General features: G+C 43.2%; 3 protein-coding genes, 2 long non-coding RNA genes and 1 pseudogene across 34 annotated transcripts; 4 read left to right on the top strand and 2 right to left on the bottom strand.

Annotated features, from left to right (window-relative positions):
• The first annotated feature begins 6 nt into the window (after positions 1 to 6).
• Positions 7 to 4345, top strand: Kantr (KANTR integral membrane protein). The gene has a single exon (XM_078034762.1). The coding sequence runs from the start codon at positions 1083 to 1085 to the stop codon at positions 1311 to 1313; it is 231 nt and encodes a 76-aa protein (XP_077890888.1). The 5' UTR covers positions 7 to 1082; the 3' UTR covers positions 1314 to 4345.
• A 4422-nt stretch (positions 4346 to 8767) lies between these two features.
• On the top strand, positions 8768 to 41982 carry LOC144371732 (uncharacterized). Of its 3 annotated transcripts, none has more exons than XR_013431819.1 (2): positions 8768 to 9348; positions 41115 to 41982. It is a non-coding gene; the product is annotated as an uncharacterized LOC144371732 (long non-coding RNA). The 3 variants fall into 3 exon arrangements; XR_013431821.1 differs by lacking the exon at positions 8768 to 9348 and adding an exon at positions 9359 to 32474; XR_013431820.1 differs by lacking the exon at positions 8768 to 9348 and adding an exon at positions 9359 to 32488.
• On the bottom strand, positions 33281 to 79142 carry Kdm5c (lysine demethylase 5C). 18 transcript variants are annotated; one of them, XM_021719798.3, is made up of 26 exons: positions 78646 to 79142; positions 74908 to 74985; positions 72959 to 73081; positions 72493 to 72663; positions 71622 to 71756; positions 70474 to 70597; positions 70194 to 70396; positions 69056 to 69214; positions 66697 to 66816; positions 66412 to 66570; positions 63909 to 64090; positions 63648 to 63810; positions 55619 to 55738; positions 55313 to 55507; positions 52139 to 52320; positions 51925 to 52049; positions 51649 to 51796; positions 50974 to 51079; positions 49724 to 50082; positions 49001 to 49139; positions 48356 to 48535; positions 48052 to 48189; positions 47262 to 47861; positions 46918 to 46996; positions 46580 to 46779; positions 33281 to 34859 (listed from the first exon to the last, which is right to left on the bottom strand). In XM_021719798.3, the coding sequence occupies exons 1-26, from the start codon at positions 78793 to 78795 to the stop codon at positions 34854 to 34856; spliced, it is 4344 nt and encodes a 1447-aa protein (XP_021575473.1). In that variant the 5' UTR covers positions 78796 to 79142; the 3' UTR covers positions 33281 to 34853. The 18 variants fall into 18 exon arrangements, with proteins under 18 accessions (XP_021575473.1, XP_021575472.1, XP_013220403.1 ...); XM_021719797.3 differs by lacking the exon at positions 33281 to 34859 and adding an exon at positions 38101 to 39629; XM_013364949.4 differs by lacking the exon at positions 33281 to 34859 and adding an exon at positions 46077 to 46470.
• A 174-nt stretch (positions 79143 to 79316) lies between these two features.
• On the top strand, positions 79317 to 80630 carry LOC144371733 (uncharacterized). The gene is made up of 2 exons (XR_013431822.1): positions 79317 to 79449; positions 80461 to 80630. It is a non-coding gene; the product is annotated as an uncharacterized LOC144371733 (long non-coding RNA).
• Positions 80631 to 85897: 5267 nt separating this feature from the next.
• Positions 85898 to 169496, bottom strand: Iqsec2 (IQ motif and Sec7 domain ArfGEF 2). Of its 11 annotated transcripts, XM_021719801.3 has the most exons (16): positions 168561 to 169496; positions 141575 to 141604; positions 128228 to 128323; positions 106395 to 106656; positions 105169 to 105570; positions 101528 to 102423; positions 99949 to 100110; positions 99306 to 99428; positions 97886 to 98052; positions 94838 to 94977; positions 93954 to 94079; positions 92000 to 92099; positions 91151 to 91312; positions 89343 to 89516; positions 88803 to 88852; positions 85898 to 88203 (listed from the first exon to the last, which is right to left on the bottom strand). In XM_021719801.3, the coding sequence occupies exons 1-16, from the start codon at positions 169265 to 169267 to the stop codon at positions 87238 to 87240; spliced, it is 4563 nt and encodes a 1520-aa protein (XP_021575476.1). In that variant the 5' UTR covers positions 169268 to 169496; the 3' UTR covers positions 85898 to 87237. The 11 variants fall into 11 exon arrangements, with proteins under 11 accessions (XP_021575476.1, XP_021575477.1, XP_077890887.1 ...); XM_021719802.3 differs by lacking the exon at positions 128228 to 128323 and having other exon boundaries at positions 168561 to 169495; XM_078034761.1 differs by lacking the exons at positions 128228 to 128323; positions 168561 to 169496 and adding an exon at positions 141923 to 141929.
• Positions 169497 to 170010: 514 nt separating this feature from the next.
• On the top strand, positions 170011 to 171990 carry LOC101954701 (small ribosomal subunit protein uS2 pseudogene; annotated as a pseudogene).
• The last annotated feature ends 32424 nt before the right edge of the window (positions 171991 to 204414 follow it).

Here is a 204414-nt window from a genome sequence, read left to right as displayed (position 1 = left end):
GTAACGACTGTTCAGAATTTGAAGAACACATAATCATCATCAACAACAACAACAAAAAATCTTTTTTGTACCAGTAGGTGTTAAAATATTTAACACCATTTTTTAAAGTGTTCAAAGGTGTTTAACAGTTGAAATTATATGTAACAGCTTTTCTTTTTCACTGATATATATATATATATTGTTAAATTTTCTTATGATAATATGAGTAGATTTCAAAGCCAGTTGATCTCTCTCTTATTTAACTATTGCAAAATAATGATGAAGCTCTTATTTGCAGAACATGCATCATTATTAGAATCATCACCCTGCAGCTAGCTTGGACATCATTAGAAGGGCAACAAACGGATAGAAGTATCTGATATTCGGGAAGACAGAGTTTCAGGGCTTCTACCTGGAGCTACACCCTCCAGAAGCCCCTGCTTGGCCACCCCGCACCCAGCCCCATCCTAACCAGTCACAACTTGGGCTCTGCATGGTGCTTCTTGGAAACTGCAACACAGACTCCTCCAGCAGCTCCACATGTCCCTTGTCCTCAAATGAGCAGAAGACTTCAGAAGCTGGCTACTGAAGAGGCTGTCCAAGTGATAGATCACCTCCTTGGCCCTGCTTAGCACATTTACCACAGAGCAGTAACTGAAAGCTGGATGTTGCTTATTTGTGCTTACCACCTGCAGGGACTGCAGAGGGATTTGTCAGACCCCACTTCACTAAGGGCCACTCTCTAAGGATCTCCAGAGAAGGCTAGGATCTCCAGAGAGGTGGTCTTCCTAGGGTCTGCACTGCCTCAGGTCCTACCTGGCTACCTCTAGGGCTGAGGGAACCAGTATCTCTTTACCAGCCTGTAATCCATAAACCAACTGGAAAATTCTGCCTGCTGTTTTTGTTCTTTTGGTATGAAAGAGTTTTAATATACTGCTTCAGTTTCTTAAGTAGTTATAGGACTGTTGAGAATTTCTTTTTCTTCTTGAGTCAATTTTGGTAAAATAGTTTCCTAGGAATTTGTCCATTTTTGTCTACGTTTTTGAATTCATTAGCACACGGTTCCTTTATTTTTTTTAATTCTCTGTATATAATCTGTAGCTATGTCTCCTTTTTCATTGCTAATATTGGTTATTTGTGCCTTCTCACTTTTTTTCTTGATCAATCTCACCAGAGGTTTGTCTATTTTATTAGTATTTTCAAAGAACCAGCTTTTGGCTTTGTTGCTTCTCTCTATTGTATCTTTGTTTTCTATTTCTTTAATTTCTGCTCTTATCTTTTTTGATCTCCTTCCTTCCACATTTTTTGGGTTTATTCTGTTATTCTTTTTCTGATTTCTTAAATTGCACATTTGAGCTCATTAATTTTCAATCTTTCTTGTTTACTAATTTGTGCATTTAAGGATGTGAATTTCCCTCCAAAAACTGTTTTTCTACAAGTTCAGATATGTAGTATTTTCATTTCTGTTCAGTTCTGAGTACATGAACATTTCCATCACCGTTACTTCTTTGATCCACGAGCTATAGAAGTGTGTTTTTAAATTCCTTAAATGTTTGGAGATTTAAAATTTTACCTCTTTGTTATTGAAATGTCTCTTAATTGCTTTATGATCAGATGATGTGGTCTGTGTGCTAACAACACTTTGAAATTTATTGAGACTTGTTTTATGACTTAAACAAGTATGCAATCAACAGTTTTTATTGTTTCCTGTGTGCTTTAAAAGAATGTGTGTTCTCCAATTGTTGAATACAGAGTTCTACATATGTCTATTATCAAGTTTGTTAACTATGTCGTTCAAGTATTATTTTTCTAAACTGATCCCTTTGGTCATGATCGATTAGTAATTGAAAAAGGCATGTTAGTATTGAATGATGATGGTGGATTTGTCAATTTCTCCTTGTGGTTCTCTCTCTTTTTTGTGGCTTATGTATTTTATTAGGAATATACAAATTAATAATTGTTATATATTTCTGGTAAATATGTAACACCCCTCTCTATTCCTAATAATGCATTTTTCCTCAGAGTCTACTTAATCTTGTATTAATGTAGCAGCACAAACATTTCGTCTTGTTAGGATTTGTGTGGCATATAATCTTCTATCCTTTTAGTGTGGAGCATTTTTGTGTCTTTATGTTTTAATTATAGCTCTTGGAAACTACATATAGCTGGACATTTTTTAAAAATCAAAATTATTACCTCTGTCTTTTAATTGAATTTGTTTCTACCATCACACTTTCTTATTTCTGTTTTCTACCACCACTTTCTTTAATTGTTATTTTTTAAATGAATCAATTAATTTCTTTATTTTTGCGGTGCTGGGAGACAAACCCAGAGTCTCACACATACCAGGCAAGCACTCCACCACTGAGGTACATCCCCATTCCCTATCACTGCTTTTTGCATGCTTCATTTTCTCTTTTCTCACCTTTTGGTTCTAAGATTTGTTTTCTTACTATATTTTCCCCTCTCTTTTTCTACTTCTGTGGTTATCCTTGAAATTTTACCATGTGTGTTTAACTTAAACTTCTTTTAAAGTTGAACAGTATTTTAATCCCCTCTTGAAGAATGCAGGAAACTTAGAAACCTTCAATTTTAGTCATTACCCTTCTGACTACATACCATTATTTGCAAATATGTCAGTTTCTTCTTTTTTTTGTCCTAACCTCACGATTGTACGTCGTCATCCTCAGTATTATATTACATAGACAGTATTTGTTTGGACTTACATGCATCCATTCTTACATCTCAGACCATCCTTCTAGAATCATTTTCTTTCATTATGAATAGAATTTAAATGTTCTTTTAGCACAAGTCTCTTGGTGTTAAATTCTCCAAATATTTGTTATATGTAAATGACTTTAGTTTATTTTCATTCTTAAAAGATAGTTTTTTACAGTACTTGGAGAGAATATGATCTCGTCCTCTTTTAGGTTTGAAAAGTCTTCTTTGTTGCTGTTAAGAAGTACACTGTTGAGCTAGGAATGTATCTCAGTGGTAGAGCACTTGCCTAGAATGTGCAAGACCCTGAGCTTTATCTCCAGCACTGCAAAAAAAAAAAAAAAAAGAAGAAGAAAAAGAAGCACACTAGCACACTATCAGTCATCTAAACATATTTAGGCATACATTTCTTTTCATGTATTATACATACTTTGGAAATGTGTTTCATGGCTCAGTATATTCATGTTTTTTATAGTTTCTGGGAGATTCTCAATCATTATCTCTTCAAATGTTGTCTCTCTTTCATTCTATTTTTTATTTCTCACAATCTAGCCATTCATATTTTGGACCTCCAATCTATCTTCCATATCTCATAACGTCTCTTCAATATTTTCTGTCTTCTTGTACTTAATTTTGGGCAATTTCTTCAGATATATCCTTTAGATTTTTCTCTTCTGCTGTGTCTAATCTGCTATTCAATCTTTCCATTGAGATTTTATTTCAAAAATTATATTTTAATTTGTACAAGATCCATATACTTTACTTTGTAATTGCTTAGTCATCCCTTGTAGTCTCTTGTTGTTTGTTCACCTTTGTGATTACATCTGTTACTTCTTCAAATATTTTATACAATTTTCATTCAACTAGTAGTCACTGTTTGCATGAGTGTAGTACTGTAAATGTTGTTCGTGTCTAAACCACATAATACATTCTGATTACGCATTCTGTGTCGTATACCTTTTTGTTTTCCTAGGAGCTAATATTTTGTTTTCTTTTGCTTTAAGTTTTAGTACCTTTTAGAAATTCTTCTCTGAATTATTTTTAAAATCCAAATCAGACATGTCCCTTTTCTGCTTGAAATTCTCCTGTGGATTCCACCTCCCCTCCCTCAGAACAAGAGCCACAGCCCTTACCATAGCCCAAGTGTTCCTACACAATCTGGTTCCCCTTACCTCTCTGACTTCATCTCTTGTCACTCTCCTCATCACTCATTCTTCTTCAGCCACACTTGTCTTCTTTCTGCTCCTCAAGCATGCTAGGTAACCTCCCTCTGTATGGCCCTTGTGCTTGCTATTCTCACTGCCTAGAACACCCCTCCTCCCAAATAATCTGATGACTTGCCCAAGTATTTCCATTATATTCAAATGTCACCTCCCTAGAGAAGTATTTCCTGATCAATATATATAAAACAGCCCCATTCACCTCCATTTTCTTTCTCCTTACATACTTTGTTATATCTTTCTATGAAGCACTGATCACCACCTGATATACTTTATGTTTATTTATTGTGAGTATGTTTGTCTCTTCCCCATAGACTGTAAGCTCCACAAAGCAGGGACTTCTGTTTTGTTCGCTGCTGTATCCCCAGTGCCAAGAAGAGTGCATCGTAATATTTAGTAGACAATAAATATTTGTGGAATAAACTGAATGAATGAATGAGTGAATGACTTTATTAATTAATGTGAAGGAGAGAGAGAGAGAGGAGAGAGAGAATGAATGAGAATATATATGAGAATGAATATTGCTTTGGGAAGTAGGCTAGGCCTGAAGGACTTCCTAAGGAGCTTGGATACCATAGTTTACAAGGTTGGGGGCCGGGGAAAAGGAGTGAGGATAGCTTCTGGGTTATTTTGGGAATCAAGATCTCACTTGGTAATATGATCAAAAAGCCCCATGTTCTCTATGACTGGCCCTACAATCTAGGGCTCCTGAAAGCAGGCCTGCCTCTGTCTCAACCAGCCCTCAAACTCTTGTATTGTACCTGCCTATTACTCAGTGGAAGCCAAAGCCCCAGATGGCATAGGGATCCTAGCTAGCATTCTCCTTTCTTTTGTCCTCTGAGGAACTGTTTCTTGGTTCTCAAGCCAAGGGATCATGAACCATGTTAGACTTTATCTATGGTACTTGAGAGGAGGGAACAGTGAAGAAGCTGATAAATCTCTGCTAGATAGATAAGTGCTGTCATAATGATGAATACTAAGTTTTGGACAAAAAGGACTTTTATCCATTGTCCAGGTGGTAATGGTCTCTGGAGTTCTAGCCCTGACTTTTCCCCTAACCCCTTGGGAACTAGCCTGGCTTCACTGTTACTGCCTGTGCATGACTAGATACTAGTTCTGTTGCCCTATGCCCCATCCTCACATTTTTTGTCACCTGCTAATTTCATCAGAATATCGTCAATACAAACAGAACCTTGTGGCATGCTAGTAGAGACCTCTTTCTTCATGCCAGCATTAGTCTTTAGCAGACTAGGTTTAACCAGTTCAGTTGAGCAAAATTTTACCTCTATGTTTTGGCCTTCTGCTGTACATCAGACACAGAAATGAACCAGGGTGTATTCCCAGATACAGCACCATAATTTCAGGGCAGTATGATCAGTACAGTGGTGGGCATAGTAGACTATAAAACCCCCTAAGGAACATGCAGCCCATCTCAGGAGGCCAGGAAGATTTCTTAGTAGAAATTGCATAGGAAATGAATCTTAAATGATGAGTAGGAGTCTTCTAGTTGATTAACAAGGGGAAGATGGGCTGGGAATGTAGCTCATTTGGTAGAGTGCTTGCCTGGCATGCACAAAGCCCTGGGTTCAATCCCCAGCATCACAAAAGAAAAAAAAATCAAACAAGGGGAGGAGAGGGTGGTCCAGGCAAAAGATACATCATGGCAATGATCCAAAGACAAGAAGAAACATGGTATGTACCAAGCTGCCTCACGTTTCACCCATTTTCCCACAAGACCATCCTAGAAGACTTTGAGAGTTTGGGGCTGGAGATGTGGCTCAAGCAGTAGCATGCTCACCTGGCATGTGCAGGGCGCTGGGTTCGATCCTCAGCACCACATAAAAATAAAATAAAGATGTTGTGTCCACCGAAAACTAAAAAATAAATATTAAAAAATTCTCTCTCTCTCTCTCAAAAAAGAGTTTGTAGCCTCCCTGATGTGACAATCTGATAAATATTCATAAAGTTGGTGAAAAGTTGGTCTGACCTGTCTATGAGCTTAATATGGCTATAAGTTTCCAGTATTCCTGTTTTCCTTATGTAGATCATGGAGTTTATATGACTAGCTTCTTTTAGAACTCCCCTAGGTTTAGGCTCAATCCCACTGTCCTGGAGGTTATAGAATCTTCCTCAGTTCATGTCTTTCTTTTCTTTTTTTGGTACCAGGGATTGAACCCAGGGGTGCTTAACCATTGAACCACACTCCCCAGCCCTTTTTTATATTATATTTAGAGAGAGGGTTTCACTGAGTTGCTTAGGGCCTCACTAAGTTGCTGAGGCTGGCTTTGAATTTTGATCCTCCTGCCTCAGCCTCCTGAGCTCCTGGGATTACAACTGTGTGCCACCATGCCCAGAAGCCCCATGTTTTTCTGACTCCTGACACCTGCCATGGAATAGAAACCCTTATCCTTCAGAAAATAGACTGGGCATTGGTCTTGAGCTTTATTCAGAACCATAATAATCCAGGAAAAGTATGCTGTGGAGTCCAGCAGGCCCTGTTTCAATTTTATTAATTTTTTTGGTACCATGGATTGAACCCAGTGGCACTTTACCGCTAAGCTACATCCCCAGCCCTTTTTATTTTTTATTTTGAGACAGCATCTCACTAAGCTGCTGAATCTGGACTCAAACTTGCAAATCACCTGCCTCCACCTCCTGAGTTGCTAGGATTACAGGCATGAAGCACCACACCCAGCAAGAACCAGAAACTCTTTGGTATCCAGGGCTGACTTGATAGACGTGAGAACTGCACAGTGGGGCAGGGACCCCACACTTGGTTTAGTACTTCATTGAAGTTCTGCTGTTACATTTTTGGCAATTCTGAGGATCCAATCCAGGGCTTTCCTCTTGTTAGGCAACTGCTCTGCCTCTATGCTACATCCCCAGCCCTCTGGTAGGCCCAGAACAATGTGAATTTGAAGTTCAACTAGTTATTGATGTGACTTGGATCAAATTTTGTAACACTTTAACTTTAGTAGTTTTAACATTTGTAAAATAAGGTTAATGTACCCACCTCAGAGTTCTTTATGTGTTATAATAGCATATAACATGCAAGATGGGGCCTTCGCAGGCTCTAGGCCCCTCCCCACCCTGCCCTCTGGAAAGACTTCCTTCCTCAGCCTCTTCTTCTTTCTATGGCTCTTAAAGAGGACCCCACTTCCCCCTTGAAGTCACAGGGCCCCTTTCTTATGGGAACTTGTTGATGGTATATAGCTTTCACATCTGAATTAAACCCAACTTTTTATGTTATATTTAATCTTATTCATTCTGGATTTAGTTTGCTAATAGATTCTTTAGGATTTTTGTGTCTTTGGTCATCTACTGTATTTTTCTGGTCAAAATTATAGTCATCTCATTTAGTAAATTAATGAGTTTTCTAGAATTGGCTCAAATCATCTAAATTTTCAAATTAATTATATTCTCTTATTTTAAAATCTTTGCTATAACTTTTACATTGTTTATAGTATTCATGCATTTTTTTCTCTTTTTAAAATTAGTCCCTCCAGAGATGGTTTTGGTAGTTAGCCTTGACATTTTTTTTTAAAGTTTGGGCTTTTTGTACCATTATTTATTTATTTATTTTTATGTGATTTGGAGAATCGAACCCAGTGCCTTGTACATGCTAGGTGAGCATTCTGCTGCTGTGCCACAACCCCAGCCCCTAGCCTTGACATTTTACCATACAGATTTAACCTGAAATTTAAAGTTAGACATTACCATAATCCCCACCCAAACAATACAAAAAAATTGTAAAACTCTAATGTCTCCTAACTTTCATATTATTGTGTCTACTATTTTAGTTCTTTAAAGGAAGACATTATCACAGAAAATACACATTAACAATATCATTATTTTATGCAGACAGTGTTTAGTTTTAAATATTTGTTTGCACTTTTATTTCCCCATCTTCTAAACCTCAACCCTAACTTTTGGGGATGAGTTTCTTTCTTGAAATATATACTTTAGAAGCTCCTTTAGTGCAGATCACTTAATAGGAAACTCTCTCAGTCTGGGTTTATCTATAAATTCCCTTTTTAAACTTTATTCTTCTTTAAAGATAGATTTTTTGGGGTGTACTCAATGCTAAATTACCTCTCTTTCTTCTTAACACTTAGAAGATATGGCACTGTGTTCTAGTTTCCATTATTACTGTTGCAAAGTCTGATGTCAGTAGAAATGGTTTTTGCTAGTGTTCTTTTTTCTTGGGCAGTTTTGAAGATCCTTCTTTGATTATAAGTCAACTCTAAGAACTTTTTTGTTGTTGTCCACTGAATGTTCCTTTTTATAGTATCTTCATCTTGCTTCATGAATGTAATATTTTTTTTCTTGTTACTCTGAAGATATTAGATGATAATGTCTTTTTCTGTGTGTTCTTCTCCCTTCTTAGTTTTTGTTTCCAAATACATATATTTGGGTGTCAGCAGTAGTGAGAAACTCTCACTGATGACAGATTTGGCTGCAGGTACCATAGATACCAAAGGTGTAACATATTAGAGGGAGTTTGTATAGACGGTGGGAAGAGGGGCCCCTCGACTAGTATGCAAACAGTGGTCAGTGCCACTGATCTGTCACTTGAGAGCCTTCTAGTGTAGTGGGTTCCAGAGCTGGAGTGCCTGGGTTCAAATCCAGATCTGCGACTTCATAGCTAGTCAAGTTACTTAACCTCTATCTTCTTTAGTTTCTTCTTCAATAAAAGTGATGATAATGATAATGCTTACTTCATAGGGTTATTGAAGATAGTAATGAGTTTGTATATAAAGAGTGTTTAGAATAGTGCCTGGTACTTAATAAGCACTGTACATATGTTTGATATTATTACCATTATTACTTTGTGTGTGGTGTGTGTGTGTGTGTGTGTGTGTGTGTTGTGTGTGTGTATTTGTGGTGCTGGCAATAGAATCCAGGCCTCATACATGCTAGTCAAGTGCTCTACCACTGAGCTAAATCCTCAGATATCCATTATTACTTTAGTGCTGAGAGGATTGAAAGGAAAAGAGTTTCTGTGATGTATTGGGGAAAGCAGAGTATATCCTGCCCTATGGGTTCTTCCACTATCTTTGAAACAAATGCCATCCACAAAAAGACAAGGTCAGGAGTCTGAAGCTATTATTTGGACACCTTAGAATGTGGTATGTCAAGTTAATTAGGTAGGCAGAATGGAATAGGATTCTTCAGTGGAAAATGGGAAGCAGTATTTAATGCTCGGTCCTTCTGTAGAAACAAGCTGTGTTGAATATTTCCTCATTGGAACAGAGAAATACCAAATGGGGAGAACAGTAACAGAGATAATATAGGGTAAGAGGATTCCTAAAATTTAATAATGCTTTTTTTCTTAGGAGCTAACCTATAGGTACTGTGATGATTCTTCAAGTTGGGGATACACCACAGTTAAGGGGAAAGGCTGCTGCCAGGAGTTACTTCATTTTCAGAGGTAGGATTAACCATATCAAAAATGCTTTCAAATACTGTTCTCTAAGTTTAGAGCCTTCTCTAAGTTTGGGGAAAGTCTTACCTCAATCACTGTCGCATACAATCTAGATGTTACAAACAGGAGGACTGGGTCATACTGAAAGTAGGTGCTTCATGGGGAGGCAAAATTGAGGAAACATTAGGGTTAAAAGTGAAATTTCATGAGATATAAAATTTTAAACAAAATTTTATCGAATCTAATTATGTATGAAAAAATAATATACAATGACCAAGTTGTGTTTATCCCAGGAATGAAGGGTTGGTTTAACATTAGAAGATCAATCAATACCATTCACCATATTAACAAGCTAAAAAAATAAGACTCATGATCATTACAATAAATACAGAAAGAGCATTTGATAGAATCCAACATCCATTCTTGTTTTTAAAAAGCAAAAACTAATGAGGGAACTAGGAATAGAAGGGAATTTCTTCAACTTGATGTAGGGTGCCTACCCCAAACCCACGGCTAAAATGTTTCATGGTGAATAACTGAATGCTTTCCCCCACATGATCATGAATAAGACAGGGATGTCCCTTCCTACCATCTCTATTCAACATTATATTGGAAGTTTTCACCAAGTGATAAGGCAAGAAAAAGAAATAAAGGGAAACAGATTGAAAAGGAAGAAGTAAAACTGTAGGCAACATAATGGTCTATGTAGAAAGTCCAATATGATCTACTGAAAAAAAGAACCTACTAGAACTACTATCAAGATGAAGCATATAGCCAGGCATGGTGGTACACACCTGTAATCCCAGTGGCTCGGGATGCTTGTAAGTTCAAAGCCAGCATCAGCAATTCAGTGAGGCCCTAAGCAACTCAGTGAGACCCTGACTCTAAATAAAATATAAAAAGGGCTAAGGATGTAACTCAGTGGTTAAGCGCCCCTCGGTTCAATTCTTGGCACCAAAAAAGAATTGAATAAAACAATTGCATATCTATTAACTTTAAGTTACTACAAAGAAGTATACGAGGCAGCTAAAACTTTATAAAGAGAAAAGTTTATTTAGCTCAGAGTTCTGAGGATTCCAGTCCAAAATTAGATGAACCCACTTCTTTTGGGCCTCAGATGAGGGTACTGGATGACAATGGTGGGGTACACATGTCAGAGAAAACTACTCACATCATGAACCAGGAAGCAAAGAGAGACAAGACTGGCAGGGTCCCCCAATTCCTTTTGCAAGCACATTCCTAGTGACCTAAGGACCTCCCATAAGGTACTACCTCTGAAAGGTTCATAGAACCTTCCAATAACACCACCTTGGTGAGATATACACATGTACCTTAGGGGATACTTATCCAAACCATAGCAATACTATGTACTAGCAATAGATAATTGGGCATAGAAAATTTAAATAATAATATCTAAAAATTATATATAAATCTGATTGCTTAATTCCAGAAATTTGGACCAGCTGAACAACATGGGAAATCCCATCTCAAAAAAGTGGGGAGATAAATCTGACAAAAGATGTAAAAGACCTGTACACCTGTGTGTTACCTTTCCATAGCTAGACCAAAATACCTGAAGCAATTAGCTTATAAAAAAGAAACGATTTAATTTGTCTCATGATTCAGTGAGTTCCATTCTAAGATCAGGTGCCCTCCTCATTGGTTTGGGTCTCTGGCAAAGGTGCAGACTGTGGCGGAGCACGTGGCAGAGCAAAACGACTTACATCACAAGCCAGAAACAAAGAGACAAAACCAAGAAGAGATTGGGGTCCCACAATCTCCTTTGAGGATACAGCTCCAATTAAATAAAGACATTCTACATGGCCCCACCTCCCTATAGCGCTATCAGGAAGATCAAGATTTTAACAGGGGACACATTCAAACTATAGAAACCTGTACTGCTGAGAGAAAGGAGCAAAATAGATGGAAAATAGCATTCACAGGTCAGAAAACTTAGTATTGTTACAGTGCTAATTCTTTCCAAATTCATCAATAGATTTGGTATAATCCTTATAAAAATATTAACAGGTATTTTTTGCAGAAATTGACAAGATGATCCTAAAATTTATATGGAAAGGCACTACAGAACTTGGCACAGAGTATAGAAACCCTGTTCAGGGTCCAGCCTTCCCACAATATCAGGACTTATTAGTAGATCCATACAGAGAAGAAAATCAGTGGAGAGGTCTCTATTTGCAGACAGGTCTACAAAGGATTTGAACAAACAATTTCCTGAAGTGGAAACCCCACTAAAGGCATAAGATGCTGAAATGCATGAGTTATGAGGAAAGTATAAAATAAAAGTACAATGAGATTTCACTTTAGATCTCATAGACAAAATTTTGAAAAGCTGGATCATGCCAAGTCCTATAGTAGGGATATGGGATCCTCATGTACTTCTAGTGATGGTGAAGACTTTGACAGTCAGAGATGAACATGGCAGTACATAGTCAAATTCAGTATCTCCAGGTACCCTCTGAAGAAATTCTCACACAGATCCATAAGGGGTCATGTAGGAGAAAATTCGCTATTGTGTGATTTGCAACAGTGGGAAGTTTGGAGGCCTGCTATGTGTCCATTAATGGGGGGGTACATGGGGACAGTGATGGATGCACTCTGTAGAAGGCCTCTTAGCAGTTGGAGCAAGACTTCACCATGTAGTACTGAGTGAAATGAAACAAACCATGTTACTTAACATTATTCATATAAGTCACAGATACACACATCTTCAAGAAGTCACACAAACAAAAAGGATATAAGTTAAGCACATTCAAAAGATCCTATGTGGTGTGGGTTAGGGGAGGAATGGGAGTATGGATAATAGGGAATAAATAAAACAAAAAGGAGAGTAAAAGATAAATAGAAAATAGATATAGTTGGCCCTCTGCATCTGCAGGTTTCACGTCCAGGGATTCAACTAACTGTGGATAGAAAATGTTTTGAAAAACATCCTATCTTTACTGAATGTGTACAAATTTATTTTCTTGATATTATATTCTGTGAACAATACAGTAAAACAACAGTTTACATAGCATTTACGTTATACTGGATATTATGGGTAATTTAGAGATGACTTAAGGTGAATGGGAGATGGGCTGGGGAGTGTTGCTCAGTGGTAGAGCACTGGCCTAGCATGTGAGAAGTCTTGGGTTACATCCCCACCATGTTAAAAAAATTTAACAAGAAGTTAAGTACTTGGGAGGATATGTGTGGGTTCTATGCAAGTACTATTCCATTTTATGCAAAGAACTTGAGCATCTGTGGATTTGGGAATTCATAGGAGGTTCTGGAACAAATCCCTTGCATATTCCAAGCAATAAATGTTTTCCTAGGCCTAGTTACCCATTTCCCTTTGGTATTTGTCCTTTGGTATCTGTTCTTCAATAAAAAGGAAATAGAAACCATATCTTCTGTTGACCTGAGGCCAGAATGCCCAGGTGGGCCTGCCTCAGATGAGTGTCTTAACTAGTCTTGACCCCTCCTCCCAGCACTGTAGTTGGTTGGGGCAGGTGTGGACATGATGTCACCTCACAGCAGTTCTAAGCTGTGATCTACTGAGGATGGGGGCTGTTCATGGGGAGATTAGAAATGGGAAAATTTTAAAAAGAAATGGGAAAATCAGAGCAGCCCAGTTCCTGTCTAGTCATAAAGTTACCAGATAACTATTTATTTTTTCTCTTTTTGAGGATAGCAGGGGTTAAACTAAGGGACACTCAACCACTGAGCCCCATCCCCAGCCCTATTTTGTATTTTATTTAGATACAGGGTCTCACTGAGTTGCTCAGCACCTCGGTTTTGCTGAAGCTGGTTTTGAACTCGTGTTCCTCCTGTCTCAGTTTCCCGAGCTGCTGGGATTACAGGTGTGTGCCGTGCCCAGCCCAGATGACTAATTTTTTGGTCTACACAGCAGTCCTTCTGGTGTCTGGACTGCATTGAGCCATGGGTTTATTTCATTTCCCTAGACTTACTCTTTTGATTTATTTTTAATTTTTTGGTACTGGGGATTGAACCCAGGGGTACTTTACCACTGAGCTGTATTCTCAGTCCTTTTTTATTTTTTTATATTTTGAAAACAAGAGTCTCACTAAATTGCTGAGGGTCTCACTAAATTGCCAAGGCTGGCCTAGAACATGTGATGCTCTTGCCTCAGCCTCTCAAGTTACTGTTATTTCAGTATGCACACTCAGCCCTTGACTCACTAATTATAACTATTAATGCATATAAATTATACATACTGATGGGTTTCACTGTGAAATTTCCATTCATGTGTATATTGTTTTTTATTATGCCTGAGCTCCTCTTGACTTTATTCTCATATTTCCCTAGAAGTGGCTTGTGTACACTCTTGGGAAATTGAAGCCAGATGATGACCCAGATTCTCTTTAGCTTATCCTCCCCTAGAATTCTTCACCTAATCATACCAATATTGCCCTTTCCATAACTAGCTGTGTGCTTGCCATATGTTTTCAAAACAAAACAATATATTACTTAGACAAACATACATGGGAGGTAAAATGTTCACAAAAAGCAAGGGAATGAGAATATAAAGGTCAAAATAGTGGTTTCCTCTGGGGCTGTTAAAGGAGCCATGTGAAGGGATCCGTAGGATGCTTCTAAAACACATTCTAGTGTTTTAGAAGCATCCTACGGATGTAGTTCTTAAACTAATTGGTGAGCATCCTACGGATGTAGTTCTTAAACTAATTGGCGAGTATGTATTTTATTATACTTCTTTAAATGGTATATATATATGTTTTCAGAAACTTTTCTCTATATTGAATGCATAGAAAAACTTAAAAGAAACACAAAGAGGTTTCAAATCCAATTACATTTACACCTGACACAACACACAGAATCAAAGAGAATCATAATAAATATATTAGAATATCTACCCATGGTGGGGCATGTCTTAGAAATAAGAGTGGAGAATGAAAATAAAATGGAATAAATGAATGAATGGAAAAAGGTACAGATTCTGCTATTTAAAGATAATATAACAAGACCAGTACACTAGAGTTTCCTTTACCTTCTGAGATTCAAAGGAAAAAAATACTATTGAATGTGATGAAGAAACTGGACCCTATTACATAAATCTGCTTGTTCCAAAGCCAAGGTCAAATCACATGAATACTCAAGAGATCATTATAATCAAGCAAATTGTTGCTAGAAAGGATGTCTGAGGTGAAGGATTTTGAGTACCCCCTAAGTGGTCATTCATCCAAAGTTTTGTCTGTAGATTGTTCCCTGCCATTCCTGAAGGATTCCAAACGCAGCTCTTACCCAGCCCCATTTCATAATAAACTAGTGGGAAAAAGAGAACAAACTTGTATACATACAAAAGCAAAAAAACAAACCCTGATACCTTAAAAGTATAGTGCATGTTGGGCCCTGTCCTGGAAATCGCTCCTAGAGTTTAAAAACAAAAACGTGGTGATTGGTGAAATGAGTGCTTGGGTAAATCTTAACCATCCTCAGACTAGAAAAGAATGATGAGGATTATAGTGAGTCTGCACAAATCAACCCTAGTCTCACTGAGCCTCCTTTGAGCTCCAATCATTCTGTCTCTGTCTTTGTTGATGGGCAAATGGAACTTTCCACTCAAGTCCTGAAGTTGCTTATTCTGTCTTATCTCCCCATATTCAATTTGTCTCATCAGAGCTGCTGTTTGCTGCAATTTTAGTTGAGATCAGGTCAGTTAGCATTACCAAAATGGCTTCCTATTACCATGGGATGTCTCATTTGAGGCATGTGCCTTCCTGATTAGCCCTTTGAGTCTACTAGCATATCAGGTAGAAATGTTCCTTGCAAATTAAACGTAGTAATGTACTGCAGACCAGCTGGAGTATAACTGGACCTCCCCATGCTCTGTATCACCCTGATCTGGCCCTCAGTAGCTTTCTGGGTGGGGCCCTTATTGAAGTCCAAGCCAGTTTGGGACAGCTGACCTTAACAAGATGGGGGTAGGCAGCTGCTTACTACTCCTATTAAAATCAAACTTACACAGCATACATTGCTGTCTTCTTGCCCTGGTGCTCACTTTGAAAACTGGCAGAAGAGGGGAAAGAGCCTATTATCTTTCTCAAACAGGGTATCTTTTTTCCCCACATTTTTTATTGGTGCATTGTAGTTGTACCTGTTGGGATTTGTTGTTAAATATTCTTACATGCACACAATATAACATCATAATTTGTCCAAAATCATTCCTCAGTACTTCCCCTTTCCCTTCTCTCCTCCCTCCCTGTGATCCCTTTTCTCTACTGACCTCCTTTTGATTTTCCTGAGATTCCCCCCACTTTTATTTTCCTTTTTCCTCTCTGGCTTTCACATATGAGAGAAGACATACAGCCCTTGACCTGAGTTTAGCTGTTTCATTTAACATAATGTTCTCAAGTTCCATCCATTTTCCTGCAAAAGAAATAATTTCATTTTCTTTATGGCTAAATAAAACTCCATTGTGTATATATGCTAGATTTACTTTATCCATTCATCCATTGATGGACACCTAGGCTGGTTTCATAGTTTGGCTATTGTGAATCATGCTGCTATAAACATGGGTAGGCATGTATCACTATAGTATGCTGACTTTAATTCTTTAGGATAAATATCAAGGAGTGGTTTAGCTGGGTCACACAATGGTTCCATTCCTAGTCTTTTGAAAAACCTCAATACTAATTTTCATAGTGGTTGTACTTACTTACAATCTTACCAACAATATAAAGGTGTTCCTTTTCCTCCACATCCTCTCTAGCATTTATTATTGTTTGTGTTCTTGATGACTGCCATTCTGACTTGTTTGAAATGAAATCTCAGTGGAGTTTTGATTTGCATTTCCCCAATTGCTAATGCTGTTGAACATTTTTTCATATATTGATTGGCCATTTGTGTTTCTTCTTTTGAGAAGTATCTGTTTAATTCATTTGCCCAGCTATTCATTGGGTTCCTTGGTATTGTTTTTGGTGTTATGTTTTTTGAGTTTTTTATATATTCTGGATATTAATCATCTGTCAGAAGAGTAAATAGCAAAGATTTTCTTCCATTCTGTAGGCTTTTTCTTCACATTCTTAATTATTTTTTTGCTGTGCAAAAGCTTTTTAACTGGATGCTATTCAAACTGGCTGTCTTTGCTAACCCAGAGTCTGTGTGGTGGCCAATCTACACTGGATCTGGAATGTCTCCCAAAGGCCCATGTGTTTAAAGACTTGGTTCCCAGCTTGGTGCTGAAGGTGAGGCTTAGTGGGAAATCTGAGGATACTAAGGGCATGTTCTAAAATAGGATATTAAGACCCTGGCCCCTCTGCTTCCTCTCTCTTGCTTCCCACCCTCCACGAAGAGAGCAGCTTCCTTCACTAAGTCCTCTCACTGACATGCCTCACCATAGGCCTCAAAGTTATAGGGCCAGCCAACCAGCTAGCCAGGACTGAAGCCTCCAAAGCTGCAAACCAAAATAAACCTTTCCTCCTTATAAGTTGATTATTTTGTTAACTATTCTGCAGTAACAGAAAGCTAACTCAAGCCTTATCCTGGTAAGAAAGTCAATAAAATTTTTTTTCTAGGAGCAGACAGATCTACTGCCATGATCAGGATCCATATGACATTAATGAGTATGTGTCACCCCTGTTCTTCCCTGAGTTTTGAACTTACCATCCTCCTCTCCATGAATCTAGTTCAGGCTTCTTAAAGGTTGTCCTGACCAACACTGTTTGTCTGACTCACGACAGCCCAGTTACCCAAAATTCGCTTTCACTTCACCCTCAGGCCTTTAATTTTTTTTTCAGTTGTACATGGACACAATACCTTTATTTTGTTTATTTATTTTTATGTGGTTCTGAGGATCGAGCCCAGTGCCTCACATGTGTGAGGCAAGCGCTCTTCCGCTGAGCCGCAACCCCAGCCCCTAAAATTTTTTTTGAGTCAGGGTCTCACTAAAATGTCAAGGATGACCTTCACCATCAGCACCAGATAATTTGGACTGTCCCTACCAGATTACACCAACTTTCCCACCCTAAGCAGACAGGCTCTCCAAAGGAAATCTCAATTCCTATAACTCGACCTTCAAGAATATTGGATGAGCTGGACATGGTGGTGCACACCTGTAATCCCAGCAGCTTGGGATGCTGAGGCTGGAGGATCACGAGTTCAAAGCCAGCCTCAGCAAAAGTGAGGTGCTAAGCAACTCAGCAAGACCCTGTCTCTCATAAATTACAAAATAGAGCTGGGGATGTGGCTCATTGGTTGAGTATTCCTGAGATCAATCCCTAGTACCCCACCCCACAAAAAAGGAGTATTGGATGATCTAGTAGGAGTGTTTGGGGATACAAGATGCTCTTCATTTACTTAGGGACCCACGGCAGCCTCTGGGCTTCTCACTCAAATGTAGGCAGCTCATGGATCAGTATTCAGACCCCACTACCTCTAGGCAGTATACTGTTGGTCCTCAATATGCCTCAGTGTCACCTGAGGGCAGTTAAGTCTGAGCATATTAGACTCATTATTCCCTTTACCAACCTGAAATGGAGTTTAGTAATAATGGAACCCATCTACATACATAGTTTAAAAATATTAACATAATGCACTAACTCTAACATAAAAGGAATAGATCAATTGCTTTTTTTTCTGCATTGAGATAAACTTTTCTCCTTTAGATCATTTATATGATAAATTGTATATATGTGTAGTGTGTGTGTGTGTTTCTTTCTCCTTTTTTAATTGTGTGTTACTGGGAATTAAACCCAGGAGCACTCCACCACTGAGCTATGTCCCTAGCCCTTTTAAAATTTTTGAGGCAGGGTCTCACTAATATGCCAAGGCTGGCCTCAAATTTACAGTCCTCCTGCCTTAGCCTCTCAAGTAACTGGGATTATAGGTGTGCACCACTGTGACTGACTGTATTAGTATATTTTTTCTGTTGAACCATAACATCCCTTAGATATGAATACACCATTAGTGTCTGTTTTCTAAGTTTTTTGAAGAGATTTTTGTTTCATAATGAAATGGCTCTAGGGTTTTCTTTTCTTGGGTTCTCCTTATCTGGTTTTACTACCTAGGTTACACTAGGTTCAAAAAATGGAATGGATGGGTTTTGTTCTTTTTTTATGTATAAGGTAAGAATGAACTACTCCTTAGAAGTTTGGTGGAACTCTACAAAACCAACTGGGCTTTTCTGTTTCATTAATACTCACTGAACTATTCAAGACCTCCCCCCATTCTTTTGTTCTGCTGGGGATGGAACACAGAGCCTTGTGCATGCTAGGCAAGCACCACTGAGCTACATCCCCAGCCCTAAGATCTCTCTTTTTGTGCCAAAAGCATGTTATATTTTTCTAAGAATGCATATCTTTTTCATCTAGGTTTTCAAATATTGGCATATAATTTGTAATCCTGCATTTTTAAAAAAGATCTGTTTTGTTCATAGTTACTACCTTGTTTTCATTCTATATTTTGGGGTTTTGGTCTGTTGTTTGTTTTGTACTAAGGATTGAACCCAGGGTGCTTTGTCACTATACTACATCCTTAGCCCTTTTTACTTTTCATTTGAGACAGGGTCTCATTAAATTGCTGAGGCTAGCCTTGAACTTGTGATTCTCCTGCCTCAGCCTCCTGTGTGGCTGGGATTACAAGCATACATCTTTGTGCTTGGCTACACTCGACTTTTAACTTTTCTCTGTTTTTTTCTTACCTACTCTTGTCAGAGGTCTGCCTCTCTTATTAGACTTTTTTAAAAAATATATCATTTTTATTATTATTGTTTGTTTTTTATGTGGTGTTGGGGATTGAACTCAGGGCCTTATGCATGCTAAGCAGGTGCTTTACCACTGAGCTATCCCCCTAGCACCCTCTTATTAGTCTTTTCAAAGAATCAGTTTGGGTTTGGTTAATTTTCACTGTTGTCTTTTGTTCTCTATTTCTGCCTTATCATTTTTATTTCTTGTATATTTAAATTTAGTAATATATACAATGTATTATTGGCAAAGAAAGTTACACCAATAGAACAGCACAGATACAGGTATATGTATATAAAGGAACTTAATGTATAACAAGCTATTGGAGAAAGGATAGTCATTTAAATTGAGGGTATTGCAAAAACTGACTTGTGACATGGAGAACAGTAAAACTGGATTTCTACCTTGTACCATGTACAAAAGTGGATTCTAGACACATGTTGGACATAAATGTGAAAGATAAAATGGTAATCTTAATAGGAGAAAATAGAGAAATTGTAGGAGGATAGCTTTATGACTTAAGGGCTTAGATAAAATTCCAAGACTATGGTAAAAAAGATGATTGATTGGATTACATTAAAGCTAAGGATTTGCTGGGTGTGGTGGTGCATGCCTGTTTTCCCAGGGACTCATCAAGCTGAAGCAAGAGGATTGCAATTTCAAAGCTAGCCTTAACAATTTAGCATGCTCTAAGTAACTTAGTGAGACCCTGTGTCAAGATTAAAAATTTAAAAGTAGGGCTGGAGTTGTGTTTCAGTGGTAGAGCGCTTGTCTTGCACATGTGAGGCACTGGGTTCAATCCTCAGTACCACATAAAAATGGATAAATAAAGTAAAGGTATTGTGTCCATCTACAATTTATATATATATATATATATATATATATATATATATATAATTAAAAAATAAAAAGGGCTAGGAATGTGCCTCAGTGGTTAAGCATTCCTGGGTTTACCACCCCACCCCATACAAAAAAAAAACCCTAAGGATTTGTGGTCAGTGAGAGACATTATGGACACAGGTAGAAGAAAACTTGCAGATTGAGGAGAGTAGTTGCAGTGTCTAAATATCTAAAATATACAAAGACCTCCCATTAATCAATAGGAAAAGAACAGTTGAGATTTGTAATGGACCTCAATGGTAGAACACATGCCTCGTATATTCAAGGCCCTGGGTTTGATCCCCAGCACAGCAAAAAGAAGAAGGAAAAGGGAAGGAAGGGGGGAGAGGAGAAGGCAAAAGCATAGGCAATTTGCAGAAGAAATATGAAAAGCCAACAGCTGTTTAAGATTGGAAATCTGAGGAATTAAAATAACAGTGAGATATCACTTTTTGTCTATCAGATCAGCAAAATTAGAAAGCAGAATAAGGCCAAATGGTGGTGGGGATATGAATACCTATGTTTGTAGGTCTTATGTGGCTGATGGAAATGTGGACTAAAGCACCCACTGTGAAAAGCTTTTGGAAGTTCCTCCTCACCTGAGATGGTGTATATTCTATGATCCAACAGTTTTGCCCCTAGCTATTGTAAGTCCCAGAGAAATATACAGATATATAAGGGGATAGACAAAAGGGTCTTCATCACAACATGAAGCATAAAAGGAAAAGGCCAAAACCAAATGTATGCCTTCCAAATTAGAAGCTTCCAGGGGCAAAAACACAAGTCTTCCTTCATTAAAATAGAGTTTCCCTGACCTATGTTTCCAGGTACTTACAGTGGTGCAGATTCCAGAGGTAGGAGTTATCAGTAGTTATATATTTTTTTAAATATTTATTTTTTAGGTGTAGATGAACACAACCCAATGCCTTTATTTTTATGTGGTGCTGAGGATCGAACCCGGGTCCTGCCCGTGCTAGGCGAGCGCTCTACTACTGAGCCACAATCCCAGCCCCAGTAGTTATAATTTTTAAAGCAATGATTAAAGTTTTAAAAATATTTCTAACAAACATTAATAGCTGTTTTTTTCCAGTGTTAAGTTATTTTGAAATTATATTTGAACAGTCTAATTTTTCACTCTTTAATTTTCTAGATGCAATGATTATTATGCTGATATGAAAGTTATAAGTTACAGCTCAGGCCACCAGCGGGGAGCTGTGAGGGGTCTGCACTATATGGCACCTCTGTGATCTTCTCTGGGGATCATTCCACATAATCTGATTTTTTAGTTTGCCCCTCCTCATCAAGATGCTTCATTTTGTGGATATATGTATAATACTTAAATTTATTAAACTCTATCTGTCCTCTTCACAGTTTTTTTTTCTGGTAACATCTTTCTTATCAGTATCAACAGCATCTACTATTGGGAACATCATTGGTTTTGTTTATTTATTCAGTTGTTATTTTCTTATTCTCTCTTTGCCCCTCCTCCCTCCATCCCTTTCTTCCTCTTTCATCTTTTTTTCTCTCTATCCATTCTTGGTTTTTTTTTTTCAGGGGGGGAAATACTAGGGATTGAACTCAGGGGCACTCAACCACTAAGCCACATCCCCAGCCCTATTTTGTATTTTATTTAGAGACAGGGTCTCACTGAGTAGCTTAGTGCCTCACTTTTGTTGAGGCTGACTTTGAACTCGAGATCCTCCTGCCTCAGCCTCCCAGGCTGCTGGGATTACAGGCATGCGCCATTGTGCCCGGGTTCTCTATCCATTCTTTGTACCTCTTCCTTTCCCTCCCCATTTCTCTTTCTCCCCCTTTCTCTATATTATTGGATTTTGATGCTAACAACTAGCCCAAATGGTGGTTTTTTTAAAATGGAAATTGATTTTTAATTATTTACTTTCAGGGAAAAAAAAAGGAAACATCTAACAGTGGAACCACTTAAATTGATTCATTAGAGTGGGTTGATTTTAGGCCCTTACAGCTTCAAAAAACCTGTCATTCAAAATATGTTCACACATGAGTATAATATTTAGTTTTAGAATTTTTATTATTATTATTATTATTATTTTAATTTATTTGGGTCTGGAAATTGAACCTAGGGGTGCTTTACCACTGAGCTACATCCCTAGCCCTTTTTATTTTTTAGGACAGAGTCTCACTAAGTTACCCAGGCTGTCCTTGAACTGGCAATCCTCCCACCTCAGCCTCCTGAATAGCTGGAATTACCACTGCGTCCAGCTCAAATTTTTATTTTTAAATTAGCCAAAATTAATATTTCATTTATTATATGGGAGGTTTTAATACATTCTAACAGCTTAAAATAATTTTTTTTCTTTAAAGAGAGAGTGAGAGAGGAGAGAGAGAGAGAGAGAGAGAGAGAGAGAGAGAGAGAGAATTTTTTAATATTTATTTTTAGTTCTCGGCGGACACAACATCTTTGTTGGTATGTGGTGCTGAGGATCGAACCCGGGCCGCACGCATGCCAGGCGAGCGCGCTACCGCTTGAGCCACATCCCCAGCCCCTTAAAATAATTTTTGAGAACTTAAGCATATAAATGGATCTAATTTTTACAAATACTTACTTTTAAATCTGTCTTAAGGTTTTCCAGAGAAATAGGATGTATGTATATAAATATATAACTAAGCTGGACATGGTAACAGGCACTTGTAGTCCCAATTACTTAAGAGGTTGAAGCAGGAGGATCGCTTGAGCCCAGGAGTTTGGGGCCTGCTTGGGCAACACACTAAGATCTGTTTCTTAAAAATAAATAAAGAGAGAGAGACTGATTTATTGTAAGGAGTGTTAGCTCATGTTATTATGGAAGTTGACCAGTCTCTAGTTCTAGTTCTGTAAGGCAAATCAAGTCAGAGACCCAGAAAAACCAATGGTATAGTTCTAGTCTGAAGGCAGGCAGCCTCAAGACTTACGAAGAGCTGATGTTTCAATTTAAGTCCAAAAGGAGTGAAAAGCTGATGTCCCATTTTGAAGAGAGTCAGGCAAGATAATTCTCTTACTCAAGGGAGGATCAGGCTTTTGTCTATTCAGGCCCACTCATATTAGAGAGGGCAATCTGCTTTACTCAATCTACAATTTAAATGTTCATTTCATTCACAAACACCCTCATGGAAACCACAGAATACTGTTGGACCAAATACTAGGCACACCATGGCCAAGTCAGATTGATATGTGGAATTGATCCTCATAAATCCTCCCTTTTCTCCTCACAAACTCCTTCCCCTCCAAAGGAGGTAAAGCCTTTCACTGATATTTATTCTTTTCTTTGAGATCCTGGGTCTTAAATACTATGATATAAAGTTAAATATTCTTAAATATTATGGTATAAAGCCTCCACATGTTATGTTACATGATAATGGGATAAAAGAGGGAAGAAAAAGATATTTGATACACCCACAGGTATAGTCACAACAGAATACAGAAGAAATATTTGTGAAAATTAGAGCCCTTGTTTCTTGTGACTGTTCATGTGGTTATAGCTGGTATTCATAACTACCCCTTTCAGTTACCAATTCCATATTCCCTTTCTTCTCAGCAAGAATCTGGGCTGGTTGGTTCTTTCCCTGGTGGGATGACTCACACCTTCATTTTGGAAGGGTCTGGGCCATTTGTAGTCCTGCCTGGATTAGGTGGTAATTTTTCATTGAACTTAATAATAGCCATGATAATATTAAGAGGTGGCCTAAGGGATCTCCTGCATCCACAAATACTCTTTCTTACCTCCACTGTGAAATTGCTGTGCGATTTCCCCATGGTTGACAGGATCAGTCACCCATCCAGGGCTGTGATTCCCTTCTTTGCCTGTTGATTCAGAAGCCTGAGGAGTCTGAAGTGGAGGGATGGGACTCCACTTACAGTACAATGGAATCATTGTTGTGACTTCCTTTAGAAATAAGGCCTCTAGGCATGTAGAGCAGGAAGTAGTGTGAACAGGAAGCAAAAATTTTGCCAGTGAGTCACTAGGGGTGATGATTACTGGTGCCATTTCCACCCATTGATTTCTGGACCCATGAACCCCAGCTGTGGGAGAAATAGTACTATATATTGGATGTTTATTCAGAGAACAGACTTTGGGTGACCCTTGCCGCACCTCTGCAAGGTATTGCCATCTAGATGGCACTGTAACCACTGTAACTAATCTTCAAAAGGCCATTCCACTGTTCTGTCAAGCCAGCTGCTTCAGGCTGGTAGGGAATATGGTAAGACCAGTGAATCCCATAAGCATGGGCCCAGCTGTACTTCATTTGATGTGAAGTGAATTCCTTGATCAGAAGCAATGCTATATGCCATGCCATGAGAGGCATTCTGCAAGTCCATGGATGGTAGTTTTGGCAGAAACTTTGTGTGTAATTCCACAATTAGAGTGTCTATTTCAGGAAGAACAAAAAACTGCATCTTCCATGAAGGAAATCATCCAGAAGAATCAACCCTGCCACCAAGTAGTTGGTTCATAACCCTGGGAAATGCTGCTGTATCAGGGACTCAGAGTTGATCTGTGTGGCTGGTAGGTTGGGTGCTCAGCAATGGCCATAGCCAGGTTGGGCTTAGTGTCAGTCCATGTTGCTGAGCCCATGAATAACCTCTGCTCTGCCTTCATGGCCACTTTGTTGAAACCCATTGTAAGATGACAGGGGTAGCTGGGGAAAGAAGCTGACTGGTCACTTTATCCATTTGATTATTAAAATCTTATGTTGAGGTCACTCTTTGGTGAGACACAAATACAATCATACTTTACCTTGTTAGTAAGATTTTTGTCACTGTTACCAAAATACCTGACAAGAACCACTTAGAGGAGGAAAGATTTATTGGCTTATAGTTTCAGAGGTTCATTGGACCATGGTCAGCTGGCTTCAAGGCAGAAACATCTTGTTGGAAGGGGATGTTGGAGGAAAGCTCACAGCAGCCAGGAAGCAGGGGCAAGAAGATGGTGGGGAGAAGATAAATCCTTCTAGGACATGCCCCTAGTGACCTACTTCCTCCAACTAAGTTCCACCTCCCAGTAGCCCAGCTATAAATGAGGTCAGGGCCCTCGTGATCCAATCATTGCCTAAAACTGCACCCCTTAAAAAATAGAAAAGACCACACCTCTTAACCTTGCTGTATCTGGGACCATGCTTTCAACATGTAAGCTTTTGGGGGGACATTCCAAATCCAAACTTCAGCATACCTCTTACCCCAATTTAATTGTCAATTTTTCAACTGTGTTTCTTCCAAGTATCTGACTATACTTTGAAAAAATTGTCCACAGGCCATGAATTATCTAATCATTTTACATATCTGGTCATTTTAATTTCTAAGAAAAGTGAACAAAAAGGTGCACTGCTTGAAGTTCTGCCCACTGGGAGGATTTTCCTTTACCACTGTACTTTGGGGATGTCCCAGAGAGGGACTGTAGAGCTGTAGCTGTCTGCTTTTGGCTATTCCCTGCATATCATGAAGAACCATATACAAGCCAGGCCTGAGTCTTCTCTTCCTCTGTCTATTGATCATAGAGAACTTCCCCATGAGAGCATAGGTGGAGGTTGAGAGAGGGAAGGCAGTGTAGCAGGAGTGGAGACCATGGGCATTTGGGCCACTTAATGTAACTGTGTCTTCAGAATTTGCTTGTTGCATATATACCACTTCCATTTGGTGATGGAGTGCTGCTATGCAGGTCCAACTTCATGGCTTGGTGGCTCAGATAAATATCCAGTTCATGATGGGAATTTCAGGATACATAGTAACTTGGTGGCCCATAGCTAAGCATTTAGGTCTGTACTAAGGCCCAGTAGCAGGCCAAGAGCTGTCTTTCAAAAGGAGAGTAGTTATCTGCAGATGATGGCAGGGCTCCAAAATCCTAAAGGTTTTCACTGCAATTCACTTTCTGGGGCCTACAAAAAGTTTCAAACATTATCCCTATCTGCCATTGACTACTCAGATACCAATGGGTCTGCTGGATCATATGGCCATAGTGGCAGAGCAGCCTAGACCTATTATAATGACTTCTCTTGTTTTGGGCCTTTCTCAAAACCAGCAGCTTTTTAGATCACTTGGTAAATGGACCAGAGGAACGTAATGCATGAGAAGTTGTGTCTCTTTTTGGTTGTGGGAAGGGAAATAGAACAATCTGTCTTCCTTCTTAAAACAGATATCTTGACATACCCTTACTACTGGACTCCTAGAAATTTCACTGAGGTAAAGGCCCCCTGAATTTTTTTCCCAGACTTATTTCCTACCTGCTGACATGCAGACATCTTGCCAATAAGTTTAAAGAAATTGTCACTTCTTACTAAGTCCAATTGGTATAATATCATTAATATCATGTACCAGCATGATATCTGTGGAAGCAAAAAAATCTATCAAGATTTCTTTGGACTAAATTATGAAATTAGGACTGGAGGTAGGACAGTCAAGGCATATTGCTGGCCATGCCAGCTGGAAGAAAACTACTTTCGGTGGGTCTTATGGACAGATACAGGCAAAAAGATCATTTGTCAGAGCTCTAGCTGTATATCAAGTACCAGATGATGTATTAAGTTGCTCTAACAATGAAACCACGCCTGGAACAGCAGATATAAATAAATGGAGGTAATGCCTGGGTAAGCTCACAGTAATCCACTGCCATTCTTCACGATCCCCTGTCTTCTGCACAGAACAGAGGCATGTTGAATAGAGATTATTCTCACGACCCCTGCATTCCTCAGGTCTTTCATGGTAGCACTGATTTCTGCTATCTTCTAGGATTGTGTTATTGCTTTCAGTTTATTATTTCCCTTGGTAGAAGTGGTTCCAGTGGCTTCCACTTGACCTTTGCCACCATAACCCTCACTCCACAGATTAGGAAATCATTGTAGGATTCTGCCAGTTGCCAAATGTATCTTTTTCAACTGTGCATTAAGGGACTCAACTGGACTCACTGTGAGATGATCTGAATTAAAATTCCATTGATCTCCTGTTATGGTCTGGATCTAAAGTTGTTTCCCCCAAAGAGCTCATGTGTTAGATAATGTAGCAATGTTCAGAGGTGAAAAGATTGGATTATGAAAGCTGTAACCTCATCAGTAGATAAATCCATTTGATGAATTAATAATTTGAATGGACTACTGGGAACTATAGGCAAGTGGGACATGGCTGGAGGAAGTAGGTCACTGGAGATGTGCCCTTGTGGTTTATGTCTTATCCCTGGCCCCGTCCCCTCTCTGCTTCTCAGCTGCCATGAGCTGAGCAGCTTTCTTCTATGTCGTTCTGCCATGGTATTCTGCCACACCCCAGGCCCAGACCGGTAGAGTCTAAAACCATTGAACCCCAAATAAACTATTCCTCCTCTTAAATTGTTCTCTCAGGTAATTTGATCACAGAGAGGAAAAGCTGACTAATACGGCCCCTGACCTCCATAAGGCCTGACTCTGATGTGTTCACAGTGACATTTTGGGTCTCCTGGAATTAGTGTCAGTTCAGAGCCAGTGTCCAGCAATTTTTTAAAAATGTAATTATTTCTTTTCCCTCAGTGTACAGTTGCCCTAGTAAAAGGTTCTAAGTACCTTTGAGAAAAACTGGGAAAAAGATTACAGTATGTAATTTCAGCAGTGTACTGGGGTCTTTCCTCAAGGGGTCCCAGTCTCCCCTTCATTCAAGGGGTTTTGGGTTCTATAAACTGATTCAAGTCTGGAAATTGTCTTGGGGGCTATGATACTATGTTTTTATGATTCAAGTTAGACTTTTGTTCATTTGACCTAGAACTTTTATGCTGATACAGCTCAAGTAAGAATTGTGGGCTTCTCAACTATTTCACTTCTAGGAATACCATGATCAACAAGCCAATGCTCTAGATTTGTGCAAAATTAAATTATTCTGATTGCTGAGTTGACTGCTGTCCATTACCACATTAACCTGGCCTTTGGCTGATGTGGTCTACCTCTTTACCCCTACTTTCCTGGAAGTCAGTTACAGATGGTCTCCCCTTATGATAGTTCATTTTAGGATTTTTTAACTTGATGATGGTGCAAAAGTGATGGGCATTCAGTAGAAACTGTACTTCAATTTTTTTTTAAAGAGAGAGAATTTTTTAATATTTATTTTTCAGTTTTCGGTGGACACAACATCTTTCTTTTATTTTTATGTGGTGCTGAGGATCTAACCCAGCGCCCCGTGCATGCCAGGCAAGCGGGTTACCGCTTGAGCCACATCCCCAGCCCTGTACTTCAAATTTTGAATTTTGATCTTTTCCTTTTCTCAGGCTAGCAAGATATGTTCTTATCCTGGGCAGTGGCTGCAGTAGCCACCCCCAACTCCCAATTAGCCATGATCTCAAAGGGGAAACCAATAACACTCTACTGTGTCCTGTATTGCTAAGATATGATGTTTGGTAGATTAGGTATACTGCATGCATTTTCAACTTATGATGAGTTTATCAAGACATAACCCCCATCAAAAGTTGAGGAGCACCTACACTTGCATGGCATTTCAGTTTCCCTAATTCAGCGGCAGCAGTTCCCACTGTAAGTTCTGAGAGGAGTGATTAGGGAGGTTTTCAAAAATGCTGGAGCTCCCCTCTCAAAAAATTCCCATAATCCTGATGAAAGGTGTGTCTTCTGGGCCCTTCCACAGTGAGTAAATCTTAAATGGCAAATCCAATCTAAAATTCCAGTCTCCTCAGGTCTTTGAATCTTTTCCTGTATATTTTATTGAGGCAAGTCCAGCTTTTTTTTCTTTCTCTTTTGCTGGTCCCATCACAATGTTTCAACCAACCACCCCAACTGTCAGCACTTTTTTTGTGGTGCTAGAGATTGAATAGGGCCTTGTGCACCTGAGGCAGGCACTCTTCCAACTGAGCTATATCCCCAGCCCATTAGCACCCTTTCTAAGTTTCCAAGTGGCAACCTTAAATTCAGTATCTCTTTGTGGGCCCATATCAATAAATTTTATCCCAATCCAACATTATGTTCCTTCCACTATTATCTCACACCCTGGTACTAGGGATTGAACCCAGGGGCGCTCTACCACTGAGCTACATCCCCAGCCTTTTATTTAGTTATAAGAGAGGGTATCTCTTAAGTTACTGAAGCTGGTCTCAAACTTGCAATCCCCCTGCCTTAGCCTCCCGAGTTGCAGGGTTCACAGGCATGCACCACCATGACTGGCCTTATATGTATTTCTCAATACAGGCTCCCCAGATTTCTGTCTGTATAAATTAGAAGACTCAAGTAGCTTTGGAGTGTACTGCATTCCCTCATGGGTCTACTTTGTGCCTCACCATTAGAAGCCTGCTGATACTTGAGTCTAGTTACAGATCTAGAAGCAAATGCAGGGTGGCAGGGATGGGTTGTAAGGAGGATCAGCATTTTCTTGCATAGCAACTGCCTCAGAGGAGGCTATTACTTTCCTCAGGCAATTCAGGGCTAACACTCTCAGAGGAAGGTGAAGAGGCTTTTTCCTCTAGGGTTGTGGAGGCTACTTCCCTTGGCAGAGAAGACACATCAAAATTTAGGGGCCAAATGTCCCCAGTTTCATCAGGGATCTTCCCACATGTCTTCATTACATCTTTCAGGACCCCATTCTTTCACAATCAATGTCCTCCTAATAAAGATTGGCAGTTCACTTGCATTGTAATTCAGCCAGGTGATACAATGCTGAGTTTGATTGTTGGCAACTACCAGAGATCAGAGTGACCTTCAGAACACACATAAAAGCTTTTAGGACATTTCTGCAGTGTTTGAGCTTAGGATTCATATCCTTAAACTCATCCTTTACTTTCCCCACTTTGTCTGGTGATATTAAGAACATTCATCCAACCTAATTATATTTGACAAAAATATCCCTAAGGATCATATACACAGTCACCCAGAACCTTTTTATAAGTGATTGATTATAAATATCCTGTGGTGACATTTTGTGGAACTCTATTGCCAGATCATGGCATAGATCAGTAACCAATGGGATATCAGAAAGAGGGAGAGATTGTTATAAGGAATTGGCTCATGTTAATTATGAAGACACAAGAGATTTGATTGTGTAGTTCTAGTCTGAAGGCCAGTAGACTTGAAGAACCAGTGTTTTAATTCAAATATAAAAGCCAGGAAGAACCAGTGTTTTAATTAAAATACAAAACCAGGGAAAAAAAACCTATGGCCCAATTCCAAAACAGGCAGGAAGAATTGTTCCTTACTGTGAAGAAGATAAGCCTTTTTTTTTTTTCTATTCAGGCCTTCAATTAGATGAGGCCTGCTGACATTAAGGAGGACAGCCTGCTTTACTCAGTCTACCAATTTAAAAATTTTAGGGGTGGTACTGGGGATTGAATTCAGGGGCACTCCACCACTGAGCCACATTCCCAGCCCTATTTTGTATTTGATTTAGAGACAGGGTCTCACTGAGTTGCTTACCATCTAAGACTGGCTTTCAACCTGAGATTCTCCTGCCTCAGCCTCTTGAGCTGCTGGGATTACAGGCATGCACCACCACACTCAGCTTTAAATTTTAATCTCATTTTAAAATGCTCTTATAGAGGGGCTGAGGTTCAGTGGTAGAACACTTGCCTACCATGTATGAGGCACTGGGTTCGATTCTCAGCACCACATATAAATAAATGAATAAAATAAAGGTCCATGCATCTAAAAAAATATTTTTTAAAAAACACTCTTATACAAACATCCAAAATAATGTTTGAGCAAATATCTGTGCACGCCATGGCCCTGTCAACACCTAAAATTAACTATCATATTGGACAATGTTGAATATCCATGTCTTAGTCTATTTTCTGTTGCAGTGACAGAATACCTGAAACTGGGTAATTTGTAAAGAACAAGGACTACTCTTGGGCACAGTGGCACATGCCTATAATTCCAATGACTGTGAAAACTGAGGGAGGAAGATTACAAGTTCAAGACCAGCCTGGGCAACTTATTGAGACCCTGTCTCAAAAAATAACAAGGGGAAATGCCTAGCTCATTACCTACCCTCTTGTCTGATCACAAGACAAAACAGGGAATGACATCATCCAAAGAACAAGGAGGTGCTGAAGGGAGGTCCTCAGCAGCACCTCCTAGCAATAACTGAGGAGATGAAATTGTCAGAAAGGAACTGGCCCCAAAGACATCTCCATTGCTTGAGTCCCTCCATAGCCGACCTCAATTCCCAGCCCCTCTAGACTAGGTCTCCTTCTTCACTTATCTTTGTTCCCAAGAAAGAAAGGAGGTGGCTGGGGTAGGTGCTGTAGCTCAGTGGCAGAGCGCTTGCCTAGCATGTGTGAAGCACTAGATTCGATTCTCAGCACCACATATAAATAAGTAAAATAAAGGTCCATTGACAATTAAAAACAATATTAATAAAAAAAGGAGGTGGTGGCTGGCAAGTACTCCGAGGGACAAAGAATGGACCTGGAACATGAACTGAATGGAGGAATTCTCTTGAACTCAAAGAGTTGGGTGTCCTCCAACATTTCCTCAGACTACTATCTCTCCAGAGGTCATAACAGTCTGCAGAGGACACAAGTCAGGACACTCCCCACCAGAATCAATGACCCTAGCTCTATAAAGTATACAAAGTCCTGCATTCCCCCACCTTATCTCCCTTACATCCTACTTTCTATGCCCCAGCCATTCCCAGCAGGACAAGTTGCCCCCCCCACCCCCGCTGTCTGTTCTCTGGACCTTAACTATTGCTCAGATCTCAGCAGGATTTTCATCCTCCTTCTCAAACAAACCCCTATAGCTCACGTGGGATCTTCCTTCAGGCATAGAAAAGTGGAAGTATTAGCTATGAAAAATCTGATCTTCCAGTTCACTTATTCATTCTACAAATGTAGTCAAATCTACTGTTTATTCCATCTATTACATTCTGTACTTTAATTATTTTTTTATTTCAAATTTTTATTTACTCATACCCTTTCCTGTATGTGGTTATGTCCAACAATTTAAAAGTAAATAAAACAGGAAACAATTTTATATGAATACCCGCCAGTTGTAATACATGTGATATTTCAGGTAAATAATGTGTTTTGCATCTGAAATTTTATCCATAGACACCCAAAGAACAATAAAGTTCCTGTTTGATGTAATAATTAGTATATCATTTGGTTTAAGATGACTTGATTCAGTGTTTAATAATTGTCAAATGTTTTAGTGTAAGAATTAAATAGGCCTACTGGACACTTTCTTTTCAATTTAGTGTTTTTTTTTGGGGGGGGGCGGGTTTACTGGGAATTAAACTCAGAGTGATCTACCACGGAGCTACATCCCCAGCCCTTTTATTTAGGGACAGGGTCTTACGAAATTGCCAAGCCTGGTCTCAAACTTGCAATCCTCCTGTCTCAGCCTCCTGCATTGTTGGAATAAAGGGTGTGTACCACCATGCCCGGTCTAATGTGCTTTTTACTTGAGCTCAGCAGAATGGTTGAAGAAACACTTTATTCTTTCTATTTCAGTGTATTATTTATGTATGAGATATGTTCAACATGTTCTATGTCTTAGAAGTGCTCCAAGTCAGAATATGTTGCTTTTGAAACACAGTATGGAGAACATCTACCTGTACTAGACCTGAAGGTAAATGTGTAGATGTGAGTATCCTAAAATATACATATGACTGGCCTTTTTACTCTCTATCTCTAGATGCATTTGAGAAACTGTACCTTGTTTTAATATAATATAAGCAGTGTCTTTTGATTATTTATGAACAGTAAATACATATTGTTGACATGATTTTTTAAAAAAATATTTATTTAGTTGTAGATGAACACATAGTATCTTTATTTATTTTTATGTGATGCTGAGGATTGAACCCAGTGCCTCACACATGCGAGGAAGCACTTTACTGCCAAACTACAGCCTCAGCCCCTTGCTGACATGATTTTAAAAAGCTTTTTTTTTTTTTTTTTTGTACTGGAGATTGAACTCAGGGACGTTTAACCACTGAACCACATCTCCAGCCCTTTTTTGTATTTTATTTAGAGACAGGGTCTCACTGAGTTGCTTAGGGCCTTGCTAAGTTGCTGAGACTGGCTTTGAACTTACAATCCTCCTGCCTCAGCCTCCCGAGCCTCGGGGATTACAGGTGTACGCCACTGCACCTGGCTTAAAAAAGCATTTTTAAAGGCAAGATCATAGTTTTAGATTTTGAGTCCAAGGCACTGGGGAGTTTCTTTACTGCCCCAAGGAAAGAAATCTCCTTTAAACCCTTACAAAAATTAGCTCCAAATGAACCATAGGCCTAAATGTAAACCACAAAACTATAAAAAAAAAGCTCCTAGAAAATAATAGCAGAAAATTTAGGTATCTTTGGGTATGGTGATAACACTTTAGATATAACAACAAAGGCATGATCCATGAAAGAATTGATAAGATGGACTTCATTAGATCTTTTAATGACATTTTTAATGACATATTTTACAAAGACACTGTCAAAAGAATAGAAAACAAGCTACAGACTGGAAGGAAATATTTACAGGTCATATTTGATAAAGAACTTGTATCCAAAATATACAAATAACTCTTCACACTCAACAATAAAAAAAACAAAGAACACTCCCACTCCTGAATTTATATCCCAAAGAGATGAAATAAGTATGTCAAAGAGGCATCTGCAACCCCATATTTATTGCAACATTATTCACTGTAGCCAAGAACTGCAAACAACTTAAATGGCCATCAACTGATGAATGGATAAAGAAAATATGGTACAGATACATAGTGGAATACTATATGACCATAAAAGGAACAAAATCTAGTCATTTGCAACAACACAGGTAGAACTGGAGATAATTATGTTAAAGGAAATTGGCCAGGCATGGAAAGACAAGTTCTGCATGATCTTACTCATATGTAGAATCTAAAAACTTGATCTCATTGAAATTGAGAGTAGAAAGGTAGTTGCCAGAGGCAGGGGAAAATAGCAGGATATACAGAGAAGATGGCAGATGGGTTTCTGAGTTAGTTACATAAGAGAAGTTCTAATGTGCTATTGCACAATAGGGGGACTATGGATAAAAATTATGGATAAAAATAATGTACAGTACATTTCCAAAAGCTAGAAGGATTTTGAAAGTTTTCACCATAAAGAAATAATAACTGAGGAGATAGATAAATTTAACCTGATTTAAACATTATACAGTATATACATGTACCAAAACATCCCATGTTACCCCATCATTATGTATAGTTTCTTTTTGCAGTACTGGGGACCAAACTAGGGCTTTGTACAAACTAGGCAAATACTCTACTAATGAGCTACATTTCCAGCCTTTGAACAATTTTATGTTCTCCTGTATCAGTTAAAAAATAAATTTAATTTTGGAAAAGAAAACAACCCAATTAAGAAATAGGTAAAAGACCTAAACAGATACTTCACCAAAAAAAGGATGTACAAATTGTAAAGAAGCACATGAAAAAGATGCTTCACAAAATGGATAAATAAAACAAAGGTATTATGTCCAACTACAACTAAAAAAATAAATATTTTTTAAAAAAGAATTGGAATATAAATATCAGAGTTGATTTGGACAGATCTGAGTGCCCTAAACCCCAACCTTCACTGAGCAGGGAAATGCAAATTAAGCAACAATGAGATACTATTACATACCTGTTGGAATAGCTGAAATCCAGAATACTTATAACACCAAATGCTGATGAGTATTGGGAGCAACAGTAACTCTCAGCCATTGCTGGTGGAAATGCAAAATGGTACAGCCACTTTGGAAGACAGTTTGACGGTTTCTTACAAAACTAAACATTCTCTTACCATATAGTCCAATACTCACATTCCTGGATATTTTTTTCCCAGTGGGTTGAAAACTTATATCCACACAAACCGGCATATAAATGTTTTCAGCAGCTTTATTCATAATTGTCAAAACTTTGAAGCAACCAAGATGTCCTTCAGTAGGTGAATGGAGAAATTTGTGGTACATCCAGACAATGGAATATTATTCAGTGCTAAAAAGAAACGAGCAGGTGCAGTGGTGCATGCTTGTAATCTCCACCACTTTGGAAACTGAGACAGAAATATCACAAGTTCCAGGGAAGGCTGGGCAACTTTAGCAAGACCCTGTCTTATAATAAAAGTTAAAAAGTGCTACGGGTGTAGCTCAGTAGTTAGTAAAGTGCCCCTTAGTTCAATCCCCAGCACTGAGAAGAAGGAGAAAGAAGTGAGCTGTCCAGTGACAGAGTGCTTTCCTATGCCTGAGGCCTTGGTTCAATTCCCAGTTTGAAGAAAAGAAAGGTAAGGAAGAAAGGAAGGGAGGGATGGAGGGAAGGAGGAGAGAAATGAGCTATTAAGTCATAAAGTGACATAGAGGAAACTTAAATGAGTATTACTAAGTGAAAGAAGAAAATCTGAAAATGTTACATACTCTGATTCCTGAATAATGTCATTTTGGAAAACACAAAACTTCGGAGACAGTAAAAAGATCAGTGTTGCCAGGGGTTAGAAGAAAGACACATGAATAGGTGAAGCACAGACATTTTAGGGCAGTGAAACTACTCTGTATGATACTGTAGTGGTAGACACATGTCATTATATATTTGTCAAAAACCATAAAATGTACAACACCAAGATTGAGCCCTAATATAAACTATTGACCTGATTGATGATACGACAATATGAGTTTATGAACATGAACAGTAACAAATGCACTACTCTGTTGTGAGATTTAGTGCAAGAGGCTGTATACATGTGGGAGCAGGGGGTATATGGAAATTCTCTGTACTTTGCACTCCATTTTACTGTGAACCTAAAACAACTCTAAAAATAAAGTTTATGGTTAAAAAAGAAATCTGTTTATCTCTTCTAAGCCCAGGACTGATACAGACTGAAATCAGACATAAGCTAAATCCTGTAGGTTGCTAACTTCCAATGCAGATTGAATTCACAGGACCTCCAGGTCTCTTATGTGAAAACAAGGCTACTAATTAGGGAAACAGTGGGACCTTAAGAATTGGAATAGAGGGGCTGGGGTTGTGGCTCAGCTTGCCTAGCGTGTGCGATGCCCAGGGTTCTATCCTCAGCACCACATAAAAATAGGTAAATAAAACAAAAGTATTGTGTCCAACTACAACTAAAAAATAAATATTTTTTAAAAACAGAATTGGAATATAAATATCAGAGTTGATTTGGACAGATCTGAGTGCCCTAAACCCCAACCTTCACTGAGCGTCCCTTGGCACCAGAGGCTGTTCTTCCTCCCCAGTCTAATGGGGCTGGTCTGGTATGACTTAGGGGCCTTTTCAAGATCTGGCTAATTAATCCCAATGACTCAGGAGGCTGAGTCAGGAGGATTGTAAATCTAAGACCAGTCTCAATAACTTAGCAAGGCCCTAAACAACTTCGAACAATCCCATCTCAAAAAATTTAAAAGGTAGGGGGAGGTAGTGCAGAGGTAAAAAGCTCCTGGGTTTATCCCCTAATACCTCCCCCGCAAAAGAAAAAAAACAATCTGGCTAATCTTTCTCAAAGAGCTATCAATATCACTCCTTGCTGCCTTTAGACCCATTACAGAATTCAGATATCCACACGTCCAAGAACAAGTAGACACTATTAGAAAGTGTGCGAGCACACATGCAAACACAAACCTAAGGAGATTTAGCTAATTTATATTGGCAGGAATCTCAGTAACATGTGTGGGAATTGACTCTAAGGATGATAGATCAGGAGAAAGAAATGTAACTTTACATTGAGCTAAACGTTTTTTGTTGTGGATGGATATATATATATATATATATATATATTATATAATCAAAAATTTGGGGCTGGGATTGTGGCTCAGCGGTAGATTGCTCATCTAGCACGTGTGAGGCCCTGGGTTCAATCCTCAGCACCACATAAAAATAAATATAATAAAGATATTGTGTCCAGTTACAACTAAAAAATAAATATTACAGTAATTCTTCATTATTTAAAAAAATTATCATTTTAACCATTTTTGAGTGTACAATTAGGTGACATTAATCACGTTCACAATGTTGTGCAATCATCACTACTATCTAGTTCCAAAACTTTTCATCACCCCAAAAAGAAATTCTGCACAACCATTCTCTCATATTACTAGCCCCTATTAACCTTTTAACTACTTTCTGTCTCTGAATTTGCCAAGCCCAGATAATCTCACTAAAGTGGAATCATACAATCTTTGCCCTTTGCGTCTAGATTATTTCAGTTAGAATTTTTCCAAAGTTCTTTCATATTGTAGCATGTGTCCAAACTTCATTCTTTTTATGGCTGAATAATATTCTACTATTTGTACATACCACATTTTGTTTATACATTCTTATGTTGATGGACAGACACTTGTGTTGTTTTTTCCTCTTGATTATCATGAATAATGTTTCAGTGAAAATTAGTATTCAATTATATGTTTGAGTTCCTTTTTAAAGTTTTTAAGTGTAAACCTAAGAGTGGAATTGCTAGGTGATATGGCAATTCTGGTAGCTTTTTGAGGAACTGCCAAACTGTTTTACAGAGAGGGCCCATTTTACATTACTACCAACAATATACTAGGGTTACAATTTCTCCATATTCTCTCCAACTTCCTATTTTCTGGGTTTAAAATTTATTATTGTAGCTATTCTAGTGGACATGAAGTGGTTTTTCATTGTGGCTTTGATTTGCATTTCCCTAATAAAAGGCATTACACATCTTTTCCTGTGCTTCTTGGCTATTTTTATATCTTCTTTTTTAAAAATATTTTTTTAGCTGCAGTTGGACACAATACTTTGGTTTTATTTATTTATTTTTATGTGGTACTGAGGATTGAACCCAGCGCCTCACACATGCTCAGCAAGCACTCCACCGCTGAGCCGCATCCCCAGCCCCTATTTTTATATCTTCTTTGGGGAAATATTTATTCAAGACCTTTGCCCATTTTTAAAACTGGGTTGTTTCTCTTTTCGCTAAGTTGTACAAACTCTTTACATATTCTGAATAGTAAATCCTTATCAGATATGTGATTTAAAAATATAGAATCCTATTTTGTAAATTGTCCTTTCTCTTTTTTGATACTATCTTATTATGCACAAAATATTTAATATCAATGAAATCCAATTTATCTATTTTATTGTTTTGCTCATGCTTTTGGTATCATATCTAAAACTCCATTGCCACATCCAAGGTCATAAGGAACAATTCCTATTTTCTTCTAAAGAGTGTTATTTTAACTCTTAAACATAAGGCGCTGATTCATTTTGGGTTAATGGTATATGGTGTGAGGTAGAGGGTCCAAGTTCGTTGTTCTGCATGTGGAAATTAAGTTGTTCAAGCACTATCAGTTGAAGACTATTTTCTCCCCTACTGGACTTGTCACCCTTGTCAAAAATCAGTTATCCACCTGGAGGGTTAACTCTGTGGTAGAGGGCTTACCCAGTTTATGTGAAGCCCTGAGTTCAATTTCTAGTATCACACACAAAAATCAATCGGCCATTTGATATTCTTTTTCAATATTGTTTTGGCTATTATTGGTCCCTTGCAATTTCATATTAATTTGTGGGTTGGCTTTCCAGTTTCTGCAAAAATCCTGTTCAAACTTTCATAGAGGACTGCATTAAATTTATAGAACACCTTGGCTAGTATTAACATTAACAATGATAAATCTTCCAATTCACAGACATGGAATCTTTCCACTTCTTTAGATCTTTATTTTCTTTCGGCAATTTTTTATAGTTTTTAATGTGTAAGTCTTTCTTCTCCATGGTCATATTTATTCCTAGGTATTTTATTTTTGTGGGTGTTATTGTAAATGGAATTATTTTTTATTTCATTTTTAATCATTCATTGCTAGAATATAAAAATAGAACTAATTTCTATGTGTTCCTCTTGTATCCTGCAATTTGTCCTAAATTTATTAGCTCTATGCCTTTTCTGCATTTGAAATGCCTTTTCTGTATGAAATGAGACGATCATGTGTTTTTTCTTTGTTCTATTGTGATGTATTACCTTGATAGATTTCATGTTCAATCACTCTTGCATTCCTACGGTAAATCCCACTTGATCCTGACATATAATACTTTCAATCTGCTGCTGAATTTGTCTTGCTAGTAATCTGTTGAGAATTTCACATCTATATTCACCAAGGATATTGTTCTGTAATTTTCTTTTTTTGTGCTATTTTTATCTGATTTTGGTGAGGTCAGACTTTTCAATAGGGGTCATTAGCAATCCTAGATGTACTTTGTAGGCTAAAGCAACTATGAGTATTTCTGAGTTGTTGTATTATTTGACTAAAATGTGGTCTCAACAATAATCTGTGTTAAATGAAGTTAAGATGCCAGAAAATCTGTGGTACAATGTAAATAGAAGAATCCAAATTGTTTAGGACAACAAGAATGTTGTAATTGACTAATCATGCTAACCCATTCATTTCATCCTCTGTTACTATTCCTTCTAGAAGGGCTTTGAAAAGTACAGTATGACATATGGCAAAAAATTGGTTAGGTGATCATTAAGTCTTCTTCCTCTTCTTTCTAGGGACAAATTCAGATTATGTTTTCCAGTGTCCCTGAAATTGGATACGTCATTGTCCCAGTTCTAGCTAACAGAATGTGAGCAGATGTAACATGCACTACATCCAGGTTTAGCTTCTAAAAACATTCTACCTGGTCTTTTCCTCTTCTGGCTGGCTGGGATGGAGGTGACAATAGTACAATGGTGACCATATTTTGAAGATTTCAGTGGGGATGATAGGATCACCTTCAGAGAGAAGTTGGGTTTGGTTCCTATAGTGAACAGCAGAACCATAGCAGTAATCAGAATGGTTTGACCTGTGGGAATCTGTAATAGTGGCTAATTAAGCATGGTTTTATTGGGACCAAATAGATGGACAGTCCTACTTATTATATAACCCCCCCCATTTTTTCTGGTGTGGCATATGATATAGTTGCCAAAATGTACAGTCCCAGCCTTTCCCCCAGTCCATAGACTAAATAAAGCCCCTTGAATGAAAGGGAGGGTCCATTTGAAGAATGACCTTGCTACACTTTCACAAGTGTATATGGTAAAATCTCCCTTCCTGCTTTCCCCACAGGGACCTACAGCCAGGATAATTTTGTGCTGGGGACAGGGAAATATCCAGCCAGACATCTTAAAATACACTGGATATGCTGTATTGATGTTAATCCCTGGTGACCCAGCCACTCACTATGGTCAACTAGTTAGACTAGGATCAGGTTATACATGAAGTTTCATCCTGAGTCCTCAAATGGTGCCCAGGAGAAATCCTAAGGTGATTTCTCCAGTTCCTGGATACATTATTGAGACACACAGTACAGATGGCATAAAGATAGAGGGTTATAGCAGAAGAACAAATTATTGAGAGGAAGATCAGATTGAGGGCCTTTTCTGGAAATCAACAGGAAAGACTAAGGAGATACAACATACTTTTTATTTAAAGACTAAAGAAATGGAGGATAAAATTGGAATTGGCAACATCATGATATAGGAATCCCAGAAGCAGTGAGAAATAAAAATGAAAAAGTGGATCAATTTTGTGAGTGAACACCTGAGCACAGGACACCAGCTGACCTGTGTTTGGTGTTGATCTGCCTATGTTGATCTCTGGAACTGTCCCATCAGGTCCATGAAGTTATCTTTGTGCAACAGCATTCCACTATCAAATAGAATAGGTCTATACAGCAGGTCTTGGAAACACAAGTAAGCTGCCTGAGCAGGTAATCTTACTCCCCCACCTGCTGTACTGCCTTCTCTTTCTCACCTACACCTAGGCCTCATGGGAGTTGCCTGTGACCAAATGACTAAGGGATACAATATTTAATCTTGGTTTAAAACCAAATGGTTCTATGCAATATGCTGGTATCTGCCAGAAGTGGCTAGTTGCAGGATTATAACCCCACTTAAGATTGATCTTGAAGGATAATAAGAAGGGAAATTCTTCCAGTAGAAAAACTACCTAGTCACATAAATGGTCAAAAATGTAGATAGCTGACAACTCATTGATGAGTAGCTACCAATGACCTGGCTCCCTGGTCAAGGATTTTAAAAGGATAGAGTTGAAATATTGTTAATAAGGAAGTTTCAGGAAGGCCATGTCCTCCATAGAATGGACATACAGTGTGAGAGTTATTTTTGTCCCACATAAATGAGCACCAGAAAGAATCCACTATGGAGGAGGATCTCAGACAAGATAACCTGTTCTGTGAATATGAGCCAACCTCTATCCTGTCGTCCTTTTCCTTGCCCAACAGACTCCAGAACAAAATGGCCATGATGGTGGACATGGGCTCCACAATATGGACTTCCACCAACGCCAGTCTGGCTATAGCCACTGGTGACTGCCCAACTCACCAACAGAAGAGAAATACCAAGCATATGATTACAGAGACAATACAAGACAAAAAGAAGTCAATGGACCTCTGAAATTCTACTGGCGGTAAGCAGATTGGGCGAACTGCTTAGCTGCAAACATGTGCTACTCTTAATGAAAAAGGAAGGAAGGAAAGAAGGCACAGATGATGGAAGCAAGAGCCCAGAAGGCAGGGCAAAGAGCCATTGAGAATTATTCCCAGACCTTGAAATCTAATCAAGGAACTTCTGTTTGCCCAGTTAGACTTCAGAATTATTATAGACCAGTAACTCCCTTGCATCTCCCATTTCCTCCACCTTTTGAACAGGAATATCTGTAGCAGTTATCCTATGTCTGTTCCACCATTGTGTGTTGGGTGTCTTGGGAACAGATAACTTGCCTCTTAAGTTTCACAGATCTATACATAGAGAAAAATAGTATTCAAAGAACCATACTTAAGGAATACACCCAAGGCACCTCAGTCACACCTGGACCTGATTAAGATATTCTGAACTTTGAGGTCATGCTGTAATGGGATGAGATTTTTAGAGAACTTGGGAAGGGATGAATATATTTTGTATGTGGAAGGAATATGAATCATTGCGGACCAATGGTAATCAGTCTCCAAGATGGCCCCCAATGTTCCTCACCTTCACTGTTGGCACCATTGTGTAAATCCTAGGTCAGTGTGGTCTGGACCTAGTGACTTACTTCTAATGAATAGACTACTGCAAAAGTGATAGGTTATAAAGAATGACTTCTGTCTTGCACGTGGGCACATTCTCTCTCTCTCATCTCACTTGATTGCTCTGACAAAACAAGTTGCCCTATGAAAAGATCCACATAGCAAGGAATTGAGAGTGGTATCTGGCCAAGAGCCAGCAAAAAAATACTGAATCTTGCCAATAACCCTGTGAGGGAGTTTGGAAACAGATCCTTCTACAGTGGAGCCTTGAGATGACTACAGCCCTGGCTGACACTTTGATTGCAGGCTGTGAGCGGCCCTGAAATAGAAACTCAACTAAGATGTACCTACATTTCTATCCCACAGGAACTATGAGATGAATGCTGTTTTAAGCCACTATGGTTTTGAGGTAATTTGTGACACAGCAGTACATAATACAGACAGGCATGGAGCTTATGCAGAACCTCAGCAACAGAGGCTTCTACCTACCAAGGCCAATATGTATAGCACTGCTGAGTTCCTAGCCTACCAACAGCAGAGATCAATGCTGGTTCCCACTATGAACTACTTCCTGGTGGCAGACCACTTGCTTTGGAACCCTTCTGACGGGCAGAGCTTAGATTCACAGAAACAGTGAACATCCCAGCCCTATCAAGTCGATAATACCTGGGCCTGACCTGTTCTAGAGGTCTGTTTCCTTATGTGTCTATCAAGGACTTTGAAATATCTCATGTGGAACTTGGCACCCAGGAGGGGGTTCACAAGGGGCTGTTTCCCTTTGCTAGAATATGAGTGTTCTAGGGGAGGGAACCCATTTCTCTGGCTTGGTATCCCTTTTCTCTCACAATTTCAGGTCTTCTTGGAAGCATGCCTAATGCCTGCCCCATTGACCATGGACCTCAAACCCAATTACTACCACTATAGATTGCCATCTGGAACTTTTGCAATGCAAAAAGGAGGTTCACATACACGGTATGGGACTCCAACTGCTGCTTCTGTCTGCCTTCTTCTGAGCCAACTTTGCAGGGTTCCTAGCCTAAAAGTGGGGAGGACTCAAGCCTGGGCCTCACCTTCCCTTCAGGAACTCCCAGTATGGGGAACAGAGGGTAGGAGGAAACCCATTAATCCTAGTGTTTCAGACACCATTTAAGGCACAATGGAGGCACTAATGGCAGGGGGGGGGTCAGTTGAGCCTGAGAAATGGGATAGTCCTTACTAATGTGTCTTCCTATCCCCTTGTCACCTGCAGACTCAGGAGACATACTGAGGGGCAAAGTAGTATCTGGGATACAGAGCAGGGTGTCTGTATAAAGTAGAAAATAACTTTGAAGTGAGACAATACTAATGCCCTGGTTTCATTCTCCTATCCCCCACTCAGCTCTAAGGCTCCTGCATCAGTTACCCCTCCCTTTCTAGGGGACTGCCTGGGAAAGGGACAGATGTGGAACCAAAGGAAGTTCTCTAGTAGAGGTTAGAATTAACCTGGGTCTTGCAGGATGGCTACAGCCTTTTCTGTAGAATTCAAGGGATACATGTCCACTGTAAAGGGGGCATAAAGTAAAAGAGGGATGGGGCAGGGCGGTTCCAAGGTGAGAAAGGGTATCTGCCAATCAGTGAGGGATGGGCCCATAAACTTAAAGACCCTCACCTCAGGCAAGCAGTTCTCTAGCCTGGGTCTTGCTGCATCATCTCTTCCTTTCCTGTCTGGCCACTTCTTCCAGTGGTTAGCTGCCTTGGAGTGGTGATTAATTGTCAAGATTGAGCCCCTTTCTGTCCCTGTCCCAGGTCTTTCTTGTCTGTCATTACCCTCTTTTCTTCATGATCAATTTTAGACAGGTGGGCAGATAAAAAGCCAGCTTTTTCCCTGGGCTGGAACCTGGAATAAAACTGGGCCCAGGATAGGGTAGTTCATTGGCCCTTGCCTTTCATTGTATAGTCCAGGGCCCCAACCCAAACTGGACGACAGAGGGCTGAGACAAGCCCTCTCACCACTCAGAGCTGCCACAAGAGGGCGTGCTTTGCAATTCACCAACAGGTTTCTATCACCTGGAAATCCTGGGAAGGGAGAGAAAAAGAGCAAATGGAACTCTCCAAACACACAGATGAAAAAGGACAAAATAGAGTGGCAATGTGCTGTATTCCTGGGCGAGGGATCAGGACCTGGCCTTTAGCTTCTAATACCTCTGTGCAGCCCCTTGAAAGGAGGGAAAGCCCTCTAGGAACCAAGCATGAAGAGAAGCTGGTTGACTTAGCAGTTTCTATGCTCTTGATTCCTCCTCTATGTCCTGAGCACAGAACACTCAGGACCACAAGGAATGGTTCTTAGCCTCTGGAGGGTCAAGGATCCTTTTATGAATCTGATGCAAGTTGGTTAGTCTGTTTACCTGAAAAACACATGCAGACACTCACAAAAACGTGTCAGTAATCTCCAGGGGTGGTCCCTGATCTAGCCCAGCACCCTCATCTTAAAAGACTTCAAGGCTCAGAAGGAAAAAATCCACCCAACTATTGTAGGACCATTAATGGGCTTGAAATGATTATGCCAAGTGAAAGAAGCCAAACACAAAGGATCACATATTATATATAATTTCATTTATATAAAATGTCAAAAATGAGCAAACAGGGGGATGGGAAGGACACCTAAGGAGTGTGGAGTTTCTTTTGGGGGTGATAAAAACATTCTAGACTTTTTCATAGTGATGGTTGCACAATCTGTGAATATACTAAAAGCCACTGAATTGTACACTTTAAGTGGGTGAACTATATGGTGTGTGAATTTTATCTCAATAAAGCAAATAAAAAAAGTAAACTCAGGAATTGCAAATAGCCAACCACACATTTGAGCTTTAGTCCCCATTGATCAGGGGCAGAAAGAACCAGTGGAGAAACATCAGGGATGAGTCCCTGAATACGGCATATAGGTTAAACAGGAAAGCATTCTAGAAAGAATGACATTAAATATAATCTTTATCTTAAGGGCAATGAAGCATCACAAAGTTTTAAGCAGTAGTGATACAGTCAGATCCATACTGTAGAAACAACTGTCTGACAGAACAAATCACATATTTCAAACAGGTGAATTTTAAGCGTGAAGACTGTACCTCAATAAAGCCATGAAAAAAAAAATTCCTCTGGGAACTAGAGGCTTAGATGAGGGCACAAAGCTGGTGGAGGCTATTGTGCTGGAGGTTAGGTGGGCAGGGCCAGAGCCCACCTGATTGGAATGTCTTGCCCAGGTTAAAGAGAAGCTGGTGGGACTAAGATTCTGAACCCTGGGCTCCCTGTCCTCAGCCCCAGAATCCTGCTAGCACTAGAGCTGCTCCACTGACAGGCGAGGGAGGCACCATTCTCCCCTTCGAAGAGAAATGCACTTCAGAAACATGTTTCCAAAAAACGTTGCTAAGGGTTTTATTTCTAACAAGAGGAAAATTATAATAAAATAAAATTAAAATAGGCTTCAGTTGGAACCAAGTTTCTTGTTTTGCTTTTTTTTTTTTTCCTTTTGAACAAATTAATTACACACCAACAATCTTCTTTATTACAACATGAACCCAGGAGGAGGAAAGGAGACAGGGGAAGATGGGGTGGGAGGGTTGAGGTGGGTGTGAGGACAAGCACCAAAAGCTTTCTTCAGACCAAAGGATGCCCTGTTCAGCCCCCCAACCAAATTCCTTTAAAATAAGAAACTGAGCACAGCTATGTGAAGCTTCCTCCTCCTGGGTAGAACAGTCAGGGAGAGGAAGGATGGGAGAGGGAGGAAGGGGAGTGGGGAGAGGCAAGAGTGAGAGGGGGAAGGGGAGGTTAGTGTAGCGTGGCCTGGCCAGGGCCAGAACTGGGGAAGAGAAGAGAGAGGAGATCCCCCAGTTTGCATATGCACTGGCCTTGTCTCTGGAATGGTGCTGGCCCAGCCCCAGTTGTCCCTCTGCCCACCTGCCCATCTGTCTATCTGCCTCAGGAGTCTGGGAATGCTGGTTAGAGGTTACCAGGGACGGGGGGACTCCAGGGGCCGGCCCCCAGGAGCTGAGGTCTGAACAATACCTTGGAGTCAGAATATAAAAATCAAGGGACTCAGGGGTGGGTGGGGAGGGGGTTGGCCTTCCCCCCCTCCCTGCCCACCTCCCAAGAAGCAGGCTTGATGGTCAGAAAGAGGATCCTTGAGGCCAAGGTGGGGGATCTCTGTTGGGGTCTGTGCTAGGCTCAGCCACTGTCACAACTGTTGCTGAGGAGGCTGCTGTGGGCAGGGCATATGCAGCCGGGAAGTCAGAGTAGAGAAAGGGGACGAGGGGCCTGAAGTGGCCCCTAGCGCCGGTTCCAAGCCATTCTGGTTCTCCTGGGTGCTGGGGCTGCCAGTGTTGGGGAGGGATGCAGGGGGGACCTCACCCCCAGTCTCCTCCTCCAGCTCCTCCTCCTCCTGGGCTTCCTCGGCCTCTGGCCCTGAGCTCCGTACCCTCTTTGGCTCTAGCTCCTCTCGGGCTGGGTCATCGCCCTCCCCACCCCGATCCACCTTCCGCCGCCGCCGCCTCTCCAGGGCCCGGCCCCGTGCCCGACTCCCATGGCGCTCTGCCTTCTCCAGCTGTGATCACAGACAGGCAGAAAAGATAGGTTGTGGGCCAGCAGTCAGGCCTGGGCTCCCTGCCTGCTTGGCCTGACCTCCTGGCCCTGCCTATGATTTCTCTCCTCACCTCTAGAAGTGTTTGGATCCGCTCCAGGTCTGGAGGCTGCCCAGCCTGCAGCAGCTGCCAGATGCTGTGGTTCTCATCCAGGGTCACCTCAAGCAGGTCCCCCTCCATCATGAGCTCCTCCAGTGGGGCCCGGGTTGCCTCAGGCAGTTCTAACACAGGGCCAGTCAACTGTGGCAACAGCGAGGATAGCATCTCCAGATCTAGGAGAGATGGGGTGGGGACAGGCTATGTTAGAGACTGTCCTTGGTCGTTTCCACTACTATGACAGAGCTGAGAACTACATGGGTCACTCTGGTGACATCTAGTCAACAGCCTACCCACACCACATCTAGACCTACCTCTCTTACCTGAGCCCTCCTCTGGGGCCACCTTCTCAGGACTGGTCATACTATCTCCGTTCTCCAATAAACCCTGGACCTGCCAAGGAAAACAATAATGGGTAAGAGTAACTAAACTGAAGAACCATCCCCAACCTGGGACCTTCTACATCCTGGAAGAGGAGGGAGCAGACACAGGTTACAAGTATGGAAGAGTCTATGGATCTGGACAGATACAGAATGGGGCAGGGAGGCTGGGCCAAAAGAGTATGAAAATTGGAAAGCAGGGACAGAGCTGGAATCTAAATCGGGGTAGGGGCCAGGAGACAGGAATTTGAGGACAAGAGCTGGGCCAAGCAGCTCACCTTAGGCATATCCTTGCCACTGCCCTCTCTGAGAGAGTCAGAGGCAGGGGCCGAAGGATAGGAAGGGGGCTCCTCGGGCCTGGGTTCAGCCTGTAGCCGTTGGCGGAGCTCAGCCAGCCGTCCCAACAGAGCAGTCACGTCCTCAGAGGCCAGAGCCTGTCTGGCACGGCCTTGCCAGCTGATGGCCCTCTCTGTGAGGCACTGTAGGGCCTCACCCTCAGGCAGCCGCACAGGCAGTCTCTGTAGGGCTACCAGCAGTGCCAGGATGGTCTCCAGGCGTGGGCGCCGTGAGCGCATGCACAGTGGGCATAGGAATTTGGTGTCCCACTCCCACCAGGCCAGTAGCGGGGATGAGGTGGGACTGGGCCTTGGGGAGCTGAGGAGGCGGGGCACCGACACACACCGCCCATGGAACCAGTCCTGACACAGGTCACACTGCAGAGCTCCCACCCCGGCTGGCACTTGCCCACACACGCAGACGGAGGTTGCAGAAGAGGCCGTGGTCGACGATGCCAGTGGACTGGGCTTGGCTGAATTGGTGCGGCGCAGCTGCAGGATACCCTCCTTCTCCTTCTGTTCCCCCTCCTTGAAGGCCACGATCTGCCGTGCCCAGGACAGGGGGGAAGAATAGGTCAGCAGCCTGCCCCCTCTCTTCTCTGGCCCCCTTAACACCCCACTCCCAAACCAAGAGAAGTAAAGCTCAGGAAGCAAGCGGTCTGCCCATGGTCACCCGGCTCAGACAACTCTATCATTGCCAGGCTCTTCACCCATCTGTGTCTAAGCTCCTTACCACAGAGCCTGGGTCCCTGAGGTCCTGCGCAGACAGCCCCAGCAGCTCTGTGTCAGATTTGTACAACCCCAGCTCCTTCTCCATCCACCGGCTGCGCTTGGTGCTGTCTGAGCCGGCGTCTGCACACGGGCAGAGCACCTGAGGCAGGCAGACAGAGGGGGAATGACCGGGCTTCCCTACCTCCCACACCCTCTCCTCTCCTCCCCTTTCTGGTGCCCTTCAAAAACCCATTTTCTCATATGAGCCATCTCACAACAGCCAGGCCAGGTGAGAAGAGGCTGTGGGTGAAGGTGCAAGGTCTCACCTCCAGCAGTGTGTAGCAAGAGTTCTTCTTGAGGAAGGTCTTGGAGGCCTTCTCCCTCCAGGAGTGCGCTGTCAGTACCTGCAGCTCCAGTTGTCTCAGTTCCTCTAGCCCCACAGGGAGATCCCGGCCCACAGCCACCAGGCCCTCCAAGTCATCCAAGCAGGGGTAGTGATCACCATTCTGAGGACAGAGGTGAGAGAAAGCTGAGTTTAAACTGCCAATGTCTACTGATGCTTACTCTGCCCAGTCCTGAGCTGAGAAGATGGACTGGACTCAGTCTTGAAGCAGAAAATAGGCATTGTCCTGGCTCTCTCCCAAATACCTGCATCCACTGACTGGCTTATCCCCCGTCCCAGGACCATCAGCCTCACTGTTAGCCTGTGGTTTTTCCTCTTCAACCCTCCTCCAGGTACCTACTCTGCTCCACTCCCACACTAACTGGTTCCCTGCCCTACCATCTTCATCCTAACCAGCACCTCAACTTTTTTCATGCCAGCCTCGCGACCCTTCCTCTCACATTGTTCACCAAGCACATTTTGCCTCCTCAGTGTGCCATACAAGTTTCCTCTCTTTAGCCCACCCAACCCAGTGTTTGCAAACTCTTCTCAGCTGACAGAAAGCCTTGGATGGGGGAGTGGTCCTCACTTGGATCTCATCCACATCGGCAATCCAAGCCCGGGCCTTAGCAAGAGCCTCCTTGAGAGCTTGGATGTTGGGCAGGTGAACTGGGATGTTTTCTGCTTCACGGATTATGGCCTCGAGTGTAGCTGGTGGATGTTTCTGCCTAAAGGTAGGAAAAAAAGAGGACTCCGTCTGGTATAACTGACCAGAAGCCCAGTCTGATAACCAGATGTATCTGCATAGGCCCCTTGGGCACATGTAATTCCTGCTATCATGTGGGCTTAATTGCTTGAGTCCTGACTATGGATGGCTGCCAGTCCCTGTTTCCTTCAGACTGCATGCACCCATGCATCTCCTTTTGCCACAACTCTTGCACCTCTGCCTGTCCACCAGTCTATCAGTCTGCTGGAAGTGCCTACACATACTGTTGGTGTGTAACCTATGGCTGCAGTCTTATCAGACTGCCCCATGTGTGTTGTCTTCCTACTAACATATGCCCAACTGCCTGTTATTTGTGCTTTCGTGTGTATACCACATAAGCCTACAGGGCTAGTCCTCTATGCATCTCTGCCTCTCTGTGTATATAAATTATGTTTTTAAAAGAACAAGACAGGAAACACAAGTTAGGTGGAGAGTCCCTACACCAACACAGGAGTAAAACATCCAAGACCACCTATAGCAACCATCTTCAGGTTCTCCATGAAACTTTGAAGGATAAAGGGCATGGAGGGGAAGAGCCGGGCCTACCTGGCCTCCAGGCAGAGGTGGGCCTTCTCCTCCCAGCGTTCAGCAATGGTCAGCAACTCCTGCAGCTCAGCCTGGGCCTTATCCACAGCAGGGCTAGGGGCTACATTGGCCCCAGCAACCAACAGTCCTCTCATGACAGCCAAGGTGCCCCTTCGGGCAGACGGGGCCAACGTGCGTTTTACCTCATCCAGCCATCGCGCCTGTTCCACTTGCCGCTGGAGTTGCTGGGCCTCAGGCACCTCCACTCCTAGCTGCTGCCCCCTCTCCAACAGGGACTGCAGTAGCCCTGGACTAGAGGGCTGTGAGGCCAGGGCCTCACGGGCCTCAACCTGGTAGGCCTCCACCTGTTCCAGAATACCCTACCAGGATATGGAATGAAGAACAAACTCCTCAGCTGGGCTTACTTAGAGGTTCTACCAGTACATACCCTTGCCCCACTATCTTCTTCCCCTCTAATCTTTTGGGAAAAGGGAACCTAAATGCCAGGCTCTCCTCCTCCAAGCTCTAAGACAGTGATTCCTAACATTGAGTACTTCTTAAGATGCCCTGAGGAATTTGTTAAAATGCACACTCCTAGGCCCCACCACTAAGGATTCTTTTTAAATTTTCTTAATGGTACAGCAGGGGCTACCACTGAGATATATATCTGGTCCTTTTTATTTTAAGACAGGGTTTCACTAAGTTGCCAAGGATAGCCTCAAACTTGTGATCCTCCTGCCTTAGCCTTAGTCACTGTGATTATAAGTGAGTACCACCACACCCAGTCACCCTCAGAAATTCTTAATAGAGAGTGGTCAGGAATCTGCTTCATTTCTCTCTGCAAAGGACTCTGCCCTCAGAGCAGTAAGAGACCCTCTGCCCTAAAAAATGCCACCCTACACTTAGTCCCTGTACAAACAATCATGCTCACACTGGTGTTTGCTCTCCTCTTATCCTGCTTATTCTTTACCTTTAAGAACTTTGTTCAATTTTCCAGGCCCAACAAGCACTTTCATTACCTCCTTTTCTTCTACCTCCTCCAAACAACTTTCTTTTGATTCTGCATCCTACACTCAAACCCGTCACCTGCCCCTCAAATCCCACATTTAACAGAGAGTTACTAGACCCTTGCCTCGTGTCTATTTTCTCACACATGCAACCTACATCATCCAAATACCTTAAATTTGCTAAGGGAGCCCAAAGTGACCTGCTGCTCAGGTTCCCCAGTCCCTCTGATCCCTCAGCAGCATTCCAAGTCCACCCCTCCTCACCTTGACATCCCCAATCTGGTGCATGGCACAAGGCAGGTTGTTCATCTGGTCCAGAAAGGCCCGGAGCTCAGCCAGGGTCATCTGTAGACCAGCTACCCTGTGGGGACTATGGAGTTTCACATGTGGGGGTTTCAGGTCCAAAACCAGTCCCTTCCCTCCATCTCTGTGCTAAGTAAGACCCAATACCTTTCCTCACCATACTTATCCACCTTGATCTCATACCTCAGGATTTCCCCAACTGCCCAGATTACAGGGAGGGTTTTAAAGTATAAGTATGTTCATAGGATAAGGGAAATTAGGAGAAACAGGTCCTCTACCACTTAGCTAGACACCCCAATACCTGGACTCTTCAATCCATCCCCCACCTGTGTACCCAAAAATGTGTGGCTATGCTCAGATTTATGTGTCTACATCCTATTCTAACCTAACTCTCCCATAACTTCTCCCTGTCCACAAAATTCCTCAGCCTGTCTCTCAAATCTCCTATAGGTACTGATAAAATAGACACAAGTTGCCTGGTCTCCTTACCCTTCCAGGCTACCTCATACTCTCAAGTACTTAACAACTTCCTGCTGACACACCCAGTGGTATTGAGAGTCCACCCCCTGTAGCACTTCTCTTAGGCACTGGATCCTAAGCAGTCTCTCTATGCCCTAGCACCTCATGTTACCATACCCAGCTTCCTGGCCGCTGACCAGCCCCAGAGCCTGGGATACGCAAGCTTCTGCCTCACTCAGGCAATTCTTCAGTCGTTGCAGCAGCTCACTGTTAGGAAACCTCCGCTCACGGGCCTCAGACTCTAGTGCTCTCAGTTCTTCAAGGCCTAGAGGGAGAATGAGAGCAGCAAGAAGTAGGCAGTATTGAGTAAAGGCACAGGAAGGGTCTCAGGGGTACAGTAGAAAAGGGAATAGAACTTGCCTGTGGAGTCCCTCCGACCCCCCCATCACTCACTGCGCTTCCGCCCATCCTCCACCTCCAGGGCCACTCGCACTTTGTTGGCCCAGGTGTCAAAGGACTCGGCCCGAACCTTCAGCTTATGCAGCATGGCAGGGAGCTCATCCAAGGTGTACCGATACCTAGAGGAAGAAGACAAGGAAGAGCATGTCTGGCCCAGCTCTGCACCCTCCTCATTATCTCATTTCCTCCAGAAAGGTTCCATGCTCACCGCAGATACTGCCGGCTACTGGAGCACTTGCAGAGGTCATTGATATGGGAAAGGCAGACAAGGCCATCTGGGCAGTCATAGCAGGCCAGGGCAGAAAGGAAGCATGTAGTCTTGCACTTGATGCATTGGCGTTCATCATCTGGGAGCAGCTCAAATGCCTCTCGCTCAGCCTCTGTGATACCCTGGGAACATCCAACCACATGTGTTATGAACCAGGCAGGGTTGAATAAACCCCTATCTTAGCTACCACTGAGCCCCAATTTAGACTCAAATCTATGCTGATGATCATGGAGGTCAAGAGGCCAAACTTCACAGAGCACACCTGCCTTTTATCAAGTCCACATTCTCAAGGCAGAGGAAATCAGATGGATCAGGGCAAAATCAATATGGGCTGAGACAGAGAATTTAATAGAGGAAGAAAATCAGATAAGATTCAGCTAGATACTAAGGGCCTTTTGGATGAGAGAAGGCAAGGACAGTGGTGGACCATGGCACCAGAGAGGTAGCAAAGTAGAATGTATTCAAGGGAACAATCCTGGCTTAAGAGTTACTTGTGCTGACTGCTTATCAGGCAGAAGACACTGCCTGCATCTATCCAGATTACAGAAATTCAACTGCATGCCCTTGTGTCCATGTCTTAAAGATACAAGATTTCCAAAGCTAAGCCAGTGACTTCATCTGCTGCTTAGAATGAATACAAACCAGTCTATTTCAGAAATGAAGGAAAAGCCAACTATGCTGGAGTAACTTAAAGACAAAATGCTATATATTATGAGTTATTTTAGGGATTTTAAAGAGAAATACTGATGCTAACAGTTTTGCTTATACACTTCAACAACTAACCTCTGCATAAGCTATAAGCCCACTGCAAATTATAGATACCACTGCTGTGCCACTTATTTTAGCTGTGTAATCATGAGTAAATTATTTAAACCTTTCTGGGTCTCAGTTTTCTTGTAAGATAGAGGTAACAGTACCATCTTCTTTGGATTGTTAGGAGGATTAAAAAGCAACTTCAGTGCTCCACAAATACTTATTATATCTCATTTTACTAAGGAGGAAATTAAGTCTCAAGAGTCAGTAACTTGCCAACTAAGGATTTGACTGTAGTCACTTTGACTCTAAGCCAAAGAATGTTCTAATGATGAAGCACCTATGGGCTGGGGTTGTGGCTCAGCGGTAGAGCGCTCGCCTTGCAAGTGTGAGATCCTGGGTTTGATCCTCAGCATCACATAAAAATAAATGTATTTAAAAAAGAATAGAACTTCCTTAAAAAAAAAAAAAATGAAGCCCCTAGGTTTTCATGGATCATGAACTCCTAAGAATTGGATGCAGCCAGGCGTGGTGGCAAATGCTGTAATCCTAGTACCTCAGGAGGCTGAGGCAGGAGGATTACAAGTTCAAGGCCAGACTCAGCAACTTAGTGAGACCCTGTCTCACAATAAAAAATAAAAAGGGCTGGGAATATAGCTTAGTGGGTTCAATCCACAGTATCAAATTAAACAAAACAGAGAATTGGATGCAAATCAAATCTTCTCCTCCCAGAAAAGTATTCCAACACACACATCATCTCTTAAGTATTCCAAGACTAGGGTGTACAGAACTCCTCTCTGAGGTGAGGGCCAAGTGTACAGAATTCTAAATGTTAGGACAGGAAAGTCTATTCTCCCCATGTTGCTTTGGCTCTTTCCTATAGTATAGTATAGCCTCAGGGCCATCATTTAAGAATAGGACCACAGAGAGAGAAAATGATGCCTGGAAATCTTCATGACTGAGAAGCCCCAGACTTCTAATACTACTATAGCTGAAACTCTCCCTACATCCCATATTCACAGAAAAGTTATGAGCTTTAAAATAATAAAGTACCATCCCAAATAGGAAGCAAGGAATTTCTCAGGATCAGCATTCATTTGTAAACTTTGTTCTTTTTGGTGGTGCTGGGGCCTTATGCATGCATGCTAAGTACACACTCTACTCCTGTGCTATACCCTCAACCCTCCTCTGTAATCTTATGGAGGAGCCCCACTAAGTCAATTCCCTAAAGAGATAAGTGTGGAGCTTGAAGGTGGCAGATGAATCTACATGAGTGGACTTTATACCTCTGTAGCAGCTTCTACTCAGCCACACACACAACTGACACATGCTTATCAGAAATGTATTAAAGGGCTGGGGATGTGGCTCAAGCGGTAGCGCGCTAGCCTGGCATGCGTGCGGCCCGGGTTCGATCCTCAGCACCACATAACAACAAAGATGTTGTGTCTGCCGAGAACTAAAAATAAATATTAAAAATTCTCTCTCTCTCTCTCCTCTATCACTCTCTCTAATAAAAAAAAAAGAAAAAAAGAAATGTATTAAAGTAGAAACACTTTCTACTTGGTAATACTATTTCCCTAATTAGAGTTACTAAACCACCTATGTGTAAGAAAATAGCACTTTCAAAGAAATATTCCATATTTCATTTTCTTCATGTATTAACATTACCAAAAAGAGCAGAGAAAAAAAGAGGCTGTCTTTTTTTTTTGAACCCAGGGCCTCACACTTGCCTCACACATGTGAAACTCAGTTTGAGTTTCACAACTACCTTGCAGGTCAGTATTTATTCCCATTTTACAGAGTAGGAAAGTGAAACTATGAGAGTTTAAGTAACCTAATAAAGTCACCCAGATACTCAGCAGTGAGGATTTCATATGCTTGCCTGTCTCACTGAGTTATTTGGATAATGATAAAGAACTGCTATACAATAACCAGCTATGGGTCAGTTATTAAACATTATATCTGATCCACTGGACTATTCAAAAATATAAGTATTATTATTATTTTAGTTATAGATGGACACAGTATCTTTATTTTATGTATTTATTTTTACATGGTGCTGAGGATCAAACCCAGAGCCTCACATGTGCAAGGCAAGTGCTCTGCCAATGAGCCACAATCCCAGCCCTTAAGCATTATTATAATTCCCATATTATATGGAAAAACTGACAGTGAAGTCAACTGACTTGTCTAAGGTTGCCAGTAAAGGTTAGAGCAGAGAATGGAGTGAGTTTTTTAATTCAGATGCATCCAGTTCTTTTCACTACACTCCAAAAGTAAGGTTACATCTCCTTGGTATGGCCCATTTCCTACAACCTCCTAGCTAGGGTATCTAATGCTAGGGACTCTCCCACCACCCACCTTCTCCAATAGAGCCTTCCGTAGACGCCGCTCCTCTTGCACCATGATGAACATCTCCTTATGCACAGCTGCTGCCAGGTTCAGGTCCAGCTTCTCAGGGCAAGCAGCCATCTTGCAGATGAGTTCCTCATGGGAGAAGACACAGTACCTTCGGAGCCGGCGATAGTGCTCAATGCACTGGCGCCCAGCTGGCAGCTGTGGACAGGTTCAAGTTTGAGTGTGGCCAAGTCTGAAGGCAGTGATATTTTTTAGCTTCCTCACAACTTTCCTGCTTCTCATTGCCAGCCCACCACACTCCAGACTCACCCAGTCGGCAGTGCAAAAGTTGACAGCCTCAGCAAAGTTATAGCCTTGGTTGAAGCCACTATGGTAAGCACGGGGAAAGGTGATGACAAATTCTCCTGCACACTGGTTTGTACGGACAACCTGAAAAACAAGAAAGGTGAAGACTATTGATATGGAGGTTTTCCAGTCTGCAGAAACCACTGCAGGGTCCTTAAGGAGACAAGGGAAAGCATCAGGGTACACAACCTGACAACAGAATCCTAGGCCCTTCAATTCTGAAGGGAGAACCATTAGTCTCTGCTTTTCAACCCGCAACATACCTATCAAATTATTTTAACTTCCCTAGTAATTTTTGTAAAAATTATAAATATCACTTTTAATTAAGCTGCCCAAACTTTTTATACTAATGTTTACTTTTATTAGTCACAGACACAGTTTTAAGAGTCAAATGTGTTCTAAATGATTTGTTATAAAATCAGAAGGTCCTGCCATTCTCCCCTTCCCAGAGCCAATCACTTTCACCTCTTCTGGTTACATTGGTGTTGACCTTTTTTTTTTTTTTTTAAAGAGAGAGTGAGAGGGGGGGGAGAGAGAGAGAGAGAGAGAGAGAGAGAGAGAGAGAGAGAGAGAGAGAGAGAGAGAGAGTATTTTTAATATTTATTTTCAGTTCTCGGCGGACACAACATCTTTGTTGGTATGTGGTGCTGAGGATCGAACCCGGGCCGCACGCATGCCAGGCGAGCGCGCTACCGCTTGAGCCACATCCCCAGCCCTGGTGTTGACCTTTAACAACCCTAAATGACACGCTTTGGACTCTGTTAAAAACAGTCTCATAGAGCTGTGGCTCAGTGGCAGAGCACTTGCCTGGCATGTGTGAGGCCCTGGGTTTAAAAAAAAAAAAAAAAGACAGCCTCTTTTTTCTCAATTTGCTTAACTTTCTCTGCACATACTATTAATTTAACCCCCAACTTTCCGACAAGTGTCTGAATCACCTTTCCTATTAATTTTCACCTTTCTATAACACTCTCTCATGCAGCTTCTCATCTGATCCAGTCTGAATCAGCTGTCTTCCTGAGATCCTCATACTTCTATGACAGACCTCCTATTTCTTAGATCCCATGACTTCCTCCTCCTTGGTTTATTCCTTTGCCATATTTGAATTTCCTGAGAAATGGAGGGAAGAAACGTTTTTTTGGTGGTGATGGGGTCTATTCTTACTCTCACACTTGACTGTATATAGAATTCTTGGGTTTTTTTGCTTTTTTTGTTATTGGGGATTGAACCCAGAGACAGTTTACCACTGAGCCACATCCATAGCCCCTTTTATTTATTTTCAGACAGGGTCTCACTAAGTTGCTTAGGACCTTGGTAAATTGCTGAGGCTGGCCTTGAACTTGCCAACCTCCTGCTTCAACAACCTGTGTCAGGATAAAAGGCATGCACCACGACATCCAGCTGTGTATAAAATTCTAAGATGAAAATCACTTTGAAGGCTTGCTCTTCTTCTAGATTCCAATATTGCTGTTGAAAAGTCTAAAGCTATTCTTATTTCTAATGCTTTGAATTAATCCTGATTCTGTCTCAAGAAGTTCACATGATTATTCTGTTCCCAGTGTTTGAGATAAAAATCCCCAAGATATATCTTAGTGTAGATCATTCATATACTGGATAGGCTGTTTGACTCTGAAAACTCAATTCTTCAGTTAAAGGAAATTTTCTTAAATGATTTCACCAATGATTCTATTCTCTCAGTTTCCATCTATTTTTTCTTTTCATAATTCCCACTATTTGAATTTGAACTTCCTGGACAAATTCTCAAATTTTATCTTTCCCCATTTTTATCTTTTCATTCTATTTTCTAGGAAATCTCAACTACATTTTTTAAAAAAAAAAGTTTCACTTCTGCTATCAAAATTTTAAGCTCCAAAAGCTCAATGTTTTGAGTATACTCTTTTTAATTAGTTCTTAGTATGTTCTTTTTAAATAGTATTCTGCTCTTTCAGGTTTGCAGTGCAGTACTCTCACTGTATCTGTGGGGAATACATTCCAAGACCCCTAGTAGAGGTCTGAAATCTTGGATAGTACCAAATCCTATATTTAATGCTTTTTTTTCCTACACATACATACACAAATTTGATATCTTTCCTTTCCTAATAAGCACTTACCACATGCTGTGCCCATCTTTTGCAGTCTGAGGTGTGATATTAAAAATAGCACAAATTTCTTTTTCCTTCACAGACACAGATTTACTGTAGATCTTAGCAACCTCAGGACACAACTTTTTCAAGTTGAGAACTTTTCACATTTCACTTAAGGAAAACACTTAACAGCTTCTCTTTGGCATATCTGAATTGCTAGCTTCACTACTCTTGCACTTTGGGGCCAGTATTAAGTAAAACAAGGGCTACCTGAACACAAGCACTATTATACTTTGACAGTCAATATGATAACCAAGATAGCTATGTGACTGACAAGTGGGTAGCATATACAGCACAGATATACTGGACAAAGGAATGATCATGCCCTAGGTGGGATAGAGCAGAGGTGGCACAAGACTTCAACATGCTACTCAGAATGGTATGCAATTTAAAACTTATAAACTGTTTATTTCTGGAATTTAAAATATTTAGACTGCAGCTGACCACTGATAAATGAAACTATGGAAAGTAAAACTATGAATAAAAGGGCACTACTGTGCATGCTTATCTCTGAAGACAGTAATGAAGTTTCTTTTCCTTTTAAAGTTACTATTGCTGGGCATGGTGGTGCACACCTCTAATCTCAGGGTCTTGGGAGCCTGAGGCACGAGGATTGCAAATTCAAGGCCAGGCTCAGAAAACTTAGTGAGACCCTGTCTCAAAATTTTAAAAAATTAAAAGAATTAGGGATGTAGTTCCATGGTAAAGTGCCCTTGGGTTCAATCCCCAGTACAAAAAGGAAAAAAAAAAAAAAACCCTAAAGTTAAGTTTATTTCTCCTTTCCTGGCCTCTGTTTCTCCAAGTAGCTTTCTTCTTATTTGTCTGTTTCTATTGCATTTACTAGGGTTTCTTTATTTGACTGTTAATTTGTGGCTGCCTATTTATATTTAAGAGGAAGAGATGCTGCTGGATGTGGTGGTATATGCCTATAATCTCAGCAACTCAGGAAGCTGAAGCAGAAGAACTGCAAGTTCAAGGCCAGCCTCAGCAAATGAGCAAGACCAGATCTCAAAATAAAAAATAAAAAGGACTGGGGATATGGCTCAGTGTGGCTCAGTATCCCTGGTACCAAAAAAAGAGAGAGATGAAAAAGCTCTGAGTACATAGGTGAAATCTGACAACTGTGAGTTTCAATGCTGGGTGATCTACCTGAGCCATTTTGTTCAGAAAACTCTACTTCTTTCCTCTGAGGCCAGAGAAAATCCTCCCATTTTTTGCCTGTAGGAAAAAGGCCTGTCCGCATGTTCTAATGGTCAAGCAAAAGAAAATGCCTAGAAATCCCAGCTATCAGTATGCTCAAATGATAAAAATCCTATTTTCACTGTTAACCCTACCTTCAACTGCACCTAGGGGACCTCAATCCAGGGGCCCTCTGTATTAACCTCTTCAGAGATAAATCCTTGGTCTTACTTGAGTAAAGGTAGTTCACATTTCTAGCAGCCCAGCATGGGAGGGGAATCCCCAGCTTTTTATTCTTTTATTTATTTTTTATTTTTTACAGTACTGGGGATTGAACCGAGGAGTACTCTACACTAAGTCACTAACCCCAGTCCTTTTAATTTATTTTTTTAATTTTTGGGGGATGGGTATCAGGGATTGAACTCAGGGGCACTCACCCACTGAGCCACATCCCCAGCCCTATTTTGTATTTGATTTAGAGACAGGGTCTCACTGAGTTGCTTAGCGCCTCCGCTTTTGCTGAGGCTGATTCTGAACTCACGATCTTCCTGTCTCAGCCTCTGGAGCCACTGGAATTACAGGCGTGCGCTACCACATCTGACTCATTTTTGTTTTTTTATGCTGAGACAGAAACTAACTTGCCCAGGCTGACCCTGAACTTGTGATCCTCCTACCTTAGCTTCTCTAGGTAGGAGGCACCATAGGCATATGCTACAGCACCTGGCTCACAGCTTCTCATATAGATTTGAACCAGTCCTTATTTTCGTCCCATCTTTGCCTCTAGAATGTCTGGTGCCACTGACTACAAACCTTTGGGGGACTTCTAAGGTAAAAATCAGGTTGGTTCTCAGATGTTCTCAGTTCTGGCTTATGATTCAGTTTCCTTGTCTGTTTTGTAGTTGCAGGAATTTTATTTACCATTGTATCCTCTGTTTTCATAATCTCTGTGATCTTATATCCTAAAAAAAAATCCCCTTTGTGTCGTTTTACTGGAGTTTCACTAAGGAATGGAAATAGCTATGCATACTTTTATCTTTTTTTACAATAAGTCAAAACTTTTAAGATGAACATTTGATGCTAGCAAAGACACACAGTGAAATAGGTACAGTGATGCTTAGAAAATAAACTCTAGTCTCCAAAAAATAATCTTATGTGTGTGTACACACTGGAAATTGAACCCAGAGTCTCTAAGTTACACCTACTGCATGCAAAATTGCCAATTTTTATCAAGAACCTGTTTATACCATTCAACGATTCCTCTGATAGGATTCTAGAATAGTTCAGGATGAACTAATCCTAACAAAATTAAATCTTCCCATTCATGAACATATCACCACATTCATTTGGGGCATACATCAGTTTCTACTTCCAGTACATTTTCTTCTTCTCTGCTTAGAGGCAATTATCTGCCTCAAAGCATTTCTTGCTGTATTATTGTACTAGCTTGCCATATTATTGTACTAGCCTCTACTATCAAACACCTGAACTATCTTCTAAAACTGCAAATCTGAAAATGGCATATCTTTGATGAGAGAGCCCCTCATTTTAACCTATTTCTACAATTCCTTTCCTAAAACCCCAGTCTTAAATGACCCAGTTTGTGGTTCTTTTGTGGCACCCCTCTTTATTCCATATGTTCTGTCCTGTACTCAACTGTGCATACCCAAAGGCAGGGACTGATTTATTGACCTCCAGGGTGTTGATGAGAGGCCCTGCACACAGAAAGGGCTTTAGCAATATTTACTGAATGATCTAGTCCCAGACTTAATTTTATAGATGTGAAAACTAAGTCCCAGAGAAGCCTTTAGTAGGAAAACCAGGAGTAGAACCTAATGCTCCTGGCTCTTCATCTCAGCATGCACCTTCATTTTGGCAATTTCACTTTACTATTTCCTACATAGTGGTTTTAAAAAACTCTTCTCACGTTCTGTAGCTACTAAAAATGACAAATGTGAACAGCCAAAAAGTAAAAACAACCCAATATTCATTAGATAGTGAAGGGAATTATTGGGTCAGAAAGGGAATGAACTCCTGACATGGATAAACCTTAAATACCTACTAGGTGAGAGAAGACCACTTATTTTTCTATTATCATGAATTGGCCAGAAAAGGCAAATCTAGAGACAGAAAACAGATCAATGGTTGCCTGGTCCTAAGGGCTAGAATGAAGAGTGACTACAAATATTAATAAGGGATCTTTCTGGAATAAGAGAAATGTTCTAAAACTGGATTTTGGTGATGGCAACACAACTGAATTGTGCACTTAAAATGGATAAATTTTATGGTATGTAAACCATAATGCAATAAACTGGTTTTTTTTTAAAAAAATGACAATTATAAAAATCATTCTAGACTAGCACTGTCCATAAGAAATAAGCTAGGCACATATGCACTTTAAAATTCTTTAGTAGCCACATTAAAAAAGTAAACAGGTAAATTAATTTCAATAATTTTATTTAATAAAGGCACAATATTATCATTTCAATGTGTCAATTGTTACACAAAAGTGTGAGATATTTTACAATCTTTGTTTCATACTAAGTCTTGAAATCCAACATAAATTATATATACTTTCAGCACATTTCAGCTGGAACTAGTCACATTTCAAATGCTTAATAGCTGCATGTGACCAGTGGCTACCAAATGGACAGTGCAGTTCTAGACCGTCAAATTTATAAAACATTAAAAAATCTATATACTGATTATTACTACATCAAAATTTTCACAAAAAACATATGGAAACATAACAAAAATGTTTACTAGGATGGAATATGGATAACCTCCTTATTTTCCACTTTTTGAAAAGGAGGAATGCTTCTTTTTTAATGAAAATAATACTTACACTGTATATCTATAAAAAGAAATGGCATTCTCCCTCCAAAGAAGAAGGCAGCGGGGAACAGATAGCTAAAGATAGCTTTGCAGGGAGCTCCAGCTGGCTACACTGCAGCCTGCCAGTATGAGAACATGAAAATCACAGATGCCTTGGACTAGGGGGATACTGCCAAGTCCAAAGGACCTAGAGATGCTGGGAACTACCAAAATGGGGTGGGGCAGAAAGAGGGCAGAGTGGTAAAGCAGGAGCTGGCTAAAGAAGCTGGTTAGCCATTAGCCAAAGCTATGGAGATATAAGCAAAGAGTACATGTTTAAAAGTGTGTGACAGTCTTTAAAAAAGAGCTTAGGATCAAACAGTTCCATGACCTTCTCTCATATATATGCATCTTAGCTACCTAAATCCTTAAGAATCTTCTACTCTTACAGTTTTCCTTGGCATTGTAGACTAGAACGAATGCTGGGCTATGAATGAGAAAGAGGGAAGTCTGAGAAAAAGTCAGACCCAAAGTCTACTTATGAAGTAGCAAAACTGAAAGGGTCTTTGATGATTTTTTTTTTTTTTTCTTTTTTAGGGGGTATGTGCTGGGGATCAAACCCAGGACTTTGCACATGCTAAGCACACACTCTACCATGGAGTCAATCTGCAGCCCTCCTTGATCATTTTGACCCCAGTAATCCTTAACTGGGGTAAAGCACAAAGGGAAAAGGAGAGTCCCTTCCAAGTGCAGGAAGGTTGCCAGAGCTGTTTTAAGATGTTGCTTCCCTTGTTCAATATCCCCCCAATTCATGGTTAAGTATCATTAAAATGTAAAAAATTTTATCCATAGGATATAAAAATAATAGCACAAGGTGAATGCAAGAAAAAATTCAGAGAGAACCACAGACCAAGTCCAAAGCTCTACTGCAAAAGGTCCGGGATACCTCAAAAAGACTAAATATTAGCAACTACCTAATATGTCCTATATATAAGACTAAGTGGCAATAAGGCCAAGGCCAGAGGGAGAAGAAGGGAATAGGGAGTAATACCAGCACAGAGTAAGAACTAAAGCAGAGATGGAAGATATACTAATTCCTTTTTACATAGGAATGTTGATCAGTTTTTTGTTTTTTATTTTTTTTAAGGTCCACACCAGAAAACTGGCAGATGCCAATCAATGCCAAAAATTCCCAGAAATATAAAGTCCCTCACAGATATGTGAAGTTGTATACCCAGCAATACGTTTTTGTTTTTTTTTTCTTTTTTTAGGGTAAGAAAAAAATTGTCAGAGAAAGTGGATAGGCCAGGACTCTGGATTCAACTTTTGACCTGTAAGTAAAAAGATATACCCACTGCTCCAAAAAAGGTAACAATATGAAAACATGGCACAAATAGCTATTTGTCCTCTGATATTATTTCATAATAATTTGACTTACAATTTGTAGGTGGTATATGACCATCCAGTGTAAAAATAACATTCCCTAGTTTTCCTTACAGCTAGATGTGGCCATGTGACCAAGTTCCAACAGAAGATAAGTTGATAGATTTGCCTTTAAAAGCAAGGAAACATTCTAGCCCTGCCATTCCTCCATTTCCCTCTTCCACTAACTGAAACACAGTTATGATAATAAGCCAGTCCTAAGGTACCCCCCCCCCCAAACACAAGGCCTGGAGGGCTCACAATCACATTGTGTATCTACCTATTATCATAGGTCTCTACTAGAATAGTCACACCTACAACTCAATTAGGATAGAAAAGGAACGAGAGCAGGGGTAAACTCAGATGAAGACTACCACTGCCACCAAAAAGGATATCACTAAATCATTCCTACTCCTTGTTCACTTTTCCTGGACACTCACCGGCACACCATGGGACATGAGAGTGTTTGGATTCATGAGAGTGACAAGTTGGTGCAAGAGGTCAGGCTGGCTATCAAAGAGCTCAGGTGTCAGCTTCTTCATTACTTCTTCCAAATGTTCTGCTGCAAGTGAGGGTACCCCATACCAGGTCTTCGGCTCACCCCTGCTCAAGTGGAAAAGGAACACATAATGTAGTCACACCTGATGTCATGCAGAGAGCCCATCCTGACTGCTTCCCAGGCTCTTCAGGGCCCCACTCACCAGTGGAGGTAGTTAATGGAGTAACTCCAGTGATCCTCAATATGCCAGCAAAAGGCTGAGAAGACCATGCCCACATAGAGCCAGGGCACCTTCATGCCAGAGATATCTGCATTGATGTGGCATAATACAGACTGCTCCAACACTGGCATCACATTCAGATTCCATCCACTCGTAGCATACTCCTGTAAGGTCAAATATTTGGGGGATCACATCTAAACATCTAAAACTGAAGTTTTCTTACCCCTCTTCCCTCAAAATGCATAAACACAAAATTTCAATTCAATTTGATCTATCCATCTACCACCTAAAAGTCAAAGCCCTCTGCCAACTGATTTTCAACAAAGGCATTAAGAACACACATTGGAGAAAGAGCAGTATTTCCAATAAATGTTGCTGGAAAAACTAGATATCCATATGCAAAAGAATAAAACTGTACCCCTATCTTCCATCATTAATAAAAATCAACTCTAAATGGGTTAAGGCTTAAATATAAGACCTTAAATTATGAAGTTAATAGAAGAAAACAGTGGATACACATCAGGACATTGAAACAGGCAAGGGTTTTTGGTTCCTTTAATATGCCACATAACACCCCCAAAACACAGTGAACAGAAGCAAAAGTAGACAAATGGGACTACGTCAAATTAAAAAGCTTCTGCACAGCAAAGCAATCAGCAGAGCGAAGAGACAACCTACAGAATAGGAGAAAATATTTGCAAACAATATCTGACAAGGAAGTAATATTCAGAATAAGTAAGGTAATAAAAATATTCATTACCAAAAAAATAGATAACCTGATTAAAAACTTGGAAATAGACCTTAATAGACATTTCTCAATAGATGACATACAAATGGCCAGCAGATATCTGAAAAACTGTTCAGTATTACTAATCATCAGGAGAATACACAGTGAAACCACAAAGAGATATCACTTGACCTGAGTAAGAATAACTAGTATCAAAAAGATAAAGAGGCAGGGAATATAGTTCAGCATAGTTTGCCTAGTATGCACAAGGGTTTGATTCTAAGCACCACAGAAAAAGAGAAAAATAAAAACAAAAGTTAGTAAGTGCTGGCAAGGATATGGAGAAAAGTAACCCCTGTACACTATTGGTAAGAATGTACATCAGTATAGCCATGTTGGAAACAGTATGGAGGTTCCTCAAAAACTTAAAAATAGAAGTATCATATGATCCAGCAATTCCACTACTGGGTATATATCCAAAAGAAAGGAAATCAATATGTATGTCAAAGAGACATCTGCACTCCCATGTTTATTGCAGCACTGTTCAAAATCGCCAAGAAATGGAATCCAACCTGAGTCCATCAACCAATGAAGGAACAGAGAAATTGTGGTAACTATACACAATGAAATACTATTCAACTATAAAAAAGGATGAAATCCTGTCATCTGAAGCAAATGGATGGAACTGGAGATCATTATATTAAGTGAAATCAGCCAGGCACAGAAAGCCAAGTACCACATGATCACATTCGTATTTGGAATCTAAACAAGTTCATACCTCATAGAAACTGAGAGTAAAATGGTGGTTCTAGTGAGCAGAGAAAGTAAAGGTAAGGGCAGAACTAAGAAAGGTTGTGTATCTAACTATATATACTAAGTTATAGTTAGATAGTATGAAATTCTGGTATGCTACTGCATAGTAGGTTGACTATAAATAACATTTATGAGCTAGGCGTGGTGGTGCACGCCTGTAATCCCAGCAGCTCAGGAGGCTGAGGCAGGAGGATTGCTAGTTCAAAGCCAACCTCAAAGCCAGCCTCAGCAACAGCATAAACAACTCAGTGAGACCCTGTCTCTAAATAAAATACAAAATAGGGCTGGGGATGTAGCTCAGTGGTCAAGCGCTCCTGAGTTCAATCCCCAGTACAAAAAAACCCCCAACAACAATTAAGTACTATTATATTTCAAAAAGCTAGAAGAAAGGATTTTGAATGTTGACCATAAATAAATGAGATATTTACTCTCATTTAAACATTACATAATATATACTGTACTGAAACATCACATGGTACCCCATAAGTATATATAATTCTAATGTTTTTATATATCAGTTTTAATAATAATACATTTAATAATTGTATAAATTTTAAAACAAACATCAAAACCCTGTTCTAAACCCAAATGGTACTCTTCCCTTGAGATAGACTGGGCCCTCAATTTCCTATACATCCAAATCCCACTCCCTGAACACTTCCTATGAATGAGCTGAGCAAATTCTTGTAACATTTGCAAGATAGGTATTATCTCCATTTCAAAGCTAAGAAAATAGATTCAGAGAGGTCAAAGAACCCATCTTGCGTCTATACACACCAGGTACTAGACTATGTTCTTTACATACAGCATTTCATCTAAATTTCACAGCAACTGCATTAAGAGGCATAATCATCTCCATCTTAGAGAAATATTGAATCTTTCAGATACTAAATGACTTGCCTAAGCTACACAGCTGATATATAACCATGGTATTTACCCACTCACCTCCTCCTCAGGGGTTAGGTGCCGCTTACTGTCACTGACAGGGAAACCACTGCCAAATTCTTTGGAATGGATGTCAGCCCCATACTCGACAGTCACATCTTCCTCAATACTATTCACTAGCCGCCAGAACTCCTTCTCTACTAGTTCTGTAGGCACCATCTGGGGAAACAGGGACAGCAGAGAACTGTGGTACGTCTTATCCTGGCCCCATTGACCCAGGAGAGGTGAGACTATCAGGAACCTATGACCCTAGCCCCAACATTATCCCAGCCCTCCATCACCTACATGCACGGGCATGTTGAAGTAGTCGGCTTTAAAGGAGTCAGCCATCTCGCCAAAGCTCTGCAGAGTGTACTCCCGGGTAGCCTGCTCAAAGCCAAAGGCTTCAGGGGGCCGTTTACACTCCTGAAACCCAAAGGAGAACATGTCACCAAAACAGGCAAAGAGATAGAGAATCCTCATAAGTGGAACTGGAATATGGAGTAGGAGTAAGGGAGAGAGGTCTGCACTCAAGGCCTTTGAGGCAGCTTTTACTTTATAGCTCTATTTTTTTCTCTTACACTTGATCCTAATTCATCTTTTCCATTCCCCACATACACCCTCATTATGTTTTTGTTCATATAGATCCTCCTTATTTGAAATGTCCCCTCTCTCTCTCTCTCTCTCTTTTTTTTTTTGTAGTGCTGAGGATTGAACCCAGGGCTTCACACATGCTGAACAGGTGCTCTACCATTGAGCTATACCCTCAACTCCTCTCACATTTTTTACATGACTCTTCGAAACTCAACTTCAAGCCAAATACATTGGTGCATGCCTGTCCCAGCTACTTGGGAGACTGAGGCAGAAGGATCACTTGAGCTCATGCATTCAAGAGCAGCCTAGGCAAAGTAACAAGACTCCACCTCAAGAAGAAGAAAAAAAAAAAAAAAAAAGCAGCTGAGTAGGATGGTGCATGCCTGTAATCCCAGTGGCTTGGGAAGCTAAGGTAGAAGGATCACAAGTTCAAAGCCAGCCTCAGCAATTTAGTGAGACCCTGTCTCAAAGTAAAAAAATAAAAAATAAAAAAAATATGGGGATGTAGATCAGTGGTTCAGCACCCAGAGTTCAAACCTAGTACCAAGAAAAAAAAGAAAAAAAAAGAAAAAACACAAAACCCAACTTCTGTCCCACAGCCTCCAGAAACTGTTGCCTCATACCTGTAGCCTATACTCTTCTTTAAGACTCTACCATCTAAACCACATGCTCTAGCTTTAATATGGTCTCCCATGCTCTTCTGCCATCATTTTTTCTTTCCAGAAAGTATGAGTTCATATAAGATACTTCTAATGAAGCTTTCTTAATGGTCAGATTGGAACTTTTCAGCCTGGGAAAATGGCACTGAATATTCTAGTACCTTACTGAATGGAAAAACGAAGGCACTAGTTTCTATAGTGTCACACCCTTCACTATTCCTGTTCTGTAGACTGTCTAAGAAGACAGGACATGGGTTTGCCTTACTTGTATCTATATTCATGATTTCAGATGAGAATTGTATGCACCCCACACATCCTGCTCATGATAGAAAAATAAATGTCAGCCTGGTCCACTGGCTCATAACCACTTAAGAGAAGAGAGCCAAGTAGAGTTCACAGTCTTCCTCATTCATGACACTATTGGTATCCAAACTTTTCCAGACAATAATCTCCACTAATACCAAGGCCATTATGCATTGTATTGCCCTGATCCTTTTCCATATGTGTGTGTGTTACATGTGCACATCCGGTCTCTACAACCACAGCTAAGTCCCTAAGATGAGGTGAAACCACCAATGTGTGCTCTCCAGAAAACCAGAGGGAAATGTAGAAGACAAGCACCAGGAATTTGGTTGAAAGCAGGAAGCTCATGAAATGGACCTGCCAGACTTCCCAGGTCCTTGCCTTCACTGCTGCTTCTGCTTACTGCCCCTACCTGCCCTAAGCACATTCTCTCCTATACAACTCAGCTCCCAATAATCCCCCATTCCCCAGGATTAATGCAAATCAATTTAAAGGTCATAATAGGAGAACAACCAAATGAACATTATACCCATATAATGAAAAAAAAGTCATACCTTGAATAAGTTTAATAAGGAAATATGAAGCAACAAATGACCATATATAACAAGACCCCGAACTTGTTAAAGATAGTTACACAGAACCGACAAAAAAAAAGATGAGAAAAAAGTGTATCAGACTGTTAATAGTGATTATCACTAGGTGGCGATAGGTAATTTGTCTATTAAAAAAAAAATCAAAGAATAAAAATCTCAGAAACATGAAAAAGAAATTTATTCCTATCCTTCAAAGCTCATTCCTGACACTTTCCCTGATTACTACTCCTTATCATTCTCCTCTCTTCTCAACTGCTATACCTCAGAATTTCTTAGTGTCTGCTTATAAATCACCAAACACAATTTCTCTGTTCATGACATTTACCTAGGAACTCCCATAGAACACAAGCAAAGCTTGGGTCTCTTCTTTCTCTCTCTCCCAAAGTTCTGCTCAGACTAACCCCACCCCAGGGAACCAAAACATAAGGCTTGTGGCTGAGCTAGGAGGCTGTCCTCAGTAAGGTCAGAGGAACAAAGGACAGGATACCCTATATGGATGGATTGGGAAAGCCTTACCGCCATGACACACTTTGGGCATCGCCAGACACCTTTTGGTATCTCAGGCAGAGGAGGCAACAGGCAGAAAATGTGGTAGTTATCATCACAGCCATCACACAGCAGGAGCTTGTCATCCTCATCCCCTCGGGAACACATCCGGCATACATATGACTCAATCTGACATGGGAGGTAAGTAAAAGTCCATCAACACAAGCCCTGTCCAGCCTTCAAACTCCAGGTCCATCCACATAGAACCCTAGTCCAGAGAGCAGCTGTGAAAACCTGCTGTGCTTGCCAACTGAATCATTCATGGCCCTGTATGAGTTACTCATGTGAGGTCTAGAATTCAATGGCATGTATGTCCCATCTCCCCAAATAAGCGGGCAGAACTGTAAGAAAGGTCTTTATCATTGTCTTGAATCTTTCCATTTTTATTAATTCAGTGAACATTTACTGAATCAGCATTACACTAGACCCTATGGCACAGAAATGAGTAAGACATGGTATCTGCCTTCCAAAGGCTTACGGTACTCTAGACACCTATGTTTATAAAAACTTATGGCCAATATGGGCCATAAAAGGTACTATGGGAGCCTAGAGAAGGAAGCACTCAAAAAACAGCTGGAGATAAGGAAGGACAGCCTTGAGGGAGGACTTCTTTGTAAAAGTGACACTTGATACTGGATGAACCCTTCAGGCAAGTGGAAGCTTGGCAATGGAGCACAGCAGGAGAAACTTCAAGACAGAAATAACATATGCAAAGGATGCAGGTAAGAAAGAGGATGGCATATCTCAGGGGAAAAAAAACCAAACACACCCTCAAATAGTTTGGTGTGGCTACAGCAGATGAATGAGGTGGGCAGTGATAGGGAATGAGGGTAGAGGTCACCAGGAACTGGATCGTGCATGATAATGAGGAGCTTAGCCTTTATCCTAAATTAATGGACAGTGTGTCTCATTCTCTGGACCCTTCCAGCACTTCATGTAGACAACACTTGATCACCCTTTCTTGTTCTTTGTTCCAAGTGAGTTGGCTTTGTTTCCCAATTAAGGGCCCACCAGACACACTTGTCTGTTTAATGCAGTGTCATGCTGGGAAAATGCTCATTGAAGGGCCATGAAGCAGAACATTAGAGAATCAGGGCTAGGTCCTTACAAACTGAGCATTGCTGTGGTTCCTCCTCAGCCTCATGGTCATCTTGGTGCAGGGTTCTGGGCTGTGACTCAGCTCCTCCTTGCTTTCAACGAAGGTCTTGGGCGAGTTTGACTCCACCTTCATATCCCCACCTGACTCCTCCTTCACCACTACAGTGGGGGGACACTCAGGGCCTTCCTTATCTAGCAGAAAGAAAAGTGGCTCTAAACATAGGTCTGAGACGTGTAGGGCCCTACCTCCTCCCCCAAGGTGAGACCATCCCTCGCCTATTAGGGCTCACCTTTCTTCCGCAGAGTCTTATCTTTGGCCATGAGGCCTAGGCCCATCATCTTGGGACCTGCCCCATATATCTGTAGCTTCTTCAGTTCTGGATTCTTTTCAATATCTTCTTCTGTGGGTTCCGGCTAGGAGGAAAAGAAATGAATCAAGACTGCTATCTGTGGCTGAATGCCCCATTCAGAAAGAATAACTCGGACTATGTATCACCCAAGCGCAAGCCAGGGGCTCAAACACAGATGGACCAAGACAAGAATTCAGGTGATTTTTGGACACTTGGGGTAAATGAGCTCCCACCTCAGCCCTCTCTTAGAAAGTAATTAAAGATAAAATCTGTTTTCCCAGCTATAAAATGAGACTATTAACTCCTACCTTATATTGATGAGGCAGTTCAGGGATAACTCATATTAAGAAAATCTAACATTGTTTGGCTTTATCAATTAGTGGCAGTGACTATAATAGTCTGCTGAATTATATGCTTCAATGAGCCCAGGGGCAGTATCTATCCTGTTCTCTACTCTATCCCCAGCATCAAAAACACCTGGCACATAAGCTTCTGCCTAAAGTTAGGATACAAGGTATAAAGAAAAAGACTTTCACTTCTATGAACAGAGTGAGTCAAGGATAGAATAGACAGGTAAGAAGGGCAAACATACAAAAGGTATTACACAAACAGATCAGGATCTAGCTCAATAGTGCAGCCAAGAATGGAGAAATGAGCAAGAATGAAAGCAGATATAAGCACACCAATGCTTAAAAACTCAGAGAATGAGCTGGGCATGGTGGCACATGCCTATAATCCCAACAGCTTGGGAGACTGAGACAGAAGGAACAAGTTCAAGGCCAGCCTCAGCAACTTGATGAGACCCTGTCTCAAAATAAAACATAAAAAAGGGCTGGGGATGTGGCTTAGTGGTTAAGTGTCCCCGAGTTCAATCCCCAGTACCAAAAAATAAAAAATAAATAGGGCTGGGGATATAGCTCAGTGGTGAAGTGCCCCTGGGTTAAATTCCCAATTACACTCCTCTCCAAAAAAAAAAAAAACCCTCAGAGAATGAGAGAGATAGTACAATAGGGAACACAGCTTTGGTCAGCGAAAAGAAGATTTTCCACCCCAAAGCAACTCTAAATTAAAAAAGGGGAAGTACTCACATCAGGCTGCAGTCTCTTGGCCCGCCGACCATAGCTGTTGAACTTGGAAGGCTGCACGGACTGTCGAAGGGGGATGCTGTGGGGTTTGTATTCTTTGTCCTTCTCCTCATTATCAAACGGACGTGTGTTACACTGCTGGGGACACATGAAGGGAAGGGATCAGGGCATGGAACTTCAGTCCTCAAGAGCAAAAACTTCCCTCTAACCTCACTCAACAGCCACCAAAATTGTGGTACACTGCCCTGACACATACCAATAGCCTCCCTTCAACGAGTCTTTATCAGTGACACCAGATGCATTTGAGGACCTCTCAGTGCTTTTGCACAGTCATTCCTCTTTCCAATATCCTTCTTCAACCATCTCCCAAAGTAAATCAGACACTATCTCTTCCCACAACCTCTCTAGTCCAAAAGATCCCTCCCTCTTCTGAATTTCTCTGTCAGTTATGACTTTGTCAATAGTAGGCTAGCTCTACAGATAACTCCCTGACCTCTAACACTGGACAGTGTGGGAAAAGAAAAGGCCCACTAGGAAAGGGTATGGTCTAGCTCCCAGAGCTCTAGTCCACAAAGCTAGTTTTATTAAGAGCAAGAGTGATAATCCAGTTGGATGCAGTGACACATGCCTGTAATCCCAGTGGTTTGGGAGGCTGAGGCAAGAGGATCACGAGTTCAAAGCCAGCCTCAGCAAAGGCAAGGCACTAAGAACTCAGTGAGACCCTGTCTCTAAATAAAATATAAAATAGGGCTGGGGACGTGGCTCAGTGGTTGAGTGCCCCTGTGTTCAATCCCCGGTACCCCCACCCCCCAAAAAGAGTGACAATCTATGTCTGAGGGTAAAGCCCTACTTTATCTCTGCCTGGCATCCTTACCACAAGGTTGGCTCCAGACTGGTACATCTCATAGGGATAAACGATGCGTTCATAGTGAGAGCGTAACAGGGAACCAATGTTTTTGCCTGGTGGATAGTTGAGGCGCTGGGCCACCCGGGCCCACCGACGGTCCTTGCAGATGGCTTCATAACCACCTTCCTCCACCACAATCTGAAAGGACAAGCAGGAAAGGACATAAATGTGCTGTGTTTATGTACATAAGGAAGCAGGCCTGTCAAAGGGGAAATAGGAACAACCCCAGCCCCTCACTTTACTGGGGGCTACCCCTTTCTCCCAATCTCAAATTTCAGCAAGAGATGCCAAGATGTTCTGATGACACCTGTGCGCTATCAGGCTGCGTCCTTTCAACTGTAGCCTAGAGATCTAATATCCAAAATAAGGAGAATCCAGAGTAGCAAGGTTACTGGGGTGGGGTAGGGATATTTGAAAAAAAACCTGTTCTTACTTTGCTGAGGCTGTAGAGGTCCAAAATCCGCCGTTCTACATTGGGAATCTTTAAGGAGGAACCCTGGATTTCCCAGAATTTGGCAATCTGGTCCAAGTAGTTCAATTTCACTCTTGTCTGGGCCTGAAGAAGAAATGGCTCAAAGAGACTGGCCAGCCCTTCCCCCAATTCCTATCTTCTGGCTCAAGAGAAGGAGAAAAGGGAACAGAGCAGCCCATGTACACTAACTCAGGGCTTTTCCTACTAAATTGGATCTCATGCTCTGGTCAATGCTTAGTTTTCTCTCTCTCATCTCCCAAGAGAGGGTAGAACAGCCAAAGCTTTATATACATTTATTCCCAATCTCCCTGACAGGGTTGTATGAGTATTATCATCTCTTGTACAGAAGAGGACACAAAGGATCAGAGAGTTATATCACACAGCAAGCATCAAGATACCTGGGTTGTCAAACAACTAAAGTTTTAGTTTTCCCTCTACTACTGATTTGCTGTATAGCCTTGAACAAATTGGTTCTAATGTCTGAATCAACCATATTTTTATTATACAAAGAAAATAACTGGCTGTCCATCTACCCTAGAGGAGTAAACTCAATAAGACCAGTAAAGGCCCTCTGGAAACTTCAGAATTGTATCTAAGCTCTAAGCAGGTTTCAAAGAATGAAGACTCCAAAAGAACGTAATCACCTCCTTATGTACCATGAAACTGGATGCAAGAGTACCATGAAACTCTTAAAGGACAAGAGAACATGCTATAGGCAGAATGGACTAAAGAACTGAGATGGAATTCTGAAATAGCACCAACATCTGACCAACTCAGTACCTGACCTAGGGCAAAAATCCTAGGTAAAAGGCATGTATCATGCTTGCCTGGTACATGGGTCAACTCAGTGACCTAAGAAGGGCTCCCCAAAGCCCCAATTCTATAACCTCCTCACTCCAGTCAGAGGACATAGTTCTAGGGAGAATTAATTATTAGTATACACTGAGGCAGGAAGACTATAAGTTTAAGGCCAGCCTCAGCAACTTAGCAAGATCAAGATCCTATCTCAAAATAAAAAATAAAAAGTGCTAGGGATGTGGCTCACTAATTAAGTACCCCTGGGTTCAGTCGCCTGTACAAAATAAGACAGACAAGACAAAACATCCTACAATGAACAAGACAGCCCCACAAACCATCCACCATGACAAGAAAATGATCTGGCCCAAAATGTCAACAGTTTTGAGGTTACGGAACTCTGGTCTTGATAAACAAACTTTCAGGTTATGGGTATTTAGCTGGGCCCAATCACCCCTAGGACTTCTAGTAAGGCTCATGAATACATAATAATGTTGGAGGAGTGGAAGCACATGTCTAACCTACATCTTTCATGGAAAACTCCAGGACCTAACCTAGAACTGGTTTCAGAGCATCCTATTTCATTATCCCAGGGCATTCTCAATTCCTTGGTGTAGAACCCTATCTATCCATGAAAAAGGGCCTGGATTTCCTGTATAGAACAAAAGGTAGAGGGGAAAGCCTACCTGCCTGACCCTGCCTGTCTCTAACCATTCTTGCCTCTACATAGACCAGTCCTTGTGTTGTTCCTGCCCTTTTACCTCACCTCCCACCTTACCAAGCACCATGGAAAGAAGATAGAAAGCACAAGGCTATAAATGAATTAGATATATGAAGAAAGGGTCTCAGCCAGCCCTGTATTTCCTTTTTATTAACCCAAGAAGGTAGATCTTGACAGGGGAGCTTCAAAAATAGCAAACTTTTGTGGAAAAGGGGCATTTCTAGCCTTTGGGCCACCAAACCAGAAACGTTAAATGCCCCCTGATCTTGGTTTTATTTGGAGCTCTAAAGCTCCAAATAATAAAGGACCTTAGCCATAAAACGTATGAAGGAAGAGGGATCGGAGCTCAGGTGTTCATTTTCCCAACCCAACCACCAGCTACCAGTCTTCTCACCTCTAGCTCATTCAGCCTCTGAATTCGGGGGGTAAACCTGAAGTTGTCCACTTCCACAGCAAAGGGTGGCTGCCAATCCTGAGAGAATAAAAAGGGGAAAAGAGACTAGCATTATCCCAGTATAATACAAGACTAGAGGGCAATAAAAGTAGCTCAGCACTCCTTTTACACCTTCCCAGATCTCTAGGCACCCCAGACCCATTAACCTGGCAAATACCCAATCCACCCACCCCTATTTCCCAGCAAGAACTCACAAAAGGCCTGGTAGACCCACAAGTCTACATCCAAGGTCCCATGCGTATGCCCTGGGAAACTTCTAGTCCCTCTCAACAGTACAATGTCAGGATTTCAAGACACAGAGAGATGGAGCCCAAAACAGATGACCCCAAACCCTCCTCACACCCACATTAACTCCCTATACCCAAGGCATGTACAGGAAAACACATAGGATCTACAGTCAGAAGACCTGGGTTCATGTTCTAGCTCCATTACTTACTAGTTATAAGATCTTACCTTTCTGAACCTGTATACTGATTTTCGAATGAAAACATCATTCAAAGGAGTCATCATTAAGACCTAACATCGAAGGCTAACCCCATAACCTAATACACACAAAAGGTAGCTCAGCTCCGATTCTGGCAGGATTTAAAGGTTTGGGACTTTCATGTCTATTCTCAGTTTAAAGGGCCTGAGATAGACACTGCAGGAAAAAGCAAGGAACATCAAAATCCTCATACTCCCTTGGTTTGGAAGGTTTCCTGTGGGTCTTCTCTTATATACCAGCCTCATACAGGAAGAGATAGGGGAGGAAGCCGAGGGCAGGTAAGCACTGAGATGCCAGACTGTGGTGGCAAAGAATGGTAAGATTTGAGGAGGGGGAAGTCAAGGAAAAATAATGAAAGTAAGGGAGACTCTGCCTTTTCATGCTGGAGCTTGTTTTCTCCCGCCCAAAGGATGACGGTAAAAGATTCCTCCCCTCTCTAGTACTCCACCCACCCCCAGCTACCATGTCCCTGGGGTGGGTGGGGTACTAGAGAGGGGTACCCAGAGCTCTGGCTTTTATTGGGGTGGCAAAACAAAAAGAACCTAGAATAACCTAGATCAATGCCCTCATTTTACAAATGGAGAAAATGAGGCCCAAAGAAGAAATGTGATTTCTCCAAAAATCACATGCTGAGTTAGTGGTGGAGTCACTCATATCTTTTAACTACAGGTCCAAGGTTCCTTGCACTACAGCAAGGCACCAGTGTTCATACATACATGTATATACATGGAAGGAAAGGTGGGGGGACAATAAGAGAGGGAAAAGCTGTTGACCTCTTCTACACTTACATTTTAGAAAAAGGGGCCAGAGAACTTACACTTGCATGCACACATACTCTTCCTCACCCTTCCTCCTGAACTCCAGCAAGAGCAGGTAAAAAATACAGTGAAGCAGGGGGAGAAAATATACGCTAAAATGATAGGCTAAAGCCCAGTCAAGCTTCCCATGTCTCTTGTCTCCCATCTCTAGGGCACTCCCCTCAGTGCAGATAACCCAGGTAGAAAGGTGCTCAAACCCAAAAGCCAGGCACCTTCTTTCCTACTGACTCAGGTTCTAGACAAGAATCAGTGCAATATCAAGCACCCAACAGGAAATTGCAGAACTGGAACCCTAGAGCAGGAGCTGTGGATGCAACTGATAGCTGGGGAAGGTCCAGCAAACTTCCTGTCTTTGGTCTCATACTACTGTGTGCCCATGTAAAATATGGTAGCATTATTAGGATGTGGTGACAAAAAGGCAGGAAATGAGAACCTTCCAAGCTCCCTTGGTCTATTCTAGGGTACCAACATTGTCCTCCCACCCATCTATCCCTAGTGTAGTAATACCTTCCCAGCAATTCAGACCCCAAATGACTCATCCTAAGGCAAACCTCCAGTTTCCAGGCACCCACCTATACACAGGTTTCTACCCTGAACCCAAGCATCACTTGGGTAAGTGCTTCGAATATCAACCTGCCTAACAGTCGTCTAGAAGAAAAAACAATATCAAACCAGAGAGCCAAGTGCCTTGGATTGGAGGGGAGCACACTGTTGGGGTAAAGAAACCTAACAAAGGACAGATCCCCTCCTGCCCACACATACACACACCAGGGTAATAACATGCAGAAGGCCAGCCTGCCGGGTAAGTCCAAGGTAGAAAAAAGGAAGTTGAGTCCTCAACTAATCCCTATGTCAAATATATTTTTTTCCCACAGGCCTGCCCAACCACTTCAGGGAGTGCCTCCTTAAGGGTGCCCAGGACTCCAGCCTCTCCCTTCTGCTGGCTTTCCTGACCTCTCACTCCCATTGCCACTCCCTCACCATGGATAAGGATACCTCAGAGATCTGTGGCCAGGATCCAACAAGGAAAAATTAGCTTACCCAACACCTCCCAGAGGATCTATTTGAAACCATCCTAGATCTTGTGGCTGAGCACCAAAAGTACCAAGTTGGATAAGAAGGCCTGTGGTGCCTTCCTCAGGTGGGAATGAGGCTCCTCATCCAGAGACACCCAATCAAAAAACCACCTGTTCCATTCAAACTCAATTCCTGCCTTTAGAATCCCAAGTGGTCAATAAACAGCATATATTATTTCTTCTCCATGGCAAGAGAGCAGTCTGTCCTAGCCCTTGGGGGATTTCTCCAGGCCTAGTCAGGTCCAGAAGGAAAGACATGGCCTTTGTTGCTGACATCTGGGAATCAAGTGTTCCAAAGAGGGCACAATTCCATAGCTCCATTCTGTTTCTGCCCCCGCCCCTGCCCCCGCCCCCAAAGCCCTCTCCTCTGGGACCTCCCACATCCGGGGCCACAGAAAAGTGGAAATCTTCTGAGAAGGACTCACAGCCCACACTACCAAGATGACTGGTTCAAGCCTCTCCACAGAAAGCAGGTCTTGGGGGTTATGTGCAGGAAAAGGCCTGACACTGTCTTCAAATAGGAAAAGGGGACAATCCCTGAACCCACCTCAAGGGAGCCAGACAGAGCATTCCCTGTGAGGCTGATTTCATGACTGGTCCACCCGGCCAGGATGTTATCATAGACGAATTGGCCTAGCAGGGTGTGAGTAAATATGAGTCAACCCACATAGAAGCAAACCAATGACCACATCAAACACCTTCGCAGTCTCAGTAATTACCCCTTACCTAGTGCCTACTATACACAAGACGCTACCTAGTTTAATCCAATCCTAGAAACAACCATTCCTGGGACTCATTTCACAGGCTCAGAGAGATTACATTACCTGCCCAAGGTCACACAGCTGCTAAGCTTCAAAGCGGAGTTTTGAACTCATGTCTGTCTCCCTTCTGAGCTGTGATACTGTCATTACACTATGCCGCCTGCCTTAAGGAAAGTGATGACAGCAGATGGAAGAAGGGCTTTTATTGAATGGAGCCTTGACCTGAATGGTCCGGAGTAACTAAGAGATATTTGGGGTGCCTCTCTGTGAACTCTTCCCCGCCCACTAGACTCCCTGCCCGGAACCAAGAAATAAAAGCGGAGATGGAGGTAGGACTCAGACCCCAGGTCACTTGTGCGTCTCAAACTAGAGGACCCCTGCCCCCAGCACCGTTTCTCCAGCCCGCGCCGATACACAACGGTCCCAATCAACCCATCTTCCCACACCTCGAGCTGCCCTCCGCCCCAAGCTTCACCGCCGGCTACCCTAATCCTTCATCCCCGGCCTCGCCGCTGGCGACTACCGGCCCCAAGCCTTACCGCGGGTGGGCGGATCTTGCAAATGCCGGACTTCTCGGCGATGGGCCTGATTTTCGCGATGTATCCCAGAGGGTCTCGGAACTCAGCCCAGCTAGGCTCGAACACCGGGCACTCCGGCGGCGGTAGAAAGTCGTCAGACCCCGGCTCCATGGTGGGCCCGAGGAATGGGCCAGGGATCAGCAGGGCTCGAACCGCCCTTAAGGGCTCATGGCGCCGCCGCTATTTGAAACCGAGGCACTGCTCGGAGACTAGGCCCTAAGCCCGGCGGCCGCCGCCCGCCGAAGGCCTAGGGGGGCGTGTGGCTGCCGCACTCTGAGACTCTCAGGATAACGCCGCTGCTATCCCCTCTTCGTCTTGTTCCGTTCCTTCCAAACTCTGCCGCTGCCTCCTAACTAACACAGCCCTCACCACTACAGTTACCTCCCAACCGCCGCGGCCTCCATCGCCGCCGCCGCCATCTTGGTTTGTCAGCGTCTCCCCCTCCCCTCACCACAACAAACCGGATCCCTCCGCGGAGTGTCCCTCCGAGCCTCTTTTAACTAGCGTCAGGATAAACTCTAGGAAGCCCTTATCCTTTGGGGACTTGGCTAAATAGAATGTCACGGGTTCCCTATTTGGAAGCAATTACTCAAAAGTACCTTCCCGACTTACAGAAAATAGTTCACCTCAGCCGCGGAAGAACAAGGTTGTAATTTGTTCGCCGGATCCTTTTTCCGGATGGACCGGCGGTGCACGTTTAAAGGCCAGTGGTGCGCATGCGCATTTGGGGGAACAGACCGGAAGAGGAGCTGGTCTCCGTGGGTGGTGGGTACAAACTGACGCCCCGCTCCGCCCCCCACACCCCCCCACCCCCGCCCCACACCACCACCCAGAGGATCTCAACCTGGTCACCAGCCCCGCTCCAGTGTTTTCTGCCCCTTATCCTTAATCTTTTGTGTGGACCGCGGAAGGCAGTTTGGGGTGCCTGATTTCACAAGACCCCTTCTATACTGGCTCGCAGGTGGAGCAAAATATACTAGGCTCCCTGTTCTAGGCCCCGACCTCTAGAGCTTTGGAAAAAGGAAGGCAAGAGGCCGCTCACTCCCTGGGGAATATGGATTTTTAGAACCCTAAATCCTCGGTCCCAAGTAGAGGAAAGACATATTTCTTTTATCCAAGGTTATGTAGAGGCCTCTCAGAGATGGGTTTTCATTCTTAACTCCCAAAGAATCATTGACAGCATTTTAATGAATGCTTTCAACTATTCTGTATGTATTTATGTACACATTTGTGGCATAGTAATCCTATAAAATAAGCCCGAGTGTATATATATTTTAACTGCTGGATGTTTAGCAAGCGTTATTTTATCCTTCGCCTACCAGTGAGTGCTACTGTGTAAAACACCAGGGTCAATTGTAAGCTTACAGCATACTGTTTCTCAAATGTCTGTGTACAGCCCGGCATGGTGGCTGAGACAGGAGGATTGTGAGTTCAAAGCGAGCCTCAGCAACTTGGCGAGGCTCTAAGCAACTCAGTGAGACTCTGTCTCTAAATAAAATACCAAAAGGGGGGGGGGTGAAGATGTACCTCGCTGGTTAAGCGTCCCTGGGTTCAATCCCCTGTACCCAAAAAAAAAAAAAAAAAAAAAAGAAAGAAAAGTGGTTGTGCACATTGTGTGTTTATTGTGTAGTATAGAGCCCATCATATGCATTTTATTACTGTATGTACATCTACTCCTATTGAATGCGTGTTCCTTGAGCAGTTTCAGAATAGATTTGAAACAGACCCCTATGAAATTAAAAACTTCCCGATGACAGCATTTACTTCCTCCAACAGAGCACAGACACAAGTGAAGCTGAAACTGATTGGTTCTCTGGCTTATTAAATATGAATATGTATATTTCCTGCCTTTTGTTCCACCTGCCTTAAGAGCGCCCAAGAAGATGATTTGAGAAGTCTCTAATTTCCTCCAAGTTGGCTTTGAATAAACCTATTTTCCTTACCAACCTGTCTCCCAGAGTTTTAGTGGAACAGTGAACAGTAAGACCTTTCCCCCTGAGTAACATGTTCATCCCAACTACCTTGAAGGAGTATCAAATCAGTATTTTGTCCATCAGTCATCTACTGCATTTGAGGATCATCTCTATTATTCATCAGGTGTAGGCCCATGGCATGTAGTTTGAATACCAACTCTACACATATTTCAGTATTTATGCACATGCTATTAAGTGCTTGTTTTGTGCTCCTCTACCAGACTATGAATTCCTTAAGGGCAGGGACCATGTAGCCATATACATACTTAGCACCTGGCATGGTAAGCAGTAAATGTTGAATGAACAACTGTATAGTTTTGAGTAGACTGAGTATATTGACTAAAAATAATGTATACTTTTTGCAAACATGTCCTATATATATTAAGCATCTACCATGAACTTGAATGCATTTCAGGGGGTGGGGAATGTCATTCCTTCATTCAGTTAATTATATCTAATCACATACTGTGTGCCCAGTTAGGTAGATTCTACCTACTTCAGGACTGAGTTTAGGAAATCCTAGCTGAGGGAGCAGGTAGGAGCTCGCACCTGGGTCAGACAGGCCTGCCTTCCTGTTCTACCAGCTCTACCATTTTCTAGTTATGTGACCTTGGGCAACTCCCAACTTCTGAAACTGAAATGGGGATGATAATACCTACCTTGCATGATTATTGTACAGTACTTGGCACATAGCAAGTCCTCAGTATCTGGTAGCTGTTACTTTTGTTTCTGAGAGTCAGCAACCAATATGTTAAAACTCATTAAGAATATCCTTTGTGCCAGGCATTCAGGCATTGTGCTAGTGTTTTTTTTTTTTTAATCCCCTGGATCTTTATATTACCTTGATTGTTCAGGATCTTTATCCGCACTCGGTCCCAAGTAATATAAATGGTGACATCTCCTTTCTAGTTTTCTAGATGTCAGGGGAAACCCCAGTACCTCCCTGCCAGAAACACATTTTTTTTGAGACAGTGTCTTGCTGTGTTGCCCAGACTGGTCTCAAAATAGGGTGATCAAGCGACCCTGCCACCTTCAGCCTCCAAGTAGCTGAGACCAGAGGTATATTTTATTATGCATGGCTTCTAGCCTGGACTATTAAAAGAACCTCCTCAAGGTACCTGTGTGAGCACATGGTTTATTGGATAAATAGGGAGAGAAACAGAGAAATATAGATGAATACTACGTGCTTAATACATATACATAACAATAAAATCATATATTCAAATAGTGATAATCAAAATGAATTATGGCAGTAGTGGATTATAGCTCATTGATTAAAAATTCATGAATCCACATTGATATAAGTAAAATGAGGGAAAAGGGAAAGCTCTTTTTAAAAGTAGAATGTTTAATAATAAATACTGAAGGAATGATAGGGTTAAAAAATCACCAATGGATGCTCAAACTTTTTCAAAGTAATAGAGAAAATTCTATAACACCTACTGCCCAAATCTTTTATTTCTAAATGCCATTCTATACTAGAAAGAATCAGGGCTCCTTGGACACAATGACTGTTTCCAGAGTTGGGGCAGGAAAAACATAAGATAGGTCTGAAGCATCTCTTGGTGCCAGAAAAAAAGGAAAGTGCTCAAAGAAAGATGGAGACATGCCAAAGGACACAGGAGCCAACTTGAAGGGCTTCCTGCTGGCCACATCTGGGGCATTCTGAACATTAAAATAAAGAATGATGTTAATGGGTTATATATAACCCATAGAGTAAAACAGCCATGAGTCCATGAGGATATAAATAAATGTGGGAGGAGGCAAAGTTGTACCTTATAGTGGAAAGCCAACAAATACACATGAAAAGAATGATGGCATTTGAAAATCACCATTTGGCAACCTCAGCCATAGTAATTGTTTCAGTGGAGAATCATCAGTGAATGTTAAAACTGGTGGGTAAAAGTTTGAGGAATAATAGGATATTTACATATTCTCAATGCATCTCTCCACAAAATACTCATTATAAGGGGAAAATAGTAATTTTACAGTGGAAATACTATATAGTCCAACTATCACCTGATATTTCTTTAGCTGCTGCTGAAGCCAGTTGGAAAACCTGTTGGCAACAAAGCAGAGGAGGCCTATCTGCCTCCATGCTTCATTGTATGCTGCGCCTACCACCTGAGCTGCACTCTCCCCTTTCTTGCCATGCCACTAATACTTGTATTTTCTCACACCTCAGGGCCCTTGCACGTGCTGCCCCCTCTAATGAATGACCTTCTTTAGCATGCCAATTCCTTCTCAGTCTTCAAACTTAGCTAAAGGGGCAGTTCCTGAAAACCTTCCTTGACCCTACTCCCACCCCCAAGTGGAGTTCTTTGTGTCCCCACACACCCAGTGTTTCTTTCCAGACCTGATCTTAGATTGTCCTGACATTACCCACCAGGCTATCAAATCCTAAAAGTCTTGTCCTACACTGTCCATTATGGTTTACACCATCCATGAATGGCTATTTAAATTGAACTATTATTGGTACTGGGGATTGAATGGAGGGGCACTCTACCACTAAACAGCATTCCCAGCACTTTTTATTTTTTACTTTGAGACAGGGTCTTACTAAGTTGCCCAGGCTGGCCTCAAACTTGTGATTCTCCTGCCTCAGCTTCCTGAGTCACTGGGATTACTGGTGTGTGCTACCATAGCCTTCTAAATTTAATTAAAAGTCTTAAAATTCAATTCCTCAGCTGTACTAGCCTCATTTCAAGTGCTCAGCAGCCACATGTGTCTAGTGGTTACCATATTGGACAGCAGAGATAAGAACATTTCCATCAGCACAGAAAGACTTATTGGACAGTGCTGGTCTAAAACAAAGGTTAAGAGCTCTGTGAGATCCTAGAACCTTTGTCCTTTGATATAAGAATAGTCAATAGGCTTCTTGTCTCCAGGTCCTCAGAGAAATGGGGAGGTGAGATGAACTACTGCTCCAAAGTCTGGGCCAGGAACCTCAACTGAGAAGGAGAAGGTAGGGGCAAGGACAGCCTGGAGCTAGAACCACAATGAGGATAGGAAGAGAACTTATGAAAGAGCTGAAGGAAGCATGAGGAGGTCCCAGAGGGTCCCCAAAGCTTGGTACACCAGGTTGCATCAATTAATAAATCAACCAATACAAAGATACCTTATTCTAAGCATAGAAAGAACTATTCAAGTCGGGTGTGGTGGCACATGCCAATAATCCCAGCAACTCAGGAGGCTGAGGCAGGAGGATTACAAATTCAAGACCAACATGGGCAACTTAGTAAGCTTCAGTCCCAAAATACATTTTTTGAAAAAAGGGCTGAGTTATAGCTCAGTGGTAAGGTGCTTGCCTAGCATGCATGAAGCCCTGGGTTCAATCCCCAACAAAACACACACACACACACACAAACACACACACACACACACACACACACACACACACAGAGAGAGAGAGAGAGAGAGAGAGAGAGAGAGAGAGAGAGAGAATATTATTCATTCATTCATTTCATTAATAAAATCTGAGTGACATCAGTCTTGTGCCAGGCACTGTGCTAGGCAATGCTATGGATGGAGATGATGCAGATCAGTGTTACTCTCAAGCCACTTGTGGCCTGGTTGGGAAGATAATGAGAGAATCTCAGGAAATCTGATCAAGGACACATTTTGTGAAGGATGGTCCCTTTAATTCTGTGTTTCAAGAGTGAGAAAACCTCCATCAGGGATATTGGTGGTTTGGGGGGGCACTCTGGCAGGGGAAAAAGGCACAGGTAAGATATTGAGGTTGGAAAGTACACACAGGCACTTACAGAGAACAGTGAGTGTATGATCCAAGTGTGAGGGAGGAATGGGAGACTATAGAGATCAGCTGGCCACCCCACGGAGAACTCCCAGTGTCAAGACTAGCAGTTTGCACTTGTTTCTGTAGGTGGCCAAGAATACTACTGTGTGTCTGGCAGGAGGTAGGCGCTTCACTTTCATCTAGTAACAACTGTATTGCATGATTGTTATCCCCTCCTTACAGGTGAAAAAACAGGCTCTGAAGGGCTGGATGACTCACAAAGGGCAGCATAGTCAAGTCACTGAGGCAGGATCTGAGTGCTAAAGGCTGAGCTCTAGGAAGATGCAACCAGCCTCAAGCTGAAGGTGGGAAAAAGGGGAGCAACCAAAGGTAGTCCATCTTGGATTACCAGAGAAGAAATAAAAATGCTGATTGAATTTGATTGGGGACTGTTTGTACCTAAATTCTTAAAACGCTCTGGTCTGGTTTGCAAGGAGACATCAAATGCTTAGATAGTCTCAGCTGCTGCTTTTGTAGTTGTCTTCCCTGGGATGCCTTTAAATGTGAATGAGGAAGAAAACCAAGACACTGGTCCAAGTTGCTAAAGAGTGGGGCCATCCAAACTATTCCCTCTTAGAGGCCATTCCATATTCTCAGAATGCAGCAGAAATATTAACTGAATGCTGTTTCTGGGGACCCTGCTGACCCTAATCAAGAGGGTCAGGATGCTCTTCTCCATCCCTCCTCTGCTAAGTCAAATGCCAATCATCAGCTAGAAAGAGGTTTGTTTCATAGGGAAGCAGCTTGGGGCACTGGAAAGGGGCATGGGCTAGAAGTCAGGAAACCACATCCTGACTTTGTGTGGATTGTCCCCTCCTCTGTAAATGAAAGGCAGTCCAGTTATGTGTTATCTAACAACCTAAATATATAAAAAGAGCTCTTATAATGTATCTAGCCCTGTATCTTCCTGGCCCAAGTCACACTCCCACCCTTAAGGACAGAAATGTGACCAGCCATTGCATGCAGGGTGGGGGCTCCAAGGCAAAGCCACAGGAATAGAGGCCATAAAACCATGGAAGTATCCAACCTGCCAAAGGAAAATAAGGGAACTAATTTGCTGAACACCTCTCCATCCTTGTTGCTTGACACTTGTTAGCTCATGTCATCATCACAATCCATGTGGCAAGGGCTGATCACCCCAAGTTGCAAATTCAGGAAACTGAGGCTCAGAAAGGGTGACACCCGAAGTTCACATGCCTAGGAAATGAAAACCCCAGGATATGAACTGGATCAACTCCAGAGCCCACACTGTTGCCACTCTTGTCACATAGACTATGTATGAAATAAGACAGGGAAACCTTTCTTGTTCCACCTCCTAACAAACCAAAGCATCTCGCCCACCTGAACTTCTACCATTAGCGCATCACCTCCCCAGGCTAAGGCCTCTTTCTCCATGGGCTCCACAGTGGGGATAGGGGACATAAGTAGGAGGCAGAGGCGGGAGGTGAGCACAAGTTCTTTTATGAGGCATCAAATATACATTCTTATATACAAGGAGGAAAAAAAGACAATGCCTGAACCCCAGCTCCTCTCCATACAGCCCCTCCCACCACCACCCTCCCCGGCCCCCAAGCCCCAGGGTCCCTGGCCTTCCATACACCAGGGTCCATCTGTCTGTCTGTACTGCAGCCCATAGTGGAGAGGGGAGAGGAAGGCAGGAGCTGAGAAAGGAGCTGAATGTTCGGGGCAAGAAGAGGAGCTGGGGCTTGTAAAAAATATATTTATAATAAATAAACAGGGCTGCAAAAGGGCTGGAGAGGCAGCAGAGATTTTGACGGACAGAAGGACTCAGGCATTCTGGCTCCCAGCCCCGGCTCTGATGGCTTCAATCTCTGCCTCAGGAAAGACATCTTGGGCTCAGGATGGCCCTCTGGGAGCTTCTCCCCAGGACTGATGCTGGGTGCCCTGCCCCAGAGAGGTGTGTTTGGGTGATATCTATAAAGTGCATTGTCTTCGGTTGTTGCTGGGAGAGGTGGAAGGGAATGGGGGGGGGCATGCAATATGGGTGAGGGAGGGCAGTGCCCTTCTCATCCCAGACCTGAGCCCCCCCCTAAACCTGTCTGGACTTTGATCAGGATAAGAACATTGCAGGGCGAGGCAAGTTCCTGAAGTCAAAGAGGTCTGGGCTGGGGCTTACTGGAGAGAGGGCATAGACTGGCTCAAGAGAGGAAGCACTGCCCCACATGGGGGCCAGCCCAAGCGGGGTCCCACCCACCCAGTGCATTGACAGTCTGTGTCCTCCAGCAGGCAGAAAGACACATGGAGGTGTGTGGCCAGGCCCTGAGGTCAGAGAGAGGGCCGAGCCAGCTGAGGTTTGGCCACAACTCTACAGAGCTCTCTCCCAGCTCCACATGGCCAGAGGAGCTCTGGGGAAGCCTTCACCCCCACAGCTCCGACAGCTGCCCTTTTCCACCAGCCAGAGCTGTGAGGGGGTTCACATTGGCCCGGAGGTCTGAGGCCACCGAGCCAGACCTCCAGGGAAAGGTGGGGAAAGGAAGACAGGTAAAAGAGGACGAGGATCTCTGAAAGACCCCCACCACTCCCCAGCTCTGGAGTGCCCTGAGTCCAGGCTGCAAGTGGTAAAGGTCTTTTAATCTGGAAGGAAACCCCGTGGCAACTGCAGGGGCTTGGAGGAGGGGCCCCAAGGCAGGGAGGAAGTGGAGAGGAGGACATTGCTATGTGTATATATATTTTGAAAAAAACTGAGGAGGGAGAGAAGGGCAAGGTCCCTCTCCTGTGAATTCCCCCAGACCTTCCTGTTTCCTAGCTCACTTGCTCCATTCATCAGACCACGGTGCTGATCCGGCTTGGCTTGGCCTTGGGGTTTGCACTGGGTGGGTTGGCAGTGCCAGGGGGCCCAGAGGCGTGCAGCGGGCCATGAGGGGAGGTGGGAGGCAGAGGTGAGTGTGGGGTGTGTGGTGAGGGTGGAGGGAGAGGCGGGTAGGAGGGGTGGGGTGGGATGGGTGAGTGTGGTGACAAGGGTGACTGGGGGTGGTGGGGGTGGGAGTAGGAGCCCCCGGGTGGCCGGGATCCAGGGCCTCCGGCTGCGCCTGCTGCTGGCATCATCTGTGGGTGGTGACTGAAGATGAAGTGTTTGGGGCCCTGTTTGTGGGCAGGAGGGTGCTGGGGGGCAGGACTGTACAAGGGCAAGGGGGATGTGGGCTGGTGCAGGGGGTGGCGGCCATGTGGAGCAAACTGAGGGTGTCCTCCAGCCCCTCGTCTGGGAGCTCTGCCTGGCCGGCCCAAGGTATAGTGCTGAGGCCCTGGGACAGGGCCATGGGCATGGAAGTGGCGATGTGGCCCCACAGGTGGGGCTGAGGCGGGTGGTGGTGGAATGGAGCCCAGTTGGGGCAGGGGTGGGGGCTGCTGTGGAGGTGGGGGCAGAGGGGGCTGCTGGGGTGGGAGGTAGGGTGGTGGGGCAGGACCCGGTCCTTGGCAATATTGGGCATGCAGGGCTTGGAGCTTGGACTGCCCATCAGGTAGCACCCCCAGGCCACCGTGGCTGTGACCATGGTGGTGGTGGTGGTGATGGTGGTGGGTAGAGGAAGCAGATGAAGAGGAGGCAGAGGCCTGGCCTGTTGGCGGTGGTGGCATCTGGAAGGGCCCCTTGCCCCGCTTGCTTCCAAATAGGGAGCCCAGGAAGGATGAGGAGTTGGAGACTGGCCTCTGGCTCTTGTACTCCTCTGGCGGCGGGGGTGGGGGCGGAGGTGGCATCCTCTGGTGAGGGCGTGGACTGCTAATAACAGACCCCTGGAAGCGGGGAGGGGGGGAAGTCAGGCCAGTCTAGACATCCTAGACCCGCAACCCTAAACACCACCCCTGTCCCTGAGGGCTGGAGCTGGGGAGACAGGGACCCCCAAGTGATGATGAAAACCAAACAGCAGTCCTGTACTTGTACATGGAGCTCCCCAGCTGACAAAGCTCTGCTGTCATATCCACTATCTCGGATGAACCTCAGCAGGCATAGGAAGAATTAGTAGGACCTCCTCCTCACACCCATTTTGTAGGCCAGGAAAATGTTAGGACCAGAGAGCAGAGTGACTCGCTCAGGGTCAAAGAGCAGGACTTGGAGGTAAGAGCTTCTTGAGGCCCAAGTCCAAGGGCATCCCTACTCGGAGTTGGCCCTGGGGTTGAGAGGGGGCACGGGAGAGTGGAAGACAGACTGAGAGACAGGCAGAGTGAGGACAGACAGAGTTGAGGACAGATGGAGAGAGTGGTAGGCTGGGAGAGGCAGCCACACGGTTCCCAGCAGGGAAGAGGGGGAAGCAACAGGTCCCCTCCTCCTCTGGGGCTCCATGGCCGGGGCAGGGCTCATGCAGAGGACGAGTGGGGCAGGAGCTGGCACTTACTTCGATGGTGCTGTCCAGCGATCCCACGCTGTTACGCCGCCCCCGCTTCCCTGCACCCACAAGCAAGGAGCCCAGCGTCAGAGCAGCAACCCCCCCTCCCCACCCTGCTGGGCTCCAAAGCTGGGCACCAGGCCTGGGCCCCTCCCGGGGACAGACACCCCATGATCCCTTTCCCCCATTGAAGAGGGGGAGGTGGGGAGGAGGAGAGGTGGAGAAGGAAGAGAAAGAGGAGGAAAAGATGGAGAAGGAGGAGAGGCGGTACAGGAGAGACAGAAGAGGGAAAAGAGGAGGAGAGGAGGAGCAGCGAGAGAGAGGGGCTGAGCCCGTGGCCCCACTTCACACTCCCTGGCCCAAACCCTGGGCTCCACCTGTTCTGACCTGGCTACCAGGCCCCCTGTGGCACAGTGCCCAGGGCTCTGGGTGAAGGCAGGGTGCGTGCGTGTGTAGCAGGTGGAGGGAAGGCTGGCGGCCAGTGACAGGAGGCAAAGAGGACACCCGGTCCCATGTCTCCCCAGCCAGGGCAGGGCCCAGAAGACTTACCTGCATCAGAGAGGTCTCGCAGAGAACTGCTGAGTGCGCCCCGTTTGAGCCCATCGCCTGCCCCATAAGTGTCCTCTAGGCTACTGCGGGCCAGCGTCCCATTCACTGAGTCCTTGGCCCCTCCAGGCTGTGAGGCGTTAGGCCGCATCATACCTTTCTGCTTCTCCAGCTCCGCTGGGTGACAGTGGAAGAGACAGGGTGCAAAGATCAGGAATGGGAGTGGGAACCCACCTGACTGGCCCCAGCCCTCCACAGGCTCCCAGACCTCTTTGTTTTGCCCCCTGGACAGCCAGCACTTATTTCCCCCCAAACTGCAGCTCTGTCTCTGAAGCTACCTTGGTGCCCAGACCCTGTCCTGCACCACTTCCTCCTGCTAGTTCTTTCCTCTCAGTGCCTGCCCTACCTGCTCCTTTTCCCCTCCTTTTGCCCTTTGTACTCCTCCCCTTTCTTACTGTCTAGCAGTCAGGTCTCCCCAAACACCCCTGAAGTTCAAAAAAGAACTTCAAGGCAGATGGTTCACAGTAAGGACAAGAAGACCCTTCTAGCCTATGGAGAAGGACAATATTTCCAGAGCTCACTCAGTTCTCAGATACCTTGCTCCAGGGCAGAGGAGCTCCTGGAAGGGCAGGAGCAGGAAACTGACAGGAATCGAATCCTCTATTATGTGCCAGGCAGTATGGTGGGTGCTACACATACTTGATCCCTCTCAATCCACATTATTAGCATCATCCACATTGTGCAGAGGAAGAAACTGAGAATCCGAGAAGTCATAGAGCTTGCCCAGGGTCATATAGCTGGAAATGGTGGAGCCAACATTCTGGAAGCAGGTCTTCCTGATTCCAGAGCTTGGGCTTTCCTGGCTTCCTTATACCCCCAATTCTTCAAGCAAGTCATAGAAACTCTAGTCTAATTATCCTCCCCTCATCTTGATATGCTAATGTCTTGCTCTGCATTTCCTGAGGGTCTCTGGGGATTTGGTGAACTGAAACTTCTAACCCTGCCTTGCTGAGTAGAGTAGACCCTGGAACTGTGAAGGCCTCACCAAGGAGCTGTCCGCCGCCTCTGTCTCTCTCTGTGTGCCTGCCTCTCTCCTTAATACCATGTTACTTAACTGTGACTGCTTAGCCTGGAGAAGAAAAAACTTGGAGGACATTGGGGGAAATGAGATGTAATCACTTTTGTTTTCCATTGTATATGATTCAAGATGATTTGGTGTAGCCCCCCTAGGGGTGGGAGAACAAGTTGCTGAGACTCAGCTCAGGAATTGATATGTGGGAAGAGGGAGGGAGAGGGTGAGATAGGGAATGATATTTGTTGAATGCCTAGGATATATTGGGACTCTTTGGCTGCCTTGTTTCATTTCATCTCTTCAATTCTGTGGAGGAGATTTCTGGTCATCCCAATTTCATGTAGGAAGAAACTGGGGCTCAGGGGGTTAAGTGATTTGCTCTAGTTTATCCAGATAATAAATCATATATCTAGGATCTGAAACTACAGATCTACCTCCTATACCCTGATTCTTCTCCATGATGCCTTTTAATAGAAGGAAGAATTAGCTCCCAATTGGAGAATAGATGTGGGGGCCAGGGCATTGGCTCTTAGGGCCTGGAATACTAATCTGAGGTTGGAAGGTAATGATCTCCTTGTCACTGAAGGTATTCAAGCAGAGAATGAAGGGTTCCTGGAATAAGGATAGGAAAGTTATGCAAGCCAACCCTCAACTCTGAGATTCTCTGAAGATGGGATTCTTGATGTCTGCAGGGCACTATGTCAAGAGTGGGGGAAGGACACATGGCTGGGTTACTCACACTCCACACGGTACTTCTCCATCTCCTGCACCTCAGCGATGGACTCCCGCAGGTCAGATGTGAAGCGCAGTCGGTCTTGGAGGCTAGGGGCATTGAAGATGATAAGGACTTTTCGCTCCCCACCAGGTACTGCAGACAGCAACTTGATTCCAAACTGGTAATCTGTGGGTAAAGGGAGGGGACAGGAAAAATTGGGTGCCTCTGCAGAACTAAAGCAAGGTGGCTTAGATGGGAAATGAGTTCTCTCTCCATTTTTTTTTTCAAGACAGAGTCTCATTATGTTACCCAGGTTGGTCTTAAACTCTGGCCTTGGCCTCCCAGTGATGAGACTATACCACCAAACCTAGCTTGGAAATGATTTCTCTAATGCTCAACTCTGACGTGTCTCTTTTTCTGCTCCAGTGTCTTTAGTGGTTCCCCTTTGCCCCCGAACTCCTGATAGTTGTGGCCCTCTTACTCATTATACTCCAGGATGTAAAGGCAAACCCAATTCTGCACTGCTTTCTAAAAACCCTTTCCTTTGTACCTCTGCCTCTACTCACAATGATTTTGCTGTCCTGAATGCCACCCAACCATGCTCCTCCTGGTTCAGTCCTTCAGAGCACAGCATGATCACCATCTCTTCGCCCCACCAGGGAACACACACACACTGTGCTTCCCTGATCCCTAGGGGCCAGACTTGAGTCACACTCCACCTTGGCCTGCTCTTCATCCCAGGACCAGGTAGGTGCTTTGGAGAACTTAACCCATTTGTAAAGGACTCCAAAACCTGAAGGCTAGTATGGATGAAGGATGAGCATGGCGGCCATGGGATAGACTCAAGATGCTGGGGTCCAAGAAGGGACTCACATGAATTCTGGAAGAGCTGCATGTGCATTTCCACCAGGGGAAAGGACTGACGGAAGCTGTATGTCACCAAGATCTTCTTCTTCTGGAAAATTTTGGTGACCTTTGGCAGGGGTAGGAAAAAGACAAGAGGCAGGGTTTGGGGTGGGGAATTTCCACATGGCACCTAATTCTAGTAATCACCCTCCCTTCCCACCCCCCACTAAGAGACATAAACACACAAACACATATACCCACAAGTTGGGGAGAACTGAAGCTTGAGGAACAGAACAGGAAAGATGGGATTTTTCTATCCAAATTCTTGATGTCATGACAAGGCACACAAGTATTTACAATTTTTACAGGAACTGACTGAATGCTGCTCCCTCTAGGAAGCCCATCCTAACGCCCCACATGGATTTTCATTTCCCTTTTCTGAGTTTCCACCAGAGTGCCAGATCAGTGCTTTTCCCATCTAGAGCTCTATGGTAGTCCTTTGAGTATATAATTGCCCACTACTGGCCTGGAGGACAGGAATCTGGTTTTCAAGTTCTCTCACCCACCTGGTCCTCACCCTCCACAGCCAGCACAGAATGGCACTCTCTGCTCTGCCTATTTATAGAGTTAACAAGTCTTTTTCTCAACAACCTAAGAGCTTTACTAAGTACTTAGGCACTCTGGACTTTCCACTAACATGAGCTCAGGGAATCTTCTAGTGCCTTTTTTTTTGTGGTGCTAGGGAACTAAAAACTCAGGGCCTTACACATGCTAGGCACTGAATCACTGGGTTTCAGCCCCAGCTCCTGCAAGTGGCTCTTAAAAAGTAACTGTTTTGATTTCAGGATGATTACAGCTCACAGTGATTCAAAGTACTTTTTTAAGTCCTTGGGACTGTGAGCTTCCTGAGAACAGGGACTGAGTCTGATTCATCTCACATACCTAGTGCCCAGCATAGGGCTAGACACAGATGTCAGCACACGAGGGGCATCTAAAACTGACTTAGCACTTGTGTGGGTCAGGCCCACCTCAGGGTAACACCATTCCACATACACATATGACTTTTTTTTTTCAGTACTGGGGATTGAACCCAGGGGCACTCTACCACTGAGCTACATCCCTGGCCCTTTTTATTTTTTGAGATGGTGTCTCAGTTGACCAGGTTGGCCTTGAACTTGTGATCCTCCTGCCTCAGCTTCCCAAGTTTCTGGGAGTACCACCACTCCTGGCTATGACCTCTTTTTCATCTTCATGACAACCCTAGGATGTACAGGTTAGCTCCATTTCACACATCAGAAAACAGGCTCAGAGGGGGCATTGAAGATATTTGTCTGAAGCAGTGATTCTTAACTGGGGGTTATTTTTTCACCCAGAAGATATTTAGCAATGTCTTTTTGTTATCCCAAAGATGAAGTGAAGATCCTTGGAGGAAACCCACAGGGAAACAGATTCTAACCATCAGAACTGTCTGATAAGACAATTGGATGCCTTGGAGGAGGGTATGTTTCTGTCCCTGCAATCATAAAGGCCATCTACAAAATTGGTTTTCACCCAGAAGAACTTGAAAGTCCCATCCCTAAAAGACAAACACCTCTGTACTGGTGATGAGCTTGGTTTCAAGAATACCTTCCACAATCAGGACCACTGGAAGGTTTCAGACTGATACCAGGGTCACAGTTCACCTCTTTTCACAAACCCTTCTGGCTATTAAGATGAACAGGGACATCTCTCCTACCACTTTCCATATTGCAAATTTGTATGTCAACCATTTTCTGCCTCTTTGTGGCTGTGGCAACCTACAAATGAACCCATGAGGAAAAGGAGAAGCAGAGAAGGCCTGGGCCTTGCTGGTGACCATGCAGATGGCACAGTAGAGCACCTCACCCGCCATGCTCCACACACCAATGTCAACAAGGTTTACACAGATCCAGCAGCCAAGCTGACCAACTCCCTCCCATCTCCTTCAGCACTGTGCCCATACCACTAGGAGATCATTGAAGAGGAAGACCTCCCGCTGATGCAGCCCTAGCCTCTGGGGGCGGTTTGGATCTGGCACCTCGTAGAGCTGGCAGCAGCAAACCAGTCGACGGTGAGGAAGAGACAGGACCTGGACAGGCATGGAGAAATAGTGTCAGCAAGGCCAGCCCATCAACTTCAGAGTCCCAGCACTTTAACATTCAATTGCAAGAGGAATTGTACCTCTGATAAATATGTGCCACTCTGACACAAAGACTATAAAGCTCCAGCTTTTCTGACACCTTGCTTTGTTCCCTGTAGCACCCTCTGTCTGTAATGCCTTTCCTGTCCAGCTCCACATGGCCATATTCCACTCCTCTTTCGAATTCCAATTCCAAAGTTTTCCCTTCTAAGGTTTCCTTAATTTACCCATGCTGAAAATGGCCTCTCCTTCTTTTTTACTCCCCTAAACTAGACCATAAGGTGGAACTATTATAAATGTCTGTCTGGCAACCCCATTGGTCTCTGAGTGCCCCTAAGGACAGAGACCATATCTGATTCCTACATTTGTCTCCGGGGGCCTGTGAAATGCTGAGCTCAGTGGAAAGGCATTCATAAATGTTTGTTGACCAAAGTGTATTCTTGCTCTGCCTCTCAGCTAATATTAGCTTGGCTCCTTACTTGGAGTGGGCAAGCAAATCCAGAGGTGGGAAGGATGCTAATATTTATATAGCAACCGCTATGGGCCTTGCACCATCTGCAACACTGTCCCCACCCCAAGGAATGCATTATCACTCACTCCATTTTGTAGGTGGAGGGAATCTTGGGCTCATAAGGGACAGTGACTTACCACATAGTGGTAGAGAAAGACCAGAACCCTGGCCCTCTGCAGCCTCCCGGGGCACTTACCGGTTTCTTGCCAACAATCATACGCTCCACGGCCTGCACCTGGGACACATGGTCATCATTGGTCCGTAGTTCGCGTCCCTGGATGCGCTGGTAGATGCCCACCAGGAGGTCTCGGGGGATGTCTTCACCATTGTCAACCCCTGAATGAGGGGAGTAACCCCAGGATATGTCACATAAATGTAGGGAGTGATTGGTAGGGGTTTTCCACAATATCCCACACCTACATACGGACCATGATAATAGTTAGGGCCAAGGGTTAATTGGGTACCCTTGATTCCTTGACCAGGATTGGGGCAGGGAAGCTGCCCTTCAATAAACCAGCAAATTGCTTTCTTCCCTAGGGTAGGGACTTTATCTAAACAGCCCAGAACACACTATAATTAAGACAAATACAGTATTTTTTTTTGCCTTCTAAATTAGCAAAAATAATATCCAGTGTAGAGAACTGGGCATGTATAGTAACATGACGATTATGGAAGGTAGTTTGGCAAAAGCCTAAATATCCAGAGCCAGTGATTCCTCTTCTAGGAATCTGCCCTGAGAAATTACTCAGAAATAACATGCAAGATATATGTCCAAGAATGTTCACAAAACGCTACTTATTGGGAAACTCCGAAACAACCTAAGTTCTAACAGGAGAGAAACAGTTAAGTAAAGGTTTGTATATCCATTTAATAAGATAATATACAGATGTTAAAAACTTGACATTTACAAAAACATTTCAGTAGCATGGGGAAATTCTTGTAGCAAGTTAAGTGAAAAGAGTAAGATAATAAATTGCATGTATAACATGAACTTAACTATATAGAAAGTTACATATGCATGGAAAAAATATACCAAAATATTAAACATGGATGCTCTAATGACAGAATTTGAGACCATAAAAAGACATTTTCTATATTTTCAAAAAAAAATTGTTTTGGCAGTACTCAGTATCGAACTAGAGCTCATACATACTAAGTACATGCTATACCACTGAGCTATATTCCCAGGCTCCCAGAGTTTCTAAAGTGAGCATGTATTACTTTCATTTGTTTGCTTTATTTATTCAATAACTGGAGGGGAAATACACACAGACACCTCCTTCCCACATAGCCTCCAGAATCACATTTGTCCTTCTATATGCAAGGGAGATTGGTTCTATCAATACCCAAATCTGAGGATGTCCATGTCTCTTATATAAAATGGCATAGCATTTGCATATAACCTACACACATCCTCCAGCATATGTAAAATCACCTCTAGATTATTTACACTTACTACAATATAAATGCTATGTAAATAGTTTTTATACTGTATTGTTTAGGGAATCATGACAAGAAAAAACTCTATACATGTTCAGTACAGATGCAACTTTTTTCAAATATTTTTGATCTGTAGTTGGTTGAATTCACAGATGTTGAACCGGCATATATGGAGGGCTGACTGTACATACATATGGGGGGTAGGGAATAGATGAATGAATAATGGCAGGATTTTCATAGACAGCTCCAGATGGCCTCTGATCTAACTCCCTCCTCCTAAGTCTACCATCCTTCTCCCCTCCTGATTGTCTGCTCAGTGAAACCCACTCACTTCTTTCTAAACCTTCTGCTAGAGGAAATGATGTCTCCTTTGGAAATGCCACGCCTACTCCTGGGACAGGTGCTAAAGGAACATTTTTTTTTTTTTTTTTTTTAGTACTAGGGATTGAATCCAGGGGCACTTTACCATCCATCCCCAGCTCTTTTTAATTTTTTTTTTTAGACAGGGTCTCGATAAGCTGCTGGGACTGGCCTTGAACTTAAGATCCTCCTGCCTTAGCCTCCAGAATCACTAGGATTACAGGCATGCACCATGGTACTTGGCTTAAAGGAATAGTCTTCACCATATTGCCTTTTTCACTTTAGCTGTCAGAGAGTTTAAAGCCTACTAACTGTATAGACCCTGATGCTCAGCAACTTTGTCTTGATTTTGGCTCCCCCCACCCCCAACTCTATTTTCTTCTTTCATTTCTGTTTCCATTTTTAGCAGGCTGCTCTTTGGTGAGAGGCAGGGCTTGACATCAATACAATAAACCAAGAATAACAAGTCAAAGTGACACCTTTCATCTGGCATTCAATGCCCTCAGGTAGTAGCTCCATCTGACCTTCTCAACCTATCATCTACCCCATTTCCATTGTTCTCTAAACAACTTTACATTTTTCTCCCACTGTGCCTTCCTTGTTCTTCCTACTAGTTATCCTCCCCTATATCTATTCTGTCTCCTTATCCATGCCTTTAGGGCTCAACTTAAAATAAAATCCTCCAGGAAGCCAGTTGGAGGTAGGCTCTCAGGAGCTGTTTCGAGGTCTGACTGGATTTTGGCTTTTCTAATATCACTATTCAGTATCTGTCTTATGTTGGTTATCTGGGCACTACAAGTCAGTCTCTTCCACACATGGGGAGCTCTCTCAGAGCAGGGACTATGGCAGACTCTCCTCCATTATCCTTGGCACCCATCATAGGGCCTGGCACACACTAAGAATCAACTGACTAGTGGCTGAGTGAATAAATGAATATGTGAGTGCAGGAAAGGGTACGTAAAATAAGTGAGTCTTTATGGGTACATAGAAGGAAGAGAAGGAAGGAGAGAGCAAAGAATGGATAAGTGAATGACTGGGTGAAATAATGTAAGAGCCAGGACTTTTATCTATCATATTCAGTGTTATAATGCTAGGACCTAGAAGCCTGGTACACAAAAGATGTTCAATAAATATTCAGTGTGTGGATGAGTATATGGGCAAATAACATTTTTTTGTGTGTGTATGTGTATGTGTTGCTGGGGATGGAACCCAGAGCCTCATGCATTCTAGGCAAGCACTACATCCCCAGCCCTTTTAAAAATGACTCTGAGTGAATTTAAAAGTGAATGCCCTGGAGATATTCAGCCTTGACAGAAAGTGAAACACCACACAGGTTAATTTCTAAAAACAGTTGGGATCTCCCTCATCCTTCCCCCACCTCACACCCCACCCACTTTCCTTTCACAGGCAAAGGGTAGGAAAAGCTGATGATAAGTCTGGTCACCTCTCAGGTTCTTGATGAAGTCATCTAGTTTCATCTTCCGCTCAGCCTTGACGCTAGGACTGTACATGTCGGTATTGAGGAGGATGATGGCAAAAGCAAGGATGAAGATGGTGTCTGGGTTCCGGAACTGGCGCACGAGGGCTGGGTTACAGACACAGTACCTCTGGCTGTAGGGCAGGAGGGGTCAAGTCCAAACTCAGGCACCAGCAATCTCTACCTACCCACCATTTGCCCAGGCTGGCAGAACCAACACTTTTCTCCAAGAAATACTTCCTTAGCCTTCTGGGTCTGTCCATTTCAGATCTCCCAAGACTAACATGTAAAAACAACACTCACTATCTTTTTGGAGCTTTCCCATTTTATGTATTGTTCATTGTCTCATGTAATCTTTTCACAATCCTGTAAAGTAGCTATTTTTCTCCATCTTCCCCTCTCATTCTCGATTTTTCTTTTTCTTTTTTGTTTCTTTTTTTGGTATCAGGGATTGAACCAAGGGGCATTTAACCACTGAGCCACATCCCCACCTCTTTTTATTTTTGATTTGGATACAGGTTCTTGCTAAATTACTTATGGTCTCTCTAAGTTGCTGAGGCTGGTTTTGAACTTACGATCCTCCTGCCTCAGTCTACCTCTCTCTTTCTCACTTTCTCTCTCTCTTTCTCTCTCAGGTTACAAGTGGTGAGGTAAATTGCCCAAGGTAATACAGCTGGTAAATGGTAAAGCCATATCTTTCTGACTTCAAAGCAAATCCTTTTCCCATATGGGAAACATGTTCTCAGCAGCTCTTCTGTTTCCCCTCTAAATACTTCAAAGGAATGGAGCAGGTTTCAGACCCACATCTGTCTGATCCTTAAAGCATTTATAGTACCGTATAATGGTTAAGGGCATGGATGGACTGTGCAGTCAGACATACTTAAGTTCAAATCCTGGTTCCACTCCTTACTCACTGTCCTGGGCAAGTTAATTTATAATCTGCAAAATCAGAATAATAGAAGCACCTACCCATAGAGTGGTTTTTAAGTATTTAATGAAAAAACCATGTAGAGTGTCCAGTTTGGTGCCTGATACCTAGAATGTCTTCCATGAATGTTAGCTTTTTTGTTTTTTTTGGCCGAGCTGGGAATGGAACCCAGGGCCTTGTGCATGCTAGACAAGTGCTCTACCACTGAGGTACATCTCCAACCCCATTAATGTTAGTTTTTATTTCTGGTATTGTTATTAAATGCCCATGTTACAGATGCTGATCTAGATACTTTATATGTACTACCTCTGACCTTCACAACTGCTTTGGAAGATAGGTTTTATTGTTTCTGTTTTATGGTGAGAAAGGTATGAGGCTCAGAGAAGTGACTTGTAGACATACACTACATGGGTCCCCAAAGTGGAGAGGTACAGCTTCAGGAGAGAAAAGCTGGCATACCTAAAAGCTTCGATGAGTCGCTCCACTTTCTGGGCCTCACCCTGAACCCGGATATGGGATTGGAACTTCCGGAGCGCGTCATCCAGATCCATGGAAGAAAAATCCATCTCATCCACAACACAGCTGAGGAACAAAGAAGGGAATGCATCACTCTCAATTCTTCCCCCCCACACACACACACACACGCGCGCGCGCGCGCGCGCGCGCACACAAACCCTTCTGATCCACCCTGACCTGCTCAAATGGACTAACATCCCCACCAATACATTCCTAAAATCAAGACCTGTGGGCTGAACATTTAAGGGCAGAATGTGTAAAATAAATTCATCCCAGAAAATCAAGGCAGGACAGGTGGTCACTAGGGATCCTATCCATCAATCCACTCATTCCAGAGATGGGAAAACTGAGGCCCAAAGCAGGACATAGGATGAGCATGCCCTGCCCAGGGTCACTCAGTAGACTTTCCAAGTAAGATCAAGATAGATCAGATTCCTTTGTGGCAGAAGTATAAGGGAGCAGGAAGATATATTCATCCTGTTTTGAAAAGTTTATCTGATCAACAAGGAGGAGCTGTCCCCTTCTTCCCTGCTAGCTTCCTTTCCTGGGAATCCCAAGCCCGCCTGCCCCATGCTGGGGTCCTCACTCCAACACGTCTCTGTTGAACTGCTTCTGCCGGTTCCCTAGGAATTCCCCTATCATCTGCCGACTCAGGCCTTTCCGCTCCAGGATGAAGTGAGCCACTCCCACTGGTGTGTCTGACAGGAAGCCCCGCTCGATTAAATACTGGATACCTTTCTCTGGCTTCCTGTAGAAAGAGAGGAGGTGGATGAGATGACAGTCATTCTAGAACTTTGTCCTCTGTCCCATTTCTAGAACTAATTTGGGGCCCAACTAACAACGGCTTCAGTGGACCAAGGATATCAAATCTATAATATAGTCCAATCCCTTCATGGTACAGATCAGAAAATTAAAGCCTAAAAGAGAGGAAACCACTTGCTCATTTCACAGAGCTTCAAAATTCCAAGGTCTCCTCACCCCAACTTCCTCTTTCACTGGAATGACACCACAGTTGGAAGAAAATCAGTATCTAATGAGAGCCAGCTTTATGCCAGGAGCTTTGATATTTCTAGCAGGTACCAGGAGCCCCGAGAAAAGGCCTGAGAAGAGGACAAGGTGGTCTCTCTGAGTCACACATCCTCAGGTTTGAGAAGAAGTGAAGGGGTCACTTTGTTCCATGTCCCATATCTCATCCCGGTAGGTATCACCCAGCTTTAGTATTTCTACAGGCAAAGTGCTCCTTAGGTTTCTAGAGAGCCAGGCCAAAATCTGGGTTGGAGCTATCCCACATCCAGAGCCCTAGAACCTTAGCTCTCCTGGAGGCTAAAATTTGAGAGACATTGGTATTCCAGGAGTCTCAAATCTATCACTTCCCATTTGTATATCTGTGAATAATCCTCTTTAGTTCTGCGAGCCTTGATTCCTTGTCTATAAAATAGGGACATAACTACCCAACTTGCTGAGTTACTCTGAGAATTAAATATAGGTGGCAGTGTTTAACAAACTATGAAAATGTGAGGCATTACATCTAATGCCTTCCATTACAGCTAACATTTTCTAATTGCAGCTAATGTTTTTGAATTATTTTCTCATCAAATGCCACATTCCCAACCCACTCCTAAGCACCTGGCACGAGACCAGGCACCCAGAAAGAGCTCAGTCACGGTCACTGAGTAGTCTAGCACACCACTCTGTCCCCCCAACACCTCCCAAATACACCCCCCTGCTTATAGATAGATGGAAAAAAACAAAGCCCAAGGAAGGAACACACCTTGCCCAGGGCTACATAGTGAGTGGCCAAAGGCAGACAAAGGGTCTTGGTCTCCTGTTTCCCAGACTAGGGCTCTTTATAACCCAGACTGCTTCCTCTCTGAAAAGGGGAGGTGGGGAAATAAGGCTCAGAATTCATTTAGTGGAAAACATCTATCCAAGATCACACAGCCAGTCAGTGGCAGCACTAGGACCTGAACCCGGGTGTGCTGGGGGTCTCTCTACTCTGCCACTCTGTTTTCAATCCTCTTCCCTGAACAGCTGGGAAAAAACACCATTCTACCAAATGAGAGGCTAGTAGAACCAAGGTTGCTGCTTGGAGCTCAATCCCAAGGACCAAAGTGCCTACTGGCAGAGTAAGCAGGGGTGAGGAGGCTAGAACAGGGGGCACATACTTATTGAAAAGGTTGAGGCCAATTCTGTAATGCCGCCTCTGTACCACGTCGTTGTTGAAGGCTGGAGAGTCCCAGCTGTGCCTTGTCTCCCGCTGGTAAGTCTGCTTGCACAGACCAGTGGCCGGAGGTTCCCTCAGACTGTCTCGAGAAGAGGAGCCAGAGCTGCAGTTGATGGTCTCATTGGAATTGCTGGAGCTCTCAAGGCTCTCATTATCTCCACCATCAGAGTTCTCGCCTGCTGCCTCACATTTCCCCAACCTCCGACCCCCAGCCACACCACTGGGCCCAGTGCCACTGTTTGGGGCTGGTGGCAAGGGCCCTGGTGGGGCTGGGGCTGGGCCCTCAGGGGCTGGGTAGTGGCGGTGCGGGATTGGGGCCCTGCCCGGTGGCCCCTTGTGCTTCAGGGTCCCATGGGGGCTGCAGCCATCAGCCTCATATACCAGCTGGCGGTGGACAGAGCCGCGATCTGAGCGGTCACTCAGGTCCACAGAGCTGTCACTAGGAGGCTCAATGGTAAGCAAGGGAAGGTGGGCAGCCCGCAGCCGGAAATCCCGGCACTCCAAGCACCCTGGACCTCTGCGAGTGCCTTCCTCACGGCTACCATCTTCCCGGGTCCCTGGTGGCACTGGTGGAGGAACTGGAGGGAGGGGGGCTGGTGCCCAGAACTCAGGCCGGCCCTGGGGTGGGGGCTCTGTGCTGGGCAGTCGCTCAGGGGATGGTGGGGGAACTGGGTCATCCAGGTAGAGGGGAAGGTCACTGAAGGACGTGGCTGAGCTGTCCTCTTGCTGTTCCTTTGACTCCCGCTTCTCCAGTTGGGCTGACCCTGGCTCCTCTGACATAGGCCCTGATGGATGGCAGTTCAGGGCTTCGTCGATGGATTCAGCCAGAGATTTTACCTGTACAGAGGGGAAGGGGAGGAGGGAAAGGGAGGGACAGGGTTGGGGGGGGAAGATGAAGGGAAGAATGGTGGAAGGGAGGGAAGGAGGGAAGGAGGGGAGGAAAAGAGGGGGAATCTTCCTGGTGGGTAGGTCAAGAAAGTATAATCCCCTCCCCCAACCCTTGGTAGGTTCTTTATGGTTATAAAATAACTCCCAGGGAGCCATTGTGAGCTCACAAGAGCTCAGGCTAATGACCACAAGGTCCTTTCTCAGACACCCCAATAACTCCTTTGTATCCATACAGACTCAAGCCAAATACTACCTCCTCATTGATTCAAGCCACATTCCTGCCTCTGCCATCCCCCTGGGGAAAACCAAAATCCTGGGCTCCCAGAGTGCTCTTTCTTAGGAAACCCATTCAATTTAGCCTTAAGAATCTGGACTACACCTGGGAACTCTGCCTCCCTGTGGTATCCAGCTTCCAAACTGGCCCTTACAGATATCCACTCCTGGTATTCACACCCTCAGGTACTACATTATACCACAGTTGGTCTGTGTAACCAGCAACACATGGTAGAAGTGAAAGCATGTGACTTCTGATACTAGGTTGTAAAAGACTGGCTTCCATCTTGAGCACTCTCTTACTGGCTTGTATTCTCTCTCTGTCTCTCAGACCCCTCACCTGGGAGGAGCTACATCATGAACAGTCCCAGGGAGAGGACCATGTGGTGAGGAACTGAATCCTGCCAACAGCCAAGTAAGTGAGCCTGAAAGCAGTAGACCTGTCAGTCCTGTCCAGTCTTCAGAGATTGCAGTCCTACCACATAGCTTGACCACAGCTTCATGAGAGATCCTGAACTAGAACCATCCAGCCAAGCCCCTCCCAGCTTCCTGGCCCTCAAAAAGAAATGGCTTCAGATAATTTATGCTTGTTGTTTAAGCACAGTCTCTAAGGTCAGTGTTAAGCTATTAAATTTGGGAGTAGTTTGCTGTGTAGCAATAGATAAGTGATACACACTTCCCCATCAGACTTGTATAGCACCACAGCTGGGACCAGGCTTTGTTCCTCTATCTCTCTCACCAGACTGTGATCCCTTATTCTCTATTCTTCCCTTGAGGGATGGGTGCAGTTCTGGTTTTTCTCTTTTTAGCTCAGTTCAATATATTGCTTGACACAGAAGAGATGTTTAATTAAATCTTTTCCATATGAATGAGTAGATGAATGATATAGACCTTCGCTTCAATACTACTTTCTTCCACCTCTTTACTAGCTCTAAGGAAGGCTGATGGCAAGACCAGATCACAGAGTATAGAGCAGAGTTATTTCTTCTCTTATAAAAAGTTTCATTCATTCAATTTCTAACAAGTACATCATTGGTTTGGTATTCCTTTTGGGGAGGTAGAGGGTGCTGGGGGCTTGTGTATGGTAGGCAAATGGTCTACCATTGAGCTAATCCCCAACTCCACCTCCTTGGTTTAGGAAGAAACCTAACATGTACTTAGCAGCTACCATGTACTAGGTGCTTCCATATGGGTTACCTAATTGAAATGTATCTTCATTTTTGGGAGGAGGCTAGTGGGAATCATCACTGATGTATATCCCCTACCCTTTTTTATTCTGAGGCAGGGTCTCATTAAATTGCCCAGGGTGGCTTTGAACTTGCAATCCTCCTGCCTCAGCCTTCTGAGTTACTAGGATTACAGGAGTGCACCACTGTGCCCACCTTGAAATGAATCTTCAAAACATTGCAAAAAACCCTGAAATAAAATAAAAACCACTCTAAAAAGAAGGCTTACTGGAATATGGTAGTGCATGCCTATAATCCAAGAAACTCAGGAGGCTAAGGCAGGAGGATTGAAAGTTCAAGGCCAGCCTGGGCAATTTAGTGAGACCCCACCTCAAAATTAAGAAAAAAAAAGTTGGGGATGTGGTTTAGTGGTAAAGTATCCCTGGGTTCAATCCCCTGTACCACAAAACAAATAAGTAAATCAGTGAGGTTAAACCGTTTGTCTAATGTAACACAGCTGAGAAATGGCAGAACTAGATTCATACCTGGGCAGCTATGCTGACACACCCCAAGCCTAGAATGATCTCCCACTCCCATCAGTGCCAGTTACATTCTCATCTTTCCATGTTTTTGCTGATGCAATGCTTCTGCAAGCAACACCCCTCAATTATCTCTAACTTGCTAAATCTTCTCAGTCTGGTAAGGCCCATTTCCAAAGCTGTTTTCTCCAAGAAGCTTTCTGTGGTCCTCATAGAATCCTTCCTCATGGCTTTGAGCACACTCTATTTCAGGAAATAGTAGAATGCATATGTCTGCTATTTCCCACCAGATTGGGAGATCCTTCTGAACAAGTACCAGGGCCAGTGTCTCAGCCTCAATCTCCTCTGAAAAATGGGGATAATAATCTCTATCTCACAGGTCTGTTAGGAGGCATATATGGTGCCTGGCACACAATAAGAGCTCATTACCTTCTAGTTTTTATGATAGCAGATCAAGTTCCAAATAGTGATAACTTTTATTTTATTATTTGTCCTATACACCCATATTTTAACTGGCTTGCTTTAGCAATGTAATTTTTTTTTTGTCTCGCCAATTCTGTCTCATCACTTTTACAGTCCCAACTCAGATTGTAGCTATTTATTGCTATGAAATGCTCAGCAGTGTAATTCCATTCAATTGGGAATATGAGCAAAAAGCAGTAGAAGCAGCCAGAGCCTGGGGATGGGGAAGAAAGGCCCTTTTCAGGGCTCCTGACCTGTTTGGAGAAGGAGTCCTCGAGCTCTGTGATGTCATTAGAAAACTCTCCAGATGTGGTGACAGAGCTTCCACCACCATCAATGCCCCCACCACAAGAGCCTCCATAGGGGAGCCCCCGTTCAAGACGGTGGCTCCGGGCACCAGCCATGGCACCCTCGTCCAGCGAGGCAGGCTTGCCCTCGAAGTACGCTGGGTTCTGTGCCTTCTCATACTCCTCAAAGGAGAACTGCATCCGCATGTTGGATAGGATGATGCGGCGGGACATGCGGCTCTCTGAAGCTGAGCTGCGTAGCCGCTCAAAGTTCTTGTTCATGCGGTATTGGCGGAAGGCCGTCTGGATGGTCCTGGCAGCCCTGCGGCTCAGGAAGGAGCCCCCATACTTCCTCTCCAGCATTTCCACCTGACAGGGGAAGGCCAAGAGGAACAAGGTCAGAAAGACGCTACAGGCTTATGCCCTGGGCCTTCAAGCACATCCCCATTGGAGTCACAGCTAGCTGTTGACAGTTGCTCAGATGTGCCAATCTAATTCTCTTGAATTTCAGTACTGGCCACATGGGCTTGGACTATGTTGTTGTTATTGTTTTCATTTATAAGAAGTATACATTGATTATTCAAAGGCAGGAAAAAAAATCAGAGAAACCAAAAAAGGAAAGGAAGGAAATGAAGAGCAAGAAGTTTCAAGAAAGAAGGAAGAAGAAAGAATTGAGAGGAAGAGAAGGAAAGAGAGAAAAAGGAAGTCAGGCAGGGAGGAAAGAAGTCAGGAGGAAGGGAGATAGGTAGGTTTGTTTGCCTAAAGTCCAAACACCTAGGCATAACCACAATTAACATTTTGGTATGCCCTTCCAGATTTCTTTTTTCCTATATGTAGTATTTTGTCCTCTCCCTCCCCTTTTTCAAAACAAAAAGCTAAACAATATATTGTATCATACTGTGAAACTGTCAACGGATGTGTGTGCTAATGAATGATTTTGAAGACTGGGGGCAGGTCTCCAGGACCTGGGCAGGGAGCTCAATAATGCTTGCTGAGTGAATACAATACTCAGTAGATGGGTGGTAAATGAGTGAGTCCTCAGGAGGGTAAAGGGTCCTGGAGCCAGTCTTTTCCAATTCTGGTTTTATCATCCCTCCCTGGATACCACCCTCAAGCTCCATATCCCGACCCCTCCCTCAGTTCTCTCTTGTACCCCACTTCCATTCCCAACCAGAGAGCCATATCTTCTGCACCTTCTTGTCCTGCAGGTCTGTGGAGAGTTCATAGCTGTCCGATAGGGCCTTGGAGCGCTTTATCTCCTCCTCCTCCTGCTTCCTCAGGGCCACACTGGCTGGCTGGAGGCGTGCCCGCTGAGACCAGGGAAGGCCCACCCCAGCAGGGGGGCCCCCCATGTGGCTGCTGGTGGGGGGCATCTGGCTCAGTCGGTAGGGGGGTTGGCTCCCAGGACTATCAACTGCTGTGCTCAGGTCACTGCCAGGGGCATCACCCTCCACACTGTGGGGATGAGATAAGATGAGCCAGGATGTGGGAACAGGAGATTGGCCTGCTGGGCCAGACTGAGAGTGAGTGAACCAAATCCCTGCCCCCAATCCCATTCTCCCTGCTTCCTCATAGATACAGGGACCCCAACACTTAAAGGGGAGTCCTAATCCTCAAGCTGTCTCCTCACTCTGCCCCACAGTCCCTTCCCGTCAAGCCCTCTAGCTCTCAGTCCTTTCCTCATTCCTCTTCCACCCCCAACCCTTAGATCTCTCTCTCCCTGTAGCTCCATCCTCTCTGATGCCTTTCCCTCAAGGCTCTCTTGCCCCCAGTCCTATTCATCCCTTACAGCCTTATCCCCACACCAGTCTCCTCCCAGTCCCCTCCTCTCTAGCCCTTTTTTTCTTCTTCTAGTAGTCCTAAAAGAAAAAAGTCCCCTAATAGCTCCAGCCTCAAACTCTCCTCTCCTCCCATGGGCTAGTTTCCCCCTCCCCAGACCTCTGCCCTCCAAGCTCCATCCCTTGGTGAGCCCTGTCTCGGACACAGTGTGCTGTGATTTTCCTCCCAGTGCCATCCTCAGCGCCACACCAGACCAGTTCCCATGGAGTGTCATCCCCTCCCAACCCTTTTCCCTGGTGCCCAAGGCCCACCCCTGTTCCCTGCCCACCCAGACTCTCCCCTCCCCCACCCAGCCCTACCCCTGCAGCCCCGCCTCTGCCCTTAGAAGCCTGGAGGCCCAGCCTGGCCAGTTCCCAGGGTTCCAGGGCTGCTGCTGCTACTGTTGCTGCTGCTGCGAGGGCAGGGCGAGGGCGAGGGCTCAGCAAAAGTGGGAGGCGCCTCCCATCCAACATCCTCACAGGTAAAGAGCTGCCCTGCGGGGCAGCTTCCTCTTTCTTCTCATGGCCTCCTCTGCTCAGCTGGGGAGGAGGGAAAGGGGGTCTCGAGGCCGAAGAGTAGCAGAAGCTGGGCCCCGGGTCTTGCCTACCCGGGTTACCCAGAGCTGTTGTTCTGCCAGACCTGCTCCCACGGTGCCATGGCAACCAGGCTGCCAGGGAACCCAGGTGGCGACAGAGCCCCGGAGTCCTGAGCTGAGCCGGCATGGTGAGGAGCCACAGAGGTGGGGAGAACCAAAAGGAGGGCTCAGGAGGGGAAAAGCAGGCAAGTGAGGAATGGAGGAGGTTGTGGGGGGAATGGATGTGGCCTGGGCCCAGAGAATGGTCTGGTTTGGGGGCACATGGTTGGGGAGGTTCTTGGATAGTAAAAAGGTTAAGGGCCCATTCTTCAGCCCCTACTTGGGAGAGGCTAGAGTATAGGGCAGAGAGGCAAGCTGGGGTATATGGATGGGGAGTTCTCTACCAGCACAGGAGCTTGAGCTGCAACAGGCCCACCAGCCTCCCAGCAGAACACTGTGCTGGGGACTGGGGGCTGGGTGTGGTAGGGAGACTGCAATTATAAGGCTGGGCCCTGGGTCACAGAGCTGGGCTCCGCCCTGGTGGGAACTCCCACCCACTGCTCATCCTCCACCCTCCCAAGTATTATATCTGTAACACTACCCTGGACAAAGCAGAAACAGACTCGGGGAATGCCCTCCACTTCAAATTCTCTTTCTCCTGGCAGGGGGAGGGGGGTGGGGTGGGGGTTGACATCACCATCCATGGGTTAAACCCAAACCAGCCCACCCTCATCATCCAAGAGACTCCTTTCCCTCAGGACTGCAGGACCTGCCCACCAACCTCACAAACATCTCCCCTCCCAGCACACTGCTTGAGTTCAGCTTTGATCAACTGTCTCTTCTACTCATGAACCATCCATAGATAGCTCCCATTGCCCACAAGAGATAGCCCAAATTCCTTATTCTGACACTTAAGACCTCTTCAAGATACAACAATGATTATAGAGCACTTAACATTCTTACCACTTCATATGCAATAATTTGGTTACTTTTCCAAACAACCCTATGAGGTAGATATTGTTATTTATCTTCATTTTACACATAAAGAGACAGGCCCAAAGAGGTTAAGTAACGTATTCACTGTCACACAGCTGCCAATGATACAGCCAGGATTGAAATCCAGGCAGACTGATTCCAAAGCCCACACTGTCAAACATTAAGCCACACTGTGGGGCTGGCTGCCAGCCCCCTCCCTATTTCATCCATCCTGGCCCAGATCCTGTTTCTCCCCAATGCTCTTCAGTCTCCCACCTCCAAGACTGCTCATATACTACCTTCCACCTTCTATGCAATCCCCGTCATCTCTGCCATGTGCAATCTGAGAAATTCCCCACATCCTGGTTCCGTCAAGATTCAGGTCATATGCCACCACTAAGAAGCCCTCCTGAATCCTGCCTCCAGCCAGAAATTATTGCTGATCCTGTTCAGAGCTCCCACACACAGCACATGGCTGTCCTTCTTTTTATGGCACAGATTAGCTTTGGCAAAGCGTGACAGCTATTTGTGTGCATGGCTCCCAGAATCCCAGCACAGGAAGAGAATTTGGTAATCTCCTAGCTAACACAGATCATGGGGCCTGGCCCAGAGTAGATGCTCAAGAAACACTTCTGGCATAAGGGAGTCAGTGAATGTTCTCAGGTGGTTGCTTAATAAAAATCTCACCTGAACTTGTACCACATCCTCCAATCTCCTCTTCCAAACTCTTCTCCATACTGTGGCAAGAGAGAGCTTTCAAAAATATGAATCTGACCATTTTGATCTCCCATGGAAACTCTTCCACAGCTCCCCATAATTCACTCAACAAACTACTAAGCACCCTCTATACAGTGAGCAAGACACACAGAGTGTTCCCTTGGGGAGGTAATACTGTAATGGGGAAAGCAGACTATATTAAAGAAATAAATCTATCAGTTCAGGTAGGGATAATCTCTAAGAAGGAAAATAAAGCAGAGTGCATGAGGTGCTTTTATAGATGTGGTGATCAGGGAAGGCCTTTTTGGGGAAATGGCATATAAGCAGAACCCTGATGGAAGTGAGGGAGTGAGCTATGTGGCTAAGGCAAAAGCAGTATAGACAGAGGGTACAGCCAGTGCAAAGGCCCTGAGATAGAACTGTGCCTGGCCTGTCTGAGGAGCAGTGAAGAGGCTGGTATAGCTGCAACAGAGTGAATGAGGAAAGACAGAGAGGAGGTAAGGTCAGAGAGGTAATGGGGGGCAAATTATGAAGGACATTGAGCCCACAGGAGACTGGCTTTTGCTCTGATTTAGATCAGTAGAGGAGGGATGTGACTTAACTTCAGTTTTATAGTAATCATCCTCCATAGGATAACCTCCAGTTTCCTCAACATGACCATGGGTGGCTCTCCTGACCTGACTCCTGTCTTATTACCCCAACCTGGCTACCTCCTGCTCACCCTTCAAATTTTAGCTCAGGTGTGTCCTTCCATGCCTGTCTACCTTTTTCACACAGGCTGGTTTACAGGCCCCTCCTCTGTGCTGCTTTAGGGCTCTGTAGTTACCTCTATCCCTCGGTCAAGGGCTTAATTAGCTCATCGAGTCCTCCCAACTTATTGAAGCAGGCACCATTAGCCCAATTTTATAGATGAGGACACTGAGGCTCATAGAGGGGGTGTAAACTTACTCAAGATCACACAGCTATTAACTGAGAAAGCCAGGATTCAAACCCAGAGCCTAGGCTTTCTTTTTATGACATCTTCTTGCCTCTCCCCACTCCTGGCTCTGTGCTGCCCCCAGTTCTCCACTCTTTGGCATAAGAGGGCCTGGCAAAAAAAAAATGAGAGTACTTGCTTCTGAGATCACACACATGGCTGAAGAAATTGGAGCTGGGGGTGTGGAATCCTGCAAGTCAGAGCCCCCAAAACACTCAGATAATGCTGATCACATGGAAAATCTCTCTCTCTCTCTCTCTCTCTCTCTCTCTCTCTCTCTCTCTCTCTCTCTCTCTCACACACACACACACACACACACACACACACACACACACACATGGAGAACAGGTAGATAGGCCTGCTTTCAATTCCTGGCTTCCAGCTTATCAGCTATGTGAGTCTGGGCATGTCACTTTCCCTCTCTATACCTCAGTTTCTCATCTGTGCAGAGCTCAAGCAAATGTAATTCCTTCTTTGGATTCCTGTACTTCAGAAAGGGTCTGGGAGACCCCTCTCTTTCTGGACTCCCCTGAGCCAGGAGCTAAGCTTGTACATGTACACACACACACACACACACACACACACACACACACACACACACACACACACCACTCGCACACATGCCCACACAGGTACAAAACCAGATACATCCAAAGGCTAACAAACCTAGAATCAAAAGCACACATCCACAGTCACATGGAAACAGACATGAATATGTGCAGACATGCACATATACAGACACAACCACACATGTGGGCACACACACACATACACACATGTGCCCATGTACACTGTCTGCTGGGCTGTTCTGTGGGGGAAACGAGCATCCTCTGCAGAGGGGGAAATAAGCCACGTTACACAAATAACCACAGTACAAAGCGGAAAGTTATCAGGGCTATAGAACAGAGGAAGTGTTGGGGGAGTGCAGGAGAGAGATCCCTTCTGCTTGGGGGTGGCTGAGCAGAATAAAAATAAACTCGCACTTACTGTGCACCTTCCCCGTGTCAGGCATTTTCCACATATTATTTAATCTGCATGGCAAACGTGAGGGAAGAATTAGGAATCCTAGTTTACAGAGGAAGAAAAAGGCTCCAAGAGGGAAAGTGACTGCCAAAGGTCTCATAGCTAGCAAGTGGCAGAAGTGGGGGAGGTTCAGACCCCCAAGCCTCTGCTAGCCCTCCTGCTGCCTTGAAGGCTTCCTGGGGGAGGATGCTTATAAACTACGCCTTGTCTTCAAGCAGCTGGGAGAGATGAGGAGCTAGGGAACCTTGTGAGCCAAGGATTTAAGATGGGAAGAAGCTGAGCAGGATAGGACAGATCCCTAGGGATTTGGGGCTGGCCTGCCCATGGCGGGGGTGGGGCACTGACCCTCCCCGGATGCTGCTCCAAATGGGAGGTCTTTATTCCCTCCTTCCCTTTATTGGCACTGCCCGGAGCCAGGCAATCAGCAGGGGATGGGATCAGGATGCAGTTGCCATGGAAATGAATGGGGGCTGTTGCCATGGATACCATAAGATGAGGGCAAGAGGAAGTAAGGGATGTCAGGACTATCCCCATGACAACTTAGGCTGGAGGGAGGGGACCGGAAGTGAGAAACAAGAAAAACAAGAGGAGAAGGTCAAAGCACCTAGATAGGGCCAGGGACTTTTAGGCTCTGGAACAAGACTGGGCAAGGAGACCAGAGCCAGTGGCAGGTGGCAGAGGGGTGGAGGGACAGCAGTCATCTCTTTCTTCTCCAAGAGTCTTCTGCAAGCTGTTTCTGTGGCCCAATCCCACAGCCCAGCCTGACTTGGCCCAGGAGCTGACAGGGTGAAGGAGGCCAGCTAAGGGATTGATTGGGTAGACAGTGGGCAAACACAGGTTCTGGGAGCACACAGACCTGGATTGGAATCTAGCTTTGCTTCTCTGTCACCCTAAACATAATAGTTGTCACTTATTGAGTGCATCTTTTTTGCTAGGCATAGCTAGCGTGCAAGGTCTGGGTTGTTCTCCCTGAAGGAGATAACACATATGATGAAACTGAGGCATGGAGAGATAAAGTAACTTGCCCAAAGTCTCAGAGCTCAGCAGTGGTAGAGCCAGGAATCAAACAAAAGTGTATCTGAACACACAGGGGTGTGGTGTAGCTCAGTGTTACAGTGCTTGCCTAACACGTTCCTGGGTTCCAACCTCAGCACTGCAAAAAAGGGGAGAAAAAGTGTATCTGAACACAAAGCTCATGCTTTTCCCACCCTGGCACTGTGCAGTCTTTCCAAATTAAAGTCCTTGCATTCTCCACCTCCTCATGCCTTTCCACCGTGGCATGCAAGGGGCCAGACACTGGGTAAATATTTGTGGAGTATGTGAGTGAGGGAGCCATCCAGGAAGAAGCATGAAAGACTGAAGTTAGATGGGAGAAGTTCCTCATTTCAAGAGTAGTGACTCATGGATTTGGCTGGCTAAGGGTAAAAGATCTACAGGGCTGGGGTAGACTATGAACCATCTAATTCCACAATCCAAGTTGAGGCCCAGACAGTCAAAGTGACTTGCCCAGGGTCCCTCAGGATGAGAATCTCCCATCTTCTAGGCTAACATCCCATTTGGAGCCTCAGAACTCTCACCTCCCACCCTGACCCAAAATGTTGGCAGCAGCAGGCACTTATAATTTCAATACATGGCAAGCTCATCTGCATTCCCATGCCTGTGCTCATATACTTGTTTTGTTTTTTCTACCCAGAATATCCTCTCTCTCCTCTTCACCCTGGACTGGATAGGCTTGGGCGAGCTCATCTCCACTTTGCTGTATGCTGAGCAGGCAGGTCCATCTGTGAAGTCAGTTCCAACTCATTCCTACCCATCACAGAATCACACAGGGTCAGCTGCTGCCTACTCTGTGTCTTGTGCACACACATATCATGGTGGCTGTATTTGTTCTCTTGCAATGTTGGGAATTGAACCCAGGGCCTTGTGCATGATTAGCAAGTACTCTACCACTGAGCTATACCTCCAGACCTTCCTTTTTTCTTGAGACAGGGTCTCACTAAGTTGCCCAAGCTGGCCTTGAACTTGTGATCCTCCATCAGCTTCCCAAGTAGCTGGGACTATAGGCATGTGCCACCACCAGCTCATGGTGGTTCTTATTACCAGCTAATTTGTTATTCTCTCTTGAAGTGACCATCCCTGCTCCCCTCCCTGATGCCTATTTCCCAAGGGCAGTGGCCTGGTATGATTCACCTTCATGGACCTACCATGCCCAGGCCAGGGACTGGCACACATCTGTTGCTCAGCAGCCACCTTGGTCCCCTAAGACCACAAGTAGAAGTCATGTGTGTCTGTATGTGTGTGATCATCCTGCCTAACACTGTCAGCCTAAAAAGCATAGCCCCACATGCTTAAATGCCACCCACACCCAGCCTTGTGATTACATCTACCAGACACATGAATAGAGACTGCCAGGCACCAAAAGTCACCACCTCACACAAGTGACCTCACATTCTCAGAATTCTTCACACCCAGCCTCACATAATCACATTCTATCAGATGCTCAGCAGCTCCCAATCTCTCGCTACTGGGAGACCTGCACAGCCTCACACAAAGATATGTGCATGGATGTGCAGATACATGGAGACATATTTTTCTTATAATGGCTATAAACCTGCCCCCTTCCCACAGCACAGGTCCCCTGCCTGATTTGGCCAGTACAATTGCCTACCCAAAATCTCCACTCCAAATGGCTCTCAGGATGGCCATCCAACCTTGATTTGCCCTCTCTCGTCATTTAGTTGAGCACCCTCACCTCCTTCTATCTCCATTCAAATGAAGGGTAGAATGATCTCCATCTCCCAGCTACAGGATACCTAGACTCACCTACTCTACATTCCCCAACCTGGCCCTGGAACCCTCCACCAGGCTTTTGCTCATTTGGTCCTTGCCCCCTGGATAAAGCCTTCTCTTCCCTTGCCACCTAGTCAAACCCTTCTGAGCCTTCAAGGCCCAACTCTTACCCTTCTGCCTCCAGCAAGCCCTCCTAGATGCTACCCCTCTCTACCCACCTCAGCATCTCTCTGAGAGATGGAGAACTCATGGAGGACTCAGCCATTGTCTTACTTGATCTCTCAAAGTCTTTAGCTTGGAGCCTTGTACCCAGTTGGTTCTCAAGCAATATCTTCTAGGAGAGTAAGGAAGGAAGAAGGAAAGGAAGAAGAGAGAGGGAAGTGAGAAATGAGAATATGAATGAGTGAATGGATAGGTGAGTTGAGTATCTGAGGGAAGCAGTGAGTGAGGAAATGAGGTGAGGTTCTGGAAAAACTACAGGTTCTACATGACAGGGGTGCTAAGGGAGGAAGGAAAGAAAGGAACTCTCACCTGGACCTTAATCCAAACAAGAACCACTAATCATGGCACACTTGCCCAAGCATGTACTAGCCCCTATGCTGGGCTCATTGCATTCTTTCTTGGTAATAAGCGTCATGACAAACCAGAGAGGTAGACAGATTCTCACTGCACTCAGGAGGAAAATAAAGCTCAAGGAGAAGAAGACTTGCTCAAGGTTACAAATATAACAGATGGCAGAACCAGAAGGTAAACTCAGATTTGTCTGATACCAAAGGCTTGGAGAGGGAAAGTCAGGGTATGAGCCCACTTTGGGGTCTCCTGGCTGTGCTCCTAATACAGACACATTATAAAAGGCGAGGGGCCTATAAATACATAAATTTAGCACACTATCCACTCTCTTGCTGACAGTATCTAAGGAGTCTTTGCTTCAAGCTGGGTGCAAAGAATATTTACGCTCATTGAATGTGGGTGAAATGGCTTCCTTTCGGATTCAGAGATCCCTAAAATTGTAGAATCAAAACCTTAAAAGTATAGGATCAAGTAATCTTAACATCATAGAATATTAAAATCCCATTATCAGATTTGTTTAAAATTGTAGAGTCATATAATCTTAAAATTACAGGATTGAAGACTCCAAACATCATGGCATTACAGAAATAGAGATCACAGAATTATATGGAATGTGTCTCAGAACCATCATATCTTAAATGCACGTAGTGCGGTTTCTTAAAATCAGAGCATCTCAAATTCACAGACTGTCAGAGCTGGAAGAGCTCTTGGAGACCCTCTGGTCCAGCCTCTCTCCCCATTTTTCAGATAGGAAACTATGTTTCAGTGAGGTCAAGGGACATGTCCAAGGTTAGCCAGCTCATAACAACCACAGGCTAATGGGCTGAAGGGGGCAATAGGCATGCCCAAGTTGGGAGCCATTTGCACATTTATTTATTGAGTGCCTTTTGGGTGTTGAGAATACCACAAATCAAATCCTACTCTGTCTCCCAGTCTCTGTTCCCAGCCCTGGATAGGAAAGAAGGCAAGGCCCTGGTGGGGATGGGGACAGGGAAGTAGGGTGAGTGGAACATACATCAGACAGAGAGAAGAGATCAGCTTTTATTGATGGAAATTCCTTTGTACACAGCAACACACACTCTGAAAGGCCTTTTCCTCCTGATCATATTTACAGAGCACTATGGGAGTGGCAAGGGGCATGGGGCAAGGCCTTCAAGCAGTGGAGGAAATGGCAGCAATGGCCACAGCAAGGGGACGAATGACAGGGATCTAGGCAGGCTGGGTCCTGTCCCCATCTGGTCCTCTGAGCCCTAGGCACCCTGCATCTCTGTTTGTGCTCACAGAGGACAGAGGTAGGTCCTTGGGATGTCATTTGGAGACCTCTCCAGGAGTGGCAGGCTCCAGGGTGCCCAGGAATCGGGAAGTGGGAAGTGGGAGTGCATGTGCAGGAGGGTTGGGATTCCAAGCTCCAAGCTCCAAGCTTTGCTTCTCCCACGTTTTAGTCAGACCTAGGGCTCCAGCTCTTTTTAATTCTGGGGCTGGAGCCCAGGGGAGACAGTAGTGGGAGGGGGTTCCAAGAAGGAAGTAGGGGAAGAAGGGGCACAATGCTAGCCCATTTGATTCCTGAAGCAGGGGACAGGGTCCCATGGGGGATCCACAGGGGCTGGGTGGGGGGCTGGTTAAGGCTTTTGCTTCTGCATAGAAAATGGCCCTTGTCCTCTCAGTTACCGAGAGGAGGGACTACTGCACTCGGAGGCCGGACAGCAGAACTGGTGAGCGTCTTCCTCTTCCTCTTCCTCAGTCTCCTCCTCCTCCTCCTCTTCCCTGGGGCCAGGAAGGGCAGGGTAGAGGCCACAGGCGGGCGGGTGACAGAGAGAGGCAGAGGCATTAGTTTGCAGAGCAGGGGAGATACATGAAGGGCCAGAACTGCAAGGTGGGGCTAAGATAGGGGTCTGAATGGGGAGGCCAGTGTGATGGGTTATCCAGGGCCACACCCAACTCAGTCTCCAAGGAGCCTGTTGCTGGGCCCCTCCTGGGACAGCCCTCCCCCTTACGCAGCCTGGACTCAGTCCTAAGATATCCCCAGAGTATATAAACTTCGTTTCTGACTCTGATAGGTGCCCGACCTTCATTTTAATGTGAATAACAGCAACCTGTTCTACGTTGGCACTTTGTATACATCTCATTTAACCCCTGCAACAACTCTGCAAAGCAGCCTTTTAGAGATGAGAGAACTGAAGCTCAGAGAGGTTAGATAATCTGAGGTTACACTGCTGGGCAAGTGACAGAGTCAGGATTTGAACCTAGAGTTCTTGGAACTCCAGGTCTCAGACTCAATCCTACTAGGTCTTTTGGGTAAACTTGACAAATCTGTCTTGAAATCCACCCAGTCCTTGAAGGACAAAGATTTGTATTTCCTGAAGGCTCAGGGTCAGGAAAATAGGAGATGCTTAGAAATGGAGAACAGAAAGGCACAGTTTGGGAAGCAAAAAGACCTGGGTCCAGATCCCAGCTCTACAAATGCCTCTTGGCTTTCAGGGTATGTGTCCTTGGGCATGTTATTGCCCCTCTTGGAGCCTCAGTTTCCTCATCTATAAAATGGGGCTCATGATGCCCCCCCAGAACTGTTGCAAGGTCTAGAACATACATCAAATGCCTGGCAAACAATAGCAATGGGAACACAGTGGGGATTGTTAACTGCTTGTGAATGGAATTTAATTCTCAAGGTAGCCATCTGCCCACACAGAAGCAGCCACCACAGTGAAGAAGAGTTATTGCAGGAACCAGCGCCTGTCCCTAGGGTACTGCTGAGCAGTACCAGAGGCCAGATTGCATGTGATAGTCACTGGAGCTGGGTTACAGTTTAATGGGGTGGATGGACAGACAGTAGGACAGGGGTGAACCAGGCGCCTTGACAATGAAAAGGCTGATCTTCTAGGGGGTAGCCAAGGAAATAGAAATACCCTATTCCCAGACTACTCAGCTCTGGGGACACAGTAAGTATAAAATCTCAGAAATAGGAGGATCAGGAAGAGATGGGGAGGAAAACAGACAGGCAGGGGAAGGTACTGCTGTCTATCGGATAGACAGACAAGCACATGCACACATGTGGCACACACACACTTCTTGGACTCAGAGCTCCCTGTGACACATTGTTCCACACACTCACTGAGTCAGCAAGATCACATGAACCAGGACTCAAGTCCTGGGCATCTGAGTCTCCCATTCCTCATCTATAAAATGAGAAGAAAAATCCACACCTCTGAAGGCTGTCATGAGAAACAAATGATAGTCCAGTCCCACTGATTACTTCCCACTTATCTAGGCCAGGACCCTGCTACCTCCTCCCCTGAAACTGCATCCCTGTTTCTTCTCTCTAACTTCTTGGACCACGTACCCCTTCCTAAAGTCTACCTTTGTGCACCAATCTTTTCTGCTCAGGCACCCATCTTGGTTTCACATTGCCTCCTGGATAAAGTTCAGACCCCTCAAGTTGATATTCAATGCTCCCCATCATACAGCCCCACTTGCCCTTTCCTGTCAGATGGAGTCACCAGACCTGAGTTTCAATACCAGCCTCACCACCTACTAGCTGGGTGGCCTTGAGTCCATTTCTTTATCAACCTGGGACTCATTTTCCTAATCTGCAAAATGAGGCAATATCTATCCTGCATGATGTGGTGGGATTAAATGAATTCAAATATGATAAAGTACCTGTCACAGGATAATTTGGGTGTTTAACACATGATAACTAACTTTTTTTGTGTGTGGTACTGGGTATTAAACCCAATGGTGCTCTACCACTGAGCCATATACCCAGTCTTTTATTTGAGACAAGAGACAAGGTGTTGCTAAGTTTCCTCAAACTTTCCATCCTCCTGCCTCAGCCTCTGGAGTAGCTAGGATTATAGGCATGTGCCACCCTGCCTGGCCAACACGTGGTAACTATTTTTATGACTGTCATTATCAGTGGCATCACTGTTATCCTACTCATTCATGGCCAACCTTTATCAAACTAGCTTCCATCAGCACACTCAGCCTTTTCATGCCTCTATGCCTTTGTTGATTCTGTTTCTTCCCCTCTGAAGATTCTTTTTTTTTTTTTTTTTTTTGCACAGATCTTTGCCTACTGGTATTCTGTCTGAATTTCATGACCCTGTTCATGGTGCTTCCTGCAAGAGTCCTCCCTGACACCACCAGTCTGTTTCATGGGGCTTCCTGTTGGCTCCAGCATCCATGCTCTTGTTCATGATTCTGTTAATTGCTTTGAACTTTCCTGAATCATTTTGGTCACCAATCCCCTCAACACCCTTATATGCTCACCACCATCACTGCTGCCCTTCTCTGTGAGAAAGAAGTGGTCCTTATACTATTTAAGGCCAGTCTCTCCACCTGGGCTCTGGAGCCCATCCCTGTTACCTCCTCCACAACAATCATCCCCTCTCCCTCCAGTATTTTCAACCTCTCCCCCTCTGTTGCCTCCTTCCTATCCTCATTTATAGAAGCTCAAGTCTCTCCCATCTGGGAACAAAAACCCTCTATCTGCCCCCACATCCCCCTCTGTCCCTCTCTCCTCTTCACAGTTAAGCTTCTTGAGAAATTTGTCTACACTGGCCATCTCTGCTTCAGTACCTCCCACAAACTCTTCAACCCACTGCAATCTGCCTCATGCGCCCACCACTGCATAGAAGCTGTTCTTAGGAAGGTCGCCCAGGCCCTCCTGATGGTTAAAGCCAATAGACTTTCTTCCACCCTCGACTTACTCCTCCCGCCCTGCAACATTTGATACTCTTAACAAGGCCCTCCTCTGCATGGCCCCTTCCTTCCTCTGCTTCCGTGAGCCCACTCCTGGCTGGCTTTCCTCCTACCTCTCTGATTCCCCCACCCCACCACGGCCTAACAATCTCTCTTCCTGTGCCCATTCCTTATACATCTGAACCCCTCCCCCAGTTCTGCTCTGATCCTCTTTTATTCCACACTTTCTTTTATTGATGCTGTCACATTTCTTAACTTCAGGTGTGGCTCCTTCCAGCACAGATCTCTCTCCTGGATCCAGACACATCAAGTCTAATGCTTGCTGGACAGCTTGATCAGGATGGCCCTCAGGGCCTTCAGATCTCAGAGGTACCTCTAACTCAGCATCTTTAGCACTGCAAACCTGGCCTCCTGCATCACTAAGGTGAAAGGCATTGCCATACACCCAGTCACTCAAGTCCAAAACACACCTGAGAGTCACCCTAGATTCTTTCTGCTCCATTAGCAAGTGAGTCACTAAATCCTGCTGATTGTACCTCCTAAATAGTTTGAAATGTCTGTACATAATATGGCTGCTGTCACCTCATTTTCTACTCCTATGGCCCCTTGTTCAACCTTTATCCAGTCACACTGGCCTCCCTGCTGTCCTCCAAATGTACCAAGCACATTCTTGCCTCAGGGCCTTTGGGCTTCATGTTCCTTCTATCTGGAACATTGTTCCCCAGATAGGTGCATGGCTTACTCCCTTACCTTCTTCAAGTCTCTGTTCACATACTACCTCATCAGAGGGACCCTCCCTCTTAAGAAAACACCCCAACATTCCCTACCCCTTCACTATTTTTCTTCATCGCACTCAGGGACACCAGACACATTCTATATATTTACTTACTATTTGTCTCACCCACTGTAAGATCCATCAGGACCAGCATCTCATTTTGTTCTGATTTATCTCTAGTACCTAACCCAGTGGCTGGCTCTTAATAAATACTCAATGAATGAATGAATCCATTGGTAGGCCTGAACACTCCAACTTACTGTCAAGTCCACACTCAGCCATCTCCACCTCTCCCTCCAACCCCATTATTTCCTCAGTCTCTGACTCCAGTTTTCTGTTCAATCACCTCTTGGTCCCTCTCCTCTGTTCTATCCCCACTGCTACTTCCTTAGCTTCTTAGTTTACTGCAACAGCCTCCTCCCTCGTTTCCCTTCCTTCTAAAATGCTAATTTGTTCACACCACTTTTCCAACTCAAGTACTGCTCATGGCTCCCCAGCTGTCTACCCAAAGGAAAAAATAACAAGTCTGAACTCCCCAGACAGCTGCTTGAGGCATGTTAACCTCTGCCCCCTCTAATGTTTTGCTTTATCCATTCTCACCTCCAGGCTTTGTGTAGACCCTCAGAGCATCCTTCATCTTCCAACTTTAGCTCTTGAAAATCTTTTTTTTTTTTTTTTTTGGTACTGGGGATTGAACCCAAGGGCACCTAACTTCTAAGCCACATTATCAGCCTTTTTTATAAATATTTTCTTAAGAGACAGGGTCTTGCTAGGTTGCTTAGGCCCTCACTAAGTTGCTGAGGCTAGCTTTGAAATCGTGATCCTCCTGCCTCAGCCTCCCTAGTCGCTGGGATTCCTAAGGCACCGTGCTTGGCTTCTCAAAATTTTTATGGACCTTGAACAACTAGTTCAAATGTTACTTTATTCAGGAAACTACCTGATTCACAAACTAATCACTCTCCAAAATCCACAGGAAAATAAGTGTTTCCAGGGTGACCTGGGATCCCCAAGAACCAGGAGTAGGATGGAAGTTAGTAATTATGTCTGAGACCAAGGACTTTGAATGCTGGATGTGCATTAACAGAGGTTCCCATTTCTTGTACTATTTACTCTGGCCTTCTATTAATGGACTTCTATTAAAGTCCACTCATCCTTGTCTCCTCCCTTTCCACCTCCTACATCCATAACAGTTTATATCCTCTGACATTTCTATTGAAGCTTCATTATTATTCAATTATTCATTAATAATTGTCAAAGGATTTGGATTCCACAATTCAAAATTAAAATTCCTCTATATGAATGGGGCTTACTAGAGTCGTACAACACAGTAGCCCTGCTCAATTTCATCTCTTTTACGCCAATACCCCAAATTAGGCCTTCTAGCTGGTCTCTATGCATACAATTCAGTTTTCATATTGACTGCTAATATGTGTCTAAAACATGACTTTCACCAAATTACTCTCCTATTTAGAATCTTTTCACATGACACTGTCACCAACAACACTGGTTCCCAACCTTTTCGCAAGGACACAAATCCCTTTATGTATTTCATGAAAGCCATGAACTATCTCCCCTACAAAAACTATGTACATAGCTAAACACATGTAACACTTTGCATCCAATTTCAGGAGGTTCATAGGCCTCCCAAAGCCCATCTGGGACTCATATGTTCCAGGTAAAGAAACTTTTAGCTCAGGCTCTGGGTGTAGTTCAGTGGTAGAGTGCTTGCTGAACATGTGCAACAACCTGGGTTCCATACCCAGCACCGCAAAATAATAATAATAAATAATATCTAGGTTCTTTCACATATGCTATTCTTTCTGCCTAGAATGCTCTTTCACATGTCACCCTTCTGTCCCTGGCTAACTCTTACTTATCCTTTAAGACTTAGGCTGAGTTGATCTGCACTCACCCTAGATTGGTCCAGATCTTTTCATCTAGGCTAACATCCCCCCCCCAACACACACACACACTGTGTTCTCCTCTGCCACAGCCCTTCTCAGTCTCCCTATCTGACTAAGGACCCACAAAGGACAAGAACCATTCCCCAAAATAGGCCCTGGATGCAGCTGTCCATCATTAAGTGTCTACTGCTATAAATACTAATAACAACACTTAGTGAGATGAATTCTGAATGGATTTATCTGAATCATCTCATCTACTCCTCAGTAAATGAACCCCATAATGTTAGTAGTATTCTGTCCTTTTTTAGCAGATAAGGAAGTAGGCTCAGAGATGTGTGAAGTGGGTTGTTCAGGGTTACTCAACTCATGAGTGACAGAGTTGGGATGGAAATTGCCGGGTATGGCATGGTAAATAGTGGTCCATCATGCCTCACTTCTCTGGGCTGTGAGATTAGGAGATGGCAGCAGCAGCAGCAGAAGAGGACCAAGTGCTAGAGCCAGAACTCCTGACCTAGACTCTGTTTCCTAAGACCACTTACTCTCTCTCTTTTTTTTTTTTTTTTTCACTACTGAGGTTTGAGCCCATGGGCACTCTACCACAGAGCTATATCCCTAGCCTATGTTTATTTTTTTTATTTTGAAATGGGGTTTCACTAAGTTGCCCAGATTGGCCTCAAACTTGCAATTCTGCCTTAACCTCCTGAATACCTGGGATTACAAGCATGTACCATCCTGCCCAAGCCCATCTATTCTTATTTTGCCTCCTATATTATTCACACCAAGACCAAGCACTTGACTCTCTCTTCTTATAATGCAACCCTGACAACCCCATGTACTACTCTTGGTCTTATCACAGAGCCCTGCTATGGTCAGGCCCATCCTTTATTCTAGGATCATCCTTAGACATGTAAAGCTTTTAGATCTAATCCAGTGCTCCATGTTTGGCTAGGAGGAAAATAAGACATGGGTAGTATCTGCTCTTCCAGAGTTGACAATAACTCCAGGAGTTTTACATATGTCATCTCCAATCCTAAAAACAGTCCTGAGACGTAAGCAGGCATTAGCCTCATTACACAGAAGAGGAAACAAAGGCTCAGAGGTTAAATTACTTGCCCACTCACAGAGTCGGTAAGTAGAAGAATTTGGACTTGAATAAAGGTATTGACTAAATTGTTTTCCCCATGAGGTCATCCTGCTTGCAAAGAGTCAAAGATTAGACAAGACCATTTCTGGCAGGAGTGGGGGAAGAAAGAAAGCTATTACTCTTTTGAGACTCAGTACAAATGCCCCTTCCTATAGGAAGCCTTCCCCAACTCCCAGATGGGGTTAAGTGCCCCTCTTCTGGCAGCCTTCTGAGCTTAATCCTGTCCTATCCCAAACCACATTATGCTGTCACTGTCTATGTGTCTTTCTTCCTTTCCAGATCTGAGCTCCCTGTCAGTAGGACCAGACACAATTAATTCCAATATCCTACCAAAATTCAGCACAAGGCCTAACCTAAAGCAGGCAAGAGAAAATACTTGATGAACAAGTGAGTTACTAATTAAAAGAAAAAGAAAGATCTGGGAAAAGGTATAAAGGAGGAGGAAAATGAGTTAGCAAGGAAATGGGACCAAGGGAAAAAAAAAACCAGGAATTTTGAAATGATAAAAGGGTTTGTATAACATGTTTTCATTGTCATTATGGAGGGGGGTTCTTTTCATTGCAAAACTAGTATCATACTATGACCCTGTTCTGCAATTTGATTTTTCCATTTAACAATAAGTCTTGGAGGTCTTTCCATAACTGTGTACAGATATTTATGTTTTACTTTCAATCTGCTAATAGTGTGTGTGTATCATCAGCTAAAAGCTATTCCATACTGATGGACATTGAGATTGTTCTCCTTTTTCACTATCACAAGCAAGTTGTACTAACATCTTTGTATATATCTGGAAGTACTATTAAAGGATAGATTTCTAGAAGTTCAACTACAGGGCCAAAGGAATGAACATTTTTTAAAAAAGAGCCGATAAAATTATTTCCATTGCTTTTAACATTTTTATAGATTGGCTAAAATTAGAGATTATTCCTACTCTTGCAATCCTGTCTTTATTTTGAGAAGCATACATCATGCAACCTTTTAATTAAAAGTTGGGTTGATCCAGGCATGGTGGTGCACGCCTGTAATCCCAGCAGATTGGGAGGCCAAGACAGGAGGATCGCGAGTCCAAAGCCAGCCTCAGCAAAAAGTGAGGCACTAAGCAACTCAATGAGTCTCTATCTCTAAATTAAAAAGAAAAAAGAAAAAGAAAGAAAGAAAGAAAAAGAAAAAGTTGGGTTGATGGGCTAGGAATGTAGCTCAGTGGTAGCCTACATGCATGCATGAGGCTATGAGTTTGATCTCCAGTACCAAAAATAAATAAATAAAGATAAAAGAGTTGGTTGAGAATGACATTCTACAAGGGTATGTGATACAGAGTTGCACAGGGCTAGGAACATAGCTCAGAGGTAGAGCACTTGCCTATCATATGCAAGGCCCTGGGTTCAATCCCTGGTACCACTAAAACATAGGTATATACATATTCATATGCTTGTGTTTGCAGTTGGATTGGGATGTTTTAGAAAAGACCTCTGGCAAGTAGTAGAAAAAATGTTGATTTTTACAAGAAAATCTAAATATGGTTTTAAACTTAGAAAAATAGGCATGTTTAAGATTTGTGTGGCAACTGGCAAATTAGCCCAATAAAAAATCCGTGCCAGGGCTGGGGATGTGGCTCAAGCGGTAGCGCGCTCGCCTGGCATGCGTGCGGCCCGGGTTCGATCCTCAGCACCACATACCAACAAAGATGTTGTGTCCGCCGAGAACTAAAAAATAAATATTAAAAATTCTCTCTCTCTCTCTCTCTCTCTCTCTCTCTCTCTCTCTCTCTCTCTCTCTCTCTCCTCTCCCTCTCTCTCTCTCTTTAAAAAAATAAATAAAATAAAATTAAAAAAAAAAAAATCCGTGCCAATTTGTATTTCAGTCAAGGTATCTGAGAAATCCTATTTCCCCCCAAGCCTTCCAGTCTTTTTCATTTTGGTACCTAAGAATGATACTTCATTATTGTTTTAGTCATATTGTTGTTGTTTGTTTGAGATAGAGGTTTTCCTATATTGTTCAGGCTGGACTCATGCAACCCTCTTGCCTTAGCCTCCTGAGTAGCTGGGACCTACTACATACCACCTACAGCATACCACAGTGGCTGGCTTGGCTTCTGGGTTTCAAAGTCATGCTCTGAAAGGCCTTCTCCACCCTAATACTATAAAAATATTCCAGATTTTCTCTAGTACTTTTAGAGTTGTATTCTTTGTATTGCTTTTACATGAAGTGAGGATTTAACTTAATTTTTTCCCAAAGAGGGAGCCAATAATCACATCCTGATTAATAACTCCCCACTGATTTGAGTGTCTTCTCTATCATAAATTAATTTCTCATGTCAACATATGGATTTGTTTAAAAGTTCTTCATTTTTTCATTTATATATCCTATTTCTGTGAGGATATAACATTTATAAGTTCTATTGTAAGTTTTTGTAGCTAACAAGGCATTCCCACTCATTACTCTTTTTTTCTCAAATTTTTCTTAGTACTTCATGAGTATTTATTTTTCCAAATGACCTTTAAAATCCAATTGCCCAATTCACAAAGAAAATATCATTGAAATTTTAATGAGAAATGCACTGAATCTTTCAATCAAATTGGGGGGAAATATCATTTTTTTACCATATTGAGCCTTCCCATCCAGGAATTGGATGTATCCTTGATGTACTTAAGTCTTCTTACAGTCTTCATTGAAATTTTATAGTTTTCTACAGAGAAATATTTTCCACTTCTGAAAATTCCCAGGAATGTTATAGAATTTTAGAATTTTTGGTACCATGAGCAAGATTTTTTTCTATTATGTCTTCTAACTAGTTATTGTTAGTATTAGGAGAAGTTAATGGTTTGGGGTTTCTATCCATTGCATTGAATTTTATTATTTAGTTTTAATAAATTTCCATTTTATTCTCTTTGATCATCTAAGTAGACAATCATGTCATTTTCAAAATCTGTGACTCTTTCTAATATTTAGGATACTTACATGTTTTTAAAATCCCATTGATTAAAGCCTCCAGAAAAATTATTAGTTAAAAAAATAGTGATAGCAGCAGGGCACAGTGGCACACATCTGTAATCCCAGAGACTTGGGAGGCTGAGGTAGGAGGATTGCAATGCTAAGGCCAGCCTCAGCAATGTAGAAAGACCCTCTCTCTCAAAAAAAAAAAAAAAAGAACTGTGGATATAGCTTAGTGGTAAAGCACCGCTGGGTTCAATCCCAGTACTCTCCCTTGTTCCCCACCAAAAAAAAATTATTTATTTATAAAAGAACAGTGATAGTAATCATTCTTATTTTATTCCTAAATTTTAGTGGAAATATATCTATGGTTTCACTGTTATATTTGACAATTGTCTTTGGTTTCTGATAAAAATTCTTTACCAAATTAAGGAAGTTTTCATTGATTCCTAGTTTACTTCTTTTAGTTATTTATTGCTGTGTAACAAACGAGTCCATTGTAGCAAGAGAATAGATGTATAATTTTAAAAGATCATTTATCAGTATTTATGAAGGTGATTATATGATCTTTAATCTCTTAATATAATAAATTACAATAAGAGTTCCTAATTTTGAACAATCCCTGTATTCCTGGAAAACCTTCATTTGTCAAGCTATATTTTTTTAATACCCTAATGGATTCCATTTGCTAATCTTTCATTTAAGATATTTGTTGCTCTATTAATATGTGAGATTAGGCTATAGTTTGGGGGTTTTTTTTGTTTAAACCTTTCTAGTTACTAGCCTCTTTTATAATGTTGTTTTTTTAATGTGTGTTATGTTTTGTATGTATATATGTATGTATGTATGTATTTGTTTTTGCAGTGCTGGGAAATGAACCCAGGGCTACACCCCCAGCCCCATTTTATTTTTGAGATGAGATCCCACTATGTTGCCCAGGCTGGGCTTAGAGAATGAACTGAAAAGCTGTCCATGTTTTCCTGTTATCTGACCTTTCCAGACTCAATTGAACTTCCATCATACTAGGACTACTAAAATATCAACTGGACCTGGTACAATTTCCAAGGAGAAAACTGACCAACTTTTTAATTTATTCTATCCTTTTCCATTCTATTTGGGTTTTCTGTCCCTCCTTAGGTCATTTTGGTAATTTCCATTTTCCTAGAAAACAACAAACTTCATTTAAATTTTCATGATTATTGGTATAAAAGCACACGAAGCATTTTCTTATATTTTTTTCATCGCCTCAGAATTCATGATTAAATCCCCTCCCTCATACCTTATTTTATTATTGTTCTTGTCTTATTCTCAGTCGTATCTGTTAAAGGATGGTCTACCTAGTTTGCTGTTCTTTTCAAAAGCTACCTATTACTTTATTAAATCTTTTTTCTTATTTCATTAATTTTGGGCTTTATCTACAGTAATTACTTTGTTCTGTTTTCTTTTGGTTGTTCTTTTTCTAGCTTCCTGGTGGAATAATTAGTTCATTTAATTTACTCTGCCTTGTTCACTAATAAAAGCATTGAAGGCTATAAATTTTCCTCTGGAATCCCTATGGTCATATCCCATAGGTTTTGGTATATGATACTCTCACTGATGACATTTCTTCTAAATAGTCTATAAGTTCCATTCTTAATTTCCTCTTTAATGCAAGTATTTTAAACTTTCAAATGGGGGAAAGGTCTAGTCTTTTTGATATCGTCGTTAATGTTTCCTTTTGTTGAATTCTAATTAGAAAACATAAAGCATGTTTTCTAATTAACTTGGAAACAATGTCCTCCAAATGTGTGGGTAGATTCTTCCCTGAGCCTAAACACCTAAGTCTACCTAACTGGCAAACTCCCATTCATACTTCAGAACAGCTCAGGTGTCACAAATTCTGAAATGAACCACTTTTGCCATTTGGGGCAGATCTCTAGGGAAGGATTTCTTTTAAAAAGGATAAACTAGAAATAAATTCTACATGTCCTCTTTGATCTGCTAACCTGATCTCTCAGGTACTCTACTCAGACATTCAGACACCCATTCCACAGTCACACCAGGGGCTAAGGGACATGGGGAAGGGTCTGGCAATGATATTGCATATTGGTCTGGGAGGGTGAGGGAGTGGGAGAGGGATGGGTCTAGCTCTTACCTGCTCTCTGCCAGCCTGCCTGAGGGGGTAAGCTTCATGGAGTCAAGGACCTGAGTAGGACAGCAATACTGGTGTAGAGTATGAGACGCTGTGGACCTGAGAGACAGTAAGAGACAGAGAGAGAAAGAGAGACGGAGAGAGAGAAAGACAGGGAGGGAGGGGAAGGCAGGATGGGCAATGGGAACAAGGAGGCGAGAGTGAGTGGGGGACGGAAAAAGGGAAGGCTGGGAGGAATGGAGGATGGGGAATGGAAGAGGAGGGGAGGGGGAAAAGGAAGGAAGATAAGACAGGGAAGGAGGGAGGGAGGGAGGAAGGAAGAGAAGGAAGAAGGAGGAAGGGAAAGGAAGGGAAGGAAGGAAGGAAGGGAGGAAGGGAGGAAGAGAGGAAGGAAGGAAGGAAGGAAGGAAGGAAGGAAGGAAGGAAGGAAGGAAGGAAGGAAGAAAAAAGAAAAAAACCACAAAGTCAAGAAAGAGAGGACGGCACTCGAACCACAAACAGAACACAACGACAACAGGGGGCAGTAGAGACGAAAGAGCCGGCTGGGCCTCCTGTGTTCCAGGTGACTCCATGGGGACCTGGGCCACTGAGAGACGCTGGGACACCACAGCAGGGAAGGGGGAAAGGAGCCCTCCTCACATCAGACGCCACGTGGGTTGGGAGGAGGGGAGGAGGAAGGGGGGATGAAAGAAAGGGAAAAGTTATAGGGGGGGTTCCCCTTATAGAAGACCCCTCACAGGAAGGGAGGGGAGGATGGAGAAAGGAGAGGCTCTGGTCCCAAAGAGGGGGAAGAACCCAGGTGGGGGTGAGAGAAGGAGGAAACACTGAAGGAGCAGAGGGAGAGAGACAGAGAGAAACTGAAAGAGACAGAAAAGGAGAAAGAGGAAGACAGAGAAAGGGTGAGACAAAAGACACAGAGAGAAGACAGGGAGTGACAGAGAATGCCAGAGCAGAGGATGGGTGAGGGCAGAGGAGGCTGACAAGGTCTCGGTGGTCTTGGTGACAGGATAGGACTAGGACTAGGGGCTGAGTAGGCGGGTAGAGCCCAGGCAAGGCAGAGGACAGAGAGGTTCCAAGCAGGAGTATGTGCTTCCAAGGTCAGTGCTGAGCCCCCCCACCCCAAGGCAGGGCCCACATGCCACCCCCCCAGCTGCTGTACCCCCACCCCTCAGTGCAGAGTCCAAAGGCCCCTCTACCTCCTACTTCTTCCCAAGATTAAAGTCCAGAGAATGGCAAGGGGGAGGAAGAAGGACAATAAGGAGTAAGGCTAAGGGCCTGGTCCCTGCCCTACCCAGCATATGGCCAGTTGGCCAGAGTCAATCAGCGCCCCCCTCCCCAATTCCCTAAGAGCAGGTTGTAGTCGGGGCCTGGCCATTCAAGAGCCCAAGTAAAAAGTTAGGAGATGGGGCTGCAGGTCAGGCCAGCTGCCCACTCTCTCACTTGCTGTGAATTTGAAGATGCCCAAATCTTAGAACCTTACAGTAGAGAATCTTTGAATCTGAGACCTCTTATCTGAGGCTCCAGAATAATCAGGATCATGATCATCATCATCAGAGTGACTGTCTCTTAAGTACCATCTCTGTGCCAGCCACCACCCCAAATCTTTGACTTGATATCTTACTGAATCTGAGACTCGGAGATCCTTAGGCTGCTGGAATATTGGTATCAGAGGATCTCAGCAGCTGGAGCGGCTGAAACCCTGCAGTGCTGTGCCTGCCAGGCCAGCATGCCAGGGCAGCCACCAAGCGTACCCCTCCCAGGCCACAGACTGTGTTGCTTGGGGCTCCAAGGGCCTTACAGAGCTGGGCACTCAGATGCCCATGCCTGCTCCAGCGGGTTCCCTCCCCCAAGCCAAAGGCCTCCAAGAGTCCAAGAAAGGAGCCAGGAACCAGGAAGCTAGGAGGCTGCTGAATCAGCAGCCCAGGGACTGGGTCTGGGCCTGGGCAGGGAGAAAGGGGGTCAGGCTATGGGACCCAGGTTCCTACCTGCTGCTCCTCCCGGGGGGCTCCATGGGTCTGGACCTGTCCCAAGGGCAGGCCCCCCTGGCCCGCCAGTGCCTCCACCGTGTCACCACCCCCTCCTCCCTAGCCCTTCCCTAGAAGGAGGAACCAAGGAGGCGGGGCCAGGCCTGCTGGGCTGCAGGCCAGGCTGCAACTGGAAACTTTGCTCCTTCACTGCTCCCCCAGGAGAGCTGGGAACTCCTCCTAAGAGGAAGCAGCTTGGAGAGCTCGTTACTTCTTATGGCAAAACAAACCTCAGCTGGGCCCCCTATGTGCACCTCCACTGGAATTTCCCAGAGCACCCTGAGAAGTTTGTGTCACTAGGTCTCTTCTGTAGACAAAGCGGAGATGGAGAGAGGTTCAGTACCAGGGGCAGAACCACAAGATCAGGACCTAGCTTGGCCACTCCCAAATCTGGAATATGTCCCCTTGGCTGTTTCACTGTGAATACAGAAATCTTTCAATAGAAGCTTTTCACAAACATCCTAATTTTTAGCATGGTTAAAGAGACTATATTTAGGAGGTATTCTGGGACACTCCACATCAAGTAAAATTCAGATCACCCATTTGGAATATCAAGATGGGGCCCTGGCCAATATTCCTTACCACTGTAATAAACTCTCACTTTTTCTTGTGTTGTTCTCTAGAATGGCCTAGAGAAATGTTCCCTAAAGAGAAAAGTACAAATCAGAAGACACACCATTCACAATCAAGAGTCTGTTCCTCCAAGGAAGTTGCCCAGCCTAATTCTACAGATGGGCAACTGAGGCCTATAGAGGAGCAGAGTCTCACTGAAGTTCACAGGGCCAGCCTCACTAGGATCCAGGTGCCCTGGTTCCTTTCCTACCCACCACAGTAATCTCTCTCCTCCATATAGGTGGCACTGGGTAAGGGAGAGAACCACTGGGGTCTGAAGAAGGTGAGGCTCCTGAAGAGGACCACAGATACAGCTCAGAGCTCTCCTGTCCTTTCATGGCCTCAGAGCCCAGGCCCCTGGCTGTTTTGAGCAGAAGGTGGCCCTGGGAGGGGCCAGAAGGTCAGTGATCTAGAAGAAATAGGAGCTGACAGGCAACAGGCCAGCCTTCCTGCCTCCCTGCCGAGGCAGCTGCTTCCTCTCCAGAAAGCCAAAGCTGCTGAGAAAGGCAGGCCCTCCGGACCACCGCAAGGTTGGCATCTGTGGGCCCTTTGTGGCCTCCTCTCCCTCTGCCTACCCTCTAAAGCCCAGCCCTCAGGGCTCTGGCCTCAGCCTCTGCTTTGTGTTCTCTCTGAGAGCAATTTTTCTAGCTCTCACACAGCAGCTCACCTTGAGCCCATTTGCAGTTATCACCTTACAGGCTTTACCTCTGTCCCAGACTTTCCTCTTGGCTTGACAGGAGTTAAGAAACAGGAATTCTAGTCCTGCCTCTAAGGCTGATGCAGTGTGACCTCTGGCAAGCCCCTTCCTCTCTCTGGTAAGACAAAACATCAACATGCTCTACAACTTTTTAACTGGGTAGCCCCTCTGAGGCTCAGTTTGTTCATCTATAGAAGAGGAATGGCAATTCTTAACATATGGGTTCTTATTAGGATTCAGTGAGATGAAATACGTACATCACTAAGAGTCTCAAGTTGAACCCAAAAGTTTGACTCCTTTCCCAGGGATATGGGGAGAACCATGAGTAGCCTGCTTGTTTTAGGGACGGGGAAAGAATTCTAGGAAAAGACACCTTAATCTGGAGTCACTTTTGGAATTTGAATATATCTGGGCCTGTTTTGTAGACTCATGGGATGATGCCCCAGGAGGCTGAAGAGAAAAAGGAATTGAGGATAAGGAGTTTGACCCAGTCACAGGGGCATGGGTGGAACCTTCATTTTCTTTATTCAATAGATACCATGGACCAAGCACTGTGCCAGGTGCTAGATATAGCACTAACTAAGGGTACACAATGTCCTGCTCTGATGAAACTTCCATCCATGTGAGAGGAAACAGATATTTACCAACTAATAAAATTAAACTAAGCAAAAAGTGACAGTTGCAAGGGAAGAGCATTCCAGGTAGAGGAAAGGACCTAGGCAAATGACCTGAGGTGCTACATCCAGGAACCGCAAAGAAGCCTATGTGGCTGAATGGGGAATCCAAAGGGGACAAGGTGAGACTGAAGATGTAGGTGGGGCCAGATCATGCAGAGCCTTGGAGGCCATACTAAGGGTTTCCTTATTTATATTAAGAGCATTCTGGAAGCCTGTGGTTCACAGATAGGCATGGAAAGGAGTATCTCTGATACCCCTGGAATTGTATTAAAAATATTATTCTTTGAGGAGAAAATATCAGTCTCTATCTTTCATTTGATCCTCAGAGACATTTGTGATCCCAAAGGATCTTTTTAACTTTTTAAATTTTTATTTATTTTTTGAGGTACTGGGAATTAAACCCAGCAGTACCCTACCACTGAGCTACATCCCCAGCCCTTTTTTATTTTTTATCTGGATACTGGGTCTGGCTAAGTTGGCCAGGGTAGTCTCGAACTTGCTATCCTCTTGCCTCAGCCTTCAGAGTCTCTGGGATTACAGGTGTGCACCACTATGTCCAGCTTGTGAAGCATCTCATAAGATTCCATGCACTAAGTGCCTAATGAATGACCCAGTGGCAGGCATCCTAGAACCTTCTGTGAGCTAGCTCTTATCTCCCACCTCCAGGTAGTCGCAGCCTTCCCCCTATCTTCAGCCTGTGCTCCTCCCAGACAGAAGTGCTTCCAATTCTCAGCCACATGCTGCTCCATGCCTCACTTTCAACTGTGCTTGCCCTCCAGGCCCCTACAGCCACCTCCTCACCTGGTTAGTCCCCCTTTATTCTTCAAAGTCAGCTACAGGTTGTACCTTCTGGGCTGCCCTGACCCCACCCCAGGCAGGGTGGGTCATTCCCTGGTGTCCTTCCATCCTGCTCTTCTTTAGGCCAGCTTCTCTTGACACTTTCTGTTCATATACTTGTTGCCTCTTCTCAGCTGGGAGTTCTATGAGGACAGGGGCATGACCCCTTAGTGTTCCCAGCACCCAGCATAGGGCACCCAGTCACATGTACATGTGGGAGACAGACAATACACATTAAGTGGAGAGTGCAGGATGGGTAGATGGACACTAGAGGGCACTGAGAACCCTGGACTCCAGTACTGACACTTACCAAGCCCACCCAAGAGGCACCCTGGGGCCAGGCATGCTGACAGTGTCTCCAGGCACCAAGAAATATGGAAACTCTGCCACTGCATCCTGCAGCTCACTGGCTCCAAGCCTAACTGACTGAGGTCCCAGTTCCAGCCTCCCAATGTACCTTCTGTCCTTTTTCTAGACTCTTTCTCATGACAGCCCCATCTCACTACACATATTTAGTTCCTCATAAATGCAGGTGCCAAACACTCCTTCCAGTTCTGGCCTGCAACGCCATCCACTTTGCCTTGCCTCATGCCACGCCATCCCCTGGCTAACTTCTACTCATCTTCCAAGTCAAAGCTTGGATGTCAGCTTGGAGAAGCTTCCCTGACTCTCAGGCTGGGTTGGACACACTTCCATAGTACACCCATGACACCCTATACTTCCCCTATAATTGTGGATAATTGTCTGTTTCCTGACCAGACTATGTGCTCCATCAGAGCAGGGTCCATCACTCTATTTATTATTCACTACCCTACTAATCCCATCATATCAACTGGCACTTTGTAGGTACTCAATAAATCATGCTTGAATGAAGGAATAAATGAATGGAGAGATGAATGGATGACTTCAGGGAAGTTGCTTTACCTCTCTAGGCATCCATTTCCCTACCTGTAAATCACCCCTACTTGGCAGGGTAACCACAGGATTAAAGATAATGTGTGTCAAGTGTTCCCTAACAGTGCCTGAAATATAGTAGATATTTTCTGAATCAAAGTGATTATTCATATTTGGCACAATAAAAATAAAGGAGGAGGAGGAGTTGAAGGAGACTCTGCCCTGAGTCTGGGATAATTTCTCCCACTTAGTTTTACGATTTATATACAGAAGATGGCTTTAACAGTAATAATAAATTGGTCATTTTTATTAAAATAACAACAGCAATTTATTATGTGCCAGGCCAGAAACAGAAGGCCCCCAAGGAGGTAGTGGGAAGACTCTTAGACTCAGTCAGAGGATGTGAGGCCAGAGCTGTGGGCATTGGCCTTGCGTCTGGAGACCAGTTATTAGTAGCACAGCTGGTTCCTAACTCTTTACTCATAGGTGAAAACTTGTCTAAGGGGTCATTAATACCCTCTGTAATTAATGTAAAAACTGCAGGGTTTGTATTAATGGAAAAATAAGCTGAAGCGTCAAGCTGATAATATTGATAATATGTGCTTTTAATTATATACTACAAATAATTATAAATTCAGTGACTGCACTAATAAAACAGAAAAATTCCTGAAGCAATCAAGATCTTGGTAGCAGCTACCATCAGTAGCATTATGCCAGTTGTTCTGAGGCTATAAAAATCACCACAAACCAGGAGCAATGATAATATTCACTGTGTATTTAAAAGTTACTTTGACATAAAATAAGAGGACAGGGTGGCTCAATGGTGGAGCATATGCTTAGCATGCACAAGGCCCTAGGGTTTAACTCCCAGAATACACAAAAAAGTAAAAAGAAGACAGTTTTAGCTAAAACCGCGTATTTTGATGCAAGAGCACTTGAAAACAATTCAAGAACTTGAAAACAAAATGAGCTGAGGTTATCTTTGCAAAAAATTAGGAACTAAAACTTTGGTGGATGAGCAATCTTACAACTTTGGGCCTCTGAACAGGATACCCCTCCCCAGGCTCTGACTTTACTTGTGTACACATAAAAACTGTACTCACTGGAGAAGAAACACTAAGTGCTAAGTATTTTTTATGTATATGTGGCAGTAGCAGGGATGGAACCAAAGGCCTGACATATCCTACCACTAAGCTATGTCCCCAGCCCTTTTTATTTTGAGACAGGATCTTGCTAAATTGCTGAGGCTGGCCTTCAACTTGCGATCCTTCTGCCTCAACCTCCTAAGTAGCTGAGATTACTGGTGTGTACCAGTGCACCTGACTAAATGTTGAGTATTTTACCTCTCTACTCTCACCCACTTCAAAGAGAATCAAATCCGACATATAGCCTCTTGCTGCCTTATATTACAATTGGTTGGATGAACTCAGTGCAGTCAGATGGGGTAGACTCTGAAGCTGGAAGGTCACATAGCTTCCAAGTTGGCAGCCACGTTAGTCATGTGATAGCAGAGGAAGCCGGTACAGAGAGAGAAATGAAAAGGAAATGACAGGGACTAGGTAAGCTGTGTGTGTGAGACACACACAAACACACACACACACACACACACACACACACACACACACGATATGGGCTCAGGAGATGCAGAGAGTAAGAGTGCAATCTTGGTCCTTGACATTCAGGTCTCATTTCCAGCTGGCAAGAGACCTGGCAGTACTTCATTTACTGTTCTTAGATTCTATGAGATGTAGCCTCACAACAGTGCCCCCCTTTATTCTTGAGCTAGTTTGAGTGGGCTTCTGTTCCCTGCAGCAAAATGTACCCAGACTAAGACAAGTGAAAATTGGGAATATAAGTGCTGGGCTTGCATAAGCAAAAACCCATATAGAACACTTATGTTGGGAGGGGCAAATGCAATTATATGGTATTTGTGTTTGTTCATTCAAAAGCTCCCGCATTTCCTGACACTTACTGCCACAGCCACATACTATGGCCACGCAGTCACACACTAACTTTCAGTCACATGCCAAAACAAATGCAGCAACCACCAGATATGTTTGTATGCAGATACCCTGATGTGCATGGCCACACGCCAGCATGCGACATTGCCCTGACTTTTCACAGCCGTACTGACACAGAGCCTCTCTGACATGCAGCGATGCACACCCACACACATGAACACAGTGGCACTGCCCGTAAGGCTCAGGGCAGGAGTTGAAGCTTGACTGGGCTCTGCACAGCCTCCCTCCCCAGCTGCCAAGTGACTCATCCCCAGGGCTGCTAATTAAAGCCAGGACAGAGGGGACAGAGGCAAGGGGAGGGGAAGAGAGGGAAGGCAAGTTTATTTTGGTGCCAACCAGGCACTCAGCCAGCTTAGGGGTCACCCACTTCCTGGGGCTGGGCCAGGCGGGGGCAGGAGAACACAAAGAGGAAAGGGAGGAGAAGAAGAACCTTTTGCTCCTTCTCACTCCTCTGAAGCTTCCTGGAAAGGTACCTGCTTTGGGAAAATTTCCCCAGCTCACCCCACTTCTTGCCTTCTCCATCACACTGTCAGAATCCAGCTTGACCCTTCCAGATTCTTGTCCTTACACTTTGGCTATACACCTCATCAGCACACTCCCATATGAACTTTTCAGAGCTGGCTCATCTGTCTGTAGCAACCCCAGACTGGGAGCTCCCTGTGGGCAGGGACCATGGTTGCCTGCTTCCATTCCCCCTGTGGATTGCCCAACACAGGCTTGCTACATAGGGAATGCTCTGTTTATGCCTCGGGAACATAACTGAGTCAACTCCAGGGTAGTGTGGTGATCATAAATCTGATGGTTTGGATTCCTACCTTAATTCTACCATGGGATAAATTATTTTCATTTTCTAAGCCTTAGTTTGCTCATCTGTAAAATGACAACACCATATGCCCTATAGGATTGTTGTGAAGAAGAGAGACTGCAGGTAAAGTGCCCAGCATGGTACCTGATGTACAGTAGCTTTAGCCATCACTCAATAAGCTCTGCAGCTGCTGATTATCCCCACCTCAAGCCTGAGGTAGCAGCAATTATACAGAGCCAAATCCATACTTGGCTCCACCAGACAGTACCTGTGGGACCTCCAGCAAGTCCCATAAGCTCTCAGAATATTGTCTCATATGTAAAATGGAGATTCACAATATGTCACCATAAATTTACTAGAAAGAGCTGAGTCTGTCAAGTGTACTGTGTGGAGCCCAATTCAGAAGCTGCTCAATAAATTACAGCAGTAATTCCTAAGGCTAATAGGAGGGACTCAGACCTATGAGGCCAGAGAAGCCCAGGAGAGAAGAAGTGGTCAGGGTAGGTAATGGCAGTCAGGGCAGGATTTCCAGAGCAAGCAGTACAGAAGTTGTCCCCCCAACCCTGTACACACCTCAACAGCCATTCAGCAAGCAATAAGTGACAAGGTTCCAGGCAAACGAAGCAGTAGGAATAGAGAGAGCTTGGGCAGGGTGGGCAGCTGGGCTGAGTTGAACAGGCAGTAGCATGGGAGGGAAGAATTGGACACAGCTGGGGTGACTCTGGGGACTGGTGGTATGTTAGACATGTGAATGGGGAAAGCCATGGAAGGGCCATAAAGGCTAGGCCATCTCTGATTGCCAGGAGGTCAAAACAAGGAAGAATCTTCCAGATTATCTAATCCAAACTCTGGTTGGACAGATGGGGGCACTGAGGCCCAGAGTGGGAGGCCTCCTCTGGGAATAGAGCCAGCAGTGGCTCCTCCTCCCACTTCTCCTCCCTACTGCAGCGACTCCAGTTGCCATGGGGACGTCCCTGGCTCCGCGGGTGTCAGTGGCTCCCCCACCCCCTCCCTCCTTCCCTAGCAACAGGCCACCTCCTCCGGCTCTCATCCTTGCGTGCCTAGCAACCCCAGCCTGGTCCCCCCACCCCCAGTTCCAGCCTGACCCCTCACTGCCTGCCAGTGGAGCTGCTGGAACTGGGCTACTGGGCTCCGTCATCTTTGGTGAAGGGATCAATCAAGCCCCTCCTTCCCTGTCTGTTTTCAAGTTCTGCACTTCCCCATATTTTTTCCGCTTGACTCTACAACATAAAACAATGGATTGGATTAGGGAAGGACAGAGGGCACTGCAATTCCTTGAGCCACTGTTTTATGCTGAGCACTGCTTTAAGTTCTCTCATCAACTCAGAGAAGTCAGAATTACCATTCCCATTTTACCAAAGAGAAACTAAGGACCAGAGAAGTTAAGTGCCTTCAAAGAGCACAAAGCTAGGAAGCAGGCTTTGTGATTCTGAGCCAGGGCCAGTTCTTCTCTAGACTTTGGCTTAAGGTGACTTTATGTCTGACAACTATTCTAGAATCTATGGGAAGTCCAAGCACCTAACTCTGCCCACTGCCCTCCCCCATCACCAGCTGTTCAGCTCTAATTAGACTCTACACTTCCTCTGGCACCCAATACTTAGAAGCCCTCAGGCCTGGGCCCTGCCTTAGGTGGTTTGCAGTCCACCTATCCTGCTCACTCCTTGCTGTGCAGGTTTCACAACAGCAGAGCCCTAGCCCCTCTCTCCGGTGTTTCTTTTACTTTTTCTTTTTCTTTGTTTTTGTTTTGTTGGTATTGGGGATTGAACTCAGGGGTGCTTTACCATTGAGCTACATCCCCTTGTGATTTTTATTTTGAGAAAGGGTCTCACTAAATTGTTGAGGGGCTTGCTAAGTTGCTCAAGCTGGCCTTGAATTTGTGCTCCTCCTTACTCAACTTTCCAAATTACAGATGCCATCATGTCTCGCTTCCTTGGTGTTTCTTCTAACCCTTCTCTGTGTGTACACACACACATGCACACACATGCACACACACATACTTACTGGATGAGGAAATGAGTTCTAAGGGACAAACAGGTTTGTCCAATCACATAACTAGAAAGCAACCTAGCCAAAAATGGAGCCCTCTGCCTGGATCCAAAGTTTCTACCTTTTTTTTTATGCTACAGAGCTTAACCTCTCCCCAACCTTTCTCAGCTCCCCCCCAATGATAGAAAGTATCTGTGACCCATCCTTGACCACAGTTCTGAACTTTAATTTTTTTCCTGCCCAAATCTTCTGTTTCAGCCTAAATGACTGCTCCCTGTCCTTAAACATACACCTTGCTTTCCTATGCACACTAATTCCATTTCCAGGAGAGAGAGTGTGTGTGTGTGTGTGTGTGTGTGTGTGTGTGTATCTCTATCTATCTATCTATCTATCTATCTATTTATCTATCTCCAGAAGACCTCCCTGACCCCTAACTGTGGTAAACTCAGGAATTTACACATGGGGCCTGAGAGCATCCTTAGAAGGTCCTATACAGTCCTGGTTCCCAGGTAAAGAATCTTTCCACCATGTTTGCAAGATCTTGCCCCATAATGTTATTGTTTCAGTCCTTCCTGTGGCCCAGGTTTGACCCTTACTTCCCTACCTGCTGAGTCCCAAAAGCCTCTATAGTCTCCTTGACCAAGCACCCAGGATGGATGCCCAAGAAGCAAGTATTAGAAAAACCAACACTGGCTTTAGAGCCAGAAAGCCAAGGTCTGAATCAGAGAAATGCCATCCTGCCCATTACTCTTCTTTCCTTGGGCAAGGCATTAACCTTCTCACAACCTCCTTTTCCTCATCAGTAAATCAGGAATCAGAATCCATGCCTAATAGGGCTGCTGTGAGCACTAAATAAGATCATATTCAGAGTTCTTAGTGTGTGAGGAATCAATGATAATTGCTATGATTACTAATATTAGCATGAGGATGAGGATGATTATTATTATCTGTAAGGCTGTTGAGAGCTCCCACGGTGATTGTGTGGGCAGGGCTGTGGGCTTGATGCCAGGCAGACCTGGGTTTGAATCCTGGTTCAGCCACATATTAGTTGTGTGACTATAGGCAAAAATCCATAACCATCCTGAGCCTTAGTTTCTTCAACTGTAAAACACTGATAAGGCCAGCCCAGGTTCCACCTACAGTGTCACTGGGAGGATCAAACAAAAGAAAGTTCATGACAACTTCTGTAAGTCGTAAAGGCCCAACATAAGTCATCACATGACTTATGATTATGATTATTATTAAATACCCTGAGCTATAGATCTCAGAAACTCCCGTGGCAGGAAGAGGTAAGAACCAGAGGCACCCTGAAGCTGATTCCTCAACAAGTAGCAGGCACATCATTAGGAGCCCTGGGCTCAAGGTCAGTTCAGGTTACCTTTTCCCAAATCCATAATGGGATGGTGAGATCCATGTCCTTTTCCAGACAAGTGCCTTCCTAAGTGCTAGAACAAGCTGTGCCTATGCCATGCTCCTTGGCTGCATGCTGGGACTAATTATAGCTCACCATATACCCCTTTCCTGGACACCAGGGCTGATTGTGTCCATCATGTTCCCCCTGCTTTCACACTGACCTCACTGTGTGTCTATCCCACAGCTCTGACCTTGGCCCAATGTGTTCAACACAGAACCCCTGCCTGGGACGCTAGGATAGGTGTCTTATATCTCTGTCTGTGTGCTGGCATCCTCTTCCTCCAGCCCATATCCACTGTCTGGATGACAGGACCTGAACTGCTGCATATGGCTGGGCAAACTGTGCCCTACACAAGGGGTAACAGCCAAGACGGCATGAGTGGGGGCTGATATCTAACCTTTGCTATGCTCACGAAGCTGGGAAGCCTGGTGAGATGGCTCAGAGGTAAAGGAACATTTTTTCCAATTGATCCCAATCAGAAGGGATGCTCCTGAAAGGGACATCTTTTTTCTATTCTTCACAAAGGTGCTATATATGCTAGTGGTAGCCCTGGCTGGGACTAACTGTCCCCATCCTGTGCCTCTGGCTGCCTGGACCCATCTCATCTCAGAGGTCCATCCCATAGTCCATAGCCTGGAAGCTAAGACTGATTGGGCCCTATCCTGAGCCCCCCATCATTCCCAAAATAATCCTTATATTTGACACTTCTGCCTTCATGAGGTTTCTGATGGTTGAAGCCTGGGGAATACACAAAGAGCCCTTGCCTCTATCCCAATTTTCCTCCTGCCTACTCAAGTGGCAATTGATTCTACCTTTAAAACTTACTGAATCTTATAAACGTTTTAACCAAGCAAAAAAAAAAAAAGTTTACTTGTCACAATGATATGTTTTTCTAATGTCTAGGATGTGTCATATCCAAAGTCCACCTAAATCCCACTACTCAGGGCTGACATAGTTCAGGGTAGGAACAAGAACACTAAATTAGGTAAGCCCTACATTCATCATACCCTCTTCTCCTGAGAGGAGAAGGTGGTAAAGGTCCCAGGTCCAGAGCTGATCTCTCCGGAGATCAGCTTTCATATCTGGCCAGCTCCTATGAGCCCCTGAAGTGTTCAGCCAAGCCCCTGAGTCAGCTAGGGTCAGAAAAACTGAAGAACAGTCTACAACCCCCTCCCAAGACCTGCCACATTCACCCTGCCCTCCCACTCCACTCTGCTCCACACCCACCCCTAATATTAATGGGGAAAGAACCCTGGAGTTGGTCCCTATCCCTGCCCATGGATCCCAAAGTAAGAAATTAGAGGCTCCCACCCCATGCCCGGCCCAATTTCCCAACTACTACTAAAGAAAGGAGGTACTGACCTGACAGTTCTGGAATTCTCACCATCAGATCTGAAAGGGAAACAGAAAGAAAAAAAAAACACAGTCAACATGTGCTTTCTGCTTTCTTCCCCTGCCCTATGTAGTGCCCTTGAGGCCTAATGCATGTTGATGGAAATGAGATAAAGGGTATTCCATTCATGCAGAGAGAATAGCAGGTGCAAAGGCTGTGAGATGGTTGAGATGACGAGTGCCTAGCCAGTTGGAGGAACATGGAGGAAGACAGGCTGGGGTGGAGTGAGCAAGGGAAGGGTGGTCAGAGGTGAGATCAAAGAGGTACCCATAAATCAACAGCAGTGGGGCCTAATGGGTCATGGTGAGGAATGTGATTTTCTCTGGAGTGGCCTAATAAGCAGCCAGCAGCTGTGGGCAGGGGCAAAGCCTGAGCTTTAAACATAGAGACCTAGGCTCAGATATTGGCTCTACCACTTACCAGCCCCTTGACCTGGCAGGTCACTTCACCTCTCTGAGTCTGAGCCTCAGTCTCCCCATTTGTAACATGAGGTCGATCCTTGCAGAGCTGTTGGGATGATTAAGCCCTTTGGAACCCAGTAGACAAATGCCAGGTATTATTAACAACATAGAAGAGGCTTTGCCAATTGCCTGGCCCAACCTGCTTATTTTCCGGATGAAGAGAATGGAGCCAAGGGGGTAAATGAGTCAGCTGCTGGGTTCCTTTCTACTACACTGGTCTGCCTTCTTCATTGTGAGGCCCCTCAGAGACAAAGGGAGCACAACAGAAGAGAATGCAGTGGGGGACAGCTCTGAGGGAAGCAAGGAAATGAGTGAAATGTGAACCACTCCCCTCCCCTCCAGCTACTCCTCCCTAAAAGGAATGTATGAGTGTGTGTGTTTGTGTGTGTGTGTGTTGTGTGCATGTGTGTGTCTGTGTGGAAGAGAGAGAGAGATGGTACCCGTGTGTGTTCGACTCTTCATGTACTTGTGTGTGTCTGTGTGTGGACATGTACTGTGTAAGGGAAATTAGGGAAGAGGAGCTGGTAAACTGGGGGTAGGGAAGGGGAGGAGGGCCAGGGACCATGGAAATGAGACAGTCTGGGAACTTGTCTTCCTCTTCCCCCTGGTAGTCTTCATCCTCCCTCTACCCCAGGCCTCCTGCCCTCTCCCAGGCTGGGCTGTAAAAGAACACAGAGGTAAACACATTATAGGCTCTTTCCTCAGCTGAGAGAGCCAAGATATGACTAGTGGCAGGAAGTCCCATCTTTAACTATGCTGAGTGCCAAAGGACAAAAGGATACACAGGGAGGGAGATGGAGCTTGAGAGAGAGCATCTGTTGAAAGGGTGAATGGAGGCCCCGTGAGTGAGGTGGGGCAGGTAAGCATCAGGGTGTCAGGTGAGTACAGCACTTCCAGTTTGACTGTTTCCCAGCCATATAATCCTGGGGAAGTCACCTCACCACATGAAGCCTCAGTTTTTTCACTTGTAAAAGGGGTGGGTGTGGGGGCAGTGGTGAAAATCCCTCCCTTTATGGTGTGGCTTTGAGGCTTAACAGCATCTGGCACAAGTGCATGCTCATCTGATAACAGTGACACCAACTTTTAATCATTTAAGCCCCCAAAGGAACATAGGAGCAGAGCCATGGAATACCTTTATTAAAACTTTCTATCTCACTCTGTAGTAGCAAGATTGCTTCTGAGGCCTGGCCCAATTATTCTCAGGTACCAAGTCTGAGGGGCCCTTCAATGACTTCCCAATTGCCCTCAGAATAGAGGCTGAGCCTTTCAACTTCTGTCCCTAACACTAACCCTCTGCTCTAGATAGGCTGATCTCTTCACTACCCACTTACCCCCAAACCCAGCACACATTTATTTAATCTACTAGGCCCTAACCTGGAAAGACAACTCATCAAGAAGCTCATGGACTGGCCACTTGCCCACATTCATTTTAGGGATTAAGCAATGTATAAAATCACCTTCTTCATCGTCACAAACAATCATTGAGCACTTACAATTTACCAGGTACAGTGTTAGGCTCTTTTCATAAATTATTTCCTTTGATATACAAAGTCGGGATTAATCTTCCAATTTTAAGATGATGAAACTGAGACTCAGAGATGCTGAAGTGACTTGCCCAAGGTCACACAACTAGAGGAGTTTGTAGTGAACCCCAAAGCTCAGGCTCCTACCACATTTCACTGTACCAGTAGCTCAATACCACTTCGTTCCCCAGTATCAAGCCAGAGGTATTGACAGACCCTTCCTCTCCATCATTCATTCTTCTGAGAGACTCTCAGATATATACCTCTGCTCCCAAAGCATTGGGAGTTACAGTTACAGTTCTCAAGATGATAGTGAAGAAGAGAAAGAGCTCCAGGCCACAATGCAGTGTGAAGTAGCCAATTCTTACTGTAGTTTGATTCTTATTAGTTTGAGAAGACGACAGCACCATATGACTCTCAATGTAGGGATACAGCTCACCTGAGAGGTCTATCATTCTTTATGCATTTAGTATGTTACAAATAGACAACAATCATCAATGCAGTGCTATCCTACCCCTCTTCATGGGCCAATGCCCTGCCAAATGGTCAATCTACCTTCTACTTCATGAAGCTGGGCCACTATTCTGGAAGGCAGAATAGACTGGTAGAAAGAAGTTGGGTTTGATTTATGACTCACTCCCTAACTGACAGCGTAGACTTGGGCAAATCAATTCTCTCTGAACCTTGGTTCCTCATCTACAAAATGATAGGGCCATGTTAGTTAAGTTACAAGTAACCTTCAGACTTTAAAATTTAGTTTTTTCAGAACCCCAGGTTTATCTCTTTTATCAACTAGATTCAGCTGTCCACATATAGAAATGCAAAGACCTAGGGACCAAATCCCCTTTTGTTATCCATGTAAGTAGAAGAAATCAATTTCTCCTGCTGATCCCCAAAGCCTTCTAATAAAAGGCCACTTAAGACCCCAAGATTCTCATGATTTGGATTTATCATTCCCATGCTCAGTAGTGATGCTCAATAAACAGTAATTTATTGAGGCCATTGGGTATAGTAACTGTATTTTCTGAGCCAAAAACTTGGGCATGTATTCTGCCCAAGAATTTTGATGTTATGGCTTCCAGGTCTGAGAGGCAATCTGAAGATGGAAGAATAAATCGCAGAATCTCAACAGTTCCTGAATTTTTAGGGAACTTACAGAGATGACAATGCAGAACAGCTGAAAAGACTAGAGGCTCTCAGGATGCCACACTGGAGTTTCTGTCCTTGCCTGCAGACTAGATTCCCTGCTCCAGTTTTGATTCTCCAAATCAAGTATAAACAACAACTGGGTGAACAACATGGTACCTCTCCCCAAGAACCTGGAATTAGATACAAAGTTGTCTTCTGAAAGCTAAACTAATTAAACAAAACAAAAGCATCAGAAACAAGATATGCAGAGGCACCCAAATGAGACAGATGTCTTCAAGCCAGGATTTGAGCAATGTGTCTAAAAGATCATGTGTCCAGGGATGAGGGTGTGATTCAGTGGGAAAGCACTTGCCTCATGAGTGTAAGGCCCTGTGTTTGATTGCTAACACACATGTGCGTGCGCGTGCACGTGCGCGTGTGCGCGCACACACACACACACAGATTGTGTGTCCAACAGAAAAGAGGTTGGACGTCAATGAAAACAGCCTGGGGATGTGACTCAGAGATAGACCACTTGCCTGGTATGCATGAAGCCCTGAGTTCAATCCCAGTACTGAAAGAGAGAGACAGAGAGAGAGAGTGCACGCGCACGCGCGCGAGAGAGAGCATGAGACACACACACACACACACACACATACACACACACACACACACACACACACACACACACACTTGAAGGGCAACTGTGAACAAAGATCTTCCCAAGAGTGTCCTGAGAAAAGAGGTACCCTGGCCCAGGGATCATGCAGTTCTCTCCAAAAGCTGACAACCAGCCCTCAGTAGCCAGGCATCTTCCCTCCCAAGCTGACTGCATGTGTCTTCCATGAACAACTCCTTTTTCATCAGGACTGAGAGAAAGGAACATTCTAAAGCACAAATCAGTTGATGTACTTCTCCTGCTTTGAACATTCAATAACTTCTTCAAACACACAGAGATCAAGCTCTGCCTCAATAAAACTCTTAAATCTCTCACTCTACCCTCCCCCTGCCTTTTGAGCACACCTAGTATTTGCTCTCTGGAACACACTTGACCCTCTTTATTTAATTTTTTAAAGTTTTATTTGTTTTTAAATGATTTTTAATTGTATTGAAGTAATACATGAACATGGTTTTAAAAGTCATATTGTAAAGGATCTTAACTTTTTAAGTAATTTTTTTCTAAATTACTTTTCATATTCCTAAAATATGTGTTCATATCACTAATTCATTTTTGGCCTTATCTTATATGTCTTTTGCTTTGTTTTGTTTTTCAGATGGGGTCTCACTGTGTTTCCCAGGCCAGCCTTTAACTCCTGGATTCAAGTGATCCTCCTGCCTCAGCCTTCCTAATAGCTGGAACTCCAAGCACACATGCTACCATGACTGGCTTGTGTGTCCTTTTTTCTTTGTTTCTTTCTTTTTTATTTTTATTTATTTTATAATACTGGGAGTCAAACCCAGAGCCTTGCACATACTAGGCACTGAACTATCCCCCAGACCTTGTGTGTCCTTTTCTAATTTTATTTTTTTTAAATTTTCATGTTTTTTGAAACATAATAGTGGAATTAACTGTTTCACATTCATACATGCTTGCTTAATTTTATTTTTTTTACCAAAGTAACACATGTCTATAGAATTTCAAGTCACATAACACTGCAGGATTATAAGGAAAAACACAATTCCCTGCTATATCCTTCCTCACTCCCAGTGGCCACTCTCAAAGGCGATGGATCCCTTTCCAATTCTTTTCACTGCTTTTTCAGTATTTACCCCCTCATTTCTAAAGAACACACATGCCAATTTATTTCCTAATATTTTTTTCAGTTTTCTAAATTATGTCCTGAATTCCTACTGTGCAGTACAATATTAGAACCTTCTCATGCATACTACCACCACCATGAGTCTTTAAATGCTGTTTTATATGCATTACAGAATGGTGACCATTTTCATTCATTCCAGTTGTCATGCAGGTACACATGTGCCCTCCCCTCATTCCACCATTAGACTTACATCACAAAGTCTGAATTAAATCAATGTTGGTGGTTTACATTATAATGTCTGCATAGATACTAACACAGGTTGAGTATACCTTATCCAAAAAGCTTAAGACCAGAAGTGTTTCAGATTTCTGATTTTTCCTGATTTGGGAATAACTGCATATAGTTAATGAGGTATCTTGGGGATAGGACCAAAGTCTAAACATGAAATTCATTTATGTTTTATAAATGCCTTATGAACAGACGCAAGATAATTCACACAAATTTTAACTAATTTCTGCATGAAACAAAGTTTCATGGAGTGAAATTTCCCACTTATGGCATCATGTCACTGCTCAAAGATGGGAATTTGGGGGCATTTTGGATTTCAGATTTTTGCATTAGGAATGGTCAACTTGTAATGGATAAATCATATCATATATAATTGTATTTCCTTTCCCATACAATCTTTACTTTTTGTGGTATTGGGGACTGTAATTTTTTATTCTCCCTGTTAATGATCACTATTTTTGTTGTTGTTGTTGTTTGCTTAGTTCTCTTTATCAAATGATCAACTGCTCCCCAGATTCTGTCAGAAAGGCAATTCTCTTTTCAATATGTTGTGACATGGGGCTGGGTTTATGGCTCAGTGGTAGAGCACTTGTCTCACATGTGCAAGGCCCTGGGTTCGATCCTCAGCACCACATAAAAACAAATAAACAAAATAAAGGTATTGTGTCCAACTACAACTAAAAAATAAATTTAAAAAATATGTTGTGATACATCAAGTAATCCATTAGTTCATATTTTTCCCCTTAGAAATATCAATCCTTCTGCTGTGCTCAAAACTGGCTGCTCGGGGCTGGGGTTGTGGCTCAGTGGTAGAGTGCTTGCATAACATGTATGAGGCACTGGGTTCAATCCTCAGCACCACATAAAAATAAATATATAAAGGAATTGTGCCAATTTACAACTAAAAAAAAATGGCTGCTCTTCAGGTCTAACCAGGTCTTACCCTAAGACATTCTCCTCCATCATATGGGAATTCCTTTCACCTCTCTTCTATGTTGTACTTCTTGTTTTCTATTTTCTGTGACTTTTTTTCCCTGAGTTTATGTCCACATCTTGCTGGAGGACTTTCTCCAAAGTTTCTTAAGAAAGGAGGCATAGGACATAAAATATTTAGACCTTCCATGTGTGAAAATGTCTCTATCATTCCCTCACTCCTGATTCATAATTCAACTGAGTATAGACTTCTAGTTGGAAATTCTTTTCCCTCATAATATTGCAAAAAACTGCTCCATCATCTCCTAGCTTCCAGCACTGCTGTTGAGAAATCCAACATTATTTTTTCTTGATCCTTTTTATGTGATGCAGTTATTTTTCTCTAGAAGATTTTAGGATCTTCTCTTTCATCCCTGGTATTCTGCTGGGCATGGTGGCCCACACCTATATTCCCAGTGACTCAGGAGGCTAAGACAGAGGAGCACATGTTTGAGGCCAGCCTCAGCAACTTAGCGAGGCCTTAAGCAACTTTGCAAGACCCTGTCTCAAAATAAAAAATCGTTGGGGATGTAGCTCTGTGGTAAAGCACCTCTGGGACCAATCCCCAGTACAAAAAAAAAAAAATCCATGTATCAGAATGTCACAGTGGCATATCTTGGCATGGGCCTTTGTATTATCTATCTTGCTGGGTACTTGGCAGGAGTTTTCATTCCTTCAGTTCTAAGCAAAATTCTTGTATTATGTGTTTGAAAATTTTCTTCCTGCTGTTCCTCCATTTTCTATTTCTGGAACTACTATCGCTAGGTGGTAGAGTTCCTCAATTGATCCTCAAATTTTCTCAACTGTTTTCTCTTGTGTTGTCTTTCTCTTTATCTTGTTATTCTGCTTCCTAGGATATCTCCTTACCTTTTACTTTCTGATTCTACTGATTTATTTTTTATTTTGGCTCTGTTTTTAATTTCCCAGGTTTCTTCTCCTTCCTTCATTACCTCAATCCCTTCCAGTTCCTTACTTCCGTTTGTTTGGTAATTCCATCTGTTCTTCAGGTTGATGGTCTTCCTAAATGGCTTTGGACTATCTGATAATCTCTGGCTGCCTAGAATTTGAAGTGTTTTCTAAATATCACTTGTAGCCAGGAGTGGTAGAACATGCCTGTAATCTCAGTGACTTAGGAGACTGAGGCAGAAGGATTGCAAGTCCAAGGCCAACCTCAGCAAATTAGAGAGGCCCTAAGCAATTTAGTGAGACTCTGTCTCAAATTTAAAAAAAAAAGGGGGGGGGGCTGGGGATGTGGCTCAGGCGGTAGCGGCTCGCCTGGTATGCGTGCAGCCTGGGTTCGATCCTCACTACCACATACAGACAAAGATGTTGTGTCCACCAATAACTAGAAAATAAATATTTTAAAAATTCTATCAAAAAGAAAGGACTGCTAGATTTAAAAATAAATAAATAAATAAACTTTAAAAAAAAGAGTGTGTGGGGGGGCTTTGGATATGGCTCAGTGGTAAGCACCCCTAGGTTCAATCCCCAGTACTGCAAAAAAATAAAATTAAAAAAACCCCACATCAATAGTATTAAGGTTTAGTTTACATAAAATACACATAACTTAAGGATCTCTGGTTGATGATCCTTGGCTATCAGTTCCCAGAGCACTACAAACTGTGTAGCAGCTTTGGGTGCAGGTGGAACTTGCTAAAAAGTGAGCTTCACTAGGGGGTTACTGAGCTGAAGGCCTGTTTTTGTTGTTGTTGTTGGGAGACTCCCAAATGTCATCTCTTAGAGGCCTTTTTTCTGGGGTCTTTCAGTTTCCCTAGAGAATAATCCTTTGATCTCTTGTGTGCTCCTGACTTTGGTGTCCTGAAAATGGGGGAATGGAAAGAGGTTGGGGCCTTATCATTTCAGGTTGCAAACCCCTTTGCTTGCAGTCCTGTTTTACTCCATCTTTCACTGTGCCTTTTGTCCTCAAGCCCAAAGCTTCTTAACTTCAATTTCTCCAGAGAATCAACCTCCATCTGCAGGAATGGGGCTGCAGGTGGAGGGAGTCCCTGACTGGATGGGATTGGGGAAGAGCCAGGAGGAACAGACTGCCTACATTCCTCTATTCTTGGGTCCGTACCTTACTCTGCTTTCTGAAGTGTATAGTACCTCTGAATTCTGAGCATTGCTAGGTCCTCCTTGTGAAATAATTTACTTCTGGTCAGCATCCAAAACCTTACATGTTTCTGTTTTACTCCTTTACTCATATTTTGGTGGGACTTGGAAAAGCAATCAAAACAAATAAGGTTATTTTGTTTTGTTTTCGTGGTACTGGGGATTGAATCCAGGGGACACTTTACCACTGAGCCACATCCTCAGTCCTTTTGATTTTTTTTTTTTATTTTGAGACAGGATCTTGCTAAGTTGCCCAGGCTGGCCTCAAACTTATGATCTTCCTGTCTCAGCCTCCTGAGTAGCTGGGATTACAGGTGTGTGCCACCATACCTAGCTCAACTTGTGTTTAATTTGAAGCTTCTTTTCTTATTCCAGCCAACTCCTATTCATCCTCTATGACTCACAAAGGCACCACCTCCTCCAGGAAGCTTATGTTCATGTCCTCAGGATGGGTTAAGAGCCCCTCCTCTTTTCTCCCACAGTAGACTATTCTTGCTTCATCTCAACCAGGATCAAATTGTTCCAAAATTGTCCATTTTCATGCCCAACTCTCCCAGCAGACTGGGAATTCTTGGCAGTCCAGGGCTGTATCTCATTCCTGCTCATAACTCCAGCTCTCAGGGTTGGGTTTACAGATATACAAGGTGAACATGTTAGATTCAATGAATGAATGAATGAAATACTACAAGAATGGATCAGACCCTAACAGGGTCCATCTACAAAGGGAAATAAGCTGGATACAATTGTTCCTATATAAGGTCAGTTCTTTAAAAGCTGTAAGTTCCCTTAAAGCTGTATGTATAAGGAAGCCCACTGCAGCATAACTTAAATCAATGAAAAAATGGGCCCCACTTTTATGCCCCACATGCAGAGGATACTTAAGTACATCATAGCATATCCGCAATACTAAAAATGACAGTGAGGAAGAATATGCAATTACATAGGAAAATGTGCAAATGAGAAAAACAAGAAAAATATCACATGTGCAAAATCATTTCAAATACATGAAAAAATGCAAAGAATGAGGGAAATACACCAAATGTTCAGAGTGGCTGCCTCTCTATGTTGTAATTATGCATAATGCTTTTCTCCTCTACTTTTCCAAGGTTTTCTAAATTTTCTAATGGAAGAACACATTAAATATACAATTTGTTCAAAGATACTAAGAAATGAAGATAAGTATCCTGAGAGTACTCAGAACAAAATACTACAAAGAATACCCTAAGGGGCTGGGGTTGTTGACTCAGTGGTAGAGCACTTGCCTAGCAATGTGTGAGGCACTGGGTTTGATCCCCAGCACCACATATAAATAAATAAAATAGAGGTCCATTGACAACTAAAAAATATTTTTTAAAAAGAATGCCCTAAAAATCTATGTGCATATCCAGGGTTTACTGTGAAGGAAGCATTCCTGAGTAGCCAAAGATCTTGAAGGCCTAGTCCCATAGCACACCCCCACAGATACTCCCTTCACTGCAAGGCAGGAGCTAGCTCAGGAAAGAGAGGAAGAGGATCTTGGAGCCCAGTCTATTACAAGCCTCAATATCATAGGCTATAGTGAGAAACAGAGGCCCCTACACTGGGCCCCACTCTTTAGGGGCCCCTCCCCATAAATCAAAGTATCTGTGGGGTCAAGGAGCCATGTCCATTGGGATCTTTGGCCTATCCCTTCTAGATCACACTCCAAGGTACCCAGGACCCCAGAATTCCCTGCCCAGATTTCTTGAACTTACTTTCAGAAATTATGTGGTCTTATTATCCAGGTCCCTCTGTTAGGCCCAAGGGATGGCCAAAGGAGAAGGGGAGACAGACAGGCTGTGAGTATCTGAAGGTTACATATGAACCACTAGTGCAAAGAGAAGGGGGAGAACCAAGGGCTTTAAATGGTAGCTTGCCTAGATAGAGCCTGCAAATATAAAGGTGGATAAACCCAGAGAGCCCTGCAAACCTCAAGGTTTGCAGAAGGGCATAGCCTTGAGTGTTGGATAGATTTGGGTTCAAATTCATTCACTGGCTGTGCATCCATGGGTAAATCCATTCCCCTCTCTGAACTCAGTTTTTCCAACTATAAAAGGAATAATTCTGACTTTAGAGAGTTGTAGTGAGGCTTGGTGAATGACAATGGTTGGGAGCAGAGGCTTCAGTTCAGGGTTTAAATACCAATCTACCCCTCCTGGCTATGAGATTTACATCTCTAAGTCTCAGTATCTTATCAATATAATGGAGCTAAAAATATTACTAACCTAGGGTCACTGAATACCATATGATTATAAAAATATGTGATAACATTGGAAATGCTTAAATGAGGAAAAGGTTGCTTAATAATGATCATGCAGTCAGGCATGATGGCACACACCTATAATCCCAGCCTCTCAGGAGGCCGAGGCAGAAGAATTGCAAGTTCTAGGCCAGCCTGGGCAACTTAGCAAGACCTTGTCTCAAAATAAAAAATAAAAAGGATTGCAGATGTAGCTAAGTGGTAGGGCACTCCTGGATTCAATCCCCAGTATCCCCCCTACCACAAATGGTTGTGCAAATATTAGCTATGGTTGAGTTGACCAGGCCTTCTGTACATCCCATCCCCCTGCCTAGTTTTGCTTTTGTCCATGACACCACCATTTGACATACATAACTGCTTGTTTGTTTTCCATCCCTAACCCAACATACACACACTAGAATTTCAATTTCACAGGATAGAGGTTTTTATCTGATTTGTTCACTATTTCCAAGTGCCTGGAACAATGTGAGGAACACAGAAGGTGCTCTTCAAAAGTCGAGTGGCTGTCTGCAGTGTAGAAAAGGGGGAAAAGGCATTTAGCCATGGGAACAGCCAGAATAAAGGCAGAGAAACATAAAGAAGCCTAAATGCTTAGAGAACTCTAGATATTTCAATACAAATTGAGTGCAGGGTTAGGAAGGAAACAGAATGGCTAGAAAGATGAGTGGGGCTACAGCCTTAACCAAAGGAACATGCAAGAGCTCCCCTAGACCACAAGTGGTAGGAAGGCCTACTTGTGACAGCAAGGAAGTAAAAAAGCACTAAGGAGAGGTAAATATGTGTCCTGAGTTCAAGTACTACACAAGATGATGTGAAAAGTAAAAGAAAAGCCTTTAGAAAATTGATTCAGGTGGAGAGGAAGACTCCTTTCTCAGGGGCCCATTTGAGCCAAGAATTGGAACTAGAAATGGCAATAAGAAGCAGATTCCTACTGGATGTGATGATGCTATAATTCCACCTATTTGGGAGGCTGAGGTAGGAGGATCAAAAGTTCAATGCCAACCTCAGCAACTTACCAGGATGCTGTCTCAAAATAAAATAAAAAGGGTTGAACTCACAAGCACAAGGCCCTGGGTCCAATCCCCAGCACCACAAAAAAAGGGGGGGGGGAGTTGGGGATATAACTCAGTGGTAGAGCTTGCCTAGCATGCACCAGATACTGGGTTGTTTCCAGCAACACAAAAAATAGAAAAAGAAAAAGCAGGTACAGAGTGAGGTACAGTGGTATACGCCTATAATCCCATCTACTCAAGATAATGAGGCAGGAGGATCATGAGTTCAAGGTCAGCCTCAGCAACTCGGTGAGGCCCTAAGTAATTTAGCAAGTCCCCATCTCAAAAGATAAAAAAAACATAAGGGTTGGGGATGTGGCTCAGTGGTTAAGCACCCCTGGCTTTAATCCCCAGTATCAAAAAAAAAATCCATGTAATAATAAAGTTACTACTTATTTTGCATCTACAATGGTCTAGGACTGTGTGGAAGGTAGTCATTCTTTGTCTCCTTGTATGGATATGGAAACAGGTTCAGAGAAATACTGTGATTTACCCAGAGTCACACAGTTAATAAGCAGTGGAGTTGAGATTCAAATCTGGGTTTTTCTGACTCCAAAACCGGTGCTTTTAACTGCTACAGCTGCTGCTCCCTTCTGTCATACCAGAGCCAAACAGGGCTTCATCTCCCATACCAGCCTGTAAGCTTGGCCTTTCTTCCTCACCAGTCTCCTGTCTCTCCTCCACATAGCACGGCCTAGGGCCCTCCACACCAAGAACATTCACATTCAGGGAGTGCTTCTAGAAAAGACCATCACTCAAGGATGGAAAGGGGGAGAGCCCAAGAAGGAAGGTAGGAGTAGGCACAGGTATTACAGCCCAGATCAGATCAACACCGTGATGAGGGAGGGAGAGAGAGGAAGAAAGAGAGAGAGAGAGGGAGGGTGGGATGGGGGAGAGAGAGAGAGGGAAAAAAAAGCAAAGGAAAATGGAACTGGCTCTCCAGCCCTCCCTTCTTTCCTCCCTCTGCCTCCAGCAGAGGGCTGGAGGTTCAGCCATGATGGGAAAGAGAGTGGGTGGAAGGGGGAGCAGCTAGAGCAGCCGGCTGTTGCAGAAGTCTCAGTTCAGCCTCCAAACCCCCTCTTGTGTGCTCGGGGGCCCATCTCTGGCCCACCTGCTCCCACTGCCTGAGCAAAGAGGCTGGGCTGCTTTCCAAGCACCCAGCCAATCCTGGAAAAGCCCAGCTCATAGAAGACCAAGAGCCTCTTGAGTCACAGACAGGGCACCCAGAGAGGTCAGAGGGGCTGGCCCAAGGCAGTAGGAGGACTGGGGACAGAGCCCAGATGTGAAATCCTCAGCTGAGGCTCCCTTGACTGCATAGTCTAGGAAGCAGAGGCTGAGGAAAGGGATGCTCCAGGGCTGCTAAAGGAAGCTCATGACAGGGGTTGGGGCCAGTAGCAGTACAAGGCCCAAATGAGGCCATTCCAAGTTCGGCTATGGGGTAGGGGGGTTTACTAGTAGTTTTCAGCTTCAATCTGAGAGAGAGAGCAAAACAAATGTTTTTAAAAGTAGCTTTAGCTTAAGTTTATACCTCAATAGCAAAAAATGTTTATCTCCTTTCTCTCCCAGTGCCTCACTAAAATGAAAGAGAAGCAATAAAACAAAGTATGAACTCATATCAGGGAAGAGAATCGCAGAGAGTGGTATCAGTAAGATGAGAGATTTCAACAAATTTCTGGGAGCAAAAAAGTAAACAAAAGATTACCTGCAGTTGAAGGAGAGCCAAGGACACCATGTAGGGGGTTACAATTGAAGAGGGAGCCAGTCAGGCCAGCAGAGGCCAAGAGAAACTCCAGACTTGGCAATGGTAGGTAGTAGGGAGGGTAGAAATGATCATGAGGCTCAAGACAGGGGATAAACTGAAGGTGAGTATATAAATCCTCCCTTCCCTGCTACCCCAATCACCAGACCCAAGACCTAGGCCACTCAATATTTGCCCCTAGGCAAAATATCAGAGGTCTCCTTGATGAAGAAATTAAATTATGGGATGAATTAAGGTGGCCTCCAAATAGAGTGCTTATCATTCTGGTATTTGGGAAGCACCCATGATGACAACCAACTCCCTGTTGGCCCACCAAAATAAAACCAGCAAGTAGAGAAGTGAGCCGGGGTATAGATGGGTCAATGAGACTTTCTACTAACTCATTTATAAGCTATAAAATAGAAAATAGGAGAGAAAAGATAAACAGCCTAGAGAACCAATCCAGGATGTTCAACATCAAATAACAGACATTCCAGAAACAGAAAACAGAAAAAATGAAGGGGAATAATTATCAAAGATATAATGTAAGAAGAGACAAGGCCTTCAAATTGAAAGGGCTCCCTGAGTACCAAGTATGTGGAAAAAAAGACCTCATCTGAGTGCCGGATAAATCAGTGTTTGATCTATAAAAACTGACCATGTCCTTTGTAAAACAGTCATACCATTTATGATATGAGCACTTTTCTACATGCATATTATATTTTAGAATGAAATGTTACAAATTCCTCTCCTAAAAATCTCTAAGTAAAATGATATTCCCAAAAGATGTGCTATGATTATCCCATGATTTCAATAAACTCCACAAACAGGAAGATAGTAAGTAAATTAAATAAATAAAAAGGCAGAAAGAAAAGGAAAGAAAGTCCTGGTTCAAATAAAGTAAAAGGTGATGCAATTTTCATCAATTGTTAGAATATAAGAAAGGAAACGTCACTTCATCTTGATGTTCCTAGTAGTACAGATATTATGACAGCAGAACTATGGGAAATGAGGTACAATTATAGTACACTATTTGGCCCTACACTGAATAATAGTGACATAGTCATAACTACATAAACATATTGTATTGGTGGTCAATCCTTATAATTAGTCTCTCTAGATAAAGCAATGAAGACCTGATTATTTTTATAGCAAAGAATGATAATGTACTCAATTTAGTGAGGCCCTGTCTTAAAATAAAACAAAGGGCTAGGGATGTAGCTCAGTGGTAGAGCACTTGCTTAGCATATGCTAGGCCCTGAGTTCAATCCCCAGTACAAAAAATAAATAAATAAAATAAAGGGAGGAACGGTGAAGGAAAGGATGGAACAATAATATCTATGTCTTGCAAAGCAACTGATCAAGAAATATTATGTAAACCCAGAAAATTGTAGGAATAGGAAATCACAGTTTAAAATACTATCTAATAAAGTTACAAAGGTAACCAAGAGAGCATACCAAATAGTAACATAACAATAGAAATTTGAGACGGGGGAGAGAAAGAGCAAGTGTTGCAAACAAGCTAAATTATCATTTGTCACAGAAGCAAGAGGTCAAGAGATAATGTTCAAAGCTGATAAATGAAGAAATAACTGTTGAAGCACGTTATTTAGAGATATGAAGTTATCACCAGAAAAACAAAATGATAAAAGTAGTTACATCTTGGGGCTAGGAAGTGAGAGGCGGGTAGACTTTAGGTGTTTTGTTTTGTTTTGTTTTGTTTTGTTTTGTTTTGTAGTGATGGGAATCAAACCCAGGCAAGTGATCCTCCTGCCACATTCCCATCCCCAAGAAGGTTTTATTTTTAACTGTACAAGTCCTTACTATTTGCCTTTTTAAAATTGTGTATGTATGATGCTCTCACTTACATGTGGAAGCTAAAAAGTTGATCTTACTAGGCACCACACCACCTGAGTTGCCTCCCGGTGACTCAGGAGGCTGAGTGAGGCAGGAGGATTCCACATTCAAAGTCAGCCTTAGCAACTCAGCAAGACTTTTAGCAACTTAGTAAGACATTGTTTCAAATAAAAAAATAAAAAGGATTGGGGATGTGGTTCAGTGGTACAGCATCCCATCCCTGGGTTCAACACCCAGTACACCCCCAACAATAATAATAAAAGAAAGAAAAAACAAAATAAAAAAAAATTGATCTCACAGAAGTAAAGGACAGAATAATGGTTGCAGACACTGGGGAGGGCACCAGAGGAGAGGGGAATAGAGAGAGAATGATTAATGGGTATAAAGATGCAGGTGGATATGAGTCCTAAGTTCTAATGTTCTATAGGCAGAAGGATAACTATGGTTGACAACAATTAATGGAACATTTCAGATTAGTAGAAAAGAGTTTGAATGTTCCCCACACAAACAAATCATAAATGTTTGAAGTGATAGATGTACTAATTAACCTCATCTGATCATTAAATATTATATACATGTATACTGTGCCCATATATACATACAATTACCATGTGTCAATTAAAAATAAAAATGCATTTTAAAAAATTATGCATATATGTTGCTTTTTTTTTTAGTACCAGGGATTGAACCCAGGGTTGCTTAACCACTGAGCCACATCCCCAGCCCTTTTTGTTTTTTGAGACAGGGTCTCACTGAGTTAAGTTACTTAGGGCCTCACTAAACTGGCCTCAAACTTGTGATTCTCCTACCTCAGCCTCCCAAAACACTACGATTATAGGCAATGTGCCACCTTGTGTGTGTGTGTCTGTGTGTATGTGTGTGAGACAGAGAGAGAGAGAGGGAGAGAGAGAGACAGACAGAGACAGACAGACAGAAATGAGGTCTTATTATGTTATCTATGCTGCTCTTGAATGTGTGGGCTCAAGTGATCATCCTGCTTCAACCTTCCAAGTAGCTGAGACTAGTGCAGTGATTTTATTTAATTTCTAAAAACAAGTCCTTTCGGGGGGGCTGTGGTTGTGGCTCAGTGGTAGAGTGCTCACGTAGCACATGTGAGGCCCTGGATTCAATCCTCAGCACCACATAAAAATAAATAAAATAAAGGTATTGTGTCCAATTACAACTAAAAAATAATTTTTAAAAAAGTACCTATGTGGTACTTTAAAAAAAAAAACAAGTATCCTACACTATACATAAGAAATATAAAGGGGATGATTCTGGATGACCAGAGGTCCTGTTCTCCAAGCTTTGCTTCTTTTTAAAGCAGAAGCAAGAGAGGTAGGTAAGGGATGACACACTGATAAGGTTTAGCTCCTACAACCATCCATGGAGGTACTTCCTCAGCTGACACAGCCTGCACCACCCTCTGGTCCTCTTTAAATCTCACCATCCTCAATCCAACCTCTCCAGCCTTCCATTCATTCAACTATTTACACCTATTAGTTATTTATACCTGCTTGAGTCACAAAGGATTTGAAGTTGCTCACTCCAAGAACACACATAAGGACAGAATGTAGAAATTGAACTACAAAATAAGATCTCAGAAACAGAGATCAACAAAGATGCTAGAGCTGTACTTCAAATTAACTGGTGGTAGAGGCAAAAAGCAAGATACAATGAAATGTGACAGCCTCATATTAGGAAAGAGGAAATAAACCAGGTTTCAGAGGAAGGAAACTTTGCCTCACACTGGATTCTTCAAGTCATTGTCCATGAGAGATTTCATGTAAGAGAAGGAAAACAGATATTTATTAAACACGTGTAAATAACAGGGAATGCCATTCAAATTGTTTTGGTTCATCTTAAGAGATGGGCATTGTTGTCCCATTTTATAGATGAGAAAACAAAAACTCAGAAAAGGTAAAATGATTTTGCTGAGGGCATGCAGCAGATTGGGGTAGAATCTGGATTAAATCCAAGTCTGTGTAAAAAGCTCATTATTTGTGCATCATACCACAGGGCCCCAAAACAAAGACAGCTAGGCGAGAGATTCCCTGCCCAAGGCTATGGGGACACACTAATAATCCATGCAGTCTCTCTTCCTTTATGAAAACAGAAAGAGGGGGACAAGCTTGGGTCTGGGTCTAGAAATTGCCCCTGAGTTGCCTCAGTTACATCTAAATGAGCTACCTAAAGGAGAAATCAGCAGAAAGAAGGCCAGGCCTGGGCTGGGTGGGGCAAGAGAACCCTGGGTTCATGCCCTAGCTCTGAATCCAGCAGCTGTGATTTCTAAAGATACAGAACAGAGAAAAGGGTCTGTGTGCCATCTAAGCTAGAGCCCCTTTATGCAATGCCTTCCCTTCATCACCTCCTCTCCAACAAGTCACCCAATCTTGTTGGAGTTCTGGTTTTGTCACGTGTACAACACAAAAATAATGATCCCCGACACCTTCATAAGATTTCAAGGCAGGAAATGGCACATTTAAGGAAAGATGCTTTGAATACTGGCATTAGTACTAGAGCAATTCTTCCATTCAGAGCTCTCACACCTTGTACGGCCTTACACAAGTGCTTTCTCTCCCCGGGCCTCAGTCTTCTCACCTGTAAAAACGAATGCCTTGAGCTGTAGGATTTTTCAGGACCCTTCCACCTTGAAGTTTCTTGACTTCGATGCTGGTATCATTATAACCCTGATGCTCCTCTGAGCACCTGCAGTGGCCTGTGCTTCCATCCATCACAGCACTTGTCAGTATGTTGCCATCATCCGTCTTCCCCCATGGTGATCTGTACTGCCACTGCCAAGCATCTTATTGTCTCTCATGTCTCATCTAGACTGTTGCACCAGCCTCCTCACTGCATGTCCTTCAATTTTTCTTCCAATCTGCCCTCCAGGGGCAATCTCTTCAAAACATGACTATCCATGTGCCCCCTCCCTGTCATGTACAATGGATATACCTCCTTCCAGCTTAAATCCCCATGCTGGCTTCCGGTTTCCAACAACATAAACCTCCTGATGCTGTTCTTCAAGAATCCTCGTGATCCAGGCTGGCCAGCTCTCCAGGCTCCTCTCCAACCCCACCTGCCTCCCAGGTGGTTCTCAAATTTATACTAAACAGACAAAAGTGCTTCTTCTCCAAACACATACCCTATAAATTTACCTTACCTCTCTCCCCTTTTTCTTTCCCTTTTTTTTTTTTCAGGCACTGGGGATCGAACCCAGGGGTACTCTACCACTGAGCTACATCCAAGCCCTTTTTATTTCATTTTGAGACAGGGTCTCATTATGTTGCCCAGACTGGCCTTAAACTTGCAATCCTCCTGCCTCAGCCTCCCAAGCCACTGCTATTACAGGCATATGCCACCTACAGTGCCCAGCACTCACCCTCCCTTTTGACCCCAGCACACTGTATCTCTTCATCTAGCCAATTTGTAGTTATCCTCTGATCCTTAGCTCCAAGAAGCCTTCCCCTCACAATCTGGGTAGATGTCCCTCCTATGGGCAACTTTGGCCCCCTGAGTTCCCCAAGCATAGCACACTGCACTCCACATTACAATTGTGTTTCCACAACCATCTTCTCCACCCAACAATGAGTGCTCTGAGGCCAGGAACTGTATAATACAAATCACAGAACTCTCTGCCTGCGAGGGTACAAGACACAGCATGATACTCACTGCACTGACCTCTTTCTCAGAAATGTGGTGAGCTCCCACTTGGCTTGTCCTTTCTGCCCTCCCTTTACACAGAGCTTTGTGAAGTTACCATTAATAATAATGCTTAATGCTGAGGAAACACAAACTATGTGCTGAGCACTTCAACTATGTCATCTTATTTAATTCTGACAATAATGATGAAACCAGGCACAGTAGTATACACCTGTAATCTTAGGGAATTGGGAGGCTAAGGCAGAAGGATCAAAAGTTTGATGTCAGCCTCTATAACTTAGTATATATGCTGTCTCAAAATAAGAATTAAAATAATAAGAGCTGGCAATGTAGTTCAGTGGTAAAGGATCCCTGGGTTCAATCCCCAGTACTAGGGGAAAAAAATAACCATGATGAGATGGATTGTTTGTGAAGTGGCTAACATATCAGACATGCAGTTGTGTGAGATGCCTCTCTGTTTTATAAGGAAATTTGGGGTAAGTAAAAGTTAGTACTTTTCATACATATATAATGACAACAATTCTAAAGTGAGAAAAACATTGCTTTGATCCAGATAAGTATGGTACACTGTATCCTAGGATCCATTAAGAAATCATAAGGCCTACACAAGTAGTCATATTACCCCTTTCAAAAGGTATAAAAATCCCATAGCTCCACTGGGCGTGGTGGTGCACACCTGTAATCCCAGTGACTTGGGAGGCTGAGGCAGAAAGATCACAAGTTTGAGGATAGGCTAGACAATTTATCTCAAAATAAAATAAAATAAAAGGGCTGTGGATGTAGCTCAGTGATAGAGCACCCCTGGTTCAATCCCCAGTACCAAAAAAGAACAAAAAAACCCCATAGCTCCAATATAATTACTATCAATTAATAATAAACTGTTCAGTTTTTTTAAAAAACCATATAGCTCCAAGGAAATGCACGTGGTATTAGTGAAATGGTACCTCTTATGTGATAGGAGCGATAAATTTACAGCTCAGATGTTACACAAACAATTGTGATGGGCTGTGTAGCTCTGGCTTGTCATCTTTGTTTTGAAAAGGATGTGATGCGGAGGTCTTCTTGTTGTTGTTTTATTTGCTATGCTCCGCCTCTAGGGGGCAGGGCAGCTCCATCTAATATTTTTCCATCCTCAACCTTCAGCTTTCCAGACTGATCAGGACCCTGACAAGTATGAGAAGCAGCCAGGAAAGTTTCTGATACATTTTTATGGTGAGGGGTAGGGGCAACATGAATATTACATATCAAAAAAATACACTAGAATCTTTGTTTCCTACTGGAAAAAAGTGAGGTTCCGAAAGTGATGTGATGCCTAGAGTCACAAGAAGTCCTCCCTCCAGGGCACCACACTTTATCTGAACACTAAGATTCCAGGGAGCTTAAGTATTAAGCACTTGGGAATGAATTGCCCCATGTATATGCTTTCAACTTGGATGCCTGGAGACAGACTAAATACCACGGGGAAGTTAGGGTTGCTAGCAAATCATCTTGCCCTAAAGAGTTCCCTCAAGGGAGGAAATAAGTCATTTATTCATCACTCTTCCCCATGACCAATGTTTATTATCCTTCCAGGGAGTACAGCAGGAAATGAGCCAGAGGGTTCAGGTCTTATTCCCACCCCAAGACACTGTGGCTAGCCCAGGACCTGAGCTTGGTAAAGATTCAATGGAGCCAGGCACAGTAGCACATGCCTGTAATCTCAGCAACTCAGGAGGCTGAAGCAGGAGGATCTCAAGTTCAAAGCCAGCCTCGGCCACTTAGTGAGGCCCTGAGCAACTAAGCGAGATCCTGTTTCTAAATAAAAAAGTAAAAAGGGCTGGGGATGTGGCTCAGTGGTTAAGCACCCCTGGGTTTAATATACCCAGTACCAAAAAATAAATAAAATTTTTTAAAAGATTCAACAGATATGGGGGTGGGGGGCACACTGGTAATTCAATGATAAAGCACTTGCCTAGCTTGCGTAAGGCCTGGGTTCAATCCCTAGCACTGCAAGAAAAATAAATATGATGTATAAATTAGCAACTTCTCACTGGGCTGGGTGACTGCACACAGGTCCTAGGTGAGCCTCTATCCTCTATTCAGAAAAGAAGATTTTACATCAAAAGTCAAGACCATGGCAAGACACAGCCATAGCATGGTAGAAAGAGATAACAATGAGCATATTGGCCTGTATGTCTCTAAAGGCTCATCCAACTCTGCTTCTCTGTCACTCTATGAATTGGGAGACTGGTGGGTATGAGAAGCAGAGAGAACAAAGGCCAGATGACTTCAGAGTGCATGAGGAAAAAACACCAAAAAGCCAGTATAATTCTAAAGTTGTCATTTCTCTCAAAGGGAGTTCCAGAAGAGAGAAAAAAAATGAGGTACCCTTGGCATTAGTTCACCAGGACTTAATGAGTCATTCATTTGTCTAGTCAGCTTTGATTGAACAGCTACTATGTTCTGTGCTGTGCTGTGTATTTCCAAGCTTTTTCATTCCTTCACTCATGCCCCCAGTACCTATACATACAACATACATATGACACACAATATACACTCAATATATGTCAGTTAAATATGAATCCTTTGGGGCGCTCTCAGTCTACTGGAGGAGACACAAGATGTAAACAACCCTTAAGGTATAAAAAGGGGAAGACTGTTCCTTAAAACTGTTGGGGATAAACTGAACATCCTTCGGGACTATCAAATAAACATGGGAGAGGTGACAGCTAAGGTCAGTTCAGGAACCAGACAGAGCAGTCTGGGAGAAGGGAATAGCATAATCCAAGATCCAAAGGCTATCAAAAGGCCTGGGTGGGCTAATGACAGGGCACACCAGCCAGGGTGGCTGGAGCATATTCTGTCAGAAAGAGACTACAAAAAAGATGAGAAATGGAAGTTGGGGTCAGATCCCTAAGAAGACCATGGACTACGGGTGAAGGAATTTGCAGGCCAGAGAGTGGAAATATTGAAGCCAGAGCAAGATCTATTAAGAGATTATGGCAGGGGCTGGGGTTGTGGCTCAGTGGTAGAGCACTTGCCTAGCATGTGTGAGGCACTGGGTTCAATTCTCAGCACCACATAAAAATAAATGAACAGAATAAAGGCCCATTGACAACGAGAGAGAGAGAGAGAGAGAGAGAGAGAGAGAGAGAGATACAGACACACTATGGCAAAGATGAGGAGGTGATTATGAGTGGGAACTTGCCTTGCTTCAAGCAGTAGTCCTGGGAACTCTGTAGGGGAAAACCAGAGCCTCATTTGGAGTGGCTCTGATGTCCTTAAACCCAACCTGCAGGAGGGGAAAAGTATTCTACAGAAATGGGAACCAGACAGTTCCAGGCCCTATCCAGCTGTGCAACCTCTGGCAGGTCACTGCCTCCATCTGATCCTCATTTCCTCATCTGAAAAATGAGGCTGATAGCATCCACCTGGCAGGGATTCTATGTGAAAATAAGACAAGAAGTAGTACTGCCTTATGGGTAAGAACTCCATGAACCCTGGATCCCCACCACCTGGGCTCCTTCAGGCTCCCATTTAGCTCCTTCACAGTTCTGTCACTTATTTATTAACTGATCTTGGGTATGCCAGCCAACCTTTCTGAGCCTCAGTTTTCTCATCTGTAAAATGGAGTTAATAACAATTTCTACATGAAAGGCTTGACATGAAGACAAAATAAATTACTACATGGAAAGTGTTTAAAACAAACAGGACCTGGCACACAGTAAGTACAGTAGAAAATGTTAGCTATTATTCTATAAAACCACATAGTATACTACCTGTAATACAGAAGGCTGAGACTGATTCAGTACCTGTGTGGCCTCTTTACCATGCTCCAGGCATTTACTATGCTCCCAGCAAACCCAGAGGCCATGGTAGGCAGGATAACAGAGGAAGAAAAGGTAGAAAGCAGGTGGCAAGCCTGAGTCTGGTGTCTTCCTCGCAATCCCCCCGTTGGATACCAGGTACCACCCACCCTTCTTCAGAGCCCCTTTCCCCACTGCCTAGGTCCCTGGCTTGGCCTTCCCTGATTCCTCCATCTTCGAGAAATTCCATTCCTCACCACCTTTGCTACTCATTTGGTTCTGAGCCCCATCTCTATGGCATGAACTGGGCCTGCAGACTTGTTTCCCTGGCCAATGAGAGAGGGGCTCTTCAAGCGCCATAAGCATGGTGGTTTTTGCTCAGCCTGGTGGCCCCTCCTGTTCTGTGCATACAGCCAAGAAATATTTGTGGATGACAACTCCATTCTTGCCCCAGATCTAGACAGAAAAGCAAGACTCCTCTAATTCTCATTAAACTCAACATTATCATTTCCTCCCACACAAGCATGATGCTCATAACACAGTGTGTGGGGGGGATATAAATGGTTTTCCCTGTTAGGGGGTGGGAGAAACCCCCCTGAGAAAAGAAACCAAGACCCCAAAGGAGACAGGCTTCTCCAGAGCCTCTCCTTGGGCTGAGTCTCTCCCCTGCTTCCTCTCAGTAGCCTCAGTCCCTGCAGGGAGCACACCAGCACCCCACTGCCTGCGGAGGACAGCCTGGCAGCCAAACAGTAGACCACGCATTGCCCTGGCTGTCAAGAACACCAGGTTGGTCCCTCCGGCTGCTGTCCCCAAATGTGAGCCAGCTTGTGAGGTGGGTGGGGACAGAGGATGGAGAGTTACCACCATACCAGCTACAGCCTACCACCACCTACAGCAGAGCCAGAGCTGGGCCCATGCAAAAAGCGTGGGAAACACAGCTCTCTTCAGCATGGGGTACTCTACAGTGGCCCCCTCAGAAGGGGCCCTGAGCATTCCTGTAAATCATTCCAGGTGCCAGAACTGCAGGGGGCCAGGCTAGATCAACAAGGAAAGCTGAGCTCTTCTCTGATAGTGGCAGGATGGTGGAGTGGGGGTGACAATTCCAGGTAAAAAGATCTGAGCATTAGTTAAGACCAACAACTACTAGACAAATCAACAAAACCCTCACAAACAGAGGACCAGAGACCAGAAGGATGCAGGGACTCATCTAGCTCTATACTGCACTAGGAAGGCCACACCCAGAGCACAGCAGAAGGGATACTGGCATCCTGGAACCTGTCCAGAAGTGACAGTGTGGGAGGATGTGGGAGTCCTGGATGGCTGATATGGATGGTGACGGAAATGACAGCTGATGTCCAATGCAGGGAAAGGAAAGTCCACAGGATCAGGAGTCTGTCTTATTAGTAGCATGAACTCAGTGGGCTTTGCTTCTCGAAGCCCTCAGTTTCTTCTGCTATAACATGTGGATTGCGGTGACAAATGCCCAGGGTCATTGGGAGGGCTAAAGAAAATCCCTAGGCAGAGTGGCCCCCAACAAGCTGCAGCTCGGCCCAAGGCCCCGTTCTCCCCTCTTCATCCAGCAGAGGGAGCCCAGGGACCAGGAGCGCCCAGCTCTGCCTGTCCTCCCCCAATGCTGCAGCCTCTGCTGCTGAACTCCCACCCTGCCTGCCCGCGCTTCCAGCAGCAGCCTTCTCACCCACTCCTTACAAACCCAGAAAGGCCTAGCAGGGGAGTCACTTAACAGCAGCAGCAGTGGCACCAATGGCTACTGCACTGCCAGGTACTCTTAATGCCTTGCTGGGAGGAGAGTAGAAGAGGGGAACAATATTCCTTCCTCCCTGTCAACTCCCCCACTCATCCCAGACTCATCTCCTCCAACTCAAACCTTGCAGATACCTAAGGCTCTTCTGGCCTCTCCCAGTTCAGTATCTACCTGTCCAGGACCCAAGGCCAAGACACTCCTAGGGGTTGGAGAACACTCATGAACAAATAACGTGCCTTGGAGACAGACACACTTGGGTTCTAGTCCCAGCTCCATTAGCAACTAGTAGCATAACCTTGAACAAGGTTCCTTCACATTGCAGCCTCAGTTTTGCCATCTCTAAAATGGAATTGCTAATAATCACTGCACAAAACTTGTTGTGAAGACTAAAAGAGGTAATCAAGGATGCGTGAATAGTTAATATGTGGTTAGGAGAGAAATTCAAAGTACGATCTAAATCCCTTTATTAATCCAGTAGGAAATGTGAAACAAGGATATGCAATGAGCGACCTGGAAGGTGCACAAAAAGATGGAACAAGAGGCAAGCCCTCAAGGATGCCACAAGAGCAAATGGGCTTCCAGCCAGCCAAGAGATTCAGACTTGTGTCTTCAGGATAGAGAATGTGAGGGCAATGGAATACTGGAATTGAGGAAGACCCAGATCATTTCACTGGGCTTAATACCCCATTCGGGTCTTATACTTTCTCCAGCTCTCCTGGATCCCCACCAGGCCTCTGCTGGACATGTACAGCCAGCTGCCACCCCCACACCTTGAGGCAATCTACTGCATCACCAGTGGCCAGGTTGTAAAGTTCTTCCTGATTTTATCTCAAATGTCCCCACTGTTCCTGCTTCTGCTCCCTGGAACCATACATAATGAAGCTGCTCCCTCTGTTACAAGCCTGCCCCCTCTAGAAAAGTCTTCTGCAGTCAGATTCCAGGACCACAATGCCCCCACCCAACCATAGCCCTCTCCTAAACAGGCCCTGATCTCCCTGCATCTCTCTTCCAGTGTGGTGCCCCATGGTGTACATGGTCAGTCCTCTGCAACTGGGCTCCCAGTAGCTCTGCCTGGGCAGGCAAGCCTATTCCCCTGGCCCCCAGACTACCCTGGAGCAGTCTACACCAAGACTCAGCTGAGGGTGCGCTGCAGTGGAGCCCAGCCGAGCCCTCACGCTGCAGCTGCTGCTCCTGGGGCCCAGCCATCTCAACCCAGCACCCCAGCCTGCTGCCTCACCACGGGGGAGTTGCAGAGAGCTGTCTCCCAGCAGATTTCCTGAGGCAGAAGGCTTCCCCACCCCCAGCCCAGCCTCCAAGAGACACTCCACTGGTTGTGGCACATGGTAGGACCAGCTGAGCAGTGAGAGGAGGGGGAAGCCTGTCCATTCGCTAGAGGACTTCAGGCTTGCTCTGTAGTGTGGCTGGATTAGTCAGAGAACCATGGAATCTAAGCTGGAGGGGTCCTTAGAAAGCATCCACAGCAGACCTCACCTTTAAAAAAGACATAGGGGAATTGATGAACTGAGAGAAGAAGGGACTCAGTCAAGGTCACAAAGCCAATCTATAGAGAGCTATAGCAGAGCTGGAAGGGTAACCCAGGTCTCCTAACTCCCAATTCAGTATTCTTTCCAATACAGCAGAAAAGCAATAAGGGAGCCTTTAGGGCATCCCCCTGAGCCTGCACGCCCTTGACTCTCAGCCTGATATGTTTATCCCAACCAGCAAATGATGAGATCTACATGGAAAAAGTGGACCCAGCCCATGTCCCACCAACCCAGAAGATATTGCCAAGGTGTCCCAAATAGACACACAGACCCCAGCACAGGAACTGGAGCCGATCCAACAGAGGGGAAATCTGTAGGCTTCCCTTCCTGGTAGGGCTCTTTAAATGGGTGTTGTTTTTCTTGAAGGGTGGAGAGGGGGTGGACTTTGAGGAACTAGCCAAGGGCCTGGCCTCCATCTTTGCTCCCCCATCTTTGCTCCCCCCCTGGCCAGGATGTGCTGCAGTTCCCCTCAGAGGGATGTCTCAGCTTCCAGCAGCCATTCTGGTCCCCACCTGCCTCTCTGGGAAAGGATGGAGCGGAGGCCAGAGACCAACAGGGGAGACAAGATCAGGCGAAAAAAGGAAAAAAAAAAAGAAAAAAGAAAAAAGAAAAAAAAAGAAAAAGAAAAGAAGGGGGTTCCTCTTCCTTGGGGCTCTGAGTTGACACCATCACTGACAATAAAAACCCCAAGCAGCACAGCCAAAATAAATAAATAAATGAAAACCCATCCTCTGGCAAGGATGCAGCTACGGGTTGAAGAAGTGGAGGGGGGGGGGGCGGTGATGACTGCTCTAGTCCCTCACTGGCAGCGGTACTGGGAGAAGAGAGATGCCTGCACTCATCTGGCCAACCCAATGTGCCCTGGCCAGGGAAAGGGTGTTGGCTGGACGAGGAGAACCTGGCTTCACCCGGTTGGGACAGGAGAAGAGGACATGGAATCAGACACGAGCTTCTTACTTTATCAGCCGGACAAGTTGGAGAGGGAGCTAACAGGGGAAGAGCGGGAAGTGGGGGTACAAACACATTCCTTACTTTCTCTGGAGGGTTGTAGCCGGGCTGGTGCTGGTACTGGTGCTGTGGCCTCCGCCAGCACCAGGGCTGGAGCTCCTTGATGCGCCACGGCTCAGCTGGCCCCGCTCCCGCGGTGGCCGCGGCCCCACGCCCACCGTGGCGGAATAGCCGGCTTCCTTTTCGCGGCCCGGGTGCGCTGGCCCGGCCTCCCGCCCGCCACGCTCGCGACCCAGGGCTGGGTTCTCGTGGTGCAGGTGGCACTGGGCCACGTCGCGCTCACGGGCTGTGTAACCGGTAGTGTCCTGGAGCGGATAGGAGGCGTCCCGCTCCTTGTCCCGATACACAGCCTCCCGGTTCTGGTAGGCGCCGTCCCGGTTCGGGTAGCCCACGTCCCGAGCCGCCTGGTGGAACTGACTCTCCCGCAGCTCGCGGTGGTGGAACTGGGTCTCGCGCAGGTTCTGGTACTGGCTCTCTCGGCCGGGGCTGTCCCGCGCGCTGTGGGGGTCCCGGTGCAGCTCCCCGCGGTGCAGCTGGCTCTCCTCCCTCAGGTCGCGGTTCTCCTGGGTGAGCTGGTCCAGCTGGCCCTCCAGCTCTTCGATGCGCCGCCGCTGGGTCTCCAGCAGCTGCTGCTGGCTTTCTATGATGTTGTTCAGCTCCAGCAGGTACTCCACCGCCCGATTGGGGCTCTCGGATCCCGGGCCGCCGGGGGGCCCCGACCCCGCCTCCATCCTGGCGGCCCAGGGGCAGGGGAAGGGGCAGGAGAGCCCAGTCCCCGCTCGCTCACGGCGCCACCCTCCCCCGGGCCCAGCCGGGGGAGGGGGCCGGCGGGACGCGAGGGCGCGCACCGGGCTTGAGGGCCCGGGGGCCCGGGGGGGCCCGGGAGACAGCGCTGGGGCCGGCGGCACGGGGAGCAGGAGCTGAGGCTGCCGCTGCCGCCGCCGCCGCCGCCGCCACCGCCACGGCTCGGGAGGACGCGGCCCACGGCGCTCCGCCCGCTGCGGAGTCACTGCGCAGCGCGGCCGCGCGGGACCGCCCCGGCCGCCGGCCCGCCCCCCGCCCCTGCCCCCACCCTGCTCGCCCGGCCCGCCCCCGCGCGCCCCACCTGCAGCCGCCACCCGCACCCGCAGCTGGACCAGCCCCAAGGCACCGGCGCCCGGCCGGGGCCAGCCCCATCACATCCTGCAGGAGATCTCTTCATTCCACCCACCAGTCCCAGGGTCCTCACTTCACAAATGCAGCCTAAAGAATCTCTCCTTATAACCAGGTTCCAACATCTCTCTGGGGTTCGCCAGGCCCAGGGTCTTCATCCAAGCCATTCTGAAAACACCCATCCCAGGCAGTCGCCAAGTCCAGACAACCGACGGGATTCTCTCCCGTACTGTAGGTCTGCCAGCCCGAAGCAATGTCAGATACCCCATCCTAGACAACCTCTGGACCTCCTGTCTCCGGAGACCTCTGTCCAGCCCCCACCATGGATAGTCTCTGGGTCTCCAGTCCTAGTCTGGACCCTCCTCCTATCCCAGTCAGCCCCATGTCCCTCCAGCCCAGTCAGTATGAAGCTCCCTCAGTCCCAGGAAACACCTGGAACTCCAACTATACACACACACATCCCAGGCATCCCCTGACTCCAGCCAGCCCCTAAACTTTCCGTCTAAGCCAGTGCCCAGATTCCCTATCCTAGCCAACCAGATCTTAGCCAGTCCCTGGGGCTTCAACCAAGGAAGTCCCAGGATTTTCCATTCCAACAAGCCTTGGGACTCCCCATCAAAGCTAAACTTGGGATCAAAGCTCCATTCATTCAACCCTCTTTTCCCGCTCTCCTTTGGAAATGCTCTTCTCATTCATTCCATCATCTCCACCCAATGAAACTGTATCCATCCCATTCTCCCATCCTTCGAGAATTAACTCAAATGCCACTTTACGGAAGCCAACTCTTATTTCCCCAGTAAGAAGTCCCCCCGCCATTTGACTTCCCACTACACTTCCTCTGCCCCTCTCTTGTGGCATTTTTGGGACAAATGGAATTTGGCTTTATATCTTCTTCCAGACTGAGCTCCTTACAGACTGAAACATGTCTTGATTATCTTTGTGAGGACATTGAGATAAGAGGGGAAAACATGAATTTTATAGTTAGACAAAACTGGATTTAAATTCCATCTTTTCCTCTCTGAATTCCCATTTCCCTATCAAAACACTTAGTTCACAGAGGTGGTCTTAGGAAAAAAAAACACATTCAAAAACAACTTGCACAGAAAAGAATGAGAGAAATTATTTGCAAATCATATGTCTGATAAGGGACTTGTATGTAAACTATGTAAAGAACTCTTACAACAAAAGCCAACCCAATTTTTAAAAATGGGCAAAAGAATTTGAACAGACATTTTTCCAAAGAAGATATACAAATGAGCGATAAGTACATGAAAAGATGCTCAGCATTATTATTCATCAGGCAAATGCAAATCAAAAGCACAATGAGCTTTCTATGATATCCATAAGGCAGTGTTCTGGGTTCCTGTTGTAACTTAAAGGGAAACTTTCCCAATATCAAAGCTCTTCATGTCCTACACATGAGGAAGAGGATGTCCTTGAACTTCTTGCATCAGTAACCCACTTAGTTCCACATGGAACAATATATCTACAAAAGGAAAAATGACCACATCTACATCATAAATCAAAAAAGGAGCTGGGAGAAGCTTCTGCCATTGTTACTACTGAAAACTTAATTGATGTCAGTGTTTTCTTCTCTAGAAACACTGGCCAATGGGCTGCATTGAAGCTTGCTAGTTCCATTGGCACCACTCCTATTGGTGGGCACTTGGCTTCTGGAACTTTTACTCAACAGATTCAGGCAGCCTTCTGGGAGCCACATCTGCTGGTGCTCACTGATCCCAGGGCTGACTACTAGCCTCTCACAGAGTCCTATGATAACCTACTTATCATGGCTCCGTGTAACACAGATTCTCCCCTGTGCTACATGGACTTTGCCACTCAGCACTGCAAGGGGGCTCACTCAGTGGGTCCAATGTGGTGGATATTGGCCTGGGAAGTTCTGTGCATGTGTGGCACCAGCTCCTGTGAATACTCATAGGAGGTCATGCCTGATCTCTACTTCTACAGAGATCATGAGGAAATTGAAAAAGAAAAGCAGGCTGCTGCTGAAAAGGCAAAGACCAAGGCAGGAAGTTCAGGGTCAATGAACTTCTCCAGCTGCTGAGTTTCCTGCTATTCAACCCAAGGTGCAGACTGGTCTGAAGGCATGCAAGTCCCTCTGTGCCTATTCAGTAGTTCTCTCCAATAGCTTGGTGTGCTCAGCCTGCCACTGAAGGAAGACTGGGCTGCAGCTCCCACTTCTCAGACCCCTGACTGGATAGGAACAACCACTGAGTGGTCTAATGGTGTCCTTCTGCAGGCTCTTGAACAGAAAATGGACACAAGGTTAATGGAAAAATAAACATAAATTCCTTAAACACATAAAATGAGATTCCATTTCATATGGACTGTGATAGCTAAAACTGAAAGGATAGACAATGGGAAGTGTTAGCAAGCATGTAGAGAAATAGGAATCCTCATTTGTTGCAGGCAGGAATGCAAAAATGGTACAGTCATTTTGCAAAGCAGTTTGGCAGTTCCTCAAAATGTTAAACATAGAGTTACACATATGACCCAGCAATTCCACTCCTAGGCATCTCTCCAAGAGAAATGAAAATATACATCGACACAAAAATTTGTACATGAGTGTTCATAGCAGCTTTATGAATAATAATAAAAGTGATAGTCAAAAGGTGGAAACAACCAATGTTCAACTGATGAATGGATATGCAAAATGTGGTATGGCCACACAATGGAATATTATCCAGTCATTAAAAAGGAATGAAGGGGCTAGGGTTGTAGCTCATTGGTAGAGTGCTTGCCTTGCATGTGTGAGGCACTTGGTTAGATCCTCAGCACCACATAAAAATAATTAAATGAAATATATTGTGTTCACCTACAACTAAAAAAATTTTAAAAAGGAATGAAGTACCAATACATGCTAAAATATGATAAATCTTGACAACATGTTAAGGAGAGAAGCTAGTCACAAAAGGCCACATATTGTATGATTCCTTTTATATGAAATTCCAGAATAAATAAATTATAGGTATAGAGATTAGAGTAATGGTTGTCAAGGGCTAGGGCATGAGTGGGGCTGGGGCTGACTGCTAATCGGTATGGGGCTTTTTTGGAGAGGGGTGAAAATGTTCTAAGATTAGACTGTGGTAGTGGTTGCACAACCATGCTAATACACTATAAACCACTGACTCATATCCTCTAAAGGGTGGATTTTGTGGCACATGAAGTATATCTCAATAAAGCTGTTTTTTTAACACTTTGCAGAGAGCTAGCACATAACAACTACTATAATAATAATAGCTAGCACTTCTATGGTGGTTACCATGCTAAGTATTTTACATATATGAAATCACTTAATCACTTAGTTTGAGGGTGTTGCCTACTGTCACATGGAGGTATAGTCAGGATATTTGTCTGCTTCTTTCTCACTTCTTTGTATCTTCTCCTGGTAACTTGTACAAAATAGGTACTCTGTAAATGTTAAAGTAGTATAGACAGTCAATATTTCTATTCATCCAGCAAACATTTGCAAAGCATTATTCCTGTTCTTGCATTCTTGACCTCATCCCTGCTTCTAATCATTCAGATTCCCTCTGGGAATGGAGGTAGATGGGTACTAAACTTCATTCACAAAATATTTATTGAGTATCCACTATCTGTTAGGCATTTCTCTAAATAATGGTGGTATAGCAACAAACCAAACAATCCCTAGCCTTATAGGGCTGACATTCTAAAGGGGAGAGAGACAAGGAACAGTGTCCCTCCAAAATCTGTATCCACTAAAAAAACAAAACAAAACAAAACAACAACAAAAAAAACAACAACAACAACAAAAAACAACCTCAGAGTATGACCTTATTTGGAAATAAGAGTCTTTGCAGATATAATCGAGTTGAGGTCATACTGGATTAGTGTGGGTCCTAATCCAATGACTGTTGTCCTCAAAGAGGAGAGAATGTTGGACATGGAAACACATGTATGAGAGAATGCCATGTGAAGATGGAGGCAGAAAGTGGAGTAATAAGACAAGCAACGCCAAGAATTACAGCAGCCACCAGAAGATGGATGAGGCAAAGAATTCTTCCCTCGAGGCTGCAGAGGAAGCATGGCCCAGGTGACATCTTGATTTTAGACTCCTATTCCTTAGGACTATGAGAGAATCATATCTATCTTCCCTCCTTCCTTCTGTCCTTCCTTCCTTCCTTCTTTCTTTGGTACCAAGGATTGAACCCAGGGGCACTTAAACACTGAGTCACATCCTCAGTTGTTTTAAAAATTTTTTGAGACAGGGTCTTGCTAAGTTGCTTAGGGCTTCATTAAGTTGCTGAGGCTGGCCTTGAACTTGTGATCTTCCTTCTCGGCCCCCTGAACCTCTGGGGGGTTATGTGCCACCATGACCTGCAATTGATTTTTGTTGGCAGCACCCAGTTTGTGATACTTTGTTATGACAGCCCTAGAGGACTAATACAGATGGTGATAGTGCTCAAAAGAAAGACAAGGTAGCCAAGCATGGTTCACCTGTAATCCCAGTGGCTCAAGAGGCTGAGGCAGGAGGATTGTGAGCTCAAAGCCAGCCTCAGCAAAGGCAAGGCACTAAGCAACTCAGTGAGACCCCCGTCTCTAAGGAAAATACAAAATAGGGCTGGGGATGTGGTTCAGTGGGCAAGTGCCCCTGAGTTCAGTCCCAAGAAAGAAATAGAGAGAGAAAGAAGGAAAGAAAATAAAGAAAGAGAGAGGGAGGGAGAGAGGAAGAAAGGAAGAAAAAGAAAGAAAGAGAGAGAGAGAGAGAGAAAGGGAGGGAGGGAGGGAGATAGATAGATAAAGAGAAAGACAAGTGAACGATGAAGGAGAGCCCTGGGTGAATCAAGTACATAGCCTAGCCCCTCAGGGAGCTCCCAGTCTCGCAGCAGAGCGCCACAAGCATATATCATATATGATGTGTTCTGGGTTCCTATTGTAACTTGAAGGGAAATCTTTTCTCATAGGCAATGAAAAGTCACAGAAGATTTTTAAGCAAAGGAGTGACATAGCAGGTGGGGAGGTGCCCACAGGTATATTGTGTGCACTGAATATTTCACACCACAGAATGACTTTAGTATTGGTTCATTGTGGTTGCTCAGCAGAAACTATAGCACTACCTTCCTTTCCTGTCTGCTGCCTCTCATAGTCATTTCCCAGAGCCTTTGTCTTCAGTATGATTGCTCAAATTCCCCTTACCCTGGGACCAGTTCTGCCAAGGAATGTGAAGCTAGAGTAGGAAAGAGCCCTAAAATCCACATCTCACCACTGCCAGTATCCAGTCAACAAGAATTCGTCAGGATACCAAGAGCCATGAAACATTTTCCTCAGATCCAACGGTGGCATCTGTTCAAATTGGGTTTGCCTACTGGATTCTCACAGTTCTATCTATGAGCAGACCTTCTCCTATACTTGTTAGCTGCCAAGCACGAGATGGGAAAATTGAAATTAAAAACAAAACTCAGGTGGTGAATCTCAGTAGAGCATGTGCTTAGCAATGTGTGAGGCCCTGGGTTTGCTTCTCAGCACCCTAAGAAAAAAAATACCATCAGTCTTTCCCCTAGAGGGTTTAGAAATAATATCAGAGCCGAAGGGATCTCAGAGATAAACTCATTTTCCAGTTGAGAACACTGAGAGCCAGAGAGAAGTGATCAGCACTTAATTGCTATGGTCAGTACCACCAGGATACAGGTCTTTTCATGGGCTATTTCTAGAGTCTGGTGTTCCAAAGAGCCTTAAGATTGTAGATTTTAGAGGGCAGAAAGGTAGAAAAGTGACTATCTTTGAGGAACATAGAAGGAAAAAAGAAGACACACTTCTCTCGGGGATTCCAACAGAGACAGCGGTGCTTAAAACTGACACAGCATTTGGCTAATTAATTAATTATCCTTCCAGGCCCCTTCCCCCTAGTGGGGGATGGTATGAGATGTAACCAAAGTACCTGTCAGCTTCCAACAGCTGCACAGAAAGCAATCCTAATCCAAATCTGGAGTTTTGTTTTAGGAGAAATTTTCTCTCTGTAAGATGATTTGTAAGCTTGATCCTGTCAGAACACAAAACCACATAACCCAACGTGTTTCCAATTTTGTCCTAGCTGCCATAAAACTTTGAGCCAAATTCAGAGTCCAATTATAATCCAGTTCATTTTAGGTACCTGGCAACATCTATTCGTATTTCCTTTACATGGTCTCTGTTCTGTTTTCTTCCACATTTTATCCCTAATTGTCTTTCTTTCATGTTATAAACTGACGAGTCGCCTAATATCCTCTTTAAAGTAGGTGAGATATAAATCTTACATAAACTAAACTATATTTACAGATGCTAAAGGGATTTGAAACAATGAAGAACATTTGAAGGAACAGATGATATTTGGCCTAGAGGAGGACAGGCTTATGAGGACATGATTACTGTCTTCAAATATCCAATAAGCTGTCAGGGGGGCAATGTAGTGGAATTATTCTGCTTAGCTCCAAAGGGCACAGCCAGAAGCAATGGGTGAAAATTACAGGGCGACAGATCCCAGGGAAGAAAACTATCATAGGCGAAGCTTAGTGAACAGAGCATATCAGTGGAGGTCTCCAAATAGTGGCTGTGTGGCTTCATTTGGAGGATCTGTTGCATAGGGAATGGAAAAACTAGTTGGAGGGGTTAATTTTTAAAGACTCTTCTCAGTACCGATATATTGAAAATACAGTCCTGGATGTAGAAAAGAAAACTGGATGGGAGCGGGGAAGTGTGGAGGGGGAACAGGAAAGAAAAAGATTTATCAAATGCTGGAACATTCCAGCCAAAAGCAGTGAGCCTTGACTACTCCAGAGACACTCATAAATGGAAAAATGGTTGGTCCATAAACAGAACCAAGCCTGCACTGCTCCAGCCCTATCCCATGTGACTCCTATAAGGGCATGAGAAATCGAAAAGTCTGTTCTATTTCTCCCCACCACAATCTTACTGGCTGTTATTCAAAGAAGAACAGGTCAAGACCATCAGAGCTGAAAGGGACCTTAAAGAGTATGTAATCCAAACCCCTCGTTTTAGAGCCTGAAAAAAAAAAAAAGAGTCTCAGAGAGACCAGTCTACCTGTTGACTACTTTACCTCACCATGAGCTGCTTAAAGGCAGAGACAATTTTGTTTACTTTTCAGTCCCCTAAATGGGCTTGACCCTGCGTCCTGGCACCTAGTGGGGTACATATTAAGAAGAAACTGAATTGAATCAAATTGCCCAGAAGGGTTGGTACTTGAAGCTAGGCCTTTTGACACCCAATCCATGATGCTTTCCATAACAGAAACCTTTTTTTTTTTTCACAACTCTGTGTCACAGGCCTGGAGCCACAGCAAGAGATGAAGGAGAAAGAGTCAGGCTGCTGCCTGCCCTCAAGGAGCAAACACTCATCCCCCCACCACACCCCATCTAGGCTCAGATTCTGCACACCTGCTATTCTTTTGTCGGGGAAAGCTCTCCCTGCTGCCTTGGCCTGTTTATCCTTCAGATCTCAGTTCAAATGTCAGTTCATCAGCTGAAACTTCTCTCACTCCCAGACTACACAGATCCCTCTGACACATGCTCAGTAAGTCCTCTCCTTCCCAGAACTTAGCAAGTTTGTAATTACATATTGATTCGTGCAGTTCTTTGTTTGTTTACCTCCTGCCTCCCTCATTGGACTGTTAGTTCTTCAAGGGCAGATATTCTGTCTGTTGTGTTCCCCACTGTACACAAGTCTGGCAAAAAGCCTGATACGTGGTAGGTAAGCAATAAGCAATTTGTGTTTGTTGAATGCCTGAATCAACAACTTAATGGGGTATATAGATAGATAAATCATAACTACAATTCAGTGGGATAAGAGGTAGAAGGTAATACAGAAATCAATTCTTTCGGAAGGAGGAAGCCAGCTCTTGGATCAATGGAGCTGCTCTTGCGGAATGTGTATGTTGCCAGTCAGCCAAGGCATAGGGAGAACTCACAACCAGGTGAAAGTGTCCCTGTGTTCAGACAAACCAAAGCTACTTGTCAGCATCTCTCTATTTCCCCAGTTCCCTGAGAAGCAGGCTGTTCTGCCACAGTGGGACAGACCCGGCACCTGTGTGCTGGTCAGGATTCAGGCACAATTGGCAGTCAGACCACAGGGGGCTGGCAGAGCTGAAAGGAAGCTCCTGGGATTCAGATCTCTATCTTCATCAGCATTCTCTCTCCAGGAGAAAGACTGGGAGGATCGATTGGTCCTGGAATCACCCGTCATTCTGTACCTTTTGGGTGGGGTAAGACCTACTCCCAGGCATGAGCGAGTGTTGCCCTCTAGTGGTAATAATGATGATGATGATAATAATAATAATAATGATGATGATGATGATAATAATAATAATTAGTGAATGTAGTCCTTGTTAGGGTGACCAACTGTCCCAGTTTGCCCAAGATTGTTTTAGTACATTGTTTTTACATCCCAGAAAACCTCTGAGTCTTAGGCAAACCGGGACAGTTGGTCATCCTACCCCCTTGATGGTGTGCAATGCATTCTGCATAAACATCATCGCATTAGATGGCTCATAACTCCCAAGACTGGGAATCAGCATTAAATTTGTATAGATCCATAGAGCTTTAGAGATCCAACCCATTTTCCAGACAAGGAAACAAAGCTCAAGAGAAGGGAAAGAACTTCCTTGTTCAGCATCAAATTACCAATGAATGGCAGAACCAGTATCAGCATCTAGGTGTCTGGACCCACAGGCTGGTGATCATTGCCCCTACTTGGCATGTTCTCAGCTCCTTTGTCAGTTTGTTGAGGTCTCATATCCTCCAGAAGCCATTCCCTAAATTACACACCTCTTCAGCCTTTCGGAAAGCTTTCCCCTCTGAAAGCTTGAAAGACTTATTTGGCACTTAGTATGTGCTACAGGTACTGCTTTTGGTTTTTGTTTGTTTCTTTTGGGTACTAGGGATTGATTGAACCTGAGTTCCTCTAGCACTGAGCTGCAATTCCAGACCCTTTGTTTGTTCGTTTGTTTGTTTTGAGACAGGGTCACACTAAGTTGCCCAGGCTGCCTTCGAACTTGCAATCTTCCTGCCTTAGCCTTCTAAGAAGACGTGTGCCAATCATTAAATGATTTTTTAAATCATTTAAATGTATATGGGGGAGCTGGGGCTGTAGCTCAGTGGCAGAGTGCTTGCCTTGCACATGTGAAGCACTGCATTCAATCCTCAGCACCACATAAAAATAAATAAAATAAAGGCATGCTGTCCATGTACAACTACAAAACTTTTTTTAAAATGTATATTGGGGAAAAAAAGATGCTCCTCGGTCTCCCCAACCCCCATCACCAGAGATACTGGGAAGGAGAGCAGCCTTTGCTTAGGAGAGTTTCAAGTGTGCCCCTAGTTTGTCCAGAGCCTTGAGAAAAGGGCATCTGGCACTGCAGAGCGAGAAGAGAAGTGAAGTGAAGCCTATGCAATCACCAGGTGGGATGGATTTGAGAGCCAAGAGCCAGAGGAGGTGAGAAGGCAAACCTGCAGCTGCTAGAGGAAAGGCAGAATATGAATGCCTTCCTTGCCCCAGGGAAATGGGTCCTAGTTTCCCTGCTGCCAAAATAGCAGTGTCCTTCTCTGCTCCCCTGGTCCCTGACAAGGACCCCCCAAATCAGCTCTTGCCTCTCCCCTCCACTGAGACAAATTTGCAAACTCCCACATCTCTGTGGAAACGGCAGAGAGCAGGAGAGAAGAAAAAAGGAGAAAAATCCACCCACATGCCAACAAACTGGAAAAAAAATAACCCAGGCCTTGTCTCACTCAGCTGTTGGCTTGCTGCTCCCTCCCACTGTGGCGGCTGCTCCTGCCTCCTGGACAGGGACCTGGATCTGCTCAGCTTCGCTTTCCATCCTGATCTGACTTTTGTCAATGTCCCCTGCCTCTACCCCTACTCCACCTATGAGAGGGAGGGTCCTGAAGACCAGGGGTAAGAAAACTGGAAGGGCGGACTGGCAAAGCACCAAATGCTTGTGGCCTGCCACAGTTTCTGTACCCATCACTGTACCCAGAAACCATGCAGGAGACCTCTCTTCCCTTCCAGGGAAATAAGTCAGGGAGATGGGGCACCTCTCACAAGCTCACCAGCCAGGCCACTTTTTCCTCAGATGTTGTTCCCGGCTTCTTCTCCCTCATTCCAGCTCTCCTCCTCTGCCTCCTCTCTCCACCATTTTTAAGTTCTATTTTCAGTCGAATTCTGAGCCCTTGCCTGTCATCACCTTCTGCCCCGGTTCGGGGCACCATATTACTGAAAAACAACAACAACAACAACAAAAAAAAAACTAAACTTGAGAGTGTTGCTAGGAAAGGAAGGATCTGGAAATCATCCCTATTAGGAACCATTGAAGAAAATGGAAATGTTTAGCCTGTAGGAAGGAGACTATGAACTCAAAGAAGCACAAGAAGATAGAACCACAAATTTCTTTTTTCAGAGGAGGTGATTAAAGCCCAAAGAGGGGAGTAGAACTGGGACTATTATGCAGAAAAGGGGACAGCTTTGTTCTGTGGGCCTCCAGAAAACAGAAGGAGGAGGAGTGAGTGAAAGATAAGAAAGTAGATTTAAATGACAGTTTTGTTTCTTCTTTCCAAATGTTTATTTCTGTTATTTCATCTCCTTGGCTTACTGTGCAGGATCTCCAGTTCAATACCAAACAAAAGAGATGACATGGGCATCTTGTTTCGGTTAAAAGAGAAAGAATTGCAACATTTTACCACTATGTATAGTGTTTGTTGTAGGATTTTGGAGGATATTCTTTATCAGGTTAAGGAAGTTTCCTCTTACTCCTAGTATGCTAAGAACTTCATCGTGAATACGGGCTAAGTTTCATCAAATGCTTCCTCATCATCTTTTCTAATGATTATACATTTTCCCCTTCTGTTTCTATGGTCAAGAATTCAGCATTATCTCAAAAGAATGGTAAAATTTCTACCACACAAAACTACCCAAAGAGCCTTTGGCTTCCTCATGGACCAAAGTAGTCAGCTCCAAGTTACTGTGAATGTTCAAGCCCAAGTGCAGCCATTCATTAAAAACTTAGGGTCCAGTCACTGTTCCAGGTGCTGGCCATTTAGTGGTAAAGAAAATTTATGCTTGGCAATTGATTATTTACCAATAAGGGACCAGTTAAATACTTTGTAGTTTCTATATATGGTGTAAAGCTTTGTAACCATCTGAAGCAATATTATAGAAGACTGATAATAAATCTAGATATATGGGCAAATGAAAAATGGATGAAAAAATGGGTTTAAAAAAACAGTGTTTACAGTTTGGTCTAAATTGTGGAAACTACGTAACAGATAAACCTTGAGTTGTTCAAACTGTTGTCTCTAAGTGATGAGGTTAGAAATAAATGTTACTTTTTTCCTTGAAGGAAAAAAAAAGAGAGTTCCTGCTCTTCTGGAGTTCACATTTTTAAAAAAATATTTATTTTTTAGTTTTAGGTGGACACAATATCTTTATTTTATTTTTATGTGGTGCTGAGAATCGAACTTAGTGCCTCATGCATGCTAGGCAAGCATGCTACCACTTGAGCCACACCCCCAGCCCCAAGGAGTTCACATTTTTGAGGGAGGATGACAAACACAAACAATCATACAAATACATGAATAATAATTTCAAAAAGTCAAAAGTGTTATGAGATTGAATATTTAATAGTACAAAGTGAGCTTGGAAACAAGATTAAATACATTAGTCAGGGAAGGACTCTTCACAGTTATGGAAGTTGAGGTAAGCTTTAATGATAAAAAGGCAATCATTTCATAAAGATCCAGAGGCATGGCATCCCAGTGAGACACAAGGACAAAGGCCGTTTGGTGGGAAGGAACTGAGTGTATTCAAGGGACTTCAGAAAGAAATCCAATTGGAGAAGCAAAAGGAAAGACTAGTTCTAGATGTGATAGGAAAGAAGTTGAGGAATAAGACTGTGTAAAGCTGTAAAGATGTTTATTTCAGGTACAATGAAAACCATCTGAGAGTTTTCAGCTGGGAGTGACGTGATCTGAGTTATGTTCTTCAAAGCTTACTCTGATGTATGAAAATGGATTACAGTGGGAGCAAAACTGGAGACAGGGAGGGCAGCTAGGAGACTAGGTAAAAAACTAGTTAGGCGGTCCAAATTGGAGACCATGATAGCTTGGGCTAGAATAGTGATGACAGAGAAAGATAAGTGGGCAAATTTGGAATATATTTTTACCTGAACAATGCAATTATAGAAAATTCAAGGGCTGGGGATGTGGCTCAAGTGGTAGCACACTCACCTAGCTAGCATGAGTGAGGCACTGGGTTCGATTCTCAGCACCACATAAAAAATGAAATAAAGATATTGTGTCCACCTAAAACTAAAAAAAATATTTAAAAACAGAAAATTCAAAACAATCTACAACAAAACAAAATCAAATCTCCTGGAACTAATAGGTAAGTACAGCAATGTCACAGAATATAAGGTAAACATACAAAAATCAATTTGTTTTCCTGTATATTGGCAATAGACAGAATCTTAAAAGTTTAAGAAAGACTTTTAAATAGCAGCAATGAAATACTTAGTTACAAATATAACAAAATATGTATAATATCTGAGGGTATAAAACAAAAAAACTGATAAAATCAAATAAGATCTAAATAGAGAGATATTCCCTGTTTATAGAAGAAAACCTGATATTATTAGGATATCAATCCTTCCCAATTTATAGATTCAACATATTTCAATCAAATTCTCAGAAAGCCATATTTAGGACATAGACAATATGATTCTAAAGTTTATACGTAAGGCAAAAGACCTAACAAGCAAAACAACACTGGAGAACGAAATTGGAGGATTCAAGGTACCTGATTTCAAGTCAGGTATGGTTCTATAAAGCCACAATACATAAAGGAGTGTGATGTTAAAGAATGTTCACATTGTCGATAGGGCAGAATAGAATATATTTTGAGAAAAAAACAATAGAACTTGTTGGAAATATGAGTTGTGGACAATAAAGCAACAAAGGACTGTAAGAGATGGGAGGAAGATCAGTCTAGAAAATTAGAAATTTCTTTCAAACTTTAAGTTTCAATCAAAGATTGGTGGATCTTTGACCTGCTCCATATATGTGTCCTAACCTACTACAGCTTTCTTGAGACTGGGTCTCCCTACTTACTGACACCACACCTCCAAGTTCAGGCCCCTCACTCTCCTTTCATCTTCTACAGGGAGGGTGTTGGGGACACTGTAAATGAGAGCCAATTAGTAGGATGAGTGCTGCCTTAAGTCTTGGTTTTAAGAGGCTTCAAGCTTTGTGTATCAACAATCTGATTACCCTATAATTAGTGCATAAATGAAGCATAACAGAGATGTTGAGTAAGGGAAAGAGGAAAGGAAAGAAAATGAATGAAAGAGAAGAGAAGATGAAGAGAGGGGGGAGAGGAGAGGGAAAGGAAAATAGAACACATGATCTGTTGGTAGAAAATGGAGAAGGGAACAGGACAAAATGGCACAGCAGAGCCCCCTGGGGCAGAATACACATACCACTGCTACCTTTGGTCCATGGCCTCAGCAAATTTCTTCCTGAATTGCAGTTCTAAGAGAGCAGAGAAGCTGCTATAGGAAGAAATAGTCCATGTAGTGACTACATCTGGTCAGTGTGGGAGGGTGGATGAAGAAAAATGGATGGATTTAGAGAAATGGTTCTTAACTTTTTGTTGAGTCACAGACCTGTCTGAGAATGTGATGAAGACTTGGCTTTCATTTCCCCAGAAAATTGCTAATACACATATATCCAATTTTGCCTACAATTCAGTATATTCTGTATGCTCTGAAAGCTTCCAGGGTCCATGAACCCTGTATAGAATCTCTGAATTAGATAATATTTAGGAAATTTAAAAAAATAAACATGATCAGCAAATGGATTGTATTTAGTGAGTCAAAAGGAAGCCTGGTTTATGGCTAAGGTTGCTGGGTGAATGACAGAACCATTAACTGAGAAGAACACCCAAAGAGAAATAAATTTCTGGGGGGAAAATACTGAAGGACCTGCTGAGCTTTAAGCATCTGCGGGATGTTCAGTGGGAAAAATCAGGCAAAAGCTAGAGAGCAATACACAGGAAGCAGTTGGATACATGGATCTTGTGCTCAGGAAAGAAATGTATGCTGGAGCTATAGAGTTGGGAGCTGTCAGCATTTAGACGGTTACTATATGCATAGAATGGATGAGATAGCCCATCCAAACTGTAGAGAGTGAGAGACTAAATATACAAAAGAAAAATGGCCACACCATATATAGAATTCTGACCCACAACTTGCAGCAACCTGTCCGGGAATTCTACCCTTTATCCACGATAAGCAGGCCAGCAAACCAGCCTATTATACATGAGACTTGCAGGAAGTCAGATTGCTACCTCTAGTGCTGACCCAAGAAGCTAATTAGTAACATCTGAAACAGTCAATCCCAAATGACCAGGACTTGATGAATAACAGCTTCTGGAACTTTTGTCCCTGTTTCCAACTTAGGACCAAGAAAGACAAATACGCCCTCCTCACAAATTACACAAGATGGCCTTCTACTACTTAACTGACAAATAATCTCCAAACAGGGCATACCTGAAGCTGTCCCACTAAAGCTTTCCCACCACTCTGCCTCCTTTGAGTCTCTGCCAAAATACAAGTGATGGTGGCTGGTTTCCTTGCTATAGCAAGCTTTAAAGAAATTAGGCTTGGCTTTGCTCATATGGTTGGCCTTTATTTCCATGAGCATGAGAAACAAAAAGGGCTTGAACATAGCCTTAATAAACAAAAACATTTAAGAAAAGAGCAGAGGAAGAGCATCCCATAAAAGTATCTGAGAAGTAAGGATCAATGAGCAAAGAGTAAATCTAACAGTGTGAATATAATTGCCAAGGGCAAATTATGTACCAAGTGGAGAAAGTGGTCCACCGTGCCAAACATGACACAAAACAAGGCCTGAAAACCATCCACCAGATTTAGCAACAAGACCACTTGTACTATTGCAGAAAGCAGTTTCCATGGAGTAGCAGGAGTGGATGTTAAATTACAATGGGTTAGAAAGGAAGGAGTGGAAGTCGAAATATGATGGGTTAAGGGGGTGACAGGAGAAGATGAAAAAGTGAAGGAGAGGTGAAGAAGCATGGACAGAAGTGCAAACAACATTGTCAAGCTCTTTGTGACAGAAAAGAGAGAAATCAGGCAAAAGCTAGAGAGCAATGAGCCATGAGGCAATGTTTTTTTTTGTTGTTGTTTTTATAAAATTAGCTTTACCAATGTATAATTATATAGCATAAACTTCAGTCATTTTAAGTGTACAGTTCAATGAATTTTAACATATTTACAGAGTTGTACAATCATCACGACAACTTCCCCACTGTTGTGTGTGTTTTTTTTTTAAAGACACAGGGTTTCATTTTGTTACCCAAGTTGGCCCTAAAACCCTTAGGTTCAATTGTTCCCCTTGCCTCAGCCTTGCTAATAGCTTGGACTTCAGGTGCACACCACAACACCTAGCCCCAAGCCACTTTTAGAACATTTACATCTCCCCCCCCAAATCACTCATGTCCATGTGTAGTTACTCCCTAGCCCCATGCTTACCCCCAGGCAACCAGTAATCTACATTTTGTCTCTATAGATTTGTATTTTTAGAAAAATTCATATAAATGAAATTATAGAATGTGATGCATATGTGTGTGTTGCATGCACACCTTTGAGCGCACATGCCTGGCATCTTTAAGCAAAATGTTTTTGAGGTTCTTATATACTATAGCATGTATTGTTGCTTTTTATTGCCAAATAGTATGCATATGCTATGTTTTGTTTGTGTTCACCAGTTGGTGGACATTTGGGTTTTTTACACCTTTTGGCTATTATGAGTAATACTGCTATCTATGAACATCTGAGTACAACTTTTTGTACATACATATGTATTCATCTCTTTTGGATAGATATTGAGTGGAATTACTGGGTCACATGGTAAATTTATGTTTAAATTGTCAAGAAATGGAGCCCATGGTTTTTACAGCTGAGATAAAATTCATGAAAAATTAAACTGTACAATTCAGTGGCATATAGTACACATATAATGTGCAACCATCATCTCTATCTAGTTCCAAAATATTGTCATTACACTAAAAGGAAACCCCATGCCCATTAAGTAGTCACTTCTCTTCCCTACATAATCCCAGCCTTTAGCAGCCACTAATCTGCTTTCTGTCTATATGCATTTACCTTTTCTGGATATTTCATATAAGTGCAATCATGTGGCTTGTTATGTCTGGCTTCTTTCACTTAGCATTATACTTTCAAGGTTCATCTACAATACAGTATGTATCAGGAGTTCATTCCCTTTTATGGCTGAATACTATTCCATTGTATGAATTTTATTTATCCATTTATTAGTTGACAAACATTTGAGTTCCTCTAATTTTGGTTATTGTGAATGGTACTGTTATGAACACTGTGTGCATATATTTGAATACTTGTCTCCATTTTTTTAGTATATTCCTATATGTGTAATTGCTGGGTCATATAGTAATTCTATGTTTACCTTTTTCAAAGAAATGTCAAACTGTTTTCCACAGTGGCTTCGCCATTTTACACTCACACCAGCAATGTTACAAAGTTCCAATTGCTAACACTCATTACTTTTCCTTTTAAAAATGCATTATAGAGCTGGAGTTGTAGCTCAGTGGTAGAGTGCTTGCCTAGCACATGTGAGGCCCTGGGTTTAATCCTCAGCACCACATAAAACTGATATAAATATATTGTGACCACCTACAACTAAAAAGTAGTTTTTAAAACAAGAACTATAGCCACCCAAGTGAATGTGAAGTGATTTTGATCTGCATGTACCTAATGGCTAAAGATTCTTAATATCTTTTTATGTGTTTCATGGCCATTTCTATATCTTTCTTTCCTATTCATGCCTTTTGCCCATTTTTCAGTTGAGTTGTTTGTCTTTTTGTTGCTGAGTTGTAAGAGTTCTTTATCTATTCTGGATATAAGTCTCTCATTAGATATATGATTTGCAAATGTTTTCCCTTACTATATAGGTTGTCATTTCACTTTCTTGATGGTGTCCTTATATATGCAAAAGTTTTAAAAATTTTTGATGAGATACAATTTCTCTTTCTTGGCAGTGCTAGGGATTAAAAACAGGGTCTTGCACATGCTAGACAGATATTGTACCACTGTGTCACATCCCTAGACGCCAAATCCAATTTCTTTCTTTTTTCTTTTTGTTGATTGTGCTTTTGATGTCATATGTAAGAATCCACTGCCAAATCCACAGTCATAAAAATTTACCCCTATGTTTTCTTCTTCTAAGACTTTTATTGTTTTAGCTCTTGTATTTAGTCTTTTGATCTATTTCAGGTTAATCTTGTATATGGTATGAAATAGAAATCTTTTTTTAATCAGCACTAGGGATTGAACCCAGGGGTGCTTCATTACTTAACTACATCTCAATTCCATTTTATTTTTTATTTTGCGACAGGATCTTGCTAAGCTGCCCAAGCTGCAAACTTGCAATCTTGTATCAGCTTTCTGTGTAGATGGTATTATAGGCATGCACCAATGCACCAAGCTCAACTCCATTCTTTTACATGTTATCTACTTGTCCTAACAATATTATTAAAGAGACTATTCTTTCTCTATTGAATGGTGTTGGCAAACCTGCTGAAAATCAAGATGTATTGGTTTATTTCTGGACTCTCAGTTACATTGCATTGATTTATAGGTCTATACATGTGCCAATTCCACACTTTTTTTTTTTCATTACTGTTGCTTGCAGTAAATTTGAATCTGGGAAGTGTGAATCCTCCAACTATTTTTTGTTTGTTTGTTTTCCTTTTCAAGATTGTTTTGACCACTTGGTGTCTCTTGCAATTCCATATGAACTTTAGTTTAGCTTTTCTATTACTGAAAAAAAAGGCCATTGGGATTTTGATATGGATTGCACTCAATCTGTAGATCCTTCTGAGTAGTATTACCATCTTAATAATGTTAAATCTTCCAATCCATGAATGTGGGATGTCTTTTCATTTACTTAGGTCTTCTTTAATTTCTTTCTGTAATGTTTTATATTTTTCAGTGTATAAGTCTTGAATCTCCTTGGTAAAATTATTCTTAACTAATACATTATTTTTGATGTCATAAACAGGGAAATGTGGGGGTTTTTTAAAGATGCAAGAGACTCAAACATTAAAGCCTGGGTCAGTAAATGGGGAGAGACTAGAGATAAATGAGGGTGAGAGGAAACTTTTAGACCAATGTCACTGAGGAGGTAGGGGGGGAATGGGATACAGAGCACCAGTGGAAGGATTAGTCATCAGGAAAAAGGACACCTCTTCTACTGGCTTAGGAGAGAAGAGTGAGGAGAGGACAAGTTGGATGCTTATGAGTTTGTGTGCACTTCACAGTATAAGCAAGTGAAGATACTTCCGTCTGAGGTCTTCTACTTGCAGCAGGATATGAGGTGAGGGGGAAAATAAAAGGGAGATGTAACAGGCTGAGGAAATGGGGACTTAGCAAAGCTGTCATGGCAATTTGAAGAACCAAGCAGAGGTTACTATGAATTTTTAGTGGCTCCCATCTGAGCAATTGTATGAGTTCAGGATTGACACAGGGAAGGGTGAAGAGTTGTATTCATCTAGGTTTGGGGTTGTGATGGAGGAACAAGGCCCATGAATTGAGGATATTATTGGCTAGAGAATGTCAGCTTAGATTTACTCTTTTCAGGGGAGAGGTAAGTTTCATTTAAGTCAAGGGGTAAAATATTGGTCAGTGAAGGAGACACTAGAGTGAACATTAGTAATTTGGCTGTTCAACATTCAAACACTCTATTTGGGAGACATACAAGACAGGTTTAGAGGCAGGACCCTACCATGCATTACTGAAACCTGGGAGAAGGACACATATTTCTTCTCACTCTCCCCTGGTAGATGATTCATTGGCATTGGGACTCACATGATCCTGCATGGAACTTTGATATTGAGGGAATGACACAAAAGTGTGCAGGTTTATTAAGTGATTTTTCAAGGTAGTTACTGCACAATCAAGAATCAAATAGTAAGTAATAGTGTTAAGGGAGAGTAGGGTCCAGGGATGTACAGGCAAGAGTTCAGTTAACAGTGAGAGCAAAAGGATTATCCTATCAGACCATTCCTGTAGCAAAACCCGAGCTGTCATGCCACCCCTGATTTATGACCCTGCCTGGTTCTCCAGATCTCTCATGGATCCCATGAATGACCTTACATCCTTTTCTATTAGGATAGATTGGATTTCTTTGACAACTTAAAGAATATCAACTACTTGACTCATATAAGTTTTTATTTCCTACTTTATGCAAAATCTACTGTAGGTATAGCAGCTTTTCAGAAAATATTCCTTCCAAGTGGTAACTCAGGAATCCAGGCTGATGGAACATACCATCTTGTGGCTGTGTCATCTAGTCTCCATGATTGCCATAGTAGAGAAAGAGAATGGGAGGATGGAACACCAGTCCACTGGCTAGAGCTAGTTACATGGGTTCACCTAATTCTACTATTGGGAAATTCAGTAAATTGTAAATGATTCTGCCATACCTTCTAATTACAATGATTTCATTTTCCGCTACAGTTAACCAGAGTCATTGCTGACACAATGCACTATTTGCAATCAAGAACCATGACTAATAAAGGATATGGGGATGAAGATATTTTAGAATATATATCTTCAATTTTTTTTTCTGATAGTGAAAGTGATATATGTCAAAAATTTGAACATTGCATAAACATTAGTGAAGAAAATGAAAAGTCCTTCATAATCCCACACCCCAATATAACTATTATTAATAGTTTACTATATAGTCTTTATATATTTTTCTAGGTTAATAGTAGTAGTTTTTCATAAACAAAAGGCTCATATTATTCATACTGTTTTGCCAATGCCTTCTTCACTTAATATTATATATTTGACATTATTTCATGAATGTGACATTTAATTTACTTGAGAAAGTCCCTATCAATGAACAATCAGATTTTCATTTTTACTGTGGGTTGCATACAAATATTTTTCCAGTTGTATACTTTGACTTTATTTATAATATTATTCACCAACAGAAGCTTAAAATTTATACAGATAGATGGGACAATGTGCAGACAATAATTCTCAGGATACACTTTTTAATTCTAAGTATACATTTCTTATGGTTTTGATCTTTGAACTTTTTGCATTAGTTTCCCATTGCTGCTAAAACAAATGACCAAAAAACAGGATTAAAATAATATAAGTTAGAGAATAGGAAAGGCAGCAGAACACATCAGACACTAGTATGGCAATATGTAAAGCAGTGGATGTGTAACCGATGTGATTCTGCAATCTGTATTTGGGGTAAAAAATGGGAGTTCATAACCCAGTTGAATCAAATGTATGAAATATGATATGTCAATAATTATGTAATGTTTTGAACAACCAATAATAAAAATTTAAAAATAATAATAATATAAGTTAGGTTGGGCATATAGTTCAGTGGGATGTCACTTACTTTGCATGTACAAGGTCCCAGGTTTAATCCCCAGTACCACAACACCCCCATACATACAAATTTCTATCTTACAGTTCTAAGAGGTCAGGAGTCTAAAATGGGTCTTATAAGGCTAAAAGCAAAGGGTATGTTCCATCTGTAAGCTCTAGGGGAGAATTCATTTCTTTACCTTTTCCTGCTTTTAGAGGCCACCTGCATTCCTTAGTTTATGATCCCATCTTCAAATCTCTCTCTCTCTCTCTCTCTCTCTCTCTCTCTCTCTCTCTCACACACACACACACACACACACACACACACACACACACTCTTGCTCTCTCATCTCTGCATCTATTGTCACACCTCCTTTTCTGACTCTCCTCCTTCTTTTCACTTTCAAGGACCCTTGTGATTAGATTAATCCCACCCAAATGATCCAAATTAACATCCCCACCTCAAGGTCCTTAACTTGATCACATCCACAAAGTTCCTTTTGCCATATGTTATGGTCTGAAAGTTCATGTGTTTTGCCATGTGTTATGTACATGTTGCACCAAAATTTATGTGTTGAAAAATAACCCTCAAGATGATGGTATTCAGAGATAGGGCCTTGGGGAGCCTCCACCCTTATGAATGGGATTAGTGCCCTTATAAAAGAGGCCTAAGGGAGCTTGTTAGCCTCTTTTTGTCAATCAATCATATGAAGATGCAGCAAGAATGTGCCAGCTATGAGGAACAGTCCCTCACCAGACACTGAATTTGCCAGTGCCTTGATCTTAGACTCCTCCTCCAGACTTGTGAGCAATAAATTCTGTTGTTTATAAATTATTCAGTCTGAGGTATTTTGTTACAGCAGTTGAACAAACTAAAACACCATTTAAGGTAATAACTGCAGGTCAGGGGTTTAGGATGCAGACATCTTTGGGAGATCATTATTTAGCCTACTATAACATATAAATAAATTACCTATTCAATAAATTAAAATAATAAAACAAAGTTGGACATGGTGGCACACATCTGTAATCCCAGTGACTCAAGAGGTTGAGGCAGAGGGTCACGAGTTTGAGGTCAGCCTCAACAACTTAGGGAGGCCCTGAGCAACTTAGCAAGACCCTGTTTCAAAACATAAAAAGGGCTGGGACTGTAGCTCAGTAGTAAAGTGCCCCTGGGTTCAATCCCTAGTACCAAAATAAAATAAACAACAAAATGAAATAAGATGAAAACATCATCCTTTCCTTCATAGTTTCTGGGTTTTGAGTCATACAGAAAAGGTCTTCCTCTACAAAAATATCTATTCACACTTTCTTCTAAAACTTTGAGTGATATTTTAACTAATAATAGTAATAATAGTTTTTATTGGGGTATAATTTACATACAATGAAATGCTCAGATCTTAAGTGAAAAGTTCAATCAGTTTTGACAAAAGCATGAACCCATGTCACCCACATCTCTATCAAGATATAGAACATTTCCATCATTCTAATGACCCTTCAACATCAGCTGCTCCAAAAAGTGCCATTGTTCTGACTTCTATCAGTTTTAGAGTTTCATCTAGTTTTATCTGCTCTTGAACAATATAAAAATGGAATCATACATTATGTTCTCTTTTTTGTGTGGCCTCATTCACTCAGCATAATGATTCTGAGATTTGTCCCAGTTGTTGCCTGTATCAAGAGTCCATTACGTTTATTGCTGAGTAGTCCTCCAGTGTGGGGCTGTACCATAGTTTACCCATTTACCTGCTGAGGGACATTTGGGTTTTCCATTGTTTTGGTGATTATAAAGTATGACTGTTTTTTAAATATATTTTTGAAACACCTATAATTCAATTTAGTGTGAGCAATGAAAAAATGATGCAACTTTATTTTTGCCAAACTACAAGGCAATTATCCAAGTGCCATTTATTGCACAATCAATCTTTTCACCAATAAATTGAAATATCATCTTCGATACCCTTTATTCTCTATGGACCTAATTTTTTTGCTGAACATTCTACTGTGTTCCATTGATCTAGTTGTTAGTTTTGAACCAGTACCATAGTGTTTTAATTCCTATAGCCTCACAATGTCCTTCATTAAGTGGTAAGACTGGTTATTACTCATAACTCATTTTCATAATTTTCCTGGTTATTTATGGATTCTTATTATTATAAAGAGATACAATTTAAATGTAATGTGAATTAAAAATTATTTGAGCTAGACATGGTGGCATATGCCTATAATTCCAGGGACTCTGGAGGCTGAGACAGGAGGAATGCAAATTCAAGGTCATCCTTGGCAACTTAGCAAGACTCTCAGCAACTTAGTAAGATCCTGTCTCAAAATAAAAAAATAAAAAAATGACCAGGGATATAGCTCAGTGGCAAAGCATACCTGGTTTCAATCCCCTGTGCCCCCACAAAAATATGGTTACTATATTGGTTATTTATTTTTTAGTTACAAATGACCACAAATTTAGTGGCTTAAAACATTTATCTTATAGTTTCTATGGGTCAGGAATGTTAGTCAGAGGTGGGGTCTCATAAAAAGGCTTCAAGAGTTTGACAGGGCCCAATTCCAAGGTCAGACTTTCAGTTTTTCAAAGACTGTTGGACTGAGAAACTCAATTGGTTGTTGGATGTTGGTCTTTAGTTCTTTGACACATGGACTTAACAAACATGAAGACTCACATTGTCAAAGCCAACAAGGGGATAGGGGTGTAGCTCAGTGGTAGAACAGTTGCCTAGCATGTAAAAGGCCCTGGGTTTAATCTTTAGTAATACACACACACACACACACACACACACACAACAAGAGAAAAAAATGTAGTATAGCAAGAAAGAAGTCACATTCTAGCAGGAGGAAACAAGTCTCTAGGTTAGCTGACACTGAAGGAGAAGGCATTATACAAGGGTGTGACTACCAAACATCACTGGGAGTCATCCTAAAGGCTGCCTGCCACATTACCAAGAAATGTAAGTTATGGTAGGTTTTGTGGCATCAAAATTTGCCAAAGGAATATCCTAGAAATCCCATGGCATATGGGCAAAAGAAAGGGTACAGCTCTTTTTCTATAACCTAAATCAATTGTATTTCCAAGAGAATTATGGTCTCTGGCAGAAGAGGAGACTTCAGGCTCTTAAGGCCAGGTAAATAGTAACCACTTCTGTTTGTGTAGCAATTCAGAATTTTGGAGTCATATTTAATTTGCTTCTCTTAACAACTCTTTAAGGTAGCCAGGCAATGAAATTAAGTTTCAAAGAGGCTACAATGGCCACACCAGATCTCACAACTTGTGGGCATCAGAGATAGGATGAGAGCTGCAATCTTCATAGTCCTAGCTAATACAGCAGAGTACCTGCTCTAAAACTCAGGGATATGTTTTTCCTGTTCAATGGTCTCCCCCACCATCTTCCCCACTCTCTGGGTTCTTACCTTTTCTCACCTATTACTAGCCGGTCAGTAAACCTCATTCCATATTTCAGAATTATTGTAGGGATCAGGGAAAAGGTTTGTAAAGCTCCCAACACACTGTCTGGCACACAGTAAGTTGTCAGTAAATGGAAAGTATTAGCTGTTATTAGCCTTTCAACAGGTCTAGCCTAACCTCACTGCCAATCACCTCCAATTCTGCTTCTTTCCTCTAACCTCTGTGTTACCACATCCCAAGGTGCAACTTGCTTTCAGAACACATTAACCCCTAATAAATTTCAGGTTGGGGATGTGGCTCCAATGGTACAGCATTTGCCTAGCACGTGTGAGGCCCTGGTTTCCATCCCCAATACTAAAAAATAAAGTTAATAACTTTTACAGGCAGCCATTGCCCATCTGCAAACACTCCCAATAAAGAACATTTGATTGTCAGTAGTATAGGTTCAGCTTTCTTTCTGAATTAAAAAAAGCAAACTATTAAAATTCAACAATAACACTAGTACTCAAATTTTGGTTTCTAAATGCTATTGTTTACTAAAAATAACCTGGGCTAGGGCAGGGAAAAGACAAGAGGGCCGGAGCATCTTGTATTGTCAGAAAACAAGGAAGTTAAAGAAAAATGGAGTCACAATGGCCACAAGGACAAAGAAGCCAGTTTAAAGGGAATTATGGTTAAATATGGTTGTCAACCTGACTGGATTGAGAGATGCTTAAAGAATTAATAAATCATTACTTCTTTTTTTAAATGTTTATTTTTTAGTTGTAATTGGACACAATACCTTTATTTTATTTATTTATCTTATATGGTGCTAAGGATCGAATCCAGAGCCTCGCACATGCTAGGTGAGCACTCTACCACTGAGCCACAGCCCCAACCCCAAATCATTACTTCTTGATGTGTCTGTGAGGGTGTTTCCAGAAAAGATTGGCATGTAGGTCAGTAAACCTAGTGGGGAAGAATCACAATGAATGTGACCAGATACTGTTCTAGATTTTCCTTCTGGAGTGGGTGTGTTTTCTGTTGCTGCTGCCCTTGTACATCAGACTCCAGGTTCTTTGGACTCCAGGCTTTTGGACTCTGACACTTGTACCAGCAGCCCTCTGGTTGTCTCTTGGGTCTCTAGCCTTGGGCTGGGGGTGGAGAACTACATCATTGGCCTCTAGTTTTGAGGCTTCCAGCTCTCTAGCTTGCAGATGGTCATTGTGAAGCATTTTAGTCACTGTGTGTCATGTGAGCCAATCTAATAAATCATAAATCCATCAATCAATCTATTTATCTATCTAGATACACACACACACACACACACACACACTTTGTTTATCTGATAACTCCAACTAATACAGAAGGCTTTCTACTGGTCAAATAAAATAAGGAACTATATTAATATGTTATACCCCGCAATAAAAAGAGACAACCATGAGTCCATGAAGATATAAATAAGTGCAAGAGAAAATTTTCCTTTACACTAGAAAACCAACTAATACATGTAGATTCTTTCTTTATACATGAAAAAATTGGTGGGTTCAAGTTTGAATAACAGTATATTTACATGAGCATAATGCATCTTTCCATAAGATATTTATTAGTTATGGTAATTTACAGAGGAGTAACCTGGTGGACACTACCTTAACCAAATAATCAAAGCTAGCATGATCATTAATGGGACAAATAGACATTATATGCATCCTGATATCATGTATCAAAAAGGACACAGCACCACTTCTGTGATGTTTACCAAAATGCATAACCCAAATCTAATTATGAGGAAACACTAGACTCAAATTGAGGGACAGTCTAAAAATAACTAGCCTGCACTCTTCAAAAATGTCAGTGTTTTGAAAAGCAAAGAAAGACTGAGGAACTCTTCTATACTGAAGGATACTAAAAAGACATAACAACCAAATGCATATTATTCAGATAAAAGTTATTATTATTATTATTAGTAGTAGTAGTAGTAACAGGGATTGAACCCAGGGACGCTCAAACACTGAGCCACTTTCCCAGCCCTTTTCATGTTTTATTTTGAGTCAGGGTCTGGCTAAGTTGTTTAGGGCCTCACTAAGTTGCTGAGGATGGCTTTGAACTCTTGATCCTCCTGCCTCAGTCTCCTGAGTCACTGGAATTACAGGTCTGTGCCACCACGCACTGGCTCATAGAATTATTTTGCTATAAAGGACATCATTGAGGAAAAATTAGTAAGTTGTTAGTAAGATCTGTAGATTACATATATAATAGTATTGCTTCAATGTGAATTTCACAATTAAAAAAAATTAGTTGTTGATGGACCTTTATTTTATTTGTATGTGTTACTGAGAATCGAACACAGTGCCTCATGCATGCTAGGCAAGCACACTACCACTGAGCCACAACCTCATCCCAAATTTCACAATTTTTGATAATTGCTTTGTGTTTATGTAAGACAACTCCTTGTTTAAGGAGTATTTAGTAATAAAAGACATCATGTCTACAACTATCAATTCAGACAGAAGAAGAAATAGAGTAGGATAAACAAATATGGTAAAATGTTAACATTTGAGGAATTGAGGTGAACAGTATATAGCAATTCTTTGTACTATTCTTGGAAATTTTCTGTAAGTCTGAAATTGTCAAAACAAAGATTTTTAAAGAAAAATCCTAATTAAAAGAACACAGCTAAATAACTTCTACAAAAACCGTACAGCTACCATCATATTTATTGGTGAGAAACTAGAATTACTCCACCAAGATCAGGAAAAAAAGCAAGGATGTCCACTCTCATCACTCCTATTTAACAACATACTGGAACCCATAGCTAATGCAGTAAAACAAGAAAAGGAAATAAAAGGTATACATATTGAAATGGAAGGAATCAAATATCTCTGTTTGCAGATAACAGGATTGTCTATGTTGAAAATTCCAAAGAATTTAACTAATAAGCAATTATGGCAAGTTTAAATTATACAAGGTTAATATATAAAATCCAACTTCTTTCTTATCTGCCAGGAATGAATAGCTGGATTTGAAATAAAAAATATACTATCAGGTAAATTAGCATCAAAAAATTATATACTTGGTTCAAATCTAACAAAATATGTACAAGATCTATACAAGGAAAGCAACAAATCTTTGATGAAAGAAATCAAGGAAAATATAAATAAATGAAGAAATATTCCATGTATATGCCTAGGAACAATCAATAATATCAGGACATCAGTTCTTCCCAGCTTGATCTAGAGACTCAACTCAATCCCAAAGAAAACCTCAGTAAATTATTTCTTGGACATCAACAAATTTGTTCTGAAGTTTACCTGTAAAGATAAAGGACCTAGAATAACCAACATAATATTGAAGGAGATAAACAAAGTCAGAGGACTGGCACTGCCTGACACTAAGACTTACTATAAAACTATAATAATCAAGAATAAACAAGGGGCTGGGGTTATGGCTCAGCGGTAAGAGTGCTTGTCTGACACGTGAGAGGTCCTGGGTTTGATCCTCAGCACCACATAAAAATAAATAAATAAAATAAAGGTATAAAAAATGAACAAACAAATATATCAATGGAACAGAATGGAAAACCCAGAAATAGATACAAAATACAACCAACTGATCTTTGACAAAGGAGCAAAGGCAATTAAATGGAGAAAGGATAGTTTTTTTTTTTTTTTCCAAATGTTGCTGGAACAACTGGACATCCATATGCAAAAACATTCATATATACACAGACCTTATATTATTCACGAATATTAATTCAAAATGGATCATAAGCCTAAAATGAAAAACTATAAAACTCCTAAAAGATAACAGCAAAAAAATCCAGGTGACCCTGGCTTTAGCAGTGACTTTTAAGACACAATACCAAAAGCACAATTGATGGAAGAAAAAAATGTTGGGTTTCATTAAAATTAAAAACTGTTCTGCTGAAGATATTTTTAAGAGAATAAAAATACAAGCTACACAATGGGGGAAAATATTTGCAAAACATATTCATACAGGACTGGCATTCAAAACATACAAAAATCTCTCTCTCTCTCTCTCTCTCACACACACACACACACACACACACACACACACACACACACACACACTTTGAACTGAAATTAGGGTCTTATGCATGCTAAGCATGCACTCTACCACAGAGCTACATACCCAGCCAACAAAACACTCTTAAAACTCAACAATAAGAAAGCAAACAATCCAATTTAAAAATGGGTAAAAGTTCTGAACAGGAACCTCACCAAAGAATATCCATAGCAAAGAAGCATAGAAAAAGTTGTTCGATGTCAGGTGTCACTAGGGCATTTTAAATTAAAACAACAATGAGATACCACTAAACACCTATTAGAATGATTAAATTCCAAGATATTGACAACACCAAATGCTGATGAGAATGTGGAAAAATAGGAATTCTTACTCACTGCTCATGGGAATGCAAAATGGAACAACCATGTTGGAATACCATTTGGCAGTTTCTTAAAATATAAACATCCTCTTACCATATGATCCAGAAGTTGTACTTGATATGTATCCAAATGAGTTGAAAACTAATTTCCATACAAAAACTTGCACACAAATGTTTAGAGCAGATTATTTTTTTTCATGATTTCCAAGACTTCGAGAAAACCAAGATGTCCTTTAGTAGATGAGTGAATAAACATACTATGGTATATCTAAACGATGAAATATTACTCCGCAATGAAAAGCAATAAGTGATTAAGCCATGGACAAACCTTAAATATGTATTGCTAAGTGAAGGAAGCCTAAGTAACATATGGTTCCAACTTTATGACATTCTGGAAAAGGCAGATCTATGAAGATGGAAAAGATCAGTGGTTACCAGGGGCTTGAGTGGAGTACAGAAGATTTTTTTAGGGCAGTGAAACTACTGTGTTTGATTCTATAATGGCAAATACATAATTATACACTTGTCAAAAAGTATAGAATGATTCAATGTCATTCTATAGGGAGGCTGAGGCAGGAGGATTGTGAGTTTAAAGCCAGCCTTGGCAACTTAGCAAGGCCCTAAGCAACTTATAGAGACTCTGTCTCTAAATAAAATATATAAAGGTCTGGGCATGTGTCTCAGTGGTTAAGCACTCTTGGGTTCAATCCATGGTACCAAAAAAGAAAAAAGAAAAAAAAAACTATAGAATAAGCCAGGTGTGGTGGTTTGTGCCTATAATCCTAGCTACTTGGGAGCCTGAGGTGGAAAGATCATTTGAGCCCAGAAGTTTGAGACCAGCCTGGGCAACATAGATAGTGAGACTCTGTCTCAGAAAAAAAAAAAGAAAAAAAAAAGAAAAAGAAAAGCAACTCATAGAATGTACCATAGTAAGAACAAACCCTAATGCAAGTTATGGACTTTAGTTAATAACAATGAATTAATAGGGCTGGGGATGTGGCTCAAGCGGTAGCGCGCTCGCCTGGCATGCGTGCGACCCAGGTTCGATCCTCAGCACCACATACCAACAAAGATGTTGTGTCCGCCGAGAACTAAAAAATAAATATTAAAAAAAAAGATAATAAAAAAACAATGAATTAATACTGGTTCAATGTTAAGTTTGGATCTGAAATGTTCTCCCAAAGGCTTACATGTTGAAAGTTTGGTCCTCAACTGGTCCTTGAAAACTATATCTTGTAGCTCACCCCTTCCCATTAAGTTTCATGGCCACTGTGAGTTGAGCTATCCTGCTCCACCACCCACTCCCCACCATGATGTTCTGCCTCACCAAAGGCTCAGAGTGATGGGGCCAAATGACCATGGATTGAAACCTCTAAAAAACTATGAGCCAAAATAAATCTTTCCCCTTCTAATTTTATTTTCTCAGGTATTTTGTCATAGCAAAAGAACGCAAACACACCAATCTGCTATAATAAGTGTACTTCACTAATGTAAGATGTTAATAATAGAGGAAAGTAGCATTGGGTCAGGAGTATATGGGACCTCTCTATACGTTCCACCCAATATTTTTGGTAAATCTAAAATTGTTAATAGGTCTATACGTATTTCTTTTTTTGGTGTCATTTTTTAATTGATTTTATTTTTTAAATACATTAAAGTGGAATGCATTACAATTCTTATTACTCATATAGAGCACAATTTTTCATCTCTGAATATAAAGTATGTTCACACCAATTCATGTCTTCATACATCATTATACTTTAGATAGTGATGTTCATCATATTCCACCATCATTGCTAACCCTCTGCCTCCTCCCTCCTCTCCCACTCCTCTGCCCTATCTAGGGTTGTCTATTCCTCCCATACTTGCCCTCCCTACCCCATTATGGGTCAGTCACCTTATATCAGAGAAAACATTTGACATTTGTTTTGGGGGGATTGGCTAACTTTACTTAGCATTATCTTCTCCAACTCTATCCATTTACCTGCAATGTCATGATTTTATTATCTTTTATTGTTGAGTAATATTCCATTGTGTATATATACCACATTTTAAAAATTCATTCATCTATTGAAGGGCATCTAGCTTGGTTCCACAGTTTAGCTATTGTGAATTGTGCTGCTATAAATATTGATGTGGCTGTGTTCCTGTAATATGCTGTTTTTAAGTCCTTTGGGTATAGACTGAGGAGAGGGATAGCTGGATCAAATGGTGGTTCCATTCCCAGTTTTCCAAGGAATTTCCATATGATCATCTCAATATATGCAGAAAAAGCATTTGAAAAAATATAGCACAACTTCCTGTTCAAAACTCTAGAAAAACTAGGGATAACAGGAACATATCTCAACATTGTAAAGGCCCCAGGCCAACATCATTCTAAATGGAGAAAAACTGAAGGCATTCCCTCTAAAAACTGGAACAAGACAGGGATGCCCTCTTTCACCACTTCTATTTAACATTGTTCTTGAAACACTTGCCAGAGCAATTAGACAGACAAAAGAAATTAAAGGGATACATATAGGAAAAGAAGGACTTAAATTAGCACTATTTGCTGACAATATGATTCTATACCTAGGAGACCCAAAAAGCTCCACCAGAAAACTTCTAGAACTAGTAAATGAATTTAGCAAAGTAGCAGGATATAAAATCAACACCCATAAATCAAAGGCATTTCTGTATATCAGTGACAAATCCTCTGAGAGGGAAATGAGGAAAACTACCCCATTTACAATAGCCTTAAAAAAATGGGGAATCAACTTAGCGAAAGAGGTGAAAGATCTATACAATGAAAACTACAGAACCCTAAAGAGAAAAATCAAAGAAGACCTTAGAAGATAGAAAGATCTGTCTTGCTCTTGGATAGGCAGAATTAACATTATCAAAATGACCATAGTAGCAAAAGCTCTATATGCATTTCTAAAAAGGCATAAAGTACTGCTATATGTTGCAACATGGATGTTTGTTGAAAACATTATGCTAAGTAAGAAGTCAGTCACAGAGGACACATTTTTATGATTCCATTCATGTGAAATGTTAAGAATTTGCAAATCTGTAGATACAGAAAGTAGATTAGGTGTCTGGGTATGGAGTGGGGACACTGATGGGCAACAGCTAAGGGGTGTAAGCTTTCTTTGGGGTAAAAGAAAATATTCTAAAATTGATGGTGGTAATGATTGCACAACTCTATGGATATACCAAAAGCTATTATATTTTACAAGTGGATGAATTATATCTCAATAAACATATTTAAAAGAACAAAAATCACAGCTACACACTCCCCACACTAGTCCACATCCTAATTCACATCATCTGTAATTACAATTGTCCGTCACATCTGTGGTTTCCACATCTGCAGATTTGGACAATTGAGAATTGGGGAAAAAAAGTTAAAAATTGTGTCTTTACTGAATATGTGCAGACTTTTTTTCCTTGACATTATTCCCTAAATGATACAATATAAGAGCTATTTACATAGTATTTACATTGTATTAAGTATTGTAAGTAATCTAGAGATGATTTAAAGTAAATGGGAGGATGTGTGTAGGTTATATGAAATAGTATACCATTTTATATAAGGAATTGTGTGTCTGTGAGTTTTGGTATCCAATGGGGAATCCTAAAAACAGTTCCCCTAGAATACCCAGGCACATACAGGCTCAGAAAATCCACACAAAGGCCACTGGAGAACTAGGGAACCAAGGGTAAGGGATACAACACTTATTCTTCACTGCATATCTTTTTGTATCATTTGAAGGTTTTATCCTGCATATGTATTCTGTACTCCAAGTTCCCCTCAAATACTACTGCTTTCCAAAAGCCTACCTTGCTTTTCTTAATTTCTTTCAAACAATCTCTCTTTCTTTATGCTGGTACCCAAAATAAGACACAGAATATCCAACCCAAAACCTGGCCCCCTCCAAAAAAAATTCTAGAGAAAAGAATTACAAAAAAAAAAAAAAAAAGAAAATGCCAAAATGGCATATCTACTCAATGGAATATTTTGCAGCCATTTAAATGGTGGTTACAAATAATTTTAATGGGAAATGTCTATGTGAAAATGGCAGTATACAGTATAATATACAGCATGATGGGGGCTGGGGCTGGGGCTCAGTGGTAGGACACTTGCCTGGCATGTGTGAGGCACTGGGTTTGATTCTAAGCACCACATATAAATAAATAAAATAAAGGTTTATCAACAACTAAAAAATATTTTTTTAAAAAAAGAACATAAAGCATGATCAGAAATATTTTTTTAAGATTACAATACAGGCTAAATATACCAAGATGCTAACAGTGGTTGTGTTTGAATGGTAGGATGTTTTTATCAATGAACATGTATTAATTTGGGGGAGATGGGGGGTTATTTAGTCATTTTGGGATTTCTGGACAGAGGGTGAAGTTATTCATGCTCCATGGCTCAGACATATTATCATCGTTAGCTCATTCAAGTTTCCTTTTTCCTGTTTTTTTTTCTTTGCAATATCAAGGATGGAACCCAGGGGTGCTTTAACATTGAGCTACATCCCCAGACCTTAATTTTATTTTTTATTTTGAGACAGTATTGCTAAGTTGCTCAAGCTGGCCTCAAACTTGAGATCCTCCTGTCTTAGCCTCTTGAGTCACTGGGATCAGTGTTGGAGTTTCACCACACCTGTATGGTTTTGGCAAGTCATCCTGTGCCTGTTTCCTTACCTACAAGAGGAGGCAAAATAATAGCACATAACACAGTACATCCCTTTATTTTCCATCCCTCCCCACTTCGCAGCATCATTGGTCACAACCTGGCTGATTTGGACTGCTGGGCAGCCATACCCTGCATCAGCTGATTCAAGTCATGACTCCTCCCTATAAACCATGCCTCTGGGCAGAGGGGAGATGTCAGGCAACAAGTGATGTCTTTCGTGCCTTTTTGGGGCAAGAATGTTCAATCACAGAACCCAACCCAAATTTCTTTTTGCCCCCTCTCCCCTCTCTGTACAGGGGTGCTCTACCACTGAGCTATATCCCCCCAGCCCTTTTGAATTTTCAGTTTGATACAGGGTCTTGCTAAATTTCCTCAAACTTGCTATTTTCCTGTCTCAGCTTCCCGAGTTGTTGGGGTTAGAGGCATGGGCCTGAACCCCAATTTCATTCATTAATCACCTACTCATGCACCTAGATTTATTCAATGAACCTTTCATCTGGGATGGGCTATGCTGCTGGGTTTTGCTAGAGACAAAGTCCTTGCCCTTAAGGAGCTTCCAATCTGATAGGACAGAATACCCCAGGCATCAGGTCCACATGGTGCAGGGACAAAGGCAAACTTTAGGAGGTGTGGGTGCCCAGAGGACAGAATTAGGTCTAACTTGGGAATCAAGGTGGGCTGTAAGGATGAAGTCGAGGTTGAATAGCTGAGTTCATTGGGTTGGGGGAGCCAGTGTTAAGATACTTTTACCCCCAGCCATTCTAGGAAGCACTTATAGTTGGTTCAGTGGTCAGAGTATACTGTGTGAGGTCGAGTGGCAAGAGCTGAGGTTTAAAAAATTAGGCAGGGGCCAAAGAAGGAGTTAAATCGTTAGTGTCATAGGAGGGAAGAATGTGTTGGCTTTTGGGTTGATGCCCTCTCACTGCAGATGTGCAACATATTTGAAGATGGCTGGTTTAGAAGATAAGGAGTGTGATTTGGGGTCATTCATCATTAATGGAGGTTGAGGCTGGAGCAGGGTGGTAACAGAGGATGAGGAAGATAGATTTGACAGAAAGAAGAAAATCAAATGAACTTGGTGAGAGATTGGCTAAAAGGAGGCAGGAGTTCATTTTGCACATAAGACAGAGAACACAGAGGAAGTGTATTGCACAAGTTTAAGGGGGTGAGTAAGACAAAGACAAGTGCCAGAGGAACTCTGAGGACTGAGAAATCAGTGTGGGATAGAATGGGCAGAAACATCTTTTGGGAGAAGGAGGGATTCAGGCTAATACTATGTGACTTTGGGCCAGTCATGTTATCTTTCCCTGGTCCTTTAGGTTTCCATATGCTAAATTGGGAGAAAGAAAATGATAATTGTGAGAACTGACTTATAAGAGAATGCTCAGGAAGTGCCTATCCCTATGGGTGATTTAGAGAAGAAGGCAAGTAGCAGGTGTATTTGGGACATGATAGGGGTGGCTCTGGGCTGCTACTTGTGCAATAGTGTTGCCACAGGCAGGAGGACACACATGCAAGATGAAGGGAGTGTGTGTCTGTATGCAGGGAAAATGTGACCCAAACACGTGTGTTGGATTTGGGGATGTCAGAGGCCGATGCAGTGAAATCAGTCTTACTCAAGGATGCCACGTCTTGCAGTCAACAGAGAGGGACTTCTCTGAACTGTGAATCTCAGACTGCCATTTCCTCAGGAAGTTCTCAGGCCTGGGAAGCCAGAGGCCTCTGGGTTCTGATTTCAAGGCAGCATCAAAATTGTTTTGTGAATACAACTAT

The sequence above is a fragment of the Ictidomys tridecemlineatus genome, chromosome X (genome assembly GCF_052094955.1).
Source record: "Ictidomys tridecemlineatus isolate mIctTri1 chromosome X, mIctTri1.hap1, whole genome shotgun sequence".
Classification (NCBI taxonomy): Eukaryota; Metazoa; Chordata; class Mammalia; order Rodentia; family Sciuridae; genus Ictidomys; species Ictidomys tridecemlineatus.
The sequence above is the reverse complement of the archived record's forward strand: the minus strand, read 5'-3'. Positions and strand labels throughout refer to the sequence as shown.

What these genes read in the sequence shown, in the direction of transcription:
- Iqsec2 (XM_021719801.3), bottom strand. Translation starts at nt 169,267, where the DNA reads ATGGAGGCGGGGTCGGGGCCCCCCGGCGGCCCGGGATCCGAGAGCCCC. An exon ending in TTCAACAGAGACGTGTTGGA is followed by an intron (nt 99,429 to 99,948) that starts GTGAGGACCCCA and finishes TTTGTTCCTCAG; the next exon opens with CTGTGTTGTGGATGAGATGG. An exon ending in GCGAGACCTCTCTGATGCAG is followed by an intron (nt 88,853 to 89,342) that starts GTAAGTCTTCTG and finishes TTGTGGGTGCAG; the next exon opens with GGAAGCGGGGGCGGCGTAAC.
- Kdm5c (XM_013364949.4), bottom strand. Translation starts at nt 78,795, where the DNA reads ATGGAGCCGGGGTCTGACGACTTTCTACCGCCGCCGGAGTGCCCGGTG. An exon ending in ACCTCTACAGCCTCAGCAAA is followed by an intron (nt 72,664 to 72,958) that starts GTAAGAACAGGT and finishes TTGTCCTTTCAG; the next exon opens with ATTGTGGTGGAGGAAGGTGG. An exon ending in ACCAGATTGGGGATGTCAAG is followed by an intron (nt 50,083 to 50,973) that starts GTGAGGAGGGGT and finishes ATATCCTGGTAG; the next exon opens with GGTATTCTGGAACAGGTGGA.
- Kantr (XM_078034762.1), top strand. Translation starts at nt 1,083, where the DNA reads ATGTCTCCTTTTTCATTGCTAATATTGGTTATTTGTGCCTTCTCACTT.